Here is a 288,358-nt window from a genome sequence, read left to right as displayed (position 1 = left end):
GATTATTGTAGGGATCTCAAGTGGAACCCACTGCCTCCAGGCTGTGCCTCTACAATCCTCTCCTCACATTATGCCCAGTGTACTCTTTCTAAACATAAACCCAGTTTTGATTCACCTCTCCGTGAATTTTTTCAGTGGTTGACCATATTTTTGGTGGTAAAGTTCACTTTCTTTAAGCATGACGCCCACGGCTCATCATGATCTGGCCTCCGCCTGCCTCTCTCACCCCATCTGCTGCCTCCCGCCACCCTACACCCTTTGCTCCAGTTGTACTGAACTATCTGTTGTTCCCTAAACTTTCAGTCGTTTCATGCCACTCTGCTTTTGCACATGCTACCCACTCTGTGTGGAATGACCTTCTCATTTTTGTCTGTGTAACTCCTACTTCTTCAAAACTCAGCTCAAGCATTGCTTCCCCAGGAAGTGTTCCTACGTTCTCCAATCCGATTTAGACATTCTTCTTCTCGCTCACATAGCGCACCATCCATAATGATCTCAATTCATGTTTATTTGTGTATCTTGCCTACAAGACAAAAAGCTCTTCAAGGGATGAGATCTCGTTTTGTTTTGTTTAATGTTTATTTAGTTTTGAGAGAGAGAGCACTAGTGGGGGAAGGGCAGAGTGAGAGGGGGACAGAGGATCTGAAGTGGGCTCTGTGCTGACAGCAGAGAGCCCGATGAGGGGCTCCAACTCATGAACCATGAGATCATGACCCGAGCTGAAGTTGGACCCTCAAGTGACTGAGCCACCCAGATGCCCCGAGATCTTGTCTTTTTTGCCTTTACATTTCTAGTGCCTGGCACGTAAGTATTTGTTGAGTGAATAAATATGCCAGGCTCAATCATACACATGTTTATATGTAGTATTTGATTCTCATAAGCCCCCATGAACTATATCCATTTTTTAAATGGGGAAACTGAGGCTCAGGAGAATTGTATGACACATCAAAGGCCACAGTGCTACTTAGAAGTGCAGAAGGAAATAAAATCTGACGTTGTGCCTCCCTGTTTGCTCCTATTTAGACAAATAACATTTGTGGCTGTTATGAATTGAAATATGGAAGGAAGGAACCACTTTGCTGTTGGTTAACCTCTATCCTGAGTCTACCAACAGAAATGTGTATTCCTTCTCTTTCTCCAAATTCCCGAGTCCCTGAACACAATTCTGGGCTATTTACAAAACATAGTCTAGGCATTTTGTTTCTTTTGTCTTCTCCTGGGAAAATGCCTTTTTTAAGCTTTAATCTCTAGCGACGGAGTCTATGTTTCTTCACTCATCCTCTCCTTCAATGAATATTTATTAAACGCCAACTCTGTGTTGATGCTAGCCTCATTCACACACGAATATGCAGAAACAAAAACATTTCAGCTATTATCAGAATCTTTTTATCTCTTTGTTGGCGTCTCTGAGATTCAGCCTTATCGAAGGATACAGTTACAAACGAAGAACAAGCAGCGAAGCGTACTGCATGTTCAAGGTTACGTGTTATTATTGTTCCTCCTTAAGCAAGGCTTGTACAATCCTTGTACTGGAAACAGGTTTCAGGCACAATAAACAATGTGCTCCCTTATCTCAGATGCAGTAAGGCGGTTCAGCGAGTTGTTTACCACACAGGTATTCCTAAATCAGCAGTTTTCATACAATAATGGTACCTTAAAATTCTCTAATGCTTTACCCTCCCAAAAGGTAATAGGAGATCGAAACTGTGTGCTGCTTAAATGAATTCATTTGTGTGGAGAACAAAGCCGTTTTTACATAGTCCTGCAATGTCCATTTGACTAGAAGCCAGAACATTTCACACAAGCAGCAAAATCCATCTCCTGAAATTGATTCAGGTTTTGTCTGATGGGGATGGGGAGGGGAGGGCGGGAGGGTAAAGTAAAAGACAAGCCCTGCTTTTAATTGCATTTGGAAGCCGTCCCAATCGCAAGAGCAGTTCTTTAAAGTTGTTCTTTTGGATTCACCTTAAATTATCTTAATGGAGCAGTAAAGTTGAGTAGGAACAAAAAAAAAAAAAAAAGCGAGGATAGGAAAGCTTGGGGTTTTTATTTATTAACTTAGCAAATATTGAGCACCCATCACATTTAAGACCTGCAGAAACATGAAAATTAGTCACACAGGACTTCTGCCCTCAAGAGAATACAATACAGCAGGCAAGTTAACAGGCATGAACACACACAGGCACAAACTGTATTATCCTCGCTATTCAAACACTTTATCGGAACTTTCATTACCCAAATTGAGAAACTGAATAGATTCAGATAGGTTTTTAAATAAATCCATCCCTACCCAAACTTTTCCTACTCACTTACCAAAACTCAAGAGCCTCAGGTAATCAGTATCCGAACTCACCATCCAAACTGTCAGTCTCCATTCTCAGGAGCCTGATGGATGCGGCTGGCAGAATACTTAGTACTGTGCGAACATGATAAGGACAATACCAGTGGCCCTGCATGCCCTGAAGCCTGGAAGAGTGTGAGATACTTTCCAAAGGGGGTACAATTTCATGGAGAACGTATTTTAACCAAGCCTTGAGGGATAGGTAGAGCTGCTTCTTTCCAACCTCAGTGCCATGTGGCACTCCTGTGTTTGTCCTTGTATGTCTCCCCATGCCCCTAGAGTTCTTCTAAACCTTTACCACTCTGGGGGCGCCTGGGTGGCGCAGTCGGTTAAGCGTCCGACTTCAGCCAGGTCACGATCTCGCGGTCCGTGAGTTCGAGCCCCGCGTCGGGCTCTGGGCTGATGGCTCAGAGCCTGGAGCCTGTTTCTGATTCTGTGTCTCCCTCTCTCTCTGCCCCTCCCCCGTTCATGCTCTGTCTCTCTCTGTCGCAAAAATAAATAAACGTTGAAAAAAAAAAATTAAAAAAAAAAATAAACCTTTACCACTCTTCCCAAGTCCTCTGCCTCTATTCCTCCACTCATTCACTCTCAGCAAAGGAACTCACTTCTTCCTTCATACAGTAAGAAAGAGAGACAGGAAGAGCAAGCTCCCTGTTCTCTTTTTATTTGGTCACTAACACCATCATAAGGACTCTACCCTCATGAGCTCATCTAAACTTAATTACCTCTCCAAGACCTGGCCTGAAAATACAATCACACTGAAGTTTAGAGCTTGTGCAGGAGGCATGCAAACATTCAAGCCGTAACAATCGTCTAGCTCTGTATTTCCTGGCATGGTTTGTCTCTGCTTGGCCTTTTTCTCAGGCAGGCTCAAAAGGGGCTGACAGTTATGAATGACTGTATTCTCCTGACCACATTTCCCTCTCCCCAGTAAAAACCACCCACCCTTTCTACATTTCAGCCACCCCTACACCATTCCCTTCTGACTCAAAGGAAGGAGTCCTCTAGCGGAATGACTTCTTCATTTGTCTTTTGAATTCTATCCCCGCCCAAGTATATGGGTCTATGACAGACATCTACCATGGTTTTTTGTTTTTTCGTTTTTTTTTGTTTTTTTTCCTCTCTGCCCTGCATCCCTTCCTTGTCTGACTCCCCTTCCCTTTCCATGTGCTTTAGGATGTCAGTAATGGGACTCTGGCTTTCCAACGAGGGCCCGTGACTCACAGAAGGCTAGTTGGAGTGTGTTTCAGGAATAAACAGGTGCACTGGAGGACAGTTTGTTGCATTCTTTTCCCTGGGACCCCAACTATAAGACCAGTATAAGCCTGGCTATGTTACACAGAGTAAGCCTGCCTTAGAACAAGGCTGAGGAGAGGCAAAAGAGGCCAGGAAACACCAGGCTAGAGCACTGTTATGGACCAGATGTTTGTGTCCCCCAAATTCCCATGTTAAAGCCCTAGCCCCTACGTGATGGTATCTGGAGGCAGGGCCTCAGGGAGGTGATTAAGTCTAGATGCGCTCATGAAGGTAAGGTCTTCGTGATGGGATTAGTGCCTTATGAAAAGAGACCAGAGCCTGCTTTCTGTCCCTGCATGTGAGGATATACCAAGAAGGAGCCCCTGTGCAAGCCAGGAAGAGAGTTCTCACCAGACCCTGACAAGGCTGGAATGCTGATCTCAGACTTCTCAGCCTCCAGAACGTAAGAAACAAGTGTTTATTGTTTAAACCACCCAGACTCTGGTATTTTGTTGGAGCAGCCTGGCCTAAGGTAAGTACTGGTAACATTGTTTTTAAATTTGGAGGTTTTTCAATTATGTGAGCCAAAAACTTCTCTTTTTGCTTCAGGGCGTTTGAGGTGGGTTGCTGTTGTTGGCCATCAAGAATTTTGGCCAGTCAAGGGGCGCCTGGGTGGCTCAGTCAGCCAAGCATTTGACTTCAGCTGATCATGGTCTCTTGGTTTGTGAGTTCGAACCCCACATCAGGCTCTGAGCTACCTGGAGCCTGCTTTGGTTTTGTGTCTGGCTCTCCCCTACTTGTGCTCTGTCTCTTTCTCTCTCTCAAAAATAAATAAATATTGAAATATTAAAAAAAATTTTTTTTGACTAGTCTTCTTACTTTGTCAATCAGCTCACCTCCCCCTTCCAGTAACTTTGGTCTCTCCCCTCAAAACTAACTCCTTCCTCAAACTACACACATGTTCCAGATTCTACCTATGGAGAAAACCTCTTTTTTGATTCTATAGCCACTGCCTGCTCTCCCTGCTTGCCTTCATATCCTCTTTTCCGGAATGTCATAAATGGAATCATACATAGGTAGCCTTTTGTATGTGGCTTCTTTTACTTAGCATAATTATTTTGAGGTTCATTCATGTTATTGTGTGTTTCATTAGTTCATCCTTCGAATTGCTGAGTAGTATTCCATTGTTTCGTGGTACCATAATTTGTTTTTCCATTTCTCAGTTGATGGACATATAGATTGTTTTCCATTTTTGACAATCATGAATAAATTGCTATAAACATTTGTATACAGGTCTGTGTGTGAACATGGGTTTTCATTTATCCCGGGTACGTATGTAGGAGTAGGATTGCGGGTCATATGGTAAATGTATGTTTAACATTATAAAAAAAAAATGCCACCCTGTTTTCCAAAATGGCTGTACTATTTCGCATTCCTACCAGCAATGTATGAGAGTTCAAGTTACTCGACATTCTTGTCAGTATTTGGTGTTATTAGGATTTGTTTTTTGGTTTGTTTGTTTGTTAGCTTTTGCCATTCTAATGGGTGTGCAGTGACATTTCATTGTGGTTTTACTTTGCATTTCCCTAATAATGAGATTGAGCATCTTTTCGTGGGTTTATATGCCATCTCTCACTCTCTCTTTAAAAAAAATGTTTATTTATCTTGAGAGAGAGACAGAGAGAAAGAATCCCAAGCAGGCTCTGTGCTGTCAGTGTAAAGCCCAATGTGGGCTCAGTCTCACGAACCGCAAGATTATGACCTGAGCCGAAATCAAGGGTTGGAGGCTTAACCAAACTGAGCCACCCAGGCACCCCCCCCCCGACTTCTTTGTCTTTTTTTTTTTTTTAATCAAGAGAGCTTTTGCTCATATAAAAAAATGAGTTGTTTGTAGTCTTATTGCTTTGGGAGAATTTCTGGAAACAAGTCCTTTACAGATATATTTTTGGCAAATATTTTGTTCTAATCTGTGCCTGTCTTTTAGTGGCATTTAAAGAGCAGCGTCTTAAATTTTGATGAAATCTAATCCACCAATTTCTTCTTTTATGGTTCATGCTTTTTGTGTCCTAAGAAATCTTTGTCTAGCTAGTGGTTTTGTTTCTTAATTGAACTAAACTTATTTAATTCAAAACATTTTTAATTCTAAGTCTCTGCTTCTTTCTTTGTTGGAATTAAATTATCTTTTTAAAAAATAATAAAATGATAACAGTAAGAATAGATAGAAGTGTGTGTGTGTCTGTGTGTCTGTGTGTGCATGCGCACACTTGTCTAGAAAAATAGAATTGATGGATGATTCTATGTTGGTGTCATAGGTCAGGTTCCCCAGGAAACAGACAGAAATTTGCATGTGAATACTGTCTCCTTGACCAAACTCTAGTCAGTCTCCTAAGGCTTCTTCTCAACTAGGCTTGACCTTGGACTTCAGTGTCTGTCCTTATCAAAACTTCATCCCCCAGTTTTAGCAAAAATCCTAAGTCAGTTTACAGAGAATCCTCCACCCTGGATATCTGATCACCCTCTATATCCAATCAAATTCTTCATCCCCTAGTCTCCCCTAGGAGATACTTCATCACCCTGGGCTGCCACCAGCAAGAATCTGGCCAACTCATTTTCGTCAGAATCCTCCCTCACCCCTGATGTTTCCTCTTCGTAATTTTCCATCCACTGACCCCCAACCCTGCTCCTTGGCTATAAATCCCCACTGCTTGTCCTTGTTGTATTTGGAATTGAGCCCAGTTCTATACCAAGACCTCTTTTCTTCTATTGCAATAGTTCCTGAATAAAATGTTTTTACTGCTTTACCTACTGCCCGGCTCTGGTTTTTCTTTGACAGATGCAAGAATTTTATTGGGGAGTGCTACCAGGAACAATCCCTCTAAGAGATGGCATGAAACAGAACTGGCAGGGAGAGATGTTGAATTATGATGTAGTTGCAACAGAGGTCTCAGCTGATCCCACGGGGAGTTCTGGAGCCGGGATAGCCTTTACAGAATTGCCTGGAATAGAGGGAAGGGTCTGGACCTTGTGTTTCTCAGCCATTCCCCCCTATTCAATGAGATAAAGTGTGAAACTAATATAAAAAATGTGATATAGGAGTGAGAAAGATCAAGTATTTGAACTGTAGTAAGTCTTGGTGAGCCTGAGGCAATCTCTCTACAAGGAGAAATAAAACAAAACTAATTAGTCACTTGTGAAACCCTTTCCTTGGTTCTGTGACCTCTGCAACCCAGCAGTCTTGTATCCTGGCAACAGTTTCTGGGCTTTATCCCTGGTTTGCATCATCTTCCCCCCCCTCCCCCCCAGAGGTAAAGACATCCTTTGATACCTGTTCCATTGTTTCTTGCCCTCATTTAAAAAGGAACAACTGTTTTGTCTGAGTGCAAATTGTTGCCCTTTGTGGCTGGCAGATCTGGATGGTAAAGAAACTGCAGAGGCAAAAGATCTCCATGCCCAGTAGTGAATCCTAGGGGATGTGAACAAGGCTTCATATGAGAAGTTTAATAAAGGGTAAGTCTTGAGGATATATGGGAAATGATGTTTTGCTGACTTTACATGCTTGGACATCACCCATGCGTCATGATGCCCTCTGCCCCACTCCTCAAATTGCTGTCAATCTAAGCAGAAAAGGCAGACAAAAGCTCAAAGTCACCACCAGCCAGCTTTGCACACAGATAAACCTAAGGATCCAGTGGAGCGAGAGGGGTTCTTCCTTCCCCAGGGTGGTCCTCCTGGTCCCTTTAGTAAAACAATGCTCCTGGGAGTTGGAACCGTCAGGAGAGATGACATCTATCTGCTATCATATTTCTAATCTGACCCTCTCGAAATGAGGAAAATAGCCTAGGAACATTCGACTAGCTTGTGGCAAAGCCAAAATTAGTGTCAGATGTCCTGTCTTTCAAGTCAACTGAGCCACAGACCCTTAGCTATCCTTGCTTCTCCTGTCTCCTCCACCTGCCACATGCACTTAGTCGTTAAGTTATTTTGACTTAAAATTAGCTCTCAGCCTGGTCCCCCTCTCCCTAGTCATCGGTATGACTTCTTTTGCTTAGATTCCACCTACTCTCCTGGGCACTTGCAGCAGCTTAATAACTGATCTCTCTGCCTTGCTTTCTTCCATTGCCAGCCCATTCTGCGCACAGCAGCTGGAGTCACGGTGTTTCTTTTCTTTCCTTTTCTTTTTTAAGTTTATTTATTTTGAGAGAGGGAGGGAAGGTCAGAGAGAGAGGGAAAGAGAGAGTCCCAAGCAGGTTCTGTGCCATCAGTGCAACGCCCAACGCAGGACTGGATCTCACAAACCATGAGATCATGACCTGAGCCCAAATTAAAAGTTGGACACTTAACCGACTGAGTCACCCAGGTGCTCCCGGAGTCATGGTTTTCAAGCACAAATTTGGCAACTCATTCCCCTGCATAAACCTTTCCACTGCTCCCATCTCTTTTCATGATTAAGGTCCAAACTCCTTAGCCATATATTCAAATGTCATCCTTGGCACTGACAGCTTTGGTACAAATTTGGCTGCAAGCAAAATTCACAGTGGCTTTAACCATAGGATGTTCCTAAAATAGGCAGTCTTACAATTGGTCTGGTGACTCTGTGATGTTGTTGGAGACTCCAACACTTCTGTCCTTTCTCTTCTATCCTCACTGGGTGGTTGTCATATTCAGGCTTTCATCAGGGTCACAATATGCTTATGTGCACATCCTTGTATGATAACATCCAAATCACAAAGGAAGGGAGGGAGGAAAAAGGGAATTCCTCCTGTTACACAATTTTTTTTAAAATTTTATTCAAGGAAGACAGACAGTGCGAGTGGGGAGGAACAGAGAGAGAGGGAGAGAGAATCCCATGCAGGCTCCATACTGCCAGCATAGAGCCCGATGCAGAGCTCGAACCCACGGAAACCGCAAGATCATGACCTGAGCCGAAACCAAGAGCCAGGAGCTTAACCGACTGAGCCACCCAGGCACCCCTTGTTAAATCAAAGATGAAACTCTTACCTCAATGCCTTCCACCAGACTTCTATTTTTTTTTTTTTTTTTTTTTTTTTAGCCAGAACTGAGTGCCATACCCGGCTTTAGACCAAGCATTTTTATCAAAGATAAAAGGGGATTGCCTAGATTGGCTTAGCCCAATTGTGATTTATGGCCTGGCCCTGGGCACCTTATCACTTGAACAAAATCAAAGTTCTGTTCTCAAGAAGGAGAAATGGCTCATGGGCTGGCAACCCACAGTGGGTACCCCAACCTACAGGGCCCTCGTGAGCTAGCCTCTACTTATCCCTGTACATTTTCTGACCCTCTCCTTCATAGTAGCTTTTTACTCTAGTCTTCTGGAACCACTCACACTTCCCAGAACAGTCCTCCATGACTTCACGGAGCCAGTCATACCTCCTAGAATGGTCCTTTTCCCCCTGCCCAAAATAACCTTTTCCCCTTGATAATCTTATGAATACTCAACCTTCTTATAGAACTCAACTGAAGTGTTACTGGCTCTGTACAATCTTTCCTGACCCTCCAAAGCAGGATCAGTCACTCTTGACCTTTCCTGTTTCCCATTTCAGGCAATGCCTGGTACATTGTAGTTGCTCAATAAATATTTGTTGAGAATCTTTGCATCGTTCAAGTGTGCTGCATATTTTGATCTGTCAGGTTATTATCACTGCTTACATTTTAGTTAATATCATTACTTTCATCATAGAGCCATGTGATGGTTAATTTTATGTATCAACTTTATTGGGACACAGGATGCCCAGATATTTGGTTAAACACTATTTGTGGGTGTTTTTGGATGAGACTAGCATTTGCATCAGTCGGTTGAGTAAAATGGATTGCCTTCCCCAATGTAGGTGGGCTTTATCCACTCTTTTGAGCACTTGACTAGCACAAAAATGCTGAAGAAGGAAGAATTCACCCTTAGCCTGACTACTTGAGCTGGGGCATTGGCTTTCTCTTGTACCTGCACCCAGACTTCCATGGTTCTCAGGCCTTCAGGTTTGGATTAGAACTACACACCAGTTTTCCTGTGTCTCCAGTTTGCAGATGGCAATCGGTGGGACTTCTCAGCTCCATAATTATGGGAGCCAATTCCTTGTTTGCTTATCTTTCTATCTATCTATCTATCTATCTATCTATCTACCTTTTCTGTTTCTCTGGAGAACCCTGTCTAATGGAAGACAGTTAATAAATTCTTTACTATAGAAAAATGTTTCTAAATTGTGAGATCAAGTTGCTGATAGGGAATGTGATTTTGAGGGAGCTAAAATATCCCAACTTGATGCTTAGTCTCCTATTATTCATAAGATGAGAACATTATTATTCATAACATTCTATTTAATGGTGTCTATGATAAATAATTCTCTTTCACTCCTGTGTATCTTGCATACTTTTTTTTTCTGTCAGACAGATTATCTTATGCATGTTCTGCGGAGATAGGGACACTTAGAAATGCTCATTTGTATTGGGGCTAATACAAACTGGGGTGTGTGTGCAGAAAAATTATTGAAATGCACCTATGAGATAAAGGGTGACAGGGTGAGTGAAAATGAAAGAGAAAGTGATAAAATGTTAGTGCAACTTATTCTAGAGCGTGGGGAAAAAATTCACAGTAATTTCAGGTGGTACAGGTACTTAGCTTAAATAACATGTACATAGAAAAAGCTTACTGCCTTTTTAATTCTCCTTCCATTCTTGTTAGCAGCCTATTTCCATAAGTCATCAGGCTCAGGAAGTGGTATTCTACCTTCCCTGGAGCTCTGTGCTCTGACCTGTATGATGGTGGCTTAGAGCATTCCAGCAAAGCAGGGGGAGGGGGGCACAAATCTTTGGCATTCTGCTGCTGACAGGTATTGGCTAGCGAATAAAGAGAAGCAGGGAATGTCCATACAGCCACAGAATGAGACTTTGAGGAGGAAACTACTCATATCAAAACAATGAGACTTTTGGGGGTATATATGCTTACAAGGAGGAAAACAAGGGCTCTAAGTTAAGGAAGAGAAGAAAAGAGAAAAGATGGAAAGAAGGACAAAAGGAAGGGAAGGAATGAAGAAAGAAAGGAAAGGGGGAAGGGAGGGAGTTGAAGCCTGGAGGGTTAAGTAGGACATCTGAGGTTGTTTGGGCTGTTGCTTCCAGGAATCTCTGCTCAATTTCTTTGAACTATGACTCAGGTCTTTACCCAAGGGCATGTCTGTCCATGTTCTGACAGAACTTGAAGTTGTTTACCCCATATTCAGCTCCGGTGGCTTCTCCATTCTCCGTATCTAGTCATCTCCTTTGCAGGCAAGAATCACGGATGACCAAGGTGCACACCTGACAGGAGCAGAGTTTTGATTCTACTGTCATCTGTAGTCATTCCTCAGCCCCAGCCCCAGCCCCAGCCTTGGGCTGCTTACACTGCCTTTTGGCCACCACTGTCCTGTGGTCCTTGGTTCCCTGGGAATATCTGCAGCTGGGGGCTAGCATCTGGGGGCTATGTGTGCAGAAGAGGAGGATGGGGTTACATGCAGTGCTTGCTGTTTAACAAGCATGTGTCTGGCCATTTCCGCCAAATAGCTTTCTTCTAAAACATCAGATTGGACCTTCTTGAGGGTGGCTACCAGGCACAGCCAGAGCACCGACACTGAAGGAAGATGGTTGGATGTTCAGTCCTGCAGTCTCTTTTGGGTGCGGCCATCTTCCTGTTGCTCCCCCCGGCTGCCCAGTGGCCTCCACTATCTTTATGGGCCACTGTCATAAAATCTGCCCTCAGCAGTGGAGCTAATGAACTCAATCACACAGTCACTATGGCTAAGTAAGGAACTTCTCTCTAAAGATCTTAAAACAAAGGGAAGAGTGCTATTTTTGACATCTAGAGCTTTCTGTACCAAAGAATGAGAGGTGTTTTAGAGGATAGGAAAGCCTTCTATGGACCTCTAATCATACCTCATGGGCCGTAGCGTGCCATGAAGACTGGCTCTTTACCATGCCTGACAAAATTTGCTCGATATTCAAAGTAAGTATGAAGCTCCTCTTTTCTGAGCCAAACTTCATATGAAGCACAACCAACCTAACCTTCATTGAGCACTTGCTGTGACCAGGTTATTTTGCTAAGCATTCTACGATACACATTTCCCCTTCTGTCTGAAAGTTCATTTTATGCCACTTCACCTTTACAGAGGACCTACCTTAGTACATCTTTTTAATAACAGGAAGAAATTTAAAGATAATTTTTCCTTTTACAAAATGGTAATTGCTTCTTTGCTTTAGGTCATTTCAGCTACGAAAGTTTTCATAGGAATGCTCTACTTTCACATAGTGGGAGAAACCTGTACATTATTTTCTTCTCAAATTTAGGCAGTTTCATTTAAGATCCTCTTGATTTACCTGAACCAATCAGGTATAAGTGCAAAGGGCATTTACCGGCTCACAAGACAGGTATAGGGCTGACTTCAGACATGACTGGATTCTAACAATGTTATCAGGACCTTGTCTCCCTCCATCTCCTGGATTGGCTCCACCTTCCTTTGCGTGTTGCCTTTGTTCTCAGATTCTATGTTGGGGCAGGTGACTGGGCAGCTCCAGCCAGATGATCTTCCAGTGTCTATTCTCAGTGGGAAACAGAGAGCTTCCTCCTGAGTGCTCAGATGCACTCTAATGAGATGGGGTCACATGCTCATCCCTGAACTGGTCTCCTGGCCAGGGGCCTCATAGAGTCTCTCCTGAGTCATGTTCTGCATTCCTGGAGTGAGGTAATGGAGACCCCAACCAGACCAGAGGGATACAGAGTAGGAGAAGAGGATCCCCAAGTAGGTATTGGGGAAATAGATACTCAGTAGGCCCCAAGACATTTTCTTACTGGGAGTGTCAGTATCCCAGCTTAATAGATGAGGAAACAGCGGCTTGGAGGGTTTAAGTAACTTGCCCAAGGTCACTGCTAAGTAATTGGCAAGCAGAGACTTGAATCCTATCGTTAACAAGCCATATTTGTTGTTCCATTTATTCAGAGGAAATTTTTGCTCTCTAAATAAGTAAAAACAAGACTGTATATCTAGATTAAGAGAATTAATGTCAAATTTTCCATAATGAAAATCATCCCTAACTTGCCCTACAGATTTATCTCAAGGGACAGACTAGAAGCCCTCTAAGGAGGCATAACTCTCTTTCCAATATGCCATTGGCCAAGTTCTGCTACCAAGGGAAAGGAAGCGAGTGTGAGTATTTATTAAAGACACAGCACTTACTTCTGACATCATCATCAGAATGATCTGAACCAAAAACTGTGCTGGCTTTAAGAAAATCAACATGTTAAGTGAATTCTTGATATACTTTTTACTTGCCTAAACACTTCAGATGAACCCAGCTACCTCCTGGAATGATTTTGAAATAGTCATCCAGGAGGTATGGTCATTATTGATTTTGTTCTAAATTCTTGACCACAAGTGGCTATACAGTCAGTTATTAATGGCCTTATCATATTGACACAGGGCCATGAACTAACCGAGATAGAGGAAGCCATGTGTGCACTACAGGACAGAACACTCAATTTACCATCAGCCGAGTCCTGGATCCAGCACTAATTAACTCTATAACCTCAGACAAATCACCTAAACTTGCTGCTACTCACTTTCTTCATCTGTAAAATCTTTAAAATGATGATTATACTTCCTTTATAGGTTTTTATGAAATTCAGATGATATAGTGTGTTTTAAAATTCCAGAATATCTGCAAACTTTCAGTATCTCATAACTATGAAGTATTGTAATCCTTCCCATCCAGGGAACTGAGAACTCCATGGCTGCCTATTCATATTAATAGCCAAGAGAACCAAGAGGCAGACAAGTCCCAATAAAGTTGGAAATAAAGTCTGCAACTCTAGCGGCTGATTCTGGATTAATAATGGACTATTAATGGACTGCCTAATAACAGAAGTAATGGCTTGTTGCAAAACAAAACAGAAGAAAGCAAAACCAAAAGAACAACTGTGTTTCATTAGATTGAAATGCAAAAAGAGCTTGAGAAAACCACGGCACCAAGTTCTGAGGCAAAATTGGAAGTTACCCAAACTGTGTGATCCAACCTTCTCAGCACGTGTGATTTCTAAATCTTTTACTCTAGTCCCAAAGTTTTCTTAAGATCCTCACACCCCACCTTTGTCACTCCACATATGATCAAATCTTCTTGGCAGAGAACAGGGCTCAGGAGAAAGACCCACAAGTCAGAAACCTAATGAGTAATTTTAGGGGCACCTGAGTAGCTCAGTTGGTTAAGCGTCCCACTTTGGCTCAGGTCATGATCTCATGGTTCATGAGATTGAGCCCTGCGTAGGGCTCTGTGCTGACAGCTCAGAGCCTGGAGCCTGCTTCGGATACTTTTCTCTCTGTGCCCCTCCCCTGCTTGTGCTCTGTCTCTCTCTGTCTCTCAAAAATGAATAAACGTTAAAAAAATTTTAGAAATCTAATGAGTAATTTTACCAAGACCAAATTAGAACAGAGCAACAAGCTATGCCAAGGACAGGGTCTTTCACATTTCAAGGTCTAGTTCAGGTAAAAGTGGTCACTGTTTAGGCAAGTTGGTGGCCAGCCTGCAGCTGGGCAGAAGATAAACTGCATCAACACTGGGAGTCACCATCCTTCCAAAGCCTTTCCCGGTATTCCCTGCCTCACTTCAGCAAGGCATAAAGAACTTAACTCCTGTGATCATCTTTAGGAAGATGACCAAAGACTATGCTTCCTAGCCTCTTCTGACTTTCTTCACTAAACATTGACTGAGCACCAACCATGATTTGCATGATGGAAGGTTTGTTTATAGGATTGGAAACAGAGTGCTTACTGGTTACCTGGTCATAAGCACTGGACATACCAACTCAACAGCCCAATCTCTGGCCTAAGGAAACTCTTCAGCTGAGGCTTTTTTAGATCGCAGAGGTGAAGGGTGGATGGGAGACAGGCCTTCAGACAAGGATGAGGGTGAGGGATATCTAGGCCAAAAGAACAACATGAGCTGAGGAGAAACACAGGACGCCATGATGCATTTAGAATCTTTATGTCCAGGGGCACCTAACTGGCTCAGTTGGTATAGCACGTGACTCTTGATCTCAGTGTGATGAGTTCAAGCCCCACCATGGGCTTGGAGCCTACTTACAAAACATAATAATAATTAATGTAAGTAAGCAAATAAATAAATAGAATCTTTATGTCCATATGGCTGGACTACAGGATATGTGTGGCTGAGAGGTGGCTGGGAGAGGATGCTAAATAGTAAAAAGCCCTATAAACCATGTTTAAAAATTAACTGAGGACAGTGCAAAGACATTCAAGAGTTTTAAGCACATAAAGAAAATGATTAGATATACATTTAAATAATAACAAGAAGGGGCATATGGATGGCTCAGTTAGTGAAGTGTCCAACTCTTAATTTTGGCTCAGGTCATGATCCCAGGGTCGTGGGATCAAGCCCCATGTTGGGCTCTGCACTGATAGCACAGAGCCTGCTTGGGATTCTCTCCCTCCTTCTCTCTCTGCCCCTCCCTTGCTCATGCTGTCTCTCAAAATGAATAAATAAAAAATAAATTAAAAAATAAATGAAGAATAAGCAATATGTGTTCCAAGTGAAATTTGGAAAATCAGAAAAGCACAAAAATCATATAATTGATGCATTGAATGTTCTGGACACACCATGGCTCTAGGAACAAACAACTTTTTATTCTTTCTCCTGCTGCTCTAGAAAACTCATTCTAGAATGAATCCTTAGTTTTTTCTGTTCCTATTCAGTCACAAGAATGCTCTCCATCAAGTGCTGTAAAATCTTATCAAGTCTAGTATTACATACTCAGTCTTTTACTCACTTGCAAACGTCTCTCATTCCTCTAGACAGGCTTGCTTCAATCTTGGAAGCTGAAGTGCAGAAGGAAGTCGTGGTTAGCTTTTCTGCTTGCTACTCACCAAGTTGCTCTTTCCTCAGGCCCTTGAGGAAAGAGTAGGTGCAAATGGTTCCCACTTGTGTGACTGACACAGTCGTCATCTGGTATGGCATATGTACCTCGGAGATCCATCTACTAGGGACCTCTGGCTATAGTGCCCTTCTGCCAGATCTCTTCACCCTTTAAGTGGTTCTCTTGGGTGGCATCCCTCACACCATTCACAGGTGGCCCAGGAATGAGTGCCCCCTCCATTCCATGGCCCACTCATCTAAGGAAGTGCAGTGCCCTGCCACAGAACCTTCTCTCTTCATTCTGCTGCAAGGCAGTCCCCTCCAACTAGCTTTTCACCTTCAGGCTTCTTGTGGTGAAAGTCAGCCACCATCCCCTATGTCCCTCAAACTCCAGAAGACACAGGTCAAGATTTCCAAATAGTTCTTGTGAAGAACTTAGGTTAAGGTGAGAGCATATTTCCCATGGCAGAGTAGAGATGCGATGGGTTGTGGAACACAGCACTCAGACAACTCACTAGAAAGAAGCCCTTGCCCCTAAAGAATGTTTCTGGCCTCTCTTCCATAGAAGGTGGGAAGTGGGCTGATATTGGCAGGGCCATTTCCCAATACCTTTGCATGCCCTCCATAGCTAGGGGGTCTAGCATTTCCTTTTAGAATGTGCCAACCTACAGGGAGCCTGGGTGGCAGTTAGGTGTCCAGCTTCAGCTCAGGTCATGATGTCATAATTCATGAGTTCAAGCCCCACGTTGTGCTCTGTGCTGAAAGCTCAGAGCCTGAAGCTTGCCTCAGATTCTGTGTCTACCTCTCTCTCTACCCCTTGCCTGCTCATACTCTGTCTTTCTTTCTCAAAAGTAAATAAGCATTAAAAAAAAAAAAAAAGAATGTGCCAACTTAGGACATGCCATAGTATTATCAGGCTTGAGATAATAGGGGAAGCAACTTTCTGTACAAAATAAAAATTACTGTAATCCCACTAGTCTTCTCCTCCTTTGGAAGTATAGAGATGTCTCCTTCCCTCTCATCTTTAACAATTTGGTGTATATATTTTGAAATTGTCTTTTATGTTTATACAAATCTAGAAGATTGTTGGATGGATAGATTCAACAGATATGTAGGTAGATAGGTAGATAGGTAGGTAGGTAGGTATGTTTAAAAACATAGCTACAAAATTATTGACATTGCTCTCATCTAGAGGTGGAATTTATGTCCCCTTCCCTTGACTTGAGAGCCAGGCAGTGACTGCTTGGACCAATGGAATACAGTGGAAATGAAGCCATGTGACTTCTGAAGCTAGGTCGTAAAGAGCCAGGAGGCTTCCACCATGATCCCTGGAGACATTAGCACTTGAAACACTGAGCCACCATAAAAGGAATCTGATTACCCCAAGGCCATGATATTGAGGAGGCCACATGGATTCTCTAGACAAGAATCCCAGCTGAACCTGTCCTTCAGCATTGCAGCCCAAGCACCGATGTGCAAGTGAAGAAGAAGCTTGGGAGTACATTTTCCGACTCCAGCTCTTCTGGTCTCAACCACACAAGTCATCCAAGCTCCAGATAGCAAAGGGCAGAGAAAAACCAATGCTGCTATGTTCTGCCTGAATTCCTGGCCCACAGAATCCACGAACATAATAAAATGGTGCTTGTTCTATAACATTAAGTTTTGGAATGGCTTGTTACATAGTGGTAGGTAACACAAACAGACAGAGAGATTCAAGTTAGAAAGATTATTTCACTGCAAATGGCAAGGATGGAGTAGAGAGGGGCAAGATTAGGGGTAAAAAGACAGGGATAAGGCTTTGCAGTAGTCCACATGAGAAATAAGGACTGAATTAAGGCAGTGGTAGGAGGAAGGAGAGGCAGGGCCCGACGGAGGCTCAACACCACTGCCCCCCTATCGCCAGTGTCAAGAATATAAAGCCCTGGAGGTGGGAGAAGGTATAGGGCAGCTACCCTGGTATGTACTATGAATGCGTGTCTCCTTCGGCAGATCTCAGCTCCTTCCTGCGCGTTCAGAGCCGGCTTTCTTACCCCAGGCTGTGATTCTGTGGTTTAGTTCCACAAAACAGGAGGCCCTGAATGTTAGGCTGTAGATTACATTAATCAATCCATTTTGTTTTATCTTACACGCTTACTTAAAAGCCTCTTCTACTTAGGAAGAAAATATATGCAAAGTAATGTACAAATCTGCAGAGCCTTGCCATCTTTTTTAAGCTGAGCCCTTGTACCCTGTCGGTGAACAAAGAGGCCCCTGGGTGGAGCAAGGTCAGTCCCTGGCAATCAGTCTCTGTGGGATCACCCTCCCTGGGTTAGGGCAGTGAGGTGGGTGGGGGAAGGACGGAGTGTACAGAACAACAGAAAGATAAAGAAAAATTGCTTACGGCAACCTCATCAGCATGTTTCAAGATATACCAGGCCCAGACTGTAGAACAGTATGTGCAGTAAGGTGTAGTTTACATTCTGAAAAAGATATGCACATGTATGGATATGTGCGGAAACAGAAGACCAGAAGCATCTGTGCTGAAAATGGAACACTCGTTATATCTGGGACATGGAATTACTTGTTTTTATTGGTTTGTTGGGTCCATTTTGCCTTTTTGGGTGTTCCAAGTTTCCTGCATATATGTTACTTCTGAAGATTAAAAAAAAAAATGTTATGTTACAAATCACCAGAACCTCACAGTTTCATCCACGCTGCCCATAGTATTTCCTGCACATCCTGCCTTAGATCAACCTACCGTTCTTCATCTTACCAGATGAGAGAGCATATTTGCAGATCACAAATGCAATGAGAACTATTTTCCACACAACATTTAGGGGTCTTCTGATTCTCCCTTTCAGAATTCTTTTTTTTTTTTAATGTTTATTTTTGAGAGAGAGAAAGAGAGAGAGAGAACGAGAGGAGGAAGGGCAGAGAGGGAGACAGAGGATCCAAGGCAGGCTCCATGCCGACAGCTTAGAGCCCGATGCAGGGCTCAAACTCACGAACTGTGAGATCATGACCTGAGCCGAAGTCGGATGCTTACCTGACTGAGCCACCCAGGCTCAGTCTTTCATTAATTCTCTCAGAATTCTTTTCTTAACCTTCTCTATCACTCACCCAATTCTCCAAGTGCTTAGGACAGCCTCTGGGTCACCCCTAATCTTCTCTACAGTGCCAGGTCTGTGGTCTTTAGTAACCAATGCCTGTCCTACCAAACCACTTCTCTCTCCGACACCTGCTATAGTCTCGCATTCCCCAGCCCCCACCAAGTGCCTACTTCACAGACAGATCTCAAATTTTAGTAACCGTTCTTACATATTAAACTAATTCGCAACATTTCAATAGCTAATGGCTTCTTAGTCACTGGGTTTTAAGAGAGGTTGCCCAGTTAATGTTACTGCATCTCTAATTGGTGATACTACAGCTTTAGTTAAATGCAGATTTTCACGCTTCCATTAAATCCATGTGCAAGCAGGTCACAACCTCTTTTAGCCAAGCAGGAAGTTTTCCTGCAGCCGGGCGCCATTGCCATTACCATCAGATAGAGCAGGAACTAATTCAGTCACGTTGATGGATGCCGAGATGGTGCCCAGACTCATCTGCAGTCGGAACTACAGAGCTAGAGTGCAAGAAGCTAATTTCCTCCTGGCCTGAAGTGCTCCAGGTCACCCCTGGTTACAGGGAAAATGACACGAGTCGTGTGTCTCATGAGCCAGCTCATGCAGAGTGTTGTGTACAGCGAAGCCCCGCAATGACAGCCGGTGCATGCGGCATGCATGTTGTCTCAGCCCACTGGGTTCCAAGGTTCGAACTCTGACATCCCAGAAAAAGGGTTAGGGGAACTACAAAATGTGGCGGTCACAAAAAGCACTTCAAACCTATACCCACTGGTGGAAGAAAGCAGACAATCTGAATCCAAGCCAGTGGGCCAGTTCGAAACACAGCTGTCCCTGCCCAAGAGAATTCCTTCCCTGGGGGGGCCTTTGGTGGTTTGAAGGGTGTTCTGTGGCTTCTTTCTGTGGGGTAGAGGTGGCGATCTTGTTATGTTTTGTTTCTGTGGTAAGGTTTCATTTATTAAACAAATATTTGTAACTGCCTACAATGTGCGAAGTATGTTTGTAACCACCTACCATGCACCAGGTACTGTGCCGGGCATTGATGATTCAAGTATGGATATGGCTCAGTCCTTGCAGTGAAGGAAGCCACGGTCTAGTTAGAGAGTGGCAGTGGAGATGGGTACCAATGAAGAAACAAAGGGAAATAAGAGAAATTAAGCCCTCTGGGAGAGTATCAGAAAACAGAGATGAGGAAGTGCTTAGTCCTGCAGGAGAGAGGCAGAGGAGGAAATGGGGGTGGGAGGGTGGGAGGGAAACTGAGAAGCAGGAAGGAGCCAGGAGTGAAGTCTCCCCTCCAAGGATAATTAGTCAACCAAGTGGATTAAGTGAGGTCCAAGTGAGGACAGAGAGCTGAAAGAGATTAGAACCCGTTTATCTATGAAAGGCAGTGCCAACCCGAGATTTTTATAGCAGCGTATTTCTTCTTTGTTTCTTATTTAACTCTAAAATTAACACTAAGTGGAAACATTCTGTAACCCTTGAAAACTGAAAGGGTACAATCTGATCTGTTCATTTCACACAGTGAAGCACGTTCAATTCTTCCTTTGTCTGCTGTGAGCCTTTTAGATTCACACTTGGCCTAGAAGATACATCAGAGAAATAAAAATAGAAAAAAAGAAAGGAAAAGAAAAGAGAAAGTGGAAGTCCATCCTTTTTTAAGTAGTTGGTTTATATTTTATAATCTATTCCCGAAGAGATTCAGGGGAAGCGACTAATGTTTGTTTGATTCAGTTAAAATGATTGAGAAAAAGTTGGAAACGAGACGGTACATTTCAACTTTATTTCCGCAATTACTTGATAATTGGGAGATAACTACAGAATATGCCACATCCACTCCAAAGTATATTTACAGGAAAAATGCCAGAGGCCTGTCTCTCTATTCTTTGTCTCTAAATAAAGGGTTCCCAGATGCTTTAGATACACCTAAAATATATACTCTTACATGGCAAGCTGACTAAACATATTTTCCTTTTAAACTAGCTTTTTATTTATTTATTGTTAAATGTTTATCTATTTTAGAGGGAGAGAGAGAAAGAGAGAGAGCACGAGCAGGGAAGGGCAGAGGGAGAGGGAGAGAGAAAATCCCAAGCAGGCTCCACACTGTCAACACAAAGCGTGATGCAGAGATTGAACTCAGGAACTGTGAGATCATGCGCTGAACCGAAATCAAGAGTCAGACACTTAACTGACCGAGCCACTCGGGCACCCCCTGCTTTTTAAATTACAAGCAATTATGCTTATGGGTTAAAAATAAGGAAGGAGAGAACAGTCACTGGCCAGAAGTAATCCTGGTCAATAGCTCTGAGAGTATATGCCTTACAACAACAAGATAGTATTGTAGATAATGGCATCTCCAGAATTGTAGGTTGGAGAGGCTTAGGACAGGGCAGTCTGGTTGGATGCAAAGACTGGGGGAGAAGCTGTGTTTGCATACTCAGCAGTTAGCATTTAGGTTGATGTTGATTTGTTGGGGTTTGTGGGGTGGGAGTAGGAGGAGGTTAGGGGAGAACCCGAAGGCTCCCTGGAGCCAGCTATAATAAGCACTAGAGGTACAGATTCCCCACAACTTGCTTCTTTCCTTAAAAATACATCTTAACCATTTCACCATATCAACAATACAGATCTCCCACCTTCTTTTATAATAGTTAATAGGATTGCATTGCATCTCACCAGACTATTGGTAGACATTTAGATTTTTAAAAATCTTTTAATAAGCATTCTCTTGTGCTTATGTGTGTATACATGTGTATATATTTGTATATACCTACATACAAATCTTCTGCCCATAATTTCTTTCGACTAGATTCATAGAAAGGAACTTTCTAGGGTGAAAGATATGTGCACTTAAAATTTTGACAGAAAACTCTCATCACCTGGTATATAGTTAGTATACAATGGAGTGAACAGTGGTTACATAGCCCTGCTACCATTGTGATGGCAGAATGATTATATGATTAATAGAGTGACCGTATTATCTAGCATCTAAGACAGAACACTTTTGAAAGAAGTGGGTGCTATTAATCATTATAGTAGAACTGCAGGAATTAACCAAGACTCTCATGGGCAAAGTGCAACATCTGGTCACTCTAATAATTATTAACATAAACATTATTAATGAGAATAGTATTGCTGACAACTTCAGAAATCTCTGCAAATAGCTTAAGAAATTTCAATTGGCCTTCTTTTATCCTTCCCAAACTTATTCTTACACTCACACAGCATTGCCCTGAGCGAGTATACAGATCTTCCAGCAACTTGCTTGTTGGATCTTGTCTTAATGATAGCAAACCAAAGGTTTAGAGGAAAAGAGGAAGAATTTGCTTCTAAATATTTGGCACCATTAAATTTTTCATTTGAAAAAGGAAGATTCCAAGCCAGGAATCATAGTTGGGTATCTCATGGAATAAAGAACCTAGACGGAAAGAAGAAAAATAGCAATAACACATTCTAACAAAACATTTGCTTTCTGTAAATCTAGCATCAGCATTGCCTGATAAGCCCAAATGATACGGAAAAGCAGAGAAAAGAACATAGTGCGTTCTGTTTTCTGAGGCCTATGAGTTGGGTCCCAAGCAAGCTAAAGGTCAGGTAATCTCTGAGCTAATGTTGATTTTTATGGCTCGACCTGAGAACGTATATTCTCTTTGGTGTCTTATAAAATGTTAACAGGGTGCGGCCTACTTCTTTGGTTCTTTATGGACAGTCTATGACCTGGGATCCTAGACACGTAGTCTTCTGAGAGCGTGGTCTATCGCATGTCTCACTTCCCATTTCCAAGACAACTGGGAAAAAAAAAAAAAAAACTCACCCTGCTCCCAGGCAGGATCAATCTATAGTCAAAATCTGTGTAAGTTCAAAAGAGGACTGGTTGTTCCAGATGGAGGAGGAGAGCCCATCTCTTGTCTTGTCTGTGTGTGTTCCCGTCCCTCCCATCCCTCTGTTATTCATCAAGGATTACATTCCTTTTTCTGCCTGTTATCCAGGCTCAGGAAGAAAGCCCTTGATGGGTTAATGAATTGCCCAGCACACTGAATCATCTGTCTTGTGTTTCTCGCTAAATGAGAGGCTTTAACAGATCAGTGCTGAGGTGCTGAGAAGTATGTTTCTAGCTAATGGCAAGCTGTTGAAAATGCCTCTGAGCTTACAATCCACTACCTGAAGCCAACTCCACCAGAGGGCATTTTCCAAAATGTTCCTCATTTTACCTTTTGTCCATTGGTTGCTGATTCTAAAAGTGGTTGTGATGGCCTAATTTTTCTTAAACGCTGAGTTATTACAATAATGTAATGCTTAGTAGGAGCAACTATTAACCTACTTTGATTTTTTTTTTCAATATACAGCACTATTCCCACACTCTCACATCGACTTTGGGTGGATTAAGGTCTGCATTGGCAAAACATTTGAAATTCATTCTGTTTCTGTGAAGCTGATGCTTGCCTTTGTCAAAAGCTATCTGAAAGCTGAGATCGATCTATAGATACTGACAAAGATAGCTGAGATGTTTGTCAAAAACAAACAAAAATTGCCAAACAGTATGTATGGCAGATCTCATTTATGTAAAAATATGTATAAATATAATATGTGTTAGTATATGGATAGAGGAGATTTAAAAGACCAAAATATGCACCACATTATTAATAGCTGTTACATCTAGGGGTGGGATTGCCAGGGCTTTTTACTTCCTAAGACATCTGTATGATTTGCTTTTTATACAATAAGCATCTGTTACTTTTCCAACCCGAAAAAGGAAGGAGATGCAAAAATAAAATTACTAAGAAGGATTGAACTGATTTCTTAGTCCTACAATCATAGGGGCTGAGCTAACCAAAAGCAAACATAAAGAGTTTAGCGGTGGGGAACACAGGATCCATGAATGTAGAAGGCAGCATTATTATACATTAATAAATATTATGGGTACACTTCTCAGGGCAGAGGACAAGGACAAGTGCCCATGAGAGAGAATTTTCTACAGGTATTCCTCATTAAAAATAAACTTGTTTGGGGGCACCTGGTTGGCTCACTTGGTTGAGCGTCTGACTCTTGATTTTGGCTCAGGTCATGATGTCATGGTTCGTGAGATAGAGCCCTGCATCAGGCTCTGTGTTGACAGCATGGAGCCTGCTTGGGATATCCTCTCTCTCTCTCTCTCTCTCTCTCTCTCTCTCTTTCTGTCCCCACACCTCTCTGTCTTTCTCTCTTAAAATAAATAAACTTTAAAAAAAAACTTGTTTTTAAAGTAAAATAGTTTTTCAGTCTGCTTAGAGAACTTTTTCAAACTTACAGAATTATTTTAGAAAAGTATCGTTTTGGTTATATAACCTCAACTCTCAGTTTAGGAAAACGTTCAGCTAGAATATGTCAGATGTTACTAGGAAGTGCCTGATGGCAAATTATTGATACCTAGTTCAATTATATCAGCTCTCACCTACTATTTTGAGTCAGCCAGTGTGCTGTAGGGGAAATTACATAGGTTTTGGAGATTCAACCTGGATTCACCTCTCCCCTTTCCCACTATAACTTGGCAATTTGATCTTGAATAAGTTACTTAACCTCATAGAGCCTCAGCTTTCCAAATTAAGTGCATTTTGCAACAGTACTGCATAGGGTGTATAAGGCTTAAACAAAATTATCTGTAAAATGCATTGTGTAACCTATAAAATCCTGTAGCATATAGTAGATACCGAATATTGAGTGAATGAATGAGGGAATATTATTTTAGAGTTTGTTAAGTGTCCACACTGAAATGAGAGACAGAGACAGAGAGACAGAGGAAGGGAGGAGGGAGAGGGAGGAAGACTGACTTATTTTAGTTTCTCCAGGTGCAGAATGTTTAAAGAATGAAGGTGACTGTTATGATTTAGAAAAAGAATAAAGTAAACAATAGTTGAATGAAGGCCCTGGATTTAGAATAATACCGTAAAATTTGGAAATTGCCACACACACTCACATTACTTACAGCCCCTGTCACCCTTTAAGGCTATCTGGAACGTCACCATCTTCGTGAGGCCTTTCCTGATTTCCCAGGCAAAGGTAGGAGCTCCCTCCCAGTGAAGGCCAGGCATGAAAAGATTAACTGCCAATGAGAGTCCCTTTCAGAGGAATTAAAACTAACAGAATCAAAAGAACTTGCCAGTTGGAGGGAGGTTCTCTTTTACAAGTGTGAGTTCCCTTCAGGATAGTGCCCACAGTGACAGCTTTATAACAGCTTTATAAGTTTATCAAGTCTACTCTTGATCCCACACTGAGGAGAGAGGTGAAGTCAAGCATATACTCAAGGATGTTTTAACTTAGTTATCCTAGTATATGTGCTGCCGAAGCAAGCACATTAACTTAGTTATCCTATGCAGGTAGTTTGGGAGTATGTAAGCACCCCAGAAAGAAGTTCAAAATCCCTGTTCCTTTAGAAATAGCTTCATCTGACAGCTTGTGGTTAGTCAGCCCTCCATTACTTGTTCTTCCCTTTTTGAGCAGCCCTTGCATTGGCCACAGGACACTTCTGCCCAGCCCTGTAGACACAAGTAACGAGACTTCAGCACGAGACAGTTCAGATGTGAGTCTGGTGGCCAGGAGAGAGAGAGGAACCAGAGTTCTAAATTTGCACTTAACAGCAAAACTTTTGACTTCAAATCCACTAGAGTAGGGGAACTGCCTGATGATTGTGACAGTGGTTAGAAGAGACTGAAACGAAGCTGGTAGATATACATGCTGGGCAGCAAGCAGTGAAGGAAGAAGAGGAGGAATTCATGAAGTGAATTCTCTCCCCTCTCTCAGGGGAGAGACCAATGCACAGACCATTGGTCATCTTTTCCAAAGAGGTTTTGGTGGGAAGGTGCAGACAGAATTCAGACTGCAGTTGAATTTTAAAATGAAGTTGGACTAAGAGAGTAGGGCAGTGACTGCTGATAATACTTCTAAGGAGGATGGCAGAGAAGGAAAAACATCTAGACAGGCTTGGCATCCTTTTTAAAAAAATTTTGTTTAATGTTTTATTTTTGAGAGAGAGAGAGAGAGAGAGAGAGAGCGTGAGCAAGTGGGGGAGGTGCAGAGAGAGAGGGAGACAGAGAATCTGAAGCAGGTTCTGAGCTGTCAGCACAAAGCCTGATGCAGGGCTTGAACTCACAAACTGCAAGAAAGTGACCTGAGCCTAAATCAAGAGTCAGACACTCAACTGACTGAGGCCCCAGGCACCCTAAGCTTGGCATCCTTAATTGCTCTGTCCCCACCCACGGGCAAGGCTACAGGCACCCCATAAATGGAAGCTGGACTCTACGTATCCACACTCTGAGAAGTCATCCTGCCCTGGCTCTCATCTAACTTCCTGAAATTTTTTGGGTCTATGATCCCAGCCTCAGCTAGAGATCTTTAACTCCCATCCACTTCCCCCTCTCTGCCCAGTATGTTTTGGATTAATATAGTGTTTGGCCCATCTCTATGGTTCTCTGTGTAGGTTTCACCTGTATCACTGCCTTCAGTTTCCTTTTCTGTTCCTTTCCCTAGGGCTCTACTTCAGCCCCTTCTCAGCTGGGCACCTAGACCCCAACTCCAGCCTCCCTGAGCCTCCCACCTTGCCCCTTTTGGAGCAGAACTGGTTCAGAAGGATGGAGGAAGATAGAGTCAAGGAAGGGAGTATCTCTTGGCTTCACTCTCAGAGGGACTGGTTAAAGGGGAAGGATCAGTAGAGAAGGTAGGAGAGGGGAGGAAAAACTAAGGGGGCAAGTTTTCTGAATGAGTGGGAACACGTTAAGGGCGTAGGGGGAGGCCTTGACCAGAAGAGGAAAAACCTCAGCCTCTGAGACAAGAGAGAAGGAAATGACAATGAAGATGGGCACAGTTGAATTTGTAGGAGGTGAGGATTCTGCTGGGAGTGAAGGGCATGGAGGTTGTTCAGGAAGATTGAGATACTGAAGGTCTTGATGGTCAATCGGGAAAAGGGAGAGTGAACTAAGCAAGAAACAGCATTTTGAGTAACACCATGAGTCCAATAGAAGCTGGAGACCCAGCCCTTATAAGTCATTTTCTCCAGAAGTGCTTTAGCTCCTGAAGACCATCTCTTGTGAGCCAGGCTGACCATAAATCCTGGTGATTAAGGCCAGCAGACTACCCTTGGTTCAGACCGAGGGTCAGATGCACTAACTTTAGGAGGAATCAGAATTGAAATTTAATGTCCCTTCAACTCATCTCTTGGCTCTATGGAAGGAAGCAAATTCCCGGTGGACAACATACATGAATTTGATAGGAGGGTAGTAGACCAAATGGAGAAATTACCATTTTACATGATCAAAGCCTATCTCCCATTTGCTGCACACTGGCCCTGTCCTGGTTGAGCCCTGATGCAGACCCAGCCTGTTTGCCAGGTTTCCTGCTACAACTGGAAATTCTCATTGCTGCCCATTTTCTGGTGGAGGCCGGGCATGTGAATTTCCTAGTCTCTTTGCCACCCAGGACAGGGGAATATCCTGGGTAAAAACTATGAAAGGGTCTGAGGCAGGTCAAGCTTCATGTATGAAGTTCAATCCAGGTGGAGGGTCCCCGTTGGGCCATTTATAAGCCCAACAGTGTTGCAGTCTTGCTGACTACGCTGCAGCAGAGCTCTGGATCCGGGCCCAGGTCCTGCCTGGAACAGTGCTTTTCTGGGGGTGTCATTTCCAACAGCCTGGCAGTCCCCTCCATGATGAATTGTCTGAGAATGCTCAGCTGCGGGCGTTCTGTGGAATGAACCACTCTGCACAAGGGTGCCATGCCCAGGGGACCCAAACTCCACCATCAGGAAATGATACATTCCCTCAGCTGGGAGGGAGGATAGCCAGCACTGAAGGATCTCCCCTCCTTTCTTTGCCAGTCCATCTATCTTCCTGAGAATATTCTGGCACCCCTGCGGTTTGGGGAAGCCAGCGCTCCCTCATTGCCCAGGCCCTTATAGTCAGTCTTAGGATTCCAAATGTAAAGGATGAAAAAAGAAGTACCCACACATTCCAAAACAAAGTGCTAGACCTCTGATGCAGAACCATCTGGTCTAGCCATCACCATCTCTACCCTATAAAAGAGCGAAGGGGAAGAAGCTGGTGAGGGACTGACTCAGAGACAGTGGTTGGTGAGGTGTGCATCCTCCCTTATCCAAGAGGAATGGGGAATAGGAGTTTCTTCCAAACCTCAGGCCATGGGTAAAGGCTTCAAGGGAAGACTTGGCTAGTTTGCCATATCCTCATGGCTAGCTAACTAATTTGTGGGGCCCCTTCTTCAAAAAGGAGGAAATGGCATTAAAAGTACTAATTTTATTTTTAAGTGGGGCTGTACCATTGCTCTAAGAAACAGTTCCATGGAAGTCTTCAAGGTCTGCTTTGGGCAGCACTCAAGGCCTGGCTCTTTTAGGAATTAAGAAAGGAAAAACCATTATATTTTTCATTAATTGCCTACAGTGTGCAGTGTTATCTTGTTTAACCTTCATGACTACCTATTTTACAGTAGTCCAAGGTCACACAGATAATGGCAGAAACAGGATGTGGGCCCAGGGTTTATAGGCTCCAAAGTCTGGGCTCTTTCTCTTGCACTTCAATGTCTCCCAGGGAAAATGGGAGAGGGTAGAATGCTGGAACTTTCTGAGCATCTACTCATGCTTCCACGGTGCTTGATGGAATTGGTCCAGCTCTTTGAGGATGAGCTTCTGCTTCTGGGGGACCCTCTTCGAGGCCCTCCACATGTGCATATAATCTCCACCATTCACTGCAGCAGCCTGGCCACAGGCAGAGGGTCTGACACGCTGGTGGAGAAGACAACAAAAATGTCTCTCCTTTCTGATACATTCATTTGTTCATTCATACATAGTACTTAACTGGCCCTTTTTTCTTTGCGTCTCTGAGTTCCTAACACAATTGCACCTCTTCCTCTTATAGCCTTCTCTTTGTCGAGGGTCAGAATATTTAATGAAAAGACAACAGAAAGGTTATATACATGATGAAAGGAAAATAAATTATTTCAGAGTAGCATGCTTTCTGAAATGAGATTGCAATGTATTAAAAAAACAAACCAAAAATGACCTGACTGGCCACTTATCTTGTTTGTCCAAGAATTATTTTATTACTCAATTCAGCCATAGGCCCATGTAACTAACTGCTGTCATAGAGAAGAAAAAGGGTCATAATTAAGCAGAAGCTGGGCAATGAGGTTGATGATCTTTTCCCTGTAAGGTTGTGATCCTGGAGTATGTGTAAATTCATGATTGTATTTGATGCCTTGTCTAAAACATGGTCTGAAAGTCTGGAGCAGCAAGTAACCTTGGCAACAAAGCAGGAAGGGAGAATTACCTAGCGTGGAATCCAAAGATTCGGGAGCTGAAAGTTTCATGGCGGTCATTCAGTCCAGTCCCTTTGTTTGACAAATGAGGAAGCCAAGGTTTAGAGATGCTAGATGAACTTTCTAAAGACTCCCACATAACTAAGGCAGGGTTGAGCCACGCATCTTTGTCTCCCGACTATAAGTTCAGAGCTTTCCCATCACACAATGTTATTTTGCCCCTGGTTTATTTCTGGAGGTTATTTTTGGTTACTTGCCTGTTTATGTTAAAATGCTTTTGTTTCCATTTTTGTTTTTAAAATTATAAAAGTAACACATGCTTTTTGTTAAGAAACTCAAAACCGAAGTATATAGAGGGAAAAGTGAGTCTCCCTTTCACTACTCTCTCCCAAATACATTTTCTCTCCAGTGGAAACCTCTTGTGAATGGACCAGTATGACTTTTTCCTATGCATTTACAAACACATGTATATCATACCTTTTTTCATAAACGAAAACATACTATTCGTTTTGAGGTTTGCCTTTTTCATTTAACATTTTTCTGAAGATATCTACTTCATTCTTTTTTTTAATTGAGATAATTTACATAACATAAAGATCGTCATTTTTAAGTGTACAATTCAATGGTCTTTAGCATATTCACTATGTATTCAACCACACCGCTATTTAATTCCAGAATATTGTTATCATCCAAAAAGGAGCCCTGTACCTATCGGCAGTTAGCCCTAATTCTCCTGTCCCCTCAGTCCCCTGGCAACCACAAATCTATTTTCCGTCTCTCTGGGATTTGCCTACTGTGGACATTTTGTGTAAATGGAATCATGCAATATCTGGCCTTTCATGTCTGGCTTCGTTACTTAGCATAATGTCTTTAAGATTCATCCATGTTATAGCATGCATCAGTGCTTCACTCTTCTTTATGGCTGAATAATATTCCATTGATAGGTATGTCACATTCTATTTATCCATTCAGTGGTTGATGGACATTTGGATTGTTTCCACTCTTCGACTGACATGAATAATGCTACCGTGAATATTTTACATGTTTCCATATGACTGTATGTTTTCAATTCTCTTGGGCTCATTCTTTTGAATTATTGCATAATATTCTATAATTTGAATTTATCATGTGACCATACCTTCTGTTGATGAATTTTACATTTGTTCATTTTTTTCTATTACAAATAAGGGTGCCATAAATATCCCTATGCATATCTTTTTGAGAGAGACAGCATAGTGCCTACCGTCTCACGCAGGAGAGACTATTCTGTGTCTGAATCCCTGCACTGCCACTTCCTAGTTGTGTTAGCTTGAACAAGTTGCTTAGCCTCTCTGTGCCTTTGTTTCTTCATTTGCAAAATGGGATAAGAATAGAACTTACCTCACAGGGTAAATGATTAATATAAATAAAGGAGTTAGGGCTTCACACATGGTATGTGTTCAATAAATGTTAATATTACATGCAAATATTTCTTTTTTTTTTTTAATTTTTTTTTTTTAACGTTTATTTATTTTTGAGACAGAGAGAGACAGAGCATGAACGGGGGGAGGGGCAGAGAGAGAGGGAGACACAGAATCGGAAACAGGCTCCAGGCTCTGAGCCATCAGCCCAGAGCCTGACGCGGGGCTCGAACTCACGGACCGCGAGATCGTGACCTGGCTGAAGTCGGACGCTTAACCGACTGCGCCACCCAGGCGCCCCTACATGCAAATATTTCTATATGCTAGGTTCCTAGAAATAGAATTTCTAGGTCAAATATTCATTCAAAAAATTTTGAAAGATAGTGCTAATTGTCCTTTAAAAAGCTTATACCAGCAGAAATGAGAATGCCTATTTCTCCTTTCTTTGGTCAATTTTGGAAATACTTAAGTTTTTTGAGTTTTGAGCTTTCATTTTGTTCATCCCGTAGATAAGAATGGCGTGTTGTTGCTATAATTTGCATTTTCCCAGTTACAACTGAGGTTAAGTATCTTTTAATATGTTTATTGCCTGCTTATATTTCCCCTACTGTGAAATGCCTGTTAGTATCTGAGGCACACTTTTCTATTGATTTGTAGACTCTCTTTGTATATGGCTACTAACCTTTTGTTATATATTCTGAAAATATTTTCTCTCTGTTTTGGTTCTTGCCTTTTAATTTCAGTAATGATATCTTTTGCCATATTGAAATTCTTAATTTTTAAAAGTCTAGTGTAGCAATATTTTCCTCTGGAAGCTCTCCCTAGGCAATTGAAAGATCGACCTGAAATGACACAGATTACTTCTACTCACAACTCACTGGGAAATTGGTCACACAGCCCCACCTAACCACAGAGGGGGCAGAAAATTCAGTCCACGCTCAGAAGGTGAAAAACTGGAAATATTCAGTGAGCAGCTTGAATGACTACCATAATAGTCTAAATCAGAAAGAGACCAACAGAAACAAGGGAAGAACAATAGAGCGGTAAAGTAAGTGTTAACATGTCTCCAGATATTAGCTGAGAAGACTGGAATCAAGAGATAGAAAATTAATTCCAGCTGAGTTAGGAAGATGTGGCTTCCTATGTGACTTCCTATGAAGTAAGCCTGGCATATGATTCCAAGAGGGGCACGTTTTCTCAAGGAGTTGAGAAGATAGAGTTCTTAGCATTCAAGGAGTGAGCATAGGAATACTGTGTTTGCTTATTAGCCACCGATTTAATCCTGATGTGAAGGGCTTGTATAGATCATCCAAATATTAAGTCACCAAGACAGAGGGTATTTTGAATGCATTTGGGGAATCGCACAGCTGTCTGTTCTTGAATAAATGCCTGCCCAGCCCCCATCCTCTGTAAGCTCTCTTAGTATGTGTGTGTGCACTTCCGAGAGAGAAAAATCAATACCTACTTGGACAGATGGAAATTGAGCTATGTCAAGGCATACATGCATTGTCTGATAGCATCTTTATGCTGGGAGTCTAATATATTGATCAAATTTCCCTAGCAGAGCATCCATGTAATATACAATAGAACGAGACTCTAATGGTAGGAATGTTGGCTATACATTTTTCGGAAATGTCTCCTTTCAGGAAAAAAATCAAAGCTTGAGATCTTCATGCAGGGCACTGCCTCTCCTGATGAGTGTCCGAATCTCCTTGCAATTTCTGGCAGGGGTCACAAACAACGGGCTCTCCTGTCTGTTCCTGTGGTTCACCTGCTCCTTACTGAGGGTGAGAAATGATTTTCTCAGTTGGAACACTCCGGTAAAACACAGGGTTCTGCCTCCTCCTCTCCTTTGCCTCTACCCTTTCCTCCCCCTTCTTTAAGCCAAAGCAACAATCCCTTTCTTTCCCCAGTAACAGCAGCAAATGTGTGGGTGGCCATTTGGCTGAGGCTCTATTTAGCTACAGAAGTTGTACCTTTGCATTGTGCACATGCTATTTTGATTGTTGTTAATAACGTTTGTTATTGCTGTTCTTATTAAAAGGTCAGGGTGATGATGGGAAGGAGATGGATGGGCTCTCTGCCGACTCTTTCAGACATGCTCATTCCTAGCTCAGAATGATGACACACAAGCACAAGGGGTATTGGCTGACCCTCTGTTCATCGCTGATGAGCCTGCCTTCAGCTGCAAAAGAGGAAGGGACATCCAGAAGCAGAGAGGAGGATGTGCCTGTATTTTTAAATAAACTGCCTTGTGATGCAGACGGTCTATGAAACATTTCAGATATTGAACCCTAGATACATGGAAAATTACTCACATGGTTTTATATTTTTTCCCCTAATGACTCTAGTAATCCAAAGGGAAATTATTCCAGTTAAATGACTCACCTAAAACACATTTTTCAACTGTGTCTTGGGCAAGGAAGAATCTATTCAGAGATAATAATTTATTATTTAACATTTCGACAGGTCCACAGGAGTACAAGTCAATTGAGTCCAAATAAAGACATGCGCTATTTTTAACAATTTCTAGATGTTCTTGGCAGAACCTAGGCTAGACTTTGTTAGAGGAAAGAACAGGTTTATGATCTTTTTCCTTCAGGTTTTCAAATAAAATGTGATTGTAAAAAATATTAAAGGAAAAGCCAAGAAATAGCCTTAGAAATGTTTATGAAGAGGGGTGCCTGGGTGGCTCAGTCGGTTAAGCAATCCACTCTTAATCTTGGTAATGATCTCACAGTTCGTGAGTTCGAGCCCCACATCGACCTCTGAGCTGATAGTGTGGAGGCTGCTTGGGATTCTCTCTCTCTTTCTCTCTGCCTCTCTCTCTCTCAAAATAAATAAATAAACTTAAAAACAAAACCATCAAACAAACAGAAATTTTTATGAAGATATGATGAAAAGGTTAGCAAGGATAAAAGAAAGAAGAATGCAGAAACAATCTGTGCCCTGGAACTAGAAACAAAAGCTCCCAGGGCAGCAGACTGACTCTGTTGGTAGAGCATATGACCCTTAATCTCAGGGTTGTGAGTTTGAGCCCCACTTTGGGTGTGGAGCCTACTTAAAATAGAAAGGATGAAAGAAAGAAAGAAAGAAAGAAAGAAAGAAAGAAAGAAAGAAAGAAAGAAAGAAAGAAAGAAAGGAGAGAGAAAAGAAATAGAAGCTCCTGAAATAGAGAAATGGTAATATTTCTATTATTTCATCCCTATTACTGAATAGATTTTTAGAGGAGATTTCATATATTGTAATACACTTTAATTTCCCTAAAAAATGGTAACTCATCCTTTATAGATGAAACATACCAGCCTATTGGAACTCTGTCATTCAAATATGCAGCAAATCTAATACGGGATTTTTATATTTTCACAATGTTTTCAACTATTTTATATATGTTACTTTATTTAAGAAGCATGCATTGTCAGGACACCTGTCTGGCTCAGTCGGAAGAGTGTGTGACTCTTGATCCCTGGGTTGTGAGTTTGAGCCCCATGCTGGGTTGTAGAGATTGCTTAAAAATAAAATCTTAAAAAAAAAAAAAGCATACATTGCTAGCAGATGTGTAGGGCATGCATTATTATCCCTGTTATGTTGATGAAGCAATGATGACCAGGGTTGTATAGCAAAATAATTATAAAATTGGAACACATTTCTTCAACATGAAATCTGTTAACAACATACTGCCTTCTTAGACCAAAAACTTGCCATTCTTTTGGGCATGACCACCTCCCTTTTCTTTCTTTTTTCTGGGACTGGGTTTGAGCCCATAGAAGTCCTTGAAAAGTTTTGTTTAATGTGTAAAATTTTTATCTTTCTTCTGAGGGAGTGACAAATGAGGGTTTTGTTCCTTTTGTAGTGAAAATGGAAATTATGTTGCACTCTAAGGCCCAAAGGGGCAGAATTGGCTCAATTTTACCTTCTACCACTTTCTAGTACCTTCACTTAGAGTGACTTATGGTGTGGTGAATTGCAGTAACAGTGGAGAAATTAACATAGTTATGTCATGAAAATTGGATATAGACATTCATAAATTCAAAATAAGAGTTTGAGTAATCATAGCATTATGTAACCATTTGATTCCCATCTCTTACTTTTCTATGCAGGTTAGCTCTTCACTGTCCTGTGTTTAGCATTTAAGTCTGGATTTACCCTCATGTTAATAACTTGAATGTAGGACTTCTCATTTCTTTTGTAACCTTACAGCTAAAGTCTTTCATCTTTAAAACCCTCTTGAAGCCTTTTTCATTTAAAAATATTTCACGCTTCATTTTTGCTAAATACCACATATTTATTTTCTACTTTCCATGCTGAATTTGATATTCTGCAAATAATCATACTGATTCATTCCTTCATTAATTCCTTCATTTACACGTCTACATAGCTAGTACAGCTAGCATTTATTGTTCTGTCATAATGTTTTATCACATAATGTTGTAATTATCTGTTTCTCCTAGATTTGAACTTTCTGAGGGCAAAGACTGTACTTTTTTCATTTCGGGAGGTATCTGGCACATAGTAGGTATACAGTGAAGGTATTCGGATGAATGGCATCCATTAAAACACCACATACTTGGCAGATAATGACTAAGTACTCTCCAGAGGTGAAGACAACACTGATTTCTTTTGCTTTATTTTAATAATTTTTCTTACAAATGAAAGGTTTGAAATATTTGAAAGAATAAGACTGCTTTTTGAGTGGAGTTTAAAATTGCATTACCGTGCAAGATCCTGTTTAGATAAAACAAACAACCTATTTTGGGGGTGGTTGGATATTGAATGGCCCTGAAGCTATTAAATATTTTATCAATATGCATAATTTTTTTCAGTAGGTTGATATATGCATGTTATAATCGCAAGGAACCTTAGGCGGGGATCAAAATACACTATATTTTAAATCCTGGTAGAATAAACAGGAAATAATGGGGAAAAAAAGATATTTATTTCTCTGTTCATTTGAAATCCTGCCTCTAGTTAAACCAAGCAGCCTTTTCAACATAACTGGAACTGTAATAGCATGCCACTAAATGCTTTTGCTTGCTCAATTTTTCATTTGCAAAGGTAATCCATGCTTTAAAACCTGGAAACCTTTGAAATATGCATCAGGCAGGAGGCTGGTGAGGAGATTGCCTTGAGGTCAGGGCTTTCAGTTCCTCGGTTGCTGAGCCCGAAGTTTTTGCTGAAGGCCACGAAATATCCCTTCATTAACTGGTTCTTGGCGTCAAATATAATTAAGAGCGAGCCATAGACCAGAATGTTGTGAAAGGATAGATACCTCCTGTGGTGGGAAAATAGAGCCAAAGACGCTGATCCTATGCGTGTCCTAAGAGTCCCATACAATCACTACCCTGTAGTTGGTGGGGATTTGATTTAACAAAACGGTTTGGGATAAAGCAGCTCTGTACCACTGGTGGTTTCTGACAGGTCGTGCAATCTTTTGTGGCGCTGGCGTGCGCGGAGCACGGAGGCTTGACTCCACATGTTGGCAATTCCTCTGGTTTCCCAAAGCCTTTCCCCGAGGACTCTCATGTCAGGCTAGTTAGGTGCGTGTTTGTACAGGTGGTGGAGCAGCTGTTTTCCCTGGAAGTCATCCCCTTCTCTTTCCTTTTCCCGTCGAGGGTCATTCAGGGGTGACAAGAGGTTTAGTGCTCCTTAAAGGCTAAGCCTGCTGTTGCTGTGACTGCCAAAACACAGCCTCCGAGAGACGATGATTTGAACCTGGCTTGCTGACGGCTGTCTCTAGACTCCCTGGCACCACTCAGTTTGGGGAAGAAAAAAATATACCTGGTAACATCCAAGTTTAGAATCGTAATGAAGTTAGGGTGTCCAGATGTATCCTTTTAAAGGGATTAACCCAGTGTTCCAGGAAGCCTTTTGAGGATAATAAATTATTTACTTTGTCCAAAGGAGATAGGAATAGGAAATCTTCAATTGTGCTCGAGATTAGAATTTTCGCCAGACCTTTTTCCAGCAGGGAGGGGGCAAGTAGCCCTTTGTGTTACACAGAAGGCAGCCACAGTCGATCTTTGTTTTCACCTGGGTCATAGTGCATGGGGCTGATCGTGTATGCCAAGGTCTCCTGAGCACACCAATTATACTTTGCTGAAGTCAGCTACGAGAAAGTTGGACGATGTGGTTACAAGAAAAATCCAAAACTATCTTGGGCTGGGGAGAAGGGATTTTGAAAGGCTAATATTTGCCTTTGCAAGATTATAGGCTGTTGATAACCGCTTTCATCATGCAATTCTCTCCTCCTTTGCTTCGCTAAACAGACTCGAGCCATTTGCCAAAACCTCTCTTCACACCTTTGACACCGGTCAAACCAGACACTTTGCAATTTCCTGAACACAATATTAAATATTTATCAAGTCCATGCTGTGTGCCAGGTACTGTGCTATGCCTTCTACATACACAGGAGCTCTTCAAGGTGATTGGTAATTGTCCATTCTTTTATTCAGTCAAAAATACCAACTCTCCTGTATGTCAGGCATATGCTAAGCATTAAAAATAAGGCTGTGAACAAAGCAGACATATTCCCTGTCCTCCTAGAGCTAACAGTCTAACAAAGGAGAAAGATGTTAAATAATAATAGAAAGGCGACAAACGCATGAGGACATAGAGTGGGGAGGTCTGATGTTGAGGAAGGGATGCTTACCCTAAGACATGAAGGTGTTACAGGAATCAGCCAAATTAAGAGGGAGAGGATGAATGCTGGAGCTCAGGAAAGAGTCTGAAGGACAAGGTCAGAGAGAATGGCAAATGGCACGGTGATGTGGACTGTGCAGCCAATATTTCTGGTTCAAATCCCGGCTTCCCACTTACTTTCCCTGTGACCTTGGGCAAGTCATTTAACCTCTGTACCTCTATTTGCTCATCTTTAAACGGGGATAGTAACAATGCTAAGTTGGTGGGCGTGTTGTCCTGACAAATGAGTTACTGCGTGCTGAGAACATAGTAAGCATTACAAAAGTGTTATTTTAATCAGGAAGTAAAGGTATTTTGAGTTTCTTTCTAGCCTAGAGCATAGCATGTAAGAAGTACAGAGAGAGAAAAGAGGTGAGGTTAGAAAAACTGATGGAGCTTGGATTAAGAGTGGCTGGGGCAGGGGTAGGCCCTGTGAGCTTGGGAAGGACTTTCTCGATCTGTAGAACAGTAGAAAGTCATTCAAGCAATTTAAGCAGGACAGTGATTCAATCAGCTTGTCTGAACCAAGCCGGCGGCCATGGAGATAAACCAAAGTGAGCGGATTGGCATGATATCTAGGAGGTTGAATTAATAACACTTGGTTATGAATCGAAAGTGTGAATCAGAAAGAGGGAAGAATGAAGAATGACTACTTGGACTAGAAAGAAGCCAGGTTACAGGCAGAAGCCCGGGGAAACTGTGGATACACATGGGCTGATGGGTTTGATGAAGAGAGTTGGGAAATGGAAGGTGATGGAGGTTTGAGGAAACATGATTTGAAATACAGGTTGTAGAGAATGGGAGAGAGCATTCACTAGGGAAACCAAGGCAGGGTAGGGGACTCTGGTGAGTTTGGTGATGTTTGATTTTTCAAGACACCTGACTGCCTCGGGGTGAGGTTTCCTCAGCAGCTCTGGGATGCGGAGGAGATGGGAGCAGCTGAGAGCTCTGGGATCAGGATAGTCAGACAACTGTAATAATGATCCTATCCAATATTTATGAAGGTTTACTGGGTGCCAGGTGCTGTTGTAAGAGCTTTTCATACATTATCTCATTTCATTTGATGCAGGCGAGTCTTAAAGTTGTATGAAATATACCAGATAGCAGCACATTAACTGACTAAATACAAGCCAGCAAATAAAAGCTTAGCCATTGCCATGTTATTTATGTGATTGTTCTATAGAAATTGTGTTTCTCCGGCCTCACAAATTTATGGGAAAAATTAGAGTCAAACAACAGCAATGAAACAATATCTGTTTGGCTGTGTCCTATTTACTGTGAAAAACTCCTTTCCTTGAATTTCTATTTAGTTTCCTAGGGCTGCTGTAACAAAGTACCACAAACCGAGATGCCTCAAACAACAGAAATTTATTGTCTCGCACTCCTAGAGGCTAGAAGTCCAAAACCAAGGTATTGGCAGGGCGCTGGTGCTCTGAAACCTGTAGAAGAGAATCTTTCCTCGTCTCTTCCTGGTTCCTGGCAGTGGTGGCCGCCAGTCCTTGGCATTCTCTGCTCTTGAATCAGTTCAGTCTCCGCTTCTGTCATCACTTGGCGTTCTCCAGGTGTGTCTCTATCTTCATATGGCATTTTCCCTTTCTTATGAGGACACCAGAAATTGGATTTGAGCCCCCCCTAAGGACCATATCTTAATTTGATTGCATCTCCAATGGTCTGTTTCCTATATGGTCATATTCTGAGGTACTGGGGTTAGTGATCCAACATAATTTTCTGGGGGACACATTTCAACCCACAACAAATTCCTTCCGAGAGTAGTTCCGAAGGGTTTACGAGCGCCCCTAGGTGGGCATGAGCTAGTACTCTTTTGTTTCCATACCCTTCTTCTCTCCTTTGTTACAGTGGTGCTTCTCGCTGCCACCAAGGTCAATATCCTGCTGCAAATGCTTCTGAACCTTCAAAGAAGCCCCAGAGGGACAATGCTCACTGAAGGTGCCAGCGTCTCCTTGATGCCACTGCAGCTTGGCGTCCCCTTCTGTGCCTTCTCTGATCCAGCTGTTGGTCTGCTGTGTCCATTGAGTCCTCACATGGCCCACACTGTGATCTGATCCCGTGTCTGTATGCCCCCACACACATAGTTTACAGAGCACTCCACCTTATGCTTTGTTTCTGTCCTCTCTTCTCCAGGTCCTGCCCCCTGAGCTCAGCTGGACTGAGATAATCAGTAACAGATGCTGTTTCGGACTTATCCCTCCCTGTCACTGAAACCGACCTTGAACCAGAGTCCTTGAACCAAACTTGTGAGCCTGGTCTCTCTTTTCCCCTGGTCTGATGGCTGTTATGGTGCTCCTTGGTATAAATAAAGCCACTGCTATACCCAGACATGCTGAGGAATATCAACAGAAATCCTAGGGTGAATGCAGCTTAGCTCTCAAGATTGCAGCTTCCTATGATGTATATTTAAATTAATTTTATACAAAAGTGTATCTGCAGTATGTTTATCATCAATAACTATTAGGTTGGGCTCTTTACTGGAGTGGCTGCTTATGATTAAAAATGTCATCTTTTGCCATATTAGAAAGGGCTTTCTCCATCCACTTCACATTTGGTTTCTATTCCCCTCCTCTTTCCGAGCCTACTGAGTTCAGTGAGATGTTTAAGTCCACAGCCCTACCAATCATAGCCTCTTACTGCAGATAACACACAGTAACATTCAGCTGTAGTATACCTTGATTTTTTTTTCTTGTGAGAGGCTCTATCATTAAAATAATTATAAATGTTTGTACCTAATCCTCACTATGGTGGTTTTCACCTTCACCACGGTAAGAAAAGGGTTGACCGTAATCACAGCTGGGTGTCTTTGATGTGTCTGCCTCTAGGTGTGATATCTTCCTTCCAATCAAAATATCAATCTAAAGTTAGTTAATTAATAAATCAATGGACAAATATTTGGTGAGTGTTTAGATGCCCTGCATTAGAGGAAAACAGACACAAGGAAATTACCTTTTAGGTAATTATTATTTTAAACTCTATCAATCATCCGTTCAAAAAGTAGTACTGAGCACCTATTATGTGTCAAGTACTATGCCAGGCACTAAGGGATAGGGCAGGAGCAAAGCAGAAAACATAATCTCTGTCTTCTTAAATATACCATCTGTTGGGGAACCTAGACCTTAATCATCTCACAAACAAATACGTAGTTAAAATTTTTAAGATCTGTAAGGGGCACCTGGGTGGCTCAGTGGATTAAGTGTCCGACTTCAGCTCAGGTCATGATCTTGCAGTTTGTGAGTTTAAGCCCCACGTCAGGCTCTGTGCTGACAGCTCAGAGCTTGGAGCCTGCTTCAGATTCTGTATCTCCCTCTCTCTCTGTCACTCCCCTGCTTGCATTCTCTCTCTCTCTCTCTCTCAAAAATAAATAAAACGTTAAAAAAAAAAAAAAAGAAGATCTGTAAAAGAAATGTACAGGGTGCCATGTAGAAGAGGGAGAGCCTAAGTTAGACTGGGCATGGATGGTCAATGATATTTAAGCTGGAGTTCAAAGGATGAGTGAGAAGGGAGAAGTAGAATATTTCATGCAGAAGAATAGCACATGGAAAGGCTCTGAGGTAGAGCCATGATGCCTCAAAGAAACTGAAAAGAGAGTAGTGAAGCTGGAGCATGGGGAATAAGGAGGAAGGTGAGACCAGAGGAAGGCAAGGAAGGACAGGGACAGATTGTGTGTGGCCTTGGTAAAGATTCTGTCATATCATATGTGCTATGGGAAGCATTAAATGATGTGAAGCAAGAGAAAGGTGTGATGGGATTTGTCTTTAAATTTTTTTCAACATTTATTTATTTTTGAGAGAGAGAGACAGAGCATGAGCAGGGGAGGGGCAGAGAGAGAGGGAGACACAGAATCCAAAGAAAGCTCCAAGCTGTCAGCACAGAGCCTGATGCGGGGCTCGAACTCACAAACTGCAAGTTCATGACCTGAGCCCATGTCAGATGCTTAACTGACTGGGCCACCCACGCACCCCGGGTTTTATGTTTTAAAAGATTGCTCTGACTGGAATGCTAAAATTAACAACTCAGGAAATACCAGATGTTGGTAAGGATGTGGAAAAAGGTGAACACTTTTGCCCTGTTGGTGGGAATGCAAATTGGTGCAGCCTCTCTGGAAAACAGCATGGAGGTTCCTCAAAAAATTAAAAATAGAACTGCCCTATGACCCAGCAATTGCACTACTAGGTATCTGTCCAAAGGATTAAAAAAATGCTGGTTCGAAGGGGCACATGAATCTCAATGTTTTTAACAGTACTATCAACAATAGCTAAATTATGGAAAGACCCCAAATGTCTATTGACTGATGAATGGATAAAGAAGATGTGGTATATATATGTAATGGAATATTACTCGGTGATGAAAAAGAACGAAATCCTGTCATTTGCAACAATATGGATGGAACTAGAGGGCGTGATGCTAAGCGAAGTAAGTCAGAGAAAGACACATATATGATTTCACTCACATGTGAAATTTAAGAAACACAACAGATGAATGTAGGGGAAGGGAAGGAAAAATAAGATAAAAACAGAGAGGGAGATACACTGTATAAGATTCTTAAATACAGAGAACAAACTGAGGGTGGCTGGAGGGGAGGTGGGTGGGGGGATGGGCTAAATGGGTGATGGGCATTAAGGGGGGGTGCTTATTGGGATGAGCACTGGGAGTTATATGTAAGTGATGAATCACTAGATTCTGATCCTGAAGCCAATACTATGCTGTATGTTAGCTAACTTGAATTTAAATAAATAATTAAAAAAAAAAAAAAAGATTGCTCTGATTGCTGTGTGGACAGTGGAATAGGGCCAGAAGGGAGAAACCTGCTGGGAAGCTATTATTATAGTTACGATGTGACAATATGGTGACTGGTGCTATGGAGACAGGAAGAAGTGAACAGATTCAAGAGACACTTTGGAGATAGAGTCAACAAGTTGTTTTTTAGGGGTGTATGGAAGAAAGTATCAACCGATATCGATCACTGAATTATTTAGGTTCTAATCCAAACAATCTGGAAGTTAATCAACTGCTTAGCACTGGAGTCACCACTGAGAATCTGTCCCACGCACTTCCGGGGAGATACCACTGAGCAAGACCAATTCAAGTGCAGAGAAAAATTGACTTGCGTTTTAGAGCATGCTTTGCCTGGGGCTCTGTGGTCCATCTCAGGATTTCAGTAAGTGAACAAATGAACTTTTTTTTTTTTCTTGTAAGGCTGTCATCAGAAACCAGCTTTAAGAGATACACAGAGAGCAGGAGCAGGAAATGATGAATGTTTTTCTTAATTAAGTAGGCAGTCTCCTGCCTACCAAGTCTCCTCCCCCATTCTTTGCTTTTTCTGTGACATTCACCAGCAAGAGCCCGTAGGAATTATCTTTGAAATACACCTGCTCAATATACCCAATCTGCATTCCTCACACCCTTCTAGTTACACGGACACACTCCACTTTCTACAGTCACACCCTTCTTCCTATCTCCCCAGATCTAATTGGTTCCTCTCATGGCCCTCTTTCCCCCTCCTTCTACCCAGATCTTGGCTCTCAGAAGACAGCTGGAAAGACATGACGTGGAATGCACTGTATACTGGTGGGAAGGACATGCTGGGCTCCCCTAACTGGTTTTTCTTAATATCAATCTGTCACGCAAAGAAGAGGAACTGCTTCTTTGAGTCAAGACAAAACATCTCTTTGTTCCAATGGCCAAGTCAGAGGTTTCTGGGAGCTTGTGGAGGGGTCTTACTGAAGAGGGAGAATCTTGCCTCAGAGACCGGTACCCTGATGTTAGGAACACTAAAGAGGTATAAGAGAGGGATACATTTCTGCTCCAACCTCTCACTTTCTCTACCCTCTCAAGTGTTAACTTAAAAAGGTGAAAGTAATATGCCCAAATGTTGATAGTGGTTTCCCCTGGGCGATGAGATGGGAGTGGGTGTCTATTTTTTCTGCTTCTTTGCACTTTCCTGTGCTTTCTAAATTCTCTGTGATCAATGTGTATCAAAGTGATTAAGAAAAAAACCTAAAATTAAAATCATACTTCCTTAAGATTGGGAATTTTTTGATTGGAGGTACTTGCAGCTGAACAGAATATCAAAAGTCTCTTACATACCCAAGTAGGGCTTTCATCACATTTGATAACAAGACCCCCATTCCCTGCATGCCTCAGACTTCTCAATTTTCTGGATAGTCTACATCCAGGAGTAGATTACAAATCTCTCACTGCGGCTTAAGTTTCCAGCCATCCCAAGTGTCGGGGAAAGAGCCTAGATTCTAACATGTTTTAATAACAAGAATGGATCTGCATGAATCCAAAAATTGTCATGCTTATTACTCCCGGGGGAGAAAAAAGCATATACTAAGGAATCTGTTTATATTACTATGTGGAATCTACTCTGTTAAGTGCTGTTAAGAGTGAATAGGATAGGGATGGTTCCTGTCCCCAAGGAGCTAGCTGCAATTTGGGAAAGGTTAGCTCTCTGACTTTAAAGATGTGAGTGTTGGCAGAAAACAGCGATTCTCCTTCTTTGATCAAGACATCTGTGAGACTTATAAAAGACAAAGCCATGTTAGAGTGAGCTACATAATGGCCTTCAGCAATTTTTATAGCCTGAATAACAAGCAAAAACTTTTAAGTAATGAAAACAAATAATCTAAACCACTCTTCGGTAACCGTTTTTTTTCAACAACAAAATAAACATATTTATTCTTTTTCATTCTTTGCAGTGTTGTCTTTGTTTTGCCTTTTTGGTCAGGGCTTAAGTACAGATAACAGAAAACCACTATAGCAATTTTAAGCAGGAAGGCCTGAATACAGGGGACTAAATGCTTCCAAAACATTGGAAGGGCTGGAGGAGCGGGCTGTTGTCTCAGACAGCAGAAGAAACTCCCGGCTCCATGAGGATGTTCATTCCTCCTCTGGTTTGGTTTCTCTCTCTCTCTCTCTCTCTCTCTCTCTCTCTCTCTCTCTTTAAGTTTATTTATTTATTTTGAGAGAGAGAAACAGAGAAACAGTGGGGAAGAGGCAGAGAGAGAGGGGGGCAGAGGATCTGAAGCGGGCTCTGTGCTGATAGCAGAAAGCCTGATGTGGGGCTCGAACCAACGAACCATGAGATCATGACCTGAGCCGAAGTCAGAAGGCTAACCGACTGAACCCTCAGATGCCCCTCTGGTTTGGTCTCAATACCACCTTCATGTCCTGCAATCTAAGGTCTAACTTATAAAGTGTACCACCCCCAATTCAATAAAATGAAACATTACACCAAAAGGAAAGGGTAAGCAAAGGAACTTTGTTTCTGTTTGCATAACAAAACAAGGAAGAAATCTGGGTAGCTAGTACAGACCTTATTTCTGCATCTGATCCCAAAGCCCGTAGTTGCTATTTATAACTTTCTTCCACTCTCATCTCCTGTTTTGTTTTTGTTTTTGTTTTTGTTTTTACCATCAGCCAGCACGTCAGCTAGTTATGCTACTTTATCTGATGGGGTAACTTGAATTTTTATTTGTAGGGGTCTGAACCTTTGGTGATCCTGCTTGATTTGCACTGAGGCATCTTCAATAATGAGAGGTGATACTACCATTCTTTCCACTCTTTGGTTTTTAGACTCAGGTCAGCTGACTGGGAGAAGCAGCCCCATGTATTGGCTACTGGATAGAGCATTGTCTCCTTCTATCGCACAGCTCTCTACTCAGAGTGGTGTCTCTTAGCTGATACCATAACCGAGTCTTCAGTAGGTTGTAATACCATTGGAAGGGCTTGTGCTTATAGGTGATGGGATACAAGGCGAGACAAATGAAATCCATAGACAACTTCTCTTTCTGTGGTAGGAACAATATTAAATGGGGCACTGATGGTAAATAAATATGTTCACAGATGGGAATGCTGGGAAAAAAGACAAATCCATGGTCTTATTCTGCTCCCGTTTTCCCAAGCAAATGGATGAACTTATCACCTTCAGAGAAGAGGGATTCCTCAAATTCTCTCCATCTACAAATGTGTGTATGCCTACCCCAATCATTACTACCACCCTCACCCTCAAGTCTCAAATGGTATCAAGCCTCTCCTCCTTTTAAGGGTTAATTTTCTGTCTGCATTCTTCTTCCTTCTTTGGGCCCTTGCTTGAACTTCTGTCCCCTGGATTTTCTGTATCACCTCGTCCACCAGTTTCTTCCCTAATGTTTGCAGTATCAATTGCTGGGGAGACACTTTTTCACACTCATTCGACATTACTGATTCTGGGGTTATCTAAATAGAACACTTATTGTTTTTATAGATTTGATAAATGCACTTTGTAAAAATTGAAAGCCACACAGAATAATACAAGGAGTAAACATCCCTTGAAATCTCTAACCCAGAGGTAACCACTCTGAACATCCTTCTTGATCCTGTCTCACTATTCAAACACATGTGTATTTTATGTCAAGTTTTACATAGAGAAAATTTACATCCCCTTTCTTTCCTGTATAGTCAGTTTTCCTTTCTACACTGAATCATTTCCATCAGGATATATACATACTGTATTTCTCTGATCTTTAAAAAAAAAACACCCTCCATTATCCCATTCCAATTTACCTATCATCTTATTACTCCATTCCTATTTACAGAAATATTTCCTGAAACAATGACCATTTCTCACTGTTTTGGCTTCCTTTCATCATAAACTCTTCTTCATCTTTGCGGATTCTTCCCCATCTTCTGAACCTTTAAGTACTGGAATACCCCAGGGATCTGTCTTCAAACCTCTTCTCTTTTCTATCTACACTCACTTCCTGGGCAATCCCATGGAATCTCATGGCTTTAAACATCATCTTTATTTTGTTGACTCACAAATTTGTATCTCCATCCAGTGCCTCTCTGATGATCTCCAAATTCTAAGTTGCCTATTGGACATCTGACAGGCATCTTCAACATCTTACACTCAAACTCAACTCTTGAGTTTCACCCTGCACCTCAAACTTGCTCCTTCTGTAACATTCCCCAATCCCATTCTTGTAATTGCTCAGGTAAAAGACCTTGGAGTCATCCTTGCTACCTCTCTTTTGCTCGCATCTCACATCTAATCCACTAGTAAATCCTGTTGATTCTATTTTCAAAATATAGCCAATTTCCAGATTTCCTGCTTCAAACTACCACCATTTCTCTCTTGGATTATTCCAATATTGTCTTTCCAGTGTTCCCATGTTGTGGGTTGGCTTGTGTCTCCCCATCTAATAATATCCCGCCAAAAGGCATGTTTAAATTCTAGCCCCCAGTACATATGAATGTGATCTTATTTGGAAGCTGGATCTTTGCAGATGTGATCAAGTTATGATGAGGTCATACTCAATTAGGGTGGGCCCTAATCCAGTAAGACTGTTGTTCTTATAAGAAAACAGACACAAGGGAGGGAGAACAGCCCTGCGAAGATTCAGACACACAGGAAGAACATCATTTGATGATGGAGGCACAGATTGGAGTCAAGCAGCTGCAAGCCAAGAAGTGAAAAGGATTGCCAGCCACAATAGAAGCCAATAGAAAGGCATGGAACAGATCATCTGCTGGAGACTTTGAGAGAACATAAACCTGCTGAAACCTTGACTTTGGACTTCAAGTCTCCCAAGCTGTGAGAGAATAAATTTCTGTTGCTTTAAACCATGTAGTTTGTGGTACTTCCTTACGAAAGGGTAAACAAAATGTAGTATATTTTGTTGGCCACTAATGAATGGCATAAATGATTATTGTTTACCACTAACAAATGGTGTATTTATGTCTAGCAAATGGTAGCAATGGAATATTACTCAGAATTAAAAGGAAATGCTGCCATATACTACAACAGGGATAAAGTTGAAAACATTTTGCTAAGTGAAATAAACCGAACACAAAAGGACAACTATTTTATGGTTCCACATATATGAGTTACCTAGAATAAACAAATTCATAAAGACAGAATGTAAAGTAGAGGTTATCAAGGACTGTCAGGGAGGGAGGACTGTCAGGGAGGGAGGAATGGGTATAGAATTTCTAGCTGGGATGATGATAAAGCTCTGGAAATACATGGTGATGATGGTTGTACAACACTGTGAATGTACTTAATGCCACTGAATTGTACCTTTAAAATATGGTTAAAATAAAAATTTTTATGTTCTGTATATTTTACTATAGTTGTTAGAAATGCATAGAAAAAAAAGGTGGTTATTCCCAATGTGAAGGGAAAAGGAAATACCAAAACCCAACACAAACCAAACCAAACAAAAACCAAAAACAAAACCCAAAAAACATAAAATCTCCAAAGCTTCAATCCACTCAGAGCCCAAGTCTTTACCATAGCCTACAAGACCCTAAGGGGTTTGGCTCCCAAGTATCTGTTTGACCTGATGCTCCTCCCTGAAACATTCCTTCATCACACTGGCATCCTTCTATTTCTCCAACACACAGAACATTCTAGTCTCAGGGCCTTTGCACTTGCTGATCCCTCTCCTTTGAATCTTACTCCCCCACCTGACTTCCATCTTCAACCCCTATCTACGTAGTTCTCTCTTTCCCTTCCTTCAGATCTCTGATTAAAAATTACCTTATCAGTAAGGCCCTTCCTGACTACTCTATATAAAATCATACAACAGTCTTTCTATACTTTACTCTGTTTTATTTTTCTCCCTAAATCTATCCTCATCTAACCTACTGCACACTGGTTAATTTGTTTATTGTCTATATCCTCCCATATGACAGCACATTCCATTAGGTGAAGGACTTTGTTTTATTCACTGCTCTACTTAGAACAGTGTCTAGAACAATGCCCAGTAAGTAGTAGCTGTTCAAAAAATATTTTGCTGAATGAATGAATATTTTATTTTTTATTTTTTTATTTAAAAATTTTTTTAATTATTTATTTTTGAGAGAGAGAGAGAGAGAGAGAGAATATGTGAGCAGGGGAGGGGCGGAGAGAGAGGGAGACACAGAATCTGAATCAGGTTCCAGGCTCTGAGCTGTCAGCAGAGAGCCCAACGTGGGGCTCAAACCCAGAAACTGTGAGATCATGACCTGAGCTGAAGTCGGATGCTTAACCGACTGAGCCACCCAGGTGCCCCTATTTATTTTTTAAGTTTACTTATTTATTTATTTTGAGACAGAGAGAGAGAGAGAGAGAGAATGAATGGGGAAGGGGCAGAGAGAGAGGGAGAGAGAGGATCCCAAACAGTCTCTGCACTGTCAGTGCAGTGCCTGATGTGGGGCCCGAACTTACAAACCATGAGATCATGACCTGAGCTGAAACCAAGAGTCAAATGCTTAACTGACTGAGCCACCCAGGCACCCCATGAATGAAAGAATATTTTAAATGCTCTTTTGTAACTTGTAAAATACCCTCCTTGCTCCTTAAAAAAATATTCATGGTGTATTTAACCAAAATTGTGTTAAAATAAAGTATTTCTAGAAATTACTGAATTGAGTCATTTGAAACTTCATTTGTAAATTCTTTATGTTAGTTTTTTGTTTGTTTGTTTGTTTTGGCTTTTGTTTTTGGTTTCTTGAGAGGGGTGTGTAGTGCTTTGGCACTCATGTTCTAAATAAATATTTTTGAGGTGTAGAAACTTTTGGGAAATGATGTGGACCCTTTCTTCAGAAAAATATTCAAAAAACACGCCAGGTTTTACTTGTGATTTTATGGGGGTCATGAACCATCTGAAGTCCATCTATTGAACCCACAGTAGGTCTATAAGTCTATCATATTTTAAAAGTGCAATGGGTCACATATAATTTAGGGTCTGGGTTGTACTAAGAACATGGCCTTTATTCCTGTGACACCTTTGTTCATTCAGCTTCAATGGGTGGTGTAGCTCAAGATTTGATCTCTCTTCAGGTCAGATCCTTACCTTTCAGCATGATCACCAGTCTCCTTTGCTCAAGCAACAGTTTGACTTTATATTTATCACACATAATTCTAAGTTTTAGAACAGTTATTTTGTGGTAAGTATAATTGTTCCCAAACTTAGAATTAGATGTGATAAATATAAAGTGTTCAGACTCAGCACTTATGAATTTCTAGATAAATTGCTGAGTGTACTATTAAGTTCTCACTCCAGGTTTTTCTATAACATGTACACAGAATAAATGCAACTTAAGATATATGAAAACAAAATGCTGTTCGCTGCTCAGACTTCTGCAGCCCTTCATGTCATCAAAGTCACTTTTTCTGAGGTTACCAGTGACTCTTTAATTGCTAAACCCAATTGGCCTAGAAGTCATTCTACTCAACTTCTCTGTAACATTGGACATTGTTGATCACTGCTGCCCTTATGAGACTTTCATCTTCTTTATGGCTTCTTTGATTATGGTGCTGCCCACTCTGGCCACACCCCAGCCTCCTGCTTTGTTTCATCTTCTTTATCAGACTAACATCAGGATGCTCCCTTGGACCCCTTTCCATTTCAGCGTATGCTCCCTCCATAGGCAGATTTATCAGGACTTACTTTTCACTTAAATATGAATGGCTCCCCCTAGTCTTCAGCTCTTCTGTTTCTTTTCAGAGCCCTAGATCATATTGCCAATTGGAGTACTGCATGTCTCATAGACTCCTAACTATTTAACACAACCAGGAATCCCCCAAACGCGCCCACCACTTCCATTCCTTATCTCAGTTCATGGCAACATCATCCATTTACTCACTAGAGTTAGAATCCCATGTTATACCTCCTTCTGTCCATTACTATGATGGGCAACAATAGCATAATGTAGTGGTCAAGAACAAGGACTCTGGAGCTGGATTGCCAGGGTTCAAACCCAGCTCTACCATTTACTAGCTAGGTGATTTTGAGCAAGATTCTTTTTTTTTTTAATGCTTATTTATTTATTTTGAAAGAGAGAGAGAGAATCCCAAGCAAGCCCCAACGTGGGACTTGAACTCACGAACCACTGAGATCAAAACCTGAACCAAAGTCGAGAATTGGAGCCCAACTGACTGAGCTACCTCGACGCCCCTGAGCAAGATTCTTAAGTATTCTGTCTCAGTTTACTCATCTGTAAAATGAGTATAATGACAGTGGTTACCTCCTGGGGTCCTTGTGAGGACTAAATAACTTTGTATTTGTAAAGTATTTAAAATAGCATCTGGCACAGAGAAAGTGCTATGTAGGTCCTTGTTAGTATATTGGTCTCTGATTTGTCCTCATTCTAGTCCACCCTTCATACTGCTGACAGAGGCTTTTTAGGGGCTGCTGATTATCGAATGGTCAACCAGTCATTGTGCTAAGCCCTTTATATGCAGATCTCATTTAATCCCCATAACCTGAGGTGTTATTATCCCCATTTGAGAGATGAAGAAACTGAGGCATTAGGAGCTAGTGTACTTTGCCTAAGGTCACGCCTATTAAAAATGCCAGAGTTGGGGTGCCTGGGTGTCTCAGTTAAGTGTCTGACTCTTGGTTTCAGCTCAGGTCATGATCTCATGGTTAGTGAGGGCTCTGCGCAGACAGCACGGGGCCTGCTTGGGATTCTCTCTCAGAATAAATAAATAAACATCAAAAAAATACCAGAGTTGGTATTTTGATTTAGGTCTATTTCCTGATGTAGTGTTCTAAACTAGGAATCTACTACTGCTTTCCTAAGCCACAGCTAGTCACTTAACTGCTTCAGTATCTTCAAAGACCCACATCATGCCTCTGTGGTCATCATGTATTCCTTCACAGTCTTGTTCCAACTTAATTTTATTTCCTGCAACTTCCTTCCATGAAAATTGCCCTTTCATTCCTCTTCTGCCTCTCTCTTCCTTTTTACCTCCCTTCTTTCTTTTCTTTGTTCCTCTAACATTTATGGAATACTTAAATGCCAGGTGCCGTGCTAAATTGGAGAAAACAAGAGAAATGAACAATTTGTCTTCAAGGAGCTCATAGTCTGACACAAATTACCATTGACTACACAGTGAGGGGATTGCTCCAGGGCGATGTGGGAGCCAGACTGTGGAAAGAAGGGAAGGGACCAGGGAGAGTTTCTCTGAAGAGTGGACATTTAGCTGCCTTAAAGGATATTCCAGTCAGACAACTTTTTTACCTTTTTTAACAATCTTGACTTCTCTTTGCTTTCTGCCTTTGAGATCTTTGGAGTGTCTTTCTGTCATAGTTGTTTGAATATATTTCAAAGGCACCTTCTCTGGAATGTCATCCTTTCCTTCCCAGTCAGTTGATGTTTGTTTCCTTGTACATACCTCGAATTCAGCATGTATCACACTAGAGTCTAGCTCTTGGTCTGTTTGCTTCTCTCTCTGACCAGACTGTGATGTCCTTGAAAAAAAAAAAAGACAGTCTTACTAAATTTTTTTTGTTGTTGTTTTTCAGTGGGCTCCATTCCCATTGTAAGACTTGAATTCATGACCCCAAGATCAAGAGTTGCATGCTCTATCAACTGCCAGCCAGGCACCCCTATTTTTGAACTGTCCTTCATTCCCAAAGTGGCATGACCAGCATATCATAGTACTCAGTATAGTTTTGTTAAATGAAGACTTATTTGCCTATTTACAAAAGAAAGTGTAAGCGAGGGGCCCTTCTGATTCAGAATAAAGTTACTCAGGCTATTATTTATAGAATCTAGCACAGAGCTCTGCAGAAGTTACCTGTTCAATAAAAAGAATTTGATGTTTCTGGCGGTGAAACACCTGAAGCAATGCAGAATAAGGAAACATTAAATCTACTTCTGTAATAAATGAAGATTTTCATATCTAACTGAGTGCCGGAGCTCTGGATCAGGCATGAGAAATACTAACAATTGTTGGTTATAGAGCTAGTATTGAGGATTTCCATTCTTTCCTGGGTCAGGCCCTGGATCCAGAATCTTATGCACAGTGAAGACAGCAAAGTATGGCGCTGTTGAGAGCAGGATGCATGGTCAACGGGAGTTGCTGCCAAGAATGTAGCATTCTAGTTCATACCTGGCTAAGGGCCCAGCATTCTATTTTGTACTTGCTCCTGGTTCCATCTTGCTAGGTGCATCATGCAGCCATTTTCTCTCTGTGGTTCTGTCTCTTTACTGGGGTCACAGTCTTCTCTTTACCTATCTGTTTCTCCTAGGAATGTTAACCTCCAGTAGAGGGGGATTGTTATGGTGGGGAGAGGAGTATGATGTTGAGGTGGGAGGAGTCCTCACTCTTTTTTTTTTTCCTTCTTAGCATGACTACCCTTTTACCAGTGGTTGAAACTTTTGTACCAGAGTTAGAAAGACTCATAGCCTATGCCTATTTTCCATCATGTCTAATCTCTCTCCAGAGGAAATGATTGCAGAACGCCTACTGGCATGAGTCAAGAGGAAGGGAAAGGGGAAAGGAGAGAAAAACAAACAAACAAACAAACAAACAACCCAACAGCAAAGATTGATATCTTGGAATACTGTCCTGGTCACAGTAGTCCCTGGTCTCTTTGGGTCTCATCAAAATCGTGGGAATTAAAGGACAGCAGAGTACATGTAAGGGGTTTAGAACAGTGTTTGGAATGCACACAGTGAGTGCTTCATTAATGCTAGCTGTTATTATCCAAGGCTTCTTCACTCAGGGAAGAACTTTGGTTTCTGTCCCAAATCAGATCCTCTAGGACAAGCACTCCCACACTCAAAAGGAGCTCCAAACTCTGTGAGCGTTTTATTCCCTATGCTTCCTTAGGACAGTTCAGGCTCCATGCTGATTCATTTCTGGTCTTCCTGGGGGTGGGGTTGCCACGGTACCCCTAGGGGATTCTCTTTCCTCCCAATATTGGTTTTCCTCTCAACCTCACTCGGAATCCCCAGGAAGTCACAGGTCCAGGTAGTACTCTTCTCTGGCTACATCCCTCCCCAGTACTGGTTTGGGTTCAGGTGTTGTTATTGACCTTTCTGGTAGCCCTGGGACTAGATAATTGCATTGCAATTCATAAGCAGCGTGCAATTTTTGGCACTGACGTCTGTAATTAAATTCAACAAGCATTTATTGAGCACCTACAGCATGTAAAATACAGTTCTTTTAAATACATTTGGTCCTTAACTATTTAGCCTGTTTTACTCACTCATTTTGGATTAATGTTGATCCATCTTTAAGAGTTTTATGAAGAACAAATATTAAAATGAAAAACTGCACAATTCTTTGCAAATACAAACGTCTTGTGTGAATTATTTTTTCTACGTGTTAATATTAATTGCAATAACAAAACTACCGCTTTCCAGGCAGGCGGTAGAGAGCAGCTGTAAGGCCAACGGGAGTCAGACGGAAGAGGTCAGGGGAGGTGCCTCCAGCACGTCCGGCCCAGAAGGGGAGGAGCCTCGAGGAATGTCCCCCCCCAAACCCCGCCCCCTATCCCTCCCTCTTCGTTGGTGCGGCGTAGGCGGTTACCATGGCGATGACGTCTAGAGGGCGGGACGGGGCGGGGCTATGGAGAGGAGGAGGAAGATGGCGGGAGGGCGGCTCTGAGGAGACCTCGGCGGCGGCGGAGGAGGAGAGAAGCGCAGCGCCGTGCCGCGCCGGGGCCCATGTGGGGAGGAGTCGGAGTCGCTGTTGCCGCCGCCGCCGCCGCCAGTAACTGCTGGACCGGAGTGGGAGTGAGGGGGAAACGGCAGGATGAAGTTCGCCGAGCACCTCTCCGCGCACATCACTCCCGAGTGGAGGAAGCAGTACATCCAGTATGAGGTACCGGCAGCAGCTGGGGTGTGGGAGGACTCGGAGGGGCCACCATCTCGCCAGTGCAGACCTCCGCTGCCGCCTTCCGCTCCTGCTGCCTCCCCGCGCCTGGGCGGACTTTGACCTGGTGCCGCGGGGAGCCACTGCGGCATCCCCGCCGCGGCTGCCCCGCTCTGGGCCCCGCTGACCTTCCCCTCCCCCGCAGCCCCGTTGCCGCCGGGGTAACGGATATGCAGGCGGCGGGCCGGGAGGGAGGGCACAGCTCCGCCGGGGCTGGGGAATAGTGGTGGGAGGGCGAGCCGCAGGTGGGGGAGTAGTGGTGGGAGGGCAGCCCGGGGTCGCGGCGGTTCCGCGCTAATCCCCTCCTCCCCACTCACTCTGACCTCTCGTCCCCACCCTGGGCGAGCGCCCCCTCGCCAAGGTTAGGTTTTGTTTCTCTCTGCTCACCTCTCACCAAGGAATCCTCTTCCGAGATAAGCCCCGTTAGCGATTTTCTTCATTCCACAGAGCCCTTCCGCTTTTCCTCACTTGCCCACTGTTGACAAAGGCTTTGTAACAGGGTTGAAATTTGATTTAAATGTATATCACATATGCAGTGGTTACTGTATGCAAACGTATTGTAATCATCTATTCTGTTTTGATAATAAGACGGTGACGGTCTTTTTACTGATTGCATGAAGTATACAAAGTAATCACATCTCTGGTTTTGACTGTCCTGTTGTTTTGGAATGGAGTGAAGGAGGAAGAGGAAGAAGGGAAGAGAAGAGAATAATTAAATTTTTCAGGTTTTCTTTTCTAAAATTTGGTTAGCCAGGGAGAAAAGTACTGTATTGTAAACAATGTACTTTTAAAACATACCTGTGTATTGTAGATATCATGGCCCCCTTCCCCCCTAATTGCTGTGATAACAGCTTGGAGGGTATTCAGTAGGTACTGATGAGGAACCTTACATTAATATAGGAACGAGTAAGGATAATGAACCCATGTATATTTTCAGAAGGCAAGATACCTAAAGAGCTTTGAAGCACTGCAATAGGTTATTCTCAGTAACTGGCAATTCAGCTCCTGGATAGAGAAAGAAAGACTTATCTGTAACCTCCAGGAATTCTCATCTATGTATGTGCAGGAACAAAGAGTATAAAATCAATACGAACTCAAATATGTTAGCTACATTTTATGAATTAAAATGTTTTAGTTGTCTATGTCTATTTAAGTTCAGTAATAGGATGTTTAGGCAATAGCACAAGTTTATTTTTCATAAAGCAGTTGTAATAATTGGGGAAGACAGGGAAAGAGGTGTAAGTAAACAGAACCTTGAAGATTGTAAAATAAATTCACCTTGTAACATACAGTATTTGATTATTGCCAGAAATGAAACACCCAGAATTATTAATGCTTTCTTTCACTTAATTTTCTTTAGTGTTTTGTGGCTACATTTTGTGAGAATAAAATAAGGGACTAGCTTTTCAGCCTGTGGAGTTTTTGATTTATTGTTTCCAATAACACTCGGTCAGTTTTAAAACCTTGGCTAGAGTCCAGATGATGGTTTTTATTGAAAGGAGGGCATTGGTCTTTCATCTTGTAGTAGTAATTTTCAGCACCACTGCCAGTTCTTCACAGAGGCATAGGAAAAGCATGCTGAAGCAACATCTTCTACTTGTTATATAGTATGTATGGAATGCTCGATTTGGGCAAAAGTAATAGTGGCTAGTTGTATGCTGTGATTAATTTTAAGTATTACAGCACTTTCATAGAATTGTATTAATTTGGAGTAGCTGAGGCTGGAAGGGGAAACATAAGATTTAGTTTGAAAATGCAATTACCTCTGGATTTGTAATGTCAGCTTTGTGGCTGGAGTGACCACAGTAATTCTGGGACTCCTCATTCATATACTTCCTTTGGACACTAGCCCCAATTGGGTTACTCTAGGTTGGTTACAGAGGGACAGGATTCCTGAGCACATGTGTGACTGCATTATCTTTCCTGGGGCAATTATAAGGTGTTAAAAAAAATTTCATTTATTGTGGCTAATTGAAATTTTATTCTGCAGAGTCCCTACTACCTAACTCCTGTCCCAGATGAACTCATTGTTTGGTAGGCACAATTAAATAAGGGGCACTTTTCTTTGTGAATTGGAGCCATTAAAAAGATTTCTTTATAGGGTTGGGATTTGTGTTGCTATATTGTTTCTCAAGAGCTGGTGCTGTTCCTTTGAAAATATTTAAAGAGGCATAAATAAGAGTTTTCAGAGTCTGGGCATTTTGGCAACTTAAAAACTTTGGGGAAAAATGACATCCTAAAAGATGTTAGCTGTTGCTGGAGAAAACAATCTTCTTATAATGCAGTAACACGTAGTTTCTGATATATGAAGATTATGCTCATGAAACACTGTTCATGAAATAGACACTTGAATTTGTTTTTCAAGCACTAGTGGTGAAATTCTAGGGTATTACCCCTGATGTCTAGACTAGGGTGCTTTCTAGTGCTGTGGACCATGATGAACTGTTGAGCTTCTTTGGTTTTTATGTCATTTCACTACATTAAATTTTATTTGAGATAAGCAGAGCATTAGATAGAAACTGAAAATTTTGTTTTACATCTATAATTATGTGTATTATTGTGTATACATGGCCACACAATAAATGCTCGTTATTGTATATGTTAGCCATGAGACCCTGGGGACAATCTTTTTATCTTTCCAGGGCTCTTTCCTTTTCCATAAGATAAGAATATATAGGGCCAGAGAGCTTTTCAAGGTCCATTGTGATTCATAGGTTTTTGTTTGTTTAAGAGACAGTGTGCCAGTGGGGAGGGGGGCAGAGGAAGAGGGACAGGGAGAGGGAGAGAAAATCTTAAGCTTAGAAAATCTCCATTCTTAGCACAGAGCCTGATGCTGGATCATGACCTGAGCCAAAATCAAGAATGGGACCCTCAACTGACTGAGCCACTCAGGCACCCTGTTCATAGGGTTGTTTTTTTTTTTTAAAGTTTATTTATTTTGAGAGAGAGAGGGTGCATGTGCATGAGAGAGAGAGAGAGAGAGAGAGAGAGAGAGAGAGAGAGAGGATCGCAGGCAGGCTCTCTGCTGCTAGCGCAGAGCCTAGTGTGGGGCTCGAACTCACAACCGTGAGATCATGACCTGAGTCAAGATCAAGAGTCAGACACTTAATCAACTGAGCCACTCAGGCGCCCCCATAGTTTTTGATTTAACTTTTAATGGTTTTTGCTTTTTGGAATGTTAAAATTGTTATTAGTGTTATTACTCATAAACTAAAAATTATTAGAATTTCTAATTCAGAAATAAATTGTGGAGTTCATAAACTCAATCTTCGTAGGCAGAATAATAAAGCATAAAAGAGAGCAATAAGAAGAAACCATATAAAGAAAATCTGTTTGATCCACTTGTGAATAGCTTTTACAGAGAATAAACACAAATGAGCAGAGACCATCCCTGTTTCCAGTAATCTGTTTGAGTGTAAATCTTGCCATAGGAAATAGAACATCAATAAATCTTTATAAGAGCACTTTAAAAAAAATTTAGAATCAGTGATTGCAATTTTAGAGCTCTGTAATTGATTAATCAAAATTAACAGACCAGTTTCAACCACATAGACTAGTATGACCATGTTAATATTTTACAGAATATTAGCAAAAGAAGCAAATATATTTGGTGCCTTCGGCTGCTGACTTGTGTTTTCATCCCTAGGGTCCTGTGCTGCTTTGGTTTCTCAGGAATGGTTTTTTCAGTGTATACTGGAGTTGAATAGGTTCCTAAAATAATGAGGTATCTAAATTTCAGGATTTTAGAGTTTCAGGGGAATTTGAACACTATCTACTTCCTCTTTTTTCAGACAAAGAAACAAACGTCCAGAGAGGTTAAGTCATCTGTCTAGGATCACATATAGATAGCTAGCCTCTTGAGCATAAATGTGTAAGCATTGGGAGTCAGGTCACCCTAGATGTGTGACCCTGATGAAATTACTTCGTCTTTCTGGGTTTTAGGTTCTTTGTAAGGTGAGAGAACTGGTCTTAATAGTTTCTAAACTCGCAGGGCTATATTTTCTGAGGACCCATCTAGCTTTAAATTTCTGTTTTTTTTAATGGCTTAATTATATTTGATATATGAAGAAGATAGAACTTAAATTTAGGAGTATTATTAAATTAAAGTTCTTTCAGAAAATTTTGATGAGATTTTAATTTGGGAGTGGAAAACTGACCCACTGAAACTTTTATTTAACTTAAATAAATAAAAGGGATAGTCATTGATTAATTTTTTTGCAGGATTTGGAAAAGGAAAGATTCTGCATAAACTGTACATCCCTATCTTCAATTGTAAGAAAACATTGCCCTGACATTATTGTGATTTTCATTTATAGAACTATCCTATGAGAACACTTGTGTTGCAGGCTTCAATTTCCCAAAGGTATTATGTTGATTAGTTAGGGTTAACCTGTCTTGCTAGAACTTGTTTGAAATTTCCAGTTTGGCCACCCGATGGGGCACAAACCACTTTTTCTTTCGGGCACTTCTGCAAATGAAAGTATGGTATAGCGTATTTAAGATAACACTTGTAAATGATTGTGTCCATAAGATGCCTGGCATTTACCAATGTTTCTTAAATGAGTGAATGAATGTTGTATAAGAGAGGAACCTATTACTATTCTTTATTATATTTGTATAATAAAGTGTGTTAGGATGAGTATCCCGGAAAGATTATACTTGTCCATCCATCCCTCAAGGTTGGTTTTTGATCAGCTTTTGGATGAAGGCCCAGATCATAAGAACCTAAGAATCTTATTTGACCTGGGGTGACCATGGAAAGTTAGTCCTGGCTTCAAATCCAGTCCTAATCTGGAAAGCATTTGAGAGACTGATTGAGTTGTGCTGGCTAGGGGTTTTAAGTATATTCGTGCCATGGCCCCCAAAGGAGAGTACCCAAAACTCCCATTGAGTAAGAGAAGATAATATTAGAACTGTTAGTTATATTCATTTTTATGCATAAGACAAAATTTTACTAATATTTAATAAATGGGTGAGTTTGATGGCCTTGTTAGGAGGTGTTCTGAGAAAAAGAGAAGGATTGCTAATAGGTTTCTTGTGTGTTCACTTTAAGCAAATAGCAATTATTCTAGTTTATGGTTATGTAGAATTTACAGGTGTTACCTAGTTTCGACTAAACTAACTCTTATAAAATGGATAGGACTTAAAAAGACTCCTGTAGGGGTGCCTGGGTAGCTCAGTTGGTTAAGCCTCTGACTCTTGATTTTGGCTCAGATCGTGATCTCATGGTTCATGAGTTTAAGCTCCGCATCTGGCTCTGTGCTGAGAGCCTGGAGCCTGCTTGGGATCCTCTTTCTTCCTCTTCTTTCTGCCCCTACCTTACTTGCTCGCTCGCTCTCTCTCTCTCTCTCTCTCTCTCTCAAAGTTAAAAAATAAACTTGAAAAAAAAAAAAAAAGACTTCCGTAAAGAACCTCAACAGTAATACCACTAAAGCAAGCACATGTGAACAAAAAAGTGGCAGAGCTGACAATTCTACTTCTAGTACTAGCTTTTGGTAAGCCAAATTACAGACAAAAACAATCATACTTCTAATAGATCTGACAAGAAGTTTGCCCCCCCCCCCAATTCAAAATAATTAGGATAATTCTTTGAAATAAGATTTTTTTTCAAAACTTTATTTAGAGAGAGAGAGAGCGCAGGAAGGACAGAGAGAGAGGGAGAGAAAGAGAATCCCAAGCAGGCTCCACACTATCAGTCCAGGGCCTGACTCAGGGCTCAATCTCACAAACTCTGAGATCATGACCTGAGCTGAAACCAGGAGTCCAACACTTGATCGGCTGAGCCACACAGGCACACCTGAAGTAAGTTCACTGTCTTCCATAGTGAACTTCACCATAAACATATATTATGTGTTAAGAATATTGAGCCTTTGTGGTTTGTTTTTCAATTTATAACCATTATAATTAAGTTTCATAATCAACTAATTCCTGAAGTTTAAGCTAGACCTTTGAAATACTATATCACAAAATGTTAAGCTTAGATTTTTAAAAATAATGAAGCTTTTCAGGCATGTTGTTTTCTAAAAGTATTGCTATTGATAATCTCTTAGGTTGAAAATATTTTTGTACTATTTATGGATGAAAGATAAAAATTGTTTATCATTGTCTCATCTTTTAGAAAACTATTAGGGGCACCTGGGTGGCTCGGAGGATTGAGTGTCTGCCTTCGGCTCAGGTCATGATCTTGCCATTCCCGAGATTGAGCCCTGTGTCAGACTCTTTGCTGACAGCTCAGAGCCTGGAGCCTGTTTCAGATTCTGTGTCTCCCTCTCTCTCTGCCCCTCCTTTGCTCACACTGTCTCTCTTTCTCTCAAAAATAAATGAATATTAAAAAAAAATTGTTTTTAAAGAAACTATTTAAAAAATTCTGTTTTATTATGTACACAGTTGTAGAAGGATATAATTTATCAATAAATATACATATACTGGAGGAGGTACATAGTAAGCTATTGTTTTTGTTTTTGATAGTGATACGATATTTAAAAAAGGTTTGGAAGACTTTGTTCAAGTTGTGCAGCTTAACCAAAGCTGGTTTGTGGATTGCCTGGTATTGAACTAGTCTTTGCAATTGAGAGCAGTGTCAAAATTCACTAGGGTTCTTACCCAGTTGTGTTTGCCTTTTCACGTATTCCTTTTACCTAGTAAATGCTGAAAGAAGCCAAGTAGACAAAGCTCATGAACAAATGCCTTAAATTATCCATTCATTCCAACAGCTGTTTATAGGGGTTCTACTATTTGCTGTAGGCTGATAGATTTGTCCTGAAACTCAAGCTCTTTCATTATCTTAAAAATAGAAAAGATGGGGTGCCTGTGTGGCTCTGTTGTTAAACATCTCCCTCTTGATTTTGGCTTAGGTCACAATCTGACAGTTCATGAGATCGAGCTCCAAGTTAGGCTCTGTGCTGGCAGTGTGGAGCCTGCTTGGGTTTCTCTTTCTGCCTCTCTCTCTGCACCTCCCCCCCTCCCCCAGTAGATAAATATTAAAAAAAAAAAAAAATAGAAAAAACAATAGTATTTTTTGTTTTTGTTTCATTTTAAATGTTTATTTTTTTTTTGAGAGAGGGCACGTGCGCATGTGAGCAAATGGGGGGGGTTACAGAGAGAGAGGGAGACACAGACTCTGAAGTAGGCTCCAGTCTCTGTGCTGTCATGACAGCACAGAGCCTGATGTGGGGCTTGAACTCAGGGACCACGTGATTATGACCTAGATGAAGTCAGATGCTTAACTGAACCACCCAGGCACCTCTGGTTTTGGCTTTGTATTTCAGTCAGCGCAGTGTTTCAGAATTAAAAATGGTATAGAAAGATTGAGGACTTGGAACATTGTTATAAATTTGGGTCACTTGTAAATGACTAAGAGACTTTCTCCTTAGCTTTTTGAACTTTTGAACTTTTTTTGTTCAAATACCTTTCCATCTAATTTGTTTCTAGGAACAGATTTAGTTACCCATTCCCATCATCATGCAGGTATGGTGTCTATAGGGGCTGATCAGAAAATTCTTAAAAAGTTGTTCATTTATTAGAGGTCAGGGGAAAGTATAATTAACCTGCTGTAAGCATAACTTACAACTTCATAGTCTGTAACAAGAGGACAATATGTTAATTAAGCAAATATAGTCTCTTATTCATTGAGGGTGACCTGCAGTATTTACAAAGATTGAGGACTATGAATGTGGAGATATAAGTCCTTAGACATAGTTCTGTCTGTTCATAAATGATGAGAGAACAAGAGATTGTTTTGAAAATTGAAGGGCTGTAATGTAATCATTCAGTAAAGTGGGACGTTTTTAGATTATTGTGTGACTTACTTAGGCTAAATTGGTCAAGTTGTAATTCACAGAGTAATGCATGTGCTTTGTAGGCTTTTTCTGTACCTTAGAGCAGTGGTTCTTAAACTTTTTGGTCTTGGAACCATTTGAAACTCCTAAAAATTATTGAGGATTCTAGTGTCTACTGATACATGTTGTATTACAAATTAAAACTGAGAAATGCTTAAAACACAGGAGTGTAACAAGCACACCTTCTACTAGAGACATGTTATCACACTTCATGAAGCCTCTGGAAAACTCCACTGTTTACTTGTGAAAGAATGAGAATGAAAAAAACAAGTGAAGTTTTGTAGTGTTATTAAAAAAAAGAATTTGGATCTTTTGAACTCCCTGAAAGGGTTGGTTCCTTCCTTCCTTCCTTCCTTCCTTCCTTCCTTCCTTCCTTCCTTCCTTCCTTCTTCCTTCATTTCTCTCTCTTTCTCTCTCTTTCTTCCTCATTTTCTTTCTCTTTGCTTTTTTTTTTTTCTTTTTTCTTTTAGAGAGAGAGCATGCATGTGTGCAAGCATATGAGCAGGGGAAGGGCGTGGGAGAGGGAGAGAGAGAATCTGAAGCAGGCTCCACGCCCAGTGCGGAGCTGATCTTACCAGTGTGAGATCATGACCTGAGCTGAAATCAAAAGTTGGACGCTTAACTGATGGAGCCACCCAGGCACCCCCTCTTTTTTTTTTATTTTTTCTGAGTTTATTTACTTAAGCAATCTCTACACCTAATAATGGGGCTCAAACTCATGACCCCAAGCAAGAGTTCGTGGTCTTCTGAATGAGCCAGCCAGGCACCCCTCCCTGAAAGGGTTTCTGAGAGTTACTGCCTTAGAACACAGGACTCCTTTCAGAAGGTTCAAAGATGGCCTGAGAAAAAGTTCTCCAGTTTTAGGAAGCACGTAGGGGAATAGGGAATCTCTTGGATGAGAATTCTCAGGTATTTCCCCCACTGCAAAGGATGTAAGGGGGGAAAAAGTTGGCTTCTTGGGGATTCTCAATTCCATTCTCTGTTCTTTGAATTGAATTAGTTGATATGTGGTCTGCTTGTCATTAAGGAGAATGGAATTGACATTTATCGAGCAGTTAGGAACCCAGTGTCAGCTGCTTTACATAGAATAATCTCATTTAATCTTCACAATTTTGCAAGGTAGATTTATTATTTTTATTTTAGATTAATCATTTGTTCATGGCTACATACCTAGCAAGTAGCAGACCAAGTAGGATTTGAAATTGAATCTGTCATACATTAGAACTCTTGCTTTTTAAAAAAATTTTGAGAGAGAGAGAGAAAGAGAGAGGGAGAGGGGCTAAGTGGAGAGAGAAAGAAAATTTTAAGCGTGGTGGAGCCTGACACAGGGCCTGATCCCATGACCCTTGGATCACGTCCTGAGCCGAAATCAAGAGTGGGACACTCAACTGACTGAGCCACTCAGGCCCTCCTAGAGCTCTTGCTTTTATACAGGAATTGTAAGTAACAACAGATGTTATTTTTTGAGTGCTTACTGTGTAGGCACTATGTTAAGTACTTTAAAAACATTTCTCTTATTAGCAAGCCGTTAAGGTAGGTTGTCAGCTCTGTTTATAGATTGGGGAAATTGAGTCTTAGAGCCATTGAGTAATTGATTATGTTGATACTGCTAATTGTGGATAACCTTCTTTTAATTCTTATTACTACCTTTGGAAAAATAAATAAGTTCCTTTATTTATACATATATAGAGTTTGATGTGGTCTGACCTATTCTTGAGCATCTGCTAAAGTAATGGCTGGTCTATTTTCAGTCCTAGGTCTCAGTCTGCACGTTTTGGAGGTAGTAGAGTGTGGTCTGGAGGCCAGAGTTAATTTATATTTTCCTCAAGATTATCAGGGTAACTATTATTAGATAGGCAGCTGGTAAATAGAGGACCTTATGAAGATGAGGCCATAAGAAAAAGATAAGATATTAGTAATAAGAGTAAAAAGAGGAAGATAAAGTGGGCATAGCTGTTGTATGCTGCAGTTGTGGCATTTGGCTTCTAGATGATAGATCATGGAATGTTAATTATCCCGTAAGGAATTTCTGAGATTATTTAGCCCAATTCCCTTTTTACTTAATGGGAAATGAGGTTTAGAGAGGTTAAGTGATTCAGGGTACATGACTTGGTTAGTGGCTGAGTTAACACAATTACCCTGATTCACTTATTGCTTATTATTTTGCCTTGTATGCTAGTATGTTCAAAATGCGTAGAGAACAAACTCTAAACCATACTGCCTAGCTCATATTCCAGCTCCACAGTTTACTAGATGAGAGACCTCAGGCAAGTCACTTAACCACTCTGTGCTTCAGTTTCCTCATCTGTAAATAGGGATAATAATAGTAGTTCTAGGTCCTTTGGGAGGATTAAAGGAGTTAAAATATAGAAAGTGCTTAGAACAATGCCTGGCACATAGTAAGAGCTATAATTTGTTATAAAATATTTCTCCTGTAGAGAGCTCAATGGTATTAATGTTGTATAAACTGAGCCTTAAAATTGTCACTCTGGGCTTGCCCAATTCAAGTTTTCTTGGAAAATGGCTTTGTTGATTTTAGCCATTACTCCTGTTATCTGTGATATTTATATCAATAATTAATGAATGAATGAATGTTAAATATGAATATTATATAATAAAAAATGTCCTTAACCTTTTTATATATAGTAATAAAACCACCTAAGACAATTATGTGTTTGAAATAAATTCCCTGTTCACTTGTAAATTAGACATTATTTAAGTTATAGACTTTTTTTTTTTTTTTTTTTAGTTGAGGTGAAATTCACATGTGTATTCTTAGTATAACCAAATAGCTTAGTGAATTGTTGGGATTTTTAGTGGATATCTACTTTTAGTTCTTTTCAGTTTTTAATGAAATTTAATTTCTAATACTAGAATTGGTTTTAGAGTTGAGAAAGACCTTCTCAACCTCTCTGTTTTATAGATGAATAAATTGAGGTAGAGAGGCCAAGATTATGTGGTCAGAGTCTTGAAACTAGCTGATAGGAGAGCCTGGGATAAGAATATTGGCTTCCTGCTCACCAATGTACATTGCTGAGGCATATCACTGCTGTATAAACATTTAATTTTTTTTAATTTTTGAGAGACAGCATGAGCTGGGGAGGGGCAGAGGGAAAGGGAGAGAGAATCTCAAGCAGGCTCCACATGGGGGGTAATCTAGGCAGACAGAATAATACTAGGCAAAGGCATAAATAGGTGGAAGTATCTAAGCATATTAATGAAATCTGGTTTAGTGGATATGTTGGAGAACTAATGGAGTGAGGTTGGAAGGGTGGACTGGGAGGGATCAAGGGATGAAGGGATGAGTACCTTGCTGAGTTTAAACACTTCCTGGGTGTGAAACATCAGGATTTTAAGAAGAGGTTAGTGGAGAGGGATCAGTGCAAAGTGAAATGTATAATTTAGATCTTGGAAGATGTATTGGAGAGAATAAGACCAAAGACAGGAAAACCAAACAGTATAGCGGAAAATATTGAGGGCTTGAATAATAGCTTAATTAATCAATTTTAGTGTGTATTTTTCCCATATTTTAATACCAAAATCAGGATATGTCTTATAATTAATGTTGTGTTATAGGTTAATTTGCAGATACATTTTCATTTTTATAAGCACATAAAATAATGGTGTAATATTACTATGAATTACTATTAATGGTGTATATTACATCTTAGATTTGATAAAATTTGATAGTAATGATACGTAATTTTACTTAATGCTTACTGTGTATATGTCAGGCAGAGTAATAGATACCTGTCAACATCAAGCATCTGGCAGTGTCTACCATGTTTAGCAACTTTTTAATTTTTTAATTTTTGTTTTTAAGGGAGAGAGTAAGCGAGCGTGGGAGGGGCAGAGAGAGGGAGACAGAGAATTCTAAGTGGGCTCTGTGCATGAAGCTTGATCTCATGACCCTAAAGATCATGACCTGAGCTGAAATCAAGAGTCAGATGCCTAACCGAATTGAGCCACCCAGGCGCCCCTAGCAACTTCTTTTTAAAATACTTAAAGTGACCAAAAGGCCATGGGATCTACCTGGGATGTCATTAAAGGTTGAGAAAGAAATTTATAAGAGCATGGTTGAAGAATGAATGCAGAAAATAAGAAAAGTTCATGTTTGGTCCCCACAGAATGTGGCTAGAGCTCTAGAAATAAATTACTTTGATATCAATCTAGTGTTTTCTTATTCTTTTGTTTAGTCAGTGAATGCAGATTTAGTTCTTTTTTAACTTTAGGTAATAAACTCAAATGTGATCAGTGAGATATATTGAGATTATTGAGATATATCTTTCTATTGTTTTTCAAATGTTTTTATAATAGTAGATAACAAAAGTGTTGATAAGCAGGTTAGTTACCACTTCTAATCACAGATTTCATACATCTTTTTATAACCTTTCTTTTTGAGTTGAATATATTTGGTTTGAAATAGGAGTTTTGAAATATAAGTACTTCAAATTATACTGCCATTAGATATTTGCTAGAGAGGGATGCAAAATGTTTTCTCTAGAATTTGTTTGGTCAGTATCATGGACTTTGAACAGTTCTGTTCTTGATAGATGGAGAAATTAGAAAGTACATTGCTTTAGAGACCACTGAAATTGAAGTTATTAAAATAACCCTGTGAGCTTGGGCAAGTCATTTAGCCTTTCCGTGTTACAGTATTCTCATCCTTAAATTGGACATGATAATAGTGCCTACTTTAGAGGATCATATGAAATTAACTGAATTAATAATTGGAAAGCACTTAGTACATATGTGTGGTAAGTAATAATACTACGTATAGTAAGTGTTGTATGTATATTAGCCATTATTACATATCTATCTCTAGTGGTTTGAAACTAACAGTTGAGCAGGTTCCTAGTTGATTTTATTCTTTTAATATTTATTTATTTATGTATGTATGTACGTATGTATGTATGTATGTATTTATTTGTGGGGGAGGCAGAGGGAGAGGGAGAGAAAGAATCTTAAGCCGGCTCCATGTCCAGTGCAGAGTCCCACCTGGGGTTCAATCTCACAACGATGAGATCATGACCTGAGCCGAAATCAAGAGCGGGTCACTCAACTGACTGGGCCATCCAAGTGCCCTCTAATTTATTTATTCTTGAGACAACTTGGGGAAGGGAATCAGTGAAACTCTAACTGGGAAAAAACAACTTAGATATTGCTCATTCATTTATTGGATAAATGGAAGATGAAAGAAGTTTACCTTTTTAAAAAAGCCTGATATTTCACAGAACACAAAGTTTTTGTTGTTACTTGTTGATGGTTATTGCTGAGATAAAAAGATTAATTTAAACATTTTTGACAGTTTCTTTAGTTTTTGGGATAGAAGGAAAACTGGGAAGAAAGCTGGTAACTTTTATTTCTTTCACTCTTTTGTTATGAAGCCTTAGTAGAATTGATTTATAAACATACAGTATTAGGGGCGCCTGGGTGGCGCAGTCGGTTGGGCTTCCGACTTCAGCCAGGTCACGATCTCGCGGTCCGTGAGTTCGAGCCCCGCATCAGGCTCTGGGCTGATGGCTCGGAACCTGGAGCCTGTTTCCGATTCTGTGTCTCCCTCTCTCTCTCCCCCTCCCCCGTACATGCCCTGTCTCTCTCTGTCCCAAAAATAAATAAAAACGTTGGAAAAAAAAATAAAAATAAACATACAGTATTAGAGAAAAAAATATCTTAGGGAAAGAAATGATCAAATGCAGTATTTTGAAATTCTCCTTTAACCTTTGTTTCATTTTAGAGACTATTATTTAACATGGTGGGTTTTATGTAAGGAACACTTATTAATAAACCATTATTTAACCAGCTTTAATTACAATGATTTAAAATTTTTAATGATATCAGTGATTATTAATAATAATTTAATGCATATTTTGTGAACCTGCCATGCTAAACACAGAATATCCCATTAAAGTAATAACCTCCTTCCAAATGGTGAAATTTGCAAACGTACACAATATTTTAGTAGTTGGATCATTTTATTATCATTAATATTTGAAATTAAATAAAAATATCATTGGTAGGCATAAAGTAATACTATTAAACATTTTTTAATGCATCACTTTCTAGTGCTTAGCACAGTGATTTATTGTGTAGGTGCCTCAATATTCATTTTATAAGGAGTGAAGGAGGGAAGAATTCAATATAAAGTTTTAAACCTAGGGAAACTGGTAGAGGATAGCTACCTTTGGGAATGGTAAACTCATGAAATTAGATCTTAAATATGCTGATTTCATGTGTGAGATGTCTGTGTGTAGAGAAGGAGCTAGGATTTGAAAAATGGTATTAAGAGATAAGATTATTATAATTGAGATAGTAATTAAAGAATTCACTAAGGGAAAGTATGTAAGGCAAAAAAGTAAAGATGCAAACGGAGGAAGTCTTGGAAAATACGTTGTTACAAGACTGGAGATATAGAGATAAATGGGTTATTAGCAGTGATATGCTCTGTGGACAGGTCAGTAAGAATGAGAATTAAGAATAGGCCTTGGAGGGGCACCTGGGTGGCTGAGTCACTTAAAGTGCCCGACTTCTGCTCAGGTCAGGATCTTGTAGTTCAAGAGTTTGAGCCCTGCGTCAGGCTCTGTGCTGACAGCTCAGAGCCTGGAGCCTGCTTCAGATTCTATCTCCCTCTCTATCTGCCCCTCCCCTGCTCTCTTCCTCTCTCAAAAATAAATAAACATTAAAAAGAAAAAGAATAGGCTTTGGATGTGACAAAGGGAGCTTATTGGTGGATTCTGAACATAAATTGTGTTTTGCAAACTATCTTCCAGGTTTTAAGAGGTTAAAGTCATTGAGACAACATGTATGTACTTACCATTTGAGAAATTTGGCTACTAAATTATGGAAAGAGCCTAAATGTCCATCAACTGACAAATAGGTAAAGAAGATGTGGTTTATATATACAATAGAATACTACTTGGCAATGAGAAAGAATGAAATTTGGCCATTTGTAGCAATGTAGACAGAACTGGAGGGTATTATGCTAAGTGAAATAAGTCAGTCAGAGAAAGACATACCATATGTTTTCACTCGTATGTGGATCTTGAGAAACTTAACAGAAGACCGTGGGGGAGAGGAAGGGGGAAAAAGTTACAGAGAGGGAGGGAGGAAAACCATAAGAGACTCTTAAATACTGAGAACAAACTGAGGATTGATGCGGGGGTGGGGAAGAGGGGAAAGTAGGTGATGGGCATTGAGGAGGGCACCTGTTGTGATGAGCACTGGGTGTTGTATGGAAACCAATTTGACAATAGATTATAATTAATATTAAAAAAAAAAAAGAAATTTGGCTACTAACAGAGCGAGGAAGATAACTTTGAGGACCAAGTAGGATAAAGCAAAATGTTCTTTGAGGATTTATGAGATCTGTTCATATATGAAGACAGTAGAGAAAGTAGCTTTAATTTTATCTAAATTTTTGGCTTAATTGCATTTCCCTCATTTATTGTCTGTGAGGCCTTTACAAAGTTTTTTCTCTGAACCTCAGTTTTCTGTGTGTGATATGAGGATAGTACCTACCTTTCAAGGTTATTGTGAGAATTATATGTAATAATATATGAAAGTACCAGCAAGAGCCTGATCTATAGAAGATACTCTTCAGTAAAGTATAGCTGTTAATTTCTATCATTATTAAAAATAAGCCACTGAAGTAACTTTTACTCATTTATTCAATGGACATTTTAGGGTGTTAGTACTTAATTTAAGAAGACTCTCTGTAAGTGTCATGAAATTTCTTGGAAACCAAATGATGGTAGCTGGACTTGTAGAATCCATTGCTTGATGGGGTGCCTGGGTGGCTCACTTGGTTAGGTGTCTGGCTCTTGTCAGTCAGGTCATGATCTCAGGGTTTGTGAGATTGAACCCTGCATGGGGCTCTGCGCTGACAGCATGGAGCCAGCTTGGGATTCTCTCTCTCTCTTTTTTTGCCCTGCCCCCCTTGCCCTCTCTCTCCTTCTCTCTCAAAATAAATAAATAAACTTAAAAATAAAAAAGAATTCATTGCTTGAGAAACTACCTTTTGACAAAATGAATTACTGTGTTTCATAGATTCTAGGATGCACACTCCCTTGTTCCACTATCCAACACCTTTGAAATTGGGATTCATCTTACAGATGTCATAGTTTAATTGGTAATGCTTTTCTTTCTTAATGATTCATAAAATAATGGTGTGTTTTAACAATTGATGATGTCTTAGACTCAATGAAATTGGTAGTATTTTATTAAGTACAAATGTATTTTGATTAGTAGTATTTTTTTTGTGGGAAATGTTATTCAGCCTCCAGAGGCTTAATAAATACCCAATTTATTAAGGTTTTGTGGTACTGAAATTGAAGCTGTGAAGTGGTCTGAGACCCATAGATTAGAAACCATTTTGGGGGCACCTAGCTGGCTCACTTAGAAGAACATGCTACCCTTGATCTTGGGGTTTTGAGTTCAAGCCCCACATTGGGTGTAGAGATTACTTAAAAAAAAAAAAAAGAAAGAAACCATGTTTATAATTTTGATAGACATTGGAAACAGTATTGCAATATTGCAGAGCTTTTGGATTCCTTTTTGTTTTTGTTCAGTTAAACTGGCAAACTGTTACTAAGCAGACGTGAGAATTTTATGTTGTGATAACTATTATTTTTGGGCAGAAATCTAACATGTTTTACCAACCTGTATAAAACTTACATGTTAAAGAGAGCTGGAAGCCAAAAGCATTAAGAACTTTTCTTGTGTCTAGTAAATAAAAATGGTTTGAATTTTGTGTAGAGATAAAAGATAATGAAAATTGAGAAAACTAAGGAAGGACTTTGCATTTTGATAGTTTATGAAACTAGAACTGCTATAAAAGCTCAATAAAAATAATAGCTAACACTTAAAAAATTAACTGATGTGCTGATTCGGACATTTATGTTTTGTGTTCAAAGTCTGTGAAGTTTACCAGTATATTTTAAATTTGTACTGTGCTAGATGCTGTGGCCTATAAAAATTGAGGTGAGGTTGCTCTCTGCCCTCAGAATTTACAGCTGTTACCACAATAAATGTAAGAATGAGACATATAGATTTAATTAGTTAGAAGAGAGCATTTGTTATCAGCTTTATTTTATCGTCAGAATAGCATCCTTAGACAAGGAAGATGCTGATTTATTCTGTCAGACCTGCTTCAGGTTAAAAGTGTGGCTGTATGCCTTCTCAAGGGCATTCAGTGTGAGTTAAATTACAGTGTTCGTGGCTTTGATATATGGGAATGCAATTTTGCTTATTATTGCTAAATAAATCACTTGCTTAAAATTGTCATAAGTTTTCTTTCCATTATTTGGTATATGTATAGGGATAAGCATCTTAGCTACTTTGATCAAGATGAGCAGAAGATGTTGGTTATGATCTAATAACATGTACATTCTGTGATATAAAAATGTTTTTCGAATCTACCTCATGTATTAATTATCTATATAGCCCAAAACTTAGTAGCTTAAAACAATAATAAACATTTATCTCATGTTGTTTATCTCATGTGTGTCAGGAGTTTGGAAGCAGCTTAACTGGGTTGTTCTAGCTCAGGGTATTGTGTGAAGTTGCAGTCAAGATGTCAGCTGGGGTTGCAGTTATCTCAAGGCTGGATTGGGGCTGGGGGATCCAATTCTAGGATAGCTCACTCTGGTGATTTGCAAATTTGGGCTTTTTTTCAGAAGGCCTCAGTTCTTTAACATTCAGAACTCACCATAGGGCTGCCTTTTTTTTTTTTTTTTTTTTTTAAAGTCTGGCTTCCCTCAGAGTAGATATCCAAGAGAGAGTAAAATGAAAACCACAGAGTCTTTTATGACTTAGCCCTGGAAACAGTATTCTGTCATTTATGCAATATTCTATTGTTTATAGGTCAGCTGTATTCTGTATGGGAGGGGTTGCACAAGAAAATTACTACCGGGAGGAAAGAATCCTTTGGAAGATTCATCTTTGGAAGAATCATCTCAGAGGCTCGGTCCCTCACTTGATATAAAAATCTAATGGTAGTAAAGTTTTAGAAATAAAAGAATATCAGAAAATTGAGTTGCCAAAATTGGAAGTAAATCTTAGAAAATAAGGTTTCATTTGAAATAGCGGGCTGTGTGTCTTTTTCTCAAGCATGGATTATAGAATGTACAAAACTTGGGTGGGATACTTTAGTAACCTGAGTTTCAGATCTCAGTGGTAAAATGAGAATCACAGTTACATTAAGGAGTTAAAGCTCTGTGTTTCATAAAATTAAAGTAGTGTGTTTAAAATATTCAAAATGATATGTGATAGTAGGCATTCAAATGTAACTATGATTGCTTTTATTATTGATCGATATTTGTGGCCATCATTTCCTCAGCTCTCATGTGTACTCAACCCAATCTAATCTAGCTTCTGCCTGATCACTCTTCTGAAACCATTGATTGATGGTCACAGGTGAGCTCCTGATCCTCAGATCTAATAACGTCCTCTTAGTCTTCTCTTTCTTTTTGATCTCTAAGCAGCTTTTTATTTTTCTTTCCTTTAACTTAAGGTTATATTTTTTTAAATCTTACATATGGATAGTTTCAGATATAGGCTCTGAAGTAGAAAGAGTGTAGGCATTCCAGTGTTAGCTATTTTTCTTTATAATTCAGTTGCAGCATTCCAATTAGATAGGTAGATGGATAGGTAACATTCCAATTAGACAGAATAGACATCTATATTCACCATCCTGCTCAAGATACAGAAAAATTATGAGTATTATGCACCCTTCCTTGATTGTTGTTTTGCTTAGCTCAGATGTTTGTTTTCTTTTTATTTTTCAGCTTTATTGAGACATAATCGACATAACACTGTGTAAGTTTAAGGTGTACAACATAATGATTTAATACATTGATATATTGTAAAATGATTACTTCCATAGCATTAACTAACACCTCTATCCCATCACATAATTACCATTTCTTTTTTGTGGTGAGAACATTTAAGGTCTACTCTCTTCACAACTTTCAAGTATCCAGTAAAATACTATTACCTATAATCACCATGCTGTACATTAGATCCTCAGAATTTATTAACCTTATAACTGGTAGTTTGTACCTTTAACTGATATCCTCTCACCACCCCCCCCCCCCCGTCATAACCACTACTCTATTTGCTGTTTTTCTTTTTTTTTTTTAATCCATCCATCTGTTAACCCTTAGGTTGTTTCCATGCCTTATATTGTGAATAAATGCTGCACTGAACATGGGGGTGCAGATATCTCTTCTCTAAGCAACTTTTGATAATTTTTAATACCTCTTCTTTCTTTTTTCATTGTTACATTAGTTTCAGGTGTACAATATAGTGACTTGACAACTCTACACATTAGGCTATGCTCACCACAAGTGTATCTACAATCTGTCACCATACAGCACTATTACAATACCATTGACTAATATCTCTTCCTTCCTGAAATGCTCCTTTAATTTTTGTGGCACTGTGTGTGTGTGTGTGTGTATATATATATATATCTGATTTTTTTCTCATTGTCTTGTCTGCTGCTTTGTATTCCAAAAGATTATGTCCTTGGCCCACTTCTCACTTTCTGAGAAATTATATTTACCTACAGTTTAGGCAGTTTCTTTTTTATTTTAAGTAGGTTCCATGCCCAGCATGGGGCTCAGACTCATGACCAAGAGTAGCACACTCTACCTCTACCGACTGAGCCAGCCAGGCACCCCAAGCTTAGGCAGTTTCCTGTGACCTTTATGTAGGTGATTCCCAGTTCTTAACCACTAGCTCTGACCTGTCTTTGAAATTGTATATCTCTGAGGTGCCTGGGTGGCTCAGTCAGCTAAGTGTCTGGCTCTTGATTTTGGCTCAGGTCATGATGTCAGGGTTTGTGGGATTGAGTCCTATGTCGGGCTCTGTGCTGACAGTGTGGAGCCTATTTGGGATTCTCTGTCTCTTCTTTCTCTACCTTTCCCCCCACTTGCTCTCTCTCTCTCTCTCTCTCTCAAAACAAATGAATAAACATTAAAAAAATAAACTGTAGATCTCTATTTTCATCTGTCTGCTATCTCAGTTTTTCTGTAGATACCAAAGTGGTTTGTCATCCAGTCTCTTTTATCTTTTTTTGCTCATGGTTTTTTCTTTGGTGTTTTTCCAGGTCAGTTAATAGTGTCACTAATCATCCTTCTTTTTACCTGGGCTCAAAATCTTGAAGATCTTTAATTCCCTTCGTTCATGTTTAATTGTTTCTTTTTTGCTTCTTGATTTTTGCTTCTTGGTGTCCTCCTCTTTCCCATATTTCACCTATTTTTTCTTCCCCCATTGCGACTGCCTTAGACTTTCAATATGCTTTGCTCATTTTTTAAAACGTATTTAATATATTGTGTTATAATTTATTTATGTGACTTCTTGTTTGAGTCATCATTATTTTCTTTAGAGCCTGGCATAGTGTACAGAGTAGACATCCAATAATCATTGAATGAATAAAGCATGGTAACTTCCTTAATGATGATATTAATAATCTATAAATATGGTGCACCTCTTTTATACAAGTACAAGCACGGTGGCTAATTCCCATACTTTATAGTCATATGGGGACCAAGTGACAGAGATAAATAATTAAAATATAAGGTGGAAATATTAAGTGCTATAAATGGTTTCAAATAGAGTACTACAGGATTTCAGAGGAGAGAGTGATGATTTCCAGCTGGAAAAATCAGGACAATGAATAAAAGAGGTTAAATTTGATCTAGACCTTGAAAAATGGTTAAGATTTGGAAATTAGGTTTAGAAGATGTGGGTAGGGTGGGGGATTGTAGTAGAGAGAGTAGTTGTAAACAAAGGCAAAGATGGAAGAAATATGAAGTTCCTAAAATGAGTAATAAGTAATTCATTTTGGCTTTAGGGTTAGATTGTGAAAGTGAAAGTGATTTTCTTCAGTTTGGAATATAAGCCTAGAAAGATAGTTTGAACCATCCTGGGTGCCTTAGGAGGCCAGCAGAGGATTATGGGCTTATTTTATAACCATTGGGAATCCTTGTAAGTTTTTAAGCAGGAGAATCAGACTGGTGCTTTGGGAATATTGATAAAGAAGCAGGAGTTGTAAGATGTTTTAGAGAGATGGAAATCTATAGGTTGGTAAACCGGTCAGAGTTCACTGTAATAGTGTAGGTAAAAAGGATACGGGAGATATGTAAATGAGGTTGTGGTAGTGGCATTGAATGAACCAGATTCATTAAACTCATGGGTGAAAAGGAGAATATTAGGAATGTTAACTCCACTAGGACAGGGATTTTTATTTTCCTCATGATGTATTCTAAGTGTTTAGAGCAGTGCCTGGCACATAGCAAGTACTCAATAAGTATTTGGTTGAATGAGTGATAACTAAGATTGTGAATCTCTGTGATTGGATTCTGGCAATGACATTAAAGAAATATAGAACATGAGAAGAGCATGTTTTGGGAAGAAATGAATTGACCTTTGGACATTCTGAGTTTGTGTTAGCAGACATGTGCTGAGGATACAGATTTGGGAGATATCTACATAGAAATAGTAAAAAGCCAGTCAGTGAATATCGAATATATTAGTGCAGTAACTTATAAGTGTGAATATTCCAAATTAGTTCTTCCTGTTTTATAATGTATATTTTATACATTTAATAATGAAATTATAATTTAATGTAACAACTTTTGCATAGTGAACTGCCTTTTGCTGATGGGGTGCTTTAAATTCCATGAAAAATTATGAGTCGTGCATAATCCTAATATACTGTAGATTTTGGATTAAGTATGTACAAAAGTACATTAATTTTAAACTTTAATATATTAGATTATAAGAATTTGTGTAAGTTTTTATTGACTTTACAGATTATTTTTATCATCAAAAACAGAGTTAGGTAGTTTATTTCTATTTGAGGATAGAAATGAAGATTCATTAGATGGTGATTCTTTGTATAGGACATATGAGAATGTTGGATGCCCTCTGAGGTATATAACATGATTTACAGAACTGTCCTTAACACTTTAATATCATGAAAACATGACTGACTTCTAGATGATGAGACAAAGAAACCATGTCTATGTACCTGACTTGCACATTACTCACAGACTACCCAGTATTTCTGGTGAAAAAAACTAAAAAGGGAATGCAAAAAGAGGAAGCAGAAACTGAAAAAGAAGTCATTGGAGAATATTTCTGGGGTGCTGTAAATCAGCTCATGATGTCTGTGTTTGTTTGTTTTTAAAGTAGGCTTCATGCCCAGCACAGAGTCCAACGTGGGGCTTGAACTCACCACCGGATCAAGACCTGAGTTGAGATCAAGATTCCGATGCTTAACTGACTGGGCCAATTGGGTGACCCTCATGATGGACATATTTGAAGAATATATCAAAATTTTGTTATTCAGGAGTTCCATTTAGAAAAATTTTTGGATTAAAAAAAGTCTGATGTAAATTTTATCTAATTATTAACACTGTTAACAGGGAATATGCTGTTTTTAAAAGGTTTATAACAAATAATCCCTTCCCTTCCTCTTTAAATGCCTGTGTTTATTTTATTGCTTATTAATCAATAATTAAATTCCAGTGTGCTGACTTTGAGTGAATATTGAAGCCAATGAGAACAACATAGGTTATTTAATTGATGGAGTTGATAATATTTGTAGTATATATTTGAGGCTAATGGTGAGTTGATAGGAAGTAGAAATTTTTCTAGTTTCTGATCTGAGTTTGTGGAAAGGCCTGTGAGATTGCCTGTGCTTTGGAAAGGAGATTAATGATGATCTACTACGGGTTATTAAAAATTAACAACATAAGAAATTTGTATTGGCAGTATTATTGAACACACATGTTAGGTTTGAACTATACCCTATTTTGTGCAATAGATATATATCTTACAGAAAGTTTAAGTAATATGATTAGGAGACCTTGTTTAAAGCTATGCAAACTGGGATTTACATGTATTTTCTTAGGAGTCTATAGGTTATGAGAATTAAAAATATAGTATGTTTATGACAGTGATTTTCTAAAAATATAATAGCATAGTCTAGATCATCTAGATGACCATCTTATAAACTGGTAAATGCCGGGAGTTGCAGTGCCTGTGTTTATGCTTGTTTGGTCACGTTGGCTCCAGGTAGAATACTGTACTACTACTACAAGACTGAGGCATATCTAATACATAAATGATGTATTCATGTTCAAATAGTAGATGGCCAAATGATGCTACAGCCCACCGTATGATGTAAGTTTTGCTGTAGTTTGCAAAGGATTAGCTAACATTGTTTGAGTATCTTTTATGTTCTAAGTGTTCTTCATTTATAATCATGAATTATAATTAATATAAGGATTTGTGTTTTAAGAGTTTTTAATTCTCATAATAGACCTGTGAGGTATGTGAGATTACTCTGTTTTACAGATGAAGACACTGATATACAGAGAGGTTAATTTTCCCAAGGTTACACAGCTCTTAAGTGGTAGAGTTGGTTTTCATATGCATCGTCTGACTCCATAGCTCCTAGTCACTGTATTATGCTCCCTCATAGTAGAGAGAGGAACTAGGAGCATTATATCACATCTAATAGTCATATGGGTATTCCAAATTCAGAAGAACAGGTATAATGACAGCATTGTATTCATGTTGCCAGTTGAGATTTTGTTTTAGCAAACATATTTTTTTCCTGTCACATTAATGTTGTTGGTTGAATAGTATTGGTTTGTTGTTGTGTTTGGATTTAATTTGTAAGATTTTACTGTTATATGAGTCTTATAAGCACTAACAGAGTTTCATTTTAATATATTTTATAACCTAACAAAAATAATTTAACAGATTACCTTAGAGATGCTGATATAAAGATAGTTTTGAATCCTTTGGAAATCAAAGAATTCTCTGTAATGCACATGAATGTATATTGATTTTAGCATACAAATTCGAGTTTTATATAAAGTACTGGATTTCTTAAAGTAAACAGCATAAATCGAGGAAACTCTTTGAATTGTTGTTTTGTGTATTTGGATTCTGCTCCTAACCTAGGCAATGCTCTCATATCGTAGATACCAATCTATAGTTATAATTAATATAGACATTACTTTGTAGGCTCTTCCCCTCGTAGTCCTAATTGGGGCTATTCTCCTGTCACAGGAATAGAAAGGTATCCTGTTATGGAGTTCTCTAGAGACTTATTACAATAAAAAACTTAGAAGGTCTCTTATTCAAGGGAAAACTGAAGTAGTAAGAAGCAAAAATAATTGTCTCTGATTTTACCCAGAATTGTTTTGATTGAAATGAAATTGTGACTCAGATTTACAATCAAAATGAAGGCTATCATCATTTTTCTCTTTATAAAATTTTAATTGTCTTTTAAAAACTTAATTTGGTAAGCTTCACTTTTGCAAATTTAATTCATTTTCGTCACTAAGGTACTACTTGGTATGCATTTTCAGTGTGCTTTGTTCATGTTTAAAGTAATTTTCTCCAAAGAAGAATACTTTTGAGTTCAGGAACTATTTATTGAGCTTCTATTGTGTAGAAGCCACTATGCTAGTCGTTAATGGTTTATTTGCTTCCTGATAGCATCATTTAATTTTGGTATACATGCCTGTTATACTCCAGAAGTAGAAAACTTCATTCAGATAGTTGAGTCTCTAGTATTACCTGCTGTTATGATAGATTTAATTCCATAAGTATTCTCTGGCTGGGTGTGTGTTCCTTACAATTTTTCTTTAGAGAGTTACTTTGCTCTAAGCATCTATTAATTTACTCTCTTAAAATATCTGATGGAAGACTGTAACATAACCACCACTCTACACTTGTGTAAGACTTTAATATAAAATTCTAATCCAAACTGGGGCACTTGGTGGCTCAGTCGGTTAAGCGACTGACTTCGGCTCAGGTCATGATCTCATAGTTTGTGAGTTCGAGCCCCGCATCAGGCTCTGTGCTGACAGCTCAGAGCCTAGAGCCTGCTTCGGATTCTGTGTCTTCCATCTCTGTCTATCCCTCCCCCACTCACACTCTGTCTCTCCTTCAAAATAAAATAAACATTAAAAAAAAAATTAAAAAATCCTAATCCACACTGACATAAAGTCTTTCTGATGTTTGATAAAATCTTCTGGACTAACTTCTTTTTTTAGGTTAGAAGTTAGTGGTTCTGAGACATCTGAAATTGTAAAGAATATAATGAATTGATATAAATTTTTCTTAAAAGAATTTCATACCTTGTCATACTCAGGGCTTTTGTACACACATAAGTTTAAGAAGCAGTGGTCGGTAAAGATGAGGCTGAGCTTCAAATGCAATTTTAGAAAAGTTGTGGCCCAGTAATGAAGATTTTGTAAAAAAGGTTTTTGTTTACATGTTTTCTGTCACTACTTCTGACCAGTTCTTTTTCTGACACCAACTGGGTATCTAGTAACTTAGTTCAATTCTGACACTAATATCCAGACCCCATGGGCAAAGGCATAGTCCCACAAAACTACTCTCGCTTGAGATACCAGCTATAAGTGGGGTACCCAGGATACCCACACTTCTGTCTGGCTGACTACAAATCTTTGGCCATTGGTGATTGAACTCAATCCCCAGCCATTCTCTCTTCCTCAGAGATTTGGGAGTGGTGCTGAAAGTTTTAGCCCTCTAATCACATTAATCAGGCTGTTGGCTTTCTGGGGACCAGCCCCCATCCTGAAGCTATATCAGAGCCATTCCCCATTCCTCCCCCACCCCGCATGAGCTATCTCATTAGTACACAAAAGAATAGATTCCAAAGGTTTTCAGAGCTTTATGCCAGGAACCTGAAACAAACAGCAAATATTTTTTATTATACCACAATTACATTACTGTTGTAACTCAAATTTTATATAGTAAATCTTACTGAATATTACAGATTTAAACATGTATGATGTTAAAATTTTTAAGTATAGGGGTGCCTGGGTGGCTCAATCAGTTAAGTGTTCCAGTTTGGTTCAGGTCATAATCTCATAAGCCCTGCATCGGGCTCTGTGCTGACAGCTCAGAGCCTGGAGCCTGTTTCAGATTCTGTCTCCCTCCCTCTCTGCCTCTCCCCTGCTCATGCTTTGTCTCTCTGTCTCTTCCAAAAATAAACATTAAAAAATTAAAATTTGTAAGTATAATTTCCCTACAAAAATTTTTATAAAACATAGGTTAAAATTAACAAAAATGAATTAAAGTTGTTAATTTTCCTTGCTTCACTGGAAATCTTTTTACTGTATCTTGTCAGGCTTGGTTAGTAATAGAGCTAACAGGTTGGTGACTGGTATAAAGCATATGGTAAATTCACCTGGGAAGAATACAGTTTACTAGACTTGAATACAGAATGGGTCACCCTCAAGGTTTATTTCTTCTTTTGGGGGGTTTTATATGCTTTAGTGACTCTAGGGCAGTGGTCTGGGCAGGGGGGTCAAGGCATGTGATTTTGTGTCCCACGGGACATTTGGCAGTGTCTGGAGACATTTTTGGTTGTCACAAAGCTTTGATGGAGACATTGCTCTTGGTATCTAGATGAGTCTAATGGGTCTCTAGATGGCAGGGATAGTACTAAAATCTTGTGCACAGAACTGTCTCCCTGCCCCCAACAATTATCTGACTCCAAATGTCAATTGTTGAGGAATGCTGGAGGCCACTTGGGTGACCACCAAAGGTTAGATTGCATTTAAAGCTTTGAAGCTGTGGAACGGATAAAGCCACCTGTTTATGAATGGCTCGGTCAGCACTGGAGATTTATCCACTTGATTGATTCTACTATTTGATAGGTATAGTGAAGTACTTTTCAGTCCTGGCCCAGACCACTGATTGGGAGACCAAACTGCAACTATCCAAATTACCTAAATATGGTTGGTAGCTAATTCAATGGTTTGGGAAAAAAAAAATAAACCTGTAACTCATATGGAGGACTTCCAAACCTCCATTGAAGAATATTTGTATCTAAGATGAAAAGAATTCTGGAGATTGTCTACATAGCAGTATGAATGTACTTGACACTAGTGAATTGTTCACTTGAAAATGATGCTGACTTTTATGTTACATTTATGTTACTATAATTTAAAAAAATTGTATCTAGTGTTTTATATTTTCTTAAGCAGTGTTCCATGTATTTCTCAAGGACCATTGTTCTATCACCATTTTCTTTTAGTCAAGAGAGTTTATGATCTCTCAGGAGATTTTTCATTCTTTTCCAAATGCCTTTAATTTTTAAAATGTATATATTAGCCATTTTCTTAAGATTGGACAATACTGGATTGATATGAAGTATAATATTTGGGTTTTTAACTTTATTAAAGTTAATGAAGTATTTTATTAAATTTTCAATTTAGGGAATCATGTAGTCATTATCCTGGATATTGAAAAAGGCAAGGTAATTGTTTAGCTTCAAATGCTTTTAGTGTTAAAGATTACTTGTGATTCATGAACTTTTCTTTTTTCTAATAGGCTTTCAAGGATATGCTGTATTCAGCTCAGGATCAGGCACCTTCTGTGGAGGGTTAAGATGCATTAATCCCTATTATAGTCACATAAACCCCTTTTAAAGGGAAGATATTTAAACTGAATAGTATAAAACTAATATATCCAGCCCTATTATATAGATCTTTTTATGCTTTTTAAAAATGTATTTTATGATTACTTTATATTTCAATCAAACTTTTTTGTTGTTTAGCTTACATTTATCCTATGATGGATCTCTTAGTATCTTCTTAAATCACCTCAGCATTGTGAATCACAGATACACAATCTGTTTGGTTAAAGTCAAGTTTTTATTTGTGTCATTCCTGCTCCCTCCAATGTATTTTATAGCAGCCTTTATGAGTCCTTAATCCGTAATTAGTCTAAGCAACATAGTTTTACTTTCTATTTATGCCATGTCTTTAGATGTGGATTAGTAGGAAAAAACTACATATATGTGTGTGTAAGTGATATAAGAATGTATATGTATGCAGTGTGCAGCTCGGCTGCCATAAAATCACTGACCTAAGGACAATAGTTATCTCTCTCCCAATTATCTTTATTGATCTTTTCTGTTACTTCAGCTTCTGCTCACCAGCTCATTCTTTATGGGTTTAACCTTGATAGGTTTGGAGAGTTGTAATTTAAAGTTATAAGAGTTCTTGTGTGTCATTAAATAACTGAACTAATTCAACAGTTTCTTGAGGGAGTGTTCCTCTGAGGCTGAGTAATCTTTTAAGATTTTATACCACATTTTTCAGAGAGATGTATGTAAAAACGTAGTATGCCAAGCAATGAGAAAGAATGAGATCTGTCCATTTGTAGCAGCATGGATGGAACCTGTGAGAGTGTTATGCCTAAGTGAGATAAGTCAGGTCAGAGAAGAGCAGATACATATGTTTTCACTCATCGTGGATCCTCAGACACTTAACAGAAGGCCATGGGGAGGGGAAGGGGGAAGAAAGTTACAGAAGGGAAGGAGGCAAACCATACGAGACTCTTAAATACTGAGAACAAACTGAGGGTGTGATGGGAGGGTGGGGGAGAGGGGAAAGTGGGTGATGGGCATTGAGGAGAGGCACCTGTGGATGATTACTGGTGTTGTATGGAAACCAATTTGACAATAAATTATATATATAAAAACATAAGTAAATAAATTACTTGAAAAAAAAGTATATGCCAAGAATAATCTAGAGTGGTACAGATTAATATGTTTTATGAGATACCAAACTGAAATTCTATGAAGTCATTCTAGTGACAAACTTTTGGAGGCTTATTTTTACACATGTGACAGATGCTGAAGTTATTTAATAAAACTATAGATCTATAATTAAAATCTCATTTCTTTAATGACATAGAAATTTACATCTTTCATCTCCAGCCATTCTGAATTCAAATGTGCTTCCTTTAACATCTGAAATCTTTACCAGGGTATTGGCACTTAGGTATTATTAGTTTTATAATATGTCACTGAATTTTGGATTATAATATATTTAATATATTTAATTTCTAATGTTTAATGGAAAACACTGAAGATTTATCACAATGTTTAGTTCTCTATTGGGTATTATTTCCTATTTTATGTGTCTTAAAGAGTACATCTCAAAGTATTTTAAGAATGTAATAAAAATGAAATTACATGGAAGTTTAACTGATTTCTTCATTCTGTTTAATTTGCTTTACTATTGGTTCTTTTTAATTTTATTCTCAAGGTCATGCTACTATCTTTAGTTCGCCTTTTCTTTTCTTTTTCTTTTCCTTTCTTTCTAAGTTTTACCATCCATTTTTGTAACAACATATTTTGACAGGTATTGGAAGTTCTGGTGATCTTATTTATCCCTCATGGTGGCTCATGTTGCTCGTAATTTTCATACACTTTTAGCTGTTATTAGAGTAAAACTGAATTCTATGAAAGTATGCTAAATGACAAATACTTACAGTTTAAAAGAACTTTTTTTAATATCATCATCCAGAGGCATTAACTTCTTTGGATCCTGTTTTAAAGGGAGTATTGTAGGCTGATCATGCAGATATCTGTGCTACTTTCACAAGGGAAAATTCCCATACTGGTTTATTCTTTCTACTCACATTGAAACCATGTAATTTTTATTTTCTTAAAATGAATTTTTCTGTTTGAGATACTTGAGAATGAAGATACTGAAAAGTGGTTTAAAGAAATGCTGTTCTGTGTGGTATGAGCTTAGAAAATGTTATTAAAGTGACTATCATTTTGTCTAATTTGATTCCGGTACTATATTAATTTACTCATATTTATATGGTATTAAATTTTGAATGTTTGTTTTTGTTGTTTGTTTATTTATTTAGAGAAAGAGTAGAGAGCACATGCATGGCAGAGAGAGAATCCCAAGCGTCAGTATGGAGCCCCATGTGGAGGCTCAAATCTCACAACCATTGAGATTATGACCTGAGCCAAAATCAAGGGTCCGACAAACCACCCAGTCACCCTTCTTTGGTTTTGTTTTTTTTCCTTGCTTTACCTATTTACTTTTCCTTTCCTTTTTCCTTTTCCTTTTCCCTTTTCCTTTTCATTGTTCCTTTTCATTTCACTTTCTCCTTGTTCCTTGTCCTTTTACCTTTTCTTTTCCTGTTTCCTTTTTCCTTTCTCTTTCTTTCTCTTTCTTTCTATTCTCTCTTTTTCTTTTTCTTTTTCTTTTTTGAGAGAGAGAGAGAGAATGCAAGCAGGGGAGAGGGGCAGAGGGAGAGAGAGAGAATCTTAAGCAGGCTTCATGCTCAGTTTAGAGCCTGATGTGGAGCTCTATCCCACAACTCTGGGATCATGACCTGAGCTGAAATCTAGAGTTGGATGCTCAACTGACTGAGTCAACCAGGTGCCCCCCAAATTTTAACATTTTAAAGGCAAAAATGTTTGCTAGGACTTGATTATCTTTTTGAACATTGTCTTTTTCTTTTCATTCTCTTGTTTTCTATACCTTAAGTTTTTAGTAGGCTTAAAACTTTTGGTACCAGTGAGCAAGTTTTTTTTTGTTTTTTTTTTTATCTTAAAACTGAAGAATACCATAGCATACCATGAGTTGCTACTTCTCAAATCTGCTATATGCTTAATTCAGTTTACCACTGTTTGTTTGTCTTGTTTTATGAGTACTGATACTTGGTTCCCATCTCAGACCAATTAAAATAGGATCTGGGAGTGAAGCCCAGGCATTGGTGGTTTTACACTCTCCCAAGTGATTCTAATAATAACCAAAGTTGAGAACCCCTGCCATAAATCTTAAATAATTTTTGATCAATACTGTTAATGCTAATTTCTTTTAAATAGTAATTAGGTTTATAGACTTCTTAAGTTCATTGATATTTTGATTATTCTATGAGAATATGGGAGTATTTTTTGTTTAAAGCATTCATAGGACATTGATATTTTTAAAAATGTTTATTGAATTGAATCTAAGTAATAGCTGTACTGATTACATATGTTAAGTGGTAAACGTAACATCATTATTAAATCAAACATTTTGTTGACCTTGTTATATTAGATGAGGTATAGTAACATAAGTAGCTTCCTCACATTTCATGTTACTTTTGTTTAAGGTAGAATGGATTTATAATTATAGTCAAAAGAACAGTGACTTGAAATGGATTTTGTAAGAGTGAAGTGGTTTTATTTGATGAAATGCTTAGAATATGAAAGTGTTAATAAGAAGTTGACCACAGACGCAGTTTTTTGTACTAGTGAATTATTTTCTTCCAACTTTGTAAGACATTTCAAGATACTGCTTTACTTTTCATTAATAAAGTGGGCTTTTTCCTCATTTAAAAATAAACCACACAAACAAAATAATTTCTTTTTTTTTTTTGTATTTTATTAAGTAATGTTTTTTAAAATTTACATCCAAGTTCGTTAGTGTATAGTACAACAGTGATTTCAGGAGTAGATTCCTTACTGACCCTTACCTATTTAGCCCATCCCCACCCTCCCACAACCCCTCCAGTAACCCTCTGTTTATTCTACATATTTAAGAGTCTCTTATGTTTTGTCCCCTTCCTGTTTTTTATATTATTTTTGGCTTCCCTTTCCTTCCTTATGTTCATCTGTTTGTATCTTAATGTCCCCATATGGTGAAGTCATGATTTTTGTCTTTCTCTGGACTACTTTTGCTTAGCCATAATACCCTCTAGCTCCATCCACATAGTTGCAAATGGCAAGATTTCATTCTTTTTGATTGCAAGTAATACTCCATTGTGTGTGTGTGTGTGTGTGTGTGTGTGTGTGTGTGTGTGTGCGCGCGCGCGCTACATCTTCTTTATCCATTCATCATTTATTGATGGACACTTGGGCTCTTTCCATACTTTGGCTGTTGTTGATAGTGCTACTATGAACATTGGGGTGCATGTGCCCCTTCGAAATAGCATACCTGTATCCCTTGGATAAATACCCAGCAGTGCAATTGCTGGGTCATAGGGTTAGTTCTATTTTTAATTTTTTGAGGAACCTCCATACTGTTTTCCAGAGTGGCTGCAACAGTTTGCATTCCAGCAGTGCAAAAGAGATCCTCTTCTTCCCGCATCCTTGCCAATATCTGTTGTTGCCTGAGTTGTTAATGTTAGCCATTCTGACAGGTGTGAGGTGGTATCTCATTGTGGTTTTGATTTGGATTTCCCTGATGATGAGTGATGTGGAGCATTTTTTCATGTGTCGGTTGGCCATCTGGATATCTTCTTGGAGAAGTGTCTATTCATGTCTTTTGATATGTCTTCACTGGATTATTTGTTTTTTGGGTGTGAGTTTGATAAGTTCTTTATAGACTTTTGTACTAACCCTTTTAACTGATAATTTTATTTGAAAATATCTTCTCCTTTCTGTCCATTGTCATTAGTTTTGCTGATTGTTTCTTTCGCTGTGCAGAAGCTTTTTATTTTGATGAGGTCCCAATGTTCATTTTTGCTTTTGTTTCCCTTGCTGCAGCCAAGGACAGAGAGGTTTTTGCCTGCTTTCTCCTCGAGGATTTTGATGGCTTCCTGTTTACATTAGGTCTTTATCCATTTTCAGTTTATTTTTTCTGTATGGTGTAAGAAAGTGGTCCAGGTTCATTCTTCTGGCATGTCGCTGTCCAGTTTTCCCAGCACCACTTGCTGAAGAGACTGTCTTTCCATTGGATATTGTTTCCTGCTTTGTCAAAGATTAGTAGGCCATACATTTGTGGATCCATTTCTGGGTTCTCTATTCTGTTCCACTGATTTGAGTGTCTGTTTGTTTTTTGTGCCAGTACCGTACTGTCTTGATGATTACAGCTTTGTAATACAGCTTGAAGTCCGGGATTGTGATGCCTCCTGCTTTGGTTTTCTTTTTCAAGATTGCTTTGGCTATTCGGGGTCTTTCCTGGTTCCATACAAATTTTAAGATTGTTTGTTCTAGCTCTGTTAAGAATGCTAGTGTAATTTTGATACCGATTGCATTGAATATGTAGATGCTTTGGGTAGTATTGACATTTTCATAAAAATATTTGTTCTTGCTGTGCAAGAACATGGAATATTTTCCCATTTTTTTGTGTTTTCTTCAATTTCTTTCATAAGCTTTCTATAGTTTTCAGTTTATAGATTTTTCACCTCTTTGGTTAGATTTATTCCTAGGTATTTTATGGCTTTTGATGCAATTGTAAATGGGATTGATTCCTTGATTTCTCTTTCTGTTGCTTCATTATTGGTATATAGGAATGCAACTGATTTCTGTGTTTCTGTGTGTTGATTTTATATCCAGCAACCTTGCTGAATTCATGGATCAGTCCTAGCAGTTTTTTGGTGGAATCTTTTGAGTTTTCCATGTAGAGTATCATGTCATCTGCGAAGAATGAAAGTTTGACCTCCTCATGGCTGATTTGGATGCCTTTTATTTCTTGTGTGGTCTGATTGCTGAGGCTAAGACTTCTAACACTATGTTGAATAATAGTGGGTGAGAGTGGACATCTCTGCCTTCTTCCTGACCTTAGGGAAAAGATCTCAGTTTACCCCCCAAATAATTTCAGTGCATTAAGAAATCAAGACATGTTCACTTAAAGTTATTTTTTTTTACTCAAATAAGTAGATATGCAGATTTATGGTATTTTGCTTCATCATCCTTTGAGAGTGAATTTCATGGATGATATATACATTGATTTTTGGAAAATAAAGGGTCTCTTTTTATTTAAAATAGATTTCTTATTGGGGGCACCTGGGTGGCCTCATTTGGTTAAGCATCTGACTCTTGGTTCGGTTCAGGTCATGATCTAGCAGTTCATGAATTTGAGCCCCCCCCCCCCCCCACCCCTGTCGAGCTCTGTGCTGACAGTGTGGAGCCTGCTTGAGATTCTCTCTCTCCCTCCCTCTCTGCCCCTCCCCTGCGCTCTCTCTCTCTCTCAAAATAAATAAATAAACTTCAAGTTTTAAAATAGATGTCATGTAATTAGGAAATGCTCATATTCTGAAGTAATTACATAAGAAAGCTTTAAGGACTTATTTTCAAGCATTCCTTATCAACTTGTATTTAATCTCTTTTTTGATATGTATTATTATCTACTCTTCTGTTGTAATCTCTATTATTTTGATAAATATTTACATTTGGAAATTATATGACTGAAAAAGTGACAGAATTCTATGTTAAAGTTCATACATTTTATTGTTTTTTATTTTTATTTTTTTTTTAATGTTTATTTTTGAGAGAGAAAGAGAGCATGAGCAGGGAAGGGGCAGAGAGAGAGGGGAACAGAGGATCCAAAGTGGGCCCTGCACTGACAGCAGAGAGCCTATTGTGGGGCTCAAAGTCACAAACCGTTGAGATCATGACCTGAGCTGAAGTCAGACGCTCAATCGACTGAGGTCATCTAGGCACCCCTTATGGTTTTTAAATAATGGCATAATAATTAAAGCATTTTTACTATTTAAATTTTTTTTTCTGCAGAAAGACTTGTAGAGCAGCATAGCATGACAGTAGAATGAGAATATTAAGTTATAGAATTGTGGATTTTTTTTTAGTGTAGAGAACAGATACTCAGAATCCTTGGTATTAATCTTTAATGGAGTAGTATTTTAGGAATGTTTGGAAAGTGATGATAAAAACCTTTAAACTGTATTGTATTTTTACAGTTCCTGCTGCCAGTGAGGTTTTGGGTATTTGGGACAGATTAAATGAAACTGCCAACTCATGGTTCCCCAACAGTGAATTAGTGACACCTTCATAATCGGGATTGTTTTGAGACAAAATAATTTAGTATACATGTGAAAATAGACTTCTTAATGGCAATACCCATCTGACATGGTCATTTTTCCATGATAGAGAACAAGTAGTAAATGTAAATTGATACATTTTTACCTTTTCTCTCATGCTTCCCCCCCCCCCAATTGGTATCTCAGTGACTTTATGGAAATTAATCTACTTGGGTAAATATTTATACCTTTTTGGGGGGAAACTTCCCTCTTCTCCAGGGCACATTAAAAATCCATCCTTCCTTTCTTCTTACTTCTTTCTTTCTTTCTTTATTTCGTTCTTTCTTTTCTTTATTCTTTCTCCTTCCTTTCTTAAGTTTACTTATTTATTTTGATGAGAGAGCATGCCAGCAGTGGAGGGGCAGAGAGAGAGAGAGGAAGAGAGAAGAATCCTGAGCAAGGCTACGGCCACTGTCAGTGCAGAGCCCAGTTGTGGGGCTCAAACTCAGGAACTGTAAGATCATGACCTGAGTTGAAGTCAAGAGTCAAACACTTAATCAATTGAGCCACCTTGGCATCCCAGGGTACTTTTGATTTATATAATTTATATACTTACAAATTTATATACTGTTCATATAACTTATATGCCATATTAATCTGTTTTTACTCTGAATTAATTTCAAGTACAGTTTCAGACTTTGACATTCTCTTTTTAAAATTACTGTCTTTCCTTTAGAAGCATTAATGTTTTCTACTTTTTAATTGTGATGGCAAATATGAGAACCTGACGGTAAACCTAGGTCACAGAAATAACAGATCATTGACATTTCTAACTGAAAGGGACTTTAAAATATCATTTTGCCTCACCCCCCATTTTAGATTTGTGTGATCTGAGACCATGCTAATGTTGCATGGCTCAATAAGGACAATCAGGATTACAGATGCTGTATGTGCCGACAAAGGGAGAATTCCAGAGATTAAACTACTATTGAATATAAAAATGATTTTTATATTCTTTTCATTTGTATTTAAAAGATGTCCTTGAATAAAATTTTTAATTGGATATTATTTTTGAACCCTCTGTATTTTAAAAGGTGTATGAAGTGTGGCTGGAATAATACTGAACTGTTTGACTTGTTGGGAAAAAGCTATTTGTATCTTTCAGAAATGTCTCTTTACTCATTTTTTTGTTGTGTTACTCCACATGGTTCCCAGAAGTACTGGGGAAGATTTATAGAATTAGATAAAATATATTAGATAACAGTAGTTATAGAGGTTAGAATCAGGGGGAGAATTAAGATAGAATAGTGAGGAGCACCTAGGTGGATCAGTGGTTAAGCATCCAACTCTTAATTTTGGTCAGGTTTCACATTTTGTGAATTCAAGCCCCATGTCGGGCTTGGGGGCAGAGTGGAGGAAGGGTGGGAGGATTAGATAGTAGAGAGAGAGAGAGAGAGAGAGAGAGAGAAGAGAGAGAAAGAGAAGAGCAAGAGGAGAGAAAAGACTAGCTCCGATCTCGCTCATCTCGACCGTCTCTATCGACATCTCTCTCCCTCTCGTCCCCCTCCCCTCTCTCTCACCGTCTCCCTCTCCCTCTCCCTCTCCCTCTCCCTACTTCCTCCCCTCCTCCCTCCCTTGCTCATGCTCTCTGTCTCAAAATAAACATTAAGAAAAAAAGAATAGTGAGATAAAGCTCTAGTAAATTTAGTGTATACAACTAGATATTGTAAAGATCCTGGGATAGGAAAAGAACATCAGGTTAAAAACTAAGGAAATCTGTGTACATTATAGATCTTAGTTTGTAATAATGTATCAGTAGCGGTTTATTAATTGTAACAAATGTACCATAGGCATGTAAGATATTAATGATGAAACTTGTGGGGTATATATGAGAACTTTCTGGACTATCTTGTAACTTTTTTGTAAATCTGAAACTGTTCTAAAAGCCACATTATTTTAAAACATAGATGCCATTAAGGTTTATACAATTGCTAGAAGCTAATTTCTATCAGGGAATAGATGAGAGCATGATTAACTTCAGAATTCACAGAAGTTAAATTTATATCAGTTTCTTAGAAAAAGTTCAGCTGTTACTGAACATGAGATTTGAGAGAAATTCTTCCTTTGGACCTTCATGAAGAGCATTTGGTGTATGTGATGAATAGTATCCCCAACAATAATTTTATAAAAAGTACGACAGTGGAGTTTCATAAGGCTCCTTCATACAGTGTGACAGTATAATGGAAACATACTTTAACCTACAAGGCCCTAAATAATCTGGTTCTGTGTTCATGACCTCACATTCTACCATTTTCCCCTTTGTTCACTAGGCTCTAGTCACATTGCCTTTCTTTCTGTACCTGAATCAGGCCAAGCTTTCTCTTGAGTAAGGCTTTATAGCTCTTGCCATGATGAGAATCATTTGATCATTCTGTAGCTGTGTTCTTTGAAGGACCTTCTGAATATTCAATCTTATGTATCCACTCAGTCACTTAAATTATGTCAACCATTTTATTTATTTCTTTTGCATAGTGTTTGTCACTGGTTTTTTTCTTTTTAATTTTTTAATGTTATTTTTGAGAGCGAGAGAGAGAGAGAGAGAGAGAGAGAGGGAGACATGGAATCTGAAGCCAGGGCTCCAGGCTCTGAGCTGTCAGCACACAGCCTGATGTGGGGCTTGAATTCACAAGCCATGAAATCATGACCTGAGCCTAAGTCTGATGCTTAACTGGCTGAGCCACCCAGGTGCCCCTCAGTTTCTGGTATCTTATGGCTTCCCTCCCCCCCCCCCCCCCCCCCCCCCCCCCGTAATGATTTATTAGCTTTCTTGAGACCAATATAAGTCCCTTGACATCAGAGATTTTTTTTTCCTGTTTTATACCTAGTATCTTAAATACCTTACATATTTATTGAGCACATTAATGAGTAGGAGTAAAAATGAATCCTTTTGCTCAATCTTCCTTGAAGCCAGAGTACTCTTTGTGGGGAAAAAAAGAGCAAAATAACGTAGCTTGCTTCTTGTTCTTATTTTTGTTTTTTAATTTTTAAACTTGATTTTTTAGATGCAGAATTTTACCTCATGGTTAGATGGCTAAGCATATTATTTATTGCTATGTTTTATAAGCTATCACTGTAATTTCATAAGGTATAGTCTCAGGTGACAATGTAGCATTTCTTTAGAACTGGTAGAGAAGCAGATGATACAATATCTTAGTTTAAACATTTTGTGTTTTTGTGGCATCTTGTTGTCTTGACTGCCAAATGTAGAGTTTCATTTGATTGCTGAAAAATCATATTTTATAAGCTGTTGAGTGACTGTGTATTTTTTTAAGACATTAAATACTTTTTATGTTTTACATGTTTGATATGCTTCCTTTGAAAAATACATGAAGTAGGCATAAATTTGAAAAAATCATATATAAATTGTTGGAGATTTTTTTTTCATATATGTTTAGTAGGTAGAATATATTATTTATTTATTTATTAAATATAATTTGTTGTCAAGTTAGCTAATATATATTGTATATAGTGTGCTCTTGGCTTTGGGAGTAGATTCCCATGATTCATCGCTTACATACAATATCCAATGCTCATCCCAACAAGTGCCCTCCTCAGTGCCTATCACCCATTTCCCCTCTCCCCTGCCCCCCCCCCCCATCAACCCTCAGTTTGTTCTCCGTGGAATATACTTTTTAGACTATTTGAATTAAAATGGAAGACCTACTGAAAAAATCTTTGTAAACAAAGGTTTCCCTTTTACATTTGCTGTATATTCTTTTTGATGGGGAGAAGATATAGCTAATGTTAGCCTCATACAGCTCTCTCATTCAGTGGCTTAATACAGCTCTTGATTTTCTGAGGTGGAATGAATAGATATAGTTAAGGACACAGGTCCCTGACCATTATTACACTAGTCTCTGCTATTCTGCCATTTCTTTAGTCTCCCCACTGCCTCCCCAATCTTGTAAACAGGTTTTGTTGGGATCATTTTTGCTTAGGTTCCTTCTGCTTATTGAACTTGGTTAGCAGATGTGTTACAGTCTCCTTAAGCTCCTTAGAATTCAGGCTCTTAGTGGCATTGAAGATGAAAGTATGCTTGTAAATTATTCATTCCGATATATGCTTGAATGACAGAGTCCACTTAGGCATCTTCTTCTACCTCACCTCTGTCCCAGGTCTTTGTTGTTTTAACAGATGTAAGCTTGCTTTTTAGTCCTAGAGGATGGAAGATTGAATTGCATTTCTAAAATTCATGAAGTAGTTTTTGCATGTATATAATTACTGTCAAATGTATGCATTCATAATTATTTTCTCATGATATTTATAATCTTATATCTCCCCTCCCCCCAGTTTTCATTTTGTTATCCTGTATCATTATCTTCTTAAAAATTATTTACATGACTCTTCTGAACTAGAAATAAAATGATTTGATATTCATAATAGGGAGAGCTATATCTAATTTGCTACACTTTCAGGTGAGCAATGGCAGGAGAGTGTCCTTTCTAAGTTCCACTTGTCTATTAGTGCGTTTAATCATTATTATCAATTTTCAAAAATCTTTCTGCTTTTAGTGGGTTAATATTGCATGAGAGGACAGTATACCAGGGACTAGTAGAGAGTTTAACCCTAAAAATGAGACACTAGATTCATTTGTAGTCACTGCAACCTTCTTTTGAGAGCCATTGAGAAATACAGATGGCTAAGAGTGAAAGTTGAGACAAGAGTTAAGCCAACAAGATAATTGTCATCTCTTTAAGAGTAGTGTATGTTGGGGGGTACCTGGTGGCTCAGTCAGTTAAGCATCCAACTTTGGCTCAGGTTATGATTTCGCAGTTTTTGAGTTTGAGGCCTGTGTTGGGCTCTGTGCTGACAGCTCAAAGCTTGGAGCCTACTTCAGATTCTCTGTCTCCCTCTCTGTCTCTGCCACCCCCCCCCCCAACCCCCTGGGCCCTCTTGCACTCTGTCTCTCTCTCTCAAGAATAAACATTAAGAAAAAAGATAACAATTTTAATTCTCCATTAGCTTCTTTAAGAAAGGATGAAAAGATCTGATTGATATTCAAGCCATGTATTGAAGTTTGTTTGTTTGTTTCTTTCTTATTAAAAAAATTGATGTATAGTTGACATACACTACATTAGTTTCAGGTGTATAATGAAGTTATTTCTGAAGGGTGTTATTTCATGTTTGCAGTGGAAAATAATTTCATATTCATTTATATTGTGGAAATAGTAGCTTCTAGATAGTAAGTACTATTACCTTCAGAAATAATATTGTGTGTTCTTTAAAGGTGCCACTAACCTTAAACCAGTTCACTAATTGGAAAGATATGCTTCTGAATAGTAAACAGCATTATTCTTCAAGTTGATGAAATTCCTTCTTTTCTTTCACAGAAGGAGAATTAAATGTAGTTGGATGCTCATTGCTAGAAGATAAGATAATGATATAAGTAGGTGGTAAAATTACATGGCAAAAATGAATATCAGCTTTGAGTAGCATACAGGTAGGAAGCTAGAAGAAATGAAGAAATGCTTGGGATGTAGGTTTATTATCCTTTCTTTCCACACCACAGAATAGAGTATTTTCAGTGTTTCAATTTTTCCTTCCCTTATAAAAATCAGTAACTTATAAAGATACTGTGTCATTTACCACACAGTGCTGTTTCTTTTTTTTTATGATAAGTTTGAGGGAGGGTCATGAAGTAGAGAGGGGATAATTACAAAACATGAAACAAAAAAGCTCTGGGACTTCTTGGTATATACTCTCCATTAGAGAGGAGAAGGTAACACACCAGATGCATGAAACTGGTGATTTCAGATAGAGTTTCCACACTAGCTATTAGACATCTGGAACATTGTTAAAGCTTTCAGATGGCAGAGTTTGAAGTAAGATAAATTCTTCTTTATGCCTTTTTTTCCTTTGGGCAGAGCCACTTTAACTGTTAAATGAAAGAATGCTACTGAGAAAGGTAGAAAGAAACATAAAGTTATGATCAGTGAGCAGTTTCCAGCAGTAGGTATACATCGTTGAATAAAAGAAACAAAAATTCCTGCCTTCAAAATGGAAAAGATGCTCAAACGTTATTTAGATTCACAGTAACTTCCAATTATTGAGTCCGTATGAGGAAGGACTAGGTAGTCAATATTTGAAAGAGTAGATAATTCCTTGTATTAGTTTTTGGTGGTTGTTTTAACCACCACAAACTTATTGTGGCTTAAAATAAGAGAAATTTATTCTCTCACGGTTCTGGAGGCCAGAGTCTGAAATCAGCGTGTTGACAGAGCTACACTCCTAGAACTTTGGTGGGGAGAGTCTGCCTCTTCTAGCCTCTAGCTGTTGCCGGTTTCCTTGGCTGCGGCCACTTCACTCCAATCTCTGACTCTTCATTTTGCCTTCAACGTTGTCTCTTTATTCTCCTGGTATCTAAGGATATTTGTCATTGGATTTAAGGCTGCCTGGATAATTCAGGATGGTTTCATCTCAGGATTATTAATTATATCTTAACCTTTTCCCAAATAAGATAACATCCCAGGTTCCAGGGATTTGACATGGATATCTTTTGGCTGGGGTTGGTGATGGTGGTACGTCTTTGTCCTACTATACATATCCCCAAGTCTAAAATGAAAAAATACATTGTAATGTCCTTACTTCAAATCGTGAACCATATCTGTAGGTCCAGGTGAGGCATTTGCTTTTACATTCTGCTCTAACCACTTTGAAAGGAACTGTCGAATGATGTCAAAGAAAAATTCAGGTATGACATCCAGAAAGTGAAAAACTGGGCAATAGATAGTTTAGGCTTGAGTGTATAAAATAAAGAGTTTATCTGCCTGTAACCAAGTTAACCTGCAAAGTATTCCAAACCATCCCTCCTAGGGATTTCTTTATATTTCTAGTATCTGTCTTGGGGAAAACAAACAAGAAAAAAAACAAACGTCTTCCTAGCATACTAGTTAACAGTCCTCTTTTCGCTCCAAAATTTCTATTACAACAATTTTACAAGACATACAGATGTAAGAATGTATACAGAATCCCATTTACCCATCACCCAGCTTTAGCCATTATCGATACAATGTCTAATCTTCTTTCATTCCCTTCTAATTAGTTCGAAGCGAATTTCAGAAATTATATCATTTTATCTGTAAATATTTTTAAAGGATAATCTCTGCCCCATTACCAAAATACAATTACCACATAAAAATAGTAATAGTCATTTCTTAACATTATTAAATATCTGACAGGATTTACTGTTCCCTCATTATTTTATACCTTTTTTTTTTCTTTTTTTTTTTTCTTTTTTTATTTTTTTTCTTTTATTTTTTTTTTTCAACGTTTATTTATTTTTGGGACAGAGAGAGACAGAGCATGAACGGGGGAGGGGCAGAGAGAGAGGGAGACACAGAATCGGAAGCAGGCTCCAGGCTCTGGGCCATCATCAGCCCAGAGCCCGACGCGGGGCTCGAACTCACGGACCGCGAGATCGTGACCTGGCTGAAGTCGGACGCTTAACTGACTGCGCCACCCAGGCGCCCCTTTTTTTTCTTTTAAAGACTCATTTGTGGAATGTCTGGGTGGCTCAGTTGGTTAAGCATCAGATTCTTGATTTCAGCTTGGTCATGATCTCATGGTTCATGGAATTGGGCCCGCCTGGGGCTCACGCTGACAGCATGGAGCCTGTTTGGGATTCTTTCTCTCCTCTTCCACATCCCCTTCCCCCCCCCCCCCCCTCCTGCCCCCGTGTGCACACATGCTCTCTCTCAAATAAGTAAACATTTAAAAAAGATTCACTTGTTTGAATAGTGACTCACATAAGATCCATCATATGATGCATTGCAGATTGATTAATAAGTCCCTCAATTCTTCATTGTTTATGGCAGCACCATCTGATATGGTAGACACATGTGGCTATTTAAATTTAAATTAAATTGGGAATGCAGACTGGTGTGGCCACCTTAGAAAACAATATGGAGGTACCTAAAAAAATTAAACATAGCACTACCTTATGACCCAGCAATTGCACTACTAGGTATTTATCCAAAGGATACAAAAATGCTGATTCAAAGGGACATATGAATCCCAATGTTTGTAGAAGCACTGTCAACAATAGCCAAATTACGGAAAGAGCCAAAATGTCCATCAGCTGATGAATGGATGAAGAAGATGTGGTGTATACACACACACACACACACACACACACACACATATACATACAATGTATACAATACTATATACATATAATACACTAAATATACTGTATATATTATAATATACAGTATATATACTATACTAATATACAATATACATAGTATATATATAATATACTAACATACGATAACATACTATATACCATAATGCAATGTATATGAATACGGGCACTTGTTGGGATGAGCACTGGGTGTCATATGGAAACCAATTTGACAATAAGTTATATTTAAATAAATAAATAATTAATTAATTTAAATTAAAATTTAAATGGAATATTCTGATCCTTAATCACACTCACCATATCAAGTACTCAGTAGCCCCATGAAGTTAGGGGCAACCTTACAGGACAGAATATTTGTCTCATTGAAGAAAGTTCTTTTGGTCAGAGTTGATCTATAGGTTTTCTCTCCAACTCTTTTATTTATCTTATATTTTCTGTTCTTCTTTAAAAATTTTTATTATTATTGTTATTGGCAGGACAAACTGGCTAGTTTGGTTTTCTTTGTCTCCCAGAGTCTGGATTTTACGGATTACATTCCTGTAGTGTACTTTAACATAGTTTCTATTCTTGTATCTCCTGTAAATTTATAGTTAAATCTAGAAGCTTGATCTAATTCAGATTAAAGGTTATGCATATATATTTTTTCCAAGAACACTTTATAGGTGCTGGTGTGTACTTCTATTAGGGGGCACATATAATATCAGATTGTTTCTGTCTTTGTAATGTTACAAGCTATTGATGGTCAACGCCTAGTCCTAGATTCATGAGTTCATTAAGGTTCATAAAATGGTGATATTCCAGCTTTCCTGTGTTTATTAGCCAGAATTCTGTAAAGGGAAACTTTCCTTTGTAAACTGGTTATCTTTAGCTATAGATACAGGAAAGGTAGGTCAATTGCCTAATTCTCATCCTTTATTTTCTAGTTTTGAAAATAATATTGGCTTTCTAACATTTTCCAAAGATGACCAGTGAAAAATTTTTAAGTGTGTTAATGAATTATTTTATTTAAACATACTTGGTGTGTTTTTGTCCAGTATAGTTTTTATCCTTATTATTGATCAGATTTTCAACTTTGGCCCAGTGGGAGCCTCTTTAGGTGGTTTCCTCATTTATTTTGATATGACTGTCACAATCTTTGATAGCTTCTTTTCTATTTGATATGACAGAATTTTTCCACACTCATGATTTTCCAGCTTGGGACCTGGGATTATCTATTTTACAAAACCCTCTTATTAGTTCTTTTAGTGATAACCAAGGAGTCTTAATTTCTTTAGAAGCCACATACTGGGCACTTCTTTCAAAGTGTCAATGCCATTGAGTTATTCATTGTTTTTAGGCTTTGTTTTTTAGCAGAAAGAAATACATGTAATGTCGCACATATATGTACATGCACATGTTTAAAATATATATATGTGTGTATATACATATATATATACACACACACATATGTATGTATATAAGATAAAATACCTATTCTTTAAAGCTTAGATTCTTAGTATACTAAGAAAGTATCTACTCTAGCTGAAAAGGTGAAATGTGATGATTTTTTTAGGGATGTGAATAATATTGTTAGGTATAGTAACCACATGTACAGCTCTTTGGGATTAGAGTGGAGTAGGGAATCTACCTATACGATTAAATTTTCATTTTCTTCATTGAAGGTTAAGAGGTGAAACATAGTTATCACCTAAGGGGCGGAGTGCCAATTTGTGGTTCTGATGAGAAATTGATCAGTTGTGATTGTTACAAGAGTGGAATCAGTGAGATTAGAGAGGGAATTGAATTTATATTGGTGTGTATCCATAATGCAATTAATTTGCATGTACAAAACTCTGAGGCACATACATCTTGTTTTGAGTTTGAAATGTCTACACTTGAATCAGGCATTGCAAATGTAGTGTGATTAAATATATTTAAGAGTTTCTCTTGTTCCACAATTTGCTGTGCAGTATGAAATATGTTCTTATAGGCTGTTCACGAGAGGAATCTTTTGGTTGCTATAATAAGAAGATGAAATAGCTAAATTTGTGCATTCCTTTTAGAAAGGATGGAACAGGGGCGCCTGGTGGCTCAGTCAGTTAAACGTCCGACTTCAGCTCAGGTCATGATCTCGAGGGTCTGTGAGTTCGAGCCCCGCGTCGGGCTCTGTGCTGACAGCTCGAGCCAGGAGCCTGTTTCAGATTCTGTGTCTCCCTCTCTCTGGACCCTCTCCGTTCATGCTCTGTCTTTCTCTGTCTCAAAAATAAAACGTTATAAAAAAAATTATAGAAAGGATGGAACAGAATAAGAGGATTTATATTGTAAGATTATTATTGTTATACTCTTATTTCTTCTGTATGGGATGTCTGTCATCTTGGTAGGAGGATGGATTGTTATCTTTTTAAAAGACCTACAACTAGTTTTTCTTCTTAAGGAAAAACATGATATAGTTCACTAATGACAGGAGTAACTAAATTAGGGTATTTTACAGCAGAGAGGAATTTTTTAACAGTATAAGAATAACACAGTATATTGGGTAGATATTCTCAGTAGCAGTTTATCCACAATGACCATAGCAGAATGTTCATAAATAATGTAGTAAAGAATGAGTAATGGAAGAGGTGAGATTTGAATTGGGTCTGGAAGCATAGTTACAGCTGCAGGAGAGGGCTGTTGAGGCACAGAAGAAGCAACAGGACAAAACCAGAGGTGCAAGTACATAGGATATTTCAGCGGAGAATTCAGTAGAGCACTTTAAATGAAGCAAAGGGTTATTAGAGGAGAATAGTGAGCTGTAAGGATGACACCAAATTTCTAGGGGCTAATTTTTTTTTAAAGTTGGACTCTAATTGGACCCAACATTGGGGCTATTAGTTAATGCAGGTTAGAATTCAGAGGTCATTGTGAGTTCTTGTTCCACATGATCCACATTCAAAAACAGAGTCTTGTGCTGTTCTGAATGGATTGCACAATTGGAAATACAGACGGAATGTGGCTTTAAGTGGTACCATCCAATCTCCAGTTCTGCAGTTTTATGTTTTTTGTAGTTGTTTCTTTCTTCAATGTTGGGTCCTCCAGCTGTCTTGCCATTAACACTTAAGGCCACATGCTTGCTTCTTTAAGAGTATGTGGGAAAAGCAGATTCATGATCTTTTAGTTAGGTACATGACTCAGATATGCACAGAAGCATTTTTTTTTTTTGGTGAAATTAAATAACATAAAATTAATGATTTTATTTGTATTTTTTTATTTTTTTTTTTTAGTTTATTTTTGAGAAAGAGAGCAAGGGGGAGGGGCAGAGAGAAAGGGAGAGAGAATCCCAAGCAGGGCTCTAGAACCGTCAGCACAGAGTCCAAGGTGGGGATTTTAAAGTCATACTGAGATTAGTGGCATTTTGGTACATTCAGTTTTTGTGCAACCATCACTTTTATCAAGACACAGCATTCTTTCTTTCTTTTTTTTTAGTTTATTTATTGTGAGAAAGAGTGAGCAGGGGAGGGGCAGACAGGGAGAGAAATCCCAAGCAGGCTCTCACTGGAAGCACAGAACCAATATGGGGCTCGAACTTTTGAACTGTGAGATCATTACCTGAGCTGAAATCAAGAGTCAGAGGCTTAACCAACTGAGGGCACCCAGGAGTCCCCATTTTTTTTTTAAGTTTATTTCTTTTTTTTAGTAATCTCTGAACCCAGCATGGGTTTTGAACTCATGTCCTGACAACAAGAGTTGTGTGCTCTTCAGACTGACCTAACCAGGCACCCCAGACACAGAGAATTCCTTAAGTGGAATTTACTTAAATGGGAAAACCAGGTTTACAATAAAGTAATTTTTGGCATTATTTTGCTTGCTAATTTCTCAGTCTATGTCACTTGTAGAATTTTTTTTTTTGAAACTTCCTTGCATTCATATTTAAGTTTCTAATTTTGGGGAATCTAAACAATTGCTAGATGGTATTTTTCTTGTTTTGATAATAGTCAAAAAAAGAAGCAACAAGGTAAACACTTGAATAGATTTTTTTTTGTTCACTTTTGACTAGAATGGAGTAGTAATTTAATTTATTTAATTGTGGAATTCTTTTTCAGTTTAGAGCTGTCCATGGTGGTGTTTGGATTTGGAGATTCAAACTTTTAATGTGCCTACAGAACACTATCTGAATAAGGCTGTGGGATACAGGAGGACCTCATTCTCTTCTCTTTAGGTTGTGTGTTACGACCCTAGAAGAGTGAGAGTTATGCTTCCTGATTTTAGTTATCTTTTTCTTCTTTTTACCTTAACTCTCCCAAAATCTGCACAATGTTTATTTGTAATATCCCAGTAGAAGCAAAAGTTGTTTGTTGTAAACATAAATTCTAGACATTTGTAAAAAATATTTTAGAAGGATTTGAGCTTTTATTTCTTAGTAAGAAGAGCTCTTTTGGGGTTCTGCTTTTGCTTGTGGATATCTTCAATCTGTATACCAATTTTTTCTCATAATCTCTTGTTCTCCATGGAGGTGTTGGTGTTGGTGCTAAAGTAGTAACACAAAGAGGATGGCAGTGGTATCTCCAATTAGCATTTCTTATTTAGGTCCCTTAAGAACCCCTAGTGAGAAATTAGAATAAAACAATTATGTCAAATTAATTAGAAAAGCTAAGTAGACTGAGGTCACTATATTCAGTCAGTATTACATTGTTTTTAGATTAAGTAGACATGCAGCATCATTGAACATATATTACAAATATAATTTTCTGAATTATCAGATGGATTTAATCACTAGCGAGTAATTTTTGTCTTCTGTTCTTGTGGACTTTCACATCATCTGTGATTTACAAGACTGGTTCTAAAGTATCTTCAATTCCTGCTATTGTTTCATTTAATAACACTTGGTGATTACTGTAGTATATGCATTTAAGGTAATGAAGAAGTTTGGAAATAGTGGTGGTGGTTGTACAACATTGTAAGTGTACTTAATACTGCTAAATTGTACATGTAAAAAATGGTTAAAATGGGAGATTTTATGTTATATAATTTTACTACCATAAAAATATAAGAAAAATCTTATCAGTAAATATACATGTCTGGAATGATTCTTTGTAGTTACGAATTTTTTAGTTGAGATTTTATTACAGGGTAATTTTTCCTAGGATAATTGGCTACTTAAGCCCAAGGTATTCAGAAGAACAGGAGAATGGAATCTGGTTATGAATTTTTTTTTTAAGTTTATTTTTATTTTGAGAGAGAGAGAGAAAGTGCATGCATGGAGACACACACACACACACACACAAACACACACACACACACACACACACACACATTTGAGTGGGGGAGGGGCAGAGAGAGGGGGGAAATTGAATTCTAAGCAGGCTTCACACTGTAAGCACAGAGTCCGACATGGGACTAAGCCAACCAAGCATGGTTATGAATTTTCTTAAATGTTTTTATGGATGTATTATCATGCAATTAAAAATTATAAACAGTTTCATAAAGACAACATTTAATTTTCTGTGTTATAAAATTAAGCATATTGTTGGTTTTTTTTAAAGATTATTAGTTACTTTGAAAGAGTGAGAACGAGTGGGGGAGGGGGAGAGAGAGAGAGAGAGAGAGAGAGAGAGAGAATGAATGAATGAATCCCAAACAGGCTCTGCACTGTCAGCATGGAGCCTAATTCGGGGCTTGATTTCACAAACCATGGGATCATGACCTGAGCCAAAATCAAGAAGTTGGACGCTCAACCAACAAAACCACCCATGCCACCCAAATATTTTGTTTTTATAAAAAATTTTTCTCCTAAATGAAATGAAGTCTACTCTGCATTTTTAAAAAGATAATCCTTGAATACCTATAGTCTTATAAGCATGTAAAATGATAAGAAAAGCAGTTTTTCTTTCTTATTCCTGATTAATATATATTTTTAACAGCTTTATTGAGGTATGACTGATACTTAAGAAACTGTATATATTTAAAATATACAATCTGATGTTATGGCATTTGTATACACTGATGAAATAATCACTATAATCAAGATAGTGAACATATCCATTACTCTCAAAAGTTTCCTCACACTTTTTCATAATCCCTCTTTCCCACCCCATCTAATTTTACCCTTCCTCCATTAACTGGATCTTTTTTCCACCATTGATCAGTTTGCATTTCCTAACATTTTATGTAAATATGTTTATTTATACAATGTCAACTTTCATTTATTAGGCTTTTTTGATTCCAAATTATTTTCAGATCCAAAGTGATTGTTCCATTTTACATTCCCACTTACAATGTATGAGCATTCCATTTTTCCCATGTCCTAACCAGTACTTGGTACTGTCAGTTTATTTAATGTTAGCCATTTTAGTAGGAATATAGTGATATCGCATTGTGGTTTTAATTTGCATTTCTCCAGTGACTGATGATAATTGAGTATTTTCCTTGTGTTTGTTTGCCATTTGTATAGCTTCTTTGGTGAAATGACTGTTCAAATTTTTCACTCATTTAAAAAATTAGATTCCTTGTTTTCTTATTCCTGAGTTTTAAGAGTTCTTTTTATAGTCTGGATACCAGACCTTTATCAGAGGTAGACTTTGCAAAGATTTTCTCCCAGTATGTAGCTTGTCTTTTCATGCCCTTAAACTTGTCTTCTCAAGAGTGGAAGTTTTAAGATTTCAATATAGTTTCATTTATAAATTTGTTTTTTATGATCATGCTTTTGGTCAGATCTAAGAATTCTTTGTGTAATTCATGGTGCTATGATATGAATGTTTGTATTCCCCCTAAAGTCATATGTTGAAACCTAATCTTCAATGTGATGGCTTTCAGAGGTGAGGCCTTTGAGAGGTATTAGTTTCTGAGAGTAGAGCCCTCATTAATGGAGTTAATGCCCTTATAAGAAAAGACTTAAGAGCGCTTGCTTCCTTTCTCTGTACTCTGCTGTGTGAAGATACATAAGAGGGCAGCTGACTGGTAGCCAGAAAGAATGTCTCCCCGGAACCTGAACACACTGGTACACTGATCTCAGATTTCCCAGCCTCCAGAACTATGAGAAATAAATTTTTGTTGTTTAAGCCACCTGGTCTATGGTGATTTGTTATAGCATTCTGAACTAAGACACAGGGGCACAAAGGTTTTCTTCTATGTTTTCATCTAAAGCATTGTTAGATTTTGCATTTAGGTCTACAGTACATTTTGCATTAATTTTTTGTGTGTGATGTGATGTATGGAACAAAATTCACTTTTTGAGTACAGGTATCAGTTGTTTCAAAACCATCCTTTCTTTTTGTTTTTAATGTTTTTTCAGTTTTGAGAGCAGAGCATGAGTGGGAGAGGGGCACAGGAAGGGAGACACAGAATCCTAAGCAGGCTCCAGGCTCTGAGCTGTCAGCACAGAGCCTGATGCCGGACTCAAACTTCCAAATCGTGAGACCATGACTTGAGCTGAAGTTGGCCGCTTAACCGCTTAACTGACTGAGCCACCCAGGCGCCCCAACACCATCCTTTTCTTCACTGCATTGTTTTTGCATATTTAAAGAAAGTCAGTTGTCTGTGTATGTGTGGGTCTATTTTTTGATTACTGTAGGTTTTAATAAATTTGAAATCAGGTAGTATTCTCTAGTTTTGTTCTTTTGCTTGTTTTGGCTATTGTAAGTCTTTTGCATTTCCATGTGAATTTTAGAATAAGGTATCCATTTCTACAAAAAGCCTACTGAGATTTTGATTGGGGTTGTGTTGAATCTCTATACTGGGGACAATTGACATCTTAACTATAATCTTTAATCTTTAATTCTATAAATCTATAAAATTTAATCTTTAATTTTCAAGCCTATAGATAAGATGTATCTTTTTATTTAGGTATTCTTTAGTTTCTTTCAACATGTTTTGTAGTTTTTAGTGTACAATTTTTAACATCTTTAGTCAGATTTATTCTTAAGTATTTAACATTTTTTGACGCTGTTGTAATGGTATTTGCCTTTCCATTTCAATTTCCAGTTATTCACCATTAGTAAATAGAAGTACAGTTGATTTTTGTATTTTGATCTTGTATTCTGCAACTTCACTAAACTCACTTGTTCTGGGAACTTTTTTTGTAGATTCTGTCAGATTTTCTACACATACCGTCATGTCATCTTCTAATAAATACAGTTTTACTTTTGCCTTTCCAATCTCGATATCTTTTATTTCTTTTTCTTGTCTGATTACACTGGACAGAATCTCTAACAGAATGTTGGATATAGAAGTGGTGAGAATGGACATCCTTTCTATCCTAATTTCCTAAGAGTTTTTATCAGGAGTAAGTACTGTTGGATTTTTTGAGTGCTCTTTCCACATCTATTGATATGATCATATAGTTTTTCTGTTTTTAGTTTGTTAATATCATGAATTACATTGATTTTTAAATGTAAAATCAACTCTGTATTTTTGGGATAAATACTATTTCTAAGTTTGGGCTACTCTACCAACATACTATAAACTGAGTGGTTTATAAGTAATAGATACTTATTTCTCACAGTTCTGGAGACTGGGAAGTCTAAGATCAATGATCTGGCAGATTTGGTATCTGTTGAGGGTTCATTCCTTCACTAATACCCACCCTCTCACTGTAACTTTACATGGTAGGAGGTATGAGGGAATCTCTGTAGGGTCTCTTTTGTAAAGAGCACTATTCTCATTAATGAGGGCTCAACTCTCAGGACCTAAGCAACCTTCCAAAAGCCCCATCTTGTAATAAAACCACATTGAGCATTAGGATTCATATGAATTTTGGCAGGGTACATATACTCCATATATAGCACTCTACTTTGTCATTGCATACTTTTTAAATATATTGCTGAATTAGATTTGCTAGAATTTTATTAAAATTTTTACATCTGTATTTGTTTATAAATGTCTTTTCTGGTAATATCTTTGCCTTGTTTTGGCATTACGGTAGTGTTGGCCTCATAGGATGAATTGGGAAAAATTCTTTCCTCTTCAGTTTTCTGGAAGAGTTTGTATTAAATTGGTATTATTCTTCCTTAAATATTTGATAGAATTCAGCAATGAAGGCATCTAGGCCTAAAATTTTCTCTCTGGGAAGGTTTAAGTAGGGGTAATTAGATTATTCATTTCTTATTGAGTAAACTTTGGTAGCTGATGTCTTTCAAATAATTTGTACATTTAATCTAAATTGTTGATTTACATAGTTGCCCATAATATTCTGTATTATTCTTTTGCTAGCTGTAGCTATATTACTTCATTCATTACTGATATTTGCAATTGTGTCTTCCTTTTGTTACCTGATCAGTCTTGCCTAGAAGTTTATTAATTTTATTGTTCTCAAAGAACCAGCTTTTATTTCAGTGATTTTTCTCTTCGTTTGTTTCCTCTTTGACCTTTATTTCCTTTTTGTATGCTTACTTTGAGTTTAATTTGCTCTTCTTTTTCTAGAATTTGGGGGTATAAGCTTTACTATTTTCTGTTGATCATTTTAATTAGCATTTTAATCAGTGTTTTTGTTAAGAACTACTGATAGTAGCATGCTATTGAAATCAACCACTTCATAAATTGGCAAGAATAGCTAGTATTCTGGAGTATCAATTGAAATCCAAAAGGCTGAGATGGTGACCTAAACATATCAAGATGGCTAATTAAGAAAAATCTCAAATCTTATACTCAGTACCAAAAAATCAGTTTGGAAAGTATGGGATAAGGGAGAGCAACTTTAGTGCAGTATTGGTTAAGAGTTGTTAGGATCCACAGTGCCTGGATACAAGGTATGGTTATTTGAATGTAATTTGGCTTCAGAAAATCTAATTTGATAAAAGTTTTTATTAATGTAAATTTAGTATTAAGAAAAAGGAAGATAATAATTGCACTCTTCTTTACTGAATAGACCATTTGTATTTAATTCTGAGCACCAAACTGAAGGGTTTAGACACACTAGAACCCTTAGCCACGGTAAACAGATTTATAATGGATGAACCATGCCATAATGAATCTTGGAATTGTAGGATGTTAGAGTGTTTATGGATCTTAGAAATTGCCTTATTTTTCAATTTAGAAAACCAAAGCCAGGGGCTATTGGTTTACTCAGTGTTACCCAGATAATCAGTGACAAGTGTTGAAGATTGGATTTTCAGTTTCTGGAGATCATTTCAACATTGTTTCCACTGAACCATCTTGTCATCAAACTATAGTTCAGAAAGAAGAGGTCTTTGAAAGGTCTTGAAATCATCTATATGAGAAAAAAAAAATCAGTGATCAACAAGAAAATGTTAGTGAGATTATTTTCATCTTAAAAGATTGAGCTATCCATGTGATTCCTAGTTCCTGGAGGTAGTCAGTGAAAGACTGGACTGGACGATCCTTCATGTGGAATGTTGTCGATGGATTCATGTATCAGATAAACTGGGCTGTATCAGCTCTAGAATTCTTTCTGTCTGAGTGTGTTTCTTCTTTTGGTGGTTGTCACAATTTCCATTATGAGCATTCATGCTACTCAAATTCCCCTAATACTAAGTATTACTGCCATCAGCTTGGAATTCCCAAGAGTGACTTGTAAAAGGCACTCTTTTCAGTTCTACGGCAGAAATACCTATTCCTGTCCACATTAGGGTCATTTTCTTCTTCTTTTTTTTCCCCTGGATGTCAGGAAGGATCTTTGGCTGGTTTCCCTACTTACAGTTTTATAAGAAGAAACAGGTTTTCTCTGTTTAGAAGATGACTTCTTCTAGAGTATTTCTTCTGCCCCAGCCCTGTTTCCCAAGTTGGAGCCTGAATTTCATTGTGCCTTATATGTATTTGTGTGCTAAAATGAGTACTCTCTAATGGTAATATGTCTAGTGGCATATATGAGAAATATAAACTTAGACTCATAGATGTAAGTAATAAGAGATTTCAGAGATTATTTGGTTCATGTTTCATAAAGAATATTCTGTGGTATGTTGAATGATTTATGAGCAAGTGTTCTGTGACCAAATAAGTTTGGGAAACGGTTTGTAAAACAAAAATAGGATTTTATACTATGGTTTGTTAATATTATTATTACTATTTTTAACTCTAGGGCATTCCCAACTTATTATTTATTATACATTGTGAATCTCAGAGCAAGGGGGATACAGTAATTAATGTTTCACAAATTTATTTAAGTGGAACCATTTTTTCTTTTTAAGGACTAAAGTTCTGTGAAGCACTTTGGGAAAAGCTGACTTTGTCCATTCCCCTTAATTTAGAAGATGAGGCAACAGAAACCTAGAGAGATGAACCAAATTCCCCAGGGTCACTAGTTAGTGATTGAGTAAGAAATTACAGTTCTTCTGATCAGTTTTGGACCTCTTACAAGTAAAAAGATAATATACCTTCTTTTTATATTTGACATGTTTCTCATTCAATTACTCTTTTTCCTTAACTCTTACCCACTCTTTTTCTCTCTCCCCAACTTTTATTTGTCCTCTTTTATTCTTTTACATGGTTAAGACATTTGACATTGTGGTTTTATGTGGCTTCTCAAATTATTTTTTTCCTCTTGGAATTAAGCTTTCATTTCTGTTGGCTGGAACCTAAATATATTATTTTTCAAAAGCAGATTCCATTGTGCAATTTTTTTTTTTTTTTTTTTCTCAACGTTTATTTATTTTTGGGACAGCGAGAGACAGAGCATGAATGGGGGAGGGGCAGAGAGAGAGGGAGACACAGAATCGGAAACAGGCTCCAGGCTCTGAGCCATCAGCCCAGAGCCCGACGCGGGGCTCGAACTCACGGACCGCGAGATCGTGACCTGGCTGAAGTCGGACGCTTAACCGACTGCGCCACCCAGGCGCCCCCCATTGTGCAATTTTTATGAAACATCCTGAGAATTGTAGAAATCTTCAAATGGGTGAGAACAATTATTATTTTCTTTCTTCTAACTGTACAGAATGATATGATTCTAAGGTTGCTTTCATTCTGACATCTAGTGTAGGCTTACTGTGGAAGTTTTGGTTGATTACTAAGGTAAGTAGGAATATGAAGAATTTGGGAGCATGGATTGTTTTGAGGAGTTAAGGTTGGACTGGAGGGTTCACTTTATTGATGTGAAGATAGCCCTGTTTAAAGTTAGTTACCTTGGGGTGCCTAAGAGGTGCAGTCAGTTCAGTGTCCCCTGTTGATTTCGGCTCAGGTCATGATCTCACTGTTAGTGAGTTTAAGCTTCTTGTTGGGCTCTGCGCTGGCAGTGTGAGCCTGCTTGCAATTCTCTCTCTCTCCCTCTCTCTTTGCCCTTCCCTCACTTGCTCGCTCTCTCTCTCTCTCTCTCTGTCTGTTTCAAAAATAAGTAAGTAAACTTAAAAAAAAAGTTGGTGACCTTGGGAGGCTGTTTTTTCTCCTGGCCATTTGCAATGAGAAGGATGAAATAAAATGTACTTTGTTTTGCTAAGATATTATCACTGATGTATGTAGAAATATTTTTGGTATGAATTATTGAAACAATTTTTATTTATGGGTATTCTAAATTTCACTTGTTTAGTTTTAACTTTGTGGTGAAATACAAGTACCTGTACCCATAAGAGTTCCAACTTTGTAGGTGTGGGACACTGGATAGGTTCAAATGCCTTTTGTAGTTACTTTTTAATGTAATTAAGTCTTCGACAAGTAATTAAAGTTTGGGGTGTATTTCATAATGCTCTATAGTAGTTTCTCAGTATCTTTAGCCTGCAGGCACTGTATGACTTGGTTTGTGTGAGAATTTTCCTAACAGTATTCGGTGAATGGTGTCAAATTCATAGGATATTGTTGAATAGCGAGCCAGTGTTTGGAAGAAAACGAGTTAAAATTAGTTTGAATTGTGAGGCAGTACTGTTAGTGCTATTAATGGATTAACAACTATTAAAGAGTAAAACACTTTGTTCCATAGGTCTGAGTAAAAACTATTGATAAAATAAAGTCAATTTGCAACTTTTTGCAGAACTTATTTTACCTTACAAATGAAGTTGCCAGTTATGATTTTATACCTCGTTTTTTTCTTTTTAAACAAGTTTTTATTTATTATTTATTATTTTTGTTTTTAAATTGTTATTTAAATTCTAGTCAGTGTAATATTAGTTTCAGGTGTACAGTATAGTGATTCTTATGCCTTGTTAACACATGTTTCTGTTTATATAAAAGTAATTGTACTGTACTTTAGCTTAGTTACCTCAACCCTTGCTTCTCTTCTGTCATTTAAACTGAATGTAGTTAATATCTCAGGGATTATAGAATAGGAATTCAGATTATTTGTTTACTTGCATAAATGTTTCATAGTGGTTGTAAGATTTGGGTAAATATTCTGTGTAGCACAAATTTTCTGTAACAAATGATTTCTTTTTTGTTTTTAAGTTTATTTATTTTGAGAGAGAGAGACAAAGAGAGAGGGAGGGAGGGGCAAAGAAAGAGGGAAAGAAAATCCCAAACAGGCTGCTTGCTGTCATAGCAAAGCCTGACACAGGGCACAATCCTAGGAACTGTGAGATCATGACCCGAGCCAAAATCAAGAGTCGGATGCTTAACCTACTGAGCCACCCAGGCGCTCCTGTTACAAGTGATTTCTTAGTAGTTTTTTCAAATTAAACCTCATTTTGTTTTAGAGCATTGATTTTATGACAGTTTTTTAGTTTCTAAGACTTTTAAACCCTCCCTTCTCAATCACCTTTACTAGCTGCTGTTGGTTGCTATAGCTTGTTTTTTAAATAGTCTTTCTCTTTCTTCTACTTTTCTTCACTTGCTAATTGAATTCTAGTTTTTTTCAGGTTTTGAGTTGCTTTGTTCCAGGGAAATTGAACCCTTCCCAGCCTCAGGGGATGAATTGCATTTGGTTTAAGCCAGAGGTTCTTAAAATGTGGACCCTAGTGGGTCTTTGAGATCTTTTCTGGGAGTATGTGATGTATAAACTACTTTCATCATTATTTGCTAAGATGTTACTAATTAAAAAGAAAATCTCATTCTATCATGAGTGCATAGTGGAATTTTTCCAGAGACTATATGATGTGAGATACTCAACGGACAAGAAAGAGAAGACAGGTATTAGAGAGATTTACAAAATTATAATAAAACACTGCCATTTTTTTCATTAAGTTTTTTACCTTTTGGAAAAGTTATCTTTAGTTAATGTTATTTTCATTTTAAGCAAATTGATAAATACATATTGTAAGCATTTCTCAAACTTCTTTCTATTATGGTAAATTGTGATACATATTATTCCTATAAACTAAGCTTTTTGAGGGTCTTTAATAATTTTTAAGAGTGTACAAGAGGTCATGAGATAAAAAGTTTTAAAATGACTGGTTTAGGACACTGTTTAGCAGTGAGCATGTGACTGCTTTGCCAAATAAAACCTGAGGTGAGGATTTCTGGAGTATGGATGTCTATGTAGATTTCCTTGCTTTTATAAGAAGAGACCCAAGAGAAGAAATAAATCCTTTCCTGCATAGACATTTGTTGTGTTGATATTGTTCCTGAAACTGCTGCAGCCGTCTTCTACAAGGGGAACAGCTGGCATGCTGAGGGTGGCTGAGCAAAAAGGTGGAAAGTCTGAATCTTTGATGTTGATCCAAAATTAATGAACCCTGGAATTGCCCTATTTCCAGACTTCCTGTTATGTGAGATAATAAATTTCTTTCTTGTTTAAACCATTTTTATTTAGGTCTTATGTTATTTGCAGCTAAAAAAAAAAAAAAAAAAGCAAACATTTTAACTGAAACACCTTCATTTTGACCTCACAAATTCATGAATATTTTTATTTATAGTGATTGTTTTTACCTGAGACCTATTTATTTGTCTTCAAAGATAGGAATAGGGATGCTGATGTCTGGATAACAATTACTTTTGTCTTTTTGATTTTGTGCATCTTAGTTCTGTGGTTTTAGAATGCCCTTTGTCTTGAAATGTAACTAGCAAACTCATGCTCCCAGCTAAATGTCATGTCCTTTTCTAATCTTTGTCTTCTCATGAAACTTTTATGTATGGTTTTCTTACAGTACTGATCCTATCATCATCATCATCATAATTGTTATTTTTAAAGATTTTTAAAACTTGTCATTTGCAAATATTTTTCCCATTCAGTAGATTGCCTATTCATTTTGTTTATGGTTTTCTTTGCTGTGCAAAAGTTTTTTTTTATTTTAGTATAGTCCCAGTGGTTTATTTTTGCGTTTGTTTCCTTTGCCTGAGAAGACCTATCCATAAATTTGTTGTTAAGGTTCATGTCTAAGAGATTACTTCCTGTTTTCTGTTCGTTTTATGGTTTCTGGTTCGTATTTAGGTCTTTAATCCATTTTAGGTTTATTTTTGTGTATGGAGACAGAAGGTGGTCCAGTTTTATTCTTTTGCATGTAGCCCAGCACCATTTATTAAAGAGACTGTCTTTGCCCTATTCTGTATTCTTGCCCCCTTTGTCTTAGATTGATTGATCATATAAGTGTGGGTTTAATTCTAGGCTATCTTGTTCTGTTGATCTATGTGTCTTTTTATGTACCAATACTATACTATTTTAATTACTGTACCTTTGTAGTGTATCTTGTAATCTGGGATTGTGATACCTCTAGCTTTGTTCTTCTTTCTCAAGATTAATTTGGCTATTTGGGACCTTTTTTGATTCCATACAAATTTTTAGGATTATACTGTTTCTGTGAAAAATGCTGCTGGTATTTTGATAGGGATTGCATTGAATCTGTAGATTGCTTTGGGTAGTATGGACATTTTAACAATATTGATACTTCCAGTCCACGAACATGGAATATCTATTTGTGCTGTCTTCAGTTTCTTTCATCAGTGTTTATGGTTTTCAGAATACAGATCTTTCACCTCTTTGGTTAAGTTTATTCCTAAGAATTTTTGTGTCTATGTATAATTATAAATGAGATTGTTTTCTTAATTTCTGGTTCTGCTGCTTTGTTGTTAGTGTATAGAAACACAACAGATTTCTGTGTATTCATTTTGTATCTTGCAACTTGGCTGAATTCATTTATTAGTTCTAGTAGTTTTTTGGTGGAGTCTTTAGGGCTTTCTATATACAATATCACATCATCTGCAAATAGTGACAGTTTTACTTCTTCCTTACCTATTTGGGTGTCTTTTATTTCTTTTTGTTGTCTTACTGCTTTGGCTAGGACTTCCAATAAAAGTGGTGGGAATGGATATCCTTGTCTTGTTCCTGACCTTAAAGAAAAACCTGCCCATTGAGTATGTTGTTAGCTGTAGGTTTTTCACATAAGACCTTTATTATGTTGAGGTATGTTCCTTTTAAATGCACTTTATTGAGAGTTTTTATCGTGAATTGATGTTGAATTTTGTTAAATGCTTTTTTGCATCTGTTGCGAAGATCACGTTTTTTATCCTTCATTTTGTTAATGTGATGTATCATGCTGATTGATTTACAGAGATGGAATCACCTTTGCATCCCTGGAATAAATCCTGCTTGATTATGGTGAATGATTCTTTTACTATATTACTGAATTTGGTTTATTAATATTTTGTTGAGGGTTTTAACATTTGTGTTCATTAGGGATATTGACCTGGAGTTTTCTTTTTTCGTAGTGTCTTCATCTAATTTTGGTATCAGGGTAAGGCTGGCCTTGTATAATGAATTTGGGGCTTTTCTTCCTCTTCTCTTTCTTGGAATAGTTTGAGGAGAATCAGTATTAACTCTTCTTTAAATGTTTGGTAAATTCATCTGTGAAGCCATCTGGTCCTGGACTTCTGTTTGTTTAAAGTTTTGTGATTACTGATTGAATTTCATTGTCTAGTAATTAGTTTATATAGATTTTCTATTTCTTCCTGATTCAGTTTTGGAAGATTGTATATTTCTGGGAATTTATCCATTTTTGCTAGGTTGTCTAATATAATTAATTTTTTTACTTGAAATTTTTTATTAATCATCTATGAATTTAAAGTTAGGGCTTTATTTTATTCAACTTTATATTGCTTCATTATGTGGCTTCCAATGCACAGTAGATATAGATCATTATAGAAAATATTTGAGGCAGAGATCCACTCATCTTGTGGCTACCCAAGAAAAGCCTGGTAAACCACAGCTTGATCTGCCTCAGAAGCCCATCAGGGTGCCCTACACCAGCTTCCTGGCTGGAAGGACTGTGGCTCAAAGGGAACCAGAGGCCTGACCTTGCAGGTGTGAGAGCTTGATGGGGGAAGTCTTAATATCAAACTTCAAAACAATTTCATCAAAACAGGTTATTCAAAACAAGTTCAAATCACAATTTGGTGCAAAACCACTTTCAAAACACTAGTTTGCAATAACAAGTTAGTACACAAGTGGAGACCAAATTAAATGGGTGGATTAAAAATGCATTTTGGAAGTAAACAAGACTGTTGGTGGGTTTTTTCTTGACTGTTGGACCAGAAATCAAGCATCATACACATCAAGTGAATGCTCCAGGTAGCTACCAGAGGGTTTTGATATCAAAATTGCAAGATTGCAAAGATCAAGATTGCAAAGATCACATACATGTTGAGTTTTTACTACAAATGGATTTTAAAGATGAAAATTCATTTCCGTTTTGGATTTTGGATGGCCCTCAAGCATGTGAAGGGAAGCTCAATACCACAGAGGTCTATGGAGCTGCTCCCTCATAGAAATGAAGCTAATCTCTGCCTGCCTTCTTTCTTTCCTTCCTTCCTTCCTTCCTTCCTTCCTTCCTTCCTTCCTTCCTTCCTTCCTCTCCTTCCCTCTCTCTGTTTTTCTCCCTTTTTCTTTCTTTTCTTTTCTTTTCTTTTCTTTTCTTTCTTTCTTTCTTCTTTCTTTCTTTCTTTCTTTCTTTCTTTCTTTTCTTTTCTTTTCTTTTCTTTTCTTTTCTTTCTTTCCCTTTCAAGTTGGTTTACTTATTTTGAGAGAGAGAGATAGAGTACACATGGGCAGAGAGAAAGAGGAAGAGAGAGAGAATCCCAAGCAGGCTCTGCACCATCAGTGCAGAGCCCGACATGGGACTCGAACCCACAAACTGAGATCATGACCTGAGCCAAAATCAAGAGTCAGGTGCTTAACTGACTGAGACACCCCGTCACCCCTCTGACTTTATCCACTCTTGTTTGTATACCCTTTTCCCTGTTTTCACAAAGCTTTGTACTCTGTGTTATATTCTGTCTTGTAAATGAACCTGAAGCTTCTTCACGCTGAGTTGCAAATGACCTGAATGTAATTTAGATTTTAACACAAAACTCAGAGTTTAAAAAAAAGTCATGGAATTGTAACAGTGACATTTCAGATTTTATCTAAGAGTTAATTATCTTCTCCAGATCATACATCAGTTTGCATATATAAAGTACAGTTTGATCATCTATAAGGCCAAGGTCAGAATTTGGTCTTCTGTTCCTCTATACCCTTTTCTCTATTACATACTTTGATTTGCTTGCTAATTAGGGAGGCCTTTATGACCAGTTACTATGGGCATTTCCCATATTGCTCCCAGACTGTAGAATCAGGAAAGATAATTAACCATGCAGCTCTGGAGCCAGGCTTCATACAGTCTTCTAGTCAGTGAGTTCAGCAGGTGGCCAGTTAACAGTTAGTTATTAAACACCTTTTAATCAGCTAGGTGTTGAACTGGTGCATTCCTGCTTCTGATAATAGTTATGAAGCAGGAGAGGACTGAAAAGGAAAGAAGGAATTTTGGTTTTTGCTGAACATGTCTTGCCATAATCCATAAAGTGGCCATTTTGTTTTGTTTTGTTTTGTTTTGTTTTAGCTGAGTTGACACTATGGACAACTCTAGACAGGGCTAACCTTGCTGAAATTAATAGATCTATTTCCAGCCTCTAATAGTGACCAGTTAGTATATGCAGTTGTCTAACACCTGAATGTTTGAAATCATCACACGAGACTGGAAAATCTTTTCTTTGTTTCAACAACTAGAAAGATCTGTGTAATGTGCATAGCTGTAAGATAGTGATAACTCAGAATTCTATCAGAGAACTCACAAGCTTGTCTAATTACCATGCTATAGCTCATCAAAAGATGCTTTAAGATTAATGCAAGAGACAGTAATACATAATGCATCTTACAGGGCTGAGGGCTAGAAAGAATATGGGGATAGTGACCCTTTAAAGACTTTTAAAAAAATTTTAGAGAGTGAGCACATGATTGGGGATGAAGGGCAGAGGGGGAGAGAGAGAATCTTAAGCAAGCTCCACACTCAATGCAGAGCCCAATGCAGGGCCTGATCTATGGCCCTGGGATGGAGCCTGATGCAGGGCTCGATCCCATGACCCTAGGTCATGACCTGAACCAAAATCAAGACTCAGATGCTCAACCGACTGAGCCATCAAGGTGCCCCAACCTTTTAAAGACTTTGAATGTCTAAAATATCTTTAGTTCACCACTCTCAAGTTTGATTGGTTTGATTAGGCATTAAATTCTTTTTTGGAAATTATTTACACGTTAGAATTCTGCTGCTAGAAGTCAGATGTTTTCTTTCCTATTCCAGTGAATATGAATTTTCTCTTAGTTTGTCAGTCTCACTCTGCCCCTCTCTCATCGTCATCAGTTTTCTAGCTCTGGTGTTATGAAAATTGATAATGTATCTCAGTGTATTTTCCCCCATTTTTTAAATTGAGGTATAGTTGGCACACAATGTTGTATTAGTTTCAGGTGTACTAAGTAGTGATTCAGAAACTCTGTACATTATGCTATGTACACTCCAAGTATAGCTACCATGTGTCACCATACAATGCTGTTGCAGTACCAAAAAAAAAAAAAAAAGGACATGTTTGAATAAAATTGTAGGGTACTGTTGGGCAGCTGACTTGGTTACATCTCACTGAACCAATTAGGTTAATCCTTAAAAACGGAGAGGGAGATGTGAGTGGTTAGCCAGTGGTAGACCAACATTATAGAGGAAGATGTAGGGAGATCTGGGCAGATGTGAGCACACATAATTTTATAAACATAATCAAAATTATGAAAGAGGATAAAATGGCATGGAGAAAATTTGTGGACTGGTAGATGAGAGAATAGTAGGAGGGAGGCACTAAGTGAAATGAGCAGTATTAACAGTTTTGTTTAAGCAATAGGAATAAAGAGAATGAGTCAGTTTTGGGAAAAGTCAAATAAATTTGGCTTTGTTTATCATGTATATAACTGATAGTTCTTTATTTGTTAAATTTTAAAATAGTTTAGGGATCTTGGGTGGCTTAGTTGGTGGAACATGCGACTCTTGATCTCCAAGTTGTGAGTTCAAGCCCCACATTGGGTATAGAGCTTACCTGAAAAAAAAAATAGTTGAAAGTTAAACAATCTCATTTTTAAAATGTTTATTTTTCTCCTCTGATAGATTGGGTCTGGCAGCAGTGGAACTTAAACTTCATTATGTCTCCTTTGCTTTGAGGATTTAATAAATTTATCAATTGGTTAATTTCGTTGATCAGCAAAGCCCCTGATGGATATAGAAGGCCTTTCATTCAGAGGCTAGTATTACACTTGACCTCCCAAAGTTTTTGTTAAGAGTAGAATCAGATTCTGTTTAGCCTCAGAAGCTCGGAATGTCTTTAAAAAGAGATGTGAGGGGTCGCCTGGGTAGCTCAGTCAGGTAAGCGTCCGACTTCAGCTCAGGTCATGATCTCATGGTTCATGAGTTCAAGCCCCGCATCGACAGCCCAGAGCCTGGAGCCTGCTTCGGATTCTGTGTCTCCCTCTCTCTGCCCCTCCCGAGCTCACACTCTGTCTGTCTGTCTCTCTCACAAAGATAAATAAATATTTAAAAAATAAATAAATAAAAAGATGTGAGACAATAAAGTGCAAAAGACGAAATTTATAAAGAGACTTACCTGTTATTAGGTAATGAGGTTGCTCCACAAATAAGGTAAGGATGCAAAGGAGAATACTACAGTTCTAATTTATTGTTAGAGTTACTTCTATGGTCATTAATCCTATTTTTAGATCTGTTATATACCTCCTGAATATCACACTGAAGAAGTAATTCTTCTCTCTTTTTTTAATGTTTATTTTTGAGAGAGAGTGTGTGATTGGGGGAGATGCAGAGAGAAGGGGGACAGAGGCTCCAAAGTGGCCTCTGTACTGACAGTAGCAAGCCCAATGTAGGGCTTGACTTCACAAACCCTGAGAGCATGACCTGAGCTGAAGTCTGACGCTCAACTGACTGAGCTACCCAGGCGCTTCAAGAAGTAATTCTTTTCAATAAAGTCTCAGAAATAAGTATGGAGACACTGGTGGAATCAGTAGCTGTAGGTGTTTGTTGATCCTCTATCATATTGAGAAAGTTACCTTTTCTGTTCCTATTTTACTGAGAGATTTTATGAACAATGGATGTTGGTGTTTGTCAAATGCTTTTTCTGCCTCTATTGAGATAACTGTATATTTTTTCTTCTTTATTTTGTTAATATGGTAAATTACATTGACTCATTTTTGAATGTCAAACCTAACCTCGTATTCCTGGGATAAATCCCACTTGGTCATGACACTATTATTATTATTATTGTTATTATTATTAATTATTTTATATATTCCTGATTAGAGTTGCTAAAATTTAGTGAAGGATTTTTGTGTCTTTGTTCATGAGGTATATTGGTCAGCAGTTTTCCTTTTTTGGAATGTAATGATGGTCTCATAGAATGAGTTGAGACTTACGTTCCTCTATTTGATAAAAAGCGCTATAGTTTTATGAGAAGGTTTTTCTTTTTTTTTCTTTTTTCTTTTTTTTTTTTTTTTTTACTAGAAGTTGAATATACTTCATGAGTAAGGTTTGGTAATTTTTGTCTTTCAAGGAATTTGAACATTACCTCTAACATTGTCAGGTTTATTTGCAAAAGGCATTTGTGATACTCCCTTCTTATTTTTTGATGATTCCAAGATCTGTAACATAGGTTGTCTTTCATTTCAGTTTTGGAAAATTGTATATTATCTTTTTTTCTGATCATTATGAATGAAAGTCAATTTTATTGATCTCTTCAAAGCACTGTTTTGGTTTCCTTTCTTTATTGTTTGCCTTGATTTGTATTTTATTGATTTCTGCTTTTTAAAATTATTATTTTTTATTTCCTTTTCCCTCTTTGGGTTAACTTACTATTTTTTTCATTTTTTTTAATTTTTCATTTTTAATGTTTATTTATTTTTGAGAGAGATAGACAGAGTGTAAGCCGGGGAGGGGCAGAGAGAGAGGGAGACACAGAATCCAAAGCAGGCTCCAGGCTCTGAGCTGTCAGCACAGTGACATGGGGCTTGAACTCACAAACTGAGAGATCATGACCTGAGCCGAAGTCAGATGCTTAACCCACTGAGCCACCCAGGTGCCTCCCCCTTTTATTTTTTTATTTTTTTGTTTGTTTCTTTTCTTCATTTCTTAAAGTGCAAGCATTTGTCACTGTTAAAAACCTTATTGCTTTATTTGGCTCCCAGCTGCAGTTCTTTGCACAGGCAAAGTCCAGAGTCTTGGCTTCATGCCACAGCATCAAATAAGCCAGTGTGCAAGGCTCAGCAGCTACAGAAGGTCAATTCACCTCTCTAAGGTTCTTCTCTCTCTGGAATTGGGTCTTTTACCTCTAGTGTATGTTCTTTCAGCAGCTACTTGCTACTTTAAAACAGATCACTTAGGTATTTTATTCAGTATTCCAGTTGTTGAATGTGTGTGCTATTTGGCTTCTAGTTACTCCCTCTTTCCTGGAACTGGACCTTATTTAAATGTATTATTTTTGAGTGTTCAGTAATTTGCTTACCTTCTAGGAGTGCATATTGGTTCACAAAAGCAAGTCATGCTAAACTCACCTAATTTTCTTTTAAAGTTGGTTTTCCTAGTTGATTAGGAGAATGACATAGGCAGAAAATTTCAGGAAGACAGTTTTTTAACTTGTCATGCCACATGAGTGGACAGGAGGAAAAATGTGAGATGGATGGTAATATAGTTAGGGGGATTTGTGGCTGATTAAACAACTTCTAACAGAGTATTGACAGATTTGTGCCAGCTGAAAGGGAAAGTTTTAGTTTATTATTTTTAGTAATTATTTTAATGCAGACAAGGCATGGTTTAAATTTTTTTCATGAAGCAATTAAAAAAATTTGTCTCTTTTGACAGAAGACACGTTAAAAAAAAAGATCTTGATGAGTTAAAAAAAAATTTTTTATGGGGGTGTGTCATTCAGAACCACCTGGAGATTGTTAAAAATATACAAATGCTTGGATTCCAGTCTGTACACTCTGCATCAGAATCTTTGGGGTAGGAAGGGCTGAAAAATGTATTTTCAAAACAGGATTCTAAAGATTGTGATGGAAACTTCCAGTTAAGAGTGATGAGTTGTAATTAGTGGTGTGCTGGAGCTGCCTCATGTGGCCTTATGATAAATGTCTGCATCTTTTCCCAGTCCCTTGTTTGGTGTTAGTTAGTAGCTTGAAATTGACCGTGATGGGTGTATTTATATTATAGATATTGGTAAAAGCTACAAAATCAGCCTGCCACATTAGAGAACATTTATCAGCACACCACTGTTAGATATATTAGGATGGGATAAACGATAACTTTAAAAAACCTGTAGAATGGGAGAATGATAACATGATTATAGTTAATATAAAAAATATCTAGGGATTTACCTGTTTCTTTGGTCTGAGCCAGTAGTAAGATACAGCTTTCAAAAAAGGTTAATGCTCTGTATTAAGTTGTATAGAACAAGAAAGGTGATAATACTGTGTGAAGCACTAATCAGATCATCTTTTTCTGGAGTAATGTGAATGGTTATAGGTACCATGTTCTTAAAAGGATATTGAATTTTTCTTCATAGCTCTGATAGTGAAGAAGAATAAGAATTTTATATGACTACATAAGGTAAAAATTTGGTAGGTAGGTATGGAGCAGCAAATTTTGCTTGTTAGAACTTTCAAATAATTAGAATTGCCCTAAAATCTGTTTCACAAATTCAAACAAATAAATTTGAGATCTAATTGGCTTCATTAAATGATTTATGAATTGGGCGGTACTCCATCTACTCCATATAGCAAGTAGAGAGTCATTCTAAGGAGTTGTATAAAATGGAAGATTTTTAAAGATGGAGGGTGGGGGGTGAAGAAAGTGATTAGCAAAAGAAAATAATTGTTTCAGGGGAGACTAGGGTAAAAGCAGCATCTTATTCAGATTACCTCATTTTTCTTTGGGGGACAGAGAGTATCCAGGTAACATTGATGAGGATCCATTGGCACTGATGGAAAGAATAATTTCCTGACTGACCTTTTAAGTCCTCTTATCTAGGGAGGTTGAAACTGCAATTAGATGGAGTATTAAGCCCTGGTTTGGGAACTTCTAAGTGACAACACCTTGGGCTTGTGGTTTTCCCCTCCCTCCCTCCCTCCCTCCCTCCCTTCCTTCCTTCCATCCATCCTTCCTTCTGAGAGAGAGAGTGAGTGTGTGCATGCACAAGTGGGAGAAGCGGAGAGAGAAAGGGAGAGAGAATCCCAAGCAGACTTTGCACTATCATTGGGGAGCCAGATGCAGGGCTCAATCCCAGGAACCCTGAGATCATGACCCGAGCCAAAATTAAGAGTTGGATGCTTAACCAACTGAGCCACCCAGGGCCCCCCTGGTTTTCTTTGTTTAACAAGTTAAATTGATTGAGATATAGTAAATACTGGAATTGGTTGTCAGATGGTTACTACACAGGGATATTGGAGGGAAATTTTGTATTTGATAGGAAGCTGGACTAGATCAGTGATTCCTAACCCTGGTTGTACATTAGAATCATCTGGGGGAACATTCAAAACAAAAACAAAAGCATTTCAATGTACAGGATGAATCCTAAACTGACTAAATCAGAATCTTGGAACTTGGGCATCTGTATATTTTAAAGCCCTTTGGCTTACTATACTGTACAGCTAAGTGTGAGAATCACTGGATTATATAAACTATAATATATTTTCCAAATTAATTTTATAAACATAATCCTGATCATTGGATGGTAACACTTTGTTTTCCTGGAACAGATTTTGAATAATCTGCATTTGTAAAATACTTAGAAAACCTGGCATATATAGCTACCAAGGAAATGCATAGACATTGCTTTATTGAATCTAAGAACAGAGGTTCTAATTCTGGAAACCCAAATTAAACATTTGTATGATAATTTCATAATAATTAGCAGTATAGTAATTGATTTAAAGTCCCAATATGTTTAAATCAAAATGCATTTAAAAATTTTTAAACAATAAAAAAATTACAAATATATTTATAGTTTTATTTTTTGTGGTTAAAATGTGATGATGATATTGGCAAAGTGTTAATAATTGTTGAAGCTGAACATTGGACATATTGGGGCTTATTCTTCTGTCTACTTTCTGTTTCATTAATTTTGAAATTTCAATAAATTGTTTAAAAAAAAACCCAGCTTATGTTAGTCTTTTAACACATCGAAAAGCAATGTGTTGCTGGTGTGTCCTGAAAACATAATGAATTAGAATGTAATATTTTCCTCTTTTGAAATTGGTTCTTTATTTTAGTGGCTTTAGTCTTTTTAGGAAAAAAGAAATTATTGGTAAATTATATTGGATGCTTGGAGCAGAGACCCTTGGAAGCTCACGAAACTCTACAAAATTCTGTCAATGAGGATATTAGTATCTGAAGTAAGAGTGTAGATTATATTTTCTAATACTGTGCAGAGTGAGACATTTTCCCCTATGGCCAGAAAGACCCCTGGTGTTCAGAGCTGTGCCATTAATACTAATATATCATTAATAATCATTGTGCTGGGGCGCCTGGGTGGCTCAGTCGGTTGAGCGACCGACTTCGGCTCAGGTCATGATCTCACGGTTTGTGAGTTCGAGCCCCACCCACCCCCCCCCCCCCACGTCAGGCTCTGTGCTGACAGCTCAGAGCCTGGAGCCTGCTTCAGATTCTGTGTCTCCCTCTCTCTCTGCCCCTGCCCCACTCATGCTCTCTCTCTGTCTCAGAAATAAATAAACATTAAAAAAAATTTTTTTTTTTAAATCATTGTGCTAATTCCTGGTTCTTTTTCATGTATTATTCAACTGTAGGGATCATGCCTTTAAGTAATGAGTTGATGATACAATCTTTGTTCCCCTGGGTAGAGGTGGTGTGAGGGGAAGCTTCCTTCCCTTCTGTCTTCCCTGAGTTCCTTTCTTTCTTCCTTCCTGCTCTCCTTTCTCCTTTTCTCTTGTGTGCCCACTGCCTCTCTGTCTCTCTTAGTCTTTTCTCCTTTCACTTGTGCCTTCCTGGTCCTGATAGCCATGTCCTTCTTGCCTTTTTCTCACCAACAGTTTCTCCTTGTGTCTCTGATTCACTCTTTACCCTTTTATCTCTCCCTGCCTTTCTTCTTCTTCTTATTTTAGGGAGAGAGCATATGTGTGTGTATGCATGAGTCGAGTGGGGAGGGGCAGAGAGAGAGAATCTTAAGCAGGCTTCATGCTTAGTGTGGAGCCCTACATGGGGCTTGATCCCATGACCCTGGAATCATGATCTGAGCTGAAATCAAGAGTTGGCCATTCAACCGATTGAGCCACCCAGGCACTCTCCCTGTCTTTCTAATGGTGTCTCACCCTTGTCTGACCCTCTCTCCTTGTATTTGTTCATCTGTTTCTGTGTGTCTCTCTCTCCCTACTTCACTGTGTCTCTGTTCCTGACCACCAGTCAACCTGTTTCTCCCCCTTTGCCTTTTGTTTTTTTTTTTCTCTCTCCCTGTCTGTCCATTTGTCTCCTTCATTTTGTCTCTCCTTCTTTGTCTTTCTGTCTCTCCTTGACCATCTGTCTCTGTTTCTTCCTGTCTTTGTCTTTTTCTTGTTCTCTAGGTAATATTCTGTTAAAAACTCTCTTTGCCGCTCACTCTTCCTCTCTCATACCTTCTGTCTGTACCCTACTCCCTTTTCTCTCCCTTACTAATTGTCTGTTATGTGTTCAGTCTCTGTTAGTAACCTTTTACTCATTCTTTCACAGAGTTATTGCTGATATCTACTGTACTTGAGATGTCCAAACTGTGCACAAGAGATGCTCGGGAGTGCCATAGGAAACTAACAGGATTTACATTACATTTTTGAGGGAAATGTATCTGTTAGAAAGTGCTTAAACCACCAGTTATAGTTACTTGACAATTTTACTACATTCCTTTTGATGTTATATATTTGTGAAGGTGGATTTTCAGTGGTTTTGAGGTAACATACAAGTACTGTATGAGAATCACTGAAATCGGGAATTGTCCATGGTGGTGTCCAGTGTGATTTCAGTGATTTTAGAATTTACATGGTGCTCAAGAGGACCTAAATACTTAAGTTATTTGGATCTAACTATTTAATAAATGGAAGTATTAGGTATTTCTTCTGGCCTGGAGTCACCATGAAAAAACTACTGGGACAAATTGTGGTGTGATTCAGGTAGATTCTGAAACTGTGTCCCCAAGTGGATACAAACTGAGGTATATTATGTGACCCATGGTAATGTTAGGGGTGAGATGGAGTCTGTGTTGTGTGAATGAAGGTCTTGGTCTTTGGATTCTCCACCACAACATTTTTGTGGGGATCTGTGCTCAAATAAAGATAAACCAGAAGGAAAGTAGCAAGCACAAAGCAGTTTATTACAGCCAAAGTACACTCTTAAGGTGGTAGAGCAGGCAGGTTTCTCAAGGTCGAAGTGGCCCCTATGTTGTTTTCGAATTGGATGTTATTGGGTCTCTCTGGTCTAGGAGGAGCTGTGGAGTACAGTAGGGTGGTCTCTAATGGAAGCTGCTTCCAATCGTTTGGGCAGCTTCTCCCACAGGTTGGGAGGGGGAAATTTTGAGTACAAAGTTTGTACTGGAACTGGCAGCCTTTCTCAGTGTGGGAGTCTGGGGGTGTGGGGTGGGCTGTATCCCATAAAGCAAATGCACTGTAATGACTCTAGTGGTTACCCTGTGGCAAAGGTAGGAGAGGAGAGTGTATGTTCTATACCTGTGGCTCTTGATCTGACAGACCCAAAGTCTTAGAAGCCATAAGGTCAGGATGTTGAGCTCCTGGGCTTATATCATGTAGCTTTTTATATCATAGTCCTTGCCTGTAGCTCATGTCTCTATCATTCCCCTTCAAGGACTTGGGACTCTGCCTCGGGGCATTCCTTCCACTGCTCTTGTCTAGCTTCTACCTAACAGTTATAATGGGAACTTGGTAAAAGCATAAATTCCTGTGTGAGGAACACTTCAAGTTAGAGGTGAGTATAATTTCTGAATATAGTTCCTGAGTAGGAAAAATTCATTTCTTCTGTATGTCTTTCCTTTACTACTCACTTAGAACACTTCATTTCTTTTTCTTTTTTTTTTTTTTATGTTTATTATTTGAGAGAGAGAGACAGAGAGCAAGCAGGGGAGGGGCAGAGAGAGAGGGAGACACAGAATCAGAAGCAGGCTCCAGGCTCTGAGCTGTCAGCACAGAGCCTGATGTGGGGCTTGAACCCACAGACTGCAAGATCATGACCTGAGCTGAAGTCGGCCGCCCAACTGACTAAGCCACCAAGGCGCCCAGAACACTTCATTTCTGACTCTTCTTCTGGTTACCAAATGTGTAAGTTTTCTCCCTCTACCAAGCAATTCTCTGTGACACCATCTGGGTGTCCCATAATTTCATTCAATTTTGACACTACTACCTGGAGTTAGTGTTAGATCCCACAAGTTAAGCGCTTAGGCCCCACTTCAGATGCCAGTCACAAGTCCCAGGTTGTCACCTGCACTTCTGACTGACTGGCTATAAATCAAGTTTCCCATGACCTGTTTCTTGGGTTCAGTAATTTGCTAGAATGGCTTACAGAACTGAAGGAAATGCTCACTTAATGTTTATTGGTTTATTATAAAAGAATATGATAAAGGATATAGATCGCCATCCAGATGAAAGATACACACAGGACAAAGTATGTGGGAAGGGCTATAGAGCTTCCATGCCCTCTCCAGGCACATTACTCTCCCAGCAACCTGGAAGCTCCCTGAACCTTGTACCTTGGGATTTTTATGGAAGCCTCATTACATAGGTGTGATCAGTCATTAACTCAATTTCTGACCCCTCTCTTCTTCCTGGAGGATCGGGGATACAGCCGAAAATTCCAAGCTTCTAGTCATGGCTTGGTCTTTCTGGTGACCAGCCCCCTTCTAGGAGCCCACTAAACATTTTCTCACTAGAACAAAAGATGCTCCTATCACCCAGGAGACTCCATGGGATTTAGGAGCTCTGTATCAGGAACCAGGGTCAAAGACCAAACAATTGAACAAAAGATCTTCCTAGCATTTTTATTACTTAGGAGATTACAAGGGTTTTAGGAACTCAGAATTTTGTGCAAGGAATTGGGGACAGGGACTGAAATATGTATTTTTTCTATTATTTCACAGTTCCCTAAATGTATCCTTTAAAATTTTCTCTATTGACTTAGAACTTTATTATTTTACTTTTATTTTATTTTATTTATTTTATTTATATTTTAGAGAGAGAGGGAGAGAGAGTGTGAGCAGGGAGAGGGGCAGAGGGAGAGAGAAAATCTCAGGCAGGCTCTACACTCAGCACAGAGCCTGATCCCATAACCCCAAGACCGTGAGCCTAAATCAAGAGTTGGATGTTCAACCAACTGAGCCAGCCAGATGCCCCTTAGAGTAGAACTTTAATAATTCTATGACCTTAAATACTCTTGGTTCTTACAGTATATCTTTTTTGGGTTGTATATGTGATTTATTACATTCTATGTCCACAGATTTACAGCCACTTTTCCCCGGTAAATGTCCTGGTATATAAACCATCAGGTGTAGGTCTCCTTGGATTAGCTCTAATCAGACCCAAATTTAGGGATGCCGAGTGCCTGGGTAAATATGGAATACGTATGTTGTAATACCTTCTATCTTCTTGATTATATTGTTAGACTCATTCTTCAGGTGACTCTACCAACTTACATAATTTCCTTTTATGGCTGTCAGCCTGAGCATATCTGTATTGTATTTATAACAGATTTTTTAGTTTTATACCTGAAATATTTGTATAAGGATAAAAGGTTTCTAGTGGAAATCTACTCTGTCAAGTTTTGTTTAGTTTTTGTAAATTCACATCAATAATCATTTGTTTGGCTTTACAATGGCTTTATGTGTCTAATTAACTATATAATTTTTATATAATTTGTGCTTTTATAATGGCAGATATTTAATATTTGCATTTTTCTAGAGACTGATAAATATTACACTTTTTAACACTGAAGATTATAAAATGCATTTTTGAATTATTAACTCAGATGCAAATTATTGCTTTTTATCACATCCTCAGCAGAACTTTAGAACCTTTAACTTCATCTTTTGCCCTCCACTTTTTATATATTGTTGCACATTTTAGTACTACATATATTACATGTATTTTAAATTCTGCAAATAATTACAAATATTTTTACAGTTAATAGTCATTAACCCCACATTTATTTACTCCATATTTGCCCTTTCTGGTATTCTTCATCCTTATCTGCATTTCTGTTTTTCCATTTGAGATCATTTTCCTTTCCCTTTTTTTAAATGTTTTTTTTTATTTTGAGAGAGAGAGAGAATGTGTGAGTATGAACAGGGAAGGGGCAGAGAGAGGGAGAGAGAGTCTGAGTCAGGCTCTGCACTGTCAGCACAGAGCCTTACGTGGGGTTTTGTCCCACATACTGTGAGATCATGACCTGTGCCGAAATCAAGAGTCGATGCTTAACCGAGTGAGTCACTGGCACCCCTGATTTTCTTTTTTGTAAAAGACTGCCTTTAGTATTTCTTTTACTGCAGATCTATCTGCTGGCAGAGAATTCTGCCACAGTTTGTTTGTCAAAAAACTTCATTTCACCATTCTTTTTCAAGGATTTTTTTCCCTGGGAATATACTGCCAGGTTGACAGTTTTTCTTTCAGCACTTAAAAGATTCCATTCCATTGCTTTCTGGCTTCAGTATTTTCTAATGGAAAGGCAGCTGCCTGTCTTACTGTTGCTTTTTGAAGTAATACATTTTGAAGGTAATATTAGCCTCTTTTCCTATGGATGCTTTTAAGTTTTTCCCCCCTCTGTTGTTGATTTCCAGCAGTTTTACTGGAATGAGCTTAGGTGTGGTTTTCTTTGTGTTTATTCAGCTTGAAGTTTGCTGAACTTATTGAATCTGTGGATTTTTTTGTTGTTGGTTTGTGAAGTGTCCTCAGCCACTATCTGTTCAAATATTGTTTCTCCCCATTCTCTCCATCTCCAGTCTCTGAAGCAGAGACTCTAACTACATGTGTACATGTATACTAGCCCTTCTGCATCCCTCACACATCTCTAGCACTTTTTTCTGTATTTCCATTTTCTCTTAACATGTTTTGATGCTTTCTATTGAACTATTTCCAGTATACTTATCTTAGCTTCTGCCTTATCTAATCTGCTATTAAATCCACCTTCTGAATTCTTAATTTCATTTTCATTACTGTATTTTTCAGTTGTGTAATATCGATTTCATTTGTTTCTATATTTTTTCTCATGATTTTTTTATCTTTTCATCTATTATATCCATTTCTTCCAATATTTTCTTAAAATATTAGTCATAGATATTTTTCAAGTCCTTTTTTGTTTTTAAATCCAATAATTTGAATGATCTGTGAGTCTCCTCTATTGCCTGGCTTTTTTCCTCTTGGTTACCATGTTTTCTTGCCTATTTTTATTGTATGTAGAACACTATATTAAAAAAGCTCAGAGACTTCAGCTGATGTCTTCCTTGACTAGAGATGATTTCCTCTTGTCTCTCTTAGGCTGAAAGGTCAGTGGCTGAATATTTCAATCCAGTCAGAGATTGAGCTTGGTTGGGGCTTCAGTACAGTTTTAGTAGTTTCATTAAAACTCTTGTTGTCCTTGCTCCTAAATCCTGGCTTTTAGGTGGTTTGATTGAGAGCCTGGCAGATCTCTGTCACTTCAGTGCTGAAATGCTACAGGAGATCAGTTCTGTTTTTCAGTGGTTCTCAGCCCATTTTCCAGCCTCTTGCCCTATGTACCTTCAAAACCTGGCAAATGTCTTGAGAAGGAAGCATACTGATCAGTTGTGTACTTGAGGCAGGGCCCCTTTCTGCCAGGTTTTTGTGTATGCTCAAGTTTGTGAGCCCATACAACCACTAAAAGCTAGTGGGTTCTGCTCCCCACCCCACCTTCAGAGATTCTCTATCTAGGCCAAGCCCAGTCCATAGCCCATGCCCTGAATCAGAAATTGACTCGGTCTGGAAACAAAAAAGCAACTGGTGATGGATGATTAACTCTACTCTGAATAGTTCTCCTCTGTCTCGAAGTCTTTGTGGCTTCCATAGTGCCCATAGTGCTCTGATACTTCTATAAATAAGATTTTAAAATTTATCCAGCCTTTTTTAGTTGTTGCAGTATGTTTGCATTGACTGACTTCATTCTTCTCAAAAGTAGAAGTCTGTAAGCATTTTTTTTAAATTAAAAGGATGCTGTAATAACCATTAAAAAATAAGCTTCTTTCCTGTATATAATTTAGATGAACCATTTCTTCTCACAAGGAATACTTTTTGACCTTCCTCCGACAATATCAGTCACTTTTATTCCTCCAGCTATAGAATACATTTTGAAGGAAATTTCCTTTGTTTACTGATAGCAGAGGTAACGTAGGCAGAAAAAGCAACAGAAGCAACATAAGACATTTTACAAAAGAGCTGTTGGACAGATCTGATGAGAGAACACAAGTAAGAGGGAGTTGAAGATTGTGGTCACTATAAAGTAAATATTTTTGAAGTCAAAATACACTACAGGATCAAAAGTTCCTAGTAAGGCACATAGTATCTATCCTTTAGATGTTTATATTTTAATTGGGAGATATAAGATTAGGACCGTGTACATTTTAAGTGCCATTTAAGAAAAGGATATGCAACAAGGAAGTTTATTGTTAGAGAAGGTGATAGGGAGAAACAATAAACTCGTCTGACTGAAAGGTTAGAAAATTGTATTTTTTTTTTTTTTTTTTTTTTTCAACGTTTATTTATTTTTGGGACAGAGAGAGACAGAGCATGAATGGGGGAGGGGCAGAGAGAGAGGGAGACACAGAATCGGAAACAGGCTCCAGGCTCCGAGCCATCAGCCCAGAGCCTGACGCGGGGCTCGAACTCACGGACCGCGAGATCGTGACCTGGCTGAAGTCGGACGCTTAACCGACTGCGCCACCCAGGCGCCCCGAAAATTGTATTTTTTAATACTAGTACTTTCTTAATAGTTAAACCATTTTATTAATCTTTCATTTTTTTCAGCAATATTGATTGAGTACCTGTACTGTGCAAGAGGGTAAAGTTGTAAACAAGATAGATACAGACCCTGTGATTGTAGAGTTTATAGTCTAATAATATAGAGAAGCATCATGCAAGTTCTCAACCTTGTTTTTAACAAGTAATCTGAAGAAGTGCAGGGTTCTTTGTGAGTTTATAGTAGGAGATTTGATGAGCTGGGGGTGGATAATTTGAGAGGGTTTCCTTGAGGAAGTGATCTTTGAATTGAGGTATGTAGAGGAATTAACTGGGCAAGGGGTATAATTGAGGAACTTTTTTTTATACATTGTAGGACTGGGTTCAGAGATATATCCCAGTTGTGAGTATACCTGAGAATGCAGTCTAGCTTTCTCCCACAAAAGTCTCTGCTATGAAATATAATAAAAGAATCAATTTACATTATTCTTACACACTACAAAAATGTGTACATTTCTTATGTAGAGTATATTACATTATCTATCAGTGTAGTAGGCAGTCTTGTGAGACAGAGAAATTATGACTTTTTTAAGGTGTTCAGGAAATTCCTTAATAGCTGGAAAAACAATGTGAAAATTTGACTTTAGCAATTTATTCATTTATCGGATACATAATGTATATCACAAATTTGATACAATCTGTTACAAAAATTAAAATTTATTGTGATCTACACAAAATGACTTTAATATATACAGCTATCAGTTGATTAGCCATCAAAATAAGCATAGATTTCACTGGAGTTTTAAAAATTTATTTTGGTTTTAGCTCTACCTTGTAGAAACTTTCCTTAATATGTTTAGATAATTAAATTTACTTACATTTTTTGTTTTCTTTGGAATAGCAAGTAAAGCAGTTATGAACTTTTCCCATGATTTTCTACAGAAATCATAAAGTAAATATTTAGAAATCAAGATTAACCTGTTCAGTCAGCATTGTAGTGTAAATTCTGTTTACTTTTTTTTTTTTTTTTTTTTTTTTGGTGCAAAAAGGTGATTTTATTAAAGCATGGGGACAGGACCCACGGGCAGGAAGAGCTGCACTGGGGTCCTGACAGGTAACTCATTATATACCCTCAGGTTGGGAGGGGATCAGGGATAGAGTAAGTCTCTAAGGAATTTTGGAGGCAAAGTTTCCAGGACCTTGAGGGGCTAGCTGTTTAATAAAACCTCAGTCATGAGACCCTTCAGATGCAAAGGGGGCGGGGAGCATAAGCTTGGAGCATGATTGCCAGCATATATTCTGGGACAGTTGGGATAAAGGAAGTAGATTTATAGGATCCTCAAGGGTGGGACAAGGTTAAGCCAGGGTTCTCTTTTGCCTCTAGCAAAGTGTCATTCTTGAGGCAGCTGAGCTCCTAGAGGGAGGTCACTCTGCTGGTCCATCGGTCACAAGGCCTTGTCGATGGGCTATAGGCAGTAAGGGAATTTAATTTTTCATTTGCCTTAGTTTCCCATATTACCATGGCAAGCACCTAAACCCCTTTCCTTTGTTCTTGGGTAGCCAGGAGTGTCCAGGGAATATCACACAGATCCCACCTTGGGGCAGGGGTGGAGTGCTAGCTTGTGCTTTTGCCCCTCAGCCTGCCTCAAGCTTCCTCATCATATCCCCTCTGAACAATTTTGACCCTTAAATCTTTAAGGTTGTTGAAGGTAGAAAGTGTCATCTTTTGTAGCTTCTTCCTGCTGAGTAGGGGCGTAGAGCTGTCTCTACCTATATGGGTCAATATTCGTCAGTCAGGGAAGGTATGGAGGAGTTACGACAAGTAGAGGCAGCTGAATCCGACAGTGGACAGTAAGGTGGTATCTCTGTGGGTTAAGGATTTTGTGTCGTCAAGAAGTCATTGTAGTGATGGAATCTCAGCACCAAGCAAAAAGACATGGGAGAAAACAGCAAAACCTATTGATTAATAACCAATCACTAAGGGAAAGAGAGCAATTGTTTAAAGCGCTAATTTGAGTATTCGTGTCAGAAATCCAGAAGTATTTTTGTGGTAATCTGGATACACAGCATTTGTATACACAGCTTTTTGCTAGAGCACATTACAAACCCAGTGTCCACCAGTGCTGCCAGTGAGATTTTTAGATGTCAGGCTTGAAGCATCCTCAGATGGGACTGGGAACGGGCAGCAGGAATCAGATTGGTCTTTTTGGTTTGTAACTCAAATATCTGTGATGATCCTTTTGAATGGCTCATTGTGGGAAGGAATTGTTAGTAGAAATTGGGAAAGGAGAATGAAAAAGAAAGTTTGCAGCCATCATAAGAGAAGTTTGAGGTCTTCCACAGATTCACAGGAATAAGAAGGCACATTAGTTTGCTCGCTGATTTCCTGTAAAGGGGGTACGGGTTTTATTTAGATACGGAGTGCATGAAGAGTGCCTCTCTAACTTTATTGCCGTGGGAGTAATATGACCCAGTAGGGGCCTTTTCATTTTGGAGTTAGTCCCCTGCTGTAAAGTACTTTTAATCCTTTAAATAAACCACGTCTTTTGGGTTTATATAGGGTGTGTTTCTAGTAAGTGTCAGATCAGATTTAGGAAGGATATGATGTACATATTTAGAGATTTATGAATTAACCCGACCTCAAGTGAATAATAAAGTACTATAGTCTTTATCTATTGAGAGGTCTACAGTGAAAAAGTCTTTGCATATAATTGTTGGAGAAATCTATCCCATTTTCCAGTTGTTGAAATAATATACCCATGGGGTCCTGTTACTATCCCCATAAAATGACAAGCAAGAAGATTGTCCATACCTATGCTATTGTGACAGTTTTTCTGAGGTTTACCTCAAGTTGTCTAATTTAGGCAAACATTTAAAGACAACTAGAATTTAACATCCATAAATGTGCATTATTGCAACATAGTTTTTCTATCTAAAGACCCTCATTTCCAGAGATAGCCAAATCAAGATTAATTTGCATGTAAAACAAATCTAGTTTTAACAAACTTGGCCTAATTCTTTACGTAAGTTCAGCAAGAATAGTGATTGATCATATAGATCTTTTTAAAAATTTGCTTTGCTGGAACTTTTTGTAAGAAATTAGGTTGAACTTTTAGTAGCCTCTCCAGGCCAGAAGCCAAGCCAAGTACTTCCGTCACACATGCTGGAATTGGGCAAATTCCTCTTCCCAAGATCCTCCAAGTAGTACATTTAATAAATATTTTCTCTTTTAATACTTCTGTTAATGTACAGCAGAAAAAAAAATAATACAAGCACATCATGATTTCACCAGGAGTTGTGTATTTTTTTTTTCTTTACAGATATGTTCCAGACCTTATTAATAGCTTTAATCTGGCTTATCCTCTTTTGACATAATAAAGCTAAAATTATGACACAGAAATAAGAATTTTATGATTATTGTATTTCCTTAGCTAAGCATATGAGACACTTTAAAAGACTTAATATATTGATATGAAATAACACAAACAAGAAAAATATTACCCTTTGTTTTCAAATGCTTGTTTATAATTATTATCCCTTTTGAAACAGGAGGGATATTATATGTAAGAAGGAAAAAAACGGTGTAATTCTGTAATTCTTACAGAGTTTTAACTCTTTTTCATATTAAGTATTTTGCTAAGACACATTGAAATTTTACTAAAAATTGGACAGACTTTTTTATTCCCCTAGCTCAGTGACTGCAACACTTTCCTCATGGTGCAATGTATATCAGTGACATACCAGAAATTGTTTCTTAGATTTCTTTAATTCTTTACTAATGTGACTTAGTTATCATTTTTTCCTCTTTGAGTTACACACAGTGTTCATATATGGACTACAGAGAACAGCTTATGCTGTATCAGAAATGAATGTATCAACATAAGAAAGCTGCTTCTTACGTTGTAGTTAGCCAAAGGATGGTAGGACTTAAAAAGTTTCCTAAGTACATTCTGGATTTCTTCACCAACACTAATGTCATGATTTTCATTAAAATCTTTAACTGTACTAAGTCTAACAACTAGTATGTGATAGATTAGGGAGGGAAAAGTTTTTGGGGGATGAGGCCCATTTTGAGACATGGTCTACATATTTCACAGAGGTTTACAGTTTCCTCTAGCAGTGGGGGATCACCTGTTCTTGATTTCTTTACCTTTAGAAAGGCACATTTTTGTTAGCAACATTTTATCTTGGCGATAGAAGTTATAACGCCAGGAAGCCAATAAAATGAGGGCTGTCAGAAGACTAGGGGAAACATTTTTTTTTTTTCTTTTAAATTAAAGACTTGGTACACTGAATAGAAAGTAACACTGGTCAAAATAATTTGGTCTTTACGTGAGATCCTCTGTTAGGAAATCTTAACTGGTGTCCTTGCTGATACTTAAAATCTTAAATTGTATTTTAACTTTTTAACTCCATATGCTTTGTACACCTAAAATTATTTTCTCTTTGAGGGAAGATTTTTTTTTTAAACCAAGAAATCAAATGATTTTAATTATTTGAATAAGGATACACAGTTTAAATTGTTCCTGCTTCATTTTTTCTGTTGCCTATAGCAAATGGTTTGTGTGTATGTATGTGTGCACAATGTACTTTTCAAAACAGTGGTTCTCAGGTGACTATTAAAAAAGTTTTGACTCTTGCTTTATTTTGGATCAGGGTAGTATGATGGGATTATGATGACACAGGTATTGTGGCTTAAAAATTAACCCTTGTTCCATACTAAATGGAAGAAACCTATTCTGGCCACAATATTAGTTGTTTTTCTCCCTTTTTATTTGAAAAACTTTTCATAGATATTAGAAATAAAGAGCCCTTGTGAAGAGTTCAGGTGTAGTGTAACTCTATTTCCAAATGAATAAAATAATGTAAGTGTTCTAATACTACGTAAGAAATCATTTTCAAATACATTTTAGGTGTCAGACTGTATCATCTACTTCATTATACTGTATAGTCTATTGTAATAGTTTAATATAGTATAGGAATGTTGATTGATGAATGAAAAAGTCTATTAATACTCTAAGACTGCACTTAGAACAATGTATAGTTAAATCTCTGGGAAATTGCAAAAAACCCAATTTCTTTAATTTTCTGAACATTATTGGCTATATTAGTATTAGTAGTGCCAGTTTTGTAACAGATCAATGCAAGTTTCTGTGGCTTAATTTAATGAAGGTTTAATTCTCATTCACACAAAATCCAATGTGGATATGCCTGATCAGGCTGTTCTCCTAGATAAGTTTCTTCTAAAAAGGGATTTAAGGATTCAGGCTTCTTCTATCATGTATTTCTGTCATGTTCAACCTGTGACCTCTAAGGTCACCACAGAAACGGAAGGAGTGTAGGATATTGTGTGGGAGATTTTAATTGCCCAGACCTAGAAGTGGAATATTATCACTCCCATCTGCATTCTGTTGGCCACAACTCTGTTATGTGGCCCCACCTAATTGCACAGGAACTGGAAAGTATTGTTTATTTGTGTGCCAAGCAGAAGAGGAGTTACAATTATATTGGTAAGCACTAACATTCTTTTCCACACTGATATTTACTAAACTTGTTTATTTGTCAGAGTTGTGGTATTCAGTAAGCATTTATTGCATGCTGCCTTATATGGAATATAGCTTTCTTTAAATGGAGATATGAAAAAATTAAAGAACCTCACATTTTTTTGAATATTAAAATATACAGTGAATGAAAAACGCAGTTTTGAAAGGTACAAAATAATACAGTTCAGATGTAATATATGTTAGCAGATTAAAAATTGTTATAATGAATTGAATGCAGTCAGGGAAAAGTGTGTTAATACCTGTTTTAAACTGATTTTAAGGGTGATATTAATTGAAAGAGGAGAGCATAGAATTTTTCATTGAAGAAGGATGAAATCTAATGGGAAGTTAGCAGATAGACTTGCAAGAACAGGGATTATATAAGAGAATCTGAAAGATAAGATTGGAAGGTAGGTTAGGGTTCTGTCTAGTGGATCAAATGTTTGAATTTGATATTTCATAAATATTGATTTGTTTATTTCTTGGAGATTAGAGCCAAAATGTGATTTATGAAAAATAAGTGGTTCTGACAGAAGAAAAGAGAGCAGAGAATGCTAGGAGATAGGAGAAGAGCTGCTTTTTTAAATATGATAATAATGTTTATTAGATTATCTTTCAAGAAATATTAAGAGGAAAACAAACTTAGTTATCTAAACCAAACCAAAGCATAGTGTCTTAGAGAATAAATTTCATTGATGAGGAATGACAAATATAATCATATAATGATATAGGATAGAACTGCTGAAGACTTTCAACTTGCATTGTGGAAACTTTTATTTTCTTTTTTATTAGAGAGTGAGAAAGAGAGAGAGTGAGTGTGTGTGTGAGCAGGGGAAAGGAGCAGAGGGAGAGAGAGAATCTCAAGCAGGCTCCACGCTCTACATTCACCCCGGCATGGAGCTCGGTCCCATGACCCTGGGATCATGACCCAAGCTAAAAATCAAGCATTGGACACTCAACTGATTGAGTCATTTAGGCGCCCTAAAACTTTTTCTTTTTTTTTTTTTTTTTTTTTTTTTGGTAGAGGTATAACATAAAAGACTGGAGGAAATAAGTTATGGTAATTATCTATCATCCAATAAGAGAAATTTGAAAACTGTTAGCATAAAGTAACATTTATAAATTGAGAGAGCAATTTGAGGTACAATTTTGTGTGTAGAACATGAAAATGAATATTATAATTTAACATTATTAGACCAGTGATTTTCAGAATGAACTCCCTTGAACCAATAGCATCAGTATCACCTAGGCTTGGACCTTACCTCACACCTACTGAATTCAAGGGATGGATCTGGACATCTGTGTTCTTAACAAACTCTTCAAGGGATTCTGATGCATGCTGAAGTTTGAAAAAACACAGACTTAGAATGTTATAGTCTTTTTTTGTACCAGCCAGTAAATAAAACTCTATATGTGTTCTTCTATTCAGGAGTTATGCCCTTAGAATGTCTTAATCAGTTACACTATCCATATCAGAATGTTTAAAAGGTAGAATTGATCAGAGAGTAAAATCAGAGCATGTGGTTGTTAGATGTCATTAGAATTTACAGGGTGATTTCTGTATTTTGTACTGACGGTGGAGGAAATCCAGGTTATAAGATTTCAGCATTTAGATAAATTTATCTTCCTATTTTTTCTTTTTGATACCATTTGTTGACATTTAGCCAGAGTGTTGAATTTGACAGACTGAGGGTAGACTTAGTTAGTTGTTAGTAATTGGTTTGGAATACCACTTGACATAGTATCAAAGTAGGTCTTTGAGAGAGGGGAGGAAAGAAGTTCTGCCTAGCTTGGGTGTCAGCAGGGACTCAAAGTATCATTTTGCCACTGGTTATGTGGGTCATAGTTTGAAAGTCATTGTCCCAATATAGGTAAAATATGTCCTAAGACACAGTAGTGGGTTTAGATTTTTTTTTATATACAATGAGCATTTAAACAAATGTTTGAAGGAGAGAGTTAGACTTAAATTAAATTGTTACTTTATTTTATATATTCAGTTATACATTTTAATTTTATTTAGAACTCTCATTTTCAGAATGGACTAAATGAAACTAGAAATTAGTTGACAGGCGCCTGGGTGGCTCAGTCGATTAAGTGTCTGACTTTGGCTCAGGTCATGATCTTGCAATTCGTGGGTTCAAACCCTGTATTGGGCTCTGTGCTGACAGCTCAGAGCCTGGAGCCTGCTTTGGATTCTGTGTCTCCCTCTCTCTCTCTGCCCTTCCCCCACTCATGCTCTCCCTCTCTCTAAAAAATAAATAAAACATTAAAAAAAAATCTTTAAAAAGAAATTAGTTGACAAATTGGCCTATGGAATAAAATGATCTGATGTGTAATGTAACTTAGTTGAACAAAAGTGTAATTTTATTTTGTTTTTAACTGATAAGTTAATTTGTGATTATTAACCTGTGATTTGACTGTTCTTTTGAAAAATACTACCTAAGAAAGTAAAATGTTTGACCATCAGAACAGTGGTCCCAAAATAGAGTTCAGACTGTTTTTCAACCTGACACAGTTGTTTCTCTTGCTTTGCTCTCCTCCTGAAATGATGTTTCCATTTTGGGGATGCTAAGAGCTATGATTATTTATAGACTAGTGTGTTTTGGACAGGTGGTGTGTTTACACAGGTCAGTGGAATTATCAAATATCCCCCAAGACCTCTACATTTTGATTTATCATCACTCTTTGTATTTAAAATTACAAAATACTTGTGTTGGGTAGATGGAGAACATTCTCTTTAATTTTATATTTTAATGCAGCAGATGTCCTCTATTTTTTAGGGTTTTTCCCACAGTTTTGGAATGATAGAGTTACTGGTAAGCTCTATAGCTTTGTCACTGAAAAATTTTAGTTTTTTGTATCTTCTTAAAGACCATGCAATTTTGGGGCGCCTGGGTGGCGCAGTCAGTTAAGCGTCCGACTTCAGCCAGGTCACGATCTCGCGGTCCGTGAGTTCGAGCCCCGCGTCAGGCTCTGGGCTGATGGCTCAGAGCCTGGAGCCTGTTTCCGATTCTGTGTCTCCCTCTCTCTCTGCCCCTCCCCCGTTCATGCTCTGTCTCTCTCTGTCCCAAAAAAAAAAAAAAAAAAAAAAAAAAAGACCGTGCAATTTATATGTATCTCCCCCTTTTTTGTTTCTGCTTTATATTTGACAGGAGATTTTAGGGAGTCAGGTTCTGTAAGAGCCTAAAGCATTCATAAGTTATTGAAGCTATTTATATTATATAATTCCAAAATTATAGTAAAGTCATAGAGTAACTGTTGGCAATACTACATAACAAAAACTTCACAAGTTAAAACAATTGAAGTTTAGCATGTGCACATATTTTTAGCTCTAAAACCATTGCTTTATTAATTCTGTGAGTAACCAGAGAGTAAATACTCTAACTATTGTACTAGGGCCAATTTGCCACAAAAGGCACCAAATTCTTTCAGTCAACCTATATGTGATAGTTGTCTTCTCTAGTATGAGTTCACAAAAGGAACTGCTTTTACTTCCTTGTAGTAGGCTGGGACTACTTTCATTTTATTCCTTTTTAAGAGCCCCTGCCTCTTAAGAACCTACTCCTCCCATCTGCTTAGAGATTAAATGATATAATATAGTCCTTTTCAGAAAGATGTTAAGTAAAATGATCTCCTCCTTTTTTCCTCTTACCTGTCTTCAATTCCTCTGGAATCTCTTCTTTGTTCTATATTCATTAAGCCTTGGCCATCTAATGTCATCTTCAGTTTTCTATATTACACTGAATTAACAACTTCTCATAAGATCATCCTGATACTTTATCAACTAGGAGTAGTAGTTAGCTTGCCTTGAGACATTTGGCTATTTCATGATCTTATATCACGTGGTTAAAAACCTCTTTCTATCTGGATATTGTGTGTGACTGTTTGTATTCATCAGTCTTTTCTGTTCTCACAGTTCTGATTTTACTCTTCCTTCTACAAACAAAGATGGAAAGAAGAAAAGTGGGTTCTCTCCTGAATACATTAACACATAGTTTAATAAAAAACCAGGATCATGTGCCAAATCCTGGAGGTGAGAGGTGGTCAAAAAAATAAGCCATGATCCATAGGAGGAGGAAGAAGATTCTTAATTAATTCAGTGAGATAAATGTTACAAGGAAAAAGAGAACCAAGTGCTGTGAGAGTAAGAAGGTGACATTTGGCCTTGAGGAAGTTTGGGAAGAGATGAGTGAATATCTAGGAGAGTGGGCATTTTAGCAGGATCTTGAAGCAGGGCTAATTTATCCTCTAGGCACTGTGAGCACAGTACCTAGGGCCCACACTTCTCTTAGGAGCCTGCAGAAAAGTTTCAATTTTAATTTATTTTAAAATCAAAAGAAGAATGAATATAGGAATAATGAATATGTAATAATGAACCCAACCCGGATTATATTCATCTTTATACTAATGCAGATATAAAATGTAATTTTCAATATTTTTAAAACTAGAGGTAGTGGCTTACCAAGGTGAAAGTACCTGGGACTTGCAAAAACCATAATGCAGCATACTTTGAAGGGGAAAGTAAGCGTTTGTGGGTGCTAGGGACTGGGATTGGCAAAATTTTGAGTAAGAAGCTTATAATTAAATCACAGATTCACTTTAAAGAGCTTAAATAAATGTGGTTTCTTTTACACATGCTGCTGCTGCTAGTTGAAGTATTATGATAACGAGACAAATAAACAGTACTTATCTAAACTGAATACCACTTGATTTGCTAAACCCCAAATAAAGACTAAATAGTGAATGAAATAATCATTCTGTTGAGAGGCAGTATCTACTTTAATATTCCTTAGTTATTATCAATTTAATATCAACTTTTCAAAAAAATGATAAGATGTATACTTCACTGATAACAGAATTCACTGGTAACAGAAATGTCGCTAAAATGTGGTGGTGTGAAAAGTACATCTTTGATTCTTAGAAGTGCTGTAATTTTTTGGTTTTGCAAATCCATTGCCATACAGGTCATATTTCAACATAAAATAAATCTCCACGGTGAGATAAGGATTGACCATTTCAGGCCTTGATTTTATTCACCATTATAAAATGTAACCTATAGGTGTAGGTTAGTTATAATTACTCCTATTTTATGGATGAGAGAAACAGTCAAAGAAAGATTTGGAGTATTTTTTCCATGGTCAGACATTTAATAAGAAAGTGGTGGGGCCAGGACTTCAAGTTGGGTAATCTTGATTCCAGTACACTTCCAAGTTGCCAAATTCAGTTTCGGGTAAATTAAATCCAAGGTCTTTGGGGACAGGTAATGGGCAGATGTTCAGCATGGTGTATAAGTCTAGATCTCAATATAGGCCAGAGATAAAGATTTTGATGTTTTCCTCATATAGGTGGTAGATTTTAGTAGGAAGAACCAACCCTGAAGATTAGTATTTTGGAAACCAAGATGAGAGATATGGTGTCAAGAAATATGAATGGTCAGAATTGTGAAATGCAGCAGAGGATTCTTAGAAGATATGGACTGAAAAGGGTCTGTCTTAGCAACAATAAGGATGTCATTGGTGAATTGCAAAAAGAAGCATTTAATCAGGGGTGCCTGAGTGGCTCAATGGGTTAAGCATCAACTCTTAATGTCAGTTCAGGTCATGATCTTATGGTTCACGATTTTGACTCCTGCTTTGGGCTCTGTACTAACAGTGCAGAGCCTGCTTGGGATTCTCTCTCCCTCTCCTTCTCCACCCTCCCCTGTTCTTGCTCTCTCAAAATAAATAAATAAATAAACAAAAAATTATTTAATCAGCAGTGCCCCTCTCTGTTAGAAGGGAAGTTGAAGCACAAAGAAGGTAAACCTTAGAATGTGACCTTTACTGGAAACTTGTAACTTTTATTTATTTGGTTTTTGTAGATGTTACTAGTTAAGGATCTTGAGATCCTTGTTGGTAATGAGCCAGTGAGGAATGACAGAGATGCAATTTAGGTCCCTTGATTACTCATAAGGGAGATTTGATCTCAATATGTTTTTAGTGTGACTTTATTGAATAATGTCTGTTGAATTGCAAAAACCCACTTGAATTCAGAAATACATATTGTCAGACAGAATGTATCTGTTCTGTATTTAATAGTCCAAGTCTATTTGAAAAGTGATCAAATAGTGTCTTTTTAAATAATTTGAAACAGATTTGGGTATTACATTGTGGCTCTCTAGACATTTAACTTGTTTAAACTTAAGAAAAATTGATTTCCAATTAACACCAGATTTCATAAGAAAGAAAATATTAGCTAAATAATTAATTTTTTGAAATGGTATGTATTGCAAACAAAAACAGGCAGCATCTGTTAATTCAGTTGGGTAGACAAGATTGAGCTTGGGCCTTTAAATTTTTAAATATTGTTCAGAATTTTTATTTCAAACATCTTTTAGGTATATTTAGTGCTAATACTATGTCTAACCAAAGCTTGAAGTCTTTGATTTATCTATAGTTATTAAATATTTTATTGACTGATCAAGTGGTGAGAGCTGGTCAGCTGACATTCTCTTCACTTGAACTCCCTCTTAATGATAACATTCATCTACAATATAATGATATTAATTACATTAATTTATATTAGTTATCTTAACTGTTAATAACTCTGAGGCATTGCAGTTTTAAAAATTGATTTATAAATAAGGTAGTAAAGAATAAATTATGGTCAGAATAGTTTAATTTTAATTTTAATTTTTTTTTTTTTTTTTAATTTTAGGGAGAGAGAGCCCAAGTTAGGGAGAGGGGCAGGAGAGAAAGAATCCTAAGTAGGCTCAGCATAGAGCCTAATGCGAGGCTTGATCCCACGACCCTGGGATCATGATTTGAACCAAAATCAAGAACTGGATGCTCAACTGACTGAGCCACCCAGGCGCCCCTGGGGTTCAGAATAGTTTTAGTGTATGTTCCATTGTATTCTTATTAGGTGAAATTTTGTAATTCACACTGTTGTAAGATGTTTCAGAGGATTTTGAAGGTCTTCTAGTTTCACCTCCCATCCCTTGCATGAATCCCTTTTGCATTATGACTGAGATGGTCATGCAGTCTTCACACTTCCAGGGATAGATCATTACCTCTCAAGATATACAGGAACCAGTCAGTCATGTGTGCCTACCATATACTAGACATAGCAATGAACAAAATAGATACTTGCCCTATCCTCATAGAGTCTATAACTCAACAGTGAGTTTGAATAAGTAATTAAAAGTATGTAAGCATTGTGAAGAAGAAATACAGAGTGCTATAGACTAATATGACAAGGGAATTTAACAAAATCTGAGAGGATCAGAGAATGTTGTCTAAGGTATTAAAGTTTTAACGCTAACATTTGGAGGATAAATTAGCTAGGATAAAGGTGGGGAAGTTTTTCAAGTCGAGGGAAGAACCTTTATCAGGATCTAGAGTTGAGAGCATGGCACATTCAAGGAACCTGAAGTAACTATATAGTGACAGGGCATTCTCCTCACCTCTGCAAGAACCTAGCGTGTCTCTTATGTATTGAGGACTAAAGAAACATATTTTTATTTTAAGAATTTTCAGATTTGGAAAGTCAGCATTAGCAATAGTGAAGTACTTCCCTTAAGTGACTCTAAGAATCAGACATTAACGAAATAAGAACAGGATGTTAAGAAAACCTCTCACAAATAACTGGGGTCCAGGGGGAGTGGAGACCGAAAGGAGATAGGAGATGTTATGCAAGTAAGGACAACCGGTTGTAAACATGGGTGTTATCACTAATACACTTACAGGCTGGTAAGACTGGAGGAAATTCAGCTTATAACCTAAAATGGCATTTTATGAAACAAATGATTTGTTAAAAATTATATTCTTCCTTTTTGTTTCATGTCTCTCCTTGCTGGGAAATGGCCTCTTGCAATCATGATAATATAAATTGATACTGTTATTTGATTGTTGACATTTTAAATTTTATTTTTTAAGTTAACATACAGTAAGGATGGGGCACCTGGGTGGCTCAGTCAGTTAAGCATCCGACTTCGGCTCAGGTCATGATCTCCTAGTTCGTGGGTTCAAGCCCTACCTCAGGCTCTGTGATGACAGCTGGGAGCCTGGAGCCTGCTTCAGATTCTGTGTCTCCCTCTCTCTCTGTCCCTTCCCCTCCCTGTTTGTGCTCTCCTTCCCTCTTTCAAAAATAAGTAAACATTAAAACATACAGTAAGGTTTACTTTTTGGGGGTGTATAGTTCTATGAATGTATCAATCTGTGTAGTCACCACCACAATCAGGGTACAGTGTAGTTCTGTCACCCCAGAATCCTTGAGGTGTCTCTTTGCAGTCCCACTCTCTTCCTACACATAACCCCTGTTTCCCATCTCTATAGTTTTGTTTTTTTGTCTTTTTCCCATCTGTATAGTTTATTCTACATAAATAGAATAATATGTATGTAACTTTTTGATACTGGCTTCCTTCATACAGTGTAAGTCCTGTGAGATTCATGCAAGTTGTTACTTTAACAATAACTCATTCCTTTTATTATAGGTTTTTGAGTGAATATAAGTTTTTTATTTCTCTAGATACTCAGGAGTGGGATTGCTGGGTCATTTGTTAAGTCTGGTTTAGCTTTGTAAGAAACTGCCCAACTGTTTTCCAGAGCGGCTCTTTTGTATTTCCATTGGCAACATAGGAGTTCTGTTTGTTCTGCATCCTCACCAACACTTGATATGGTATTTTTTTTATTTTAGCCATTCTAATATGTGTATAAATAAATGGTATCTCGTTGTAGTTCTTTTTTAGAGTCTTCATTATAATTTACAGAACACAAAATTACGCAAAGTGAACAATTTTGATGTTTTTAGGTATTCAGAGTTGTGCAAACATCACCACAATCTTTTTTTTTTTTTTTTTTTTTTTTTTTTAAATTTTTTTTTTTCAATGTTTATTTATTTTTGGGACAGAGAGAGACAGAGCATGAACGGGGGAGGGGCAGAGAGAGAGGGAGACACAGAATCGGAAACAGGATCCAGGCTCCGAGCCATCAGCCCGGAGCCTGACGCGGGGCTCGAACTCACGGACCGCGAGATCGTGACCTGGCTGAAGTCGGACGCTTAACCGACTGCGCCACCCAGGCGCCCCAAGCATCACCACAATCTTAAGTTCAGAACATTTTCATCACTGTGGTTTTTATTTTGCATTTCTCTCGTGGCTAATGGTATTGAGCATCTTTTCATTTGCCATCTCTGTTTCCTAGTCTTCTGTCCATTTTTTATTTGTGCTGTCTGTATCCTTCCTGTTGAGTGCTGAAAGTTCCTTATGTATTCTGAATATAAGTCCTTTGTTGATTATGTGCACTGCAGATACTTCTCTCAGTCTGTAGCTTGTCTTGTCATTCTTTTAACAGTGTTCTTTTGCATAGCAAAAGTTTTTAATTTTGGTGAATTCTAATTTTTCAGTTTTTTCACTTTGGTGTCATCTCTGGGAACTCTGTGCCTAACTTCTGGTCACAAAGATTTTCTCCTTTATTTTCTTCTAAAAGTTTTGCAGTTTTACATTTAGTTCTGTCATCTCATTTGAGTTAATTTTTATAGAAGGTGTGAGCTTTAGACCAGTTCATTTTCTTACATATGGATGTTCACTTGTTCTAATGTAATTTGCTGGAAGACTCTACTTTCTCTTTTTGAATTGTCTTTGCACCTTTGTCAAGAATCAATGGGCCATATTTTTGAGGGTCTATTTCTGGACTCTGTCCTGTTTTATTGCGTTATGTTGCTGTTTGTCCTTTTACCAATACCGTACTATGGACAATGTCTTACAATCAGATACTGTGCTTTCTCTGACTTTATTGTTCTTCTTCAGAAATTTAATGGTTTTTCTAGTTCTTTTGCTTTTCCATATAAAGTTTAGACTCAGTTTATCTATATGTACAAAAAAATCCCCCTGGCATATTGATTTGGAAGTATGTTAAGTCTATGGATCAATTTAGGGAAAGTTGACCCCTTTACTGTTTAGTGTTCCGATCTATGACCTGTGGTAAGTCTCTCTATTTAGGTCTTTTTTTATATATTTCATCAATGGTTTATAGTTTTAAAGCTACAGATCTATGTATATTTTGTTATATTTATACTTGATTGTTTCCTTTTGGGTTTTGTTGTTGTTTATTTATTTATTTTGGGAGAGTGAGAGAATGAGCTCGAGTGTGGGGAGGGACAGAGAGAGAATCCCAAGAAGGCTCTGTGCTGTCAGCATGGAGCTTGATCTCATGAACTGTGAGATCATGACCTGAGCTGAAATCCTTCCCTACCTTAGTGTTTTAGCCTCTGCAAGTCCCTGTTCTTACCATTGTCATTGCCACCACTACCACAGAATTTCTTAGGGTCTAGGGTGTAAGAAAATGGATAAAAGAAAAAAAAGAGAGATTCTCTCCACTGAGTGTTAAGAGATCCCTTTTCTTTTCCTCAAGTCGGATTTACAGGCTGTTTGGAGCTCAGTCTGTCTGCGCTGATGGCCACTTTTGGGTTTGGGGGTGTCATTGAGTCTAGGCCAATGGTTATCAATAAGGAAAAAATTGCCAAACTGATGGCTGCTTTGCTGCTGCTTCAAATTCTGTTTTTTTCCGGCAAACTGTCTGATCCTATTTACTTTTCAGAGCCTTCAAATAACTGCTGCATGCGTTCTGGGTAGGTTTTACAGATGAATTCAGTGGGAGAGACAGATGGCATATGCTTACATCTTACTCAAAACCAAAACCTTGATTGCTTGTTTTTTTTAATAGGACACTTAAAAAACGATTTTCTTCCCCTCTAAACAAACAAAAACTAGATCTTGCTAGAACCGAGCTATTCTTTAATACATTTCTTTGGGTAAGCTTCATTAACCCCTGAAAGGGGAATTTTTTTGGGAGGGGTGGTGAGGGACATGAGTACAGGAATTACTTAAAAATTTGTTGCCTTATGGGGAGCCTGGGTGGCTTAGTTGGTTGAGTGTTCGACTTCGACTCAGGTCATGATCTCATGGTTTGTGAGTTCGAGTGCCACATCAGGCTCTGTGCTGACAGCTCAGAGCCTGCAGCCTGCTTCAGATTCTGTGTCACCCTCTCTCTCTACCCCTCCCCTGCTCACACTCTGTGTTTCTCTCTCAAAAATAAATAAACATTAAAAAAATTTTTTAAAAATTTGTTGCCTTGTATATAACATGCCCATCTTTCGAACTGACTTTAAATTACATTTATTTTATGTAGCATGATTGAAATCAGCTTCATGATTTTTATAGTTCACTTAAATTGAAATCTAATTGTATTATTTTTATGACAAGTGACCCTTTGTTCTTAATTATGAATAATCAGTACATGCTTATTTAATATTTGCAACAACTCTGTCTTCACTTACAACCTAGTTAGTAGATAGATCTGATCAAGGAATCTAAATATTATATAATTACATTGCCTGAATCCAAAACTTAGAAATTGGTATACTTTTTTTTTTTTTTTTAAGAATACTAGTAATTGTAACATTTTTGCCTCAGTGGATTATTGTAGCTGCCTATGAACAACTTTTATCTTCACTGGCTATCAGGATAAGCACTGGTTTTCAGAAAATGTTAAAAATTATCCCATAAAAAGAAAGTAAGAGCTATTGTTGAAAGCTCTTATCCATTCATTTGGTAGTGGATTGTTTCTTTTTACTTTTTAGCCCATACAGATCAACCCATTATTTAATAATGAAGTTTGTCTTCATTGTTAGAATTTTAGGGTTCTTAAGTATAGGGATTATTTATTGTTTCTTTAGCACTTACTGTCATTCAGTAGATAATGAATAAGTTATCTTAAATTTGGATAGTGAAGTTTTTTTTAATAAGTTAATAGGGAAGGCTTTATTGCTAATTAAATATGAGACATTACAGAAATATTATTCTGACTTTGAAATCTGCAGGGCAGAAACAATGAGATAATGTGTGTATGGAGTAAACACATGTACACGGAAAAATAGAGATTTTATAGCCATTAAGAGATAAGAGTGGCCAATCCCACGGTTGCTGTGGCTTTCTACTTCCCAAGGAGTACATCTCTGTTAAGATTTCTGTGGGTGGGTCCCTGGCTTTTTGACCAAAACCCTGTGTCCATGCAGCAAACTCTCCCTTATGTAAAGTGATTAGAGTGTCTGTTCTTTGAAATCAAAAGCACAACAGAAACAGGTTTCCGCTTAAACATTTGCAAAGAAAAACATCCTTATATGAATTTTAATGAGGTTTGGTATAAATTATATCTTTGATAACCTAGTATGATACAGCACAAATTTAGAGTCAGTCATATATCACCTTGAATCGGAGAGTTACTGTTTACCTACTATGTGATCCTAAACAAATCACTGCTAAGTTTTAGTTCCCTTGTTTGTGAAGCATTTACATGAGATCCAGCCAGTAGTGTACTGGAACTGGCTTGCACCCCTTCATAAGAGCCAGTTGTTAAAACTTTAGAGATCTTATGAGCTGATTGTTAAACACAGCCATCATTAAAAATTAAATGATACAAACTTTAAATTATGTTAAAAGCAAAAATAATGCTGAACCGGTCACGTCCTAATTATTTGGCTACATCGTACAATATGTCTATTATGTCTGTATGGTGAAATACCATATAATGATGTGCTGTTGCATACCTCTTCCCAACTCTGTGTTCATTGCATTTACATTGGTACCTTGAAATCTGCATGATAGTATTTATACCACAGAAATTGGTATTATTTTATTTTTTTGATTTATTTATGAAAAATACTGATTCATTGTTTTGATGGTTGTCGAGATGTAACAAAGTGATAGAAAAATACCAATAAAGCAGATTAAACTTAAAAGTTTGTTGGGTCTGTTGCTTGTTATTGTTAGTAACTCAGAAGTTGATGAAATATTGTAAACTACAGGCATACCTCGTTTTATTGCACTTCATTTTATTGAGCTTCACAGATACTGTGTTTTTTACAAATTGAAGCTTTGTGGTGACCCTGAATCCAGTAATTTTATTGGCACTATTTTTTTCCAGTAGCATTTGCTCACTTCATGTCTCTGTGTCGCATCTTGATATTTTTTGTGATATTTTGAACTTTTTCATTATTATGTTTGAATTACTGCAATTTCATGATAAAACTTTAATGGATGAAGAGTTACTTCTCATGGATGAGCAAAGACAGTGGTTTCTTGAGATGGAATCTACTCCTGGTGAAGATGCTATGAATTTTGTTGAAATGACAAAAAAAAGGGGGGGGGGTTTAGAATATTACATAAGCATAGTTGATAAAAAACAGTGGCAAGGTTTGGGAAGATTGACTCCAATTTTGAAAGTCCTCCTGTGGGTAAAATGCATCATATGCTACAGAAGAATCATTTGTTAAAGGAAGGGTCAATTAATGCAGCAAACTTCATTGTTGTCTTCTTATTTTAAGGATTGTCTGAGCCTGGGTGGCTCAGTCGGTTAAGCATTGGACTTTGCCTCAGGTCATGATCTCAGGGTTGGTGGGTTTGAGCCCTGTGTCAGGTTCTGTGCTGACAACTCAGAGCCTGGAGCCTGCTTCTGATTCTGTGTCTCCCTCTCTCTCTCTGTCCCTCCCCCACTCACGCTCTGTCTCTCAAAAATAAACATTAAAAAAAAAAGAATTGTCTGAGCTGGCTTGGAGGTGGTGGTTGGGCAGCCAGCAGGGTGTGGTGGAAGCCACTGCTTCCTGGCTGCATTCCTGGCCAATGATACCCCCAGAGAGGGCAACCTCTTGGCACTCATTGGGCACACCAACAGCCTCACCAAGCCTGCATTCCTCGCCATGGCCATCACCTCCAACCTAGGGGTGGTGGCCCCTCCAAGAAACTAGTGATCAAAAATTTCTGAGACAGACCTAAATTGCCTGATAGCTGCGCTCAGAATACCTGGCAGAAGCATCATGAGGTAGTGAAAGCCATACAGTGTGATACCTCCATCAGATGCAACCTGGAAGAGCTCTACCAGGATGTTGAAAATACCTGTTCTCAGAAAGTTTCTTCAACACTCTACAAACAGCTGCACCAGGTCTGTGAAGATCATGTCCAAGCACAGATCCTTCAGTTTAGAGAAGCCTAGATAGTGTTTTATTTTTAAAGAAGATTAACGTGTGCTGGCAAGATCATTGCAGACAAATGATCATTATCAGAAGTATTTTCCTGTTTTTGGATTGCATTTTTGTATTTCTGAGTTCCCCACTTCCTTCTGTCTGGAATATGGGGTTGGAACTTTTTAGAAAGCAGATCATTAGTGATAAAAATGCATCTGAGTAAAAGTATTGATGGAAATTTGCTATTAATTTAATGAGAAAGGAACATTGAAGCAGTGGATTGAAATTTACTGAGAACTCAGCTGAGTATGCTCTCTGACCTTCAGGTATATTAAGATCCATTTGAAATTTTTGGCTTGGCAGAAACTAACTGTTTATATGATGCAGAAAGCCACAGATTAATGCAAGAAAGAGAGGTTCCAGAATATCTTAACCATGTCAGTAAGTGTTTAGAGGAAGAAGGAGACCAAGTAATCATGTATTTAGACCACAGCACACAGAAACCACTGATTGCTTATGTGGAGAAACCGCTATTAGGAGTACATTTAACAGCAATTCTGCAGAAAGGACTTGACCACCTGCTTGATGAGAACAGAGTGCCTGACCTCATTCAGATGTACCAGCTGTTCAGCCACATGAAGGGCGGGCAGCAAATCCTGCCGCCGCACTGGAGCAAGTACATCCAGACTTTTGGGACAACAGTTGTCATCAGTCCCGAAAAAGACATAGACCTAGACATAGACAGGAACTGATGGATTTTAAGGATCTGATGGGCAATGTGGTAGAAGTGTGTTTTCAGAGAAATGAGAAGTTCTTCAACTTGATGAAGGACTCCTTTGAAACATTTATCAATAAGAGGCCAAATAAGCCTGCAGAATTGATAGCAAATCTTGTTGGTTCAAAATTAAGAGTGAGTGTTAAAGAAGCAATAGATGAAGAGCTGGAGAGGATTCTTAACAAGGTCATGATAATATTCAGGTTCATTCAAATGCGTTGAAGCATTTTATGAAAAAGATTCAGCAAAAAAGACTCCTTGTGGGGAAGAGTGCCTCAGTAGATGCTGAAAAATCTATGTTGTCAAAACTAAAGCATGAGCATGATGCTGCTTTCACCAGCAAGCTAGAAGGCATATTCAAGGACATGGAGGTCTCCAAGGACCTCATGGTTCATTTCAAGCAGTATGTGCACAATAAAAATGACCCATGCTCTATAGGTCTAACAGTGAATGTACTTGTGATAGGATCCTGGGCAATACACTCATCTATGGAAGTGCATTTAACTCCAGAAATGGTTAAACTTCAGGAAATATTTAAGACATTTTATCTCGGAAAGCACAATGGTTGAAAACTTAAGTGACAAACTAAATTGGGGCGCTTTTTTTTTTAAAGTTTATTTATTTTGAGAGAGAAAACATGAGTGGAGGAGGAGCAGAAAGAGAATCCCGAGCAGGCTCCCCATTGTCAGCACAGAACCCAATGTGGGGTTGGACGCATAACCAGCTGAGCCACCTAGACACCCCAGGTCATGCTGTTTTAAAAGCAGAGTTTAAGGAAGGAAAGGAGTTCCATGTGTCCCTCTTCCACATGCTGGTGGTTCTCATGTTCCATGAAGGGGATCCATTCACCCTTGAAGAAATAAAAAAATGTCCACAGGGTTAGAAGACAGTGAACTGAGAAGAGCTTTAGAGTCCTTGGCCTGTGGCAAAGCACAAGTTCTGGTTAAAAGTCCCAAAAGGAAGGAGGTGAAAGATGGGGATGCATTCATGTTCACTGGGGAGTTCAGGGTTTTTCTAATAAAGATCAACCAGATCCAGATGAAGGAGACCATTGAAGGACAAGTCAGCACCACTTGAGAGAGTGTTTCAGGACAGACAGTATCAGGGTGATGCTGCTATTGTCAGAATAATGAAGATGAGAAAGACTTTTTTAAAACATTTTTTTAATGTTTATTTATATTTGAGAGACAGAGAGAGAGAGAGAGACAGAGCACAAGTGCGGGGGGGGGGGGGCAGAGAGAGAAGGAGACACAGAATCCAAAGCAGGCTCCAGGCTCTGAGCTGTCCACACAGAGCCTGACACGGAGCTTGAACCCGCGAACTGCAAGATCATGACTTGAGCTGAAGTCAGATGCTCAACTGACTGAGCCAACCAGGCACCTCAAGAAAGACTCTTAGTCCTAATCTCCTGGGTTCTGAATTGTATAATCAGCTGAAATTTCCAGTAAAACCTGGAGATAGGAAAAAGAATTGAATCTCTTACAGAGGCTGTATGGAGAGAGACAAAGACAATTCTAATCAGGACCACTACATGGCCTGATGTGTTGGCCAGCTGTTTTCTCTTAGTGAGACACTAGAATATAAGAAGCACTTCTGTGCTTTTTCCAGGACTTCTGATATTGAACGAGCATGGAGACTTTTGGATTAGAAAGAAGAGATGATTCTTGGATCACTCTTCACAAAGCTTAAGGGTTTGCAAATGGCACATGTGCCTTTCCCTCCAGTTCTTCCTCTTACTCTTTTTGGCGTTTAAATAGTTTCTGTTGCTCTGTGCAGAATGAATTTGAGATTGGACAAGAAAATATTGGTTAAAAGAGGTTCCTTTGTAAGGTGTCGCTCTTGTGGCAGAACACTGAAGGTTTGGTTTGGCATGTGTGTGTGATTATGAATGTATAGTTAAAAGACCCTCCATGGGCTGCAGAGATGACTGGATAATTAAAGTCTTGATATTGTGAAGCAGAGGTTATTTTGTCAAAAGATGAAGAGAATTTTGTTGGCATCTGATTTCACATTGTGTGTGTATGGGTGAGGTTGAACACAGGATAATGATGATGTCTTGATTTCAGCTCAGGTCATGATCTCGTGGTTTATGGTATTGAGCCCCATGGTGGGCTCTGCACGGACAGCAGGGAGCCTACTTGGGATTCTCTCTCTCCCTCTCTGCCCCTGCCCCTCCCCCTGATCATGTGTGCGTGCTCTCTCTCTCTCTCTCTCAAAATAAATAAGCATTTAAAAAAAAAACTTTAAATCTCCTATAAAACTGTTTACAATGGTTATAGAACAGTTCACAATAGCCATCCCTGTTCATGGCTGTTAAAACAAACTAAACTTTATTAGAGCAACAGTACAAATGCTGCAGTTAAAAAATTCAAATAGCAGTTACCCCAGTGCAAAAAACAGGGGCTGCTAGATGCAATCTTAGAAGACTGAACACAGACACACTCTTCCCAAACCCCTTAACAGAAAATTCGCAAACAGCTCAGAGAAAGTCAAACAGAGATGTTCATGGGTTCACCACAGCAAGTACAACACAACCCAGGGCTCTCTCAGTAGACATGAGAAATCTCACCATGAAACCTCACTCGAAACAGTCAGTCATAAGAATTTAAAGCATATGGAAGATAAAGGAAATAAAGGGATGTCAGTATTTAGTTTTCATAAGTGATTAGCCAGGTTTTGACACTATTTCTTCTTAATGCTTGCCAACGAAGGGCTCTTGTTTCCAACCTAAGTGTCCATCAACTAAGAGAACCTGCCTTCAGGATTTTGTTGGCACCTGATTTCATGTTGTGTGTGTATAGGTGAGGCTGAGCACAGATGATGAAGTTAGTACTTTAACTGTAACAAAGAGACTTTTCTAGAAACATTTAAAAGTACTTTATATTTTACATAAAAGCATGTTTCATTTTTGATTAAAAGCTACCAAACAAATTTTGATCCAGGTATCCATGTTTAAAGTAGTCTTTTCTGGGATGTACCACCTATGTAATTTGATTTTGTGCTAAATTATTAAAAGTTTCTCCCTTTTTTGATTTTACCTTCCCCAGCTCCCAAATTTATTACCAGCCTCTGCCTAATGGGTCCTGTCCCCATGCTTTAATAAAATCACCTTTTTTGCACCAGAAAAAAAAAAAAAGTTTCTCCCTTTTTGAAACATGTGTGTTTAAAATATGACATCTTACGGGTTTCAGTATGGAAATCCTCACCCTTTAAGTATTGTCATCATTTCTATATGTGTAAATTTTCATTTGCAAGTTCTGTAATATGTGGTCTATAAAAGACTAAATAGATTTCTACCTCTTAAATTTTACATTTATTGTCTCTAGAAAATCTCTCTAGAGAGTGTTAATATTGTAATTGAATATATAAACTTACTCTGAATAAAATTAGTTTAATTGGCCTAAAAAAAAATTTGCCTGAACATCCCAACCTTCAGCAACTACCATCCTGATCAGTCAGCAACCGTCAACACTGAGGCAAGATCCTCTATTGGCAAAAAGATACCATTTGCTGAAAGCTCAACTTATGTTTAACATTTTTTAGCATATATTTTTTAATTAATTAATTTATCTTTGAGAGAGAGAGCACACAAGTGGGGGAAGGGCAGAGAGAGAGAGAGAGAGAGAGTCACAGAATCCGAAGCAGGCTCCAGGCTCTAGGCTCTGAGCTGAGCCAAAGTTGGACGCTTAACTGACTAAGCCACCCAGGTTCCCCACCATATAAAGTACTTTAAAAAATGTTTATTTATTTTAAGAGAGACAGAAGGAGCGTGAGCAGGGGCGGGATGGGGAGAGAGAGAGAAGGAGAATGAAAATCTCAAGCAGGCTCCATGCTCAGCTCAGAGCCCAACGCATGGCTCGATCTCAACAACCATGAGATCATGACCTGAGCCAAAATCGAGAGTCAGACGCTTAACTAATTGAGCCACCTAGGTGCCCCATAAAGTATTTTTTAACTAAGATGTATGTATATTGGGTTTTTTAAAGACATTATGCTATTGCACATTTAGTGGACTACAGTGTAGTATAAACATAACTTTTTAAATTTTTTAATGTTTATTTTAGAGAAAGCGCACTTGCGAGAGTGGGGGAGGGGCAGAGAGGGAGACACAGAATCCAAAGCAGGCTCTAGGCTCTGTGCAGACATCTGAACTTGAACTCATGAGCAGAAAGATTATGACCTGAGCAGAAGTCAGACACTTATTTGACTGAGCCACCCAGGCACCCCTAAACATAACTTTTATATGCACTGGGAAAGCAAAACATTCATTTGACTCACTTTTTTGCAGTATTTGTTTTATTGCAGTGGTCTGGATCCAAACCATCAATATCTCCAAGGTATGCATGTATTATCTAATTCAGCAAAGAAGTTGCTGATATCATTGATGAACGAATGAGGTTATGACATACATCATTGTTGTTTCACTTTCCTTTTAATTCTTTAAATGAAAATATCAAATAACATTTAGATTGGAATTATACTCCATCAGTTGCAACCCTCGGCTGGCTTCTCATGAGTTTGGCGAAATCAGAAGAGCATTCTGTGAGAGTAAGCTGGCTTTATGAAATTTACAATAAAGACTATTGTATATTTTATTATAATTTTTAAATTATTTCCTATAGCCTTCAATATTTATAACAAACACACATTTCATGCACACACACACACACACACACACACACACCCAAGGGCTGATTGTTAAACATTCAGCAGAACACCTCTGTGTCTTGCACAGAACGACATTCATTAAGTACTCCTTTCTCCTCTCCTTTTCTCCCCTTTGGCCTTTTTAAAGAAAATAAAAATATCTACCCTACTTAATGTAATCAGGGTTGGTGAAAGAAAAAACTCTTAACACTGGCTTTAACTTCAAGGCTGTTATATTCTTTAGTATTGTCACTTTCATCCCTATATTAAAAACAGATCTTAGTTAAAAAGGACAAATGAAGATTTGAGGGAATAGTATATTCTTTTGAATTCCATTGCTGGGAGCTCTCATGTCTAAAAATACCAATACTCAATTCTGTTTCAAAGAGGGACATTATAGGCATAACAATATAATGTTTATTAAATATTGGAAAGCTCCTGTGAATCATAATACTTGTCAAAATTTTCTTGAAAATGTTTTTCCAAGAAATAGGAGTAATTTAAATTTTTCCTTTTATTTTGAAACTTTTTGTTCTTTTTCCCCTTTGTCTCCAATCCAGTTTAATAAGGAAATGATCTTATTTTTAAAAAACAACAACACATTTTGACACTGGTTACAGTCACAAGCTGATTTTCTTTCATTCCAAAGATATATTATGGATTCCTTAACAGCATTATATTTTCTGTCATTTTGATTTTTCTTCTCATTTTTAATCTAGAATAAAACATTTTTTAAAGCTCCTGTTTGACAGGGTTTTTTTTCTTACGCATTCAGAGTATACTCACTTCCCCTACCTTCATCTATATTAAATAAAAGAAAAGCCAGCTGTATTTCTGTGGTGCATAGCTGATTGCTTTCCAGCTCCCAAAGGAGAGGAACTAATTGCTAAACATAGAGAAAATGAAACAGTGAGATACCTTTCTATGTGGATTTAATAGTTACTAATCAGGGAAAAGTAAGCCTTTACACGTTCTAATCCTATTACTTCCAGAAGAATAACATAGAGTAATAGTGTTTCCTTCTCACGTATGTTTGCAAATATATACAGGAAGGATTGAATTATGTTGGCATCTTTGTAGAAAACCAAGTGACCATACATATGCCGACCTCTTTCTGTGCTCTGTGTTACACTCCACAGGGTTTATCCTTACGCTTGTTTTCATTACTATTGCTTCATAGTAAGTCTTGAAATTGGACAGTGTAAATCTTCAGTTTTTTTCTTCATTTTCAAAATTGTTTGGCTATTCTAGGTTTATTGCATTTCCAAATAAATTTTAAAATCCTGTCAAATTTTGTAAAAACAAACAAAACCCCAAAAAGACCCTGCTGGGATTTTGATTGGGACTGCATTAAATCCACAGATCATTTTGGTGAGAATTGACACATTAACAATGTTGAACATTGTAGTTCATGAACATGTAGTATTTCTCCACTTATTTAAGTCTTGTTTACTTTGTCTTTTTTAACATTTTTAGTTTTCCAAATAGTTTCTGTTTTCCACACTTTTATGTACAGATCTTGCACATATTTTGCTCAGTCTGTCCCTAAGCATTTCATACTTTCGATGCTATCATAGATGATACTATTCTAGAATAATTATTGCTAGAATGTTGAAATACAATGGAATTTTGTATATTGTCCTTATAATCCAAAACCTCGTTAACTTATTAGTAATAGCACTGCTTTTGTAGATTTCTGAGGATATAGTACATACACATTATGTTGTCTGTGATTAAAAACTATTATTTTTTTTATTTCTGATCCGTATGCCTATATTTTTTATAATTGTTAACCTACAAGCTACAGGCATACCTTATTCATTTATGTATTTTTTGTCTGATCATTAGTAACTTCCTTAATTTGAGATCGTTATGACCAAATTTTCATGCTGTTAGTAAATAGAGGAACTCTTTGGTATAGCTTTTCTAATAAGGCCTGTCATTCAAAAGATGCCTTTCATATCAGTACGTAATAAATAATAAATAAATAAATGGAATGGAATGTATTAGAAAATGTAAGTTTCTAATTTTTACAGAAAACTGAAGCTATTTCTTTGAAGCTTCTTTTAATCCATATCTTTTATCTGCCACTGTTTAAAAATTTAAGACATATTTTATATTAGTAGATTTACTTTGTAAGGAAAGCAAGATTTACTTATAAAACAGCCAAACCTGCTGATAGCATTTTGAAATTTTGTGTATTCTTCCATAATATTATAGTTATTGTATTGATGTACAATAACATTGTACAACAATGTATTGATGTTTTATACATTTCCTAGAAAATTAAATATAGGTTACTTTCAGAAGTAGAATAATTTAAATGAACCAATAGTTCAATTTGCAGTGGCAGACCCTCTTTCCTGTAAAACAGAAAAAGCAGATGGCAGTAATCACTGAAATAAATTTCATCAGCATGTCTATAATTTTAAATGTATAAGGGTTGTTGAGCTCATCTTTCATATAGACTGTTGAAATTTGTTTCCATCATGGAGGAAGGAGAAAGGAAGAGTTAATGTCTAAGGGGAATAAATGTGTCGCCCATAAGTCTGGGGATATGAGCTGGGATCCTTATAAATATAGAAACCAATGTAATGATAGTATCGTCTGTGACACTTAGTAATGGAAAAAGAGGAAGGAGATAGTATGAGTATGAGAGAAAATAAGATTGAACCTTCAAGTGAAAGTTGAATGTTTATTGTATTAATTAATACTTACTTGCAGACTTGAATGCTAACCTTGGCTGGCAGAAGATGCAGTGGATGGAAAAGGAACTTTGGTTATAAATAAGATCAGAAGAAACGTGACAAAATAAAGGATAGTAGTTAGGTTAGATGACTGAATTTTTTAAAGGATTATTTAGTCTCACTCTCTCATGTAAATTATATGGCTAAATTTGGTGGTTCATTTGGCATGGTTTCATTGTAGATGTTAAAATTATTTGGATAGGAAGTTTGCCATAAAGCATTAGATAATATTGGTATCTCCCTATTCTTACCTTTATCTTTTCTGAGGGCTTACCCTTGAACACACATGTGCTCGCTCGCTCTCTCTCTCAAAATAAATAAATAAACAGTAAAAAAAATAGGAAAGAAAAAAAGCCCAGGATAATTATGTAGAAAGGACACTGTGTTAGTAGTGGAATCTGAATTTGAATCATAACTCAGCCACTTGGTTGACTTTCGGCAAATCACTTTGAGCCTAACTTTGCTCTGTACAAAATGGTAATGGCATTCTGGCAATTCAGGACTCTAGCATAATGTAGATACTCAACAAATCATAGTTACAATTCTTTTGGAAAAAAGAAAAAAAGAATAATTAGAAAGTACTTGTTAAGGTAATCATCTTTATAAAGTCAGTGCTGAAAATATTAGAATTGTCACTTCAGTGGCATTGCTAATGAATAATCCAAGAGGAACTAATTTTCCTCTTTTTTGGTAGTAATGTAATATTTTATCACTTAATTATATATCATCTTGTACTGTTATCAGTGTGATGTAGGTCTATAAAATCAACATACTGTATTTTGGCTGAGAGTAGGAAATGTCTTCCACTTTTAGTGTAGTCTTAGCACAGTGCTAAATGTACATTCCTATAAATGTTTGACACATGGGTGAATATGTATTTTAAGTTGCACTTTATTTCTTCAGCTTTCACAACTATTGTTCTTATAGTTCTCTTACAGTACTGTTTCCCACCACTAAAACCTGTATGTCCTCGTTAGAGCCTTTGCATTTTCTATTACACTTGTCCTCACGTTTTTGCCAGGCTAGCTCCTCCTTGTCATTCAGATTTCAACTCAAATGCCACCTCTTCACAGACATGTTCTCAAACCACTCATTCTAATGTCACCTCCCTGCACTTGTTACAGTATCATATTACCTGGTTTCATTTTCTTCATAGCCATTAAAACAATCTGAAAGTACCTTAGTTTATTTAATGTCTTGTTTATCCTTCCTATAGAATATGAGTTCCATAAGGAGAGTAGAGCCCTGGGTCCTACTGTGTCTTATACTGTATAAATGACCTCTTGTGGAAAAGTTAGCATCATTTACTTTGATTAATAGTTTCTTTGCCTGTGTCCAATATGTTTGTTTTATTCCTGCTAATTGACATGTCTATGAGAGCTCATTTCTGTTCTCTCTAGTTTTGTGTATGTTTGAAATTTTCCACAGTATCATGTTTTATAAAGGATGAAACTGCTTTATATTGCAGAAAAGTACTTACTGATGCGGAACCAAAGTCTGCCTGTATTCTTCTCCTTTCTTATATTTTAAAATAACTTTGTAACAGTGGGCTCTTCTCCTTCAAAATTTTTCATGTCTCCTTTTTTAAAAAACAAACAAACATTTTTTGTTTTCTCTTCCTCTCTCTTCCCCTTCTCTCTCCCCATTACTCTCCTGCACCTAGTAATTTACTCCAAAAGCCCAGTGTACAGTATTGGAACCTGAATGGGATGAGGAAGGCACCTGCATGGGTGGGAGTGGGTCACTGCAGTCATGTTCGTTACACACAGAGGCTTGATCAAATAACTAAATATGTTGAAGGTAATAGGAGCCAGGCTTCTTTTAGGGGAGGAAATTACAGATATGGAGAAGGATGAAGCTAGAATAAACTGTATGGTGTTGGGCTGGCATTGGAGATATTACGATGAGCTCATAGTTTTCAACATACATAGGCTGATGTCGTACATGGGTATGTATGCATACATGCATTAGTTTTGTGTACTAAGAGGGAATGGGAATCAAAACTCCAATAGCAATGAGCACACTGAGTATCCAGATGTTAGTTTCTAAATATAATTAGTTCACATGATTTGAAACATGTAACACATGATTTGAAAACATGAGTTTGGGGGCGCCTGGGTGGCGCAGTCGGTTAGGCGTCCGACTTCAACCAGGTCACGATCTCGCGGTCCATGAGTTCGAGCCCCGCGTCGGGCTCTGGGCTGATGGCTCAGAGCCTGGAGCCTGTTTCCCATTCTGTGTCTCCCTCTCTCTCTGCCCCTCCCCCGTTCATGCTCTGTCTCTCTCTGTCCCAAAAATAAATAAACGTTGGGAAAAAAAAAAAATTAAAAAAAAAAAAAAGAAAACATGAGTTTGTTCCAATACAATTACTGTATTAGGGAACAGATAGACCCCAACATGAATTTTGTGTTTATTTATGTGTAGTTTCACCCTTAAGAAACACTAGGTAAACTCAGAATATTATACCCAACTAAACCAAGCTCTGTAGAAAGACACAAAAAACACACATGTGCACACCTCAAACATTTACCATTTACCTTATTTTACCACTTGTGTTATGTGCCATACCCATTCACATCTGGTATAAACTTTCCCTGATTTTATATGGCTAGCCCTCTTCACAATAATTCATAAACGCCTTTCAGACAACCATTTCTACAAGCAAACTTAAGATCTTTTTAAGGTACAGTGCCATGTTTACTGTGGTATATGTGTATTTCTTAGTTAACATATGTAAAACTATGTTACTGTTTTTATTAGGTTTTTTTTTTTTTTCAAAAATGTTTATTTATTTCCTTAGCATGAGAGGGACAGAGAGAGAGGAAAGAGAGAATCCCAAGCAGGCTTCACGCGGTCAGTGCAGAGCCAGACTGGGGCTCAATCTCACGAACTGTGAGATCATGACCTGAGCCAAAATCAAGAGTTGGACGCTCAACTGACTGAGCCACCTAGCGCCCCTAAAAAGTATTTTTTTAAATAAAAGTATTCTGTATCCCAGAATTTAAGAATGAAATCAACAAATTCTAGGCAAAAGAGGGAATTCCAAAATTCTTATTCCAAATGAGCTTACTCTTAGGATTGGAAATTAAGATGTAAACATCTGGATAGTTAAATAACTACATCAGTTTAAATAAAGGGTTTGAATAACATGATACATAAAATCAAAAGAGTTGTGCTAAGGTAGTAAACGAACAACTGCTGAAATATTATTTATATTTATATTTAATTATATTATCTGTATTGCTAAGCTTTTTATTTATTTACTTAGAGAGCAAGTGGGGGGAAGGGCAGAGAGAGAGAGAGGGAGAGAGAGAGAATCCCAAGCAGGCTCTGTGCTGCTAGCGTGGAGCCTGACACAGGCCTGGATTTCATGAACCGTGAGATCATGACCTGAGCTGAAATCCAGAGTCAAGACGATTAACCACCTGAGCCACCCAGGTGCCCCTATTTTGCTGAATTTTAATAGCCAGTTCTGAACTTACTAAATTATATGTTTAATGTTTTAAAACTAATGCACTAACCAAAAATATTGCATCAGGGCATGATTTAATAGTTGCCTAAATTATACCTTTTGCAGAATCTTAATAAAGAAATATTATGTTTATAGAAACTTAAAGAATGTATCTTCTCCAGTACATGTTTTTAGTGTATCACCAAAAATTGTTCTTGTATTTCCCCATTAAAATAAAATATGGCAATTTCATAAGCTGAGACATATTAGAAAATCTGTTTTTTATTCAAGCAAATAGCCAACATTGTATAATTTCTTCTTTTTATTTCTTCAAGCCATCAGCAATGTTTTTTACGTGTTTTCCAGTAGTATATGATGAAAAGTAATTGTGTTTTTGTTTCCATATATTTTCTGTGCATCATTCTAGCATTTTTCTTTCCATGGCAGAAGGAATCCATTTCCTCAGTGGTATGTGGCTCTTTGTAGCTATGAAGAAGTTACAAAAGCAGTTTCTAAACATTTTTCATTATGCTTTCTAAAATTTTATCAAATACTTGGAATATCTTTGGACTTTAAGTCATTGCTGACAAATTCATAAAGGTTTTAGATACTTAGTTGTTAAATGCCCTGTTAATCTTGATAGCTTCATACTGTCATCAGCTAGAAAATACATATCACAATAAATACGTAAGGCAGATTTTGTTGTTGATGATAATGGATGTATTTCAGATAGCCTTATTACTATTTTTTGAATTTCATTCGTCAAATTTGTCAGATCTGGATTAGATCATTTCTAATTTTGCTTCAAAGTGTGACTGATTGTGAGCTTATATTAGGAATGTAAATGCTTGCTCCACTTTTTTCAGGTTGTTTGCTTGTGATTATGTTGTTAAGATGTTCTGTTGATGGCTTTGCATTTTTTTTTTGCAGTAATGTTTTTTGATATATCAATTAGGTTTTTCAGTAGAAAATATATATAGATTGTGTAAAAATGCAAAATATACAAAAGTGTATAGTGAAAGTCTTCCTTCCATCTGTTTTCCCTCGCTATGTGGCTGGGTGTCCCTAAGGCATTACTGCACAAGTTTCTTAGAATTTTTTTCATTTGTTTTACACAATATTTTGCAACTTATTTTATTTTTTTATTAAAAAAAATTTTTTTACATTTATTTTTGAGAGAAAGAATGTGAGCAGGGGAGGGACAGAGAGATTGGGGGACACAGAATCTGAAGCAGGCTCCAGGGTCTGAGCTGCAGCACAGAGCCGACGTGGGGCTCAAACTCACAGACTGTGAGATCATGGCCTGAACTGTGAGATCATGACCTGAGCTGAAGTCGGACGCTTATCCGACTGAGCTACCCAGGGGCCCATATTTTGGAGATTATTCTGTAAGTATTCCAACCGCTCCTTTGTTTAAAAAAATGCTGCGTGGTATTACATTATACAAGTTTCCTATTATTTATTTAGTCTTACTATAATGGGCATTTAAGCTCTTTTCAGTCTTTTGATATTACAAACAATGCTGTAATGACTATTTTACATATGTTGTTTTATACTTGTGTAGGTATCTCTAGGATAATTTGCTAGAAATGAAAATTGCTAAATTGCCATCCATAGAGTTGTTTTTTAATGCTCTTAACAGGAATGTATGGGTGCTGCTTTCCTTCACTCCTTCATTAACACATACTGGCAGAGTTTGTCTTTGCTCACTAGGTATATAAAGAATGGGTTAATTATCAGAGGGACACCTGGATGGCTCTGTTGGTTAAGCATTCAACTCTTGATTTCGGCTCAGGTCACGATCTCATGTCATGGGTTTGAGCCCTGCATTGGGCTCTGCACCGACAGCCTGGGGTCTACTTGGGCTTCTCACTCCCTCTCTCTCTGCCCCTCTTCAGCTCTTCTCTCTCTCTTCCTCTCTCTCTCTCTCTCTCTCTCTCTCTCTCTCAAATAAATAAGCTTAAAAAAATTATTAGAGAAGCTCTTCATATGTTAAGGGAATTAGGTCTTTGTTATATGAGTTATGTATACTTTTGTCCAATTTGTGGTTTAGGTTTTGACTTGTGATGATGTTTGTATCATTTAGAAAATGATTTTGTTTTTATATAGTTGCATTTATAGAACTTTTATGATTTGAGACACTTAAAACTTCTGTATTTTCTTCTAGCATTTCTATAGTTTCACTTTTTATGGTTACTCTTTGATCTATTTAGAATTTATTTTGGTATAAGGTGTGAAGGAGAGATCCAACTTCTTTCTTTCTTTCCCAGTTGGTAATTCACTTTATTTGATTGAATGCTAGCAGGAATATTTTCAGTCTGCTTATGCATTTTGTGAGGGTAATTTGACATTTTATAACATAGTCCACAAACTTTTTTACTAAGGTACTTACTAAACCTCAGCATGGACTTGAATGAATGAACCAGGTTTTTTTTTGTTTGTTTTTGTTTTTATTTTTGTTGTTGTTGTTGAATTCTCTGTGTTGTAGAATTCCCACTTTCTCTTAGAATACCTCACATACTGAAAGTAAACATGACTGTCAGACAGACTATGGACCAACTAAGGGTACTAACTATTTATTTGCAGTTTACATATTAGTAAAGCTTAATTTTTGTTTGAATAAAATGTACAAATAGATAATCTAATATTTTCTTCCCCACCCCATGTGATTACTTTGCACAATTTCAGTCATCCCACTTTAGAGACCAGTGATCTAAGCTATGATTATTGTAAGTTCTAAAAAGGGGTATTTAGCATAAATGTGCTTTTAAAAAAAAATACATTTTTGTGAGTATTTTTTTCTGTTAAATGTTGTAATGGGAATCCGTGGCATTAACATGACATTGGTCATGCTTCTATTCTAGGTTTTTAACATAGGCATCTCTAAGATGAGCTTTATACCTCGGAATATCTTAGGTATTTTGAACTCTAAAATTATTTCAGTGATAACAGAATGCATTGTAGAGAAACAGCTTTCAGGGAGATTTTTAACTAGCCAAAGAATGTGCAGTCTATGGAGAGATAGGCAAACAACTGGACACCACAATATACTCAAGATAATAGATAAATAGATCACTGCATTGGTATAGTCCTTTCTCTTTCCATTGTTTTATTGCTTCTGTCTAGGAATAGTGGAAAGAATTAGACCTTGTACAAGCACTCAGCTGGTAAGTAGCAGAGCTAGGATTTGAACATAGGCAGTCTGGCCTCAAAACCATTTTTTTGCAGCCACAATGTATATAATCCATCAAATTCTAAATGATCTTTACATTTGCATCAGCTCCAGCTAATCTCCTAACATATACTGTGCTGATTTCATCATTCAGTTCCAGGTCCTTTTGCAAAGTGTGTCTCTTATTTTTTAATCAATCTCTCTCTCTCTCTCTCTCTCTCTCTCTCTCTCTCTCTCTCTTTAGTGTTCATCTATTTTGAGAGAGAGAGAGTGCACAAGAGTGAGAGAGGAAGGGGCAGAGAGAGAGAGAGAATCCTGAGCAGGCCCGCTATCCGCGCAGAGCCCAGTGTGGGGCTCGAACTCACAAAAACCGTGAGATAGTGACCTGAGCCAAAATCCAGAGCTGGATTAGCCTAACCAACTGAGCCACCCAGGCATCCCTATATCTCTTCTATTCTCTGTAACTTCTAGATTTTTCCTCAACTTCAAAAATTCGGATCAAGTGCCACCTGATACTGCTTTCAAATATATGCCCCCTTTTCCGAACTTTTAATGTAAAATAGTACTGCGGGTTTTACCATTTCATCATTTTTTTTATGGCGTTATCATATAATCTTCAAGGAGATAATAAACCCTTGAAATCTAACAGAAAATAGAAAAAAATGAGAAAACAAAATATCCCTGAGGTACAGAGAGTTTAACTCACTGTGGTTGTATAGCTTTACCATTAATGGAACTGAGAGAACTTAAATTTTCTGTCTCCAGGTTCACAGTCCTTGTCATCATGCCCTTCTGCCTGTATTTAGTAGGTTGCAATTTAATATTTTTATCTTAATATCTGGGAAGATTGCATTTGTTGGTACTGTAGACATATCCTAATGCTATGAGATCAATAAGGCAAAAATTTGAATTTTGAGAAAACATTATATAGGTATATAACAGATGTTTTCTGTACAACTTGGTGCTAATGGAAAGGAATGAAATTAAAATTTGGAGGAATGAGGATAGTTTCAGTAAATTGTATTACTTTTCTGATGTCGTTAAGGAAAGGAACACTGAATCTGGTGCATAGCTGACATGCAGTAGGCATGTGTTGGGTACGTTTAATTGTCAAATATAATTCTAAGTAAGAGGTAAACTTTTACGTTTGTGGCTCAGGCTTGAGATGTAAACTTAAAGGAATGGGATATAATTTCAAAAAAATTTTAAAGAAATTGTCATTGTACTTATAAGTGAATTACTGTTAAGTATTTCTAGCAGTTTTTAAAACCTTTCAGTGAAATTGTAATTTGAAAGTAAATTGTGGTAAATAAGGCTTACAATGGGTTAAAACTACAAAAACATTTGTTCCAGAGGGAGGAAGTGCTTTCAGGGGGAAAAAAAATCATCAATAAGTAAGGTTTTATTTTGTGTTCTTACATTACATGTTTATATTCTTTTGCCCTTTATTTCTTATTTTGGAGTGAAAAAAAATTGAAGCAGTGAGTAGTGAACTATAAATTTACTATTTCATAATTCCCTTTAACAGAAGTTTTATTCATAACCCTGTTTAATACAGGTTTTATTTGTTATCAAATAAATTTGCCTCCAAAAATGGTGACCAAAGAGTCATGATGCCATATATAGTTTTTGAGGCTGAAGCTACAAATGCTCAACTCAAAAGGGAAAAAAAGCAAATTTTATTCTTTTATTTTTTGTATTTATTTATCTATGTATCTTTCTATCTGTCTGTTTATTTTGAGAGAGAGGAAGCACCAGCAGGGGCAGAGAGAGAGGAGAGAGCAAGAATTCTAAGCAGTCTCCTTCCTTACTGTCAGTGCAGAGCCCGATGTGGGGCTCGAACTCACCAGTTGTGAGATCATGACCTGAGCCAAAGTCGGACACTTAACTGACAGAGCCACCCAGGCACCCCAAAAAAAGCAAATTTTAAGGAATTTCTCTTGTTCCTTCTCTTGGTCCTTCCATTCCTCATTTAACCAAATTCTTGTTAGAAACTACAAATCAGGAGCGCCTGGGTGGCCCAGTGGGTTGGGCGACCAACTTCAGCTCAGGTCATGATCTCACAGCTTAGGTTCCAGCCCCACCTTGGGCTCTGTGCTGACAGCTCGGAGCCTGGAGCCTGCTTCGGATTCTGTCTCCCTCTCTCTGCCCCTCCCCTGCTCACATACTGTCTCTCTCTGTCTCTCTCAAAAATAAATTTTTTTTTAAAAATTAAAAAAAAAAGAAACTACGAATCAGTTTTTGGATTTAAGAGAAAGAAGGGAATCTTACTAATTGAGTTCCAAACAGATAATTTCTCTTTGTTATTTTTCAAAAAAAGAAAGAAATGTTTGTATCTTTGTATTAAACTTTGAAATACAGCATTAAAAAAATGAATTGCTGACAGTTTTAAAGCAGTATAAGTAGAAGAGCTTTAATAATTAGAAAAAGCTCCCACCCACTCACTTCACTCATTCAAATTCAATAGGAAATTGAATTTAGATATCATAGGGATGACTGGTTAGAAAATAATTGAAATTTTGTTCATTAAATGGTAATGGGAATTAATTGTAGTTTTCAAGAGAAAATGGACTGTTCAAAGATGGATCTAAGGGTGCATGGATGACTCAGTTGGTTGAGCATCCAACCATAGCTCAGGTCACGATCTCACAGTTCGTGGATTTGAGCCCCGTGTCAGGCTGTGTGCTGACAGCTTAGAGCCTGGAGACTGCTTTGGATTCTGTGTCTCCCTCTCTCTCTGCCCCTCCCCCTCTCATGCTCTGTCTCTCTCTGCCTCTCAAAAATAAATAAAAAACATTAAAAAAATTTTTTTAAAGATTTAGTCATTTTCATAGTGTAAGAATTGTAAAAATATGTAAAATGGTAATTCTTGTAGTGCATTTGTTTGTTGCAGATTTCTATAGAATATTAACTAGGTATAAGTTGCCTGTAGGCTTCTCATTGTATATAGTATTTGGTGATCTTTTAATATAATAATTTCCAAATAGTCATAGGAGATAGTGAACTAGAAAAATCGGTATGTATCTGGCATTGTTATGGTTCTCCCCTTCTTTTCAGGAAATATAGGCATTTGGGTTATGATAAAATTTGATTTGGGTTAATTCCTTACTTTTGATTAGTACTTTTATATTCACCAACTCATTGAGAACACTGAGACAGGTTATTGTAGCAGTTAAAAGTTTAGGCCTGAGATCTGGGCTCTAATCCTAGCTCTGCCACTAACTTCCTTTGTGTCCATGGACAGTTTCCTTCTTTAGCCTTATTTCTCCATTTTAAAACTGAGAATAAAAATGTTACCTGCCCTGTGGTTGTAAATGTTAAGAGAGATAATCCACACAGCTTATTATAGAACATAGTAAGTATTCAGTAATTGCTAGCTATAATTTGGTTCTCTTTTAAATGTTTTTCACAGTTCCCTTTTAAAACTGTAAACATTCCATAATCTTTGACTTTTTCTTAAGAGTCAGATTTATGAATAAAAAATGCAAGGGTAAAATTGTTCTAGCATGGCTTAAAGTAGCAAAAGTTTGAAAAAATAATGTAAATTCCAAGTAATATGAAAACAAAATAAATTCCAGAACATTCACATGAGAGAACACTATCAAGCCCTTAAAATCATGATATTAAGAGGATATATAGTAATGTTATGTACTCTTAACAGAATGTTACATAAAAATATAAACTTTGCACACATAGATAATGATCCCAATTCTGTACAGCACATGCACATACATATCTGTTCATGGAGAAGATATTTCAAAATAGTGGCTGGGATAGTGATGACTGGTAAGAGTACTGATGATCTTTCGTAACAAAGACTAATTACTCTTACCACAAGAAACTTTTATTTTTTTAATTTTTATTTAAACTTAATGAGTGGAGGTATGGCCTAAAATTCAGTTTTGCTGTGGAGTTTATTTAGTTTGAATGCTGTGTAAACACTGGAGACGTACATTATGTCCTGTTCATAGCTTTCTAGGAGGATCTGCTTCATCCGTAGAAGATTTATAGGGCTGCTTCTGGGCTTTATGTGCCAGAAATAAATGGTCAGAATTGATGCTTCTGTGTGAAACCCTCAAGCCCCATAATTCTGTTAAACCTTTTTGGGGAATGCACCTGAATTAAGATCGAGGATGTGATTAAGATTACATTTATGCAGTTCTTTAGGACTTCGAGAAGGCAGAACATGTAGAGGGTTTTGTGTAACAAAATCATCAGGTATTTTAGTCTGCAGGATTTATGTATGCTACCCTTTAACAAAGTTAAATAGAAACTATTAAATGTGAGTCTGAGGAGCACATAAACTTTGGTATAAGAATTAAAGGCTTCTTATTCTACTAAATCTATTCCAGCTTATTTAGATACTTCAGATTCCTTCCTTTAGTAACTAGAGCCATTTCTCAGTGTTCTTTAGGCTCTAAGCTGTTGTTGGTAATGTTTCTCAGGATCTTTCCCAAATAAAAGGACTTTACTTCTCTTTATGTGAATAAAAATTCTACCACTAAAGATTTCAATAAGTTCAGAAAAAAAGCAATGCTTTTCACTGGCTAACATTCAATAAGTTCAGTCAATTGCAGTCCACTTGCACTAATTTGTTCCAGGCATCCTGGAACAGGAAAGACTTGCTCTTGTATGCCCTTCTCTTCAGAAATTTTAGCATTCTGGAAGTAGTGAGTCTTAATTTTCTTTAAGGGAAATAAATCAATTTAAGTATTTAAAAAAAAAATGCAGATGTGTCCTAGGATTTTATATCTAGTTTCAGGAGGAATTCCTTATAGTTGATCTGTGAACTTATGGTTAAGAATGCCAGTTTTTAGGGTGTCTTTGATTTTCTTTTGTGTCTATTTTTATGTCTTCGGAACTCTTTGAATAGTGTTTTTCCTTTTATAAAGGAGAATTCCCACCCTGTTCCTTCTTAGAAATATTGTATTATTTATATTTGAATACTTATTTTCCTTAATTTGATGCTTTTTAAATGTTAAACCTAAGGTCTGATTTCTTTGTGAAAGAGTCAGTGAGGTGCTAATGCATATTCAGAGTTAAACACTGAGGATGTGGAGTTGTAACCCTGTAACAAAAAGCATATCCTTCTGTCTCTCAAAGGAGCATATCATTACTTTGACAATTGACAAAGCAAAGGTAGGATTAAACACCTCTTACTCTCAAATTAAGTGAAATATTTATTGAAATAATTATGATCTCTCCTAGTATTTATTGAATAACAAGTATTTTGCCTACACCAGGCCGCTCGGAGAAATATAGGAGCCAAGGCGTGTACAAAGTTTAGTGACCTTGGCATAAGACACAGAAGAGAGCTGAAAGATGTTTAGATGAATTGAGTTTAAATAACTAAGTCACCTGAAGAGAACTGCATTTATGCTAAGGAGTATGCATTTGTTTTAAGATCTAAATTGTATGATAAAGTTGCCTAAACATAGAATTTAAGCTTATACTGTCTTGTCTTCCCTAAACATGCGCTATGTTTCACCTGGTGACAGATATCCTAAATGTGGGATTTTTCACCCCCTGGATTTATGATGTGTCCTATTTTAAGTGTACAAGTGCATCAGGCCATATTATTTCCCTCCTTACTCTTTTACGAATCTCACAGTAAGCCCCTTCATCTGCTTCCTGTCTCTATCTTTAGCTTTATTTTAGATTACTTTCACTTGGTATGGTTCAGCAGTACTGGATATTTTTCTCAAGTCAGCCATGCTCTCAACACTCACATACTTCCTCCTGCCCCATATCCCTCAGTTCCTTCTTTATATCTCAGTTGAAGTGTCTTTTGTCAGGAAGACTTGCTTGACCACTATACACAGGCTTAGTTCCTGTTATCATGCCCCCTTAGCATCCTGTGCTTTCTTTTTTATTATATGCATTGCTCTTATAATTACTTGCTTAGTTATCTGTTTTTTCTCAAAGGGATTGTGTTAGCATTCTTGATCAGTGCATGCCTGGTCAATAGCACAGTGCCTGGCACATAACAGGTATTTTAGAAAATATTTGCTGTTGAATATATAATATTGATATTTAAGATTTGTTATTAGACTCATACATTAAGTAGCTTGAGAAATGGTATCACAATTAAATCATTCTTTTGTCTAGGTTTAAATTGTTTTTAATTTTTAAATTTGCCTTCAAACCTTAGACAATTTAATCTTTTTTTTATGTTGAAATAATTTTAACCTTAAAAGTTGCAAGAATAGTAGTTTATCTATGCTCTTTAGCCAGTTTTCTTCAGTGTTGACATCTCACTTAACCATAGCAGTTAGTAAAACCAGGAACTTAACATGTTGGTACAATATTATTTACTAAACTATAGACCTTATTAGAATTTTACCAGATTTTCTCTTTGTGTCTTTTTCTGTACAAGGATCCAAGATGAAATCCCACATCGCATTGAGTTACTTATCTGTTTATTCTCCTTCAATCTGTGACAATTCCTTAGTCATGACTTTGACACTTTGATGAATACCGGACTTTGATGAGTTTTTTGTACAATATCTTTTAATTTTTTTTTTGGTCTGATGTTTTTCCATTCGTAGATTCAGGTTATGCCTTTTTGTAAAGAATACCACAGAAACGATGTGCCCTTCACAATGCATTATTTCAGGTGGTACATGATGTTGATATGTCTTATTGGTAATGTTTACCTTGATTACTTGCTTAAAGGGTGTCTGCCTAGATTCTGCACTGTGAAGTTACTATTTTTTGCTTTGTATGGGCAAATATCTTCTTGCTCCTCAAATTTTTGTGTACTGATTAAGCATCCATAGGTTTATCTTAATCTGCATCAGTTAAATACTGTGGTGGTTTGCCTAATGGTGATTTTACATTCCTCTCATTCCTTCTTTTTTTTTTTTTTTTTTTAATGATTGTTTATTTTTGAGAGACAGAAACAGAGCACAAGCAGGGGAGGGGCAAAGAAAGAGGGAGACACAGAATCCAAAGCAGGCTCCAGGCTCTGAGCTGTTAGCACAGAGCCTGACGTGGGGCTCAAACTCACAAACTGCGAGATCATGACCTAAGCTAAAGTCGGACGCTTAACTGAGTGAACCACTCAGGCGCCCTTTTTAAGTCTTCTTTTAAAAAGTTTTATTTATTTATTTTGAGAGAGAAAGCATGTGTGTGCATGCACATATATGGGGATGGGCAAAGAGAGAGGGAGAGAGGGGAGAGAGAGAGAGGGAGGGAGGGAGGGAGAAAGAGAAAGAGAAAGAGAGAATTCCAAGCAGGCTCCATGCCATCAGCGCAGAGCCTGACACAGGGCTTGATCCCACAACCATAGGATCATGACCTGAGCTGAAATCAAGAGTCGAATGCTTAACCAACTGAGCCACCCAGGAGTCCCTCATTCCTTCTACTTTTACTAAATAGATTTCTTCTGTAAGGGAGAGCTGTCTTTTCCCCCACATTTACTTACTTATTCAGTTAATTATTTGTATCAATATGGACCTGTGGACAGTTGTTTTATTCTATGGATTATAATACAATATTATCCTTTATTTTATTCCTTTGGACTTTGGAAGCTTCTTCAGGCTGGGGCTGGCTCTTATGTTATTTTGACATACCCCCATCCTTTTGTGAGAATTTATTTTCAGGTATTAAAGATATTCGAGGTTCATCTCATATTTTCCCTGCCCCAGCCCTGGAATCAATCTCTTGTCCTAAGAGCCCTGACCCCTTTTATTGGAGATGGTATTTAAAAATCAAGGTCTGAGCTCTAGGTGTGCTCATTGTTAGAGTAACATTTTTCCTACATTCTGATAGTGGATAGAGCCAGGGTGTGTGTGTGTTAACCCTTGCATAAACACGCTATCTATTTCTGTGTTTCTTTATCTACATATATTTAACAACCATTAATTCAAACGGATATCTCTGATTCCACTCCAACATATAAAGTTCATTGTAGCTTTTCTTCTTTTTTAGCTCCCCAAGGCACAATTCTCTAGTACTCCTTCTTCTCTTCTGTGCCTGAAATTTACCTGACACTCCTTGTCCCAGGAGATATAGACTGTTTATAGTCAATTAATATTCTCGGGGTTGTTATGGTTAGTAATGTTTCTGAGAAGAGTTATTTAAGAGGCTAAGTGTAAGGGAAACAAGGGAGATAATGTGAATATGAATGTTGGGGGTAAGGGAAGAGGTGGTTTTGGAGTACTTAGAAAATGTTCAGGCAGAAGAACAGCTTGTGTTAAGATCCAAAGGTAAGAACAGTATGGCTGATCCAGGAAAGTGAATATAGTTCAGGATAGCTATATTGGTTGAGACATAGAGCTTGTAGTTTTCATGTCATTGTGGTTAGAAAAGATGCTTGATATGGTTTCACCCTTCTTAAATTTATTCAGACTTGTTTGGTGACCTAACATATGATGTATCCTGGAGAATGTTTCATGTGTACTTAAGAAGTGTGTGTATTTTGCTATTGTTAGATAGAATGTTCTGTAAATGTCTGTTAGGCTCATCTGGTTAAACTTGTAGTTTAAGTCCAGTGTTTGCTTATTGATATTCTGTCTGGATTGTCTGCATTGCTGAAACTGGGTTATTGAACCCATTGAACCATTGAACCATTATTGTGTTTCTGTGTCTTCCTTAGATGTGGGGAATCAACCCCTTCTCTCCTCTGGGAGAAGCTGGGAGTTGGGAGTTCCCTCCCAGTTGCTAGGGGAGTGGGGTTTAAGGTGAGAGTGTGTCTCAGTCTTTCCTGATCATTTCACTAAGGGTGATGTGGGCATTTTCTCTTTCGTCTGATATGTAAGAGTCCTCAGCTAGTTTCTGGATTTTTTTTTTCCAGAAAGGAATTGCTCTGTAAGTAGTTGTACAGGTGAATTCAGGAGCCTCCTATGTCACCATCTCAATCCATGTATTGTTTTAAGAGGGATGCAGCTACAGAGTATGCTTTAGTTGCTTAGGTGGTAAATTTGTCTATATGTAATTAGGAGCCAAAACTGTTATTTTTGGGGTCAGAAATTGGTTTTTTTTTTTTTTACTTGAATTGAAAGTGTTCTTTTTTTCCTCGAGAAAATAGGAACTTTGCCACCTGTCCAAATCTCCTATTTAAAATATGCAAAATCACTGAACATTTTTAAAAATTTCATTTTAGTGGTCACTTGTTCATTTCCTAATTTCAATACTTTATATACTTTTCCTTTGGTCTCATATTTCTCAGTATGATTCTGGGATGCATTTTGTTAATTATCTATTAATGATTGGAAGAGTCTCTTTATTGGTTGTTGCTTTCTGGCCTAATTTGAAGAATACTGAATAGTCCCAAAATACAGAGGAGGAGGGAAACATATGAAACCCTGACTTTTAGGGAATTTGAGCTAAGAACTTATATGTATATATTTTAGTTGTTATGTTGCTTTGATATCAGAATAAAATTTGGGAATATAGAGGAAATTTTTCAATAATTTATGGAGCTTAAGGAATTAACAAAGAATAAAACATACCTTAATTTTTCGGTACTTTTTTTGTTAGAAACCTGTTTCCTCACTTTTTATATCTGATTGGAATATTGATGTTACATTCATCATAAATGCATTCTATCTTTAGCTGCGTGCCTGGCACTTTAGAGAGAAATGAGATAGTTACATAATTATAGTTCTTTGAAAGCTTTATTCCTGGAATAAGTAACCAGAGTGGTTTTACTTCTTATGGTTCATTCTTGTACTCATCTTTGCAAGAAGAAAAAAAAAAAGAAAAAACTGAAAATTCAGTTAAACTAATACTATTCATCTTGGGTAATCAGATATTTTATATTTCTTTGTTTATAGTAACTCCATTCTTTTTTTTTTTTTTTTCAACGTTTATTTATTTTTGGGACAGAGAGAGACAGAGCATGAACGGGGGAGGGGCAGAGAGAGAGGGAGACACAGAATCGGAAACAGGCTCCAGGCTCTGAGCCATCAGCCTAGAGCCTGACGCGGGCTCGAACTCACGGACTGCGAGATCGTGACCTGGCTGAAGTCGGACGCTTAACCGACTGCGCCACCCAGGCGCCCCTAGTGGTATAGTAACTCCATTCTTAATAATATTTATGACGTGTTGCTTTGCAGAAGTGAAAAAGAACTGTGATTAGTAATAATTCAGCTGAAGGTGGATTTAACTAGATAAATTTAATTAGTAAGTGGATTTAAATAATGTCAGTCACTTTCCAACTATATGAAGTAAATAATTAGGTTATCAGAATTAGCAAGTGGAAACCATTCAGTAAAGAATAAGTAATTCTCTCGGAAATATCATCTGTATACAAATTAGTATTTTGTCATGATGATTCTATGAAGAACAGTGCTGGAAGAAAGTCCTTTATTTATTGTCTTTCAAGGGAATTCATTTCCAAATCTCCCATCCATACTAAATCCTGAAATTGATTTGCCTTAGTAGTTGCCAGCAGCCAAGCAGTTCCTTTTCAAATGGTCTTGCCCTGATTTTTTAAAAGAAAGCTTTGTCTTTTGCTAAATCTGAATTTTGTTACAATGCTTTACCTGTGTAGCCCCCAAAGGAATAGTCTGAGATACTCAAATTCTTGGTGTAGATGCTAAGAATGTGAGTAACAGGGTAATAAATCCTGGGATGCCTGGGTGGCTCAGTCAGTTAAGTGTCTGACTCTTGATATCGGCTCAGGTCATGATCTCAAGGTTCATGAATTCAAGCCCTGCCTCAGGCTCTGAGCTGACAGTGTGGAACCTGCTTGGGATTCTCTCTTTCTCCTTTTCTCACTGCCCCTCTCCAGCTCTCTCTCTCTCTCTCTCAAAATAAATAAACTTTTTTTAAAAAACAAGGTAACAAATCCTTTTGTTTTACAGGGTAACAAATCCTTTTGAAGTAAAATTGTTTTCATTGTTTGTTGTCAGTGAATTGGAAAGAAGACTTAATTGTCAGCTTGTGTATTATTAAAATTAATTTTTAACAAAAAATCCCTTTGCAGTTATTGGAAGACACTTGTAAGTAGTTCAGAAAATTCACATTGCTACAATAAACTTTCAATCTGAGCTTATTTATGTGAAAAGTATTTCTCAGCAGTTATATCTATAAGATGAAAAATAGTGATATCAGTGTTTCTTAATTGTCTCATTCTACAATATTCTTAAATTCTACCAATCTGATATTCATCATGCTAGCAGTAATGTAACATTTATCAGTGGGTATATGAGCTAATTGGGAGGAAAGCTCTATCTATTTAAATTTAAAAATTAAGTTTATTTTCCAATTCCCAGTAACATTTTACTTGTGTTTAATACTTGTCAAAATTTATTACATATTTATATTGTGTTGATGTAGTATGTTCTAATAATTCTAATGGTAACCCAATCCAGAAGAAATTTTAATATTTAGAGCTTTATGGTTAGGAAAGTTTTTGTATTTAAATTGTAATTTATATATACTTAATGGCTAGGAAGTATGATAGGATGATCAATAAATGACTTTCAAAGCTAAAAATATATTAGAATAAATTCTGTAATATGAGTAGAGTAGAAATGCAAATTCAAGAAAACAAAATGGAAAAAAAAAAACCCAAAATGATATAAAATTTCCAACTGTTAAAGAAGAGCTTATGTGTATATTTAATAATGAATGATAGTAGTTACCATATTATGATGGCATTTAAATTCCATTAGCCACATTAGAAACAGTGTCATTTTGTTTTAAACTGTAAATAATTACAGTGCACCAAAAATTACATTTAAACTATTTAAATGTGTACAGAATCTTTTGTCATAACTTAAATATATGTAAGAAAGTTTTCCAAAATTCTTTTAGAGGTTACAGGGACAAAACACATTTGAAAACACTAGCATATAATACCTGCTTTACTATTGAGTTGCGCTCATGTTAGAATTACCACTATTTCATTTATTATTTTTTTATTTTTTTGCCTAGCAGACATTAGGTAAATATTCATTGAGGTGATAAATACTTTTGAGTGTATCAGAGTTAGTGCCAATAATTTCATCTCAGTTACAGGTCACTGTCTGAATTAAAAGAATTTTTTGTTGTTCTACCATAACTATTTTAAAAGCACTTTTAATTAACCTCATCTGATGGAACCTCAAAATAGATCATAAAGTTTTGCTTAGGACCCTTCAGTGTAGTTGGGTTTTGCAGAAAATAGCAGCTTTAATTATGGAATAGGAAATTTGGAACTGCAGGGGGACCTAGAGATTGCCTAATGAAATACTCTCATTTGTCAAAGAGAAAACAAGAGCCAGAGATTCACTTACTCAAGGTAATACAGGTAATTGACAATAGAACCATATCCAATATGTCACTAAAACCATATTGATTTCAATATTGTCTCTTGAATTTCTCCACTTCTTATCTCCAGTGACTTCACCCTAGTTAAGGCTATCATGGTAACTATTGTGCTACATCTGAGTGGTCTCCCATATCCCTTTATTTACAAAGCATATCTGATCACAATTATTCCTCTGCTTAAAATTCTTCAAAGATGTCTCGTTGGTCATAGGAAAAAGGCTAGCCCTTTATTTTTCAAGATCCTAACCAATCAGATCCCTGCTTGCCTGTTTGGCCTTAACTGCCACCATTGTTGTCCTTGCCCCCTGGGTTCCATCCAGTCACATAGTCTTTAGTTTCTCAAATGTACTATGCCTCCTTCCACAGCATCTATATGCTGTTCTGGCATATATGCTTAGAGCACTTAAGCTCTATCTAAATGCCTACTTATCCTTCAGATTTCATCTGAGGTGACACTTCTTCAGAAACTCCCGCACCTCCCTTCCCTCAACTCCTTGCAGACTAGATAGATCCCACTGCTATTTTTTCTCATGTTTACATTTTCTTCAAAACCCATATTACGTTTTGTGTATTTGTGTGATTATTTGATTAAAATCTGTTTCCTCAGGTAGAGTGTAATCTCTGAGGGTGGAGTCTACATGCATTTTGCTTATTATTGTATCCCTGGTGCCTGCCTCGTACATACAAGGGACTTAATACTTGTTGAATGAATGACTCCCAGTTCTATTTCTACTACACCAGTGATTTTAGAGTAACATTTTTATTTTTGAAATCTTCTTAGCCATATGCTTTATATAATTCACCCATCTGTTGATGAAGTAGCATTTGAGAAAAAATAGAATTTCAAGTTATTTATTCCTAATTTGTAAATCACACTTAAAAAAAAAACACCTTTTCTCCTTAAAAACGTGAAATCAGTAGTGCTAAATATTCTTCCTATATGTGATGGAACACAGTCACATGTTAATTTTTATTCATCAGCTCTTTCATTTATGAGTAGTTTTTGAGAGGCTAAGAAGTCATAGCAACTATTGGATATGGAATATAATAAAAATATAAAGAGGTGATATTAAAGTTAGTGCCTCTCCAACTAGTGTTCCACAGAGTAATGTTCTTGGAAGTTTTGCTAGATACTCTACACCCCCTTTCCCATCTTTCCCCTGCCGTTCCCCCTCCACCCCAAAGAAAGATTATATTCTTATAAATAACTTTGAGAAACACAATATACTATATCTCCTTCTCATAGAATAATAACAATGCATATTAGCATAGTAATGCTTCTTTACCCTTAAAGCAGAGTTTTCCAGCTGTGGCACTGTTGACACTTTGGACTGGATAATTCTTTGTTGAGAAGGAGGGGAGAGAGAGGATGAAGTCCTGGCCCTTGTAGGATGTTTAGCAGCATCCCTGTCCTCTATCCATTATATTCTAGCAATACCCTTCCTGTTGTGACAACCCAAAATGTCTCCAGACGTTGCCAAATAACTCCTGGGAGGCAAAACCATCCCCAGTTGAGAACTATTACCCTAAAGAGATCAGTTGACTTCTGTTTGCACTCATACTTCCCAAACTTACTTGAATTCCTTGGAATTCTTCTCCATTCATCTCATACCTAATGTCCTGGGAAATGCTATTTTAAATAATCATTTAGTGAAAGTAAACTAATTCTACTTTTTAGATTCCTGCTTAAAACCCTTCAATATTTTCCATTGCACTTAGGATAAAATTCAAACTCTATGACATGGCCTTCCCACGTGTAAAGGCCTTTGCCTACCGCCCTAATCTTAACCTCCTATCACTACCTGCTGTTCAGTTCCATAGTAACCTGCCTTTCAGGTTCTCAAGCACCCCAGCTCCTTTCCTAATCTGTTATTGCCACTCTTGGGAACTGTTTTGCTCTTGCTCTTGTTCTTTCTCGTCCTTTAGGTTCAGGTTTCAGATTAAATGTCATCTCCTAAGATGAGATCTTTGCTGACCATCTCTTACCCTGCCTGAAGGAGAGCTAAACATCCCAGTACCTACCTCCCTTCTTATACCCTGTTGCCTTCACAGCACTTTTCAGTTTGTAATTCTTTTTTTTATTTGTGTGAGTTTCTTTCTGCCTCAGTCACTTGAATGCACAGTCTTTAAGGGACAGGAGTCACATCCACCTTGTTCATCATTACTTACATATCCCCATCATTTAGCACAGAGCCTAGCATCTAATAGGCACAATCATTATTTGTTGAATAAGTAAATGAATGTTTTAATTTATCAGTGCATTTGGAGCTAAAATGTATTTTATTGAGATATAATTCAGATACTACAAAAATTACCCTTTAAAAGTATATAATTTAGTAATTTCTAATACATTCACAAAATTCTACAACTGTCCCTACTGTCTAATTCCAGAACATTTCATCATTCTTCATCCCCTCCTCCTCCCCCCCACAGCCCATGCCAACAACTAATCTACTTTCTGCTTCTGTGAATTTGTCTGCTCTGGACATTTCATATAAATGGAATGTGTGGTTTTTAGTGCCTGGCTTCTTCCCTTTGCATAATGTTTTCAAGATTTATCCATGCTGTAGCATGTAATAGTACTTCATTCATTCTTATGGCTGAATAATATTCCATTATATGGGTAGGCCATATTTTGTTTATACATTAATCAGTTGATATATTGACACTTGGATTGTTTTCACTTTTTGGCTATTACAAATAATGCTGCTATAGACATTTGTGTATAAGTTTTTGTGTAAACATGTTTTCGCTTCCCTTGGGTATGTATCTAGAAGTGGAATTGCTAGATCATATGGTGATTGTATATTTAGTTTTTTGAGGAACTGCCAAACTGTTTTCCAAAGTGCTTGCACCATTTTGACATTCCCACCAGCAATGTATGAGGGTGCTAATGTCTCTTCATTTGTGTCAGTTTTCGTTATTGTCTGTTTGTCTGTCTCTCTCTTTTTTAATCATAGCCATCCTAGTGGATATGAAGTGGCATTGTGGTTTTGATTTGCATTTCCCTAATGACTGTTGATGTTGAAATGTTTTCATATGCCATTGGCCATTTGTATATTTTTCTGGAGAAATGTTTATTCAGATCCTTTGCCCATTTTTTAATTGGGTTATCTGTCTTTTTATTGTTGAATCCTAAGAGTTCTTTATATATTCTGGATACTAGACCTTATCTGATATATGGTTTATAGATATTTTCTCCCATTCTGTGGGGGTTCTTTTACTTTCTTCATAGTGTTCTTTCAAACACATAAGTTTTTAATTTTGATGAAGTCCAATTTATCAACTTTTTCTTTCATCCCTACTGCTTTTTGTGTCATATCTAAGAAACCATTGTGTCATCTAAGGTCATGAAGATTTATGCCTGTTTTCTTTTGAAAGTTTTATAGTTTTAGCTTTTACATTTAGGTCTTTGATTCATTTAGCTGTTTCATATATGGCATGAGGTTGGGATACAACTTAATTCGTTTGTGCATGAATATCCAATTATTGGAGTTTCATTTTTTTTAGTGTTTATTTTTTTGAGAGAGAAAGAAAGAGAGGGAGTATGTGACTGGGGGAGAGGCAGAGAGAGAGAGGGAGAGAGAATCCCAAGCAGGCTCCACCCTGTTAGGGCGGAGCCTGATGCAGGGCTTGATCTCATAAACCATGAGATCATGACATGAGCCAAATTCAAGAGTCAGACGCTTAATCAACTGAGCCACCCATGTGCCCCTGGAGTTTCATTTTTAAAACTTAATAAATACATCATAATTTTTTGCAAACATTATTAACATCATTTCAACATTAGCAGTTTCAAAAAATAATGTATGAAGCACATACTGTCTACCAGACATTATGTTGGACATAAGATCTAAAAAGATTAAAAAAAAAAAAAATCCCTCCTTTCGGTATCATAGAGCTGGAAATTAAGAACATGGAAAGTTGTAATAAAAAGTTGAATGGGGGGTGCCTGGCTGGCTCAGTCGGTTAAGCGGCCGACTTCAGCTCAGGTCATGATCTCACGGTCCGTGAGTTCGAGCCCCACGTTGGGCTCTGTGCTGACAGCTCAGAGCCTGGAGCCTGCTTCAGATTCTGTGTCTCCCTCTCTCTGACCCTCCCCCGTTCATGCTCTGTCTCTCCCTGTCTCAAAAATAAATAAAACGTTAAAAAAAATTAAAAAAAAAAGTTGAATGGAGCATATAAGATATTTGAAGAAATTAATAATGGTTTTAAGAAGTAGATTTTTGAGAGACTGCATGTGAAAGTAGAATGACAAGTCTCATATAAAAAGAAAAATATTCCTGACAGTTGCAGCAAAAAGCACTTGATGGTGGTTGCTATGCAGTAGGGATGTTTTACCTTGATTAGTACTCTTAGAGTCATTTGCTATTAATTTCCTAATTTGGGGGTGGATGAGAAAAAAATTTTCTGTCATCTCCAAATTTGAGGTAAAATTTTGACCATAATAGAAATGACAAAGAAATCTGTCCCTCATTTTCTCTCCCTGTCTCTTTAGTATAGCTGACTTAATATTTATTTAATTCAGAGCAAAGGGTTCTCTACAGCAGTGTTCTCTGAATCATTCTTGACCAATTCTGGATTTTTTTCACCCCTTTGTCTTCCAGGGATTTTTCCTGTTGATGCTAATCTTAGAATTGTTGATATGTGTTGTTAAGATTTGTAGTTATTTATGCTACCTTTTTTAAAAGTAGGCTTAATCTTTTGAGATTAATTACTGAATTAAGGACATGTTAAATTCATTGTATTAGTGTGCTTGGGCTGTCATAACAGAATACCATAGACTGTGTGGCTTAATCAGTAGAACTTTATGATCTCACAGTTTTGGAGGATTAAAATGCAAGATCAGGTGCAAGCTCTTCTAGTATGGCTCGCAGAGGGCCTTTTCTGGCTACTTTTCACCTGCCTTTCCTCGGTGTCCACATACAGGGGTATTTCTCATGTCTCTTTCTCTTCTAATAAGGACACCAGCCCTTTTGGAATAAGGTCATCCTTATGACGTCATTTCATCTTAATAAACCTCTTCAGAGGCCCTGCCTCTGAATACAGTCACGTCGAGGAGGCACCTGGGTGGCTCAGTTGGTTAAATGTCTGACTCTTGATTTTGGCTCGGGTCAGGATCTCACAGTTTGTGAGTTTGAGCCCTACGTTGGGCTCTGTGCTGACAGTGTGGAGCCTGCTTGGGATTCTTTCGTTTTCTGCCCTTCCCCTGCTTGTGCGCTCTCTCTCAAAATAAATAAACTTTAAATACAATCACATTGGGGATTAGGGATTCAACATTTAAATTTTGGGAGAGGGTGGCTGCACAGTTCAGTGCATAACATTTCAGTAACAAATAGATGTCACTTTTATATTCTTTATTTTATAATAAGAAAATATAGTGAGTTTCTGTAAAATTTACATTGTTACTGGAGGGGGAAAAAAATCGTGTTATCTAGGTTCTCTACACCTGTATTTTCTCAACTCTAAAACGGGAAACTGGCTAGTTGATTTCTGAACACTAAAATTCTGTTTCTTCAGTTTAGGATTATTGATTTCTAACATTATTCAGCAGATAGGTTATAGGAAGCATAATAGAAATGGATATTCTAGAAATCAGCATTCCACCAACTTCTCATAACTGAGGTGAAGGGCTTAATCATCCTGTTTTCATCTAAATTCTGATACAGTTAACTTTTTTTCAACTAGCTGTGCTGGTTAGATTTTACTATGTATAATTTAAAGATTTGTATGCCGCATGTTACTTTTTTTCCTTCCAGTTAATAATACTCTTTATACAATGTAATTTATTTATCATCCGTGGCTACATCTCATTGTAATGAATTCAAGCAATACAATGAATATAGATAGCGAAATGTGAGATTCCCTTTCATACCTTCTCCTCTTTCAAATGAAATAACCACAATTAACAGTTTGTTATGCATTCTTCCAGTCTTCTTTCTATGAATGTACATATGAATATTGATTTATGCACATATTTTTTCATAAATGAGATCATGCTGTATATATTCTCTTATTTAAATTTTTCATCAGCAGTGTCTTACAATTTTCATACATAACCAGGATGTATGTCTATCTTTTTTAAATGGCTGCATAGTGTTATATGATATTATAATTTATCTGTTCCCCTTTTGTTGGATGTTACTTTGTTTTATTACTATTAAAAACAGTGTTGCACGAACATCCCTGTGCACACATCCTTTTGTGCAGAGATTCCTTTAGAATATATTTCTTACATGTGGGATTGAACACACTGAAAATTTTGATGGCCTTCCTAAATGGATTTGCAAATTTACATTCTCACCAACAGGGAGCAAGAGTTCATTTACCTTTACCATTGCTGAAAAAATACTTTAAAATTTATTCCATTATGATGGTTTAAAAATTATATTTCATTATTTTGAAGTAACATCTGATATCTGGGCTGTTAAGCATCCTTTCTTTTGTTCATTGGCCATTTGTATTTTTCTATGGATTCCTTTAATGTACCCATTTTTCTTATGGAATATCTTGTAATACTGATTTGTAAGAAATTTTTAAAGTCTATTTTGCATGTGAATCCTTTATTTTAAATGTTGCAGATACATTTTCCCTGTCTTTTAACTTTGCTTCTGGTATCTTGTAGAATGGAGATTTTTCGTTATGTGAGAATGTCAGTCATTCTCTTTATGGCCTGTTTTGTGTAGTGTGTAGGGTACTTTCCCCATGTAGGGTTATTTAATTTTTTTCTGCTATTTTCTAATATTGTTTCTTTAACTCCATTTGGAGTTTATTTAAATGGATGGCTCAACCCTGTTTTTATATAGTCCATTCTTTCCTCACTGATTTGACGCTCCCTTTATCTTAATCTTAAATCTCTGTGTACAAGTTTCCCCCAAAATAGACTGTTCCTATGAAACCTTTCATAAGCCAAAATGATGTATAGTGAAGATACTGTTACCATTAATTTATATACAATTTTATAAATATAAATATATATTTATATTTTTATAAATATAAATTTATAACAATTTTTAGTGTTCCCAGGCCCCCAAAATATCCTCTCTTATGCTTTTCTGATACCTTAGGATATACTTTGGTCACAGATGCACAAAATAAATCAAGATAAGGCACAGATGCTCACTGACATGGTTCAAAGCTATGGTGGCTTGATGCTGAGATACTGAGTGCAGTTCTCGGAGAAGGTGCTTTGTGGGGTCACTCTCACTGCTCAGGGTGCTGGCTGCCTTTGTAATGGCCTGCTGCAAAACAAATGCTGAAAACTTTAAAAAACATTTTTTTTGTAAAAGCAGAAATCCTCTTCAGGTTTCTTTTCAGTTAGCAAAAACAGGTACTGATGTTATGTCTTTTTATGTAAAAGTAAAGTGGTGTAACTTGAACTTTCAAAAATGGAAAGTATCTGTATATGCAAATCTATTTTTATGTATAATTCTTCCCTCTTTTTTGCTATTACTTTTCTCTCTTTTTTGCTATTACTTTTTAGTGTTGCTGTAAGCTTGTCTTACCCTCTTGTAATTTGTGGGCATTAAGTTATATGGGAACCAGAAATCTACATAAGAGACTGCTGGTATTTTAGATAAAACAGTCTCTAGTTGAGGAAATGAAGAATTCTTATGAGATTGATTCATGAGTAGAATGTTACATACTTTAATACATAAAATTTATTATGTTTTAGTTTCTCAGAGGCTTATTTAGGTTTTTTGGTTTCTTTGTTCTTGGTAATATTTTAAATAGTTGATGTTGCTGAATATGCAACCTCTATATAAATATTAGTATGTTAAAATTATTTTTAAAACAAGCTATATTTAAATCGCTTTGGTGAACAACTTTATTTCCATCATCTCATGTTAATGTGTGTTAATGAAAGCTCTCTGTTAATAGGGAAACAAAGTAAGTATGACCAAGCCCATATTTTGGTTTTAGGTTTTCTTTCCTAACAATACAATGAAGAATAAAATAAAAATGAAAAGAAAATAGGTAATTAACTCTTATTTTAAATCAGCTACAGCTAGATGTTATTATAAGAGTAGCATCTGTTACCACGGATCATCTCTAACTCAAGGTCACCTTAAAAGAAAGCTTTGACCGGCTTTATACTTTGAAAAAATAATTCTCAGTGGCCTTGGGCAGCTATAGCCTTTAGTGTACCTAAATTACTGAGCTTACATGAAGAAGTTAAGAGTGGCCATCCTTTCTTCCCTGCAAAATCGGTAGAATCCTGCATTATCTATTAAGTTCTAAAGTATAAGAAATAAAGAAGTAGATATACAAATAAAACTTAAGGTTTTGTGTAGTGGTATTTTTTGTCACATTTGCGTTACTCAAATTAAATGAATAGATTTGACATGCTTATTAGAACTTCATTTCTTTTTAATTAAAAAAAAAAATTTAATGTTTATTTTTGAGAGAGACCGCGTGCGAGAGGGGCAGAGAAAGAGGGAGACACAGAATCTGAAGCAGTCTCCAGGCTCTGAGCTGTCAGCACAGAGCCTGATGCAGAGTTTGAACTCAAGAACTGCGAGACCATGACTTGAGTTAAAGTCTGATGCTTAACTGACTGAACCACTCTGGCACCCCTACAACTTCACTTTAAACTTTTGTTTTTGTTTAAAGTATCTCTGTTACAAAGAAATAGTATATATGTAGGTGTTGCATATTACTCAAGGAAATACCATTTTCTCTTATTCCTGGATAGTTGAATTGTTTAAGGGTTTTGGGGATTGCACTAAGATTTGAAACATCTGAGGGACATAAAAGAATCTATACTTTTTCCTAGACATTTTAAGCTTAGGATGCCCGAGAGATCCAGAAATAGGATAGTTCTGCATTATAATTAGCATCTGGAGTCTAGTCAGATCTCACTTGGGCAAGAAACATACCCATTTAGGCTTGGGGAGGTGGGTTTCCTGAAGCTACATATGTCTGTACTTACGATATTCAGTAAATTAATAGCTATATGATAGAACTCACAAAGTGGATCCAGCCTGCAGAGACATATATTGATTGGCCTATACTGTGTTTTTAAAATATCTAGATTTATGACTTCTCCTGAAAATTGGAAGATCTGACAACCTTAACCACCTATTGCCACAGGGCAGCAACTAGCTAGATGGACATACGCTCTCACTTGCCAGAATGCATACCACTCCTTATCCTGAAGATGTCTGTTGCCATTTATCACTATACTTGCACAGTCACCCATTTGCTCAACCCACTTATGTTCATACCCAGCATCTGTAGCCTTAAAATATCTAATTTATAACCATCAGTCTACATTTTTCTATGCTGGTGCAGCTAAGTGAAAATGAGTTGATAGCAATTTAATATAGTAGGAACAATTGATTCATTTTTTTTCCCAGGAACATATTACATATTCATGTCTTCATTTTTGTTCCTTTTTTTATTCCCTGAAATATTTACTTTTGCTGAATCCTATTCATTTTCAACTCCCAGCACCTTGACTCTTCCTTGATCACCTCTGTCTCCAGTAGCATCTTCCTGTCCCCAAGTCTTAGAACACTTGTTTTCTCCACCACTGTAAATTTATCATAGTGGAGATTTAGAGTCTCATCCAGTTAAAAAATGGCTGCATTCCTATAAAGAGGCCTTTTAGTAGTCTTTTCTTCAACGTTTATTTATTTTTGGGAGAGAGAGAGAGACAGAGCATGAATGGGGGAGGGGCAGAGAGAGAGGGAGACACAGAATCGGAAACAGGCTCCAGGCTCTGAGCCATCAGCCCAGAGCCTGACGCGGGGCTCGAACTCACAGACCTCGAGATCATGACCTGGCTGAAGTCGGACGCTTAACCGACTGCGCCACCCAGGTGCCCCAGTAGTCTTTTCTTAATATGGTTCACAATTCATTGTTGTCATTTTGAATACTGAAAAAGTAGTAAGTTTAAATTTTATTTCCCTAATGTATTTTTTTAAGTTTATTTATGTGTTAAAGTTTATTTATTTTGAGAGAGACGGAGACAGCGCAAGTGGGGAAGGAGCAGAGAGAGAGGGAGAGAGAAAGAATCCCAAGCAGGCTCCATAGTGCCAGCGTGGAGCCTGATGCGGGGTTCAAACTCATGAAACTGTGAGACCATGACCTGAGCCAAAACCAAGAGAGACAGAGCTTATACAAGTGGGGGAGGGGCAGAGAGAGAGAGGGAGAGAGAATCCCAAGCAGACTCTGTTCCTGGCTAGGGCAGAGCCCAACTCGGGGCTCAATCCCAGGGACCTTGGGATCATAACCTGCGCTGAAATCAAGAGTCAGACGCTTAACCGACTGAGCCACCCAGGTGCCTGGTTTTTGTTTTGGTTTTTGTGTTTGTGTTTTCCCAATAGGCTTCACGCCCAACATGGAGTCCAGTGAGGGGCTTAAACTCATGACCCTGAGATCAAGATATGAGCTGAAATCAAGAGTCAGATGCTTAGCCAGCTGAGCTACCCGGGCACCCTTTCCCTAGCTTTCTTAATTGACCTTTGGTCATTAAATTTAAATGTTTTCCTTGCTTTCAGTTACAGATGAGGACACAGTAAAGAGGTATTTTGCCAAGTTTGAAGAAAAATTTTTCCAAACCTGTGAAAAGGAACTTGCCAAAATCAACACATTTTATTCAGGTGAGTAGTTTTTTGGTACAACATACAATAGAATTTCTGCTGTTACAGAAAGAGAAACTCTGCATGTCATTGTTTATTTAACCTTCTGATCATTATTTTAAAATGGTGGCTTGTTTTCCTTCCTATACTGCATTTAGGGATGTTTTCTATAGCTAAGGTAGGAATGCATCTGGTGCTTCAGTATTTAAGCCTAATATGGTCATTGCCTAGATTCTTTTGCAGTTGCAAGGATTTGGGAACCTCCTTGTGAACCAGTACTTTGTAGAGCTTCGCTCAAGTCCAGGCTAAAGCTTTAAAGACTCAGAAATTTGATTTTATCATCTCAAAGCTAAATTACAGCTAAATAAGCAGTTCCTGCTTATTAATTACATTTCTTTTGTCTGTCCATTGTATAGAGTACTCATTTCTATCTCTCTAGAGCATTGTCTCCAGAGTGGCATCTACAAGATGCCATTGGAGTTGAGGAGGAAATACTAGAACTTCTATTTATTTATATCTGACCCTTTAAAATTCTGTTTTTTATATATGTTTACTCCCCTAGTCCTTTAACTTCTGTTTTTCTGTCTCACAGAGCTCAAGTTTCTTGACTCCTTCATCTATTCCAGTTGACAAGACCCCTCCCAGAATTACTTCCCTCTCTGTTAGTCATCTTAACCGTTTTGTCCCTTGTGCTTTTTAAATCCTTTTACCCTCATTGCTTTGTACTGCTTCTGCCTAGCAAAATTCCAACTGTGAACCAATCCAGCCTTTCCTTCTCCATGCCTATTCCCTGGGTGCTTAGGATAGCTAGGGGAAAAAAATCACATACCAGAACAAGTTTGAACCAGTGTAAATTCACTGTTACATTCTTAACTGTGTCTTCAAAGCTACCCACAGGTCCTAATCAGTGCCCTTTTCCATGCTCCAAAATTTTTTTTTTGGACCCAACTCCATTGTCTTGAATTTTCTGACCCCACCATCTTTCCCATCATGCTCATTATACTATACTCCTTCCTTACAAATAAAAATAAAGGCCTTCAGCTCCTGTTGGTGTATAATACTTATGCAGATCTAGGCCACCCCTCCCCCAAAATACTTGTTCACATTCTTACCCTGATTTATTTCCCTCCAATCTTTTTAGAAAAGATATCCCTCTTTAGTCCATGGCAGATCTCTGCAACTACTGATTAAATTTTAGCTCCTCAAGACCTTGCGCCAGTAATTATTTCTTCTAAGAATTAGTAAATAAACGCATCGTTGATTTTCCTTTTAACTGGTTTAATCTCCTTAGCAAGTCACTGCCTTTTAGCAAAAAAGAAACAAAAAAGGAAGCAAATGCCTTAGTTCTCCTCACCTCTCCCTTACGGCTAGACTTCCTAAGCAAAGAGAGCAGTTTATGCAGAGACACAGAGCCATGAAAGGGCATAGCATGTCCTTTGCACTACACTGTAAGTACCTAGAATGCAGAGACAAAATAGCAATATTATTTGAAACTGTGCAGTGGATAGATTTTCAACAAGGGGAAAATGCACAGAACAATTGCAATGTGCAAGAACAGAGATAATTTCCATAATTAGGAGTAGGAGTGAAAGAGGAACTAGCAGTGTAGACAGAGAAGGAGAGGGCAGCCATGTAATGAAGAATGAGGAAGAGGAAGCTAAGAGGAAGGCATTTGCAGGGGAAAGAGTGTTTAGACTGAGAAAAGGCTATAGGATATGACCTACGCCTGTAAATGAAAAATATAAAGGTCAAGTTTATTAGCTTTTTTTTTTTCTGTGATTTTTTTTTGGAAAGATCTCTGAGCCCAGTTCTATGTGGATTATTGAGATCACAAAGAGTAGATAATGCTTATTGGTATACAAAGAAAAAAAAATATCTACTGTTAATAAGAGATACATACTACATGTTAAGTTGTAGTAAAAACTGTATACAAATGTGACCCATCACACCTAGTCAGATATGTGTATTTTATGTATGTTTGTATGCATCTATATATGTGTATATATGCAGTATATTTAAATAATTAATATTTTTTCATGGAATAATATCCTTACTATGTGTAGTATATATTGTTTTCTATAATTATTTCTCTTTGACTTATAATATGCCAATTTATGATCCACACAATTGCTTTTATGACCCCATATTGAGTTATAACCCTAGTTTGAAAAATGGTATCTTAAATTTCATTATTTTTCAAAAATAATTTTAGGCTTTCTACTATTGAAAGTTTGGAGGCTGTGATTAAATGACTTCCTTTTTCCTAGTGTGTTGGCAGGACCAGTAGGGCATGTCTCTTGATGTCACCACAGAGGAGGTACAAATTGATAGTCTTCAGACTGACTTTTTGCCAGGTCAGGAAGTGATGGGTAATATGAAGACATGATTGACAGAAATAGAATTTGGCACTTGTTCTAGACAGTATCATTTTCCTCCTTATTTAGCCACCTGCTCTGTGGCAGATTATCTTATAGACAGCAATCCTCAGAGACTAGGACACAGAAAAACTATAAATAACTAAAATAACAGGGATGAGTTTAGCGTATAAACCTACCTCCACCACTTATATCTCACAGATTATTTAATGGTCAGCTAATAATGGTCACTTTCAAGTGAGATATAGTCTTGACTGAAGCTTTTAAGTACCCCCCAAAAAATGCTATAAAAGCCAAACAAAACATAGAATGAATACTATTAAAATGTACATATTTATTTTCATGCCAGTTCTGTTACCTACCAGTTATGTTTTGGATTTCTGAACCTTACTATTTTTTTAGAAGAAGTTTACCATTTAACCTTCTTAGGCCTCTATGTACCTTGTTGTAAGATGAGCAAATTCATTCCCAGTCCTCTAGGGTTCCACATGTAATGAGTTAGAAACAATTGACAATAGTTTGATGTCAGTCATGTAAGTCATTGTATTGCTCTTTATTTTACTTATATTAATATATAAAATCTTTTAGACCGTGGGAGGAGAGGGAAGTTTTTTTAAAGGAAGGCTCCTTTTTGGTGATAACATTACTAATTACTGAAGTCTCCTAGGTCTCTTTGAGTACTAAAAATGGCATCAATTCTAGAGGCAATAGTGTCAGAGATCTTTTTTTGTGGTGATCAGTAATATCCTTTTCCATTGGTAATATTAATGACTTCATGTTACAATACCTTTCTTTTTGAACCAGTTTGCTTTCTCCATTCAAAATACTTACCTTCCAAGCCATGTTTTCATGTGCCTACATAAAAACAAAATATTAGAATGTGTCTGTTGCTTTTAATATTCCATTATTAAAACAGGCAAGCCTTTTTTAAAAATGTTTGTTTATTTTGAGAGAGAGTGCTATAAGACCCGGGGGGGGGGGGGGGGGGGAGAGAGAGAGAGAGAGAGAGAGAGAGAGAGCGCGCGCATCCCAAGCAGGCTCCGCCTGTCGGCTCAGAGCTCAACACAGGGCTTGAACTCACGAAACCATGAAATCATGACCTGAGCCGAAATCAAGAGTCAGACACTTAACCTACTGAGCTACCCAGGCGCCCCAGTTGGAATGTTTTAAATAGCTAAGGGCTTCTTCCTTTGTTTCTAAACAGTCTGTTTTTTCTGACCTGTCCTAAATTTTTGGCTTCAATTATTCTGAATTCACAGCAATTTTATGAGCTTTTCTTTCTTTACCAAAAAAGAGGGAGGGAAGTGGGAAAGGTAGGAGGGAAGGAATGAAATTACAGTAGTGTTATTCAGAAGTATGAAAATTATGGCATTAGAAACAGATTTATTTCTTGGCTATAGAATATTTTCAGGCTTCATATATATGCAAGACCAATTGGATAATAGTTACTCAGAACTATTCCTATTACAGTTATTCCTGTAATCCTATTATGTCTATTTTTCTTTATTCTTACTGAATTTGAAGCATTGTATATTATTATGCCACTGAATGTGTGTAATAAAACATAAGTATCTCTTTCACTGAAATAGTAAATATTCATTTTACAAGTGATCATATGTATCTAGTACCCACATAGCTAAATTATGGCTTAATGACTGATATGTGTGTATGTGTTTGCTTGCATATGTATAAAGACATGGATTAAGTATATATTAATTAGCGTGATCATGGGTCTGTGATATTGTTTAAAATTCCCATTGTCCTATTATTTTTTCCTACATCATGATTGTCTTGAGTTCATTTCAACAGAATCATTTACTTCAGAGCTATTAAAGAATGGGGAGGTGGGGAGAAGTTGGAAATTATTTATGTACTATCCACATATCCACTGTCCTTCTCTTCTGTCATATCATTTCTTTCTTTCTAAGACTGAGAAGATGGGCAATGTCCATGGTCATGGAGTAACACAGTTGCCGGATGGCATCTTAATAAAAAAGCCGACTGTCATCAAAAGTAATGTTTTTTTTAAACTGTGGGTTGCAACTCTACACATGGGTCAGGGAATTAAAATACGAGGGGTCATCTCAGGTATTTAAAAAATATATATGGGCACCTGGGTAGCTCAGTCCGTTAAGCATCTGACTCTTGATTTCACCTCAGGTCATGATCTCATGGTTTCGTGAGTTCAAGCCCTGCATCGGACTCAGCGCTGGCAGCATGGAACCTGCTTGGGATTCTCGCTCTCCCTCTCTCTCTGCCCCTCCACCACTCATGCTGTCTCTGTCTCTCTGAAAATAAATAAACTTTAAAATAAAAATTAAAAAATACATGAAAAGAAATAGTAGAATGGAATAGTAGAATAGCTATTGTGTGTATTGGTCAACTGTACTATTTCTTTTATGTACAATATGATACTTGGTATTTTCAAATTTTGTACTGTGGAAAGTGACATGAAGAACCATTGACTTTGCTTAGAGGAAAAGAGAGGGATTGAGGAAAAGCCTACACAAGAAGTAAAATTTAAATTGCATCCTTGAAAATGCGTAGGCATCTCCACATGCTCTTGGAGTAGCATATTGAGGATAACAGTCGGAGAGGAGTTGGAGTGCAGTGTTCCAGGGAAACACCTATCCAGATGCATTGTGAAATCAAAGTACATGACATATTTGGGATTGAGGAGTATAACAGATAGTCTGCTGAGGCTGGAGTTGTTTTACCCACACATGGAAATTTTAGACTTCAGTATTTGAGGTGTAACAATCTCAGGTAATAAGAATTCCAGATAAAAGCACAAAAATGTCATGTAATATAACAATTAACTACCCTGAATCATCTAGGATGGGTCAGCCGTCTTACAAATTTTGTATTTCAAATAATACTGACATCCATAAATTGAATTAGCAAGATCATAACATTGCAAGATAAGTATACAAAAAAATCAAAGTATTCTAAAACACTAACGTTGTTTTATCAACAATTATTCTTGAGTTGCATAACTATAATAGCTTTGTTATTCTTAAGATAGTTTATAGTTCTGAAATAACTTTTCTCTAAAAGTAAAATATATATAAATCTGGTGAAAACTAAAAAAAATACCTTGTTGGGGTCCCTGGGTAGCTCAGTCCGTTGAGCGTCCAACTCTTGATTTCACCTCAAGTCATGATCTCATGGTTCCTGAAATCAAGCCCACATTGGACTCTGCTCTGACAGCTCAGATGTACTCTTTACTCTGTATCTTTCAAAATAAATAAACAAATAAGTAAATAAATAAATAAAAATAAGATCTCGTTAACCCTAATGTCCCTAATGTATTTAAGGGACATATAGGTGCTTTGAAAGTTTTGAATGGTTATTGGAAATTTTTATCAAATATTTTATTATCTGAGAGCTTATGGCATTAAGCATGTATTCTTAAAATAATCTGTTCTCATTCAGTCACTGGATTTACTGGAATGTGTAGAGATTGGAATTCATTGCCAAGATAGGCTATTTTTATCAGTATTTATAAAATTACTTAGAAATATTCATTTTTATTTTTTAAGTATATTTGTAGAGTTTAATTCATAGGCCAAAATACATTTTTGTGTACATATATACCTTTTCCCAAATTCTGTGCTGTCCCATATATTTGAACTTTTTGGAGCCCTGACTCTAGAAAACTGTGGTGTCATTGAAAAATAGATTTGGACACTTGTCAAAAGCAGTGTTTCTCATCCTTTTTAAACCTATTGATAAGTATTAAACCCTTTTTCTAAGTATAACACTGTAACTATGGTAATACTGAATTCTTTTTTGAAATATGCTTTATACTCCCCTACTTCCAAACAAGGATTTTCCTTTATGTGCTCTTCCAGATAGCTTTCCCCTTAAGGAAGAGAATCACTGGTTCAAAAACTAGCAAAATACCCCTGGCATTTATTATTCCTCTATTTCTCTATAGGCTCTTGGATTACTAGAGAGTTTTTCCTACATATTCATTCATTCACTCAGTCAACAAACATTGATTGAGCCTACTGTATGCAAGCTCTTATAATATAAAGATGATGATGATAGTCCACACAAAAATTTATATGTGAATATTAATAGCATAATTTATATAGTAAAAAAATAGAAACAATTGTCCATCAACATGCATATTTAAACAAAATGTGGTATATCCACCCAACAAAGTATAATTCAGCAATAAAAAGAACAAACTTCTGTGGATGAACATCAAAGTCATTATGTTAAGAATCCAGACAGATGCAAAAGACAACACATCGTATGATTCCTTTATAAAAGTGTCCAGAAAAGGCAAGTTTATAGAAACAGAAAGCAGATCAGTGGTTACTTGGGGCTAGGGGTGGGAATGAGGAATGACAGCCAGTGGCCATGACAGAAGTGTATAGGATGTTGGAAATGTTCTAAAATTGAATGGTGTTGATGATTGCGCAACTCCACAGATTTACTAAAAATCACCAAACTATGCTTACCATCGGTGAATTCTATGCTGTGTAAAGTATATCTGAAAAAGCTATTAGAAAATTGCTCACCATTAAAACATGAAGATTTTTTTTGCTCTCAAGAGAGAAGCATTGGCCTTAGAGAGCTCACGGTTAATGAAACAAACATATAAACAAAGAATTATATGTTCAGTGTGCTTTGTATGCATGTTTGTGGTCTAATGAGAGCTCTGTAGAGGGAGTTTCAAGTTGTAGCTGAGAGTTGTTAGGCAAGAAAGACTACGTAGAAAATAATATTTGAGGTTAGCCTTGTAAAATGAGTGAGGAGTTTGCCAGATGGGGAGGCATTTGTTTCATGACATTGCTGGCATGCAGGAAGTAACAGTTCTTCTTTCTTTCCATTTTTTGGACTACTTTCATTTTTAATATCCATATGATGAAAGATGTAAATAATTACAAAATTTATGTATTGACATTTGTGGCTAAGGATGGTAAACATATAGCAAATTCATATATCAGTCTTTTAACAGTAAAAGTTGATCATTCATATACTTACGATTTTCTGGCTTTTGGGTCTTACAAGTTACCTAAGATTTTTAATCAGCAAAGTAATTTATAGTTGACCTTGTCTCACATTCTTTTATTATATATTATGTATGTATTTGTGTGTACTGTTTTTTTGTATGGCTTTTAACTAGTTAGGGCATAAATATTTAAGTTGTTAATAAAACAGAAGTGTTATATGTATCTTTTGATCTAGAAGCATCACGAAAAAATTACTGAATCATTAAGTGCACAGTGAACCAAGAAAGAACCAAAAAGTTCTATATTGTTTTTGATCAGAAGGATAGGATAATAAGATAAACAACTTTGCAGTGGAAATGCTTGGCTTTAATAAGAAATTTGAGATTCATTTTGCCTTTTCAGTTGGAGATTTGAAAATAGGTAAATAGTTCTTTTTCTTACAATATGGATGATTAGGAAGAAATCCTGAAAACCTCTCAACTACAAAACAGTAAGATGCTGCATAAAATATGCAAAATTAATTAGATACAAAATAAAACAATATGCTTAGTATTGGCTAAAGACAGAAGAATATCAAAACCATGAACAAAGAAGAAACGATCAAAATTGACTTTTTAAAATAACCAATTAGAACTTTTAATAATTAAAATATAATCACTGAACTTAATATCTTAACCAGTTAAACCTGTAAATTAGGTAGAGATTAAGAGAGAATTTATAGGAGCGCCTGGATGGCTCAGTCGGTTAAGCGTCCGACTTCAGCTCAGGTCATGATCTCACTGCTTATGAGTTCGAGCCCCGTGTCAGGCTGTGTGCTGACAGCTCAGAGCTTGAAGCCTGCTTCAGATTCTGTGACTCCCTCTCTCTCTGCCTTTCCCCTGGTCATGCTCTCTCTCTGCCTCTTAAAAAAAAAATAAATGTTAAAAAAAATTTTTAAAAGAATTTATACACTTGAACATAGAGCTGAAGCAGTTACCCAGAATGCAACAAAAAGAGGAAAATACAAACTATGTAAAAGAGCGTGAAGTCAAGAGGCCATAGTTTGTATCTATGATTTTGCCTTTTCCGCTACCCTTTGCCCTCAGCCAGAAGCCCAACTGACTAGGGTTCTTTAGTGGATAGAATGACCCAGACTTCAATTCCTAATGGGTCTGAATCGTCAATAATTCTTTTCTTTGATGTCTGCGGCCTCCCATTAATTTTTATTACTTGTCATGGAAATACTAGGATATATTCCAAAGAGTCTCCTGGGTTATGGACACAATCCTCCCTGCTCCTTTTGTATATCAACAATTCACTTTCCCCTTGGTCATTGGGATCAATCACTAATAAGTAAACAACTTCTTTGCCTAGTGGTTCAGTAGTATGATGAGCCCCAAATGGCCAGGTGTTTCTCATCTTCCAATTCAGTGTAACTGTTGTTGTATTCCTCTGAAAGAAGCATTTCTTCTTGAGAACTAACCAATAGGCAGAGCTCAAGTTGCAGATTGGGAAGCAAAAATTGGGTGAGTGAATTTTTAGTATAGTAGTGAAAGGAGCCACTCCCACTTCCATTCCTTGATTCGTAGACTCTGTATTTTGACTGTGTTTGCGAAAACACCAATATAATGCTATAAGGCAGAACCCTATTCTTCAAGAGTTTTCTCTCTCATTTTAAGTCTTTCTTTGAGCTAGCAATTTCTGGGTATGTGGTAGGACCATTATATTCCATGGATATGCTTATTGTTTTACTACCTTTGCTGTGAAATGAGTTTTTTGATAAGAAACAAAGCTGTGTAGTATACCATGAAAATGGATAAGACATTCCAGGTAATAGTGGTGCTAGCCAGAAATGTTATGAGCAGGGAAGGCACAACCATATCAAGAATACATTTATTCCAGAGAGGACAGATCTGCCCCCTGCATCCAGTTGCATTCAGCCTGCCACTAGGTGGCTGACCAGTACTTATGGGGAATGATGCCATTTCTGGGGCTCAGACAATGCTGGCATCTGCTGCCAGATAAGAAGCTGCATTATTAGGTGCATAGCTGCATACCAGGTGCTAGAGGCTGTGTTGATTTGCTCCAGTGATGATACCACATCTAGAATGGCAGCTGACATCAGAATGAGCACTTGATTACATTTGCTGTGATCCACAGTCATTCTTCAAGATCCATACAACTTCTGCACAGACTAAATAGATGAATTAAATGGGGAACGATAGATATCAACATCCCTGTATCTTTCAAGTCTCTGGTTGTGGCACTAAGCTCTGGAGTTCCCCTAGGGATGTGTTTTTGCTTCTTGATTATTATCTTGATAGGGAGAAGTTCTTGGAACTTCCACTAGTCCTTCCGACAATAATGGCCCTTATCCCTGGGTCAGAGTCAATGTGAGATTTGTACAAGTGGCCTGATGTTTCTATTTCAGTTATACATTCTAAAACTGAGAAAGTAATCATAGTGTGAGTTCATGGACCAACTGGGTCCACTGTGAGTTAAACCTGAACACTATAAATCTCCATTTGACTGCTGGGCCAAGTGGCATTTGGAGTCTCTAGAAATTTGCATCAGTCCAGAGATAGCATAATTCTAAGGAGGCCTCTGAGATTCCATCCTCCTCATGTATTCTCTATCTTTTCCCAGTTGTTCAGTCAAACATCTATCTAGGTGTTGCTCTGAAGGGATTTTGCAGCTGTATTCAAGGTCCCAAATCAGTTGACTAAGAACGGGAGATTATCGGGGCACCTGGGTGGTTCAGTTGGTTAACTGTGTGACTTTAGCTCAGGTCATGATCTTGTGGTTCGTGAGTTTGAGCCCCATGTCGGGCTCTGTGCTGACAGCTTGAAGTCTGGAGCCTGCTTCAGATTCTATGTCTCCCTCCCTCTTTGCCCCTCCTCTGCTTACACATATGTGCACGCACTATCTCAAAATAAATCAACATTAAAAAAAAAAAAATGGGAGATTATCCCAAGGAAGCCTGACTACTCACATAAGCGATTAAAAGAGACTGAGCTATTCCTGAGGAGAGAGATTCAAATCATGAATATTCACGAGGTTGTACAACCATCACCATTATATAATTCCGGAACATGTTCATCATCCCCAAAAGACCCCATGCCCATTAGCAGTCATTCCCCATTCTTCCAACCCCCTAGACCCTAGCAATCACTAATCTGTATCTGGGTTTGCCTGTTCTGGACATTTCATATAAATGGAATAAGATAACATGTAGCATTTTGTGTCTGGTTTCTTTAACTTACCATGGTTTCTTCAAGTTTCATTCTTGTTGTAGCATGTATCAGTACTTCATTCTTTTTTATGACTGAATAATATTTCCTGTGTGTGTGTGTGTGTGTGTGTGTGTTTCACTTATCCTTTCATTGGTTAATGGACATTTAGGTTTTTTTTTTTTTTACTATTTTTCTAGGGTTTTTTTTTGACTATTGTGAATACATATTCATGTATATGTACAAGTTTTTGTGTGAACGTATGTTTTCAGTTCTCTTGGGTATATACCTAGGAGTGAAACTGCTGCATCTTAAGGTAACTAACTCTATGTTTAACTTTTCGAGAATGGACAAACTGTTTTCCAGATTATAATGTGGCTGTACCATTTTGCATTCTCACTTTTCATGGCTTTTTAAATTCTGTATCTTCGTCTGTAAAAACAAAGGGTACACTTGAGGTTTTACAGGGAGGGAAACGTGGGATAGAATGATAGGATGAAATGTTACACCAAAACATTTTTTTCCTATACAGTTCTAAATATTACATGTAACATTTTTTTTCCTAGAAATTTTAGGGAAACAAACTGGAATAAATACTAAAAATTCAGAAGTCAGTGAGAACTTTACCAGCTTTTTTATCTTGAGGTTTTGAAATTCTTTTTTCTTTCTTTCTTTCTTTCTTTTTTTTTTTTTTAACAGAGAAGCTTGCGGAGGCTCAGCGCAGGTTTGCTACACTTCAGAATGAGCTTCAGTCATCACTGGATGCACAGAAAGAGAGCACTGGCGTTACTACACTGCGACAACGCAGAAAGCCAGTCTTCCACTTGTCCCACGAGGAACGTGTCCAACATAGGAATATTAAAGACCTTAAACTGGCCTTCAGCGAGTTCTACCTCAGTCTTATCCTGCTGCAGAACTATCAGGTACTTCAGTTTTTACCCTGGAGAGTGGAATCTTCAAATAATTGAGAAATTTGGAATTAACCTTGAACTATACTAATGGGCCAATCCAAAAAGGGAAATCTTTAGCATGTCATTATTTTTTAGGTTCTTAATGTGATTTCAGTTGTTCTAATTGGCTAAAAACCACATATCAAAGGTAGCAAAATAGTGTAACGAGGTTTCTATTTTGGGGGCACCTGGGTGGCTTAGTTAACCGTCTGACTTCGGCTCAGGTCATGATCTCATGATTCGTGCTTTCGAGCCTCACATCATGCTCTGTGCTGACAGCTCGGAGCCTGGAACCTGCTTCAGATTCTGTGTCCCTCTCTCTCTGCCCCTCCCCCTCCCCCGCTCCCACTCTGCTCTGCTCTCTCTCTCTCTTTCTCAAAAATAAACATCAAAAAAATTTGTGAAAAGATTTCTGTTTTTGAAGATCAGTTTTTGAAAACTTTTTGTACAACATTCACTATATTCACTCACAGTTTGCTTCCTAATGGTTTGCTTCCTGTTTTTAGAGGCATCTGTGGTAGTGGTGAATAGAAATAAGAAATTGTATATGTTTACCCAACCACTGCTGGCTATGTAAGAGCTTTATATTCCTCCAAACCTATAGCAAAATTTCCACAAAGGCAATTAGACAGTTAACTTTCCTGAAACTAACACTAATAATATTATAAAAGATACTGACTTTTCAATTTACAACTAACAATCCTTCCAATTTTATTATCCGCAGACTGCAATATGACTCTGTGATAAAAAAATCTTTATGGAATTACTGAATCACTATATTGTACACCTGAGACTAATGTAACACTGTATATTAACTACATTAGAATTAAAATAAAGGTTTTTTTTAAGTAGAAAAGAATTCTTGTGAGAGAAAAGAAATTAGGTCACAGCAAATATATATAGAGACTGAATATCTATGCAATTAGGATATATGACTATTTTTAAAATCCAATCTGTAAAGCCTTACTACCATGTACATTAAATTATGGAAATTGAGGGGCGCCTGGGTGGCGCAGTCGGTTAAGCGTCCGACTTCAGCCAGGTCACGATCTTGCGGTGCGTGAGTTCGAGCCCCGCATCAGGCCCTGGGCTGATGGCTCAGAGCCTGGAGCCTGTTTCCGATTCTGTGTCTCCCTCTCTCTCTGCCCCTCCCCCGTTCATGCTCTGTCTCTCTCTGTCCCAAAAATAAATAAAAACGTTGAGAAAAAAAGAAAAAAGAAAAAAAAATTAAAAAAAAAAATTATGGAAATTGAAGGCATTCATTAATTTCTAATTCTTTACAGATTTGTTTACATAGTTGACTCTATAACAAATTTATAGAAGAACAGATGATTTGTTCAATAATAAACATTTCAGTAGGCAAAAGCTTCTCTAATCTCTAAATTTAGTGACTTTGCGTACTATTCTTTTTCCATTTTATTGTGATTAGTACTGATAATCTGTGGTTACAATCATCACAGGATGAAAACTCAAGATTATACAACAAAAGTATTCTAGGGGTAAATTGGGAGTTTTAAAATAAGAAGACATTATAGTCTCATATCTGCAGTAATCTAAGCTGTTAATGCATGTACTTATTTCCATCTCTTTCATAATTCTGTGTTCTTCTTTGATAATTTAATATTTTATCATTCAAAGAAGAATAGTAAAGCATATCATGAGAAATTATTTTCCTTTGAAATTTATCTATAGCATTATAATTTATATTTAAAAAGAAACAAAAATGTATTCTTTCTTATAATGCTGTAAAACATTAACATTTCATATTTCATTGATTATGTTTGTGTGTTACAGGGAAATACCCCTCTTAAATTTTGTTTTATTAACTTTCCCAGCAGCTTTTGTGTGGGGTCATTATGAAAAGCTCCTTGGGGGGCCTGGATGGCTCAGCTGGTTAAGCTCAGGCCATAAACTCATGGTTTGTGAGTTTGAGCCCCACATTGGGCTCTGTGCGGACAGCCTAGAGTCTGGAGCCTACTTTGGATTCTGTGTCTCCCTATCTCTCTGTGCCCTCCCCCACTCATGCTCCCTCATTCTCTCTCTCTCTCCCCCCCCCATCAAAAACAAATAAACATTAAAAAAAAAAGTTTGGGAAAACAAAAATAATCATTAATTATAACAGTTCTGATCCATTCTCTGTTCTTTGAGGCTGGCTATTCTGTAAGAATATATTGAGAGTGAGGAGAAAGGAAAATTGAAAGCAGTCTTTAATTCATGGTGTATACACCCCAAGGAAAGTTTAAGATGATTTATTAAAGTATGAGAAAAAAAATTATATACAAACTAGGAAGCATGCAAAGTCTAATTTGGAGTCAGTATTCAATTTTTTTACTGATAGGACTATGTGATCAACAAATTTGGAAGCCTCTGGAGTAAAGAACCGTGAAAAGCCGGTTTCTTGCTTTTTCTTGCATGTTGATCAAAAAAACAACAATTTGAGAATGTAGAAAAGTATACTATTTTGATATTGTGGAAATGGAGAAAGAGTGCAAGCTCTCACCCACCATCAGTGAAACCCTATGTATGTGATCACTTCTACTGACTCTCTTCACACTCCCATCCCCAAACTGAGAATGGATAGAAGTAAAATGAAAGTTAAAAGAAATAGATGATTTTCCATTTTTCCATGCTGGTTCATAAATGGTTGCACATTAGAGGTAAAATACATAGCTATGCCAGTCCTTCGGAAAACAAAACTAAGAAATGTAGTCAATGTATGATAAATCCAAACATTTTTCTGACAGTCTTCTTTTGATCATGAAGCAAAATAATACGAACTAGCCTTTTTGAGAATATTGTAAATAAGAAAATGGAAATAAAGATGTTTTGAGTTTAAGACTTTTGTTAATTTACTTGAAATAGAAATACTAGGATTCATAGTTCAGGGTTTCTTTTATTACTGATGGTATACTACCTTGAAATAAACAGATGGAATAAGAAAGAAGAGTCTTATCTTTTTAGTAGTAAATGCTTGTATGAAAGCATTGCCATTTCTCTCAGTCCTCAGTCCTCAGTCAGCTCATCAATGCATAGTGCTTATTGTTTTCCTTCTTTTATGGTGGTGGAAATTACAGTAGTTTTTCTCATTTCTTTCTGTAGAATCTGAATTTTACAGGGTTTCGAAAAATCCTCAAAAAGCATGACAAGATCCTGGAAACGTCTCGTGGAGCAGATTGGCGAGTGGCTCATGTAGAAGTGGCGCCTTTTTATACGTGCAAGAAAATCAACCAGCTCATCTCTGAAACTGAGGTATAGTAATTTCATTTGTGTGCCACATATTTTCAATGAAATTAATGTCTTATTTTTAATGAAATAATTCCTCATCTCTGTTCCCTTTTTGTAATTACTTGCTGGCTTTGAATATAATAATCTTATTCATGATTTTTTTTGTTTTGCTTTTTATTCAGTATATAGTCACCAAGAGGTTATCAGAATACCATATGTATAAAAGGTTCAGAATTATTTATGTATTACTCAAGGTTAGTATAACCTGTGTCAAAATTTAATGTGTCTTTCTAGGCTGTAGTGACTAATGAACTTGAAGATGGTGACAGACAAAAAGCTATGAAGCGTTTACGTGTTCCCCCTTTGGGAGCTGCTCAGGTTCGTATTTTCTTCCAGTTGTCTGGTCAGTTGGTTTTGTCTGTTTAGTAATCAACATAATCTATTTAGCTGGTAAAATTCTAGTTTCATTACTTAAAAAAATATGTCAGCCAAAGTTTAAAAGTAGTTATTACTATTGTTATTTCATTTTTAAACTATTAAATGCCACATCTCACTTCATGATGAATTATAATGTCTTCTCACCTTTCTCTTCTTATTCTGTACTCCTTCTCTTGTTTATTTTTATTGACATCCTAACTTCTGGGTCTCCTTAAATGATTAAGATGAGGTTTTTATTTCATGATATGTGGTGGAGGATTCAGGTATGCTCGGGTACTGCATATCTTCATCCAAAATGCCAAGGTTCTAAAAAATTTTCTAAAAAAATTTATTAAATGATGTCTACACAGTAGTTATACCAAAACATTTAAATGATATATTCTGTGTCATAAAACCAGTTTCAATAAACTTAAAAGGATTTAAGTCATAGAGCATATGTTCTCTGACCACAGTGGAATGGAAATCCATAACAAAAAAAGCTTCCTTATCCTAATAAAAGGCAAAAACCTACAACTAATATTATACTTAATGATGAAACACTGTATGCCTTCTCCCTAACTAGGGACAAAAAAGGAGATTCAGTCTAACCACTTTTATTCAGAATTGTACTAGAGATTCTAGCCAGTGCAGGAGGGTAGGAAAAAGAAATAAAAGGCATTCAGATTTAAACAAAGAACTAAAACTGGTAGGGTTTTTGCTGATGACATGATAACCTGTGTAGAAAAATGCAGTGAATTATTAGAATAGCTACTAGAACTAATAAGTGAGTTTAGCATGGTTACAGAATATTAGATGAACATATAAAATAAATTGCATATATTTGTGTATATATATATACATATATAATCAAGAATAATTAGAAATCAAATTTTTAAATGCTGTTTATAATTAAAATAGAAATATATAGGGATAAATCTGACACAAGATGTACAGCATCTTTACATTGAAAACTAAAACATTGCTAAGAGAAATAAAGAAGACAAATGCATGAGAGATATACCATGTTCATGGGTTAGAAAACCCAATATTTCTAAGGTATCATTTCTTCCTAAATAGATCCATAGATAAAACACAATCCAGCTCAAAATCTCAATAGGTCTTTATATTTATTATGTATGTATAACTGGTTAGCAAATGTAAAAATTTATATGGAAATACAAAGGACCAAGAATAACCATAAAAACTTTAGAACAACTAAGTTGAAAGATTGAGACTACTTCATATCAAACTTATTAAAACTACTGTAATCAGAACAGTGTGGTATTAGTGTCAAGATAGGCAAGTAGATGAATGAAACTGAATAAAATGTCCAAAAATAGACCAATGAATACATGGACAAATGATTTTCTTTTTTTTTTTAATTAAATAAATTTTTTTTCTTTATTTTTTAGGGAGGGAGAGTGTGTGAGTAGGGGAGAGGGGCAGAGGGGGGGAGAGAGAGAGAGAATGAGAATCTTAAGTAGGTACCATGCTCAGTGTGGAGCCCGACACGGAGCTCAATCCCATGACCCTGGGATCATGACCTAAGCTGAAATCGATGCTCAACCCACTGAGCCACCCAGGCGCCCCTGGGCACTAATTTTCAATAAAGATGTAAAGACAGATGTAAAGATTTAAGTACAACTAATTTTTAATAAATATGTAAGGACAGTTCAGCTTAGAAAGGATAGTCTTTTCAATAAATGGCACTGGAGCAATTGGCTTCCAACTGCAAAAGAAAAACATTAGAACTCCACATCATATACAAAAATTAATTTTAAGTATACCTAAATGAAACCGAAAACTACACATTTTTGAAGAAGATACAGAAAAACATCCTGATGGCTGGTTTATGCAGAGATCTAACAAATAAAACCAAAAGCACTTCATCAAAATTTAAGACTTCTCTTCAGAAGACAATATTAAGAGAATGAAAAGAAAAGCAACAGACCAAGAGAAAATATTTACAAAATATATCTGACAGAGGATTTGTATTCAAAACGTATAAAGAACTCCAGTACTCAAATATAAGAAAACAAACGACGTAAACTAAAAGTGGGCAAGAAATCCGACCAAACACACAATCAAAGATGGATAAGTAGCAAGTAAACGTAAATGGATGTTCAATATCATCAGTCATAGGGAAATACAATTTAAAACCATAATGAGATAATATATACCTATTAGAATGATGACACACTAAATGTTGGAGGAACAAAAGCTCTGACATCTCATATACTGCTATTGGAATATCAAATAATACAACCATATTGGAAAACAATTTGGCAGTTTCTTAAAAATTAAACCTTCATCTACCATATAATCTAGCCATTACACTCATAGGTATTTACCCAAGGCAGATTGCAAGCATATTTTCATATAAAGATGTGTATACAAGGGGCTCCTGCTTGCCTCAGTTGGTAGAGCATTCAGCTCTTGATCTTGGAGTCATGAGTTTGGGTGTTGAGCTTACTTTTAAATACATACATACATACATAAAATCCTTTTTTAAAAAAAAAGATGTGTACACAAATGTTTTGTAGCAGCTTTATTCATAATAGCCTAAAACTGGAAACAACTCATATCTATCAATTAGGTGAATGGGTAAACAATTATGGTATATCCATACAATGGCATACTACTTAGCAATAAAAAGGAATAAACATTGATATATGGAACAGTATGGATGCATCTCAAAATAATTACACTGAGTGAAAGAAGCCAGACCAAAAGAGAGTACATACTCTATATGGTTTTGTTTACCTGAAACTCTGGAAAATGCAAACTACTATATAATGACAGAAAGGTCCATGATTGTCTAGTGGTAGGATGGGTATGGTGAGAGGAAAAGTGTTACAGAAGGGCATGAGGAATCTCTTGGCGGGGGGGCGGGGGGGGGGGGGGGGTGATACATATGTTCATTGTCTTGATTATGGTGATAGTTTCATAAGTGTTTACTTATATCAGAACATCAAATTAGATACTTTAAATGTGTATGCTTTAATATATATCAGTTATATTTCAGTAAAACTATTAATAATAAAATTAATCTCAAAAAATTAAGGTGTTTCTGAATGCATGAAGAGTTGGTAAAGCTAAAAAAAAAAAACAACACATAAATGGTTATCTTTGGCGACGGGGGAAGGTTTATGGATCTGGAAGGGTTAGAGATGTCAAAGTTAATAGAAATGTTCTGTTTCTAAAGATGAGTGATAGGTATAGGCACACTTTATTATTCAGTTCCTTAACAGTTCAAATACATTTTATGTGTTCTTTCCTATATGATAAATTACACAATTTTTTAAACTAAAGAAAAAAAAATTTAAATACAAATGACTGTCTTCCCTCTGGATGCTTTCAGTCTTAAACTAACAATTGCAGGTACCTGTTACTGATTAATAATATGTAAGTCGGAGGGAGTCTCAATTTTTTTTTTCATTTAAAGGTTTTTAGAAAACATTTAAACCATCTTAAATATACTATCACCTTAAAAACCAGTAGAATCTCTTTATAATACTCATTGCAAATATTTAAATCCACAATATTTTCTCTTTCCTGTGTTTCTCATCCCTTTACTTTTAAAACATCAGGTACTTTCTTTTATATTAGAAAGCAGTTGATATAAATCTGCATTAAAATGGAGAAAAATATTCTTTAACCTTTATACTCTGGAGATTCAGATATACCAGTCTCTTGAGAATCTCTAGCATGTCTTTATTATTATTTTTTTTTAAAAACACAGAACTAAATTTTTTTTTAATGTTTATTTATTTTTGAGAGAGACAGAGACAGAATGTGAGTGGGTTAGGGGCAGAGAGAGAGGGAGACACAGAAGCAGAAGCAGGCTCCAGACTCTGAGCTGTCAGCACAGAGCCCAACACGGGGCTCGAACTCAGGAGCTGTGAGATCATGACCTGAGCTGAAGTCAGACGCTTAACCGACTGAGCCACCCAGGCGCCCCTCTAGCATGTCTTTAAAAATTCACTTTAGGGGCACCTGGGTAGATCATTTGCTTAAGCATCTGACTTCGGCTCAGGTCACGATCTTGCAGTTCATGAGTTTGAGCCCCACATCAGGCTCACTGCTGTCAGCGTGGAACCTGCTTCAGATCCTGTCTCTCTTCCTCTCTCTCTGTCTCTGTCTCTGTCTCTGTCTCTGTCTCTTGTCTGCCCCTCCCCCACTCACGCTCTCCCTCTGTCTCTCAAAAATAAACATTAAAATAAATAAAAATTCACTTTTTTTTTTTTAATTTTTTTTTTCAACGTTTATTTATTTTTGGGACAGAGAGAGACAGAGCATGAACGGGAGAGGGGCAGAGAGAGAGGGAGACACAGAATCGGAAACAGGCTCCAGGCTCTGAGCCATCAGCCCAGAGCCCGACGCGGGGCTCGAACTCCCGGACCGCGAGATCGTGACCTGGCTGAAGTCGGACGCTTAACCGACTGTGCCACCCAGGCGCCCCTAAAAATTCACTTTAAATTATCCCAGTATTAATAGTGTAAGTAGTATAGAAAATAGTTGTTAATCTTTTCACTGTCTCCATGGTTCCTTCTACCAATTACGTGAACTCTGAGTAAAGAGTGACTTACGAAATTTAAAGATGTATACATTGTAAAAATGAAATTGCACTCAGGTTTCTCCTATAAGGAAAACTCAGTGTATGTATACTTTGACGTCTATGATTATAATCTTGTTTATTTAGTAACTCAGATTTCTGTAAAAGAATTTGAATAACTGGCTACTCTGTTTTCATATTATAGGAGGATGAAGGATGTTTCTCTGGTTCTGATTTATAAAAATTCAGTTCATAAAATATCTTTGTTTTCATGGTAGAGCTTTGGGATTCATAGTACTAATTTATTAGATCATATGCTAAATGTATGCAGTATTTTGCCCTATACCTGGCATGCTGTTTTTCTTTCTACAGCCTGCACCAGCATGGACTACTTTTAGAGTTGGCCTGTTTTGTGGAATATTCATTGTACTGAATATTACCCTTGTGCTTGCCGGTAAGTCATTTAAAATTTTAAGCTAAATTATTCTTACTAATATGCCCATGTTATATTCTGTCCTTCTGTCAAAGCTGGTATCAAACTAACAAAGCTGCTTCTGAAAGAGAAATCTGTCAGGGTTGTTTTTTGTTCTTATAAATGACTGGGGGAGATGGGGCAGTGTTTGGTCATTTGTTTAGTTTGCTTTTCCTTTCGGACATATTTCCTTTTACAACATTACTAGTTTATGACTTTTGTTCTCCATGTTTTCTAGTTTATGTACAATTTTTTTATACATTTTCAGAGTTCAGTTATCAAGAACCTCAACTCCCTTGTTCACAGATGAGAGTAAATAAGATTACAAAATTTGTGCACTAAAATTTATTTACTTTGCTTCTTGGAGTCTTTCTCACATCCTTTCCAGAACACATTTACAATTACTCCATATAATTTTAAGAAACTGGGTTGTATAATTTCCTATCCTCTAAGTTACGAATTAGAAAGAGGTAGAAGGGATTGCTGGAAGCAAGTGCACTCCCAACATCTAGAAATGATATAACAGCAAGGGAGGCATTATCTTACTAAACCTCCCAACAGAAGTTGACATAGCCCTCAGCTGCATTTGACATTGTGAATCATCCCTTCTTGAAACTCTTCACTTGGTTTTGCTGGGAAACCACCTTCTGCAGCTTTTCTGCAGGTTAAACTTTGCTGGAAGTTCTTTCCAGTCTCCTTTGCTAACTATTCTTTTCTTTGTGACATGTAAATGTTGGGCAGTACTGCTGGACTAAATCCTCAAATTCTCTCTCTGTCGACATTCATTTCCTAACCAGGCAATTTATTCAGGCTTATGGCCATAAATATTACCTGTATGGCAGTGACTCTCAAGTACGTCTACTCTCTCCTCTGATATCTAATTGACTATTTGGATAGTAATAGGCATTTCAAACTTACATGGACAAAAATATTTTTTACCCCCAAATACACTTTCTTTTCTATATATCATCATTTTTTTTTAATCAGATTCTCAGGCCAAAAACCTTTAGCCTCTCTTTTCTCTCATACCTTATCTCCAATCCACCAGCAAAGCCTGTTGCTCTATCTTTAACAGTGTGTGTGTAAAGTACAGTTGACACAGAGTGTCAGGTGTTTCAAATGTACAACAGAGTGATTCAACCAGTTTCCATTATGCTGTGCTTGCCACAGTGTAGCTATTATCTGTCACCATACAACACTTTTATAATACCTTTCATCCCTGTGACTTGTTCATTCTGTAAGTAGAAGCCTGTACTTTGCACCCCCTTCACCCATTTTGAATCTGACCACTTCCACCAATGCCATCCTTGTATAAGCAGCCGTGTCCTGTTAGTGTACCGCACCAGCCTTCTGAACTGGCCTCACTGCGCTCACTGCAGCCACTCTTGCCTCCTCATAGCCACCAATATCTTTTCTTTTCTTTCTTTTTTTTTTTTTAATGTAAGTTAGATCATATTGCTGTCCTCCTCAACATCTCTCTATGGCTTCTCTTACAATAAAGTTGAACCTTCTTTCTATAGACTAAAAGACCCTATAGGGTCTTGCCCCTTTGGGCTTTCTGACTATACCCTGTCATCCTCCCCACACTTGGTCTCACTGTGTTTCCAAGTACATTTATGGTGTTCCTTGAATATCATCCCATCTATGAACCCTTGCAATTGCCTAAGAGGCTTTTTCCCTAAGATGTCTGTGTGGCTTACTTCTTCACTTCATTCATACAGTCTCTGTTCAAATGCCACTTCTTCACTGAGTCCTTCCTTAATCACCCTACCCTAAAATAGCCTGTTCTGTCTCCTCAGCCCACATTAGTTTTTTTCAGAGCACTTTTAAGTACATGACATAATATTACATATTTATGTTTCTTTTATCTGTTTTCCCACTGGAATGTAAGTTCCTTGATACCTGGACTTTTCTCTCCTGTTCACCATTGTATCTCTAGCACCTAGAATACTGCCTGGGTCATAGAAGGAGCTCAGAAAATACTGGTGGAAGAGGCGACTGGATGGCTCAGTTGGTTAAGCATCCAGTTTGAGCTCAGGTCATGATCTCGTAGTTCGTGGGTTCCAGCCCCGCGCTGGGGTCTGTGCTGACAGCTCAGAGCCTGGAGTCTGCTTCAAATTCTGTGTCTCCCTCTCTCTGCCCCTCCCCTACTTGTCCTCTGTGTGTCTCTCTCTCTCTGTCTCAAAAATGAATAAACATTAAAAAAATAAACAAAATATTGGTGGAAATTGGAATGGATGAAAGAGGACAGAGATGGAATTAAATGATAAACCAAAAACACACAAACAGCAAAAAAGACACAAATCTCAAAGGTTCTTGCATTCAAAGACTTTTACTTTAAGGGCAAATAGTCATGGTATACCTCAAGAGTCTGTGTACTTATGCTTATAATGATAACTTGAATCATTAATAAAGGATTAAATTTTGCTCAGGAAAGTCTACAAAGAAACTTAGAAATAGATGGTATTGTGGAGTGCCTGGGTGGCTCAGTCAGTTAAGCATCCAACTCTTGATTTCGGCTTAGGTCTTGGTCTCGTGGTTCAGTTCGTGAGATCGAGCCCCATGTCAGGCTCTGCACTGACAGCACAGAGCCTGCTGGCCATTCTCTCTCTCTCTCTCTCTCTCTCTCTCTCTCCCTCTTTCTCTATACCCCTCCTCCGCACACCACACATGCTCTCTCTCTCAAAATAAATAAACGTAAAAAAATACGATGGTTTTGTATAAATATCCATTATATTCTGTTTTCAATGTTTAGTAATCATAATAGTGCCTGAACATGAAAGTTTCTATCACTGTCACAGTTACTATTCTCAATTGCAGGGACTGTGTCTTTTCATTTTTCGTATTTTAGGTTCCTAACACAGTACAACACATATAGCAGATGTTTAAGAAAAAATTTACCAAAGTTGTTTCTCCTCATTAACATTCTTAATTAAGATTGTCAATTACATATTATGAAATTATAACCCAAGCTGTAATGACTCTTAGCATATGAACTTGACCTATTGACAGTGTGTTTTCATTTGTGTTTTTAGAATTCTCCTTCCTACCAACTACTGAAAATTACATCTAATAATTATGGCCCACTATAAGCTCATGATTTAATATTGGTATAATTTATTATCATATTTTAATCTAGTTCTGTTTCTTTAGGTGAGTGCAGTCTTCTTATATAGACTGCATGGGAGTATTGTAATAAAAAACCTAACCCTAGATTATCAAGCCAGTTGTTAAGGAAGGAACACTGACTTGTCTTCAAAAGGCCTAGCCTGTATCTCAGTCTCAACACTACTATTTGTTAATTGTTTTGGTTTAAGGATATCATTTAACTTCTTTTCATTTTTTTAAATGTTTATTCATTTTTTGAAAGAAAGACAGAGAGAACAGAGCATGAGTGGGAGAGGGGCAGAGAGAGGAGGAGACACAAAGTCTGAAGCAGGCTCGAGGCTCCGAGCTGTCAGCACAGAGCCCAATGAGGGGCTTAAACCCATGATCCATGAGATCATGACCTGAGCCGAAGTCAGAAGCTCAACTGACTGAACCACCCAGGCGCCTCTCATTTAACTTCTTTTAAATAATTTCCTTATTTGTTCAGTGACTGTACTACCTTAAATTCACAGGGTTATTTTAGAATTCATTCATTCAACAGGTAAATTTTATGTACCTCATAATTAAGCTTGATGCAAGCCTTAAGAGATATAAGAAAATCCCTTTCCTTATGAAGTTTTTTATGCCAGGGAGATTAAGACATATATTAAAACAATAATAATATACTACAAGATGGAAAATGTTAAATGTTCTAAGCAGGTCAAAGGAACAAAGTAATTACTTTTAAATGAAAGCATCAGGGAAGACTTTATGAAGGAGATGGCATTTATGCTGGATGTGATGGAATGAAGGGCATTCCAAGAGGAGACAGATGAGTAGAGATTTAGTTGGTGGGGGAAGAGGGTGGGGCATAGGAGGAGGGACTGGGTTATGAAGAAGAGAAATGAGAAAATCACCTAGTGTGAAGGAGATAGCTTGAGACCACTTCATGGACATCAGCTAAGAAGTGTAAGTGACACATGTTTATATAGTTGTGAAGCACTACACTAATATAAATTATATGGAGTATATGATGGGAGTTGTTCTTTCTAAGAAAACCTCAGTCATTTATGTGTGAAATTTTTTCTTTTATTTCCAAGATGAGTGTGGTGATGTTGTCATCATCATCATCATAATTAAATAATAAGAAAAAATAACCTTCATTTTTTTCATGTGAGTTGAAAAGAAATTTTTTTTTTAATTCAGGGACAAACTCAGGTTTTGTTTTCTTTTGTAAATATAGACTGTTTTATGAGACAGCCTCATTTGTTTTTTAATGTGTGTGGTTTCTGCATTGTGTTCTCTCACCTCACAACTCTTCTTTGTTTGATCTTTGTGTGTGTGGTCGGTGGGGGGGAGGCAGGGTAAGTGCACAGCCAGCTGTCTATGCTTATTTATGTCCCAGCGGGTACTTGAAAGATAACACAGAGAGAGAAGCGCAGCAGTAGTAATGCATGTACAAGCACGATTCTTTTTTCATTCACATCAAAAAATAATGTGTGTAATTGCTGTAGTTTCTCCAAGGGATTTGATCTGATACTTAACAATTTGTCTGAAACTCACATATTTCAGATAACTTAGTTTTGAGAAGATGAAAAGTTACCTGATTAGATTTTTAAAAAATTGTTCTCTTACAGATTTCTAGTAACTGTTATTTAATTTGATACAATAACAATATATCATATTTCATTTTTTGGTTTGACAGAGATAGGAATTTGACCATTTAAATGTGTTTAAATGTCACGATGTGTTTATAGAAGGGTGTGAAATAGCCACTCATACACTAATAGTAAGAGTATTAATTCAGTGTCTTTGGAGGATAATTTGGCAGTATATGTAAATTTTTAAATACAGTCACTTTGGTTAAGCAATTTTATTTCGAGAAATTTATCTTACAAACATACTTGAACAGGATGCCAAGGACATATATGAAAGGAGGGTATTCCTTGCCATTTTGTTTGTAGTAACAGTGTCCTAGAAACCACTCAAATGTACATCAGTTGGGAATTATTTAATAAGCTAAATGATGTTATTTACCTCTGTGCAATGAAATACTGTGAAGCTATTCAAGTGAATGAGTGAAAATGGGTATAGTATTTTGGAGTGCTAGATGTGTAGTTAATGTGTACTGTACTGCTGAAAACATGCATATACATGGATTTGCTTGGGTACCTGGTTTCATTTCTTTTGGATATATACCTAGGAGTGGAATCACTTAGTTATGTTGTAATTCTATGTTTAATCTTCTGAGGTACCACCAAATTGTTTTGCATAGAAGCTGCATAATTTTTCATTTTCACCAGAAATTTATGAGGGTTCCATTTTCTTTACACCCTTATCAGTGTTTATGGTTTTCCTTTTTATTTATTTATTTTTTTAATTATAGCCATCCTAGGGGCGCGTGGGTGGCCCAAGTCGGTTGGGCGTCTGACTTCTGTTCAGGTCATGATCTCACGGTTTGGGAGTTGGAGCCCCGCATCGGGCTCTGTGCTGACAGCTCAGAGTCTGAAGCCCACTTTGGATTCTGTGTCTCCCTCTTTCTCTGCCCCTCCCCTGCTCATGCTCTGTCTCTCTCTCTGTCTCTCAAAAATAGATGTTAAACAAAGTTAAAAAATTATAGCCATCCCAGTGGGTGTGAAGTAGTATCTTGTTAATATTTTGATTTGCATTTCCCTAATGATTTTGAGCATCTTTTCATGTGCTGGTTGGATATTTGTATATTTCTTTGGAAAAATGTCTCCCCAAGTCCTTTGCTCATTTTTTGAGTTGTCTTCTTATTTTAAGTTACAAGAGTTCTTTATATATTCTGGGTACTCAATCCTTACCAAGATACGTGATTTGCAAATATTATCTCCCATTGTATAGGCTGTCTTTCACCTTCTTCATAATGTCCTTTGATGCAAAAAAGTTTTGATAAAGCCTGATTTTTCTATTTTTTTTCTTTCTTTGAACTAACTTTTGTACATGGTGTGAGATAGGGGTTCAGCTTCATTCTTTTGCATGTGGACATTCAGTCATCCCAGCACCATTTGTTGAAGAAAATATTCTTTTCCATTGAATGATTTTGGCACTCTTGTTGAAAACTAGTTGGCCACACGTATATAGATTTATATCTGAACTCCCAATTCTGTCTGTATGTCTGTTTTTATGCCAGTACCACACTGCTTTTTAGTAAATTTTTAAACCACAAAATGTGAGTCCTCCAACTTTGCTCTTCTTTTTTCAGTGTTGTTATAGCTATCTGGGGCCTGTTGCAATCCCATGTGAATTTGAGGAATGACTTTTCTATTTATATATGCAAAAAAACCAAAAACAAAAAACTAGAATTTTGATAGGGATTGTATTTAATCTCCAAAACACTTTGGCATTGCCATTTTAACAACATCAAGTCTTGTAAGTCCATGTACATGAGATTCCTTTTAGCAATGTTTGTAGTTTTTATTGTACAAGTCTTTCACCTCTTGAGTAAATTAATTCCTAGGTGTTTTATTCTTTTGGGTGCTATTGTAATTGGAATTGTTTTCTTAATTTCATTTCAGGGTGTTCATTGCTGATGTATACAAAGACAACTAAATTTTGTGTGTTGATCTTACAGTGTGCGACTTGGCTGAATTTATTAGCTCTCGTAGTTTTATTGTGCATTCTTTGAGACTTAGGATTATTATTTTTGTTTCCTGGCTGTTGTATCTATGGTTTTTTGCTTAAGAATCAGGATCTAAATCCATATAGAGTTTTTTATTTGTAATCTGCCGACTAACCTTGCTATCATGTTTGATCCTTTGTAGTCCCTTTATGTAAGAGCTGGAGTAGCCCTTTAATATTATTAATTGGTCTTGTCACTTATGTATAAAACCTTTCATTGGCTTCATATATTAAAGTAAAAGTTTAAGTCTTGACAAGATACTATAAAGGTCCTACCTGATCTTCTCTTGGCTAACTCTTTATGACTTTACCTCTCATTTATTTCAATTATAGTGGCCTTGGCCTTCTTCCTGTTCTTGGAGCACCGGGCTCATACCTATCTTAGGGCCTTTTGTACTTACTATTTGGAGCCTTATTCTTCCATATACTCACATGATTCATTCTCTGTTTCCTTAAGATCTCTGCAAATGTCATCTCCTGAGAGGTCCTCTTCACCACCCTACCTAAAATAGCATCTAATAACATCATTCTTCATCCCCTTACCCTACTTTTTTTTTCTTCGAAACCTTTATGACAGTATGACATTATACAGAATAGAAGTTTCCTGAAGACATATATTTTGTCTGTTGTTTATTACTGAATCTCCAGTTCTTTGAGTGGTGTTAGGTATAAAAGGCATCTAATAAATTTTTGTGAAACTAATGAACAAAATGAGGTTTCCTCAAGCAAAAGGAAAAAGAAACTGATATATACTGAATACTTGTTATTGTTTTAGGCATGTAATATATGTTGATCACATTTAATCTTATTTACAAACTTAGGAGAATAGATATTATCCCCATTTTCCAGCAAGGAAATGCAGACTTGGAAAAATAAAATAATTGCCTTAGAATAGCTAGAATTTTAAGTCTGGTCTTTAGTATTTGGCTCCAAACCAAAGGTTTTCGCTACCCTGTTATTTTTAAATTATTAAATGCTATGTACTGTAGGAATACAAAGATAACTAATAAATGGTTATTTAAATTAAGTATAAGCCAGTATATAACTACATTTCAAGTGAGTCTAATAAATTTTATAGTTATATGGAAAATTGAGAAATCATTAGCCAAACTGAAATGTTTGGCACAGACTAGGCTCAAAACGAAACACTGATTCAATAAATGTAGGAATAGATAAGGATTTGGCTCTGAAATATTAAGTAAAATTTGAATTGGTACAAAGAGCAAGACCATTTTAGGTACAGGGGGACAATATAAGCAAGTGTGAAAAAGCAAACTTGTGAAAAGACTAATAAAATTTATCAGGAGATAAGAATTAATGTTTAGGAGCCTTGTGAGATGAGTTTGGGAAAGTGAGTTGGAGATCCGACTGATAGAGAACTTGAATTCCAAGACCATGTTTGAATTTACAGTAACTGGAAGGCTATAGGGTAATAGTGGTACTACACATTTGTATGGGCATATGGACAACAGAATGTAGTGGTTAAGAGTGTGCGCTTTGGAGCAAAACTCTCTGAGTTAAAACTCTGGCTCTGCCCTCTACTAGCTTGGTAATCCTAAGCAAATTACTAAACTTCTCTGTGCTCTAATTTCCTCACCAGTCAAATGGAGATAATAGTTTTTTAACTCACAGAACCATTGTGAGGATTATATGAATTTTTATATATAAAAATTAAAAATAAATTTAAAAATAAAAAAGGGGGCGGCTGGGTGCCTCAGTCAGTTAAGCATCCAGCTCTTGATTTTGTCTCGGGTCATGATCTTATGGTCGTGAGATCGAGCTCCACATCTGGCTCTCTACTGAGTGTGGAGCCTGCTTAAGATTCTCTCTCTTCTTCTCCCTCTACCCCTCCTTTTTTTGCTCTCTCAAACAAGTAAAATGAATTATTATATGTCAAAATATAATAGAAAACAGTCCTTAGCACATAGTAAGCATTCTGTAAATATTAACTGTTATCATTTATATGACATTTCAGTTTTCATTTGCTTTTATTTTCAATCGCTTTTATGTATCACATTTCTTTTAATCTTCACGGCAACTCTGCGAGGTAGGTAATACTATAACCAGTGTAATCACTGAACAAAGCCAAGGAAGTTATGTCATCCCATATGTGATTCTCTGTATTTCTGTGATTCTCTGTTTTTCTAAGAAACTAATGGAACAATGGACTAACATGCCCAAAGTGAAGTTTTAGGGAAATCATTCTGGTGAAATTTTGCAGAATGAAATGATGAAGGGAAAGAACCTGGAAACAAGTTTATCATGCTCTTGAGATAATCTAAGCTTAGGCTTTATTTATAAAAACTTTTTATGCCAAGGACTGTGTCATCAAGAATTATGAGGAAAGACAATTAAATGAGACATTATGAATTTTCTAACTAACTAATTGATATTTTTTCAGCTGTATTTAAACTTGAAACAGATAGAAATATATGGCCCTTGATAAGAATCTATCGGGGTGGCTTTCTTCTGATTGAATTCCTTTTTCTACTGGGCATCAACACATATGGTTGGAGACAGGCTGGAGTGAATCATGTGCTCATCTTTGAACTTAATCCAAGAAGCAATTTGTCTCATCAACATCTTTTTGAGGTAATCAAAGCAAGACATAAAGTCCCACAAATATAGTTCACGTTAGCTATATCGCTGGTTTAGTGGGTGCTGAAATCCATCTTTTACCTGAGGAAGATTATTGACTTAACATCTAAACATTTATCTTACCTTTGTTTTATTGAAGATACTTCTGAGTAATGGAAAAAATAAAAATAACAATTTTTCTCTTTTCTTTTCTTTCCCATCCTTTATCAGATTGCTGGATTCCTCGGGATATTGTGGTGCCTAAGCCTTCTGGCATGCTTCTTTGCTCCACTTAGTGTCATCCCCACATATGTGTATCCACTTGTCCTTTATGGATTTATGTTTTTCTTTCTTATCAACCCCACCAAAACTTTCTATTACAAATCCCGGTTTTGGCTGCTTAAACTGCTGGTAAGTTCAGAAATTTGTCTCCCATTTTTAGAGTGGTGTATTGGTCATTGGCTTTGTCCAGGAGGAACCAAGGCTGCTGTTGCACAACTCCAGAAGGCATGGTTCACTTTGTAATCTATGTGAGTGGTGCTCTAGCTCCAAGGGTAAAGAATATAGTGTAATTGGTACACCTCATGTTGTATAGTGCAGTGGCCCTGGGAGAAATACTTATTCATGCAGTTTTTTTCCTCCTAAAAGGGAGTATGAAGTGTCCAGATATTGAAATTATTTTGCAAATTAATAATAAATAATTCGAGGGGCGCCTGGGTGGCGCAGTCGGTTAAGCGTCCAACTTCAGCCAGGTCACGATCTCGCGGTCCGTGAGTTCGAGCCCCGCGTCAGGCTCTGGGCTGATGGCTCAATCGGCCCAGAGCCTGGAGCCTGCTTCCCATTCTGTGTCTCCCTCTCTCTCTGCCCCTCCCCCGTTCATGCTCTGTCTCTCTCTGTCCCAAAAAAATAAATAAAAAAAAGTTTAAAAAAAAAAAATAAATAATAAATAATTCGTGATCTATTTAAGTGCCTTATTATTTAGTACAGATTACTTAGCCAGCTGTGATAACATGTAGAACTCTGTGAATTTCTTTTTTTTCCTTTTTAAAAAGTGGTAAAACTATTATTTTCCTGTCAAATTGATAGAAATAGTCAACCAAACATTTTTATTTTTATGAAAGATTCATTCTCTAAAATCAGTAAGCATATTTTACCAGATTACCAGGTTTAATTTGAGAAACTGACTTTGATTCTTGTTTATAATACATTCCATTTCTTCTTCCACTTTACCTATTTTTTAATCTCAAAATCTCTCAATTTAAACATTAGGATATAGAATCTCTTGCAAAAATAGTTGCTGTATTTTTTGTAATGGTGTAAAGATAGCTTGGGGAAGGGACTTCTCTTAACTCCTGAATTAAACCAGCTCTGTTTTGAAAATTAATTGGTAATGTTCTCCTGTAATTATTTCTTAGGTTATGAATTACAACTAACAGTAAAGTGAAGATTAGTGATTAAATTGACTAATCTCTACACATACTTTCAGAATTTCTATAATAATTGCCTTACTCTTTTTCCTACCTTAGAAAAGTATACTACCTTGAAAACTAGAGTATTCTTTTTCCTTTTGCATATCCCTTACGGTTAGCAGAACTTTTTTCTTTGTTGTTGCTGTTCTTAGCAGTACATTCCCTATATATAGCATTATTTAAATTTTTTGAATCTGAAGATATAAAATATGCTCTTCCTATTAAAAAAACATAGTAAGTAAGCACACAACAAGTAAAAAGCCACTTATATTCCAGTACAGGTAAGTATTTATAGCAATCAGGAAAAGAAAATGGCCTAGATCTCCTTCATGTTTTTTCCCCAAAGTTGATTGTTATTTATTTGTATTTCTTATTTATTCTGGTAGGATTTTTACCACAAATTGAGACTATCCCTATTTTCCTCTAATTTCATTAAATACTAATAAGTAAGAGAGCAAATCATTCCTGTTATGTATAGCACCACTAGGCCAAACTGTAGGTCTAAGTGTAGAACTTAGATGTACAAGAGTATTTTGAAAAGTCTTAAGTATGTAATCACCTTTAACACATTTTATCATCTAGAACACATGATTTTTAAAGGATTTTTTGTAAGACAGAAGAAATATTTGGACGATTTTTTTCTCTCTTGAAATTCATATTAAAAATAAATCATTTCCCGTTAGTACAACAAAATTAGATTACCTTTTTTATCTTGAGATTATTTGTCATTTTATTGCTAGATTTTGTGGAGTTTTAAAACTTATTTGCACAAAAATGTAGTATTCTTCTGGTTACAAGGAAATAATGTTAAGATTATAAATACCTATTATTTCCTGCCTCAATTATTGTAAAATCTCTATAAAGTTATTTTGAAATGAGGTTTCAAAGACTCAGATGTTAATACGATTGCATCATTGCAATAACGGAATGATATCGTTGTGTGTTATGTGAACATTTCCCCAGTACATCCTTCTCTGTTTAAATAGTTAGCTATGATTGATGCATGACCAGTTACTCTTATTAGCGAAATGATTCCCCATTGAGTAGACATTTATTAATGCATTTGCTGTATGTTAATAAATGAGGATTTATGGATGGAATAGGTTGGCAATGATGATGTAATTAGGAATAAGAATAATAAGTGTGCTATCAGAATCAGTGAAATGCAGAAAGAAGCATTGTGGTTTGTTATATTTATAATAATAATTGTATACAGGAAAATCTTACACATCTAAAGCATTTTAACATTAAGTGACCTGTTGACTTATTTTAATTCAAATCTTACTGAAAAAATTTACCCTGAGACTTATTTCTAGTGTTAAAAATATTTTGTTTCTCTGATACAGCTTTTTTAATAGCCTCATCATTAAGTAAAAGTACATTTCCTTCTTCAATTTTTAAAAAATGGAAAAGAACATGTATCATTTGGCCATAGTGGTACGCACTGGATGCTGTTTATATCCATATTTAAATTTGAATCTATGGAATTTATATGCTATACACTTCCTTCCAAAAAGCTAAAAAAATTCTTATTAGAAATTTATTTAGGGGTGCCTGGATGGCTCAGTCAGTTAAGCGTCTGACTCTTGATTTCACAGTGTGTGGCTTCAACTTTGGGCTCTACACTGTCAGAGTGGAACCTGCTTGGGATTCTTTCTCTTCTTTCCCTCCTCACTGTCCCTCTCAAAATAAATAAACTTAAAAAAATTTTTTTAAAGAAATTTATTTATTTTGATACTTAAATGTCAAATTAGGTACAGTTTATTTGTATTATTAGGTCATAAATCTCTGTAGATCTATATTTGCCCTAATTGGAAGTCCAATTGGGAAACATAAGCAATGCCTCAGATTTTCTAAACAAAAATACCAATCAGTTCTTCTAGAAGACTACTTAAAGTTTTCAAATTAAAGTCCTTTCGTATATAATTGGGGAATTGATTTTTTCAATATTTTCTTTGGTTTTATAGTAAAATTTTTACATATGTCTCTACTATGATTACAGAGAGATAGTCTGTTTTAATAATGCACTGTTCTGGACATTTTATATGTGTTCATTTATTTCATCCTTTTAATAACCATGAGGTTGGAGCTGCTATTAATCCACATTGTATAAATGAGGAAACCCAAGTTCAGAGGAGTTAAATACACAGCCAGTAAGTAATGGAGATGAAATGTGAGCCCAGGCAGTCTGATTCCATAATCTGTACTCCTGACCACTACCATTTAACAATTAAACCTGGTAGTCACTTTATTTAAGATACTTAACTTTGATCTAGTAGTTCAAACTAATAAATATATTTTATATAAAAATTGAAAGAGTGTGATTATTCACAAGCCTCTAAAAGCAGAAATTAAACTTCATCTTCTTTAATATTTATCGGCATTAACTTAGAAAATGATGTTAGTTAATATCCTTTCTAATAACTTATTAATGGCTTTTTTGTGTATGTGAGTAAAACATCAGATATTTTGAATTGTCTGTAGCTTTCTTAATACTGTTACTCAGTGAGTCATTGTCATTTTAAGCAAAATCACAACAATGTAGAAGTTGAAAGACCTTAGCCACAATAAGAAAAGAAAGAATTCTCACTCAAGAAGGGGAATTCAGATAAATTTAAGATGAATTTGACTATGTGTAAACATCAGGGAATTCAGTATGAACTCAGCCCTACCCTGTCTCTGATGCAGCTACTCCCTCTCTCCCTTCTTTGTATTTCTAGGGTATTTTGCATGTTTATCTGTAATAGCACTTACTACACAGTGCTGTCGCTATTTCCTTAGGTATATATTTGCTCAGCCAGACTGTGGGTCTTTGACAGAAGAAACTGTTTTATTTATCTCTGTACTTCCACAGTGCCTGACATGTGTTAAATGCTGAATGACTATAATTATATTCCTTCCTTTATTAGTTGTATTATACCAACATTTACTACTCCCTCCTCTTCCTTTTTCCATCTGCTCTCTTCTATAAATTTTCCCTTCCTTCCAGTTTCTATTTTCATGCCACTCCCTTTCGTAGTCCCATTTCCCCTTTTCTTATTTAATGCATTCTCTTCCTCCTCTGCTCATATGGAGGTTTACTCTCTTAGCTAGCTTTTGAGGCTGAATTTGGCAGATTATGAGAGTAATGGTAGTCTGTCTCATGTCCATGAGAAATAAGAAAATTGCCCTCGGCTATAATTTTCACAAAAGTCCACGACTAGAGATTGAGTTAGACTTCCTGATCCTTTTGGTGTTATGTTCTGAACTCTTGTTTGTCTCTTTGAATTTTTAAAGTCCACTCTGCACCCCACAGTTTCTTAAAATACTCTATAAACTGGCATCCGAACCTTTTCATGAATAAATGACTAACATCTCAACCACTAAGCCCCCAGTTCTCACTCCGCCCCCACCCCCTACCAAAAAGAGTTCGCTGTATCTAGACCTTATGGTTGCAAACGATATAGCTTGTCTCTCAGGCTTATTGCAAACTTATTGAAAGAGTAAGAGACTGATCACAAAACTGAGCCATGGCCTCAAAATATATCCGCTCTAGAAAATATCACAAAGCCTGCACTAGGTCCTGCAGATACCTGATCTAACGTCCAAAGCCCCAAGGCAATACCTGTCATAGATACTTGATATCTAGGATGGATTCATAATGTAGCCATTTATCTCCCTCAAATAATAAAGAGAAGTGTTTAGAGGTAGAATAGAAAGAACCAGCCAAGTCTGAGGGGAGAGAGCCATTAGTTTTCATGCTGAATATGTCTGCTAAATGAATATAGCTAGATGGCAGGAGAGCTATAGAGTTAGACTCATTTTCTCAAAACTGCTGCTTAGTCAAAATTCCTTGTTTTAGGAGTTCATTTTTAGCTTTTAAGATAGAAAGGGTCTGACAGGGCGAGGATTAAAGCTGCCTTAATTCCATCTTCAATTTTCTCAGGGCATCTCAAGGCATTCTGCACTATTGGAGCCTGTTTCTAATGAGTACGTTAGTATCTATCCATCCTCTCTCTGCAATGCCAGGAGATTTCCCTTTGCAGTGGTAAACAGTCTTCCACAGAATAGGTCAGGATGAGTTTGTTGTAGGTCCTCTGTAAAATGGGGATATGAATAGTGCCAAGCTCATAGAATTGTTGTAGTTAGTGGACTATGAAAAAAGCATTTTGAGAAAAATATGCAGCATGGATTAGTGCTCAGTACATTTAATCTGAATTCATTTAACATTATTTTTATAATAGTGGGGTGTGAGCTTATTTTTGTGGCATCATTTCAAGACAAATACAATTATTACCATGGCATTAGTGAAATTGACTTCAGTGAGAGAACGGGCAGGCATGCTTCAGCTGTTGCACATCCTTCCCTCCCTATCCCTTGTAGGCAAAGAAGAGCTTTCTATTCAGGTAGCAAAGCTCTCATCCCAGTTAAGAAGGAGGATATTCCAGAAATTATTATAGAGCATGCGTCTCTAGCACAATTTACCCTAGAGCCCTAACACTACACATCCTCTCAGTGCTTCTCCCTTCTGCTGCTCTCTGCTTTCAGCTTCAACTCTTTCCACCCTCTCTGCTTTCTGTTTTCTAACTGTAGCTATTCCTGTCTTCACCCCACTTAAATTTCCTTTCTTAGTTATCTGTTCAACTCATTCCGTTCACTACTAATTCTCAACCTAGCCACTGTTGCCAGGTCCCTGTGTTTGTGATTGGCTCATTGGTTTCCATTTTATCAGCTAAAGTAATCATGCTGCATGGTCAGACAAGAATTAGAGAAATTAAATATGAACTTTCTTGTTTCTGTGTTTTTTTATTTTTTTCTTTCTCCAGTTTCGAGTATTTACAGCCCCCTTCCATAAAGTAGGCTTTGCTGATTTCTGGCTGGCCGATCAGCTGAACAGCCTGTCAGTGATATTGATGGACCTGGAATATATGATCTGCTTCTACAGTTTTGAGCTCAGATGGGATGAAAGTGGGGGCCTATTGCCAAATAATTCAGAAGGTAGGGTATGAATGTGCATCCATACCTCTGAACTGCCAGTGTAAACCAAGAAATATTGGGAATGATAACTAAGAAATGTAAGATCACTGTGAAAACTCATCCAATAATACAAACTTAATTAAATGTACTTGGCACTCTTTTAGCAATCTCTTTATCTGATACAATTTGGCTCTTAAATTAAATGTTAGGATTTCAGTCATCCATTTGCCAAGAGATTTGCAACTTACACTTAAGGAATTCTAAAACTTAGAAAAAAAAGAAAAGTAAAAATTTCTAGTATATTGGTAGTTATATCACAGATGCTTTAGTGCCAACAGTTTCCATCACAGTATTGCTTTATAATGATCAAAAATACTTGAGTATTTAGACTTAGATCAGGGGCTTTGAGAAAGTCATTGTAGATCGTTTTTAATTCTTACTGAGGATCTTGGGGTGTTTTTTTCTGGTTCTTTTTCCCACTCTTGGTGTATGCCAGGAGTTCGAGTTATTAAGGAATTTTGCCTTAATGACAAAGACCAAATTTAGACAGATTATGTAACATCTGACTAGCAAAAAGCTAATGAAGCCAGTGGCAACACATATTCATTGATTGCTAGCAGACCACAACTTTGTTGTGTGTTGATCCCACTATAATGCATTCCCAGAATTTGAAGAAAAATGTATTTACCAACTTCATTCTTCTCATTTAAAAATATAAACTCTGCTCTTCATTAGAAAGTAGGCTAATGAGGTACATTTTCTACCTATTGTGATATAGCAGTTTGGAGTTCATGAAATTAACTAGAGTCACTAGTGGCATTTGTATGTTTTCCAAGTATTTCACATTACAGAGTAAGTTTTCTTTCCTTTGATTACTGTACTCATCTTCTAATTTTCTTACAGTTTTACCACATTCCAAAGAAAACGATTCCAGAACAGGTTGTCAGAAATCTGGGAGGGCAGATTTTCCCCCATTGGTCCACCCTATATATTTACCTTCCTTTTTTGGCTTTCATCGCTCATGAAAAGTTTGAGAATATAGTAGTTACAAAGAAGAAAGTGATTCAGAAACCAGGCTTCTTGCTTTTATGGACTTGAGAGTGGTTACAATATATAACAAAATGATGTGAACAAGTTACATGTCTTTTGTTTTTTTTTAATAATAATTCTTCTTCTTTGAAATCTGCACAGAACCAGAAATTTGCCACAAATATTCGTATGGTGTGCGGGCCATCGTTCAGTGCATTCCTGCTTGGCTTCGCTTCATCCAGTGCCTGCGCCGCTACCGAGACACAAAAAGGGCCTTTCCTCATTTAGTTAATGCTGGGAAATACTCAACAACTTTCTTCACGGTGACGTTCGCAGCCCTTTACAGCACTCACAAAGGTATTCTACGATTGACTGTGAAGAGATTTTTCAAAACCTGGGTTTTTACTACTGACATCTGCTTCTTACTCTGGTTCCTTTTCCATTTATCATGCTCTTTTTTTCCACTGAAGTTCCAGTCCCCTCAGCTATACCATTTTGTTCTTGAACACAATTTGAGTCTCATTCCAGCATTTAATAACAAGTACCGTCAAAAAGTCATCCAGAATAGGAAGGATTTTGTGATATGTGAAACCCTGAATTATGTTCAGTGTGTTCTATCTTAGACACCTTGGGCTTTCCTTTGTTGTTGGTTTTTTGTTTTGTTTGGTTTTGGTTTTGGTTTTGGTTTTTTAGCCTTCTTGTTCATTAATGAGGTTGGAAAATGCTAGGTGAAAAAGATTCCCTCTGGCAATCATGTATATTTTTAATCGCTTTCCTTCACCAAGTAGTAAGGATTGTTTCCAGCCCATTTAACTGCAAATTGAGTTCTCTGATCTCTCTAGTTTCTTATCTCCATAGCAACCAGTTATTACTTGAGACTGCTCTTCTGTTGAGAGGAGAAAAAAGCTTTTAGGTTCTGAGCCACATGCAGTCAGTCCTTTTGAATTTTTAACCTTTTTCCAAGAACTGTCAATCAAAGATCTTGCTTCCTTTTACTAAAATGCATTCCATCTTTGTCTTTTTAAATCAGTATCAGCCCACACCTTAGAGGCTGGGTGGTAAAGAAATGTTACTTATTGAAATTATTGTAATTATTTTTAAATACTTAAGTAAATTTTTTTCAGTGACTTTTTTCTTAATTGAGACACTGTATTTTAGGAGCCTGAGCTAGTATCTCTTGGCTACTTATCTAAAAAGTATGTCTGATGGTCTTGAAAGGTTGGAGCAGTGGTTTTTTTTGTGAGGCTTGCAGTTTGGTCCAGTAGAACACTTTATAACATACTTCCACTTTTAGCAGTAGATTCTGCAATTACAGTAATATTGATAATGCAGCCAATAATTTTATCACTACGTAGGCACTCTTGTTAAATGATATAATTTAACTAAGTGCCTCAGTGAAGGAAACACATCCTCAAAGCTCCCGTAATTTTAACTCCTGCTGAGGAATGCTGTTCTTTAGTCTGGGCATGCATCATGATTCACAAGGTTGTGATTAGAGAATTTATAAGTCAGGCAATGGATTTGATACATGGTACCCTATGCCTTAAGAACCCTTTACTTTTCTCCCATCCTGGGTAACAGTGGTTTGGGGTTGAATATTTTAGGACATAACATATCTTTAACTATACTGGTACTCTTCAGTATGAAGCTGAAAATCTGAATTCCTCAAACCTGCACTGGCTTCACATTTAATAACCTAAAGCTAGAAGCAGTGGTTTGGATGGTATTGTGGTCGTCAGACTTTCTCTTTCTTTTTTTTTTTTTTTGGCTCATGTATCCCTTTAAAGAATTTTTAAAACTATATTATTATCATTTTTATTTTATTATTTTAAACTATTATTTAAACTGTATTTTCTGACATTTTAAAATTTACATCTGAAATTTTTCATCTTAAGGTTAAATAATTTTTAAAAATGTAGTTTACAGTGTGTTTATAATTTTTTTTAATGTTTATTTATTTTGAGAGAGAGAGAGATAGAGCATGAGTGGGGAGGGGCAGAGAGAGAGGGAAACACAGAATATGAAGAAGCCTCCATCCTCGCCTCTAAGCTGTCAGCACAGAGTCGGGTGCAGGGCTTGAACTCATGAACTGTGAGATCATGACCTGAGCCTAAGGTCATTCAACCGACTGAGCCACCCAGGTGCCCCCCTTCCCCCCCCTCTTATTTTTTTTTTTTACAGTGTGTTTTAAATATTCACATTTTAAAACAAAACTGCTAAAGTGTTTCTACTAAATGTGTCCAAGTAATCTAAATACAAAAGCATGATACTCACCATGATTTGTATTTTTATGTTTTAATGACTTTTGTCTGATACATATATATGTAAATTGAAATTAAGTTATTATCTATTACTAGAAGATGCTAAGAGATTTTTCTGTGTTGTAATTATAACTGGCCAAAGTAATGTTACAGATACATTATAAATTTTAATAATTATCACATAGACATTTCTTATTGAGATAAATCTATATTATTCTGTTCCATTTTGCAGTTTTTGTATAGGGAAGCTCTGAGAAACCTTGTTAAATAGCTGTATACATGAGGGTAGAAGTTTAATTGTTGGAGCATCGCTAAGTTTTCTAGACAGATCCTCAGTTATATACCAAAAAATATGCACAGTAGTCCATCATCAGTAATTATTTTTGTTAATCTATCAGGTTTTCTTATTGAAAGCAAAAAGTTAAAAATAAACTGAAGGAAGTAAAATATTAAACATAAACTAAATGAAAAAAGGATTTGTTAACCGTTAGAATCATTCTCTTTCTTTGTTTATGGACAGTCAGTATCTTATGACATTGTTTAAATGGTGTTGTTTTTTAATCTTGGTAGTGCAGATTACACTCATCCAGTTTATAGAGATTATCTGCCATATCCCCTAATTGGAAAACCAGTCACCCAAATTAGAAAAAGTTTTGACTTAAATTAACATGTTTATAGACACCCCTGTGTAAACATCTCAATTTGAATTCTGAGTTGGGTAGGTAGATGAATGGGTAGCTGGGTGCATAGATAGGCAAATAGAATAAACATGCATTCAGTAAACATTACTGAGAATATTCTATGTATCAGTTGTGCTAGGCACTAAAAATGGAGCAACAAACAAAGTAACATTCTAGCCCTTAAAAACTTATGATCTAGTAGGGGAAGTAGGTAAAAAGGCATTAATTGGTTGCACAACAGTGTGAATATGCTTAAAACTTTTGAACGGTATGCTTAGAAGTGGTTAAGATGGTAAATTTTGTGCTATGTGTTTTGGCCACAATAGGAAAAAAAGACATTAAAATAAGCAGGGGACCATAATAGCCTACAGACAGCATAAGTCCCAATCCGGCCCCCAGTAGAGACTTCCCAGAGGTAATAGTTAAGCTATTTTATTGTTTATGTGAAGGAGAATTCCAGTTATCCCATTATGTGTTTTGCCCAAGGCTGTGTAATTTGTGAGTGGTGGAAGTGTTGCTGTTTCCCACTTCTTTTCTTCTTTCGCCTAGGGCTTCCTCTTGTCCCCTCAGGCAGAACCACACCTTTTAAGTGGAGATAATAGTATCTCTTCTGTTTACTTCACAAATTTGTTGTAATGATTAAATAAGGTGTAGTGTACATGGAATCACCTTATAAACTCTAACGTGCTACACAAATGGAATTTATCATTAAATGAAATACAATTCTCTTTGCTGTCTAGAGCTGGCATATGTGTGTCTTTCTTTATGGAAAATCTAAGAGAAACCCTTGTGATCCCTTCAGTAGGGGCGTTATAATGGACAAGTACCAATTAGGAATGTGTTTGGCTTCTTGTTCATGTAACACAGATGTTCACTCACTGAACTTGATTCAAGTCCCACCGTCAAATTTTTAAAAACCAAGCATTTTTTTTAGAGAGACCATTGGTTATATATCTTATCATAGCCATAAAATTAAAAAAAAAAAACCTTTGTATTGTTGATACATATTAAATATTTATATCACTAATTTTCTTTTTACCAAAAAGCATAAAACAGGGAAATTTGGCATTTAGTGATGATCAAAAGTAGAATTTGCTTTCTATTGTTTTGTTGGACAATATTCCAAGAGGAAAAGTATCAGAAAACATACACTTTAAAAATAATCATTGAGCCAAAAGGATAGATTTTGTATGGTTAATGAGGTAGATCTTTTTCTATTGAATTTGTAAGTATTACCGTAAAGGATAAATTTTATGAGGAGAGGAAGGTGTAGAAGATGGTGAGGTATCCCTGTTCAGACTCAAGGATATGAGTCTTTTCAGAGAACTAGCCTACAAGAGTTACCATAGTAACTGCATTATTGGGGGTATTTTCAAGATTTTTTCAAAGGTTAGGTCTTATGATGAATGAAGGCACAAGTGTTACTTCTGTACCTAGAGTCATTTTTTTAAAGGTGAGGGAGGGGCTTAGACCCGTTTTAGGGAGACTACTTATTATATTTCAGCTAGCTGTCACTTGGTATAATAAGAAGGAAACACATTTTAAACATTTCAGTGTATTTTATTTTCCATCATTAATTTTAGACACAAAGGAATTTAGCTAGCAGCCAATCTCCATATTTTAAGAAATCACATTTCATTACAAGCCTAAATTTAAAGCCAACTCCTACAAGTTTTTTTGTTGGAATTAGGATTGGAGGAGACAAGAAAGTGTTTTAAATGTTTTTTGTATGTCCTTGAGGTTTCTTGGCTTTGGCAAGAAAAAGCCTGTGGGAGGTACAATAATAGAAAAAGCCATTGTGTTATTTCTGACCCGTTGATGGGGAGAGAGCGCACTTCATTAGACTTTCTGTTTTTCATTTACAGTTTCCAACATTCTAAAATATTCATAAATTCTTAGTGGATTTTGCTCTTTTGCTCTTCTCTGAATATACAGAAGAAAAAAAAAACCTTACTTTAAAAATACTTAATATTTTACTTTGGACTTTTTATTAGCATTTGCTAACACGCATTTGCTATTAGATTTTTAAAAATACTTACTTATGTTTGTTTGCTTGGTTGTTTTGCAGTACCAGTTCCCATCCAGACCCCTTCTTGTTTAACATTCTGTAAGGGGTGCTGTGCCCCCTAATGAGGATTCCTCAGCAGTAGTTCAGTGCCTTCAGAGCAAATAAGCATTTCATTGTTTTGAGTGGGCACACATAGTCCTGAAGTGCTTCCTCTCTGGGGTATGGCCAATATGTAACTGTTTTTACCCTGAATAATAGGCTGCTTTGCCAGACTTTCCAAATTTTAGTCTTGTTATAATAGAAACACCAATTTTTTAAAAATTCTCTAGGGAAAGTTTTGTTTCATTAACTTAAAAAAAAATTTTTTTTTAATGTTTGTTTTTTTTTTTTTTTTTTTGAGAGAGAGAAAGAGTGCAAGCTGGGGAGGAGCAAAGAGAAGGGGAGACAGAATCCGAAGCCGACTCTAGGCTCCAAGCTTCAGCACAGAGCCTAATGGGGGCCTCAAACTCACAAACTGGGAGATCATGACCTGAGCTGAAGTTGGACGCTCAACCAACCAAGCCACTCAGGCACCCCTCATTAACTTTTTTTTTTTTTTTTTTTTAACGTTTATTTATTTTTGACACAGAGAGAGACAGAGCATGAACAGGGGAGGGTCAGAGAGAGAGGGAGACACAGAATCCGAAACAGGCTCCAGACTCTGAGCAGTCAGCACAGAGCCCGACGCGGGGCTCGAACTCACATACTGCGAGATGGTGACCTGAGCCGAAGTCGGGCGCTTAACCGACTGAGCCACCCAGGCGCCCCTCATTAACTTTTTTTTTAAACACACACACAAAATTCTTAAAAACAATGCATTTAGGGTGCCTGGGTGGCTCAGTCAGTCAAGTGTCCAACTTGGTTTCAGCTCAGGTCATGATCTCGCGGTTTTGTGGATTCAAGCCCCACATCAGGCTCTGCACTAGTAGCACAGAGCCTGCTTGGGATTCTCTCTCTCTCCCTCTCTTTCTGCCCCTCCCCCATTTGCGCTGTCTCTCTCTCTCTCAAAAAATAAATAAAAACTAAAAAAAAATTAAAAAGAAAACAATGCATTTGAATAAATGCTTTCACTTTTTTTTTTTTTTTTTTTTTTAATGTTTGTTTATTCTTGAGACAGAGACAGAGAGTGAACAGGGGAGGGGCAGAGAGAGAGGGATACATAGAAACTGAAACAGGCTCCAGGCTCTGAGCTGTCAGCACAGAGCCCGACACGGGGCTTGAACTCACGAATTGTGAGATCATGACCTGAGCCGAAGTCAGATGCTTAACTGACTGAGCCACCCAGGCGCCCCTAAATGCTTTCACTTTTGACTTACTGTTGAAATAGCTCAAATCTTTAACCCTTTTGAAATTTGATATATTTGGCTGTAATTCCTCTAGCCTAACTAATGCAGACAAGAAATAGATTTTTTTTAAAGGATTCATTATTTGTCAATATTGGCTTAAATTCTGCCAGTGCTAAAATCAAATGTGATATTGTTTGTTTCTGATTATTAATTTGACTTTAGAAATATTTCTTGAGATGGTTTTATCTACTTGGCATTGTGCTAATTTTAAATGGTTTTATAAATATTATACCAACAATCCCATTTATATTTCACCTTAAATTGCTTTGCTTTAAAAGTATTAATTACAGCTTTGAATAAATTACATTTCCTTTGTATCTTCTTTGTCATGTCAAAAAAAAAAAAAACTTAAAAAAATAGTACATATCCTTATACCCTGAGATCATTTTTGTCGTCTTTTCGGTAGTCACCTTACACCTCTGTAGTCTACCATACAACTGGTAGATATAGTTTGTTAGCATTTCTGTATAAATTATGTTGTTTTGAAATACTCAAGCACAAAGTTTAAAGTTTAGAAATAACCTGTGTATTTCTTAGAAACAGGGAGAGAACTCTGTGATGCTTAAATTTAAGAAGTTGAACAGTATGAATTCAACTTATGGAACAATTTTACCTAACGGGAAAGGAATTTAAAGACAATTGCTTGCAAACAGAATTTTAAATTTTCATTTCAATTTATTATGTATAATTGTACATGAGAATATTGGTGGAAAGTATACACATCAATGAAAGTTATTGTGTCTAGACATTTTCAGCAGAAAGAAAAGAATAGGAAAAAATGAATAGGCAAATATAAGGGCTTAAGTAGTAGATTATATATGAATGAATCTCTTTGCTTCAGAGTTTTATAGTATAATACAGTAAGTATACTAATCACCTATTGATACATCATAATTCGCCCCAGAACTCAGTAGCTTAAAACAGCAGTAATTTATTCTCATTTATGCATCTGTGGGTCAGCTGGGAATTGGTGGAACTAGGCTGGACGTGGCTGGGTAGCTCTGTTTTAGGCAACTGTTCCTGCTGGGCTTTTGACTTTTCCCTACATGTTTGGTTTTTGTCTGTTATACATGTTTCACCATGGAGCCCCAACTAAAGGGACAGTACTTACCCCAAGGAAACTCTTCCCATGGTACTAGCAGAAACAGTTTCTACTGCATACACATTTTAAGCATCTGCTTTCTTCATAGCTGCTAACCTCCTACTGGCTTAAGCAAGTCACATGTCTAGGCCCAAAGGAAGTCTGCCCATCCTGAAGCCATTATTAAACCCAACATCTATGGGGCAAGAATCATGAGAGAAGAGTGTTGGGGAGAATGAATACTTTTAAACTGTAACCTAATCTGACACAAATCAATTTTAACTAATTTTTTAATTGGAAAAGGATATAAACAGATAATTTTGTAGGGTAATTAAGCATGGCTAATAAACATATGAAAAATGTTCTCCTTTACTGATTGCAAAAGAAATGAAAATTGAAATATTTAATCTAAGTGATGATGCTTATTGCTATCAAGGATGTGGAGAGATGAACACTCATTCTGTTGATAGAGTATAAATTGGTAAGCAATTTGGTAATCCTACCAGGAGTCTTAAAATCATTCATACTTTTTGAACTAGTAAGTCCCTTTCCATAACTTTTTCTAAGGAAATAATTAGAGAAGTGGCTAGAAGTTAACTTATGTTTACAGCATTATAAAGTAAAGAACTGAAATAATCTAATAAATGTCCATCAATAGGAATATAATATGGTACGTAGAATATTATATAGTAGCTTGTCAAAAGTAATGCAAAGCACCTACAAACAGTAGATGAAGAATAATGATATTATTAAAAGGTAATATTTATTGAATATTTCTGTGGGCCAAACAGTCTTTTAAGCATTTAACATGTATTAACTCATTTAATCCTCACAGCAGCCCTGTGAGGTATTAGAATCAGAGCTGGATGTAATTAAAGTGGCGAAAGCACATGTTATTCAGTAAGTTTTGAAGTAGAGGAAAAGAGATCTCAGTAGAGAGGTAGGCTCAATTCTGAATATAGAACAGACAAATGGGGATTTATAGCCAAGAAGAAGGGGCAGTGGTTGGAAAATTACTAAAAGGAAACATCAGGGGTGAGGGACGATTCTGGTTAAACTGACTTGACAGGAGGATTCTTGCTAAAAGGAAGACCAGAGTGATTAGATGAAGGGTAGAGGATAAAGAATTTTGATAACTAGAATGATCAGATATTGAGGATAAGGGGTTCTCTCTAAAATGGCTTAGTGAGATTCTTGCTACAACTAGGTGACATAGACTTGACAAGAACAGACACCAAGTTTGAGGCCTAGAGAGCTTGGAGGAGCCTAACTAGAGTTAGGTTAGGGAGTGCATCTTTGTCAGAGGTAAGCACTTGTCATTTTACAGGTGAAGAAATTGAAAACAGAGAGACTAAGTTACTTGCCAAAGTCCTACATCTGTAAAGTGGAAGAACCCAGGTTATGAATCTTAATAAAACAGTGTAGCCCCCCAAAATCAAGTAGCTGTTCAGTGACAAAGCTAGACTTCATACCCAGTGATTATTTTTAGTCTGTCATACTTCTAAGTTTATAGAATGCTCTGAGCTCTTCCCAAATGTTAAACTTGTGGTAAGCAAAGAAAGATCAGATAGAACGGTGTGGTATTGCTACATGTTTCAAATAAATTTGTTTGAGAAAGCACAAAGCTACATTGGGAGAGAATAATTCAAGCAGTACTTTTAAGAGGATAGGCCCATTTTCTGATCCTTTCATCCTAATGGCCACCACGTTCATGGAAAGCCAAAGACGTTGCCAGGAACAGGAGTCAAAGACATTTATTAGTAAGAGCAAAGTGGAGTCAGCCCAAATATGTAAGTAATTTCTCTGCCAGATAATTGAAAGTCATTCTTGAATTGGAAGGAAGCAAATACTAACATACTAGTGTTGTTTCAAGTGATAAGAAAATGTTTTAATATGAATAATTAGAGTTGTATTCTTTGTTAGGGTTTTAAAATTCACTTAAGAAATACCTGAAGGGTGCCTGGGTGGCTCAGTCGGATGAGTGTCTGACTCCTGATTTTGGCTCAGGTCATGATTTTGGCTCAGGTCATGATCCCAGGATCATGGCATCAAGCCCTGTGTTGCTCTCTGTGCTGAGCATGGAGGCTGCTTAAGATTCTCTCTCCCTCTCTCTGTCCCTCTCTCCCTCCGTTGTCTCTGTCCCTCTCCTCTCTCTCTCTCTTTCTCTCTCTCTCTCTCTCTCCCTTTTTCTCTCCCTCTCTCTCCCTCTTTCTCTCTCTTGCTCTCTCTCCTCCTCATCTTCCCTGCCCCTCTCTCTTGCTCATGCTGTGCTCTCTCAAATAAAAAAAAAAAAAAGGCAAAGAAATACCTGTGGTAACAATTAGGTATTTGTTAAAGCTGGCTATTTTCTTTTTTAATTTTTTTGAATGTTTATTTATTTTTGAGAGAGAGACAGAGCACGAGCAGGGGAGGAGCAGAGGGAGAAGGAGACACAGAATCTGAAGCAGGCTCCAGGCTCTGAGCTGTCAGCACACAGCCTGATGCGGGGCTTGAACCCATAAACAGCAAGATCGTGACCTGAGCTGAAGTCGGGTGCTCAACCGACTGAGCCACCCAGGCACCCAAAGCTGGCTGTTTTCTTGATATATATTGTTAAATAAGGAATGTTGCCAGCATGCTTCTTAGAATGTTGTGAACAAAATAGGAAAAGAAAGACTACTGGGGCGCCTGGGTGGCTCAGTCGGTTAAGCATCCGACTTCAACTCAGGTCATGATGTCTCAGCTTGTGAGTTGAAGCCCTGCGTTGGGCTCTGTGCTAACATCTCAGAGCCTGGAGCCTGCTTCGGACTCTGTGTCTCCCTCTCTCTCTGCCCCTCCCCTGCTCGCTTTGTGTCTCTCTTTCAAAAATAAATAAACATTAAAAAGAAAGTTTTTTTTTTTTAAAGAAAAGACTACTGAGCTAATGCTTAGTTTCATTGGTACTTTGAGGTATAAGATACAGTTTTCATGGAAATTTTTAAAGGAATTTTTCTTATATTGAAAGCAGTATTTTCTTCACATATTAAAAAAAAATAGGGCTGCTACTTAATAGGAGGGAAGACGAAGCATCTACCTAGTGTTTAAATATCACATGGATGTGTTTCCTCATGTAGTATTCTCAAGACTGCCTGTAAATACTTTTTAGTTGCTTCTGAATAATAACCGTAGGCATAATTTCTTTTAAAGCAGAATTGTATTGCTTGAAACTATTTTGTCTCTTCTCTCCTTAAAGGAAATGAACATCTACCAAACAAAGTGGAATACTGAAGCCTACTCAGTTTCATAGCTGGTGTAGAAATTACTGAATTACTGAGGAAATATGAACTGAAAGTCTAGGATCTGTTGTATAATCTTCTTTCCTTCTCAGTTGTGAATACATAAACAGTCCATGACTTAAGATGGTTCAGTTTAAAGATTTTTCGACTTCCTCATGATGTGAGAATGATATTCCTTCAGTAGAAACCATACTTCATGTTTTGAATTTTAATCTTTTCCCAGGCTAGCAATGTGCAGTATGATACTCTTCATGATGCTGGGCTGTGGCAGCGGCCACAGCTCTCAGCCAGCCACGCGGTCACAGGGGTAAACAACCAACACATGGAAATGTTCTGTTTCTCACTTTCAGTAGAGTGTTCAGTCAGTTACATGAGATATCCAACACTGTGTTATAAAATAGGCTTTGTGTTAGATGGTTTTGCCCAACTGTAGGCTAATGCAAGTGTTCTGAACACAGTAGATTAGGTATATTGAACCCATTCTTGACTCGATATTTTCAACTTCTCATGGGTTTATTGGGATGTAACCCCATTGTAAATAGAGGAAGATCTATATGACTAAGTATACTTCCTTCCTCAAGAACTGAAAAAACTTGATATCTAAAATCAGTGTTTTTTAATCTTTCATTAAACCTTCTGTTGCAGAAAGTACAGTGTCTCCACCTCGAGAGCTACATCCATCTCTGCTCAATTTAATCAAGTCTTCTGACAGTAGGAATTTCAAAAGCACCATCTTAGTGAAAGGCACTATATTGTGCTGAGGGAGAGAATGTAGGCTTTACAGCTAAGTGGACTAAGACTAGGTTAACTTAGTCACTTGCTAATTATGTCACCCGGAGAAAGTGACTTAACTTCTTAGAGTTAGAGGTTATAAAATTGAGATAGGGGCGCCTGGGTGGCTCAGTCGATTGAGCTTCCAACTTCAGCTCAGGTCGTGATCTCACGGTCTGTGAGATCGAGCCCTGTGTCGGGCTCTGTGCTGACAGCTCAGAGCCTGGAGCCTCCTTCAGTTTCTGTGTCTCCCTCTCTCTCTGACCCTCCCCCATTCATGCTCTGTCTCTCTCTGTCTCAAAAATAAATAAACATTAAAAAAATTTTTTTAATTGAGATAATAATTCCTACCTCAAATTTATTATGAGGATTAAATTGTGTAAATATAGCATAATTGATGGTAGTTGGTTATTAGTATCCTTTCCATGATCTGTGATGAAAGTGTGAAAAAATTCACATGTAAAATATTAGGAAAGGGGTTGCAACTACAGACATGGAGGAATTCAAAATAATTATGAGTAGATATCTGGATAAAATGCACAGTTTATTTTTAGGACATTATAAATTAGCAAAATAAATGCAGGAAAACATAGAAAATATAAATTATAGATTAAGGACAGCTTTCCTTATTCCTGTGGTTCTTGTTGAAGTGTCAGAACCAAATGTTTTCACAAGTGAAACCTTTCAAAACTTTGAGGAACAGTTTGTGCCATTTAAAGTGTTTCAAAACTTAAAAAAAGAAAGCATCTTTTTTCTTTTAAAAACCTGCATAATTCAGAGAAAGATATTCCTCAGTAAAACTATATAACCCAGTCTTACTCATGAGTATACCTACAAAGATTCCAAATAAAACATTAGGAGCTAGAACCCACTGGAATATTAAAACAATAATATACCATGACTGAGATACTTTAGGGATAGTTTACCATGTCACCAGACTGGAGGAGAACAGCCATGTGATCATCTCAGCAAATGCCAAGGAGACCCTGACTAATTAAGAAATATATATATATATATATATATATATATATATATATATATATATATTTGTAAGGATCCATCTTAAATATAGAAGTACTATATTTTTTATACACAGACACAGCTATCATGACTAAAGGTGAAATATTATAAACATTCTCATGGCACCTGGTTAGCTCAGTCGGTTAAGCGTCCAACTCTTGGTTTCTGCCCAGGTCATGATCTCACAGTTCGTGAGTTCGAGCCCTACATTGGGCTCTGCTCACAGCATGGAGCCTGTTTGGGATTCTGTCTCTCCCTCTCTGTGCCTCTCCTGCTTGCTCTCTCTGTCTCTCTCTCTCAAAATAAAATAAACTTAAAAAAAATTGTTTTGATAAATAAAATCTGGACTAACAAAGATATCTGTCATCATCACTATTATTTAACATTCTTCTATTACTCTTATGCAAGAAAATGAAAGAATATTAAAAATTTCTAAAGCAGGAATAAAAATTAAATGTCAAAATTTATAAATAGTGATTGTCCAATGTTATCACTTTATTTTCCTTTTTATGAAATTTTCATGGTGAATGTATAATCTTTCTATAAACAGGAAAAACAGTTGTTTTCATTTAAAAAAAATTAAAAGGCCTGCTGGAAGCCTAGGCCTCTGGGCCTGAGAGGGGCCCTGTGACTGGGAGCCGGAGGTGGGGGTGGTTGGCATCCAAGGGAGTATAGTGAGTGTCATAAGGCAGGGACGCCCCGAGTCCCCGAGATAGCCCCCAACGAGTTCGCGGTATCTTCCTTATATGATCAGGCCCCATTGCTGGTGTTGCCACTAACCCAGAGCCTGAGAAGATTATGAAAATGTGTCTGGCAAAGTGGGGCTGGGGACCAGGACCGGGAGATTAGGGGCAGCAGGTAGGCTGGAGATGAGGGAGCTTTAGGGAGGCCTCTGCAGCTGTAACTGTGAGACCTGGTCAATGATGACGTGACCACTGCGCAATCTGAGTTCTAGGAACCTGGTGATGGAATGTGCTCAGAGCGGACTGAGACCGGGCAAAAAGATATTAATAATAATTTAAAAAAATTAAAAGGCCTGAACTATATTTCTGAAGCTCTTTTAGCTCCTTTTTTTTTTTTTTTTAAAGTTTATTTTGAGAGAGAGAGCATGAGCAGGGGAGGGACAGACAGAGCTAGAATCCCAAGCAGGTTCCCTACTGTCAATGCAAAGCTGACCAGAGGCTTGATCTCATGAACCTTGAGAGATCATGACCTGAGCCGAAATCAAGAGTCGGAGGCTTAACCGCTGAGCCACCAAGGCACCCTGCTTTTAGCCCCTTATATTTTATTATTCTAATAGAGCTATTTGCCAGTACATAGCTTCTTGGCACTCATTATTTCATTTTGTATCTGATATCAAGCCTGAAAGGAAGTAAAACAGATACTATTTATTATATTTTTTTAAAGCTAGGAAGGTTAAATTGCCTGACCCAGGTCACATGGCAGAAGTAGCAAAACCAGAATTCTCTGTCCCTGAATATACTCCTTTTTACACACTAAAAGGTTATATTTCCAACAAGGCAGCATGATGTATTGCTGTGATTCTCAAACTTTAGTATGTATATGAATCACCATAGATTGTTACTTAAAAATGCTTTATTCTCAGGCCCAACTTCAGTTATTTTTAGTAGGATTAGGATGATGACTCCAAAATTTGCCTTTTTAACATGTGCCTCATGTTGTTTCTGCTGACCACACTTAAGTAAATACTAGTAGAATTTAAAGAATAGAAATTATAAATGGATATGGTGTTGAGGAAATATGGAAACTACTGAGTTTGGATATTGCTTCCTCCTACTGTACTGTGTAGGAGATCTTGGGCAGCCAAGCAATGAATGGTAGGGAAGCAATAGAACATATTAAATGAGAACATGGGCTTTGGATTAGTACCTTGGACATGTTACCTGATAACAGCAGTCCCCGTTTCATAAAAAGGCTCTAAGGAAATAGGTGTAAAGTTCCTTAGGGAGGAATGAGAAAGCAGGGCAGAGACAGACCAAAAGTGTTATTACTCTAATGGAAGTCTCAACAACAACCCAAAAAACTCCAGAAAGTATCAAGGATTCTTTACTGAGAAAAAGATTTTATGTTTTTCCATCAGCTTTTATTCTGCTTAAAGTAATTAGAGACTGTTTAAACTTTTTATTTTTAATTAAATCTCAAAGCGTATTGATGACTACAATTGACTAGATGGTTCCTAGAATAAGTATTTGGATAGATATTTCAGAAGTACTGGTAAAGTTTGAAATAATATAGGTTTTGCTCCTAACATTTAATTAGACAGAAAAGGTAATTTGAAAGAAAAGGTATTTGAAAGAAAAGAAATGAAGGTTTCTATAAAAAGGCATTACAGTCTTGGACTGTTTCACTCTGAGACTAAGAATTGTTTCAGATGGCATTTTTAGATCTGATATGTTATACTAGTATAGAATGTTGGCAAGTTGTATGGAAAATGGTGGAAAAGATTTTGGCATTCCCTCTCTCTCTAGGCATGCCTCATATTATATATATTCTCACTTCTTTTTAAATCTGTTAATTAGCCATAGTGTAGAATATATATTGTTTTTATTTTTTACATTTCTAGATTCCATTTTTGTGATCTATATTCTTTATTCAACTCTAATTACTGTACCCTACTATTATTGCTGCTAAAACCTTATCCAATCTTATTTCCATTTTTAATTGACTATAGCTTGTGTTTATGACTTGATTTTTTCCAGTTCAATTAAGAAAAAAGTTCCTAGTCATATGAATGTACTACCTGAAGCTTTCTTACAGCTTCATAAAATAAGCACTTGAGACCTTGTCAAAAGTTTATAGGATCCACGGGGAACCTGGGTGGCTCAGTCGGTTGGGCATCTAATTTCAGCTCAGGTCATGATCTCCTGGTTCGTGAGTTCGAGCCCCACATCGAGCTCACTGCTGTCAGCCTGTCATCACAAAACCTGCTTCCCATCCTCTTTCCTCCTCCCTCTGCCCCTCCCCCACTTGTGCTCACCCTAAAATAAATACTTTTTTAAAAAGTTTATAGGATCCTTATATTGCCTCTTTTTTTTTTTTTTTTTTTTTGAAAGCCAGAGAGAGTAGGGACAGAGAAAGAATCTCAAGCAGGCTCCACAGAGCCCAACACGGGGCTTGTCATGACCTGAGCTAAAATCAAGAGTTGTATGTTCAACTGACTGAGGCACCCAGGTGCCCCAGGATCCTTATATTTCTTTGTAAAGTGATTATGGTTGATACCATTCCATTTACTTAATAAATGAAACTGTGTCTCTTCGTAGGAGAAAAGGCAGAAACACATAATTTTATCCACTCCAGAAATATTGTTATTTGGTTGTACTATTAAATGAGTTTGGAAAGGCAGCAATCAATCACTGAAGAGATCCTTTTATTATTGACAAGCCAATAAATAAGAATTACAACAAATAGTAAATTGAATATAAATACAACTTAGTAGTTGAATTGCCTTCTTGTTTACCTCTGTCACATCTATTTTATTCAACATTTATAAAACACCTAGAGTGTTTTAGACTGTGTTTGATGCTAGACATGTATAGATGAACACGACATATCTTTTAAGACTCCTTCTGGAGCTCCTAGTTTCATAAGGGAGAACAACAAAATAGAACGTAAATTATCAGTATTATGTAATGTACTGAGGTGGTTCACAAGAGGGAGTGGTTAACTCAGTAAGGGTTTTAGACAAACAGCCAAGTTATATTTTTTAATTAAACTTTTTATTTTGAGATAATTATAGATTCACATGTAGTTGTTAGAAATAATAGAGAGCTCAGGGAGCCTGGGTGGCTCAGTTGGTTAAGCATCTGACTTTAGCTCAGGTCATTATCTCACGGTTTGTGAGTTCAAGCCCCGCGTTGTTGGGCCTCTCTTGCTGACAGCTCAGAGCCTGGAGCCTGCTTTGGATTCTCTGTCTCCCTCCCTCTCTCTCTGTCTTCCCAGGGCTCCCCTGCTTGTGCTCTGCCTCTCTCTCAAATATAAATAAACATTTAAAAAATGTTTTTAAAAATAGTAGTCCATGTAACCTTCATACAGGTTCTCCAATGATATTACAAAAGTATGTACAATATCACAATCAGGATATTGACATTGATACAGACTAGTACAGAAAGTTTCTATCACCACAAGGATCCCTCATATTACCTTTTTGTCTTCCCTCCTACCCCCACTTTCTCCCACCCCCCTAGCAATCCATTTAATAATTTTATCATTTCAAGAGTGTTAATATAAATGGGATCATATAGTCCTTTTGAGATCTGCTTTTTTTCACTTAGCATAATTCTCTGGAGATTCATCCAGGCTGTTGCACAAATCAAACTTGTTCCTTTTTATTGCTTAGTAGTGTTTCGTGATGTGAATATACTATAGTTTAACCATTCACCCACTGAATGACATTTATGTTGTTTCTAAGTTAGTTCAGGCTGTTATGGACATAGCTGCTATAAACATCCATATACAGGTTTTGATGAACATAAATTGTCATATCTCTGTGATTAATCCCCAAGCGTGTGGTAGCTGCATGTTTAAGAAAAACTACCAAACAATTTTCAGAATGGTTGTACCATTTTACATTCTCATCAGCAATGTATGAGTGGTCTGGTTTCTCTGCATCCCTGCCAGCCTTTGTTGATGCCACTTTTAAAAATTTTAGCCATTCTGATAGGTGTGTGATGATATCTTATTGTGGTTTTAATTCTGTTGCACATCTTTTCATAGGCTTATTTGGTATGTATATCCTCTTCTGTAAACTGTCTCTTCATGTCTTTAGCCCATTTTTGAATAGGATTGTTTGGTTCTTTATTGAATTATTAGAGTTCTTTATATTTCAGATACTAGCACTTTGTTAGATAACATTTACAAGGATTTTTCTTCTTTCTAGTATTTTTAATGATTAATGGGCCTGAGTTTTTAGTAGAGTTTTAGATTTGCGGAATAATTGAGCAGATAGTACATAGAGTTCCCTATACCCGCCCCACCCCGTCCCATCTCATTGTCATACAGTTACCTCGGTCATTAACATCGTGTATTACATTAAAATTAACTTTTTATGTTGTAGAGTTTTGCGGGTTTTGAAAAATTCATAATGATACATATCTACTGTAACAGTTTCATATGGAATAGTTTCATTATCCTAAACATCCCCTATGTTTCACCCATTCATCTCTTTCTTTCCTCCTTCTTCCCCCTGAGCAACCACTCATCTTTTTACTATCTCTACAAATGTGCCTTTTCCAAAATGTCCTGTTGTTGGAGCCATACAGTGTGTAGCCTTTTCAGATGATTCCTTTCACTTAACAGTAGGCATCTAAGGTTCTTCTGATGTCTTTTTGTGTCTTGATAGTTCATTTCTTTTTATCGCTAAATAATGTTCTGTTGTACCACTTTTGTTCATTCATTTGCCTGCTAAAAGGCATCTTAGTTGCTTCCAGTTTTTCATAATTATGAATGAATCTGCTGTAAATGTGTGCTGGTTTTTGTGTGGTCATAATTTTTCAACTTAACCTAGGTGTACAGTTATGATAAGGTTATGTTTAGTTTTTTGTAAGAAACTGCCAAACTGTCTCCCAAACTGGCTGTACCATATTGCTTCCTATCAGCAGTGCGTGAGAGTTCTTGTTGCCTGCACCATGTCAACATTTGGTAGTCAATTTTTGGGGTTTTAGCCAGTCAGTTAGGTGCATAGTGGTATCTCATTGCTGTTCTACTTTGTAATTTCCTTTTTTTTTTTTTAACTGTTTATTTTTGAGAGAGAGAGAATGTGAGCAGGGGAGGGAAGGGGTGGAGAGAGAGGGAGACACAGATTCCAAAGCAGGCTCTAGGCTCTGAGCGTCAGCACAGAGTCTGATGTGGGTCTTGAGCTCACACACTGTGAGATCGTGACCTGAGCTGAAGTCGGACACTCAACCGACTAAGCCACCCAGGTGCCCATCTACTCTGTAATTTCCTAATGACATCTGATGTTGAACATCTTCTCATATACGTATTTGTTATATGTGTATCTTCTTTGGTCAGGTGTTTGTTCAGACCTCTCTGCCATTTTTTAATTGGGTTATTTGTTTCATTATTGTTGAACTTTAAGAATTCTTCGTATATTTTGGATACAAGTCACTGGGTAGTATCTGCAGATATTTTTTCCCAGTCAGCAGCCTGTCTTTTCATCCTCTTAACATGGTCTTACACAAATCAAAAGTTTTTAATTTCTATGAAGTTAAGCTTATCAGTTTTTCCTTTACAGATCATGCCTTCGGTTTCAAGTCCAGGAACTCTTTGCCTAGCCCTAGATCCTGTAGGTTTTCTGTGTTTTTTTTCCTAAGAGTTTTATGTCTTATTTGCAAGTTTGTGATCCATTTTGAGTAAATTTTTACATAAGGTGTATGACAGATTGAGGTTCGTATTTTTGCCTATGGATGTCTAATTGCCCCAGCACCTTTTATTCAAAGGGCTATTTTTCCTACATCAAATTGCAAATTGCCTGTGTGCCTTTGTCAAAAATTAGTTGGGCATATTTGTGTGAGTCTATTTCTGAGCTCTCTATTCTGTTCTATTGATCTATGTATAAGCGTGAGGGGTACAGTGTGTTACTTTGATGCATTTATATATTGTAATATGATTGCTGATACAGCATGATCACATATAATTATAGTACGATATTATTGTCTGTTGTTAGTTCCATGGTTAAATTTATAAGTATTTTATTTTATTGTTTTAATGCCATTATGGGTGGGTTGATTTTCCTTATTTCTTTTTCAGATGTTTCATCATTAGTGTAAAGAAATGCAATTGATTTGTATATGTTGATTTTGTATCCTGCTGATTTATTGAAATCATTGATGAATTCCAACTGTTTTTTGACTGTTGGGAGTTTTCTTTTTTTAAGTTTATTTATTTATTTTTGAGAGAGAGAGAGAGAGAGAGCACACGAATGGGGAGAAGAGGTAGAGGAAAAGAGAATCCCACGGGGATTCAATCCGGGGCTCAATCCCACGACCCTGAGATCATGACCTGAGCTGATATCAAGAGTTGGATGCTTAACTGACTGAGCCACCCGGGCACTTCTCCTGGATTTTCTGTATAGAGGATCATATCATCAGCAAATAATGACAGTTTTACTTCTTCCTTTCTAATTTTGGATGCCTTTTATTTCTTTGTCTTGCCTAATTGCTCTAGCTAAGACTTTGAGTACTGTATTGAATAGGAGTGGTCAGAGTGGACATCCTTGCCTTGTTCCTGATCTTAGGGGAAACACTTTCAATTTTTCTCCATTGAATGTAATGTTAGCTGTGGGTTATGTTGTATATGGCCCTTATTATATTGAAGTCTGTTATCTTCTATACCCAGTCTGTTAAAGAGTTTTTGTCATGAAAGGATGTTATATTTTGCTTTTTCTGCATCTGTTGAGATGATGTGATTTTTATCTTTCATTTATTGATATGTATATTATCTTAATGATTTGTATATGTTGAACCATCCTTACAAGCCAGAAATAAATCTCACTTGGTCATGGTATATAATCCTTTTAATGTGTTTGTGAATTCAGTTTGCTAATATTTTGTTGACAATTTTTCATCTATTCATCAAGGATATTGGTCTATAGTTTTCTTGTGGTGTCCTTATCTGATTTTGGTATCAAAATAATGCTGGCTTCTTAGAATGAGTGTGGAAGTGTTTTCTCCTAGATGTTTTGGAAGTTTGAGGAGCATCGGTATTAATTCTTTGAATGTTTGGTAGAATTCTCCAGTGAAGCTCTCTGGTCCTGGAGTTGTCTGTGTTGGGAGTTTTTGATTACTCATTCAGCCTCTTTACCCGTTATTAGTCTGTTCAGATTTTCTATTTCTTCCTGATTCAGTCTTGGCAGGTTGTATGTTTCTAGGCATGTTTCTGCATTATGTAATTTGTTGGCATAAAATTGTTCATAGTAGTCTCTTATGAGTCTGTATTTTTATAGTATCTGTTGTAAGGTCTCCTCTTTCATTTCTAGTTTATCTGAGTCCTCTTTTTTTCTTAGTATAACTAAAGGTTTGTCAATTTTGTTTATTTTTTGAAAGCCGGCTTTTAGTTTTATTGATCCTTTGTATTGTTTTTCCGGTCTTTATTTCATTCATTTCTGCTCTGATTTCTTATTATTCCCTTCCTTTGAACTAACTTTGGGCATAATTTCCCCTTTTTTTTCCTAGTTCCCTGAGGTATAAATTTAGATGATTTATTTGAGATCTTTCTAATTTTTTAATATATGCATTTGTTACAAATGTTCCTCCCCAAACTGCGTTTTGCTTTAACCCACAATATTTGATATGTTGTATTTTCATTTTCAGTTGAGATAATTTTTAATTTCCCTTTTGATTTCTTTTTTGACCCAGTAGTTGTTTACAAGTGTGTTACTTAGTTCCACACATTTGTAGATATTGTTACTTACCTCTTATTGATTTCTAGTTTCATACCATTGAGGTCAGAGAAGAAAATTGGCATGATTTTGGTCTTCTTAAATTTGCTATGATTTGGGAGTGCCTGGGTGGCTCAGTTGGTTGATCTTCCCTGTCTGAACACTGTCTTAAAGGAATTCTACCTGTCTGTCCTATTACCATTTTCTTTTTTCTTTATGTCACTTTTTACTGTGTGAAATTACCTTATTTATTTGTATATCTGATAATTGTCTATGCCCATTAAGTAGTAAGCTTCATGGGGGCAGGAAATTTGTTCATTAATGAATAAGATTTACTACCATGTGCATGTAGTAGGTGCTCACTCACTGGATGGATGGGTGGATGGATGGATGGATGGATGGTTTCTACACTGTTTGACATGGCTCTCTCTCTCTGCCTCATAAACCTATTTAACTCAAGATTGTTAACTTTCAAGACTCCACTCAAGTAGTACCTCCTTCAGGAAGTTTTTCCTGGCTGTTACCCCTCCTGAAAGCCTGGTTTATTGATTGATTTCCTCCACTGTGCACGGTTCTACATTTGTACTTACATGCTGTGTTTTTATTTTATAACTCTTTTCTTTTACACTTAAGCCCTTAATAGTTCTTCACTATATACATCCCCATTCTCTAAAATATACCTGGAACCCAGTAGACATTCACCATATGTTTGTTGAATATAGAAATAAATTTGTCTTTTGAGTTAATCTTATAACTATATAGTAAACAATGCAGCTTATAGTAGACATTAAACATTTGTTGCATGAAAAAATGAATTCCTCTGTACTATTTTTTATTATAAAAACAATGTAGCAATATTAAAGACTTGTTTAAGTTTTCTCTAAAATATCACTACCCTAATAGCACCTATTTTCCTTAGCCCACTTTTTTCTTTTTCTTCTTAATTATACAAGTAAAACATGGATGTGTATATATCACTATAAAAATAGAATTCAGATAATTCAGAAATGCTTGAAAGTGACTCCCCTTAATAATCTTCCTTTATCAGGGATAGACACCTCTGTCTTTTTCTACAAACATAATTTTATATACAGAATGAAGTAATATATGTATAGTATTTAAATTCTGTTTTTCACAGACCTTAGAAATGTTTTTAATATTACTTCATGGTTTTATAGAACTGCCTTTTCATTTTAGAATTGAGATGGACATAGAGAAAGCTGACTAGTACAAAAAAGTTCCTTGGATAAAGATTCCTATTTCTAGTTTCCTCATTTATCCGTAGACCTAATGATTTCCTTTTTTTTCTTTAATTTTTTTAATGTTTATTTATTTTTGAGAGACAGAACATGAGCAGGGGAGGGCAGAGAGAGATGAGGACACAGATTCCAAAGCAGGCTCCAGGCTCTGAGCTGTCAGCACAGAGCCCAACGTGGGGCTTGAACTCATGAGCTGTGAGATCATGACCTGAGCCCAAGCCGGATGCTTAACTGACTGAGCTACCCAGGCACCCCTAATGATTTCCATTTTTGTCTCAATCATTTTAAGATTATGGATTCTCTATAATCACAGAGTTGGAAAGAGGCACAGTCTGGATTCAGACCCAGATTTTCTCACTTCAAATCCAGTTATCTTTCCACTTACTATCTCTCGAAATTTAAGCTTTCTTAACTATAAAACAGGAATAATAATGTCTTTCTTGCCTGTTCTGAGGATAAATATGATAATCACCTAAGAAGGTATAATACATGTGACCTCACATTTTAACTAAAACAGGGGAGCCTGGGTGGCTCAGTCAGTTGAGCATCCAACTCTTGATTTTAGATCAGGTTATGATTCCAGGGTTGTGGATTGAGCCCCATGTCGGGCTCTGAGCTGAGCGTGGAACCTGCTTAAGATATTCTCTCTCTCTCTCTCTCTCTCTCTCTCTCTCTCTCTCTCTCTCCCCCTTTCCCCCCCACCTCTCTCTCTCCCTCTCCCTTTCCCCCCACCTCTCTCTCTCCCCCCCTCCCTTTCCCTCTCCCTTGCTCACACACTCACTGTGTCTCTAAAATTAAAAAGAAACATACATACACACTAAAGATCAAGGAAGTATTATATCTATTAATTTTTAGAGAACCATATTAATCTTACAGTTTAGTGTTTTGATGTTTTAGGTTATGGGACTAAAACTGGATTTGCTAGATGCCAAACTCGTTCATAACTCAGCTTGCCTGTGTAGGTTTGGGTTTTGAAAACAGTGTCCAGTCTATTTTGTTTTTTTATTTAATTTCAGATTAAAAACCAGTAAACTGTTATCAGAGTAGAAAGATTTTGGTTGAAAAGAACACCATTCACTTTCTCTTAACACAGTCCCACTTTTTTCATTTTTTAAAATACCTTCCCTGAAAAAAAAAAAATACAATAAAACCAAATGTCTTTCCTGAAACGTGGTTCAGGATGATTTTCATATGTAATTTTCCTGGTTTCTCTCTCAGCACTTTTCCTAACATGTTATTTTGTTTTATCCCTTTTATGATAATGATGGGTACAAAACCCTAAGAAGCTTGTTTTTATTTGTTTTAGATTCAGTAGATACCATTGCCATAAATATTTCCAGCATGAATTATGCTTCTAACATGGTGGGTGTATAATAGAAGCTCAGGGTAGAATAGCAATGACTTGATTTTCTGTGATTCTGAACATCACTAAAGTGGGCTACCAGAGTTAGCCAAGAGAGAATTAGATGTAATTGCTTGCCTAAAGTGATAATATCTTTCTAGTGCATTCCCTGAATACCAATAAAGGCAGATGATTTCAGGGAAAAGCACTCCTCATTTGGGAGATGGGAAAGATCAAATAAGGGTAATAATTAAAAAGAGACCAAAATGTAACACATGTAGACTAGGTATATGCTAATCATTATTTGAAGAAGTAAAGTAAAACATTTCTTATTCCAAAATAATCTGTTGGAATACCTGCCTTTTAAAAAGTGAGTAAGGCCTTGTATGTGTTTCACAGAAATTTCATGGAAATAATATGAGCTTAGAAAGGAAAGAAGCACTTGACCCATTATATCATTTTCAGAATTACACTCTTAAGAATAGGACTTGTGTTTAAAAGCTAAGACATTAAAAAAACTAGCACATTGATTTTTGTTTCATTATTAATTCTTTTCTTTTGAATTCCCCCCCACATACAATCTCCTTTTATATAATAATTTGAATTTGATGATTTCTTTAGTAATTAGAAAAGAAAATCAGCTTTCAGTAAAAACTTGATGTTACCTGAACTTACTTGAGAAATACTAATTTTTAATCTCTTGATGAATATCTGTTTATTCTCATTTCATTACTTTTACTAGAAAACAGAAATATAGTTTATTGTGAAAATGAAATGAGATAATATATATAAAGTGCCTGGCACATAGTAAGCATTCACTTTTTAATTTTAATTTATTTTAATTTTTTTTAATGTTTATTCATTTTTGGAGAGAGAGGTGGAGACAAGGCACAAGTGGGGGAGGGACACAGAGAGAGGGAGACACAGGGTAGGAAGCAGGCTTCAGGCTCTGAGCTGTCAGCACAGAGCCTGACGCAGGGCTCAAACCCACAAACCACGAGATCATGACCTGAGCCAAAGTCGGATGCTTAACTGACTGAACCACCCAGGAGCCCCTGAAATTTCTTTTTTTTTTTTTAATTTTTAATTTAAAAAAAATTGTTTTTGAATTTATTTATTTTTGAGAGACAGAAAGAGACAGAGCATGAGCGGGGGAGGGGCAGAGAGAGAGGGAGACAGAGAATCCGAAACAGGCTCCAGGCTCTGAGCCATCAGCATAGAGCCTGACACAGGGCTCAAACCCACTAACCACGAGATCATGACCTGAGCCGAAGTTGGACGCTTAACCAATTGAGCCACCAGGTGCCCAAGCATTCACTTTTTAAAGAAAGAGTTGCAGATATAATTTACAGTTAAGTTGCTTGTCTTTCTCTCTTTGTGTTGATCTTGTTTTGAAAATATAGAAACAGTGTGAACTTTATTAAAGTGCTGAATTTGCTTTATTCTTTGCAAACCTTAGTAGATAAGTTATAAAAATTTTTAATGCAATCATGATGTTGATTACTGAATAATACTTAGCTAGACTCTGTCTATAGAGTGAAATAAACATGTCAGAACACATCCAACTAAACTAGAGAAGTAAATATTTTGTTAGGCCTTTTATATTGATAATTTATGTGGCACAATGTTGTAGTATAAATATTCAACACAATTCAACACAATTGGTGAAGAAGAGTTTTTGTGGAAATAGTTTAAACCTGGGGCAACTGGGTGTCTCAGTTGTTTAAGTGTCTGACTTCTGCTTAGGTCATGATCTTGTGTTCACGAGTTCGAGCCCCACGTCGGGCTCTGTGCTGACAGCTCAGAGCCTGGAAGCCTGCTTCAAAATCTGTGTCTCCCTCTCTTTCTGCCCCTCCCCTGCTTGCACTCTGTCACTCTCTCTCTCAAGAATAAATAAACATTAAAAAGAAATTTAAAAAAAAGAAATAGTTTAAACCTGAAAATGTGTTTATGTCTAAGCTTGACTGTTCATTAGTATCACTGTGGACCATTTAAAAAGTATTGGTTTCTGGGTCCAGAAGAAGCTAAACAGTGTTGTGCCAGCTCTTAGGTAGGAGTAGGGATAAGAGGTACTGATTTGTAGTGTTTGTTGATTTCCATGGTGTAAATACTTCCACCATAGCCAGGTTAAGCTACTAAGATAACATTGAATGTTGGGAAAAGATGTATATCAGCACAGCATTATATAATATCCCCATTATACAGATAAAATAAACATACCATAATCCAAAAAAAGATAAAAGCAAAATTTAGTAAATTAATTAGGAAGTAATGAATTTTGAGTTATTACCTTTGCTTTTAATAGAACTAACTGTAAGTTTATGTAATTTAATTTTTAATAATAACTAACAATCAGCTTAGTTTTGAAAATATAACAGTCAGTTCTTATGAGCTGGTATGAACTGATTAACACTAGAACTCTAACGTATCTGTATTTTTAAAATCAGCTGTAATTCTGATGCAGGCAACCTGCCAGCTTATTTTTTTTAAATACAGATCTGATCTTAAGTGCCAAGAGAGCATTCCATAGTCAGACCCCAAGTGTCTTTTCCTGTCTCATTTTATTTATTTTTTAAGCCTCTTTTTTTTATTATTTACTTATTTGAAAGAGAGAGAGAGAGAATCCTAAGCAGGGTCTGTGCTGTCGGCACTGAGCCCAGTGTGGGGCTCCGTCTCACAAACGGTGAGATCATGAACTGAGCTGAAATCAAGAGTCAGATGCTTCACCAACTGAGCCACCAAGATGCCCCTCCAGCCTCATTTTAAACCAGACCCCTTATCTTATATCCTCCATATTTCACCCACACTATATTTAGATTACTTGCAGCTCCTCAAACACACCTTGTACTTTCCCACCCTTAGGACTGTTCATTATCTTCCTTCAGCTTTGAATGTCCTTGCCTCATCTGCCTGACTTTTGTAACACTGTTTATTCTTCTACAAATAACTCAAATGCTACTTCCCCTTATTTCCTGCTGTTGGAAACATTCCTGTTCTCCTTGATGTTCCCCTAGTGCTTTGTTTATACTTCATTTTGAGCTCAAGTTTATCAATAACAAATGGCTATTTTCACTCACTGTAATATAAATTTCTAAAGGGTGCCTTTGAATCATACTGTACTCAATTAATACTTTAATACCTAAAAATGATTAATAAAAACTTGTTTCAGTAGGAAGAATTTTATTTTTTTAAATTTATTTATTTTTTTAGTAATCTCTACACCCAGTATGGGGCTTGAATTCACAACCCGGAGATCAGGAGTCACATACTCTTCCAATTCAGCCAGCCAGGCACCCTTTAATTTATTGTAATAGGAAGGATTGTGGTTAGGGCATGATACATCCTTATTTTCTATGCCTTTGGGAAACTAACCAAAATTTTAACTTTTTTGAGTTAGATGTTTCATACCTCTTTTTCCTGATAATTGAGGACTGTATTAGTAGTTATATACCTATATCCTGCTCCTAGAGAACACAAATAACATCATGATGACTCTCAAAACTTAGCAAAGAATTTCCTTAGAGAATATATGAAGTACTTAAGAGTGAAAAATACTAAATTATATAAGTACATACGCAAATTATTTTTATTCTGATTTAGTGTACTTTATAGTGTTCCCAGCATTTTGTATCTATAAACAACCTCTAAAGAAGCAAAAATATGCTTTGTGAATAAGAGAAATTTGCTTTTATGTATGTCCTTAAGGATAAATTCCTCATCAGTCTGTTGCTTTCTGGCATTTTATCTAGAATTAAAATTATCTAGTTGCCTTCACAGTAAGTATTGACAAGATCTAAGTGTACCAAGGAAATGTTCTAAAATAAAAACAATGTAAGAATTTGTTGAAACACATGTGATACGTTTCTTATTAGTGGGGTTTCATAATTTTTTTTCATCTTTGACCCTAACCTGCCACCTGATGGCAAAGATTAAAATGACATCTTTTGTAATATTCAAAACTTCCATTGCAGTGATTTGGATTTTTATGTATTCAGCATACAGCCTCCAAAAATGCACATCTGTACAAATTATATGTACATGATAAATGCTTGGTGATTACTTTGTACTTCAGGAGAATCAGATTTACTATTTAACTTCTATTAGTGTCCCTAACCAGGGATATTTATATAAAATCTTACTTCCTTTATGGAGCTGTATAAAGAAAGAATCTGCTTTTTAAATGAGTTTATTTAATGAAGAATTTTACTTTAATCTAGTAATTTTCTCTTTTACTTTTCCATTTTCTTTAGAGCGAGGTCACTCAGACACCATGGTATTCTTTTACCTTTGGATTGTGTTTTGTATCATCAGTTCCTGCTATACCCTCATCTGGGATCTGAAGATGGACTGGGGTCTCTTTGATAAGAATGCTGGAGAAAACACCTTTCTCCGGGAAGAGATTGTATACCCCCAAAAAGTATGTACAAAAGTGTTTGTATTTGTTTTTAAAAAAAAAACTCAAAAACTCAAGTGTATCACCAGCTAAACCCTATTATGGTACATACCTAATCCCAACCTAATATACTTAGAAAAAAAACAACTAATAACCAAAAAATACTAATGCATTCTGTCAACAAAAATGTCAGGTTTTTACCAACTGCTGGGCACTATAGAAAATAAAAACAAAGTAAAGTTCTGGTTCTCAAAGAGGCCATAAACTATGTTAAACAGGTAAGTAGACAAATTGCAATATAATGTGGTAAAGTCTAGAACAGAAGAATAAATAACTTACAAAATTTGTGACCTAATTTTGACATGTAGTTCCCTCTATCTCAGATACCCTCTTCTCTCCCCTTTGTCTGCCTTGCAAACTCTTGCTCCTCCTTTTTCATTTTATTTATTTTTAAGTGAAGTTATCATTGACAGAGTGTTACATTAGTTTCATGTGTACAACACAGTGATTCAACAACTCTGTATGTTCTGCTATGCTCACGAGTGTAGCTACCACCCTTCACCATGTAGCACTGTTGTAATACTGTTGACTGTATCCCCTATGCTGTACCTTTCATCTTAGTGACCTATTTACTCCCTATCTGGAATCCTGTATCCTTCCACTCCCCTTCACCCATTTTGTCCATTCCTTTACCTCCCACCGCTCCGGCAACTATAAGTTTGTTCTGTGTATTTATGGGTCTGTTTATGCTTTTTGTTTATTAATTTGTTTTTTAGAGTCCCCATAAGTGAAATCATATGGTATTTGTCTTGCTCTTCTGACTTATTTCACTTAGCATAGTACCTTCAGGTCCATCCATATTGTTGTAAATGACAGTATCTCATCCTTTTTATAGCTGAGGAATAAATTGTCCAGTGTGTGTGTGTGTGTGTGTGTGTGTGTATGTATCTTTATCCATTCATCATCAATGGATACTTGGGTTGCTTCCATATCTTGGCTGTTGTAAATAATTCTTCAGTAAAACAAAGGAATACAGATATCTTTTTGTATTCGTGTTTTTGTTTTCTTTGGGTAAATACCCAGTAATGGAATTCCTGAATCATATGGTATTTCTGTTTCTTTTTCTCCATACTGTTTTCCTCAGTGGTTGCACCAATTGCATTGCCACCAACAGTGCACAAGAGTTTCTTTTTCTCCACATCCTCTCCTGTTCCTCCTTTTAAAAAGTCAGCTTAAGTGTTACTGTCTCTAAAAAGACTATTTTTCCAAGCATATTTAGCCATTTGTCCTAATCCCATTTTACCCTCTACAAACTTCTGTTACAGCAATTATCACATTGTATTATAATTATCTGCTTAGGTATTCATATCCCTCACTGCCCAACATAGTTCCTGGCATATAGTAGACTTAATATTTGTGGAGTCAGTGAATAAATACTTGACTGAATGAGCAAGGCTTTGAAAGCACAAAGGAAAGGAAGTGCCTGACTCCTTCAGTGCATCAAGAAGACTGCTCTTTTCATTTACTTCAGCTGGTTTTTGTTAATGTGGAGTGCCAATGTAGTCTGAAAATATATGGATAATTCCTTAGGAATTATTTTAGGATTTTATCTGTATTTGGGTAGGAGGACCTGAATTAAAAAGTCAAAAGACCAAGAGTATCTTTACTCAAATACTGAAAGAAATTAAACAGTGAACTAGAAATCCTGGTAAGTGAATTCTGATCCCAGGTCTCTCACTAACTAGCTACGTAACTTTAGGCAACTATACTACAGTGTATTCTCTTCTATTAGATTATCTCTTGATCCTTTCCCAGTTCTAAAATTCTGTGATGGGGGGGAATGTATAGATTGGGTCACTAATACTTCATACTATGTCAAAATGTCATCACTACCTCAAAACTGTACTTTGAAAAGTGTGTAAAAATGTAATATTCAGTTGGTGAGTAGGGAAGGCTGTTTTCACATGTGACGACTGAAGATGGATGGTAGGAGAGTGGGTACAAAGAATGAGTAGGGTAACTTCACATAAGCAAATGAAGACAGAAAAGACTGATCTTTTTTATATAAGCTATAGCAATAATTCCAATGTGCAAATTTGGAATATATGGCCTAGGTACTAGACATATCTTTGTAAATCTTGTTTGAAGAAAAAATCAGGGGACACCTGGCTGGCTCAGTCGGTGGGGCATGTGATTCTTGATCTTGGTGTTATAGGTTCGAGCCCCATGTTGGGTGTAGAGATTACTTAAACAAAAAAAAAAATCTTCAAAAAAAAAAAAAAGAAGGAAGGAAGAAAAGAAATCAGTAATGTTAATAAGGTCAAGTCAGAGAGCAGACATGAGCTTAGGTTAATGATGGCACTTTTGTGCTCACCAGATGCATATGCCTTATTGCTCCTTGTGTTCTTGTCTTACTGAGCCATTAATACATTTACTTCTTATGCTGATTGCTTAGATGAACTGTTTGTATCTTTATATAAATGTTAATCCATGCCTCCTTTTAAATAGTTCTAACTTATTTATTTCTATGTAATAAAATTAGTGAATAGAGTTTTTCAATCAGTTTCCTTACTGCATATTTTCATGACCCTAGAAAATAAAGTATATGCTTTCCTCCATTATAATTTGAAAATTTATAAGAAAAATGTTCTGCTGGATCACCACATTCCTTTCAATTTTAAAAAGACAAATATTGGAATAAGATTCATTCTCCTTGAAAAGGGAAAAGAAACTTTTGGTGGAGTCCAGTGTAGCTTCATTTAAAACTTAAGAACACAGTTATATGAATCTTGAAATCAGTTCCTAGGAATTAACAGTGCATATTAGTGAGCACCACATCCAGGTCCAGAAAGTATCTTTGTTATCTCCATATTAAAACTTTTCTTTGTCTCATGATCTCATGTTAAGTTATTCCTCCCAAAAGACTTCCATGTTTTTGGTAACATGAGCCCCCACATAGTCAACTGTAGATCAGTTTAAGATGGGCTCTTAAAGTAACATGAAATTGTAGCTCTTTATTGAGGCCTAATAATGAATTCACTGGATGTGAATTTATCAAAAAACTGCATTATTGCTACATTGGTGGATGGGGAAAGGAACAGAGAAATGTAAATATGTTTAAATCTTCATAAGATTTATGATAATAAGCAGTGGATAACATCTACAGTTGATTAACCAGGATATAGCAATATATACACATTATTTAGAAATATGGAGGATAAATCCTCGGACAGATAGCTACAAATTTTGAAATTGTCTGTAGAGAATGAGAGGAGAAGATGGCAAGGGGACTGCTTTTTTTTTTTTTTTTTTAAATAGCCTTCTAACATGACTAGTATTCCTGTGTTAATTAAAAAAAAAAAAAAATGCTATGGTGTAATATAGAGCAGTTCTAGTTTCCAGTTTTTAAATGCATATATTTAAAGAGCTGATTATCCAGAGATTAAGAATGAGCAAATCCATGAATTATAGTTCTGGTCTATTGGCAGTTTGTGTACTTAAAACTTTTGTATAGCTAAAATTGGATGCCTAGATACTAGGTACTAGCACTTGAAAAAAATTATTGAATGCTGTCTTTCTCATGTAAAAATAGAACATTCCTTAAATTCAACCATGTGTATGATATCCAAGTTTCATTTTATTTAATGACGTCAAAAAACAAGGCAAAAAACTTCCTTCAAATGCAGAGTGAAGCAATTTGAGAATAAAAGTACAAATGACAGTTAATGAATCCGCTGATCTTTTTGCTATTGGGTCATTATTAGTATATGATGTACACTTTATAATCTCAGTCAGATCAAGGATCTCATCTGGCTTATATTTCTAGGGTCTAAAAGAGAGCATGGTGTACAATATGAGAATAAAATATATTTGTTAAGTGATTAATGAAATGCAGTAAAACTTCATTTTGAATATTGTACTATTTATGAGAAAAATTAAATTGGTGAGATCTTCTAAAACAGTAAAATAAAAATAAAACCATTTTTCCTCTTTAATCTGTGCTTGTTGATGGGACATGTGTGAGTCTTGGTGCTGTGACAGGTATGCTTATTTGTGAGAAACATAACGGTAAGTGTACTCAATTTGCTTATTGTTCCTCAGGCCTATTACTACTGTGCCATCATAGAGGATGTGATTCTGCGCTTTGCTTGGACTATCCAAATCTCAATTACCTCCATGACATTGTTGCCTCATTCTGGGGACATCATTGCTACTGTCTTTGCTCCTCTTGAGGTTTTCCGGTAAGCAAACTACCAAAAAGTCTATCAAAGTTTTTTCCCCTAAAAAAACCCCCAGTGCTTACAAATTAGAATTCATTAAAACATATACTTGAAAGGCTTAAATTTTCTAACTTTTCTCAAGCTTCTCATTAGCCTCAGAGTTGGGAAATCCTACTTGAAGATCTAAAAGATTAATTCTTGGAAAGTTAAAATAATTACTAATGATGGCTTTTAAGCTTTTTTAGAATTGGGCTCCATTGGAAGGTTCATGAGTGGAAATTGGGAGGTAAAAAGTCTTAAAACAGGGGTGCCTGCCTGGCTCAGTTGGTTGAGTATCTGACTCTTGATTTTGGCTCAGGTCATGATCCCAGGGTCATGGGACTGAGCCCCATGTCTGGCTCCACACTGAGCATGGAGCCTGTCTAAAATTCCCTCTCTCTAACCCTCTGTCCCTCTCCCCCACTTCCTATCTCTCTCTCTCTCTCTCTTTCTCTCTTAAAAAAAAAAAAGTCTTAGAAATTAAAATAAAAATCTTTTGAGAATCATTATTTGCAATTTGGCATTCTGGGTTATTCAGGAGGCAGCCTTCTCACTGGAAACAATAAAAATTCCAGAGGAATTGTTTTTTAAACCTTCCTAAAAACATCAGTAATCTAACAAGATAGCCCAAAATCTAAGTAAAAGCAGATACCCTAAAGGTAAGCAAAGCACTAAAGCTAATTTTGCACTAAGTATATTTGCCAAACCTAGCAATTTTGAGATTCAGTTGTGATAACAAGTTCAAATTTGTATGCACCTAATAACATAGCCTAAAAATATGTTTAAAAAAAAAAAAAAAGCTGACATTGGTAAAAAATAGAAGTAGGTGAATTTACAATTTTAGGGGAAGATTCTAACATACTTTTCTCAGTAATAGTTTAATTAACCAACTTGACCTAATTGACATATATGGAGCACTGCATTCAACTACTAAATACACATTCTTTTATTTGCATGTAGAACATTTACCAAAATTAACCGCATGCTAGGCCGTAAAGTAAGTTTCAACAAATTTCAGAGGACTGAAATCACAAAAAGATAACTGAAAATTTCCAAATGTTTAGAAATCAAGCAGTACATGTCTAAATAACCCAGGGGTCAAAGTTGAAATTGTAATGGAAGTTTTAAAATATTTTAAACATAATGAAACTGATAATGTGACAGAAGAAAATGCAGCTAAAGCCATGCTTAGAAGGCAATGTATAGCTTTAAGTGTATACATTGGAAAAATATACAGCTTCAAGAAGATTTTATTTTTTTTTTAATGAAATTCATTGTCCAATTGGTTTCCATACAACACCCAGTGCTCATCCCAAAAGGTGCCCTCCTCAATACCCATCACCCACCCTCCCCTCCCTCCCACCCCCCATCAACCCTCAGTTTGTTCTCAGTTTTTAAGAGTCTCTTATGCTTTGGCTTCAAGAAGATTTTAAAACAGCAAATCAAACCCAAATGAAAGTAGAAGGAAGGAAACATAAAGAACAGAAATTAATGGAATAGAAAACAAAGTCGAGAAAATTAACAAGCCAAAGTTAGTTCTTTAAAAAGACGAATAAAATTGATAAATGTCTAAACATGACTTTTTTATTAATGTTTATTTTTATTTTGAGAGAGAGAGAGTGCCAGCAGGGTAGGGGCAGAGAAAGAGGGAGAGATAGAATCCCAAGCAGGGTCCACACTGTCAGCACAGAGCCCAAAGTGGGGCTTGATCCCACAAACTATGAAGTCATGACCTGAGCCAAAACCAAGAGTCGGACACTCAACCGACTGAGCTACCCAGGCACCCCTAAACATGAATGATTAAGCAAAAAAGGAAAGAACGCACAAATTACAAATAACAAAAATCCTCAAGATACATTTTATGCCAGTAAGTTAAAAAATTTACATGGAGGGGTACCTGGGTGGCTCAGTCGGTTAGGCGTCTGACTTTGGCTCAGGTCATGATCTCTCAGTTCGGGAGTTTGAGTCCCATGTGCCAAACAGCTCTGTGCCAACAGTTCAGAACGTGGAGCCTGCTTCAGATTCTGTGTCTCCCTCTGTCTCTCTCAAAAATAATAAATAAACCTTAAAAATTGACATGGAATGGACAAATTCCTTGAGAAGCACTGTTTATCAAAACCAATAAAATAGAAAATCTGATAGGCTTATATCTGTTAAAGAAATTATATTCATATTAAACTTCTCATGAGGAAAATGGTAGGCCCAAGGAATTCCTCCAGAAATATGAGGAAATGTTACCAGTTTTACACAAAACTCTTCCAGAGAAAAGAGGCAATAAAAGGAACACTTCCCAGTTCCATTTTGTCCAACCAGCATGGCTTTGATCTCTAAACCTAGGAGGACATTCCAAGGAAGACCAGTCTGTCTCTTGTAAAGAAATGCAAAACTCCTGAAGAAAATATTAGCTAGTGAATCCAACAGTATATAAAAAGCGTAGTACATCATAGCATAGTACATCGCAAGTTAGTTTCATTCTAGGAATGTGAGATTTAATATTCAAAAATCACTAACATTTAAAAATTAATCTGTGTTAACTCACCACATTAACAGAATAAAGGGAGAAAAATCTTCAGATATGTAGAAAACAATACTGAGAAAAGTCAATACTTGTTCATAAATAATTTAAAGATTATCTACAAAAAACATAAATAAGGTCATATTTAATGGGAAAACACTGTAAGCTCTCCCTTGAGGTCAGGAATGAGATTATTATGCCTGTTGTTACTTGTTTTTAACATCATACTGAAAATATAGGTAGTGCATTGGGGAGACAGTGTTAGAATTAGAAAGGAAAAAATAAAACTAATTACTCACCCATGAGATGATTGCATATGCAGAAAATTCAAAAGAATTTACACAAAAGCTTTAAAATAAGCATAGCTATGTCCCTGAATATAAGGTTAATATAAATAAAAATGTAATGTTCTAACAAACAGTCCCAAGCAACTAGAAAATGAAATTTTAACAAACATACCACTGTGAGTTGCATCAGAATATATCAAATACCTAGGAATAAATTTAATGAATGATTATGTGTATGAAAATTGACAAGCCAGTTCTATAATTTACATGGAAACAGTAAGGATCAAGAATAGCCAAGACTAGGGGCACTTGGGTGACTCAGTTGGTTGAGCATCCAACCTCAGCTCAGGTCATGATCTCGTGGTTCATGAGTTCGAGCCCCACATCAGGCTCTCTGCTGACAACTCAGAGCCTGGAGCCTGCTTCAGATTCTGTTTTTCCCTCCTCTCTGCCCCTCCCCTGCTCATGTTCTGTCTCTCTGTCTCTCAAAAATGAATATACATTAAAAAAAAAAAAAAAGAGTAGCCAAGACTATGCTGAAAAGAAAAAAGTTATAGGACTTGTACTCTCAAATATCAAGACTTCCTATGTAGCCACTGTAATTAAAACAGTGTCTAGTGTTAGTGACAGAATAGGCAAATAGTCCACTGGAACAGAATAGGGAGTCCAGAAACCGTTCCACACATACATCGACATTACCTGATTTATAATAATCACCTGAATAATAGTGGAGAAAAAGAGGTTCTTTAGTAAGTAATATTGAATCAACTGAGCTGGCTATCCATATGGGGGGAAAATGAATCTTGACTCTCACCGCATACTGTATACAAAATCTATTCCATTGCAGAACTAAATATGAAAGGTATGGGGCACCTGGGTGGCTCAGTCAGATTAAGCATTTGACTTTGACTCAGGTCGTGATCTCACAGTTTGTGAGTTCAAGCCCTGCCATTGGGCTCTCCCCCTGTCAGCAACAGAGCCCACTTTGGGTGCGCTCTCTCTCTCTCTCTCTCTCTCTCTCTCTCTGCCTCCTGTCTCTCTCTCAAAAATAAGTAAACATTAGAAATAAATGAATGCATGAATGAATAAGAAAGATAAATCAATAAGAAAAGTAAATCAGTAAACTCTCTAGAACATAGGACGGCACCTAAAGGCAGCTTTGGGGGTGTGATAATGTTATATTTTTTTTATTTCTGAATGGTAATTATAAAGTGTGATCACTTTATAATAACCAGGTTGCACACTTAATAATTTGCACACTTTTATATATCTATAGTATACTTGAATTAAAATGCTTATTTTTTTTAAAAAGCAGGATTATCATCAAATCCTTTTAAAAAAAAGGATTATCGTCAGAGAAGTGGCAGTTTAACAGCTGACTTCTCAAAAGTAACAATGAAAACCAGAAGTCATTAAAATGATATTTTCAGAAGCCCCTGGGTGGCTCAGTTAAGCATCTGACTCTTGAGCTCAGCTCGGGTCTTGATCCCAGGGTCATAAGTGAAAGCCCCACATTGGGCTCCATGCTGGTCATGGAGCCTACTTAAAGAAAGTATAAAATGATATTTTCAATGTGCTGAAAGAAAACAATTGCCTACCTAGAACTCTTTTTCCACTGGAAATACGTTTCACAAGTGAAAATGAAATAAAGATATTTTCAGACGTGTATAGCATTCCTCTGAGTCAGGATGGGCACATCTATCAGGGTGGTCTGATAAAATAAGACAGCGTCTGGAAACTGTGCTTGCTGCTGTCAGTACTTTCTCCAAACCATGTGTCAAACCCTCTTCTTCACTTTCCCAAATCTCTAGGTCTAGGACCTGAAACTCTCCATCACTACAAGACCTACTCCCTTCCCAGTTCTTTCTCTTCCACATATGATGCTGCTTTATAAATTGAAAAAAAAAAATGTTTTTTTATAGATAAAAAAAATTCCTTTTTGAGGTTCTTATTTCATTTTTCCTTTAAAATTATCTGCTTAATAATAGACTCAGATGTTCTATCACCCATTTAAAACAAAAGCAAGGAGCCTCCTTTGAATCTACTTTCCTCCTCCAATTCATGCCCATTTCTGTCTCCTTTACAACAAAACTCTTCAAAAGATGTCTGTACTTGCTGTCTCCACTCTCACACTCCTCCCCCATTCTCCCTTTAATTCAACTCGTCTTTTTTCCCAATACTCAAACTAAATTGCTTGTGTTAATAATCTTGTGTTAATAATAACAGTAATAATAACAATAGCAGCAAACATGTATTGCCCACTATGTGCCTGGCACTGTTCTGAGCCCTTTATGTGTATCAACTTATTGACTCCTCGGAACAATCTTCTGAGGTAGATACTGTTACTGTCCCACGTTACTCATGACACTGAAGCATAGGTTAAGTAACTCATCCAAGGTCATTACACCTAGGAAATGATGGAGTCATGATTCGAATCTAGACAGTCTTTCAGAATCTATGCTCTTGTATCATACTGCCTCTTTGTTTTGCTAAATCCAGTGTCTGTTCTTGGTACTGACCTTACTTTACTTTTTTCACGTCATTTCTCAGAAGCCAAACTCCTATGTCTCCCTGGCTATTCCTTCTTAACTCCTTTACTGGTTCTTCTTCCTCTTCCCAAATTATAAATGTTGGGAGTGTTCCAGGGTTGAATCCTCTGCCCTCTTCTTTCCTCCACTTACATTTTTCTTAATCCCATGACTTGAAATAACTGTCTTTATGCAGTCTCCAGCCCTAGACTCTGCCTTGAACTGCAGACACATAGCCATCCCGCTGCTGTATTTTCCCCTTGGAATTTTCCTTTTGTCTATGCCATTCTTATTCCCTCCCCTCCCCACCACACCATCTTTTCCTGTTTTAATATTCTAACCTTTAATTCCTTGTTTTTGTTTCTTGAATGGACACTTGATACACTGGGAGGTTTACAGGTTACAACAGTATGTTCAAATTTTATAAGTAATTTACCTACCTACCCTATTTTGCTAAGGCGATTTGTGTGGAACTTCTTCCGCCTGGAGAATGAACATCTGAATAACTGTGGTGAGTTCCGTGCCGTGCGGGACATTTCTGTGGCTCCTCTGAATGCAGATGACCAGACACTCCTAGAACAGATGATGGACCAGGATGATGGGGTACGAAACCGCCAGAAAAACCGTCCGTGGAAGTATAGCCAGAGCATATCCCTGCGCCGGCCTCGCCTCGCTTCTCAGTATGTATGGCTTCCGCTTTTCTGAAACGAATTTCCTTCAGGTGTTAGTACTGATTAACAATTAAGCTAAGATGGTATCAGGTTGAACCACATGAGTTTACTGGCATTCAACCATTTTAATTCCTCTACATTATCTTTCATCAAAAAATTGAAGTGAATATGGCCCCTGCTTATAGAGTGGTTATGATGGGATTTAGACCAGTTTCCTCACAGAAAGAGCTCTTATATATGAATAGCTTATATAAATATAAGCCATTGTGTTTATTTTCTTATTAAATACCCACAGCAGTATTTTTATAAGTCATTAACTTTGTATGATCCTAAAAGGAACAATAATGTAGAATATATTGTGGCTGCATTTGGAGTCTAGAGATTTCACAGTGGATGGGAATGACGTTGAGCATGAGCAGTTTTCTAAAGGATAAGAGAGTGCTTGACTAGGCCAGAGGCACAGGATGAAGACATAAGGGTAGAAATGAGGGGCAGAGCGAAAAGCCATGTGACTAGAACTAGAGTAAGAAAATTTAGCCGAATAGATGAAGCCGAATAATTGTAAAAGGCTGGAAAAAACAAGCTTGATCCTATAGGCAGGAAGGAGTCAGAGAATTTTTTTTCATGAAAGAATGACAGGAAAGTAGTATTTTCATGAGTTTTAATGGCACTGTTCAAAATATGTTGGGAAAGGGGACACTAAAGGCCAGAATACCAACTGGAAGGCCACTGCAGTATTCTTACATTTCAGACATTGAGGACTTGGGTTAGGATGCTTTACAGTAGGACTAAAAATAATAGAAGGAGATGTTTTAGAGGAAGTAAAAAAAAAAAAAAAAAAAATAGGAGGTGGTAATAGTAACCCATAGGTAGAAGGGGGCAGAGTACAAATTGCTCAGGCTTCAAATAGAATTTGGAAGTTCTCTGAAGAAGACAAAGTACAGAAAAGAAGGGCAGAAAACAGGAAGCTAAGTCTGAGGAAACATGGGCAAGAGAAAAAAGAAGTAAAGGATTGGGAAAGGAATGGCCAGGGAGGTGAGTGGGAAGAACATCAAAACAAAGCATGATACGATTATAGTGAGGAAGTAGAGTTTGAAGCAGGAGGAGGGGCACTAGGGGTTGGTAGGTGGGGTCAGCAGGGTAAGTGCTGAAAAGAACTGGAGGACTAGGCAGTTAGTTGTCTCATTGAGCTACTAAATGTGGATGGCTGATCCTTATTAGTCACCAGCAGAGGGCAGTCTAAACATATGTTATTTCTGCTTCAGAAACCAGGAAGCTTTTTGGCACTAGATTATTACGTTCAGTTTCAGGTGTTAAGTGGAAAAACACTGAGATATTAAATTGCAACCAGAAGAAGATGTTTAAAACAATGGAACAGAGGGGCACTTGGGTGGCACACTCGGTTAAGCATCCTACTCTTGTTTTCAGTTCAGGTTATGATCTCATGGTTCGTGAGATCAGGTTCCTCACTGACTGTGGAGCTTGCTTAGGATTCTGTCTCCCCCTGTGTCCCTCCTCCCACTTATGCTCTCTCGCTCTCCCTAAAATAAATAAAAACTTAAAAAACAATGGAACAGGTTATGTGCAATGGAGAGAGCAGAGAATCTAAAATAAATTCTGAATTTGAGTACAGACTTTGTGACTCACGCAACCTTTAGCACACTCTTTACCTTTTTGAACGTCAGTTTTCCACCTCTGTCAAGTGGGAGTAATAATACCCACTTCACAAAGTACTACTTGTACCTCATAGGACTTATGAATTTAAAAGTATCTTAACATTATCTTATCCCACTTTTCATCTAGTAGAAGAATCTCTTCTAATGCATCCTGATGAGATGGTCATCATATGCTGATTGACAGTTGTCAATGATAATGAAGTTTATATAGATGGGGCACCTGATTTTATTATTGGATGGTTATTGTGGCTAATAGCTTATGTTGGGCTGAAATATGCTTCACTGTAACTTCAACCAGTTGATGCTAGTTCTAACATAACTTTCTAACATAACTTCCTCCCTCTTCTACATTATACTTAGTCAACTTTTTGGAGACAAATGTCATGCCTCTCCTTAGGTCTTCTCTTTTGCTGGCTTACCTTGTTTCGTGTGTACCTCAAATGGCAGTATTTCTATCAACCTCATCATAATTTGTTTAATACTTTGCTGATGTTTATTTCATCCGTTTTCTCACTTGATATTGACACTATCTCCATGAGGTAAAAGTACTATTATATAAATAGGTATTATTTCCTGCTTTACAGAGATGAAAATTAACACTCCAAAAGTTACATCATACAGAGTCAATACTCAAACTCAGGTCTTTTCCTTTTATTTTTATTCAAGTATAAACATACAGTGTTATATTAGTTTCAGGTGTACAATATAGTGATTCAACATTTCCATGCATTACTCAGCACTCATCACAATAAGTGTACTCTTAATCCCCTTTATCTATCTCACCCCTCCTTCCACCCACCTCCTCTCTGGCAATCAGCAGTTTGTTCTCTATATGTAAGAGTCTGGTTTTTTTGTTTGTGTTCTTTTTTTTTTTTTTTTTTTTTTTTTTACATTGTCACTTGTTTTGTTTCTTAAATTCCATATGTGAGTGAAATCATATGGTATTTGTCTTTCTCTGATTTATTTCACTTAGCATCATACCCTCTAGGTCCATCCATGTTGTTGCAAATGGTAAGATTTCATTATTTTTTTATGGCTGATCAACTCAGATCTTCTCATTTTGGATAATTTCTCTCTCTGTTGCACATGACCTGCCATTTTTCTTTTTACCTTCCTCTGGTTGCAGTCTATTTTCTTAATGTTTTTCCAATAATACCTGAAATTGAATATGGAACTCCAAGAATAGTCCATCTGGTGCAGTATATAATGCCCTTTTACAATGTATTTTTTTTAATGTTTGTTTATTTTTTTTTTTTAATTTTTTTTTTCAACGTTTATTTATTTTTGGGACAGAGAGAGACAGAGCATGAACGGGGGAGGGGCAGAGAGAGAGGAAGACACAGAATCGGAAGCAGGCTCCAGGCTCTGAGCCATCAGCCCAGAGCCTGACGCGGGGCTCGAACTCACGGACCGCGAGATCGTGACCTGGCTGAAGTCGGACGCTTAACCGACTGCGCCACCCAGGCGCCCCAATGTTTGTTTATTTTTTGAGAAAGAGCAGAGAGAGAGAGCAGGCAGGGGAGAGATAGAGAAAGGAGACACAGAATCTGAAGCAGGCTCCAGGCTCGGAGCTCAGCATAGAGCCCATTGTGGGGCTCGAACTCATGAACTGTGAGATTATGACCTGAACTGAAGTCGGACACTTAACCTAGTGAGCCACCCAGGCGCCCCTACAATGTGTTTTTAATGGTAGTAATATTGGAAATGTATCCAATACCATGACATGTTTGTATTTTAATAATGGACTGTGTGCTTTTTTTCCCCCTAGATCCAAGGCTCGTGACACTAAGGTATTGATAGAAGACACAGATGATGAAGCTAACACTTGAAGCCTCTGGTCTAGTTTAACATCTTTGGTTTTCCTACTCTACAATTCTTTCTTCGACCAACGCAACCTCTAGTACCTTTCCAGCCGAAAACAGGAGAAGACACATAACACATTTTCCGAGCTCTTCCAGATCGGATCCTATGGACTCCAAACAAGCTCACTGTGTTTCTTTTCTTTTCTTCTGGTTTAATTTTCATTTTCTATTTTTAAAACAAATATTTACTTCATTTTGCCAATCAGAGGACATTTTAAGGAACAAAAACATAGTATCTTATGGATTGTTTACAATCACAAGGACACAGATACCTATCAGGATGAAGAACAGGCATTGCAAGGACCCTCTGATGGGACGGTACCGAGATACCTCGGCTTCCGCTTGGCCCGGTTTTGACTGGTTGAAACCGGACATTGGTTTTTAACTTTTTTGTCCGTTTATGTGGAGAATTTTTTCCTTTCCTTCATACCCAGCGCAAAAGCACTGGCTGCACTTGCAGGGAAAGTGCAACTTAGAGCAGTACCTTCATTCACGAAGCTACTTTTTAATTTGATGTAACTTTTCTTATTTTGGGGAGGGTTGCTGGGTGGGTGGGAAATATGATGTATTTGTTGCATATAGTTTTCTCATTATTTATGAAACTTAACCATAAAAGAATGATATAACTCCTGTGCAATGAAGGTGGTAACAGTGAAAGAAGACAGGGGAAACTAATGTTGGACCGCATTTGAGGGTTTAGTCCACAATACCTCTTTCATGAGATAACTTGCACCACTTTGACTTTGATTTTTCTTTCTTTCTTTTTTTTTTTTTTTTTAATTTTAAGCCAAAGTTTTATTACTGAGTTTTTAAGTTGCTGCTGCTTTAGAATCCTGAGCATGTCTCTTCTAACAAAGCATCTATATACTTCCACACAACTGGTTGAAATTTTTTAAGAGGTCTGATACTTTTTTGTTTAAGGAACAGATGTGGAATATATTTGCCCATACTCCAACCATAACAACTGAAGTTATGCCTTATTAAGCTTCAGCATTTAGGGTAATTGAAACCTTTCCTAACTCTGAGCTAGAAGATAAAGCTATTTCAGAGACTGCCTACACTTTTGTTGGATATTTTTTCATCTGGACTCACTACTTTAGCCAAAATTTGATCAAATTGAAAGTCTGTCTTGGGGAAACCGTATATCTGAGAGCAAAGAACAAATAATCCTTCCTCTTTCACATTACATTAATAAAACAGACCTTGGCAGCCATTTCTCCCAGCAGTTTTAAAGGATAAATATTGTATTTCATGCCCTCCTGTGAGAGAAAGCCTGCTTTTAAGATTTTGGGGGTCTAAACTTGGGTCATAAACAAAAAATACATTTCTTAGACATTTCAGACTCTCATGGTTTGTGCACAATGCCCATTTTTACTTCCTTGTCTAATTTCTTTCCTGTTTTCCTAAATCATCCAAATAAGCCCCAACCTTAAAGGATTTTACTTTCTTGAATGCGGTTGGCACTAAATTGAGCATTTTGTTATCTATCAAAATTAATATAAATTCCAGGAAAAAGTGAAGTGTGTTTTAATCCTCCCATCCCCCTAGATCCAGTTGAAGATTCCAGCATCAACATCAGTGGATTCGTGAAAGTAAATTACTTCTGTCGTTTAGACGAGAGACAAACGAGCTGTTATCACTTCCTTAGTCTTAAACACGTGGGTGTTACCCATTAATAAGCCCCTTTTGTCATCTGCCCTTCTGCCATGTATTGTAGGTCTTCACTCATACCTGTCGTGATCCAGTAGGTTATATTCAAGTCAACTGTTACTGCCAAAATTCCATCCACTATTTGTTAACTGACAAATAGTTCATTTCCAAAGGAGTTTATTCCAGTTTTATTCTGATAAACTTCCAAATTTTTTCCCTTTCCAAATTGAGATTTTTTTCTGAAAAATCATACAAAATTTTGGCTTTTGTTGTTTTTTTATGTTTTGCCAAGCAATGTTTGTTGGCCCAAAAACTGAAGCGGAATAGTTTAATTACCTCTCTCTCTTTTTTTTTTTTTTTAGTTTAAATAAATTGAATCATCATAATCAGTGGTAACAATTTAGTGACCCATAATAGATTAAAGGTTGCATTATTTATACTTGGGATTTTTTTTTTCTATTTTGTTTTTGTACTTTAAAACTATGGGGGAAATATCACTGGTCTGTCAAAGATAAGTCCAGTGGACCAGTCATTTCTTGTACAAATAAAACTGGTGGTACTAATTAATGTGTATCCAGAGCAATTTGAATTGTCAACTTCATTTTCTATTATTAGTAAAACTATATAATGACACACATGAAGTCTTACAGTTGACTTTTGGTATTTGAACTCCCCAGTGTTTTTATTTCAGTGTATCCTACGGCCAATTTGGTCTTTTTTCAACTGTTACGATCCTAGGCCCTAATCAGTATTATTTTTTCATAGATAATACAATGTTAGAATTCCTTTTCTGATATGTTTGTCCTATAAGCGTAGTCTATTCAAGAATGATAAGATTTCTGTAACTTTCAGCTTACCATGACAGATGCTCAAATAAGTATTGAAACACACAGCTTCGTTTTCCTCCTAAAGCTGTAAAGAGAAAAGAGGGCTATTCCTCATCAAGAGGAAGAGTTTGGGAGACAGAATATACATTTAAATTTTTTTCTTTGAAAAAAAAGGCAATGTACATTTTTCTCTTCTAAATTTTATATGCCCTAGCAGTTGCCAATGCTGTGTCCTACCTAATATTTTATTGGAGGCGTCTGTACACTGAAACTCTTAGAACTCTTAGGAAATTAATATCACAGGGTCATTTTAAAGGAGCAGCAATCTAACCAAAGGTAAAACTTTATCTGATTTTAGGTTTGGAAATTCTAGTTTTATTTTATTTGAGAATCAATTTATGTCATCAGTTTAAATACTCCCCAAAGGAATGAAAAGGAAGTATAAATAAAAGAATAAAGTTCGTTGACATGTGTAAAGAAATTGGAAGACCCAGAAAAAATGGCTTATTTTCTACTCACAAGTATGCACCTATACTTAAGCCTGCCTATGCCATTAGGATGGAATGAATAGTTGATGGTTTCATGCCATACAGAGAGACAATAAGATGATCAAAAATTAAGTCATTGTTAATTGGGTTATAATGGTAATTTTTAAATTTGGAAAGAAGTTGAAAACCCATAAACAACTTTCCTAGTATCTCATTTTTCTTAAGAAAGCTGCTTAACTTCAGATTCAGAAGCAATGATGTGAGAGAATGCCTGACACCTCATCAGTAACCTATATGGACCCTTAAAGAAGGACCTAGTCCCTAGGATCCATAACTCCCCCAAATTTTCAACATGAGAGTTTTAAGATTTTAACAGATTTTACCAGAAGTAAGTTGTGGATATATGGTATCCTTTCACCATGGTTTGGTCAAAGTACATTCATGATAATGAGAAAGCAGTTCATCCTTTCTTAACAAGTGAAGTAAAACAAGTTAAGAATAAAAAAAAAGTGACATCACTGAGTTGTACAGGCATCAGATTAACAGACATTTAGTTGAAGAAAAATAAAATAATTGTGGAGATAGCAGAGAGGAGCAGGAAGATTCTGGATCCTGGCAGCAAGAAGCAGGACAGTTAGGAAAGTGTGTGAGCTCAGTGGCACTGGTGATGCCTCGCTGTTTCTCCTCTCAGTGGTTATGTTGCTGGTAGAGACCTGCCTTTATTTTCCCATCATTTCTCATTATTTTGCATTATTCAAGAAATGGTTCTTTGTGCCCAAATGCAATTTTCTAAGCAATAACTGAAAACTTATTAGTCTAAGGAAAATAATTGAGAAAATAACCATATCCATGGCATTTTATTCAAAAACTTACTATTCTCTGAAGTGATTACACTTTGTTTGATAAACAGATTTCAGATTATGATTCTCCTTAATTTGCATGAAAGTTGCCTGTCTTAGAAAGTAAGTACTTCTTGCTATATAGCATATTTAAATTTTTTAAATTAAGATTGCTTCTCAGATTCAAAAAAAAAAGTTCAATCTATGGCCTTTTCAACTACAAAATCGTCACAGTTTTCTCAAACCTAATAAAAAAGCCAGCATCATTACATATAAGATCTGTAGTCACTAGGTTAAGACAATACAAATTATGGTAGAACTTGAGAAAATGGTGAAGAAGAATCAAATTTACCAGCTTAGTTCATTTTATGATGCATCTAAATTTTATTTCTTGATTATGATGATTAGGAGAGTTAGAGTTAAAATGAGATTTTATAAATTACTTAACACATTTCTGCATTTCAGGTGTCCATCTTGGTAGTAAATCTTAAAAGCGAACTTTCTGCCTTATATTTTCAATCTATATATACAGTGTCAGAGCACAGTGATAATGTGGGATAGAATTGATTATATTAGAGCATAAGACATTTGTAATGGTCAGTGCTACAAACCAATAATTTAACTGGCATTAAACCACATCTACTCACCAAACATGAAAAAGTAAAATAATCTCATTAGATAGGGAAGAGCTTAATTTAAGTGATGAGAGGTTTGCCTGGGATTGGAGATGAGCCTGCTGATTGGTACAGTTCATAATGGCCTTTCTTACATAAGTTGGCAAAACTCTGATAGCTGAGTTGCCCCTTAAGAATCTTCCAGAATATATTTGCATACTTATGGTGGAAGAGGAAGTGAGAGGGACAAGATGAGAGTTTCCCCTGAAGTGAAGAGAAACATTATACTAATTTTCATCTAAAGTATGTTTCCTTGTGGCAGACCTTTGGTTTATTTTATTAGTATATCAGAGCCACCTTCAGTTTTTTATGGTGCCATCAACCTAAGGAGGACAATCAAATAACCAATTGTTTGCCTTGGATTTAGTGTGTCTGCTAATTACAGTCTCATCTTGTATACCTTCAAACCAGTTACTTGACTGAACTTCCACCATATTACCTTAGTTCTATGCCCTTTCCTCTGTACAACCGCAAATCAGAGGGGAGACTTAGTACCAGAAAGGTGTGGACTTCTAAGAAAAAGCAAGGATTCCATCTCACTACCGAAACTTCCTGAAGTTCCTACCCAAATGTCCTTGATTGTCCTGTGGCAACACCAGCATGGTGGGAATAGGGAGAAAGATTGTAAGGAATCCTGAAAGAATCCTGTAATTGGTCATGACATTGTTATTCTTTTGAACTGTAAAGTAAAATTGTGAGCCACTCACATTTGCAAAAAAAAAGCAGAATTCAAGCTTTATCACATTGTTAAGATTAATTTCTTGCTATATTCTGGATTAGCACAGAAGCTTGTATCAAGACTATTTAGGAGGGGAATGGGGTGTAAAATGTATCTGTCTTTTCAAACCCTCTCCCTCTAGTCATGTTTCCTTCACCCCCTACCACATTGTGTTGGTCAAATGATACTATCTATGAAACCCTGAGCTATAGTTGTCAAAAGTAACTGGAATGTGATTAGTTCTCTGTGGGTGCTTCTTTCCCTCTTTTTTCTCCCTTGCTTTCTTTCTTACTCTCTCCACTCTGGTAAATGGAAAAGGTGACGTCAAAGAATTGATGCTTGCTTGGACTCATGTTGTATCTGTGACTATGCTATTAGCTGTCTCCTTTTTCCTTATATGGGTAGAATTCTTACGACGTGTGGAGTTCCCTTCTTGATAAGTAGGTTAAATGCACAATGTGGTACTGTTTTATAGTTTCTAGATGGTTGTATAAAGCAAAAAGTTAATGTGGTTTTGTGTTTTTAAAAGAAAATAAGTGATTGGTTACAAACTCTGTCCTTTTTTCATTATTACAAGCTCTGTTTTCCAACAGTTTGCTGACTCCTTTGTCATTGGTGAATGGCTTGTGTGATTGTGTTTTTCTCTCTGGGTTTCTTGGATTCCTGAACATGATTCTTCTAACTTGGACTAACTTGTAGGAGGGTTTAGGGCAAACAGACTTCAAGGGTGAAAAAATTTTTAACTCTTACTAAATTAAAAAATAATCTTAAATGGCCTTTTTTCTTTAGATAATATTAGGCATCTAATGGATTGATGCAACAGGTCTTTTTTTAATATACACAGAATCTCAAGTATTAGGTGAAATGATATGTTGTATTTTGGAGAGCTGGACTCCTGTTACCACTACATATCCATGTAGAGAGGAGACAGTAGCTGTAGGGCGATGAGATTGGATGGCTTTTCTAAGTGTCATTGATGCCTACAGAAGGATAATAAACAGCTGAGGGCAAGTACCAGACAATTGAAAGCCAAATGTGGAAACAGAGGGCCTCTTTAGTTGCATACAAAGTTCATTTCGTACAGTGGAAGACAAAGAGAAAGGAAGAGAAAATGAAGACCAAGCCAGAACTTAATAGAGTAACAGAATTTCAGACAGTTACACAACCAAGGCAGGTCTGTTATGCAAGGTCAGTGTCCTCACTGGGAAAATGGGGCACATCAGATGCAACATCTAGTTGGATCCCTCCCCCCACCCCTGCAAAGATTTTGATTCCACAACCCCCTAGGAAAAGTCTGAGTCTATAGACATATTAACCCATAATCCTTACTAGCACACCCCATCCCCTCTCCATGATGGGAGACAGTAAAAAGGCTTCTCTTGTGCAAGACAGCACATGCACCCCTGAGGATTCTCATAACTCAGCTGGGGACATGCGGGGCCAGCTAAGGGAGGATAGGGACTATACACTAAAGGAGCCATAAGACAGTCTACAGATATTGATAGGAGTTGGAGGAGATCCTGAGGCTGCTTGAAGAGAGGAGCCAGAATATAAGATTGAATAGAGAAGCGTTTTTAAATTGGAAGTGCTCCCCAAGATATAGAATTTAACTCTCTAGCAAAGATTCCAGGAGTTGGTGCCAACTTGCTACTAGCATGGCTCCTAGAAACATGGAAAAAGTGATGGCCCATGTTATTGAGCGGAATTAAAATTCCAGAATTGCCTTGGCAGACAGTGAAGGTAGGGCTAAAAGCTCAGGAAAGGGGGTGCTCTGGATACACTATGGCTGGAAGCCCAAGAGGACAGACCATGGACAAAGGTCCTAAGGGGTACGCTGTTCAGAGGTGCACTAGCATCACTAAAAATTCAGAGTTGACTCTTCTGTGAAGGTACCACCACAGAGCAATGTTGTTTGATAGCAGTGGGGATGATAAGACTCTGAAACATTAGAGCCAGATGGCAGCACAAAACCATCCAAAGCCAGGAAGTCACAATTACTGTCATCACTGGCAAGGTCAGAGTGGCAGCCGACAGGGTCAGAACCATAGAAAGTTAAGAGGATGATTACTAGAATAGTGTCCCTAGAAACAATATGGGTGGGCAGTCACCCAGCTTGTACTACTCAGCTTATACTAGCAGAAGAAGTAAACAATGGACAACTACAAAGCTGAGGGCAGTTGCCCCAGTAAAAGTTCACAATCCCTTGCCCAATTTCTGAACCTGAGCCAGTTTTCAGACCCACAACTGCTGACAGAAGAGGTGGCTGGGTCCATAGGAGGAAAAATGCTGCAATATCATGGCAAGTACACACAATAATGATTGGTAACTGTGCTTTAGGGAAAAGGAAATAGACATTTGATGACAGTTGGACATAGGGTCTGAGTTGTTATTGATGGCCCAAGACCTGAATCATCATGGCCCCCATGTTACAGTGGGTCTGATGATAGTGGCCAGATAATAAATGTAGTCCTGACCAATGTCCAGTTTATAGAGATCCACAGCATCCATGGTCAGTCTGCCAATATATAACTGGAATGACCTATTTTACAGTTGGCCCAACCCCCGCTTTGCATACTTGGTCGGCAAAATAACAGCTATCATACTGGGAAAGGCCAAGTGGAAGTGTCTTAAATTAACCTTCCACCCCAGACATATAAAAATGTAAAGTCATATTGTGGGGAGTGGAGAATAGAGATTTATTGCCATATTCTATTCATCAATTCCTCTCAATCCTTATTATTTTGACCAGTCTGGTCTCTGAAAGAACCAGATGGAATAGGAAGGGCCACTAGACTATCACAACCTCAGATATAATAACCCCAGTTGCAGGCCAGTGCCTGCATTAGACCAGATCAATATCACCTCAAGTATATAGTATACAGCCATTGATTTGATGACGGTATTCTTTTCTCTTTCAATCAAAACAAAAGATCAGAAAGAATTCCCATTTCCATGGAAGTAATATACATTACAGTTTTACTCCAAGGCCATATTAAGTTCAAACATATTGGTACCATCTGGACACCCACGGAACGTCACATTTATCTATTACATCAGTAATATTATATTGACAGGGTCAGATGGGCAAGAGGTGGCTAGCTCACTGGAGACCTTTTATAAGACATGTGTGTTTCAGAGAGTTGGAGCTAAACCCTGAGATAATTCAGGAGCTGTAACATGTTCAGGAGTCCAAGAATCAGGTCTAGTAACCAGGACATGTGTAAAACAAAAGTCAAATTATTACATCTTGTACCTCAGCATGAAGATGGAAACATGCCTGGTAAGCCTCTTCAAGTTCTTGAGTCAGCATATTCAATACCTAGAGATACCGTTTTGATTCACGGCACCTTGTGACATAGAAGGCAGCCAGCTTTAAGTGAGTCCCAGAGCAGAAAAGGCCTCTGCAACCAGCCCATGCTACCATGCAGGTAATCCCGCTCCTTGGGCCATATGATCTGACAGACCTCATGGGATTAGAGTGAGGAAAGACATCATGTGGAGTTTGTGACAAGCTCCAATGAGAGAATCACAATGCAAGTTCCCAAGGCTCCCAGCAAGGCCATGCCATCTGTAGTGAAGAATTGTATGCCTTTGGAAAACAACTCCAAATGTGCTAGGGGGCCCTAGTAGAAAGAGTCAACAACTAATTTTGTCCCTAAAACTGCCCATCAAATGCAGCACCCTATAAGACCCGGTGAGACTGACCCAGGGACGATCCATCATAAAGTGGAAGTGGTACTCCAGGATTGAGCACGAGCAGGATGAGAGGGCACAAGCAGGCTGTGCTAGCAGGTAATTCAGACTCCCTGTCATCTACCATGATTGCCCAAGAGTTCCTCTTTCAGGGCACATCTATAGAAGTATGAGGGATCCTGTAAGACTGACTGAAAGGAGGGAAAAACCCGAGTTGTTTCATGGCTGGGTCAAGTCCATGTGTGAAAGCTGAAATTGGATAGCAGCTGTACTACAGGCTCACACAGGGGTAGCATTGAAAGACAGGAATGAGAGAAAATCCTCCCAATGCTCAGAGCTTTGAATATTGCACTTGGTCATCCACTTGGTGTAGAAAAGAGAAGTGCCCCAAGGTTAGAATATATAGTGGCAAATGGCTTGGCTAACTGATGAGGAAAAACAGGAAAATTAGGGATAAGGGGTCCGGGGTAGGGGTATGTGGATGGACTTGTAGAAGTGGGCTTGGGGGAGGCACCTGGGTGGCTCAGTCGGTTAAGCATTCCACTTTGGCTCAGGTCATGATCTCACGGTTTATGAGTTTGAGCCCTGCATCAGGCTCTGTGCTGACAGCTCAGAGCCTGGAGCCTGCTTCATATTCTGTGTGTGTGTGTCTCTCTCTCTGCCCCTCCCTGCTCACGCTCTCTCTGTCTCTCTCAAAAATGAATAAACTTCAAAAAAAAATTTAGAAGTGGACTTAAAGTAGGAACATCTTTGTATCACATGATTACATCCCCAGAGAGCATCCGCCATTGATGAGGAAGAGGACAAGCAGTTAGACAGATGACTCAGCCCACCGACCTCAACCAGCCTCTCTCATCGGCCACTCTAGTGTTGGCACAATGGAAATATGAACAAAGTGTCAGAGCAGAGATGAAGGTTACCCATGGGCCAATGGCACAGACTCTCACTTACCAAAGATAATTTGGCTACTGCTGCCACTGGAGATATCCAGCCTACTGCAGTGAGCAACACCAAGTCCCCAGTATGACGCCATATTGGTTGCTCTTCCTCAAGAGACAAACCCGTCACTTGGCAACAAGTTGACCGCATTGAGCTCTTTCCATCCTGGAAAGGTCAGAAGTCTGTTCTTTGTTCTCAGCATATGTACATATTCAGGTCACGGATTCCTGACCACAGAGTCTCAAATAGCACCACCATGTGAAGGCTTACAGAATGTTCAATCCACTGGCATGGGATTCCGTATAATATCGCCTCAGACTAGAAGACCAACTTAACAGCATAGAAGTTATGTGAAAGAGCTCATGACCATGGGATTCACTTTATCGTAGCATACAATTCATCACCTAGAAGCTGCCGGCCTGACCTAGCTAAAGTGCCATATCAGAGGTAACATTCTGTGAGTATGGGTGTCACCCTCCAGGATTCAGTATATGCACTAAGTCAAAAACCTATATATGGTACCGTGCCCACAAAAAGGACACAAGGGTCTGAGTCCCAAGGAGTAGCCGCACTTACCATCCTATTTATTAATCCACTTTCTGCTTTCTTTCCCCCTAACTCTGAGCTCTGCAGGCTTTGCAGTCCCGCTGAATTGTGAGCTTCCTATGTCCAAGCACTAGCAGGCAAGAGTAACCTTGTCAATAGTGTAACTGACCTGATCATCAGGAAGAGGAAGGGCTGCTATTACACGATGTGGGCAGAGAAGAATCTGTTTGGCACCCAGGTGTAGAAAAGATGTTTTTGTCTCAGTGGACGCTATGCATCATTTATAGCATACTTTTCCAGATTATCAGATTCTGGTCATGTTCCATGTCTTCAAGCTCTTTTTCAACTCTTTGTAAATTGTAGGTAATTATACGTAAATGCTGTCTCGTCTGGTAGTGATTTTGATTGACTTCCCCCTGTTGGAAAAAAAAAATTGGTCTCTACTTGCAATTCATCCCAACATTCCTTAATGCCAAGTATGCCTGTGCTCTTTTGACTTTCTTGAATACACACATATAATAATACACATATAATTCATTCATCTTTGTGGCTGAGAGTCCTGATTTTTTTTTTCTAAAAATAAAATTATCTTTTAACATATGTGACTTGGGCACATCTGGTACTCTCTTGCCCAATAGTGGCTGTAAATAGAGAGCCATAGAAACCTCAGCTTACAAAGGGGCTCGCGCCCCTAGAGATGAGGTATGGGTCCTATCAGACTAGCTTCTGAAGCCAGGAGGAATGGTAACTGATGATGAAAGGCATCCACAATGGATGAGCATCACTTGTGACCCAGAATCCCACTGCACCATTTGGGGCTGGCTCATCCTACTAATTTCTCTCTTCTGAGTTTCTTCTCAGGAAGAAAAGCTCACCAGAATCCTGAAAGAACTGCTGTCTGAACGTGTATGGAAAAGCAAACTGAATGGCACAAAGAGTGAACTATGGTGGACACAGAAACGCACTGCCCAGACCTCTCTCCAAGAAAGGACCTGTTTCGCAGGTGTGGGCACAGGTCTGGGGGCTATGGGAAACAGTGTCTGAGCTGACAGCTCCTTCAAGGTCTGCCTCAGCGGCAGAGAGCTGCCTCACCCAAAACCATGCCCTTCCTGGGGCAACCCACACACATTCAGTGACTAGACAAATCCACATGGAGTGAGTGTACTTTATACCGGGCACATAAAAGCACAGCCATCTTGTCCCCACACACGACACTCTGAGCTACCGCATTCACTCCAGAGTTCCATGCTGGGTTGGCCAAGGTTTTGTCAGCCCTGCACTGCAGTTCAACTTCTCCCTGTCCCCATCCTCCTTCTCCCCCTTCATTTCACAGCTGCAGATTTCTAACAAACACCATCCACCCCCAACCCCCTCTCACTGCCTTCTTTTGGAAACCTACCCTGAAGTGCTAGTCCCTTGCTTCTAATCCATCTTGCCTCTACCCTCTGGAACGTCGTTTGGTTTGTTTTTTTTAAACACTCATCCAACCGTGTCATTCCATCAGTGACTCAAAATCATCAGTGACTTATCAAACAGGGTATTTGTTCCTCTAGGTATGCCAGGAGATACGAGAAGTCAAAAATTGTGCTCTCCCGTAATTTTAAACGTTACCTACAATCAGTTCTATGCATTGTAGGACACGAGGCCCGTTGGAATCTTACCTCCGTCTGTTAGGCCACCCTCATCTCTGTCTGTTCTCAAAATGGAACCTCTAGGAAGGCATGTGTCTCTGTCTCTGTGCGTGAGGCTGATTCTCCAGAGAACTCTCCCCTCCTGCTCTTTACCTGCCCAGCAGTGCCAGCGAGCACTACTTCTCACTTACTCCTTCAAGAAGATTAACGTGCCCCCATTATTATTCCCCATTAGAACGCTTCCTTATCTTTTTTTTTTTTTTACTTTTTTTAATTGAAGTACAGTCAACATACAATGTTACATGAGTTTCAAGTGCATTAACATAGTGACTGGACACCTCTCTACATTATGCTATCCTCATCACAAGTGTAGCTACCATCTGGCACCATACGATGCCATTGTCATTGACTGGATTCCTTATGCTGTACCTTTCATCGCCATGACTTATTAATGCCGTGACTGGAAGCCTATACCTCCCACTCTCCTTCACCCATTTTGCCCACCTCCCTACCCCCTTTTCTCTGGCAACTATCAGTGTGTTCTCTGTATTTATGGGTCTGTTTCTGCTTTTTTTGGGTTCATTCATTTGCTTTGTTTTTTAGATTCCACATAGAAGTAAAATCGTGTGGTATTTTTCTTTCTCTGTCTGACTTTTGCACTTAGCATTTTACCCTCTAGGTCCATCCACGTTGTTGCAAATGGCAAGATCTCATCCTTTTTTATGGCTGAGTGATAGAGCACTCCTTATCTTTACTAAATCTGGTAACTTTGGGGCGCCTGGGTGGCTCAGTCGGTTGAGCGTCCAACTTTGGCTCCGGTCATGATTTTGCAGTTCGTGAGTTAGAGCCCCGCGTCGGGCTCTGTGCTGGCCGCTCAGAGCCTGAAGCCTGCTCCAGATTCTGTGTTTCCCTCTCTCTCTCTCTCTGCCCCTTCCTCACTCATGCTCTGTCTCTGTCTCTCAAAAATGAATAAACGTTAAAAAAATTTTTTTCAAATAAAAAAATAAATCTGGTAACTTTTCAGTCTTCCCACCACTTCAACACCCCCCCCCCTTCATGCTAGACTGTTCTCAAGGGCTAGAATGCTATCTATTTTTCTGTCTTTGGTGTCCAGCCATAATGCCTAGCTTACATTAGGAAAGATTAATTGAGTAAATAAGTTGAACAAATTCTTCAAAAGATAACTTTTTGTGTATGGATGCTGATAGCTTTATTCATAATTGCCAAAAACTGAAAACAAGAAAATATCCATCTATAGGTAAATGAATAAACAAATTGGGTATATAGTCTTAGTCTGGTAAGGCTACCCCAACAAAATATTACACACTGTGTAGCTTAAACCAGAGAAATTTATTTTTTATTGTTCTGGAGTCCAAGATCAAGGTATCAGCAGATTTGGTTACTCCAGAGGCCTCTCTCCTTGACTTGCTGATGACTATCTTCTCACTGTGTCCTCACATGGCCCTTTCTCTGTGGATGTGTCAAAAGATAGTTTTTAAAAGAGAGTGTAATCATGCCTCTCCTATAGCTATAAAATGGACACATGTCAGAAATTTTATTTAGGTCATTAATTAATGAGAGAACTAGTACAATGTTACAACCTACTTAAAAGAGAATCCAAAACACAGGCAAACATATAGACATCTGGAATGTTGAGAAAAACTTACAAATAAATGCAAAATCAGCGATATTTGGCTGGTCAATATTCATGGGGCAATTTCTCTAAACGCAGCTGGCATTTCTATGGATAAAAATCATTTGTACTACTATCCATTTTTCTACAACTTATAGAATTCTAAAGTAACTTAGATAATCTGGAAGGAGGCACTAGATGGTCCCCCCAATAATCTTTTTGGTCCATGTCAGCATCTTTCACGTTTACCCCTATAGTTTAATTAATGGCTAACCCCTCCACCCCAAATTATACATTTATTTATCAAGCCGTGTGACACAATTTTTTACAAGCCACACAACAAAATGCTCTAGTCTCAAAAACCCTAGAGAAAAATCCTTTTCAGCTTTAGCCAGTTAGCTAAAGCCTGCAGCCTGGTTGAGGTCCTGAGGCAAATGGAATCCCCTTCAGTTGTCCTTGTTTCCTCTAAATCTTCACAGAAATGGCCCAACACTTAGTAAGAGATATCATCTCAATATCAATATTAGCAAGGGAAAGACTTTTTGTCTTAGATGCTCCATATCAAAGAGTAAGAAAAAGCTAACCATCTTTTGGTGATGTGTAGGGATCTACCAAACATGATTTTCACCACTGCTTTCCTGGGGAAGAAAGAAAACTCGTGGGCCCAGCTCCCAAGGCTGGTGCCGAAATGGAGCTGGATGTTGGGGGAGAAATGTCGGGGGAGGGACCCAAGGGAGAGAAGGGAGAATAGGAATCCAGAGGGGTGATTCTGAGTGAACAGCATCTTTTTTTTTTTTTTTTATGTTTATTTATTTTTGAGAGAGACACAGAGTATAAGCAAGGGAGGGGCGGAGAGAGAGGGAGATACAGAATCCGAAGCAGGCTCCAGGCTCTGAGCCATCAGCACAGAGCTGGACATGAGACTCAAACCCACGAACAGTAGTGAGATCGTGACCTGAGCCGAAATCAATGTTTAACCGACTGAGCCACCCAGATGCCCCTTAGGTGAACAGCATCTTGAAGGGAAAAGTAAACAGCAATGAACTGTACAGACTACGTCTGTAGACATGGCTGCTTATGAAGAGGCGATGCGGGGCTCAATGGGAGCAGGACTTCGCACATATAAAATCAGAGCTTTCAAGGGCTTGAAAACCCCCAGACACTGGCCCTGCCAGAAGGCTTTCTAAGAAGTTGCACAGAACCCACTTGGGCCTGATCTCCGAGCCTACTTGACTCAGAGCTCTGCTTCCCCTTAGCTCACTACAGATGGTACTTGACACCCTGTCTTAGCCCACTGACACCCTTTCCCAGGATGCTCTGAAAAGGGCCACTGTGTCACAGCCGCTCCATACCTTAAACACACGCCCCCACACACAAGCCGAGACCTCTCCCAGGAGCTCCTTGAGGACACCCTAACGTCGCCGCTGTCCCACCCACCCCTTTGCTCCCTACCATAGCACTTTTAAATTGGTTTGGGGCCCCAACCTCTTGAGTCAGGAGCGCCTTACCTTTTCATTACCAGCTGATCTCTTTATTACTTTTACAGATACTAAGTTTGTTAAAAAAAAAAAATCTGTCCAACAAACCTACCATATTTATTGCATAATAATCCTTGTCCCCCTGACAACCAATGCTGCCGTACTAGGACTTGATACAATACCAGTCAAAAGCATAGACACTTCTCATGGTAAATGTATAATTTCCATTAGACCTCTTTAAATATTAGAAATAGCTTATGCTTTTCTCCCCATTAGGTGTCTGAGGACCCCAGGTTGGGAACTTCCGAGGGCTAATGCTGTATGGGTGCCAATCAAGTCTCCCTAGCTCTCCCTTTTCACAGATGGGCAAACTGAGGCTGTTAGTTTTAGGGTGCATTGACATAATCAAATTGACAAAGAATCAGAGTATAAATTGGGTTTTTTTTTTGAAAGTCTCCCCTTTTTGGTCTCTAACTCATAGTACTAGGTTTTCTAAAATAAAATAAAATAAAATAAATAAAATAAAATATAAAATAAAATAAAATAAAAAATAAATAAAATAAAATAAAATAAAATAAAATAAAATAAAAAAAATAAAATAAAATAGAGCTGGGAGGGGCTGCTCCTTGGCCCTGAGGGAGGCTTCTCTGCTTGCAGTGTGGACCTTTCTGTGGGATCTTGGAAAGTGCTGTACAGCAGCTGCTAGCTCCCCCCAACCCCCGGGGTGGAGAGGCCTGGCCGATCCTGGTGAGAAGGAACCTAAGAGGCCATCTGGTCAGGTGGTCCCAAAGTGGGCATCCCAGGATGTCGATTGTTATTTTGAGGGAAACAGCTTCTATGGTCAATTACTTTTGAGGAAGGCAGGGTGATGAAACAAAGGCAAACTCATTTAGTCTGTTTTTGTTTTGTTTTGTTGTTAGTTCAAAACCTCCCTGAACCTCTGAAATGCCTTTGGGCCTAATGACCTGCCAGGAAAATGAGATAGCCTATATTATTACCCAAGCTTATGGGACCTGATTTCTCTTTGTCATAGGAGACATACAATGACAAATAGAGACAGAGTCTTTGCCCTCATAAAGCTTACATTCTTGAAGGCTAGATGGACAATAAGAGAGTTGCTGAATGAAATCTTGCCATTTGCAATTACATGGATGGAACTGGAGGGTATCATGCTAAGCGAAATAAGTCAGTCAGAGAAAGACAAACATCATATGACTTCACTCATATGAGGAATTTAAGATACAAAACAGATGAACATAAGGGAAGGGAAGCAAAAATAATATACAAACAGGAGGGGGACAAAACAGAAAAGACTTAAATACAGAGAACAAACAGAGGGTTGCTGGAGGGGCTGTGGGTGGGGGGAATAGGCTAAATGGGCAAGGGGCATTAAGGAGGGCACTTGTTGGGATGAGCACTGGGTATTGTATGTAGGGGATGAATCACTGGAATCTACTCCTGAAATCATGACTGCACTATATGCTAACTAACTTGGATGTAAACTAAATATATATATAACATATATATAATATATATATTATTATATATTTTAATAAAGTTACTGAATAAAATAATTATTGACTATAATATCTAACCTCCACCTAGGAATAGGGATCTGACTCAGAGGGGTGAGGTATATTTCGCTGACTCCTTATCTCTACCCCACTGTGGAGTACTGTTTACCCAGTTCTATCTCCCTGATGCCCGGGAGACTCATCCTGTTCCCTGCAAGGGACAATACCACCAATCAGGGAAGATGCTTACTGACCCAGTAAACTTAAAACAAGAAGAGCCACTTCCTTTATTTGATGGCTTACAGAAAGCAGACAGTGATAAGTGGTCCTCTAAAATTAAATGGCAGAGAGAATGTTGATTGATACTCTCAGAGAGGAAAGTTATTCCTCTACATGCTTTTTATAACATTATAATGACTCCTTTTCTGCCTATGTAAAAAGCCTGAAAATATCAAAATGTATAAATTACCCAGGCCCCCAAACTCAGAGATGAATATTTTGATGTATTTTCTGTCTTATTTTGTATACAGATAGAGAAGTACAAATGTAGATTTCACATACATGTTTTATATACTTAAAATCCAACTGTAGATTGTTTCATATCCTGCTTCTTTGCTTAACGCTATTATTACATGAGCATGTTCCTTTCAAAAAAAATTTTTACTTATTTTTTGCATGAGCATATTCCTATTACACACATTTCAAAATAGGGCTTACTTCTAATGGCTACATAATGCTCTACCTTTTGAAGATACCATCATTTCCATTTTAGTTGGACATTTGGGTTGTTCCAATATTTTGCTCCTATAAATAATGCCACATGAACTTCCTTTTATCAAATCTTTGTCCTCATTTTTTAGTTCCTTAACACAGATCTTAAGAAAGACGGGGGCACCTGGGTGACCCAGTCGGTTAAGCATTCAGCTTTTGATTTTGGCTCAGGTCATGATCTCATGGTTCAGGAAATCAAACGCCTGTCTGACTCTTTGCTGACAGCACAGCAAAGATTCTCTCTCTCTCTCTCCCTCTCTCTCCGCCGCTCCCCTGCTCCTGCTGTCTCTGTCTCTCTCTCAAAAGAAATAAATAAACTTTAAAAAAAAAAAAGAAAGAAAGAAAAACAAATTGCTTTGTCCAGAGCTGTTAGCATACTTCAGACTCCTGTTTCATAATGCCACATTGTCTTTAAAAGTGCTGTATCCCCACAAGCAGTATATGAGAAAGCTCATCTAACTGTGTTCTCCCCAATGTTCAGTATTAACATTGAAACATGTTTTGCTATTTTAAAGTGTTAAAATGATAACTTTGGGATAGTTTGTTTTCATTTCTCTGTTTTCTAATGATTTTAAACATACCATTTTATGGTTATTCACTGTTTATAAACTGTTTATGTACTTTGCTCATTTTTCTTTTCTTTATTTTGTTTTACTTTTTTTAAGTTTATTTATTTATTTTGACCGAGAGAGTGTGTGAGCAGGGAAGGGGCAGAAAGAGAGGGGGGAGAGAGAGAATCCCAAGCCGGCTCCTCACTGTCAGTGCAGAGCCCAGTGTGGGGCTAGAATTCACAAACCGTGAGATCATGACCTGAGCCGAAATCAAGAGTCTGAAGCTTAACTGACTGAGCCACCCAAGGGTCCCTTTCCTCTGCTCTTTAAAGTAGTGGTATCACATTGTGATTTAATTTACACTCGTCTAATGACTAATAATTTTGAGCACCTATTCACATGTTTGTTGATCATCTGAATATCCTCCTTGTGAAATGCCTGTTCAAGTTTTTGGTCCATTTTAAAAATTGGTTTCTGTCTTTCCTTGATTTTAAGAAGCTCAGGTATATAGTGGCCATGTATAGATATTGCAAACATCTTCTCCAAGTCTGTGGTTTGCCTTTTCAGTATCTTAAAGATGATTTTTGACAGAGATTCGTAATTTTGACAAAGTCCAATTTATCACTTCTGTCTGAAAATTAGTACTTCTTGTGCCCCCTGAGGGAAGATTTTCCTGACCCAACACCATAAAGATATTGTCCTGTTTTCTCCTAGAAGCTTGATTGTTTTGGCTTCCGTATTTTGTTCTATAATCAATCTCAAATTACTTTTTGTGAGTGGTATGAGGTAGGGGTCAAGGGGTCAAGGTTTATTTCCTTTCTGATATGGATATACAATTGACCTTGCATTGATAATTGAAAAGACTATCCTCTCTTGCAATGCACTGCTGTAAAGCCTTGGTTGTACATCAGGAGACTGTGCCTGTGTGAGTCTGTTTCCGGACACTCTATTCTATTTGTCTATACTTTTACCAATACCACATTGTCTGAATTGGAGTCATTTTATTGTAAGTCTTGAGATCTACTAGCATAAGTCCTCCAGCACTGTTCTTTTTAAGAATTGTCTTAACAATTTTATATCCTTTACATGTCCATATAAACTTTAGAATCAGCTTGTCAATTGCTACCAGAAAGAAAACCTGTTGTAATACAGATCAGAATGCATTGAGTATTGTTATGAGTTGAGCTGTGTCCCCCAAAATTTATACGTGGAAGTCTTAACTCTCAATACCTCAGAATGTGCCCTTGTTTGGAAATAGGACCGTTGCTAGATGTAATTAGTTAAGATGAGGTCATACCAAAGTAGGATGAGTCCCTAATCCAATATGACTATGTCCTTATACAAACAGGGGATTTGGACACAGACCCTCACACAGTGAGAATACCATGTGAAGACTCAAGTTGTATTGCCACAAGCCAACTACCAGAAGCTAGAAGAGAGGCCTGAACCTAGAGCCTTCAGATGGCTCATGGCCCTGCTGAGACCTTGATTTTGGACTTGGGGCTTCCAGAACTGTGAGACAATACATTTTTGTTGTGTAAGCCACCCAGTTTGGGGCACTTCATTACCACAGCCCTACCGAACTATAAAACGAATACTTAGATCAATCCTGGAGGAACTGACATCTTAACGACAGGAAGTTTTCTGATCAATGAACGTGGCGTATTCCTCCACTTATTCACATTTCTTTAATTTCTCCCGGTAACGTTTTGTAGTTTTCAATGTAAAGTCTTCCCAGTGATCTTTGTCAGGTTTTATTCCTAGGCATTTGATGATTGATGCTTTCATTCATGGTATTTTTTATAAATCTCACTTTCTACCTGTTGCTAAGTGCATAGAAATACAATAGATTTTTATATATTGATTCTGTAGCCAGAAGCCTTGCTGAATTTACTTCTAAATTTTGAGAGTTTCTTTTGGATTGTTTTGTAATCATGTAATTGGCAAGTAATTTTGTCTCATTATTCATGCTTTCCTTTCTTTTTCTAGCTGTATTGCACCAGATAGGGATTCCATTACAACACTGAATAGGAGTGCTGGTACTAGATGTCCTTTCCTTGTTCCCAAACTCAGGAGAAGTGTTCAACATTTCGCTACTGAGTATCATCCCGGTTATATATTTTTTGTAAATGCCCTTTATTAGATGAAGAAAGTTTAGGATCTGTTTTTATACTATGTGCATAAATATACTGTGTGTATACCATGTACATATACAACATACTATATATATATATATATATATTCATACTATATTATATAGTATGTGTGTGTATATATATATATATATATATATATATATATATACTATATTCATTCTGTTACATTGCTCTGACTGTTTATTTTGGCATCAGTCCATCTCTATATTAATTATTATAAACTTATAGCACAATTTTGTATTTTGTAGAGTAAGCCTCCTCTCATTTTTTTCTTTCCTTCTCTTTCTTGTATACATTTTTTTCTCTTAAATATTTTTGCCTATATATGGACTCTTGGCTGAAATTATATTTAACTCTTTAGATCCAAGGAAAATTTTCATCTTCATAATATACAATAAGTATCAGGAACATGGAGTAAACATTTCTCCATTTACTCAGGTCTTCTTTCACATAGATGGTAAAGAGGGTTTTTTTTTCATATATAGATTCTATATTTGTAAGAAATTATGTTGTATGTACATTATATATATTTTAAATTATGGCATGTGTTGTATGCACATTATATATATGCTACATATTACATACATTATATATATTATATGGTGTGTGTGTATACACATGTGTATATATATATGCATATATATATATATATTTAATGTACATTGTAAACATCCATATATTCACCACCCAACTCAAAAAAGCATTACCTCTGCCTTTGAAACCCTTCATACCCTTCTCTCCAATTGTCATCTGACATTTTTTTCCCACACTGAGGCCATTATGTTATTATCTGTTTTAATAATTCTCTTGCTTTCCACTAGTTTGACCGCCTATGTAGGGTATGTGTCTCTAAAGAATTTTCTGCTTAATGCCATCTGTTTCTTTTTTGACTTGTTTGCTCAACAACCTGTAAGAATCAGCCATGTTGTTCTGTGTAGCTATCATGTGTTCATTTTTATTGATATCTAATATTCCATTTTACAAATATGCCAAAATTATCTTTTCTACTATTGATAAACCTTTGGATGGTCTTCAGATGTTTTGTACTGTGAACGATGTTGCCATTAACTTTCTTGTAAATGTCTTTTGGCATAAAAGTTATTTCTAAGTGGGCTATTACTTTTCCAGATTATACTAATATATTCCTTCATCATCTCTCATATGTCTTAAGCAAATTACTAATAGATTTCTGGGCACTTTTCTGTCTTTTCTCAAGAAAAGAAAAGAAAAGAAAAACTGTCACAAACATGACTTCAGGGCTGAGTTCCTCCTCCAATATCTTTCTCCCTGAATCTGCTTTCATTTGTAGATGAGAAAATTGACTCAGCCAAGATGATAGTGGTTATTGACAGATAAGTTAAAGCCAGGTGCCCTCTCCTCATATTGATGCCCCCACCACAGAGCAGGCCATGGTAGAGTAGGAGGGAGAGCATTAAAATATTTTCCTAATCCTAGTCATTTCCCTGTGATTAGGATTATGAAATGAAAAGCTGCTGTTTGGGCTCGGGCATAGGAACAGATGTCTAGCAGAGTCAGGGCAGAGGTGGGGTGAGTGGGCATCAAAGGCAGTGATGTCCAAAGTCTTTATCTTCGGGGAAGGTCCCTGTCCTGCCCCAGTGGGCTCCCTGCTGGGGGGAGTGGTTCAGACTAACTGAGGCCAGGTAAGAACCACGCTTCTGTTCTCCCTGGGACTTGGTCCATTCAGGCAGGTGTGGCATAGGAGAGCATGGCATGTATGTGTTCCCGCACATGTGTGTGTGTGTGTGTGTGTGTGTGTGTGTGTGTGTGTGTTGGAGTGTGCAGAGAGGCATGACAAGGTAGTTGCTCTCTGGAGGGCCCAGATGTCATGTTGCCTGACCGTATGTATTTCTGGGATCCTCTCCCACCCTGTTTGTGCTTCCCTCTCGTGATCTGCTCTCTCTCCTCCCCCATCCATTTCTTCTTCTGGGAGCTATTTTATCTCCAAATTTCCAGGCTCACTCAGAATTGGAGTCCCATACCACTGCCGGTGACAAACGGCTGTTTGGAAAAGAGGGAGGAAGGGCAGAGGCAAGTAGGCCTGGACATCAGGTGAAAATCAGAGTTGGCCCGGAAGTCTGGGTGCTGGTCCTAGCCCTGCCAGTGACCTACTTTCTCACAGATCCTGGGGCAGGACTGGCCAAGTCAAGAGAATGAACCAAATCCTTTGGAAGGTGACCTTGATCCTTTGAACAAGCAGCACCCCTCTTCTCCTGTCAGGCATCCTTACCTGACAAGGATTTTTTTCCCTTCTTTTAAGCACCTGGCATTTAGTCAATACCTTTTATGTGGCAGGCACGTTTCAGGGGCCAGGGACACAGATCCGGATCAGGAAGTGCTCTGTGAAGTGTCAGTGTGACAAATGGTCTGGAAGCAGCGGGCCCAGGGCGCTGTAACCCAGGTTAGGAGGACTGTGGCCGGCACTGGGGAAGGCTTTCCTGAGAAGGTGCCATGTGAGCTGTGTGGGATTTCCAGGAGGAGACAGTCAAGTTGGCACGTATGTGGAGGGAAGCAGGTAGTTCAGGCTGGAGGAAAGGCTGGGCAAAGGCAAGAAGACGTGACCCAGCATGCCCGTGGGGGGTGGGGGTGGGGGCTGGAAGTAGTTCCGTGTGGCAGGCGTGCAGGATGGGCTGTTGGGCCGTGAGCTCACACCGGAGGCCCACCAGGCCATACGAAGGGGTTTGAGTTTGCACACAGGGCCCGTGCTTCTCCAAACTGAGCCTGAAAAGCACTCAGGAAGACTATTAGGAGACAGACCCCTGGGCCTTACTCCAGCCTACAGAATCAGAACCTCCACGAGTCAGACCTCGGAATCAACCCTTCGCCGTGTCTCAGGAGAGTCCGCAAAGGCCCAAGGAAGTGGTGGGGGAGTTCTAAGCAGGGGAGAGGCAGGCACAAGGGAGACAAGTCCCAGTGCTCTCCTGGGCCTCTGCTGGAAAGAAAAGTCCCTGGGGCTATGAACAGCATCCCCAGAAGCTTCTTCCAGGGTCTGTTGCCTGTATGTTGAGACCAGGTGTCTCATGACTGAGACAGGGGCAGGCACAGAATTGGGGTTTCCGGTTGGACAAGCTCCCCCAGGTAGTACAGTAGAGGGACAGGAGAGGTGTCCCTCCCACCCCATTCCCACTCCACTCACCCCTAACGGTGTCACCTTATAGGACCATCTCTCACCCATCCCTTCATCCTACATGAAACCCGATTTCCACATCCTATACG

General features: G+C 37.4%; 1 protein-coding gene, 2 non-coding genes and 1 pseudogene across 3 annotated transcripts; all 4 read left to right on the top strand.

The window, feature by feature from the left end:
- Window positions 1–53,301: 53,301 nt before the first annotated feature.
- XPR1 (xenotropic and polytropic retrovirus receptor 1) lies at window positions 53,302–268,578 on the top strand. Its single transcript, XM_030301934.1, has 15 exons — window positions 53,302–53,547; window positions 80,829–80,880; window positions 186,356–186,457; window positions 197,687–197,910; window positions 201,037–201,186; window positions 201,457–201,540; window positions 206,507–206,588; window positions 215,737–215,927; window positions 216,144–216,323; window positions 222,187–222,358; window positions 223,529–223,723; window positions 251,076–251,242; window positions 255,320–255,459; window positions 261,266–261,487; window positions 264,923–268,578. The coding sequence occupies exons 1-15, from the start codon at window positions 53,479–53,481 to the stop codon at window positions 264,981–264,983; spliced, it is 2,091 nt and encodes a 696-aa protein (XP_030157794.1). The 5' UTR covers window positions 53,302–53,478; the 3' UTR covers window positions 264,984–268,578.
- LOC115504781 lies at window positions 148,587–151,696 on the top strand (annotated as a pseudogene).
- LOC115505754 lies at window positions 236,523–236,664 on the top strand. Its single transcript, XR_003966121.1, has one exon.
- Window positions 236,741–236,821, top strand: LOC115505743. The gene has a single exon (XR_003966110.1).
- Window positions 268,579–288,358: the final 19,780 nt, after the last annotated feature.

Source organism: Lynx canadensis, chromosome F1, assembly GCF_007474595.2.
Source record: "Lynx canadensis isolate LIC74 chromosome F1, mLynCan4.pri.v2, whole genome shotgun sequence".
Classification (NCBI taxonomy): Eukaryota; Metazoa; Chordata; class Mammalia; order Carnivora; family Felidae; genus Lynx; species Lynx canadensis.
Note: the sequence above shows the minus strand (reverse complement) of the source record. Positions and strands in the feature narration are given on the sequence as shown.

Bases quoted from the DNA above. Each gene is read 5' to 3' on its own strand.
- XPR1 (XM_030301934.1), top strand. From the start codon at position 53,479: ATGAAGTTCGCCGAGCACCTCTCCGCGCACATCACTCCCGAGTGGAGG. The intron at 201,187-201,456 runs GTATAGTAATTT...GTGTCTTTCTAG, and splicing joins AGCTCATCTCTGAAACTGAG to GCTGTAGTGACTAATGAACT. The intron at 255,460-261,265 runs GTAAGCAAACTA...TATTTTGCTAAG, and splicing joins GCTCCTCTTGAGGTTTTCCG to GCGATTTGTGTGGAACTTCT.